Here is a 288,358-nt window from a genome sequence, read left to right on the forward strand (position 1 = left end):
GGTCCCTAGAGCAGAGACCTCCAGCGGGCGCACGTAAATCACCCGGAGCTTTTAGCGGTGTTCCCCACCCTAAAACGCTTCCTGCCTTCTCTCAGAGGACACCATGTCCTCGTGAGGACAGACAACACGATATCGTGTATGAACCGCCAAGGGAGGTTGCGTTGTCTCCAGTCACACACACTGGCACACAAACTGATCCCTTGGAGCGGCAGACGTCTCCTCTCTCTGAGAGCGACACAGGTACCGGGAGTGATGTACCTCGGGACAGAATTACTGTCCAGAGGTGCACCACTCTATAGCCGCGTTCACACTGCGGTACTTTTCCCACAAAGGTTCATGCGAACTTAGTTCATGCGAACTCTTTAGTTCGCATGAACTAAATACAGATCGCGTTCACACCAGAAAAAGTCCCTGGGGGTGGATTAGGCAAATGAAGCCGCTGACGTCACTTCTTCTTCTTCTGCTTTGGGTTTACTGGCAGGACGCAAACCACTTCACGGCGTATACTGCCGCCCAAAGTCCCCGGCCGACAGATGAGAACGCCGACACCTCCTCATCTCCACCGCTCCCATGTTTTATTTTGTGTTGCCATAAGTGAGTCTCTCTGCGTTTCTGCGCTGGGCTAATGCTAATGCTAATAATGCTAATGCGAGGATAATAAAATGGCGGCTTCACAAAACTTTTACGGGGCGTGGTTTGCAATCCGCCCAGCCAATCAGAAATATAGCTCTTTTCTCAAAAAAAGAGCTGCTCGAAAGTCCCTGCTCTCTAGCAGGGACTTTCGAGGGGGTAAAAAGGTTCGCATGAACTACTTTTAGTACCGGCTCTTTTTGGTGTGAACCATAGACTGTATATATAAATGGACGTAGGGTCCGTGACGTCAACCATAGGATTCTGCAGAGTTGCCGTGAAGCCCTTAGTAGGCGGAGTCGGCCACTAACGGCTCAACAGTGACGTCACTGTTCAACTCCCGCCTTCTCCAGCCTGCTCCAAATAAGGGCAAAGAGGCGGAGCCGAGGCGGGACCTGCTGCCACCGAGCTGGAAGTTCCAGAGCTAGCTGAAGCTACCAAGCTAAGCTAACATGCTCCCCATCTGCACACTGCCGTCGCATTTTACGTTTCTAAGGTAAGCGGCCTTGAAACTATTCAGCAAAACTATAAATAATAATCTAAGTTATTGAGTTTTTAGCATAATACTTCAGAATCTTAAAACCCCTTAACGTTTATATGCAATTGTGCTAAATTCAACACTGGAATCAAGCAAATATTAATGTTTGCATGATATTAGTTATTTATATTTTGATATCACTTAACTATACGTTTAATACATTTAAGTCAAGCTAAGGTACATGTGATGGTAGCTAGTTAGTGCTCTTACCTATGAGGCCTCCTCCAAACAGCATAATAACCAGACTGTATCATTAAAACTAAGTACCAGTTCTAGATCCTTGACTTTAGACAAACAATTCAAAAGACAAAATGTATTTAAAGACCAATCTTTATTTGAAGGTGCCTCTTAACCTGATATATTAGTTATACAGTAATAGTATTGACTATCTAAAAAAACAGAGCAACTCAACAGTAAACTTTATGTTTCTTATTGTCTAAAGCATTTATTATTTTCATTTTCCCCCTCTCATATTCAGTGTGGAGGATTGAGACAGCGTGGTGTCCAGAGAGCTGCAGAGACTTCAGGGAGAAACCTCCGTGTGATGGACGTCCAGTCTGTTGGTCTGGAGAGGACTGAGGGTCTTTCCTCAGCGAGGAGGACCAGGCCTGATGGAGGAGCCCATGCTGGGCAAAGCTGATACCAACTGCACAGGCCTAGTCTGTCACGTTATTTGACTAAATGTGTTTACTTATACATTTAATAGGTTTACACCTTCTGTCCATATGTGCTTTTTATTTAAAACATTTGATTAACTTTTGGTTCACATTTCAATAAACTGTATTTGTATTTGCAATCCTTTTGTCCATTATTCTTACTGAACATGTAAGAATACACATTCACATTCACATCTGACTGAAGATTGGCCCCATCTATTTGTGACGTTGCAAACTCTGCGGTACAAAGCACAAGTGATGTGAAGCTCATAAAGTGAGGCAAATAGAAATAATCAGCTGATGGAGTGTAGATGTGGAAATAGCTGCATTCGATGAATGTCCTGTACTGAAAAATCTCATAATATCAGCTTTTAACGTTCCTCTTGGATGTTCTTCTTGACCCTCAGAGAAGGAGAACATGTCATGTCTTTCAGGCATGTCCTTTCCTAACAAAAATGACAGGAAACATAAAACTTATTATTGCAGAACAAGTGTGTTATTTATGAAAGCGGTGTGTTTGTGTGTTTAGGGGCTGTAGATATAATTATTTTGTAATTGTAATGTTTGTTTTGTTTTTTAACAGTGAGCAATCAGATTATGAATGAACAGTATGAAGTTCATCAACATTGAAATATATGTTATTATCAAAATAATATTTAACTGTTACAAAACGTAGTGCAACTGTAGAAGCTTGCTCTGTTGTCTCACTGAAAGAATAACTTATTGAGAGACAATATTGAGAGATAAATAGTAGCAGTTCTCACTGTGTTAAATATCTTTGCCTTCAATACATTAAATTAGAAAGCTGACAAAGTCATATTGCTAAATATCGAAATGTAACTTTTTGCATGGAATAAACCCTCAACTTAACTGATGTGTAGGTGATCTAGTATTTAGTATTGTTTAATGGAATGTATATCAGTGTATTCAAGTCAATACTTAATTTATTTAAACCAATATCTTTCTTGATTCTTTGTACAGTATGAAAAAAGAGTCTTTGTACCTGAGCTGAAGTTCACTGCTGTGAGGAGTCCAGTTCTGTCTCTCACTCTCTGGTCCAGCCTGTCTGCATCACCTGGACACCTTAAACAAACAGATATATATGTAAAGTACCATGTGTACAAACAATATAACTGATTCTCTTCTGTTGAACATGTTGGATTGTGTATTGTCCGAGTCAGGGTCCTTTTTATTTTACTGTAACTTTGGAAGTTGTGTTACCAATGCTTACTGTTTATTTGATACCCATTTGGTAATGCAATTAATAAAAACAACAAGGTTTGTGTTCATTCTTCAGATGACTGTGACGTTAAGGTGTAAGCTCGATAATGAACTCCAGCTCAATAAACCATATTGTAATATCTAAGTAATCATCTTGAAATATGACATTAATAATTGTAATATACACACATCTTATTGTGAGGTTGATTTCACATACACTACTTCGACATTAGCTTGTCTACATACTTGAGCATAGCCAATTTAAATTAACCTTAGATGCATCCAGTTCTACCTATATAATAAAATATCTCTAAGTTACAAGGATGTAACCTTATTTTATTAACCTTTATCAACAGTATTATCCCACTTAACGCTTAACACTTGTCTATTTCGTTTTAACCTTTATATATACAGTCTATGATTATAACTTGGAGGCTACGATTAGCATCGTTAGCACCGACGTAGCTGATTAAAATCATTAACACATAAATAAAGCACTCGAATTTTACTTTACTTTATGCACCGTCTGTTTTAACCGCAGAACGAGTCACAATAGTCCGATATATAAGCATGAAGAACAAACAACCACAGCCGGCTTCAAGTTGTGTTCCCTGGATGAGCTGAGCAGGCAGAGTCCCTGTAGCTAGCTTCACGGAGCAGGTAGCAGAGAGACAAGAAGCTAACAGCGGCAGGCACTTGACAGAGCCGTCACTCATTGTGACCACGCCCTAATTTATGCACAAACTTTAAGACCTAATATAAATAAAAGGGTCGTGTTAGAAAACAATTCACTCACAGATCCATTATCATGAAGGTGGAATCTAACTATATCGATAATAAAAATGTATGGAGCCAGGGCTAGAAACATGTTTTTTTCTGCTGTAAAGTTGGGCATTTTAACATGGGGGTCTATGGAAATTGCTCCTTTCTGCAGCCATCGCCTATCGGCCAATATATGAACTGCAGTGTGTGGCACTTCCGTATTGGCTTCCCGGCTCTTCCCCAGAGTTTGCCGCTTGGTGTGAATGCGATCATGAACTAAGTTCGCATGAACCTTTGTGGGAAAAGTACCTTTTCAATGTCCTGTCGGGGTGATTTTATCATCTCTACAGGACTTGATCGATAAACACAGAGCTTTCTCCACGATCAAGGTGTACCTAGCTGCTATTGCGGCATGCCATGTGGGCTTTGAGGGTAAGACGGCTAGCCAACATCCTTTGGTCTGCCGTTTTATGAAGGGAGCTCGCAGGCCCCTCCCTGTCTCCAGGTCGCTGGTGCCCTTATGGGACCTGGCAGTGGTTTTAAATGGGCTCAAAATGACCCCATTTGAACCCCTGGAGGGAGCTGACATGAAACATCTGTCACTCAAGACAGTGCTGTTACTGGCCCTGGCATCCGCCAAGCGGGTCAGCGATATTCATGCACTGTCTGTACGTCCTTCATGCACTCAGTTCGCCCCAGGGCAAACGAGAGTGTTGTTGAAGCCCAACCCTGCATTTACACCAAAGGTGGTTGGTTCCTGTACCCCAATTGACATTGAGACATTTCCTCCGCCGCTGGTTTCCTCCGGGGAGCAGCAGCAGGATCTGTTGTGTCCAGTCCGGGCTTTACACACATATATGGACAGATCAAAGGAGCTTCGTCTTAATGACCAACTCTTCGTGTCCTAGGCTAACCCTCACAAGGGCAAGCCTGTTACTAAGCAATGGCTCTCCCACTGGATTGTGGAGGCAATTGCTTTGGTCTATACGAGTTAGAATTTGCAAGCAACTTCGGGTCTGCGGGCTCACTGGACTCGGGCCTGGCTACATCCTGGGCTTTGTTCAAGGGTGTTTCCATCCAAGACATCTGTGCAGCGGCGAGCAGGTCCTCGCCGCTTACTTTTGTCCGCTTTTACAGGCTAAATGTCTCCGCTCCAAGTGTGGCCCGAGCAGTGCTGGGCACCTTGTTGAGTCGGGACTCTACCTGTTAAATTCTGGTTGATCGATGATTTTCGAGATAAGCTCGTCTGGCAATACGGGAGCTACAACATCCCATAGTGAGACATCGAACGGAGTGTTATGAATGAGAACTATAGGTTACTTACTTAACCCCAGTACTCAGAGTAACATGAAGTGAGATGTCTCACCAGACGGCCCTCCTTGCTATGGTGAAGCGAGAAGAGGTGCTTATTTTGAATGACGCATGCGTTGTGGCGCAAGCTACTTATAGGGGGTGATTTCCCCTGACGCTGACGTCAAGATCACCAGCCAATCAGGATTGGCGTAATGAGATTGATGCTTCTGTTTGCTCCGCGATGAGGCGCATCCCATAGTGAGACATCTCACTTCATGTTACTCTGAGGTGTGGGGTTACGTAAGTAACCTATAAATTATGATGTCATAATAACATACAATTGTATAAAACACAATTTGCTTACATCTTTGTTCTCTTTTGAGAATCAAACAAAACAGATTTCAATAAAAAAAAAAAATGCAAACAAACAAGTGAAATGAACTAAACTGCTGAATTGCTTTAAATTCACTGGCAGGAGCGACAAGTGAGGAGGAGCAAAAAGTGAACAACGAGGGAGAGATTGAACAAAGAGACAGAGTAGAGGACAGAGAGAGTAATGAACAGGAAGAAGACAGAGAGACTAAAGAAGATGGAACAGAGGGTGCAGGTTATGGAAAGGAGAGAGACATGGAAAATGAATGTTGACAATGTTTTGTGATCATTTTAGCCTCTTCTGCATGTCCAGATCATTAATAGTAACAATCAACTGATTCTTATGATGTATTACACTTTCAAAAAGAATGTATGCTGACATTGTCAGGCCACTGACATGGTTTGAAATCGATATATTATCCAATGTGTGACCCCCACAGGACTTAAAAAGCACCTAACTAGATCATGAAAATCCCAAAAATCTCTGTTGCTCTCCCATTTTTCGCCGGACGTTTTTCCTTGTACGATGTGAGGGTCTAAGGACAGAGGGTGTCGTTTTTTCTCATACTGATATTCTGCACAAACTGTGCTGTTGTATTTGCTGTAAAGTGTCTTTACTGTAGGGTATTTTTATTATATGTACAGCACTTTGGCTCGACCAAAAATCGTTTAAAAATGTGCTATATAAATACAACTTGATTCGATTCTGAAGTGAATTACCTACCCTACCTTTAATTCAAATGCAAGATTAGTTGGCTTTAAGATGAATTAGAATAAGAATATTAATTGAAATGTATATTGTAAATAAATGCATTCATGCCAGAGAACCCAGAGTATTGAACTTAGTAGACAACTATCTTTTATACCATAAATGGAAGTTTAGTGTTGGCCTGCTGATTGGTCAGTATTTGAACACCTGCTTCTAAAGAGCGGTGTGCTCTCAGTTGAACAGTAGATGGCGCTAATGTCGTTACTACGCCTACTATCAATGGCAACCCTAGAAGAAGAAGCTGGAGCCTCTGCAAGCTAACTGAAGCTAACCGAAGTTAACGCTGTGTTTTGAGCATTATGACGTTGCACACCATATAGCTGGCTAGTTAGCTGTGGAGCGTTTAAAGCCCGGGAAACCAGGGGCACCATAATAAACTAGAAATATCAGTGTACTGTCATGTTCTCTCGTAAGTAGTTCTCCGCTTAGTAGCTCTTGTATGACCTAGCTGCTAAGTGAGGTAGCCTTCCTCGATTACAACAAGTGCGCTAATGAGACAGTGAGCTAACAGAAACAGTCAGCAGGGTAAGCTAATGTACCTGTCAGTGTTTTACTCAGTGTCTGTTCAGGGTCATATTACGTTGTCACTCCGACATGTAGCTACAGCTTTATTAAAAGTCTTTGCATTATTTTGTCCTTGGTTGCCACTAAACGTACATATAGCTAATAACCGTTACAGCATGACGTAACCTGTACATGGTTTCTGTATCCTGAGGGATACATTTATCTTACAGGCTGTGTCCATGTATAAAATGGGTATAATAATAGTGTAATTTGGGTGACATATGGGGTAATATTGGTGTTACATGGGTTTAATATAGGTGTATTAACAGTGTATTATGGGACTAATGACAGTAGTATTACAGTGCAATATGGGTGTAATATTGGTGTAATTACAGTAATATGGGTCTAATGCAGGACATAGCAATCAATTGATTTCCCAAAAATATCAAATGTTCATTGAAGGGTACATTATTTTATGAATTCATATTTTATTCAACCAGAAAATAACAATAATAATGTACCTATCTAAAGATCTCTCTACATAATCCCAATCAGTGTATGTGGGTGCTGCTCTATCTATACATTATATTTATAATATATAATGTAATATTGAATAGGTTTTTATAATAAAAGACAAGAAAACTGAGCTGCGTTATTTTCTATTCATGCAATGAAAACAGGTCATTCTTGACTTTTAACACTAGTTTTAACTAGTTTTAACACTAGTATTAGTTTTTGTACTTAAGGAACTCGATTCATCTCAAATGTGAGGACATAGCAAGACATTCCTATCTCTGTTACCCAGAGCACAACAATTCTTCCAAGAGCTTGTCCCAAACAAAATATGTAAATGTTACTGTCACAGAAAGTTGAGAAATGAAAACACATACATTTGAGTATCTCTTCTTAATTATCATAATTGTTTTCAATAAATGTTCTGTTTTCTGTCTGTTTGCAGACATGGCCAGAGCAGAGTAGGGTCGGAGGACACAGAGAGTTCAGGAGGAGCGACTAAGAGCAACAAGAAGGCTTGAGGCCTTATGTCTACTTCACACACACACCCGGACTCTCACTTTGGAGATCACCTCAGCAGGGTGAGGGCAGTGAAGATGGAGCAGCTGAGAACACTGGTCAGCGAGCGTTTGTCTGCAGCTGCAGAGGAGATCTTCAGGATTGTAGAGAGGACAATTGTTGAATATGAAAAAGAAATGTCCTGTTCAAAGTGGGTGGTGGACAGCCACCGCAGACTGCTGGATGTCGCCAAGGCACAGAGTGAAGGTGGGTTTAACAGAAGGAAATCATAACACGAATCATGTGTTACGTTTTCTGTGATAGAGTTGTTTATTATATATTTATTTGAATGGACTACACACATTTACTTTTAAGATCCTGCTTATAAACTGCTTATTTTGAGCCAGTCAACATTTTATAAAAATGTCTATATTAGAACAGGAACAGGAACTAAAAATAAAACGAATGGTCAAAAGCAGTAAAATAAATGTTGTTTTTTTCCTTTCCTTTTTTCTTCAGACTCTCTCCAGATGTCTGTCCCAGATGTGCGGCTTCAGCCTGCTGCCAGTGTGAACGTCAGTGTGTGCTGGGAGGAAGCAGTAGAAGCCACGTCAGAGCAAGCTGAACACCGTCCAAACATGAACACTCATTCAGGCGGCTCTCCTTCCAGAGAAAACGATAATGAGATAGAGGTGGATATTGCAGACGATGATGTACCATCGTCTTCTTGGAAGACGGAGTGTGACCCGAACAAGGTCCTCGGCGTGAATAAATCATTCAAATGTCCAGTTTGCATAAGCACTTTTTCTTCCAAGAAGACGATGGTACGTCACTTAAAAAAACATCCACGCGACGGTTCATCACTGTACCAGTGTCAGATCTGTGAGCAAAACTTCTGCCACAAGTCTGAATTCTTCGCTCACAGTAGAACACACCAAGGCCCCAAACCATACCAGTGCCAAGAGTGTGAGGAAAGTTTTGACGAGAGGGATAGTCTGCTTGTCCACAGCCTGAAACACACTGAGGAACAACCAAATGAGTGTCTCAGTGAGAAGGAGGAGGCAGACACTCACCTCAGATCAGTGACAGCTGCTGGTGAGATTAGAGAGTTGAACTGCACTCAGGATATACCTGGCATTAAGACTTTCCCACTAACCTTCTCTCCCTATGATCAGAGTGAGTTTGATCAGGAGTCTCTGCAGCCCCTGTGTCTCTACCAAGTCCAGAGTCTGTGTGATATGGAACAAGACTCCTCGGCTGCAGGAACAGTCAATCACATCAAAACTGAGCCGGCTGATGGAGTATCAGACTGCATCACTGATGGTCAGTTGCTCCTTTCAGCGAACCAGAGCCAACAGGGAGAAGATGAGCCCAAACATCTCAACAATAGAGATATTCAGCCGAGAGGACCTTCAGGGAAATCCACGGAGCTCATAGTTCAGTTTGAAGAAGGAACAGCAGAGAAACCCTACAAGTGTCCGTGTTGTGCCAAATGTTTCTCCTTGCATAAGACTTTAATAAGACATGTAAGGATCCACACGGAGGACAAACAGTACCATTGCCAGTTTTGTGGGAGGAACTTCGGTCAGAAGTCAGACCTGGTCAATCACACCAGGATACACACAGGAGAGAGACCATACAAATGCCCAGAATGTGACAAATCATTCACCCAGAAAGGAAACCTGGTGATTCACATGAGGAAACACACAGGGGATAAACCTTATCAGTGCCTGGAGTGCAGCTGTAGCTTCAGTCAGAGGGCGTCTCTGGACTACCACATGCAGAGCCACACACACTCTACAGATCGGACCTGAGGATGGCCATTCAAAATAAACTCTTTTTTTGGCAGTGAGTGTATATTCACTTTGCATTACATAACATTTAACAGACACTCTTATCTCTAAATGACTTGCATACATTTCAATACTGTAGACATGTCTACAGAAGCAATTTGGGGTTAAGTATCTTGCCCAAGGACATTTCTGGGATCAAACCATTGACCCTCTGATTGCTGGACAACCAGCCTGTGGTTTTATAAAAAAATGACGAAAACTCGTTTTTTTCTGTCATGTGCGCTAACAGCTACTATGGGACGTCTCTTGGATTTCTTTCACAAAACAGCATATTAAGCAAGCAGGATATTTTGTATGACACTTTTCATTTGCCACTGAGGATTTCAATAAAACTTACTTTGGGATCCTGCTCATGTGTTGGTGGAAGCAAATCAGAAGAAAATGTCTTGGCCAAACAATCAAATCAGAAAGTCTGAACGGTAACTTCCTACCAAAGGAATTATCTGACCTGGGCCGACCCTTTTAATGAGGCTTTGACTTTATTGAGGCCTTAACTCATGATGCGGACACTGAAGTATTGCTATTATCGACGTGTGCATAGACTACTGGCACTAGTTTCTTTGTTTAGGCCTTGATTTGTACATGTTTCTCAGACTCTATTTGCTGGTTTGCTATGCGTCTATATGTTTAACAGTATTAACAATGATTTGAACCTTAGTCCGATGGAGGTTCAAGTTAAAAACGCCTGCTGTTTGTTTGTCTGCATGATTGAAGGAAGTTTTCTCTTTCAGGTTAATCTTCAAGTCAGCTGTTCCTGATATTAAATGAAATAGCAGTTTATTGATGGTCAGGTTATGGGATTGCCCTGTGGCGAAACTGTTTTAATGTTCCCACGGTCAGAAACTAATGGTCAATCTGAACATTTTACCACTTTTTCATTTAATTAAAGTTCTTGTCCTGTTGCTTTTGTTCGAAAACACAAAACTCATGATCTGTATAGGAAATATATTTCTAACAAACCAAACCAGTGTTTCTGACATTATAGGTGCTGTTACGTGTAAAGTATGGTTCTCGACACCACTGTAAATAGTTAATGTCAGTGTTCCTGAAAGGTTTTTAATGTGATGAGTTGGTTCCCAATTAAACATGTTTTCAGAAAAATAAAGTCAGTGTTAATTTTGAAATGTTGTTTAAATAAAGAAATCTTGGTATTAATAGTTTATGTTTTGTATTACAAGCTGCTTTAACCTATTATCTATTCTCTTATATTCTCTGTTTTATATTGCTATGAAAACATCTTCAAACAACAGTACCGTTGACGGATCAATACGTCTGTTACGCCCCTGTAACGGGTGTGGATGAAGGATAGAGGCTGTGCTCTGGAAGCAGATACATTAGCTGCATGTGTGTGTTGTATTTTATGCACTTTTTATTCTCCCCAAACCTCCTCGTCGCTTCTGTAAAGAATCCAGTCCAGGAAATATGTGGTGTCCTCTAGACACAGAAAGGCAGGAGGCGTGCCTGTCAACATCACTGACGTCATGTCATTATTTTCTGCAGACCTGAATTCAGTTGTTGTCCACTGATTTCTGACAGTGAATAAAAATAGCTGAGCAGTGCAACAATTGGGTGAGAAAAGTGATTTAAGCTAAGATTAAGATAAAGAAGCAGCACCTTGTGAAAGGCCTTTGGACCTTTGTGCAGAAGCATGTGTTTGTGTAGGTAAAGAATGGAGAAGAGACGTATAGTTTTGTTGCAGGCCTTTATTTTTATTTTACAAATCCCTGTCGAGTCTTAGAAATGTATATTGTGTTCACAGGTATGTATTTTTTATAATGTTTAAAAACTGTATGTTTTTTAAATTATTAAATGTAATGAGAAATGTGTTTCTACTTTAAATATCAAGATGACAGTTTGAAACTAAGCTTATGCCTCATAGTGTGTGTACTAGCTAGTGACACAGACTTTTCAGTTGTCATTCTTCAGAGTTTAATTCAAAGTCAAAGATGCTTGATGTTTTGGCATGTAGTAAATTGTTCACATTATATTAATAGAAAGTCAGAATATAACATATGATCTTATTGCCATAACCTTTTATCCACGTAAAGGCAACATTATTGCTCCTGTTATAAGGCCATACGGGTTTATGAGCATGCCTGATATATCCGAGTAATTTACCAAATGGCTATAATACCGAAAGATCCCAATTGATTTTGGACTTGAGAAAATCCTGACATTAAAATGTGCAGAAAGTGAGAAGGTCTTTGAGCTTTCATATGTACTGTTTCTTTATTAATGTGTAAACATTGACATGGACTGGAGTACAGTCTGATGATTTATTAGCAGATCAGGTAAGGGTGAGTGTGTGAGTTTTCTTGATAGATTTGTTTTTGGGTTACTATACTGTCGGAGGAGAATCTCGGACTAGGCTAGTTGAAAAAGTCTGGACCTCCTTCTCAACATTATAACTTATTAACTTTCTTCGTGATAATGCAATTCTAATGGGTTCTGAAGAAATCACTGGAGGCAGACAGAGTTTGGTACAATATAACTTTTATTATGTCAAAAGATATAATAGACAGGGTAAATGTTCACAAAATCAGAACCCCGAAGGCATTTTGTGTTTATTTATGCTATACAACATTTTTAGGGGTATTAAGGGGTGCTGCATCCAAATCTGCCGTACAAGAAGCTCAAACATTTCCCAAAATGCCTCAAAATTGAGAAATCCAACATGGCCGCCACCGCCAGCCTGAAATCTATTTTAAGTATATCTTTTTGACTAAACAAAGTACAAACTTGAATTAAATGTGCTTTTGTAAGTTCTCCTACATGGGCAATCTGATGCCATGTTCAGATTTGAGATGTAAACTGAATTAGATCTCATATATATTGCAAAAATAGTAGTTTTGAACTATGAATAATTACTCAGCTATTATTATTATTATCAGGCTACTTTTACTTATTTTGTATATTGTTTTGAGGTTAAATGTTTCAAATGTGCTGTGATGGAACCTTTGCCTTCCCCACTGTTGTCAAGCGAATGCTTCATATCTCCAAATCAATGGAACAACAGCATGTCATTCTGACAGTGGGCGAGGCACTTTATCCGAAGTTGACTGAAGTGGTCAGTAGAAGAATACAAGGACGTGCTTATCCCTTGCCTTGGAGGCCTTCACATGGTCATGAACTCCTGGGTGTGATAGGACAACACGTTGATTCTGGCCTGAGCGAGCTATGGGTCAAGTGTGATCTGTTGGGAGCAAATGCTGCTCAGCATGTCATGGCAGGAAAGGGGTATGCACGTGCCATAAGGACCCACAAACTTACCCTACAGGCTCTTTGGCAGCTACTGATCCCACGGCTTTACACATATCTGGATGGGGTTGATGTTACACTGAGAGCTGAACTCTCAGATCTCTGCCAATCCGTAGATGCTGACCACATCGCGCAGATGGTCGACAAACTGACTACAGACAGATTCCAGCAGCCCAAGAAAGAGTTTGCTGCATCGCTTGCAGTTGGTGACCGAATGCCGCATTCTGGTGGGACTACATGACTATGGTCAGCATCGTACTCTGCTTCACAAGAGCGCAACGTGATGGATTGTGGGATCTCCACCTGTATGCTTTCAAACGTATGCTGCCCTTCTTCCTCAGGTACGATCATATAAACGACGCCAGATGGGATACTGTCAGGTGGCTGAGATGTCTGCTCTCCCACCAGAAATCCTCCTTGAGTTTCAGAAAGGCAACTTCGTGGTGAAACGCAGTGATCGACGCTTCAATCAGGTTTCAGCGGATCAAAGTACCGAGTGGCTAAACGCTATGGGCTAAAAGAGTGGAGGCTTAGTGGGCATCACCAGGATAGCAACATCCCTCAGTAGATGGACATTGTCGTATAATCTGAGAACAGTCATAGCTTCTCAGACAAAAGTAATGCTGAGACTGACAACAGACGATGAAGACGATGAGTACACTACACACACACTGAGTGCACACAGAGTAGAATGGAGAGAGATGACGGGGATGAAAGCAAAATATGTGTATCATTGAAAGAGCACTGTGTGTTTCAAGATGGTGGGGACACACTCAAGAACATAACCAACAAGGACGTGGTCACACCGGAGATTCAAGAATCTCTGCTTGGTGCAGAACACCTTGGAAAGGCACAAATGAAAGTGTTTGTGAACCTCCAGATAGTGACCAACACTTGGGACTGAAGTCGCCCATTCGAAAGAACAAAGCCAAGACATTTGCCTCTTTGTATGAAGTCGTGCAACTTTCCAAGAACAAGCAAAACATCATCAAAGTGGACAGGCAGATTCTACAAAGGCTAGTCACAGCTTGCAGAGCAGGTCGTAAGGTAGACCTGGAAAATGTCCTCCAGTATGAACTCATGCCCATCCCGCCATCTCTGGCCGCAACTAACGGCAGTCTAAATTCCACCAACAAATCTATTTCAGCAAATATACTGATAAAACATGTCCAAACACCTGCAGATGTGCTCCTTCAGGAACCCAGCTGCCTGGCTATTGATGGCCAAGCACTTGCAATGGCACTTGGGAAGCCGCCTGACACTACAACATCATTGTTACACTCTGCCGATAGGAGAGGACGCTGGCGTGGTTTGTTCGCCGCTTCTCCTATCCTACTTTCAGTTCGTGTTTGAACATATTTGATCTGATTTTTCTTTATACATCGGTTAGCTATATATAACATCTGTCAATATTGGCTCCAACTGAATCGCTACTTTGTTCAAGTAGTTTTCCGTTACCTATTTGCTTTTTCCTGCGTAGGCTACCGGACCATAGCGTGCTAGCCTGTTTGCTACCCGCCTCCAGCCGTTGGCTACTAACATTGGACACCCTCGTCTCTGCACAACCAGTGGCGGAGCTGGGGGGTGGCTGGGAGTGGCCACTGCCACCCCAGCTGAATCCTGGCCACACTCTTGGCCACCCCAAACACCCTCATACCACGGGGGCCCAAACTATTTTAGAACATTAAGATTAAATGTTTTAGTAACCTTTCATCATTCATCAAGAATTAACATTAATAGGACGTTATATTGATAATGTACTCACTAAACTTACAATTAATTTAACTTATTTTCTTCCAAAAGTTAATTATCCAAAGCCTCTGTACACCCCCTTCTATTTACATGTAATGGTTTGGTCCTGCCTCCAAATGCGGTGCAGCACCGCCGGCACTTTCTAGCAGAGAGTGAGAGCATGCTAGGAGCAGGGATGCTAGTAGCCTACTTACGTGTGAACCATGTCTCAACGACTCACAAAGTCAGGCTTTCAAAAGAGAAAAGAAAGGAAAGAAATACAAGAGAGAGGGACTAAAGGGCGACAGTATGTCACCCAGTTTTTCAAAGAAAAGGTGGGTGTGGTCTATGAGAGGTGGAAATGCGTCTGTTAGCTACGCGTAGTCCATTGCAAATAATAATTGTTATGTTTTTTTTTTACTAAGCTGACATTAAGTACTGTTAATATCTATACAGGTTTTTAATGTCACTCCTCTTTCAGCTGACATTTAACAAATGCAGGTACATTTTTAGCAGCTATTCATACTAAATCAGTTGTCCCTCCCCCTGGTGCCAGGACCAACAGATCCATCTCTAGACTTAGCATAAGTGTTATATTTTCACAGCTCAGTGTCAGTAAATATTGTGCAGTTAGTATTGGACTACAAGATAGATGCAAGCCTGTACAGGTAGAGTTATTTAAAGCATAAATGAGTGGGTTGGGTTCTGGAGGTGTGGTTACAGCAATTGTGCTTGGTTGGCGTGGCCGTGGCGTGACCTGGTGGTGGGGCTGTGATATATTTCCATGGGGCCCAAAATCCCTGGCGTGTATGCTCCAGAGGGTAGGACCTATAACACATTTACTACCCAATAGCATTGTGAGGCTGAACAAAAGGACCTTTTGACTATGTAAATGTAGTCTTTTAAAAAAATAAACATTTACTGACTTTTTTAGGATAGCTTCAAGTAATGTTGTAAAATTACAACCAGGGGCCTTACAGGGTTAAGGGCTATTGTTTGTTATTTACTTCAATATGTTTATTCTTAAACTATCATTTAATTTAAAAACTCTTATTTAAATTATGTGTGTGTGTCTCTGTATTCCTGATGATACACTGAGAGAATGAGCTCATAGGTGACACGAAGGACTCACAAGAACTCAGATGCACGATACGGTTGACTTCAAAAATATCTTTTATTTATAAAAGAGTTTTCAAAACAAAAGATCACTAGGTTCAACTAGGCTGCTCAACAGATCACTAGTGTTCACAGACATGGACTCGACGTGGAGACAAGACGAACCGACAAAAGGAGAGCAGGGCTACATATACACACAACGGTTAATGGGGCACAGGTGAAAACAATCATGAGCAGGAGACCACAATAAAGCTAGCAGGTGACACACAACGACAGGAAGTGTAGACACCTGAAAAGCGAGGGTAGAGTCAATATCAAAATAAAATGCAAGGCCACAATAATAAACACAAAACAATAAACTAAAATAACTCTAACGCTGAAACCTTACAATAGGGCTGCTGATCACCATAAGCTAAACAGTCTGTATATTGCATTACATTTGTATGTAAACTTTGTTGATACTTTGCCAGCGGGAATACGAAAAAAATAGTTAGATATACTGAATATTATTTGATCTATTCCACCACTTAATCCCAAATAATGTAGAGGTGTGTTGTAGGTGCCTTAAATAACCCCTTATTTTCTATATATAGTGAGATGTATTTTTATGTTCATATTAGGGCTGTCAAGTTAACGCGTTAATAACGCACAAATTATTTTAACGCAATTAACGCATGTGCATTTTTTGTCCTCGGCCACCCCGTAGTTTCACAGCGCATCGAGTTTAAAATACCATCTACAAGCTGATGCTGACAGCCCCTCTCCTGCCGCCGGCTTGCAGCAGACCACACTTCCACGCTCACCGGCGCCCTGACTGGCCATCGGGAGAGACCTTACGTGTATTGTTGTTGTTAGCATCTGGTGCTAGTTAGCTGCGCTAACGGATATAAGGAGCTGTTTAAATGAAATCAGAGGAGCGACATTTCGCCGACAACTGCGCCGAGCACTTGACTTTATGCAGGAAGCCAGACAGTGGGACATTGTACGAAAAGTCAGCACACTCAGCTCGGATAGTGCGTGCAACATGATCGCAGCGTCCAGGCAGCTCCCGTTCGAGCATATGCCTTGAGTTGCACATAGCTCCAACGATCCATCACACAAACACACACACCCACACACCCACCCACCCACCCACGCACACACACACACACACACACACACACACACACACACACACACACACACACACACACACACACGCACGCACGCACGCACACACGCACACACACACACACACGCACACACACACACACACACACACACACACACACACACACACACACACACACACACACACACACACACACACACACACACACACACACACACACACACACTGTATTGTATGTATACAGGTTTAGAATCCTTGGCTTGCTTTTTCCTGAAGAGTGCTCCCTCAATAATTTCAGGGCTTTCCTTCCATCCTCGGCGGCATCATGTCTTACCAATGACAGGCTCTTATCATCCAGGGCATTCACTAACTGTGCACAACAGTCTTCATTTTTTCTTGGATCTGCAGCTAATGCGGCTTCACCCGTGGGCACTCGCAAAATAGTGTATTTTAGCTTCAAAATGTGCAAACGGCTAAGGAATCTCGTCTCCCACAGATCATAAGTTTATCTTCTGTTCCATCGAATAAAATCTGCTGGGGTGTTCCTGCTCCGCCCATTTTTTACGTTGCATCCACGTTAACACGTCTTCTCTTTATACAGTTCACTTATCTCCAAACATTGGCTTGTAGAAACACTGTGTCTTCAGTTTACGCGGGAGTCTCTCAGCGCCGTCTTCATCCAGGTCCCACTAGTAGCTCGTTCTTCTGTTACCTTGTTGCTCTAGACTGGCATTCCTGGGCCCATAACCTGTTAGGCGGAGTGCGTTGCGGTGGAGATTTAATAGAACTCAGTAGTAGACAGCTTTCTTTAGCCTTTATTAGGCATATTTTTTTATATCGTGGTAGGAGAGATGCGGTTGTGCTGCCGCTCTGTTTTCGATCCAAACAACATCTGAGAGGCCACAGGTAGTGCAAGGCAGAGCCAGAGCCATTTAATAGAAGAGTTACGACATCTCCGTTCACTCCAATGGACCACTTTTTTACAGCAATGGCGGATCGTGGAGCCTCTCAATCGTTCCCCGGAAGTTAGCGCCAAGGCTGGCAGAGCTGTGGAGTTGCAGCATAATACACCGTTCGTGACGGACTTTTAAAGGTAAGAAGAAGTTTAAAGATGTATATTGCGGATATTATCAGTACATCTGATTCAAATGAACATGTGTATTAAAGGATATCAGTGGATTATCCCTAAATTAGTAGATTTAGGGAACGTTTACAGATAACAGATTAAGCTAGCATACCGAAGCAAGTTAGCAACACACGTTGAACAGCCTTTTAATTGTAAATTCCGTTCTCTTAATGTCATTTCGTCCAACATGTTGAATTAGAGAAGAGGGGCTTCTAAACGGGATTGTATGCGGGGGTGGAGGGAGTTAAATATTAGATAAATATAACTTTGGTGCGTGTAAGAGTGAGTGTTTTTAGCAGAGCCATATTGTGTCCTTGTGATTCTGTTGATTATTACCTGTCTGTATAATGTTGCAGCCCAGCTGATTCTGGATTGATGGCAAAGGGAGAGGGACTTAAGTGAGAGTGAAAACACAAGGTACGTTTAATACTACTGTTTTATATAAGTAAACACATTATCTCCCCAAGGCAATAGGTGTGCTATATAGGTGTGTATAACCCTTTCTCCTGTCTGTTGCTCCCTCTCTCAGCACAAGAACCAGAGGGGGATTCAATGGAGCCTGAATACCTGCACTGAGACCCTCACCCTGAGTCTCAACTCTCAGTGTTTTTCAAGCCTTTCCCTGTTTTTTTGTATTAAACAAAACATTAAGCTTTCCCAATGGTGTGGTTTTCGTTTTGTGAAAAAGTGCAAATGCAGTGTTTGTATATAAATCACATATTTTGTTGCTGTTGGTCGTGAAATTGCTCCTGCTGACTTGAGCCAGCCATTTTTTCCTCCGCTCTGTGTCAGTGGGGAAGCCGTACATTCGTACTCCTTTCTCTGAGCGATTTGAGCATCCCCAGGCAGCACAGCAAACCAGGACAACACGGAGGAAAAGGCACCGACAAACTGCATGATATGCTCTATGTTTATTGAATTCCATGTATTTGCAATGGATGTTCCTAAAGCAACACATTTAACATCATCATCATCATATCCTGTTGGTCTCCTGTCCTTTCTGAAAGCCATAAAGACGACATTAGTCATTTAGATAACTTGTGTCCTCAATTACCATGGGATTACTGAAACTACCATGAATTTAAGAAAATGGTAGAAATTAATCCAATCTGAATTTTAAAGCATTACTTTAGATCCCCTCCCTCTAAATGTATCAATAAACATTAGAAAGTGATGCTCCTGACTACCATACAAGTTTAAGAAGATAATATTGGTTTGAAAGAATTCAAAGCTATAAATAAACAGCAACAGGCTCTTTAACCAAGGCACTGTTAGTAACATGTAAACTAGTTGTTCACACTAATCCTAATATTATCACTTAATATTAGCAAATTCGATTTTATTTTTGAAAACATATTGATGTAAATACATACACATATCGATTTGTTGTATAAATATTGCAAATCAAAACCTTTATTCACTAATAATTACCAAAAATCGTAGTTCTTGTGTCGTAGTTCCGGTGTCGTAACTCTTCTATTAAATAGCTCTGGGCAGAGCTGTCACTACCCGATCCGTCACCCTGCCCGATCGGTTCTGCGCATGTGCGAGAGGGTCCGCCATGTTGGACAACTCCGGACGGCAACACCAGATGGACACTTGACACAGTGGCTTTTAGCAAAGCTCAAAAAGAAAAACCGAGAGAGATGAGTTATTGTTATTACAACGTGACTTCACTATTATTTAACAACTATTTTTATTGGGTTCTTTTATTTGGGGTTAAGTACATTGTCAGAATAAGTGAGGAATGAATTTAACTTCTGTTAGACAGCCATATGCCATACATTTTTGCATACATTCACAGTAAATATTTATTCAGTATGATAGCTGTCTAACAGAAGTTAAATCTATTTCTCACTTATTCTGACAATGTACTTAACCCCAAATAAAAGAACCCAATAAAAAGAGTTGTTAAATAATAGTGAAGTCACGTTGTAATAACAATAACTCATCTCTCTCGGTTTTTCTTTTTGAGCTTTGCTAAAAGCCACTGTGTCAAGTGTCCATCTGGTGTTGCCGTCCGGAGTTGTCCAACATGGCGGACCCTCTCGCACATGCGCAGAACCGATCGGGCAGGGTGACGGATCGGGTAGTCACAAGCATAGACATATAAAGAGTAGACGCCGCATTGGCTGCTGGGGCGCAAGAAATACGGCCGCCATCTTGGACCGGTCATCCTACCCATAGACATATAAAGAGTAGACGCCGCATTGGCTGCTGGGGCGCAAGAAATACGGCCGACATCTTGGACCGGTCATCCTACCCATATTGTACAGACATTCTACCCATAGACAGCAGAGGTTTCAAGATGCCAGAGCACTGTGCAGCATATTGCTGTGCAAATCGGCGGACGATTGCGAACAGGGGTCGGGGGATTACTTTTCACAAGTAAGATTCAACATTATAATTGGTTGTATTTTGTAAATATAATATTATTGTACTGTATTGATGTCCGCCAGCGAAATCGTAGCCAGCAAACATTATGTTCATGGCCAACTGAGACTTTATAAATCGCTGCTGTAACAAGTGAATTTCCCCGTTGTGGGATGAATAAAGTAAAATCTAATCTATCTAGGAAGAAGAAGGAAGAAAATAAGCTTGACCTCCTTCTTAAAATGTTTTTGTGTTGACTCTCAAATCTCCCGTTTTTATTTTGAAGGTTTCCCAAAGACAAAGATATGAGAAAGAAGTGGGAAGTTGCTTTGAGGAGGGAAGGGTTCACTGCAAGCGAGTCATCCGTGATTTGCAGTGAGCATTTTAAGCAGGACGAGTTTGACAGGACAGATTGTCCGACTCAGAGATGGTGTTATTCCCTCCATCTTCAGCTTCCCGGTTCACCTCCAAAGAGTAGGTGTATCATCATAAGGTTATTAGCATTCATAAATGTAAATATTCTATTATCAATAACAGGGCAGGGTGTGTGTGTGTGTGTGTGTGTGTGTGTGTGTGTGTGTGTGTGTGTGTGTGTGTGTGTGTGTGTGTGAGAAGTATTCTGCTTTTTCATTTTAGCCAGAAAAGGGCAGGACTACGTCTCCTTCCAGAAAAGCTGAAGAGAGCCTGTCTGTGGCCCCTCAGGACGACCCAGAAGCTTCAACCTCACACTCACAACCTCAGCCTAATGATGTGAGTATTTCTATTTTCAACATCATTCATAATGGTCCTAGACAAAGTAAAATCTCTATGTATTATTGTTTCTTCATTTTTCAACTTATTAAAATAGCTGAGTATAGGCCTACACAATATGCTTCTCTATCATATATAGACCATTAGTGTTTTTTTATGTGTGTGTGTATATATTATATATCGTGTGTCTTTTGCAAAATACCTATCATACATAACATAGGCTATCAAATACCAGAATATTCTATTGCTGTTAAGCCTACTATGAATATTAAAATACGCCGAATCATGTGTCCGGTATCATGCCTACATATATGACGTTTGCAGAAAACCCCCCCCCGTGAAAATCAGTTTTGTATTCAGCGAGTTATGATTGATAAAATGCGCTGACACTTCATTGCGCCTGCCAGACAGATTACACTGAGTGGAGCGGGTGACCGGTCCAAGATGGCGGCGCCAATAGGCAGCAGCGGTCGATGCGGCGTCTACTCTTTATATGTCTATGGTCACAAGAGCTATTTAATAGAAGAGTTACGACACCGGAAGTCCAAAAACGGTTATCGTCACGTGGTTCATGTAGACGAGGGATCGTTCCCCGGAAGTTCATGGCGGGCAATGTGAATGCATTGATAACAGGAGATAGAACTACGATTTTTGGTAATTATTAGTGAATAAAGGTTTTGATTTGCAATATTTATACAACAAATCAATATGTGTATGTATTTACATCAATATGTTTTAAAAAATAAAATAGAATGTGCTAATATTAAGTGATAATATTAGGATTAGTGGGAACAACTAGTTTACATGTTACCAACAGTGCCTTGGTTAAAGAGCCTGTTGCTGTTTATTTATAGCTTTGAATTCTTTCAAACCAATATTATCTTCTTAAACTTGTATGGTAGTCAGGAGCATCACTTTCTAATGTGTATTGATATATTTAGAGGGAGGGGATCTAAAGTAATGCTTTAAAATTCAGATTAGATTCATTTCTACCATTTTCTTAAATTCATGGTAGTTTCAGTAATCCCCTGGTAATTGAGGACACAAGTTATCTAAATGACTAATGTCATCTTTATGGCTTTCAGAAAGGACAGGAGACCGACAGGTGACTATCAAAGGACTAGCAGCAGCAGCATGATGATGATGATGTTAAATGTGTTGCTTTAGGAACATCCATTGCAAATACATGGAATTCAATAAACCTTGAATAGCATATCATGCAGTTTGTCTGTGCCTTTTCCTCCGTGTTGTCCTGGTTTGCTGTGCTGCCTCCTAGTCTCCACCATGGTTTGCTGTGCTGCCTGGGGATGCTCAAATCGCTCAGAGAAAGGAGTACGAATGTACGGCTTCCCCGCTGACACGGAGCGGAGGAAAAAATGGCTGGCTCAAGTCAGCAGGAGCAATTTCACGACCAACAGCAACAAAATATGTGAGGTAATTATATACAAACACTGCATTTGCACTTTTTCACAAAACGAAAACCGCACCATTGGGAAAGCTTAATGTTTTGTTTAATACAAAAAAACAGGGAAAGGCTTGAAAAACACTGAGTTGAGACTCAGGGTGCAGGGTGAGGGTCTCAGGGTGCAGGGTGAGGGTCTCAGTGCAGGTATTCAGGCTCCATTGAATCCCCCTCTGGTTCTTGTGCTGAAAGAGGGAGTAACAGACAGGAGAAAGGGTTATACACACCTATATAGCACACCTGTTGTTCATATTTTATATACAGTATGTAATGAGTATAACATGTCCAGTAAGTATAAAGTGTTTCCTAATACTGTGTATTCAACCACTATGGAATATGTATGTGGGCAGACAACACTGAGATGTTCTGTGTGTGAAGTAACCTCAAGTCACTCCGCAGGCACATTTTGATGCAGACCAGTTTGTCAAGACAAAAAAGGGCAAGACTAGGCTGAGAGCAGAGGCTATACCCACCATCTTCGTGCATCGCCCTGTGGTCAAAAAGAGAAGGGTCCCTGCACCACGATTCACCCCGGGACCTGTATCTACAAAGCCCATAGCTCATGATCACAGCTATAGTGTGAAAGGTGACACAGGTATAATAAGTATGAACTCTTAGTAACAAAAGTAATATTTGTTATTTTTAAGTGGTATAATATTTTAAATGTTCGAAAATTTACAGTGCCATGTCTTCTACTTACATTAGTCTCAAAGATTGAGGGAAGAAGGGATGAGGAGACTGAGAGAAAGGAAAGTGAGGGTGAAGAAAGAGAGGCTAGTGAGGAGAGACAGGGAGGGCGGACACCACCCACTCAGCCAGCAGCCAGTCAGCATACGAGGGAACCAGCAGCCAGTCAAACAGATCTATTACAACAATTAAAGAGAAAATTAAAGAGCCAAGAAGGAATCGCCAAAAAAGCAAAAGCTGCACTAAGAAAAATCAGGAAGGAAAATGCAGCTCTCAAGAAAACAATGAAAATAAGGGACAAGAAATATAAGAAAACGTTTTCAAAAGACCAACTGAAGGCATTAGGCAGACTCACCACAAAGGGGATGAAATGGAGCAATGAGACAATTAAGAAGGCTTTAAAAATTCGCTTTGGGTGCGGACCAACGGGTTACAAAACTCTGCAGGAATTGAAGATTCCCCTTCCAGGAATAAGGACACTGCAAAGAAGGATGCAATGTGTTAAGTTTGAGCCTGGTGTGTTGACAGAGGTCTTTGATTTCTTAAAATTGAAGGCAGATAGATTGACAGACCTTGAAAGGGAGTGTGTGTTGACCTTGGATGAAATGGCAATCACACCAAGTGTGGAGTTAGACATGATTACAGGCAAACTGTACGGTGATGTGACTTTACCAGGTCACACAGGGGTGGCAACACATGCTTGTGTGTTTATGTTGGCTGGAAACACAACACGGTGGAAGCAAGTAGTGGCATATCATTACACTGGCAATTCTACCAATGGAGCAGAGTACAGGCCAATCATTATTGAGGTAATACAGAGGGCAGCATCCATAGGGCTACATGTGCTTGATGTCACCACCGACATGGGTAGCCCTAACCGAGCCATGTGGAAATCCTTTGGGGTGGACCAAAATAAAACATCGGTGCCACATCCAGCAAAACCAGACAGGCAGCTCTATTTCATGCCCGATGTTCCACATCTGGTAAAAAATTTAAAAAGTGCCCTTGTCCGTGGGCAGGTCTTCATAATTCCTGAGGATGTTGTAAACAGAGAGAACCTCCCCTCTAACGAGGTTTCTGTGGTCCCCATTAAGGACTTATTGACCTTTCAGGAAGGGATGGCCTTAAAAATAGCTCCCCATCTTTCAGCTGCAGCCATCGAGCCAAGTCACTTCGATAAGATGAAGGTTGGTCTTGCTCTAAATGTGTTCAGTAAGGCTACAAGTGCTGGGCTGAAATACATGGTGCAGCAAGAAAACCGCCCTCTGTCATACCTGACAACAGCGTGGTTCCTGGAGCAGGTTGATCGTTGGTTTGATCTGATGTCATCTCGCCATCCAATTACAGCCCTGAGCAGGCTCAAGATGGAGGAGTACCAAAAGGCCATCACCTTCCTCCAGAACATCGTCCATCTGTTTCGTGGGATAAAGATAGGTCAAAAGGGAGGTTGGAAGCCTGTTCAAACAGGGGTGATAATGGCAACAACATCAATTTTGGCCATACAAGAGGAGATGCTTACACAAGGACACAGGTTTGTGTTAACGTCAAGGTTCACACAAGAATGCCTTGAAAATACATTCAGCTGTGTGAGGTCTAAAAATCCTGTCCCAACTCCAGTGGTATTCCATCATGCACTGAGAATCATATCTGTGGGGCAGTTCCTCACCACCATCAGCTCTGGGAGCTAACAGGAAGACCACAGTAGCTTTTTGGCAGACTTCCTGGACACAGTGGAGCCAAAAATCACTCCATCAGTCAGAGTGGAACAGCTGATGGCGGTGAACAGAGCAGCAGCACCTGACCTCACAAAAACTGAGAAATGTATTCTCTTCCATCTTGCAGGCTACATCGTCCACAAAATCATCAAGTTTGCCAGCATCTGTGAAAAATGCAAAATTGCAACAGAGCACCATGATGAGAGTCCTTCTGGTGACAACAGCTTGTTAGTGGACTTGAAAGACTTCAAGGCAGGTGCTCTTTGTCGTCCCTCCCAAGAAGCCTTTGACTTCATTCACCAAATTGAGGAACTATTTAGGACCAAGACTGGTTCCTCCCTCATGCAGCTCCCCAACGCAGTGGGTGTCTTGGAGAAAGAAGCTCAGGCACTCTCCAGCAGGCTTCCGTCATGCTGTGGAGTACAAGACAAAATCATTAGAAGATTCATACGGCTGAGGCTGAGAATTGAGGCCAAACAAATCAGAAATGACAGAAAAAAAATCAAATTAAAAGATGGCCATTTTGGAAGCAAGAGCCAATCCAAAAAGGTGAAAAGGAACAACAGCAGCCAAGCTACCACATCCAGCAACCCCCAAACAGATCCACAGCTGCAATCATTTCCATTAGCCGTTGCAATGGAAATATTTGGACTAAACATTGCTCTTCCACCTGCCAGCACCCAGCTAACATCACTGCCCCTCCACCCGTAACATCACTGCCCCTCCACCTGCCTACATCACTGCCCTCCACCTGCCAGCACCCAGCCAGAGGAGCGCAAACAACAAAAACAAGCAAGGTGTCCCATCATGTACCTGGAAGTTTGGGTTGGCAAAATGGAGTAAGAGAGGGACTTGAAAAACCTTGGTGGCTCTTTACTCATGTTACAGTTGTCTTGGTTACAGTTCTCAAGTTTTTTTTTTTAAATATGAAATAAAAAATTGAAGTGAAATCAACCTCTTCTCTGGAGAACAAACTTTGATTTCTCTGTCTTGTGAGTTTGCAGTCTTGCAGTTTTGCTCCTCCACCTGTAACATCACTGCCCCTCCACCTGCCATACAGTAGGTTACTAACAAGATTACTTATATAATACAGTGATAGAATACATGTTTAGTATGTTTACTTATATAAAACAGTATTAAACTTACCTTGTGTTTTCACTCTCACTTAAGTCCCTCTCCCTTTGCCATCAATCCAGAATCAGCTGAGCTGCAACATTATACAGACAGGTAATAATCAACATAATCACAAGGACACAATATGGCTCTGCTAAAAACACTCACTCTTACACGCACCAAAGTTATATTTATCTAATATTTAACTCCCTCCACCCCCGCATACAATCCCGTTTAGAAGCCCCTCTTCTATAATTCAACATGTTGGACGAAATGACATTAAGAGAACGGAATTTACAATTAAAAGGCTGTTCAACGTGTGTTGCTAACTTGCTTCGGTATGCTAGCTTAATCTGTTATCTGTAAACGTTCCCTAAATCTACTAATTTAGGGATAATCCACTGACATCCTTTAATACACATGTTCATTAGAATCAGATGTACTGATAATATCCGCAATATAAATCTTTAAACTTCTTCTTACCTTTAAAAGTCCGTCAAGAACGGTCTATTATGCTGCAACTCCACAGCTCTGCCAGCCTTGGCGCTAACTTCCGGGGAACGATTGAGAGGCTCCACGATCCGCCATTGCTGTAAAAAAGTGGTCCATTGGAGTGAACGGAGATGTCGTAACTCTTCTATTAAATGGCTCTGGTCACAAGAGCTATTTAATAGGCTCTGGTGCAAGGTATAGTCAGTGACGTCACGTCCTGAACGCACTGCAGACAACATTGACCTCTGCAGGACACAATGAGCAAGGGCGCACATAATGGTACAACATTTAACAACTATAACACGAAATGCCGTGAGACTGGGTTGGGTGAACACACCCTCATTTACATGACCTTACGTAGCACGTAACACACAGTGCGTTACAGTGCCTCACAATAACAACACTACATCCCTACAGCACAGAACAGACACAATCTCTCTATGGCTGCATCTCAGGTCATTTCCTCGGTCATCGGTATGTATCACCGGAAGTTGATTTGTCTGCGCCATCTTGAGTAGCGTCCCATGGCTATTATTTCGAGATGGGTTTGGCTGCAGACCGCAGCAAGGAGGCGTTTCCTATAGAGAACCGCAGTGACGCGTCCTAAACCCGGAAGTAAGTTAGCATTTTTAGCACTTCCGGTTCCTTCGTCAAAAAAGCAATGTATTTTCTCCATAGGGTTTTGGAAAATAGCTCGAAATAAGGTCTGTGGTTGACACAAATTTAAGAGATAAATCACGTTTTGTTCTACGACAGTAGATACATCAGCAGTGACCCCACTGGTGATTTGTGAAGAGTTTACGTGTCTGAAAAACGATGGTTGTTACCGAGTGGCTGAATAGGACTACAGAAATGGTCGAGTCCGTTGTACGTCATTACGCCTACACACGTAAACACTCCCGCTAAATTTGTTTTCCCCTGTGTTCTGCTTGAAAGCAAGTACCTGCCTATCTTTAGTAGCCTATCTGTAGTCTCTTTAGTATCTGTATATCTATATCTTACCATTAGAATCTCTATTTTTGAAATGGTCATTTTTAACACCGTAGTTTTATAAATTATAGAACAATTAATTACCAGTGTTTTCCAATTTTACTCGGCAGTTCGTTTCGTTGGCTAACGTTAGCTAAAGCTAGCGCTACTAGTTAGCTACGCAATGGTTTGTTGCTTTGCTCCGGGTTGCAGCCACAGGTCTTCGCATGAAACGTGCTCGTTCTATCGTTTCCCGGCCAATGTTTTCCAAAGGATAGTCTGGATTCATGCCATGAGGTAAGCTGACGTTACATTGTTGTCCATGTCACGGTGAAATGTAAATGATAGGTAGTGTATCGCCGTTTTAGAGATGGCGCTGCTGAAAAGACATAAGTAAAGATAATGAATACATCCTATTAAAACCTGTGTGGCTTATATGATAAGTCTAATTAGTACAAGCAGCATAACGTTTCACCATGTAACTAAAGATTGTAGTCAGGGAAATCAGTTTGACATATTGAACTAAATACAAATCACCTCTGTCTGGCAGAGAACTCTGCTCCATAGCTTCTCTTGGACGTAACATCACATGTACATTTTACATTTATATTCAATTTAATATTCCATCCCTAACATACTTTTGTATATATAATAACTTATATTTTGTTTTTCTTGTTATGCTGCTGCAAAACAAACATTTCCCCAATTGGGATCAATACAGTAATATCTTAATTAATTAAGAAATATAACTATTATAATTAGTGTAGCAGCTGACACCTATTTTCAATATGGATTAATCTACCTTTATTTCTTTAGTTCAATTTTGATCTATAAAAATGTCAAAATAGTGAAAATGTTCACGAGACAAAGTGCAAGGTTATATCTTTAGATGTTTTGTTTTAGCCTATGTACTGTATGTCTTAATGCTCTTATTTGTGACGATGTGACTTCCATGAAACTAATATTTTATATCTTCCCAACAGACGAGCTGACAGGAAGCCTAACCCCCTAAACGCACCAGGAGCGTCTGCGCCGCGTTGGGGCTGCGCCGCGTTGCGGCTGCGCCGCGGCGGTCGTAAGGATCGCGGCCACTCTAGTCAATGGGTGCTATTCCACCACACGCGCCGCGTTACGGCTCAGACGCGTCCCAGAAGCGGCTCGGCGCAGCGCTTCTCTAAAATTAGGATGAATCCTATTTTTGCCGCGGCGCAGCCGTAAGGTAAGGTCGGACAGGCAGCCCCCCCCTCGCAGGAAGTGGAAAGGTGAGCATCCGGGCCAGGCCCATCCCACGTATATACTAATTTAGCAGACCCCCCTCCTTCATCACAACACCTCCACTACGATACGCACAATGGACGACGAGGAGTTCATAATGGAAGTGGAGAAACACACCATTGTATACGATGTAACCAATGCTTTTTACAAGGACAACATCAGAAAGGACAAGGCCTGGTTTTTAGTCGCTGCAGTTTGTGGAGTGGAAGGTAACAACTACATATTAATGTTTTAAAGTTAATTAAGAACTGCGAGGCTGCACACACGACGCTCCGCTTCCGCAACGTTTTGAAACGCGCCTGGTGTGTTAGGTCGCAGCGTGGCGCAGCCGTAACGTAACGCGGCGCAGACGCTCCTGGTGCGTTTAGGGGGTAACACTCTAACAACCACAACATTGCAAAGGCGAGTAAATGTAAATTAAAAACGATTCACAATTTCTTAATTTCTTCTTCTTTCTTGCAGTGAGGTGAAGCTGACCTTGCACTTGGTGCCAGTAAGGATGCTCCTCACGCAGGCTGAATGTTTCTCCTTCCTTACTGACACAGAAGCCCTTGACTTGCAATGCTTCACTAATTGTCATTTCCCTGGCTCCGTAGGGACACTTTACCTCCAGCACAGCGGGAGACCCTACCAGACCATCTGGAGATGCCCCCAACACTCCTGATTGGGAGAGCCACAAACCTGACTCATGGACCTGCATCTGGGTTGCAGTGGTGAATGCCCTGACGCCCTCACATTCATTCATAGTCCCCCACTGTACAGACAAAACACCACCAAGGGTCTGTTGTTGCCCTAGCACCCTGGCAATAAGGGAAGCAGTCACACGCTTTGACCTCAGGACAGCTCCAAAGCTGCTGGCAGTCAACCTTCCTTTCCTGAACAAATGCCAGTTTGGGTTGGTTCGCTGACCAGTAGTAGCCACCTGAATTGCCCTCTGTTGCTCCTCAGACAATGCCATGCTTGCCAGAATTGCCTCAGGTCCCTGATGCCCAACAGATTTGAGAATTTCAGGAACAGTAAGTGTTTCCAAGCTGTAGTGTTCCTCTTCTGGCTCGGGGGAGAGAAGCCAAGACATTCCTGAGAACCTGCCCCCGAGTCTGTCCCTCAGCCAGTCACGATCTCCGGAGGTGGGCTCTCTCGTCAGCGGGTAAAATGAGTTATTGGTTGGAGGAAATAGCTCCTCCACTGAATGCGTACATTTAGCTGCCTTTGGCTTCTTCCACTGACAGGGGGTGTCAGTGCAGCTGAAAGTGTGGATGGCAAAGATGGCTAATGCAGCCGCATGACTGCATTTCCATTCTCCACATGGGCATTCACATTTTGTGGAGAGAATTCCCTCTTCTCCTGTAGATACCTGTGGTGGTAGGATTGTTTTATTATTTAAAATATATTTACATTTGTAATGCCTTCCCAATTATAGCCTACTGTATGTTTTATTTCATGGATATTTCTGTGTTTTCTGGTGTGTAAAATTTGTAATCTTGGGGCCTCTTCTCTTTAACGTCTACATGCTACCACTGGCTCAGATAATGAAGAACAACAAAATAAGTTACCATAGCTATGCAGATGACACACACATTTACCTAACCATTTCACCAGGAGACTATGCTCCATTTCAAACACTGAGTAAGTGCATTGAACAAATCAATGACTGGATGTGTCAGAACTTTCTCCAATTAAACAAAGATAAAACTGAGGTAATGGTTTTTGGAGCCAAGGTGGAACGTATAAAAGTTAGCGCTGAGCTTCAGTGTGCAATGTTCAAAACAACAGATAAAGCCAGAAATCTAGGTGTAGTCATGGACTCTGACCTGAGTTTCAACAGTCACATTAAAACAGTTACTAAATCAGCCTACTATCACCTAAAGAATATATCTAGGATTAAAAGACTAATGTCACAGCAGGATTTGGAAAAACTTGTCCCGTTATCTTCAGTAGACTGGACTACTGCAATGGTGTCTTCACAGGTCTCACTAAAACATCTATTAGGAAGCTGCAGTCCTCACTAACACTAAGAAAGTGGATCACATCACTCCTGTTCTGAAGTCTTTACACTGGCTTCCTGTGTGTCAAAGAATAGATTTCTAAATACTGCTGCTGGTTTATAAAGCACTGAATGGTTTAGGCCCAAAATACATTTCTGACCTCCTGCTAAATGATGAACCATCCCGATCTCTCAGGTCTTCAGGGACTGGTCAGCTTTCTGTCCCCAGAGTCAGAACTAAACATGGTAAAGCAGCATTCAGTGCTCCAAACATCTGGAACAAACTCCCAGAAACCTGCAGGTCCGCTGCAACTCTGACTACTTTTAAATCCAGCAAGAAGACTTTTCTTTTTGCCGCTGCTTTTAATTGAACTATTCACATCTTAAACTGCACTGTAACTTTTATCCATGTATTTTTTCTTTTAATGTTTATTTTATTAGCTTTGCTTTTTAATGACTGATTTTAAATGCCATTTCTTAATGTCTTTCATTTTTTGTAAAGCACTTTGAATTGCCATGTGTTGAAAAGTGCTATATAAATAAACTTGCCTTGCCTAATAAAGATTTCATGTGACACATAAAATGGATTTGTTGATGGGAATTAATGTGAATAAATTAACTCTAGGTTAACGGTACTCTTGCTATAACTACTCACCGACACTCTATAAACCTTGTCCCTCATGCTAGCCCTGACAACACCGGTAAGCACACCTTCATCTAGGCTGCCCGTGTCCTGACTTGTAGTGGTTCTCTCCTCTATCTCCATTCTTCTTGTCATCTTTGTAAAACGATATCAGACTGGTAATTGACACAGCCATGACTTCTAGTTAAATTCAGTGTGGCTAAAATGAAAAGCTTTGTTAAAATATGCAAGCACGCGGAAGTCAAAGTCAGCTTTATTGTAAACAAATTCTACATGTGTTATACATCCAGAAATATCGTTTCCCACAGTGTGACATGTAGCCTATACATAAAACAAAAAGGGCCTAGACGGGGTATACAGTTTAAAATGTTAATATATTTAAAGTGTTCAAAGTGCAGTTTCAGTGCAAGTCAGTTGAAACGATCTTAAGTTGGCGTGACGTTGAAGTCGTGCGACCCTGCTGCTGTACTGGCTTGTAGTTCGTTTATAGCATAACGTTAGCATTTCGCTTTTGGCGACTAGATTTATGATTCAAAAATTATAAAAGTAGGAGAGACATGTGGAGATTATCCGGCTGAACAAAACGTGATCCTTCTCTTAAATGTGTGTCAACCACAGACCTTATTTCGAGCTATTTTCCAAAATCCTATGGAGAAATTGCATTGCGTTTTTGACGAAGGAACCGGAAGAAGTTTACATCCGGGTTTTAGGACGCGTCACTGCGGTTCTCTATAGGGGCGTTTCCTAACTTTTTTTATCCAGCTGCTTTTATAAATCCTCGCAGAAGAAGTCAGTAGGCTTGTTTGAGACAAGCAAGACCTGCGCAGACCTGCGCAGTTGCGATCAACGTCTTGCTAGTGCGTTGCATGATGGTTAGTCATTTTGTCCGACTTGCTCTGGAGGCTCGCCCACATGAGACTTTGAAATCTCGCGGGACAAAGACGCCCGCAGCCTTGAGAGCGAGGTGAGGCGAGTTGGCGCAGTTGCTCTCCACGAGCTGCGGAAGCGAAATGCTTGATGGGAAACGGCTCGCTGGTATCTCGAGCTGAGCGCTCATTGGTGGTTTTTACCACGTGCTGCTGATGAAACTCTCCAATTGGCTGGCAAAAGTTTGTTGTTGTTTTGTGTCAGTTTTACGTCGCCACATCCATTCCCATTTTTCATCATTGTTCCACAATGTTTATCATCATGAAATTAATATCTATATATTTTATACTATACTGCTTACCGTTTTCATACTTTATATATCTTAGCATATTCATACACACTGTTCATACTGCTCACAGGCTGATATCTAGTGTATTCATACCCCACTGTTTATTCATCATTCAATTCATTCTATATATTATTCTGTAGATTGTGTACATTACTTTCCACTTCACTGCTTGTTGCACCTGGTTAGAAGCTAAACTGCATTTCGTTGTCTCAGTACCTGTAATATGTGCAATAACAATAGAGTTTCTCTTTAAGTTAAACCAAATCATTAAAATAAAATCTATTGTAATGTAATGATTTGGTTTAACCTTATTTATTGAATATATCATTTAAAATGGCAAGATTAAATCAAATTACATCCATGTTGTACACATCATAAAGCTTAAAGTGGCAGCTAAAGAATTAACACAGCAGCAGGTCTGTTCAATGCATGCTCATTAAGCTTCATGTGTGCGGATCATTTGTAGCCTGTCCACCTATCAGTTTTGCAAACATTAAGAGGGAGGAGCATTTCTATTGCATCCACTTCATCTGCAACGAAAAACGCCAACGCAATTTCCGCCATTGCAAACCCAGCCAGTCAAGCCGACTCCGAGTCCGAGCTGTCCGACTTAAGACGAGCTTTTTGACACCTCCCCCGGCTGCGATCGGCTACTCTCGTCTACTTTCGAGGCGAGCCGCAATAGAGGCTTCTCAATACTCAAATTTCCCCTCCTCGACTCCCCTCCTCGACTCCCCTCCTCGAGACTTAGACCCGCCCACAGGAGATGCGAGCGGAGGACCGAGGAGGGGAACCGAGGAGAGAGGAGGGGAAGCAGCAGACGTTTAAAGAAATGAGAACTCCTCTCCTCTGAGTGGTCATATTAAAGCGACGTCCGTTCATTATGACGTGGCAACAGCTGCATCAGCTGTCGAGTGTTTTGTCATATTTTATAATCTCTGTTAGATCAGCTGAACATTGTTCCCCCACATATTTTATTTGAATTCATTGAGAGTGCGGTATAATGAGACAATAACAGGCTACAGATGCGGACACACACACACAAATATATTTATATAAATATATACAATTTAAAGTATGAGAGCACTCTCATAATAACGTAACACAGTCAGAGACTGGATATACGCCCCCCCCCCCCCTCTCTCTCTGGTCGCTGAAATGGGGAATTGAAATTACGGGCCAAAAGTTGTATTTGCAAGTATTAAAAGTAAGGACATCAAACCAACTGAGACCCGTCTGTCCGCGGCATCTGCGCACTGTACAACACACACCTACACACTGTACAACACACACACCTACACACTGTACAACACACGCACTTACACACTGTACAACACACACCTACACACTGTACAACACACACCTACACACTGTACAACACACACCTACATACTGTACCACACACACCTACAGCTGCTAAAGCATAATCAGGCTACAGCCGTTGTGTATTTTATTATGTGAAGCACTAAATGGTTTTAGAAAAATATGGACTCTTTGTAGATATCTACTAAACTAAAGCAAATAAAGAGAGTAGGCCTGTTATACTGAGTGATATATATTTTACACACTGCTCTGCTTTCTGCAGGACCTCACAGCTGTTCTCACTGTAAACATCGCGTTGCGATGAGAGCAGGTTCTCAAATAATATCCAGGGGATGCATGCAGAGCTGTCATTGGCTGAGATAAGTCCGGCCGTGCGTCACGCCTCCACCGTTCCCGGAAATGCATCCGCGGAGGAGCCGTGGAGGAACCATCAGTGTATCCTCGGTTATAGCTCCTCCAGAGAGCCTCCTCGATGCTCGATCCTCGGTCCTCGGTGTGCATTTAGAGAAATGAGACGTCCTTCAAAATGGCGCGCTGAAATTCATTTCCGGGTCACTACCGGAGGACCGAGGAGTCGAGGAGTCGAGGAGGGGAAATTTGAGTATTGAGAAGCCTCTCTACACACTGTACCACACGCACCTACACACTGTACCACACGCACCGACACTATAGGCCTACCACACACATGCTTGGAACAATCTTCAGCAAGAATTGAAACTGAGCAATCTCATTCCTCTGCATGTCTTTAAAGCTAGGGTAAATGAAATGCTTGCTGATACAATGGGCACTTGTAAATGTCTATAACTATGTATCCTGTAAATATAATGTATAATGTCCTTATTGTTTCATGTTTCATGTGGAACCTATATGCTGCAGGTCTCCCTTGAAAAAGAGATCTATGATCTCAATGGGACCAATCTGGTTAAATAAAGGTTTGAAATGAAATGAAAACACCTACAGCTCCTAAAGCATAATCAGGCTACAGCCGTTGTGTATTTTATTGTGAAGCACTAAATGTTCTTAGAAAAATATGGACTCTTTGTAGATATCTACTAAACTAAAGCAAAGAGAGTAGGCCTGTTATACTGAGTGATATATATTTTACACACTGCTCTGCTTTCTGCACGGGCCTCACAGCTGTTCTCACTGTAAACATCGCGTTGCGATGAGAGCAGTTTCTAAAATAATATCCAGGGGATGCATGCAGAGCTGTCATTGGCTGAGATAAGTCCGGCCGTGCGTCACGCCGCCACCGTTCCCGGAAATGCATCCGCGGAGGACCCGTGGAGGAACCATCAGTGTATCCTCGGTTATAGCTCCTCCAGAGAGCCTCCTCGACGCTCGATCCTCGGTCCTCGGTCCTCGGTGTGCATTTAGAGAAATGAGACGTCCTTCAAAATGGCACGCTGAAATTCATTTCCGGGTCACTACCGGAGGACCGAGGAGTCGAGGAGTTGAGGAGGGGAAATTTGAGTATTGAGAAGCCTCTAATGTGTCTCAAACAAGCCTATTGTTCTAGTGATGGGAATTCCGGCTCTTCTTGCTGAGCCGGATCATTTGGCTCACCAAGAAGAGCCGGCTCTTTCGGCTCCCAAAGGGCTCTTCAGTTTACCACATATTATACCTTTTAATTAAATCAAATGTAGCGCTGTTTTGACTAATGATTTATATGTGTACACATATATCACTTAAATTATTCAAGACATCCTTTGTACTAAAGTATTCAAAAGTAAAAATTACATGTTTAATATAAATTATTTGCTGTGGCCAATTGTTTTCATTGCATTTACAGACCCGTGTAACTCTCTGATACCACCCAATGAATGCATTGACTTGCTTGTAGAACCACGCTACACAAAACAAATGGCAACACCTATAAAAACTATTTAAAAAAAGGGGCTACTGTATCAACCTATATAAAGTATATAAATATAGTTTTTCTCCCTGCAGGAGAGGGGAGCGTGCTTTGAGATCAACTGCTAGGCTGCAGCGGGGAGAAGAGGGGGACAAAAAGTAGGAAGAGAAGTAATGGGTCAGAAACCCTCCTTTTTACGCAGCGGTCCAGACATAGACATCATAGCTACGGCGACATATATTCAGTTGCCAGTTACTTTTGGCATTAGGGCAGGGATATCTTTCAAGGTTTGACATAATGAATTGTGCTACTTTTAAAGCAAGCAACGATGTTTTCAAATCTGTAATCAAAAAGCTCCTCAAAAACACTATAGAAGCAGTTCCTGCCGTTGTTACGTTAGTTCAAACAGTAACAACGGACTATTTTTCTTAGCGGATGCATGTCCATTTAAATCAATACAAAAAACTATTTTTTAAATCAATAAAATCTTTTTCTAAATCCATAAAAGCATTTAAATTATTATTGGGAGTCATGTCGTTACTTTGTTGAGAATGTGGCCATGTGTAATAAGCGGGATAATGTCCACATTGCACATTGCATAATGTGCCTTCATGCCGATCTAGATCCCTCCGCAAAAACAAAACAAAAAACGTCTCGTTCGCGGGCGAGAGCCGGCTCCCGTCGTTCACTATAGGAAACGCCCCTATAGGAAACGCCCCTATAGGAAACGCCTCCTTGCTGCGGTCTGCAGACAGACTCTATTGATTATTTCTGCCGGAGGACCGAGGATCGAGGAGCGATAACCGAGGAACCACCAGATCATCCTCAGATACTCGCTCCACCCCCTTACTGTGTATCGCTCACTGATTGGACGATGCAGCGCATGCACTGATCTGATGCTTCTTGACATGAGAGCAGTTTCCCAGCGGAGTGAAGAAAACACATGAACCTCACGGGAGTCACTCGTCCTCAGTCTATACTGTGTTTTGTTTCAATGAATGTTTCATTTAGTTACAAATATGTGATTTATCTGAACAACAAAGTGGTCAAAAATCATTTTAATCATTTATTGGAAACATTTTCATGATCGCTTTTTTCGTTTATACATTTTAAGAATGGCGTTTATCTTTTTTGAGGATGAGTTCTTATTTTATTTTATTTATTTGGGTCTACAACAGATGATACAAATGTATATGTCAGTAAATGTGTACTAACAGAGGCGGGGGTGTTTGTGAAAATAACGGGGACAGAGCTTCTGTCAGACATCAGCTGTGCGGTGTCATCACAAACGGACGTCGCTTCACGTGACGCTCCGGAGGAAAGGACGTCCCATAGAGAACCGCAGTGACGCGTCCTAAAACCCGGATGTAAACTTCTTCCGGTTCCTTCGTCAAAAACGCAATGCAATTTCTCCATAGGATTTTGGAAAATAGCTCGAAATAAGGTCTGTGGTTGACACACATTTAAGAGAAGGATCACGTTTTGTTCAGCCGGATAATCTCCACATGTCTCTCCTACTTTTATAATTTTTGAATCATAAATCTAGTCGCCAAAAGCGAAATGCTAACGTTATGCTATAAACGAACTACAAGCCAGTACAGCAGCAGGGTCGCACGACTTCAACGTCACGCCAACTTAAGATCGTTTCAACTGACTTGCACTGAAACTGCACTTTGAACACTTTAAATATATTAACATTTTAAACTGTATACCCCGTTTATCTAGGCCCTTTTTGTTTTGTTTTATGTATACCACGTTTATCTAGGCCCTTTTTGTTTTGTTTTATGTATACATGTCACAATGTGGGAAACGATATTTCTGGATGTATAACACATGTAGAATTTGTTTACAATAAAGCTGACTTTGACTTCCGCGTGCTTGCATATTTTAACAAAGCTTTTCATTTTAGCCACACTGAATTTAACTAGAAGTCATGGCTGTGTCAATTACCAGTCTGATATCGTTTTACAAAGATGACAAGAAGAATGGAGATAGAGGAGAGAACCACTACAAGTCAGGACACGTACAACAGTGCAGCCTAGATGAAGGTGTGCTTACCGGTGTTGTCAGGGCTAGCATGAGGGAGAAGGTTTATAGAGTGTCGGTGAGTAGTTATAGCAAGAGTACCGTTAACCTAGAGTTAATTTATTCACATTAATTCCCATCAACAAATCCATTTTATGTGTCACATGAAATCTTTATTAGGCAAGGCAAGTTTATTTATATAGCACTTTTCAACACATGGCAATTCAAAGTGCTTTACAAAAAATGAAAGACATTAAGAAATGGCATTTAAAATCAGTCATTAAAAAGCAAAGCTAATAAAATAAACATTAAAAGAAAAAATACATGGATAAAAGTTACAGTGCAGTCTAAGATGTGAATAGTTCAATTAAAAGCAGCGGCAAAAAGAAAAGTCTTCTTGCTGGATTTAAAAATAGTCAGAGTTGCAGCGGACCTGCAGGTTTCTGGGAGTTTGTTCCAGATGTTTGGAGCATAATAACTGAACGCTGTTTCTCCATGTTTAGTTCTGACTCTGGGGACAGAAAGCTGACCCGTCCCTGAAGACCTGAGAGATCGGGATGGTTCATCATTTAGCAGGAGGTCAGAAATGTATTTTGGGCCTAAACCATTCAGTGCTTTATAAACCAGCAGCAGTATTTTGAAATCTATTCTTTGACACACAGGAAGCCAGTGTAAAGACTTCAGAACAGGAGTGATGTGATCCACTTTCTTAGTGTTAGTGAGGACTGCAGCTTCCTAATAGATGTTTTAGTGAGACCTGTGAAGACACCATTGCAGTAGTCCAGTCTACTGAAGATAACGGGACAAGTTTTTCCAAATCCTGCTGTGACATTAGTCTTTTAATCCTAGATATGTTCTTTAGGTGATAGGCTGATTTAGTAACTGTTTTAATGTGACTGTTGAAACTCAGGTCAGAGTCCATGACTACACCTAGATTTCTGGCTTTATCTGTTGGTTTGAACATTGCAGACTGAAGCTCAGCGCTAACTTTTATACGTTCCACCTTGGCTCCAAAAACCATTACCTCAGTTTTATCTTTGTTTAATTGGAGAAAGTTCTGACACATCCAGTCATTGATTTGTTCAATGCACTTACTCAGTGTTTGAAATGGAGCATAGTCTCCTGGTGAAATGGTTAGGTAAATGTGTGTGTCATCTGCATAGCTATGGTAACTTATTTTGTTGTTCTTCATTATCTGAGCCAGTGGTAGCATGTAGACGTTAAAGAGAAGAGGCCCCAAGATTACAAATTTTACACACCAGAAAACACAGAAATATCCATGAAATAAACATACAGTAGGCTATAATTGGGAAGGCATTACAAATGTAAATATATTTTAAATAATAAAACAATCCCACCACCACAGGTATCTACAGGAGAAGAGGGAATTCTCTCCACAAAATGTGAATGCCCAGGTGGAGAATGGAAATGCAGTCATGCGGCTGCATTAGCCATCTTTGCCATCCACACTTTCAGCTGCACTGACACCCCCTGTCAGTGGAAGAAGCCAAAGGCAGCTAAACGTACGCATTCAGTGGAGGAGCTATTTCCTCCAACCAATAACTCATTCAACCCGCTGACAAGAGAGCCCACCTCCGAAGATCGTGACTGGCTGAGAGACAGACTCGGGGGCAGGTTCTCAGGAATGTCTTGGCTTCTCTCCCCCGAGCCAGAAGAGGAACACTACAGCTTGGAAACACTTACTGTTCCTGAAATTCTCAAATCTGTTGGGCATCAGGGGCCTGAGGCAATTGTGGCAAGCATGGCATTGTCTGAGGAGCAACAGAGGGCAATTCAGGTGGCTACACTGGTCAGCGAACCAACCCAAACTGGCATTTGTTCAGGAAAGGAAGGTTGACTGCCAGCAGCTTTGGAGCTGTCCTGAGGTCAAAGCGTGTGACTGCTTCCCTTATTGCCAGGGTGCTAGGGCAACAACAGACCCTTGGTGGTGTTTTGTCTGTACAGTGGGGGACTATGAATGAATGTGAGGGCGTCAGGGCATTCACCACTGCAACCCAGATGCAGGTCCATGAGTCAGGTTTGTGGCTCTCCCAATCAGGAGTGTTGGGGGCATCTCCAGATGGTCTGGAAGGGTCTCCCGCTGTGCTGGAGGTAAAGTGTCCCTACGGAGCCAGGGAAATGACAATTAGTGAAGCATTGCAAGTCAAGGGCTTCTGTGTCAGTAAGGAAGGAGAAACATTCAGCCTGCGTGAGGAGCATCCTTACTGGCACCAAGTGCAAGGTCAGCTTCACCTCACTGCAAGAAAGAAGAAGAAATTAAGAAATTGTGAATCGTTTTTAATTTACATTTACTCGCCTTTGCAATGTTGTGGTTGTTAGAGTGTTACCCCCTAAACGCACCAGGAGCGTCTGCGCCGCGTTACGTTGCGGCTGCGCCACGCTGCGACCTCCTCCTGCGACCTAACACACCAGGCGCGTTTCAAAACGTTGCGGAAGCGGAGCGTCGTGTGTGCAGCCTCGCAGTTCTTAATTAACTTTAAAACATTAATATGTAGTTGTTACCTTCCACTCCACAAACTGCAGCGACTAAAAACCAGGCCTTGTCCTTTCTGATGTTGTCCTTGTAAAAAGCATTGGTTACATCGTATACAATGGTGTGTTTCTCCAATTCCATTATGAACACCTCGTCGTCCATTGTGCGTATCGTAGTGGAGGTGTTGTGATGAAGGAGGGGGGTCTGCTAAATTAGTATATACGCAGGATGGGCCTGGCCCGGATGCTCACCTTTCCACTTCCTGCGAGGGGGGGGCTGCCTGTCCGACCTTACCTTACGGCTGCGCCGCGGCAAAAATAGGATTCATCCTAATTTTAGAGAAGCGCTGCGCCGAGCCGCTTCTGGGACGCGTCTGAGCCGTAACGCGGCGCGTGTGGTGGAATAGCACCCATTGACTAGAGTGGCCGCGATCCTTACGACCGCCGCGGCGCAGCCGTAACGTGGCGCAGACGCTCCTGGTGCGTTTAGGGGGTTAGGCTTCCTGTCAGCTCGTCTGTTGGGAAGATATAAAATATTAGTTTCATGGAAGTCACATCGTCACAAATAAGAGCATTAAGACATACAGTACATAGGCTAAAACAAAACATCTAAAGATATAACCTTGCACTTTGTCTCGTGAACATTTTCACTATTTTGACATTTTTATAGATCAAAATTGAACTAAAGAAATAAAGGTAGATTAATCCATATTGAAAATAGGTGTCAGCTGCTACACTAATTATAATAGTTATATTTCTTAATTAATTAAGATATTACTGTATTGATCCCAATTGGGGAAATGTTTGTGTTGCAGCAGCATAACAAGAAAAACAAAATATAAGTTATTATATATACAAAAGTATGTTAGGGATGGAATATTAAATTGAATATAAATGTAAAATGTACATGTGATGTTACGTCCAAGAGAAGCTATGGAGCAGAGAGTTCTCTGCTAGCCAGAGGTGATTTGTTATTAGTTCAATATGTCAAACTGATTTCCCTGACTACAATCTTTAGTTACATGGTGAAACGTTATGCTACTTGTACTAATTAGACTTATCATATAAGCCACACAGGTTTTAATAGGATGTATTCATTATCTTTACTTATTTTGCGGTCTTTTCAGCAGTGCCATCTCTAAAACGGCGATACACTACCCATCATTTACATTTCACCGTGACATGGACAACAATGTAACGTCAGCTTACCTCATGGCACGAATCCAGACTCTCCTTTGGAAAACATTGGCCGGGAAACGATAGAACGAGCACGTTTCACGCGAAGACCTGTGGCTGCAACCCGGAGCAAAGCAACAAACCATTGCGTAGCTAACTAGTAGCGCTAGCTTTAGCTAACGTTAGCCAACGAAACGAACTGCCGAGTAAAATTGGAAAACACTGGTAATTAATTGTTCTATAATTTATAAAACTACGGTGTTAAAAATGACCATTTCAAAAATAGAGATTCTAATGGTAAGATATAGATATACAGATACTAAAGAGACTACAGATAGGCTACTAAAGATAGGCAGGTACTTGCTTTCAAGCAGAACACAGGGGAAAACAAACTTAGCGGGAGTGTTTACGTGTGTAGGCGTAATGACGTACAACGGACTCGACCATTTCTGTAGTCCTATTCAGCCACTCGGTAACAACCATCGTTTTTCAGACACGTAAACTCTTCACAAATCACCAGTGGGGTCACTGCTGATGTATCTACTGTCGTAGAACAAAACGTGATTTATCTCTTAAATTTGTGTCAACCACAGACCTTATTTCGAGCTATTTTCCAAAACCCTATGGAGAAAATACATTGCTTTTTTGACGAAGGAACCGGAAGTGCTAAAAATGCTAACTTACTTCCGGGTTTTAGGACACGTCACTGCGGTTCTCTATTCAGCCACTCGGTAACAACCATCGTTTTTCAGACACGTAAACTCTTCACAAATCACCAGTGGGGTCACTGCTGATGTATCTACTGTCGTAGAACAAAACGTGATTTATCTCTTAAATTTGTGTCAACCACAGACCTTATTTCGAGCTATTTTCCAAAACCCTATGGAGAAAATACATTGCTTTTTTGACGAAGGAACCGGAAGTGCTAAAAATGCTAACTTACTTCCGGGTTTTAGGACACGTCACTGCGGTTCTCTATTTAGAGGGAAGATATGATTGGTCAATTGTACTGTCATTTGACATTACTCTCTCGTTGAGTTACTATAGAGTGGCGAAGTCACACCCATCTACTTCCGGTCCATTATTTCGGAAAAATAATGTATTGAAGTCAATGTCTCCATTGACTTCAATACATTATTTGTAAAGTTATTTAAACTTTGGCATTTAACCCTTCACATTCCAACAGAAACTGAACATGCAGATTCGAAGGACTTATTTCTTTGGAAATGTTATTTTAAATATAATTAAATCAAGTTATTTTGGTAAAACTAATGAAAAATATAACAAAAAAATAATATAAAAATATATATATTATATTACGCTGTAACGGGATCTAGTGGTATCCAAGCAACATAGCTTCATTTAGCATGAAATAATTATTGCACTGTATATATATATATATATATATATATATATATTAGTACTCACAGGCGCTAGTTGCCTCCCGCAGCAGCTCAGCTGCAGTCAGAGCAGAGAGGAGACAGCCACACCCTCCCGCGTCGAGACTGTAAATGAATTGCGCATGCGCCAAGCCGTCCTGGTTTTAAATTTAAATGTAAAATGTAAATGTTTCTTCACTGTCACACTATAATAAATAATTGCCTTTGCTTTGCTTTGACTCACACAGCCTCAGTCACTTAATCACATCGTCCACTGTGTGTGTGCCTCTCTGTGACAAGCTAAACATTCACGTAGGTCATCATGTCACAGTCTAATCTGTAATCACAAAAGTAGAGAAAGGAGTGGGAATCAAACCCTGAGTTTAAAGGATGGCTGAAGCCATTTATTGGAGATGACACACGGGCATACTGCCTTTATTGTAAGGGAGATTTATACTAAAAACTATTAAAACTATTTCTACTTTCTACTTTGTCTAATAGAGACATTTCTGATCTACTGTCGTCTGGATTTACTCTGGTGGTTTTAAGTTTTGATCCTTGAAGGGGGTGGAACGTTTTTTTTACCGCCATTACATGATATGCAAATTGGGCGATGACGTCATTCAGGGACTTCTGGTGACTTTTCGGACAGCCAATAGCTACTTTCCTTACTATGGAGTTGGCAACACTGATGGTTGAACCTGTAGGGAGTTGTACTTCCAAATATGGTCAGAAGAGAGCACGCCAAACACGTGAGACGCTGACGCAAGGATATTTAACGAGACATGGAGGTTTACAGAGAAAACAGACAACAAACAATATGGCGCACCGAGTACAGGTAATTAACGTATTGTGGTTTTAGATATAATTACATACTATTTAGGTTCTCGTTTGTCGATTTGGCTGTTTAGCGCAGTGTAATTGTGTTTATTTTTGCTTCAGTATGGCAGCCCCCACTCTCTGGAACGCTCTCCCTGTGGAGATCTGCAACATCCCCACGCTTGACGCCTTCAAAAGGGCCCTCAAGTCCCATCTGTCTGCCAAGGCCTTTGGCCCCAAATCTATTTGTTGTTTTGTCTGTCAAACTGTTCGTCTGACTGCCTTTTGTTATGTTTGTTTCTACTCCTGTTCTTCTTTTTAAAGCGACCTTGGGTCTCATGAAAGGCGCAACAAGTCCTCCAACTCATACGACCAAATGGGTCGATTGTTTAAGCCCTTATTACGACCAAATATGTCGTTTGTTCAAGCGCTTAATACGACCTATAATTACGTTTTAAAATTGTCGGCCTCTAGTACTCCCGTTCAATGCAAACGTTACAGAGGGTTGTTTATTCACAAAAAACCCTCTCTGTAAAATCCTAAATTGTAGGATAGTTTGGCCATTAAAACGCTTTATGATTAGATTTCTAGCGAGAAGTATATATTGTACTTTTAGAATCCACGTCCAGTCGATATGTAGGATCTATAGTTTGATAGATATTACGAAGATGATTTGAGATTTCGTCAGGAGAACGTGTATATGCGGCAAGCTTCCATGTAAAGTTACGGGTTGAAAACAGTATTTCCGGTCTCGCAGTTTTCATAATAAAACCAATGATCAAATGATTTAACAGTGATATCTGCACTACTCATCCACTAAAAAACATCAGTTTATCCTAGTTAATTATACGACATTAATTGGTTTAAATTTTGTACAATGCTTTTGTGTTTTTCCCATAGGTTTTTCTCTTTCGATTCTGAGAGACACATTTCTGTTTTCAGAGGTTTTGATAGGCTAAAATCACGCCAAAGCTGTTTGTCGGCATTGTTCAACTAAAATTGGTTACGCGGCTGGCAATACATCAAACTTGCACACTCATTTGAAAAGGCATCACCCGAACGTGAATATCACCGGTACCAAAAGACTGAAGTGCAAACCCAACTCCCGCTAGCATTTAAGCCTCCACCACTCGCAAAAACATCAGACCGAGCCAAAGCTATTACAAACGGCAAATATCCTTATGTTGCCATGTTAGCAAAGCGCTACCTGGCTGTATCTGCTACTACCTCTGTCCCTAGCGAGAGGGTGTTCTCCACAGCAGGAGACATTGCTAGTGCCAGCAGATCTGCCCTTTCGGCAAGCAATGTGGACAAGTTCATCTTTCTTTCAAACAACATGAAAATACAATGACAAGCAAGTCATTATTTCTAACTGGCTGCTTAGGTGCTAGTACAGTACAGTTCAAATACAGATTATTTCAGTTCATCGAAAAGCTGCACCTTAATGTTTATGTTATTATATTTTATATTTATTTGAGTGAATATTCATAGTTTAATAATAATTAAAAACCCAAAACTAATAGTTTATGTTTTGTGAGTACTAGTACAGTAAAGTTCAAATACAGATTATTTCAGTTCATCGAAATGCTGCACCTTAATGTTTATTTTATTATATTTTGTATTTATTTGAGTGAATACATTATTCACAGTTTAATAATAATTTAAAAAATATATGTTATGTTTTGTGATCATTTTTTCTGCTGTACCGAAAACGTACCGAACCGAACCGTGACCTAAAAACCGAGGTACGTACCGAACCGAAATGTTTGTGAACCGTTATACCCCTAGTAGATAGTCTGTATTTACACCATAACGGTGCACAGGGACTTTTTTGTAGTTTTTAAAGATATTACTGATTTTCTGAACTACCTTTCCAACTCCTCATGCAGTTGACTGTTACAGGTCTATACAGGTTCATGGTGCAATGCATAAGCTTCACATCGAGAGACTGAAACTGTATTTTCCTTTACCGTTCTGTTTTCATTTCACAATAAAGTGAATAGTCATATTATGTACGATATTATTATGTTTTATTAACTAGACCACTGGTCTAAACCGCACCTCCTAGTGGTTAAAGCACGTTATTGAATTTAGTTGTTGAATAAGTTACATTTGATGAAAACATTTAAATATTAAGAGTACAAAATAGGGGTCAATGATAGAAATATAGAATGGAAAATATCAAGAAGATACTGTAGTGATCTCTACAATAAAACAGTTTAGTGCAGGACGTCCAAAGATATTAACAGGAGGATGTGCAAAACAGACAAACTGATAAGGCTGAATTGTACTCAGGTGTAACTAAAGTCTGATTTAAGGGTTGTTTATATTTCACATCATTAATCAGGATCTGCAAAGTAACAAAAATAAATGTAGTAGAGTAAAAATATCAGGTTAACCAGGTTAATTGTAGTGGAGTAGAACAAAGTAGTACATGCTGCTGTAACAAAAACATTTCTCAACTTGGGATCAATAAAGTATCTTAACTTAAGATGATCGATGGCTACTGCCATATTTGCTAAATGTGCATCTGAACCTTGACAAGTGCATGTTTCAGGCTTATCAATTAACAACAGAACAGGTCACAGACATAAGACCAGCTGTTAAATAAAGCTCTTCTGACCTTAGCTGTCATGTGGTATTAATGCTGCCCATTATGGACACAAGCAATTTTCACCCATGTATTAATTATATGTTTTAAATTTGATAACACCAATGTGTTTCGTGTCCCCTAAACCTCCAGGGATGTATACAGTTTAATACTGGCAACTTCTAATTGTGGGAAATAAGAAAACGTCTTTTAAAACTACATTTCCCAGTAGAGACGTGCCATAGAACATGTTGCGAAACACACAATAGCCAGCAAGTGTAATTATGGGGGGGAGGGCCGGGCTGGACCCGTCCAAGTCCAGTTTTGGATAGTCTGGCGTGGTTCCATTCCATTTCAAAGAGCTGTTTGACAGCGTAACCTTGTCGCACTGCCACTCCAATATCCAATCACAGAGCTTGAGGGCTAATCACGGGGTTTGTAAAGCAAGGCGGATGTTGTAGTCCCAAACGATAGCTGGGGATTCTGGGTAGTGTAGTGTCTTCAGAAACTCTGTAGTGTCTAAACTCCGAAAAAACAATTTGTTTCTCCGAATCGAAGGTTAAAAACACAAAAGCATTGTACACAATTTAAACCAATCAATATTGTGTAATTAACAAGAATAAACTGATGTTTTTTAGTGGTTGAGTAATGGAGATATCACTGTGTAATCATTTGACAGTGTGGGGAATACTTCCGGTTTTATTATGAAAACTTCGAGACCGGAAATACTGTTTTCACCCACGCTAACTTTACATGGAAGTTGCCCCATATACAGTACACGTTCTCCTGGCGAGACCTCAAATCATCTTCGTATATCTATCAAACTGTAGATCCTACACATCCACTGGACGTAGATTATAAAAGTACAATATACACTTCTCGCTAGAAATCTAATAAAAAAGCATTTTAATGGCCAAACTATTCCACAATTTAGGATTTTCCAGAGAGGGTTATTTGTGAATAAACGACCCTCCGGAGCGTTTGCAATCGACAGGAGCATTTTGTTTCTTACACGACCACTAGAGGTGCTAAACTTTAAAACGTGACTCTGGGTCGTATTTAGCTGCTGAACAATCGACCTATATGGTCGTTTTTTGTAGGAGCACAGGCTGGAAAGGCGCTATATAAATCCAAGTTATTAATACATACATCCCATACATCATTGGAACGGTAAGAATCTCAGCTACAACACTGACTAAAGCCTTTCCATCTCCAGTATGCCTACATGACAAGCATTTGTATAATATACAGTAAACATATCTTTGACTTATTGCAAAATTATAAAATGAAATTCACCCCTGCTGTCATTCTGGCTTTGACTGTTCAAATGAGATGTCAACCATCAAAAGTCGGTTGCACATGAAAACAGAAAACAAAAAGGCCATCATACAACATATTTACAGGGCTACATGTACATACCTTTCGACAATGACAGGTACCAACAGTATCAAATTGCATAGCATCTATCAGAGCTTTAAAATCATGCAGTGGAACCAAATTGCTCAGTTTCAAGTCCTTGCACTTGGCACATGTAACAAAAACACATGAGATCTCAGGCAATAGCTACTTGCATCTCTCCGTGTGATCAGAGAGCAGATATAAGACCCAACATGGCTTTGTAGATGAACATGTACCAATGACTGAGCCTCCGTACAGTTGGAGAAGGCAGACCTGCCCTGGCATACAGGGTACAGTGATGAGTGAGTGCTTTACAGTTAGTAACACATCTCAGCGCACTGGTGATAGGCGGCATCTAACTTGTTCAGGTACATGCAGGTGCATTCATATAGATCAGATCACCATAGTCCAGCACAGGTCAAAAGGTCACAGAGCCTTTTCCTGGCCTCAAGCGAGAAACAGGACCTATTTCTGAAAAAGAAACCTAGCCTAACCCTCAGCTTTCTAAGCAGATTATTTACCTGAGGTTTAAAAGAGAGACAATCATCAAGCCATGATACCAAGGTATTTACAACAGGCAACCACTTCAAGTACTTTTCCTTTATGTTATTGTCATTTGGTTTTTATTAGTGCTTTTGTCGTTTTGAAGGACATTAAAATACTGTATTGAGTTGGTTTCTTCTGTTTTGGAAGCCTTGTATATCTTTTTGGTCTTGTTAGAAATACCCCATGGTAAAACTGTGTTCGAGCAGCAGCTAAAGAAGCTTAGTTTGCTGTCTTAAACTGCTAGATGTATTAAGATGGTTTGTTCACAATTTACACATAAAACCTAAATGTTCATCTGTTTATTGTTCTTCTTCCTTTATATTCAAGCATGTTGATTGTCTATTGGCTATATCTTGACATTATGTTAATTTGATCATACTTGCCATACATTTATTTTAATTGATGCGATTCCTTCAAAGGTTTTGTAATAGACCCCTAGTACTCTTAATTTAAAGTAATAATAATACATGTGAATGATTGAGCTCATTAGTGGCCTGACTGGCCCTCCTAATTTGGTCCTTAATGACCCCATTATGTGATAATGTATATCTTAAAACCTTTAACAACTATATTTAGATGTTCACAAATATCTACATTTATGTATAAATACATGTGTAGCAGTTAGACAAACATAATTAATAGATAATCTCATTAATACCTATTTTATATATAAAAAGAAAAGTTTACTAAACCACCATTTTATGACAAAATGATTTGGGTTGAAAGTGATACTGTTGTGTCTCAAACGGATAGACTAGGTTATTCATTGATTTGCCTAATAGTCGCTAATCGTTTTTAATCTGCCATGTACCATGGTCTCTCAGCCACCCTAGTGTCGTGTCAGGTGGGCGTGTCGTGTAGGGGGGCGTGTCGTGTACTTGCCGCGGCCGCAGCTAGACCATATAGAGTGGCGAAGTCTCGCCCATCTACTATCCATGGGACCTTATTTCTGAAAAATTATGCATTGAAGTCAATGGAGAGAGAAAACGTATCTTTAGATCCTGTTTGAATTGTGCCATGAATATGATGTTTGTCAATCTTAAAACATTATTTCCATGTCAAAAAAGTCACAGTTTGTCTTAAACCTGTTGAAATATAAGACTATGAAAAATACGCGACTAGAAAGACTACAAATCCCAGAGTTACGTACATTAACGTTACACATTACACTCGTGTTACTCGCCGAAACCTTGTATAGCATGCTGGCTCTTACGGAACCGACTAACTCCCCTGTTGTGTATGTACAGTTCTCAACATGGCCAGACTTGTAGTGATTTTCACCTCTTTTAATACTTTTCACTTCATTCTGAAAGAAAGAGGTGAAATGCGCTAACGTGACGGCCATCTTGGTGTTGGTGACGTATGCAAGACCAGAGTTGTAGTTCATTGAGTGCTTCACACGAAAAAATGTGTTAATTCACAGTTTTACGACACATTTAAAAAAATGTTACTTGCAAAATTATCTTTTAAATTGACAAACATCATATGTGTAATTCGTTGCACAATTCAAACGGGATCAAAAGATTTCTCTCTCCATACATGATTTTTCCAAAATAAGGTCCAATGGAGGTTCACCGGAAAGGGAGGGACTTCGCCACTCTATAGGAATGAATGAGGCCCGCCTCCCACGCTGTGTCCAGGGTTGCGGTCAGCTCCTAACGTCTATTCCTTGACCTCTGAGTGAAACGTCACGGGGTTAAGGGATAGTGGATAGGAGAATTCAAAAGGATTTAGGAGAAGAGACTGCGGTACTTTAGAGAATCCGACTGCACTTTCACTATCCAACGTGTTTATGATGCGCCAGCGGACGTCATGAATGTGCGTCTGCTGCTGTGGGGAACCATGGAAACTACAGTTTTCTATACAGCGGACTACAACATGGATGTTTAATAAGAACGACGGACTACTGTAAACTCATCTAGAGACTCTGCACCGTGCTCTGATGCTGCTGCTTTGCTTTATGAACGTGGACAACAGAGACACATATTCTTCAGGACCAAAGTTGGAATTTAAATAAAAAAGGAAACTGAAACTTATGCTCGTCACCCTCTACATCAGGGGTGGGGAACCTTTTTCCTCTCAAGGGCCATTTCAATTTGTTCAACATCCTCCGAGGGCCGTACAAATTATTGACGTCTGCTTAAAAATACTAAAATCACAGCCCATTCATTTGGCCTTTCTTTCATGCTGTGCAAAGAAAAAGCAACCTCTTAAGGCCCTGACACACCAACCCGATTTTGGGAGTCAGAGGCCGTCAGAGGCTGTCGGGCATTCGCGGCGCCGTAGTCAGGTTGGTGTGTCCCGCACCGTCGACCGTGACACGCCTTATTTGGACTGCCAGACCCGATGCATGGCCGATTCAACATGTTGAATCGGCCATGCATCGGGTCTGGCAGTCGGACCAAATAATCACTCTGATTGGCTGTTCAGCTAGCAAATCAGTGCATGAGAAGCGAAGCGGAAGTGAGGGATGTAAACAAACGATTTAAGAAGGCACACACAGACTGCTATTCATTTTCATCTCATCATGGCGATCTGGAATGATGCAAACGAAGACCTGCTCATCACCTTGATCCAGGAGAGGCCAGCTCTGTATGATATTACGGAGAAAAGATACTCTTCTTCTTCTCTGTCTTCCGTTGTTGCCTCTTTTGAATGACGAATACACACTACCGCCGCCTGCTGGTAAGGAGAGTTATTGCCACTCATGCACTGAAGTCGGTGCGGTGTGTTCCCGTGCGACACATGGCCAAAACGCAGGAGAACACGGCCAGGCAACAGCCGACTTCAGCGTCGGCTAGTCCTCTGGTGACTGCTTGGTGTGTCAGGGCCTTTAATCCAGATATTTTACCATGATTCGCACATGCATGCACGTGCACGGTTGTGGCATGGCCATCAAAACAGAAAGATATGGACACAAGATGTGTGCAATTTAGTTTCCTATCAATGTGAACATGATTTAAGTGGGGGGGGGACCTAACCTCCTAGGGGGGTCTGGGCCCGGCGCATGTTCCCCCGGGAAGATTTTTTTTTAAATGTTGAAGTTTGGTGCACTTTGAGAGCAACATTAGGAGATCTATGGATACCTCTCTCAGCACCCATATGAAACAGAACTGGAAGCAGATTTTTTTTTTCTTTATGGATATTTTACAAATCACTCCCCTTTCAAACTGTATTCTTCTTTATTAATAACAACTTTTTTTTACTGTCATATAGTATTTTATACCTGTTTACTTTATTCTCTTATTTTTTTATAACTATAATGATCATATAAAGATGTGCCTTTACCTCACTGGTAGTAGAAAAAGCTTCTTATATTCGTTAGCATAGCTAGCTAACCAGATGCTAATAACAACAAAGTTATCGACTGTATGATCAGCATGACAGATGAACAGATCGCCACTGAGCTTTCAACTAAAGACACAGCCACGCAAAAACTGCAGCATGTGTACGGCTCCTTATGGGTACTGACATTTGTGAAGTCCCGGCCCGGAGCGGCGTTCTGGTGCTCTGCTCACAGGCAGCTCATTCTATGGAATGCCATTTAAGCCAATATTAAATAAATAAATATATACATAAATAATTAAATAAATACATATATATATAAATATGCCTATGAAATTAATTATAAAATAAATAAATTAGGCAATAAATATGTATACATGTACATTTAAATACACAATTATTTATTTCATGGGACTTTTATTTCATAATGACACATTTATTTATTTCAAGAGACTTGTATTTCATAATGACACATTTATTTATTTCAAGAGACTTGTATTTCATAATGACACATTTATTTATTTCAAGAGACTCGTATTTCATAATGACTTATTTATATATTTCAAGAGACTTGTATTTCATAATGACACATTTATTTATTTCAAGAGACTTGTATTTCATAATGACTTATTTCATGTGACTTGTATTTCATGATCAGACATTTCCATTCGTTATATGCAAATGAACGGGGCGTGGTTAGCTCACAGGTCCAGAGACCCAGACCAAAGCAACAGCACCACACTGGCTACTCGAGAAGAACAAGAAAATGGAGGAGAAGGACTATAAGGCAAACTACTAAATGAAAATAACAACATGGAAGACGTCGGTGGGCTCCAAGACTTAACTGGTTCTTATCTGGTCTGCTCTGGTCTTATCTGGTCCGCCCAATGCTGCTCTTCTGAGAGAAACCGCTCTGACAGCTCTCTCTAGTCTCTACTGGGAAACAGCTAAAAGTCCTTCTGGAGGTAAGCAACGCTACACAATTACACCCAGTCTGAGAGTAAAATATGTCTCGAAGGTTCGTTTTGCTTTCTTACAACGTTAAGTTAATGTTAACGTAATCTTACGTTTGCTAGGAGGCTATCGTTACGAGCTAGCTGTCTTAGCTAACAACAGTTAGCAGCTAACGTTTTCTGCAGTTTGTGTTGCCCCTGAAAAACGTGATGTAGTTATTTAAGGGTATGTTAAATTAACGTTATTTTACAAGTTGAGAGTTAAGTTGTGTTTAAAATCGTCAATGTAATGCACGTTAGAGGTTTTGTGTTGGACATGAAGTTAGCTAACTCCACCAGGCAGCTAGCTTAATACAAAGAGGGGTTTTGTGCTTCATTGCAAACTTTTCTTTGTTAATCTACCTGAAACTGTAGGGACAGTTTGTTTCTACTCAACTATACAGACCATTGTTGAGGAGATTAAAAACATACTGTACATGAGTTGGGTCCAACATATACCTTGAGTAATGTTACTTTGCTGCTAAAAATGAAACATCATCATCAGATGAGGACATCACCAAAGTGTGTGAGCCTGTCAGGGGATTTGATCTGTTCTCTCCATGTCCTAAACACTGCTCTGGTATTACTTATCTTGTAACATGTAAGTCTCCCGCTCTTGTCATCTTTCAGGCTTTGCATTTGAACTCCTATGACTGGTTGCGGACTTGAAGGGAACGCCTTCCTGACATCCAGGAAAAAGGTGAGATTATAATACATTTGAATGCCAAAAGCAAGTTATTGTTTTTAACTTTTTAAATATGATTGTTTTGGGGCATTTCAGTTGTATTGGACAGGCAGTAGAGATCTACTGGAAACAGTGGAGAGGGAGGAGATGATATGCAGCATACGGCCAGCTGGATGGTTGCTGCTCCGTGTGGAACGTGTCCTATCAGGTAAAGCACTTTGGTACCCAGTTATTTATGGTGTTGAGTTTGAATTTAGCTTTTGGAATGTAATTTCCACCTGTGCATTGTAAAGACTGAAAAAACAGCCTCAGGTTAAAGCTTGACATGATTTGGTCTTTTACTTAAGAAGGTGTTTGTCCTCCTGTGTTGTCTTATTTCCTTATCTTTCTTTCAGGTGTAACATCTACCAATGGTTGTACATGACAGAGACCTCCTCCGCCTCTTTGCTGTCTTACTAGTCAATCCTTCTGATCAGGTCCTTTCCTAAATAGTGGTAAGTTTTACAGTTCAGTGTACGTTAATTTAGTAACTTAATGCTTTACCGCTGTTGAATAAATCCTATATTGCTAGTCATTTTATTAAAACTACGATTTGTAAACTTTTTGATTCCAATTACAATAATCTTTTTGTTATAATTGTAAAACATATCTTAACATCCATCAGCAATCAATACAACAAATCATCCAACACTAAATAGAAGAAATCTGGACCTATTTATTTTGATACAGCAGCATGTGTTGGGACTGCTCATTGATGTCATCAAGAGCCATTGAGTCTACCTTTTGTAGTCGGCCTCTCAGAATGTTTAGCATTTATTTGTATTTTAACATTCCTATAAAAATTAGTTTTTTTATTGTTTTGTTCTTTATTTTTGTTGTGAGAATCACTTTGCAATTATTGTGTAAGTGCTATATAAATAGTTATACTAATATTATTGTTGTTACTATTATTAATAATGTCTTCTTTGTTTTCTTTATTCATCGCTGCAGAAAGGATCATGCCAGCCCACATCAAACACCTGATCAAGAGCCTGTGAACCTCACTGCTGCAGACGCCTGTGTGATATTCCACTCTGACTGGAACCCTGAATATGACCTGCAGGTACGATATATATATATATATATATATCTGCTCTGTCCGTCCTAAAGATAGTTCAATACGGCTACAACAACAACAACAACAACAACAACAACAACAACAACAGTCTTTCCGTTTATTCCCTCGGTTCTTTAAGTGTATATTATTTTCCCACTTAATGCTTAAAAACGTTGAACAGCAGCTGCACATGATGCTCTTTTGACCCCTCTTTTAATTTTTTATTTCAGGCTCAAGCTCGGTTCGTCATCGTTTTGGCCAGTCTAAGGCGGTGAAGGTGTACCGTCTGATCACTAGAAACTATGAGAGGGAAATGCTGGATAAAGCTAGTCTGAAGCTCGGGCTGGACCGTGCCGTCCTGCAGAGCATGAGTGGGAACAACAACGGGGTGAGAAAAATAAAATCTGTCATATTTCTAGATGCCAAGTCATGTTTGGGTCAGTCGCTGTTGCAGTACACTTAGTTTATTTTCAAAAAGAGTTTTCTAAATCCACTTGTGTAAATGTCTCTCTGCGTCGCCTTTAGCCGGTCCAGCAGTTCTCCAAGAAGGAGATCGAGGACCTGCTGAGGAAAGGAGCCTACGCCGCCATCATGGACGAGAACGACGAAGGCAATCGCTTCTGCTAGGAGGACATGGACCAGATCCTGCAGCGAAGAGCCACCATCATCACCATCACCAGGTATGTTCTTAGCAGCACGAGCCACTTGCGCTTTGTGAGACACCAAGTTCTTGGTTATTTGAAATGTAATATTGATGATGTAATAATTAAAACTAGGGATGGGTACCGAGCCCTGGTATTAAATGGGCCCCGGGGCTGAATTATGAAAGACCGTGGTACCATTAACGTCCAACGTTATCGATCTTTGTATCGGTGCTGGAGACATTTAAAAAATAGATGTCATATGTATTATATCTACATAAACATTATATCGCAGTCTTACTGTTGCCAACTCCGTTTCTAATATGCAATAAGACTACAAAGTGCGTCTATGATTTGTTTTCGATCTTTCCAATCCAGACGAGAGATCTCTCTCCCCTGTCGGTGTGCGAGGGGGTGGGGCAGTTTACACACACAGAACCTGCTACATGCATGCAACACGCACACAAACACATGCCGGAGAGAACTAAGCACCCCTTAAGTCCTGCCCCCCCGAGCACACACTCTCGGCTCACTAGAATGAATGGAGAGAGAGAATAAATCTCTAGATTCGGATTTTAGTGCATTTTACAGCTTTAAGGACTTAATGATTCTAGGGCTATACAATAGTTCACACTGGGTAGTTTATTTAGTTTCAAAAAAATTATCCACCGATTTACAGACGTCTCTTTCCTATGGAAGCCCATTTCCGCCACTTGAAAAAAATAAAATCCCCATGAAAAGTCATAATTATGAGATAAAAAAGTCGAAATAATGAGATAAAAAGTCATAATTATGAGATAAGAAAGTCGAAATAATGAGATAAAAAGTCATAATTATGAGATAAAAAGTCATAATAATGAGATAAGAAAGTCGAAATAATGAGATAAAAAGTCATAATTATGAGATAAAAAGTCATAATAATGAGATAAAAAGTCATAATTATGAGATAAGAAGTGCGCATGCGCTGCAGTGGCGCTGTCTTCAAAGGTCCCTTCATCACCTTGCTGCTCTCCACCATGCAAACGGCATCTAGTAGAGATGTTAAGATTCACCGATTCGCATCGGCATAAACGTTCAAGATGCGAGTGCACCGGTTGAAAGAGTGCACATCGGCTACAGTTTGGGTTGAACCGGGTTGAACTCGCGATGCATCGATTGCGTAGCGTCTTTGCATCGGTAAAAAACCGATTCATTCATATAAAATCCCCTCATCCTGTCAACGCTCAGCAGAGACGATCTTTGATTTGGATATTTGCTTCGCCCGAGGCCGAGAGTCTCAGTTATCAACACACACGGAAGTTGAGGAGAAAGAGAAACACAGCGCACCGAAAAATACCTACAAATCAAACGTTTGGCAACACTTCGGATTGTTCAAGAAAGACGGTGTAATAGTCCTTTTATGCTATATAGCTGACCGCAGGTCATGGAGAGTAATAAGGTATCCGTAGACCTTTGTATGAGGTATCTTTATTACTCAACAGGTCTACAGCCATGATACATAGATCCGTCCTAGATGCGGGCTTGCATACACACAGTATCACTCCGCAGCCGCACCCCATCAGTAACGTCCTGATGGTATATGTGCGCGGCACTATATACTACAGTCAACTTGAAAAATCGCTCGCAAATTGTAAACGATGCCGAGCCGCTTTAAAGTACACACGTAGTACGAGGAACTTAGCGACGCACATAAAGAGGCGACATGGGGTCTGCGGCTGAAAAGAGAAACCTGAAAGTTAGACATATGAGTTAAATCACTCAGTGAGGTGTTCGGTCAGAGAGAGTGGTGTTTAGTTTACAGCAGCCTGTGACGGTCAATAATAATTTAAATGTCTTCCTTACTGTAAGCAGTTATGAAATACCTGTTTGTGAAAGGTTATTTGTATTCTTTATTGTTCCTATAGAACCCACTGCTTTCTGCTCACTGGTGAGTCAGCCTATGAATGAGTGTTAAGCACATCAGGCTGGCAGCTGTATGGGCATTGCACTATGGTAGCTGTTATTTGCACATTGTTAATCATGAGCAATGCATCCTTACATTGTTAAACTGTGAGGTGTTATACAATTGTACTGTAGCCTACTCTGGAGAGCTTTTAAAGTTAAAAAAATAAACGGCATGATGGGATGTGCAGTACCAAATATGTAAAGCACTTTTTTGTTAATGTATGATTTGCTGCATATAAGGAATAAAACAAAAATCCTCTGTCGTACCAAATTGAAGTATCATTATTTTTGCATTGTGTTGAATCGCATCGTATCGCATAATATTGAATCAAATCGTATCGAACTGTATCGCAACAGGGGTGAATCGTATCGTATCACCTGGTGTTTCAAATGTATCGTTAATGTATCGTATCGTGGCAACGTATCGAGATGCGCATCGCATCGGCCTCAGTGATGGAGATGCACATCCCTAGCATCTAGTCCTAAATAAGGTAACTATTACAGGTGACTTTTGTAAATGTTAGATGTTAAATATAGCCTATATTGCAGCTACACTACAACAATGCAGTTCATAGCTTTGACATTACCTGTTATGAATATAATATATATGCCTATAGTTTTGTGGTAACGTTCACGGGTTAGAGTTAGAGCAACTCACAGCAGCAGTATGCCTACACTATTGTCATTAGTGGCGTGAACGTTACCACAAAACTATAGGCATATATATTATAGTTCATAACAGGTAATGTCAAAGCTATGAACTGCATTGTTGTAGTTTAGCTGCAATATAGGCTATATGTAACATCTAACATTTACAAAAGTCACCTGTAATAGTTACCTTATTTAGGACTAGATAGATGCTGTTTGCATGGTGGAGAGCAGCAAGGTGATGAAGGGACCTTTAAAGATAGCGCCACTGCAGCGCATGCGCACTTCTTATCTCATAATTATGACTTTTTATCTCATTATTTCGACTTTCTTATCTCATTATTATGACTTTCTATCTCATTATTTCGACTTTCTTATCTCATAATTATGACTTTATCTCATTATTATGACTTTTTATCTCATTATTTCGACTTTCTTATCTCATTATTATGACTTTTTATCTCATTATTTCGACTTTCTTATCTCATAATTATGACTTTTTATCTCATTATTTCGACTTTTTTATCTCATAATTATGACTTTTTATCTCATTATTTCGACTTTTTTATCTCATTATTATGACTTTTTATCTCATTATTTCGACTTTCTTATCTCATAATTATGACTTTTTATCTCATAATTTCGACTTTCTTATCTCATAATTATGACTTTTTATCTCATAATTTCGACTTTCTTATCTCATAATTATGACTTTATCTCATAATTATGACTTTTTATCTCATTATTTCGACTTTCTTATCTCATTATTATGACTTTTTATCTCATTATTTCGACTTTCTTATCTCATAATTATGACTTTTTATCTCATTATTTCGACTTTCTTATCTCATAATTATGACTTTTTATCTCATTATTTCGACTTTTTTATCTCATAATTATGACTTTTTATCTCATTATTTCGACTTTTTTATCTCATTATGACTTTTTATCTCATTATTTCGACTTTCTTATCTCATAATTATGACTTTTTATCTCATTATTTCGACTTTCTTATCTCATAATTATGACTTTTTATCTCATTATTTCGACTTTCTTATCTCATAATTATGACTTTTTATCTCATAATTATGACTTTTTATCTCATTATTTCGACTTTCTTATCTCATAATTATGACTTTTTATCTCATAATTTCGACTTTCTTATCTCATAATTATGACTTTTTATCTCATAATTTCGACTTTCTTATCTCATAATTATGACTTTTTATCTCATTATTATGACTTTTTATCTCATTATTTCGACTTTCTTATCTCATAATTATGACTTTTTATCTCATTATTTCGACTTTCTTATCTCATAATTATGACTTTTTATCTCATTATTTCGACTTTCTTATCTCATAATTATGACTTTTTATCTCATAATTATGACTTTTTATCTCATTATTTCGACTTTCTTATCTCATAATTATGACTTTTTATCTCATAATTTCGACTTTCTTATCTCATAATTATGACTTTTTATCTCATAATTTCGACTTTCTTATCTCATAATTATGACTTTTTATCTCATAATTTCGACTTTTTTATCTCATAATGACTTTTCATGGGGATTTTATTTTTTTCAAGTGGCGGAAATGGGCTTCCATACTTTCCCCATGTTAGTCAGTGGGAAAAAGTATTTCTGGGCCGGTCGACGTCACAGATTGAAATTGTAGTACCGCCGTTTGGACACAACGAATATTTTCCTCAGAGTCCTGGGGGCTTTGTCTTGAGGTGGAAAATGCTTGTTGCCAATAGTGCAAAAAGAGTTTAGCATGTAAGGGCGGTAACACGAGCTATTTGTCTAAACATTTAGCAAAAGTGCTCCACATCCAGACGGAGGAATGCACCGGACTGTCTTTCTAGTAGCTCTGTAGCTCCATGCACGAGTAACGTTTCCACGTCAGGTGTATATTATGTATGTTAGCAGCAACACACAAAGTTAACTCAATGATACAAACATGGGTTAATGATTAGAGGTAACTGAGTTATTTATTTTGTTAAAGTTTCAGCTATTCTGTTTGCAGTTCTGTCATCACATTATTTAATACGATTTGTTAAAACATTGTTGTTTCTTATTTTCAGTTTGCTTCAAGCTGTGGCTGTACGAGAAAGACGTGGAGGACCAAGAGATGCTGGCCAGATTGGCAAAGACGAGAAGATAATGGGAATTAACAAGAAAAAGAAATTTTTTTTTTATAATTTCTTTGTTGCTGTTTACATTTTGAATTATATTTGTTATTTTTAAATCAAATGCATCTATTTTAAATCTGTGTATCTACCGTCCAATTGTTTTTCTTTATTAAACACGTAAACGGAAGAGCGTTTGAGAGGCCTTTTTGCTTTTTACCTTACTAAATGGTCTAATGGTCAGTGCAACGGGGGGCGGGGTGAAACTCACGGAAGTGATTTCAAAACAAAAGCGGTGATAATATTATAAACAAAGGGAAACAAGGTGAATTTATCGATCACAACGAAAACGGCCAAGACACATATTGAGCCCAGAAAATGGATGTTACTAAGGGCTGTAAATATAATAAGCCTATGTCTAAAATGGACAACATTGTTAGGAGATTTAAACTATAGGCTACAGCGATTCTGCACTGCGGTCACTCCGCCGTCTCTCGCGTTTTTTTTCTTTCAAATCAGCTGCTCTTCATTCCTGCTATATTTGACCAGTGATACAAATATGTTTTACCACAAGTTCTTAAGGAAACTGACACTGTTGGACTCCGTACTATTTTGACTTCTACCAGAAATAAAATGAAGTAGCCTACTTTTGCTGTGTAGCTACTTTGTGAGTAATCCTCTGTCAGAGTCCCCTCCTTAGTAGGCTACATAATGCATGTTTTCTGCTATCTTTGATGAATGATAAAAATATGATTTTACCATTTTACCACTTAATTCAATTGATACTGTTTGACTTTGTATTATTTAGCCTGCTACTTGCAATACATTGAAGTACTTTAACTGTGTATTGTTTGAGGAATACTCTGTCAAAATCCCCTGCTGAGAACAAAATCTGGCCACTTCTGCTAAGTTTGATGAGGGAATTATTTTGTGTTGCCATTAGTTCTTCGTGAGATAATTGATCCTGTTGGACTCAGTACGACTGAAACTACCCCCACAAGAACTATGAAGTACTTACTGTGTACTTTTCCAACAATCCTCTGTCATGAGACTGATCTTGTTGGACAGAGTATTTTAAGAGGATGGTAGACTTGATACCAGCAATACTTCCAGTCAGTACTCCGGCAGCAGCATGTGTACCCCTTGGAAAGTCTTTAGAATCTGGCCTGGATAGCTGGTCTATCCTTCAGCACACTGACACACTGTCACTCTTGTTGGCCTCTTATGAAGCTGCTGTCTTTTAATATATGAATATTTCTCTGCTCCAGTTCATTCCTCGCAAATTCTGCACAGAGTGCCCTAACTTACAGCAGTTGAAAAGTTTTGTGAAAGGATAAATTCTTCATGGGCTTCAATGGCTTTAGTAAAGGGTGTTTTATGGTTGCTTGTATTATCCTCAGATAGTGGTTTGTTTAAATAACTAGTGACATTTTTATAAATATTGCAAAAAAATGGCTACAAAATATATAACCTGGCCGGCTTAGCCAGTCTGTATTTCTTCAAGCACCACAAGATTCATAGTTTATAAAGTACAATTCTGGGCCATTGATTGTGTCATTTCTCCAAACACATACAGTAAAAATGGTGCAGGAAAAGGACTTTACATTGTATTATACTTAAAGACAGGACGATTCAGTTAAGAGAAAAAGGAAAGCAAATTGTCATAATGGGTGATGTAACCTTAAACAAATCAAGTTTTATTTATATAGCACATTTATAAACGATTTTTGGTGGAGCCAAAGTGCTGTACATATAATCAAAATAGCCTACAGTAGAGACACTTTACAGCAAATACAACAGCACAGATTGTTCAGAATATCAGTATGAGAAAAACGACACCCTCTGTCCTTAGACCCTCACATCGTACAAGGAAACACTTCCGGAGAAAACCCACAGTTTAAAGGGGAACATGGGAGAAACCTCAGGGAGAGCAACAGAGGAGGGATCCCTCTCCCAGTTCGGACAGACGTGCAATAGATGCCGTGTGTAAATCCAAGAGATAATACATTTTACAGCGTAGGTAGACCGAATTCAAAATGTAAACAGCAACAAAGAAATTATAAAAAATGTTTTTCTTTTTCTTGTTAATTCCCATTATCTTCTCTATTATCGGTCTTTGCCAATCTGGCCAGCATCTCTTGGTCCTCCACGTCTTTCTCGTACAGCCACAGCTTGAGGCAAACTGAAAATAAGAAACAACAATGTTTTAACAAATCGTATTCAATAATCTGATGACAGAACTGTAAACAGAATAGCTGAAACTTTAACAAAATAAATAACTCAGTTACCTCTAATCATTAACCCATGTTTGTATCATTGAGTTAACTTTGTGTGTTGCTGCTAACATACATAATATACACCTGACGTGGAAACGTTACTCGTGCATGGAGCTACAGAGCTACTAGAAAGACAGTCCGGTGCATTCCTCCGTCTGAATGTGGAGCACTTTTGCTAAATGTTTAGACAAATAGCTCGTGTTACCGCCCTTACATGCTAAACTCTTTTTGCACTATTGGCAACAAGCATTTTCCACCTCAAGACAAAGCCCCCAGGACTCTGAGGAAAATATTCGTTGTGTCCAAACGGCGGTACTACAATTTCCTTATCAGTCTGTGACATCGACCGGCCCAGAAATAATTTTTCCCACTGACTAACATGGGGAAAGAGACGTCTGTAAATCGGTGGATAATTTTTTTGAAACTAAATAAACTACCCAGTGTGAACTATTGTATAGCCCTAGAATCATTAAGTCTGCTTAGTTCTCTCCGCCATGTGTTTGTGTGCGCACGCGCGCGTGTGTGTGTGCGTGTTGCATGCATGTAGCAGGTTCTGTGTGTGTAAACTGCCCCACCCCCTCGCACACCGACAGGGGAGAGAGATCTCTCGTCTGGATTGGAAAGATCGAAAACAAATCATAGACGCACTTTGTAGTCTTATTGCATATTAGAAACGGAGTTGGCAACAGTAAGACTGCGATATAATGTTTATGTAGATATAATACATATGACATCTATTTTTTAAATGTCTCCAGCACCGATACAAAGATCGATAACGTTGGACGTTAACGGTACCACGGTCTTTCATAATTCAGCCCATTTAATACCAGGGCTCGGTACCCATCCCTAGTTTTAATTATTACATCATCAATATTACATTTCAAATAACCAAGAACTTGGTGTCTCACAAAGCGCAAGTGGCTCGTGCTGCTAAGAACATACCTGGTGATGGTGATGATGGTGGCTCTTCGCTGCAGGATCTGGTCCATGTCCTCCTAGCAGAAGCGATTGCCTTCGTCGTTCTCGTCCATGATGGCGGCGTAGGCTCCTTTCCTCAGCAGGTCCTCGATCTCCTTCTTGGAGAACTGCTGGACCGGCTAAAGGCGACGCAGAGAGACATTTACACAAGTGGATTTAGAAAACTCTTTTTGAAAATAAACTAAGTGTACTGCAACAGCGACTGACCCAAACATGACTTGGCATCTAGAAATATGACAGATTTTATTTTTCTCACCCCGTTGTTGTTCCCACTCATGCTCTGCAGGACGGCACGGTCCAGCCCGAGCTTCAGACTAGCTTTATCCAGCATTTCCCTCTCATAGTTTCTAGTGATCAGACGGTACACCTTCACCGCCTTAGACTGGCCAAAACGATGACGAACCGAGCTTGAGCCTGAAATAAAAAATTAAAAGAGGGGTCAAAAGAGCATCATGTGCAGCTGCTGTTCAACGTTTTTAAGCATTAAGTGGGAAAATAATATACACTTAAAGAACCGAGGGAATAAACGGAAAGACTGTTGTTGTTGTTGTTGTTGTAGCCGTATTGAACTATCTTTAGGACGGACAGAGCAGATATATATATATATATATATATATCTATATCGTACCTGCAGGTCATATTCAGGGTTCCAGTCAGAGTGGAATATCACACAGGCGTCTGCAGCAGTGAGGTTCACAAGCTCTTGATCAGGTGTTTGATGTGGGCTGGCATGATCCTTTCTGCAGCGATGAATAAAGAAAACAAAGAAGACATTATTAATAATAGTAACAACAATAATATTAGTATAACTATTTATTTAAGTGATTCTCACAACAAAAATAAAGAACAAAACAATAAAAAAACTAATTATTATAGGAATGTTAAAATACAAATAAATGCTAAACATTCTGAGAGGCCGACTACAAAAGGTAGACTCAATGGCTCTTGATGACATCAATGAGCAGTCCCAACACATGCTGCTGTATCAAAATAAATAGGTCCAGATTTCTTCTATTTAGTGTTGGATGATTTGTTGTATTGATTGCTGATGGATGTTAAGATATGTTTTACAATTATAACAAAAAGATTATTGTAATTGGAATCAAAAAGTTTACAAATCGTAGTTTTAATAAAATGACTAGCAATATAGGATTTATTCAACAGCGGTAAAGCATTAAGTTACTAAATTAACGTACACTGAACTGTAAAACTTACCACTATTTAGGAAAGGACCTGATCAGAAGGATTGACTAGTAAGACAGCAAAGAGGCGGAGGAGGTCTCTGTCATGTACAACCATTGGTAGATGTTACACCTGAAAGAAAGATAAGGAAATAAGACAACACAGGAGGACAAACACATTCTTAAGTAAAAGACCAAATCATGTCAAGCTTTAACCTGAGGCTGTTTTTTCAGTCTTTACAATGCACAGGTGGAAATTACATTCCAAAAGCTAAATTCAAACTCAACACCATAAATAACTGGGTACCAAAGTGCTTTACCTGATAGGACACGTTCCACACGGAGCAGCAACCATCCAGCTGGCCGTATGCTGCATATCATCTCCTCCCTCTCCACTGTTTCCAGTAGATCTCTACTGCCTGTCCAATACAACTGAAATGCCCCAAAACAATCATATTTAAAAAGTTAAAAACAATAACTTGCTTTTGGCATTCAAATGTATTATAATCTCACCTTTTTCCTGGATGTCAGGAAGGCGTTCCCTTCAAGTCCGCAACCAGTCATAGGAGTTCAAATGCAAAGCCTGAAAGATGACAAGAGCGGGAGACTTACATGTTACAAGATAAGTAATACCAGAGCAGTGTTTAGGACATGGAGAGAACAGATCAAATCCCCTGACAGGCTCACACACTTTGGTGATGTCCTCATCTGATGATGATATTTCATTTTTAGCAGCAAAGTAACATTACTCAAGGTATATGTTGGACCCAACTCATGTACAGTATGTTTTTAATCTCCTCAACAATGGTCTGTATAGTTGAGTAGAAACAAACTGTCCCTACAGTTTCAGGTAGATTAACAAAGAAAAGTTTGCAATGAAGCACAAAACCCCTCTTTGTATTAAGCTAGCTGCCTGGTGGAGTTAGCTAACGTTAGCTAACTTCATGTCCAACACAAAACCTCTAACGTGCATTACATTGACGATTTTAAACACAACTTAACTCTCTCAACTTGTAGAATAACGTTAATTTAACATACCCTTAAATAACTACATCACGTTTTTCAGGGGCAACACAAACTGCAGAAAACGTTAGCTGCTAACTGTTGTTAGCTAAGACAGCTAGCTCGTAACGATAGCCTCCTAGCAAACGTAAGATTACGTTAACATTAACTTAACGTTGTAAGAAAGCAAAACGAACCTTCGAGACATATTTTACTCTCAGACTGGGTGTAATTGTGTAGCGTTGCTTACCTCCAGAAGGACTTTTATCTGTTTCCCAGTAGAGACTAGAGAGAGCTGTCAGAGCGGTTTCTCTCAGAAGAGCAGCATTGGGCGGACCAGATAAGAACCAGTTAAGTCTTGGAGCCCACCGACGTCTTCCATGTTGTTATTTTCATTTAGTAGTTTGCCTTATAGTCCTTCTCCTCCATTTTCTTGCTCTTCTCGAGTAGCCAGTGTGGTGCTGTTGCTTTGGTCTGGGTCTCTGGACCTGTGAGCTAACCACGCCCCGTTCATTTGCATATAATGAATGGAAATGTCTGATCATGAAATACAAGTCACATGAAATAAGTCATTATGAAATACGAGTCTCTTGAAATAAATAAATGTGTCATTATGAAATACAAGTCTCTTGAAATAAATAAATGTGTCATTATGAAATACAAGTCTCTTGAAATAAATAAATGTGTCATTATGAAATAAAAGTCCCATGAAATAAATAATTGTGTATTTAAATGTACATGTATACATATTTATTGCCTAATTTATTTATTTTATAATTAATTTCATAGGCATATTTTTATATATATGTATTTATTTAATTATTTATGTATATATTTATTTATTTAATATTGGCTTAAATGGCATTCCATACTAAACCCCTGTCGGAGGAGACATATACCACGTGATGACACGTTAGGCTCGTGTTGTGTTCAAGGACCCTGACCTTGGCCAGGAAAAACAGGTACTCGCTTGTTACATATTTTGCGGTCTAGATTTCTTAATTTGTTTTCTTTTTTGCGTGTGTTACCTCGAGGGCCGTATCAAATTGTCTCGCGGGCCGTATACGGCCCGGGGGCCGGAGGTTCCCCACCCCTGCTCTACATTAATACAAATGATCCCAATACGTATGATTGTATGAACTATGAAAATATCTTAAAATCAATACAGATGTATTTATTATAAACGTTAGTCCTTAACATCTATCACTGTGTATATCACCATTCAAACATCTTTTAAAAGTTGAACAAACTCCACACAGCTCAGTAAAGACTGTGAGATGTTGACTTTATTTGATCATTTCAGTAAAAACTAACGTTCATATTTCTATTTTTGATTATAATACTGATGAACATTCAAAACAAAGCACTTTGGCAAGTTGCCACCTACGTTTTAAAAAGCTTAATAAGCACCGTAACTTTCATGATATAATTTATCGGTCATAATCAGTTGTTTCCGTGAACGGCCGACTGTTGGGTGACAGCAAATGCTGAGGCTGCAAGGCATTGTGGGGCAGCATTTTCTCCTCTCCTTTCGGTGAGGGAGGTCCAGTGGTTCCTACGCTAAAGGAGGTTATAAAGGAAGTTTGAAACCTCCTTTCCTATCATCTAGAGTCGAGATGATAGGCCGTTCACGGAAACAACCGATTATGACCGAGAAATTATATCATGAAAGTTACGGTGCTTATTAAGCTTTTTAAAACGTAGGTGGCAACTTGCGGACCGGCTATACAAGGTTTTGGTGAGTAACACGAGTGTACTGTGTAACGTTAATGTACGCGACTCTGGGATTTGTAGTCTTTCTAGTTGTGTATTTTTCATAGTCTTATATTAATATATATATATATATATATATATATATATATATAAATTATTTTTTAAGATTGACAAACATCATATGTGTAATTCATGGCACAATTCAAACGGGATTGAAAGATAAGTTTTCTCTCTCCATTGACTTCAATACATGATTTTTCAGAAATAAGGTCCCATGGGGAGGAAGTAGATGGGCGTGACTTCGCCACTCTATGAGAGTTGCTCATTGGCGCATGATGATAAAATGGCCCAACTTTTCAATAGAGTGGCGAAGTCCCTCCCCTGCCGGTGGACCTCCATGGGACCTTATTTTGGAAAAAATCATGTATTGAAGTCAATGGAGAGAGAAAGATTATCTTTCGATCCCGTTTGAATTGTGCCACGAATTACACATGATGTTTGTCAATTTAAAAGATCATTTTGAAAGTAAAAAATATATAAATGTGTCGTAAAACTGTGAATTAACAATTTTTTTTCGTGTGAAGCGCTCAATGAACTACAACTCTGGTCTTGCATACGTCACCAAGATGGCCATCACGTTAGTTTTTTCATTAAACCACAATACTACGAAACAGAGCTGTTGATCTCAGCAAGTACTTTTTTAGCGTGTCATACAACATGAAACAGGCCCGGCCTCAGCCTCTCAGCGACTTTGTTTGTTTCCTGCTGTCGCTACAACTGTAGTTCATCCTCCCAGTGAAACGGAGGCTCATCTGCCTGCATTCCTTCTGCTATCTGCTTGAAGGCAGTGCAACTGCGTATTCCAAGTGGCGCATCCAGGTCCCCCCCCCGTGATGGGAGAGGTTAGGAAGACATCAAACTGCTCCAAGAAACAAGGAACCTTGTATTATAGAAGCCTCTGAAGCCCTCGCTCGTCCTGCAGGGTTGTCTGCTTGAGCCCACTGAGCAGAAAGATGAAGAGAAGAACCCCCTCTCAGCAGAAAGGTGAAGAGCAGAATCCTCTCATCTCGATCGACCTCGTGCCTCCTTGCCCGTGGCTGGGGGTGCCCTCTGCAGCCGGAGGGTGTGACCCTCTCTCTCTGACCCTTGGCCTTCAGAGCTGTCCTAGTTATTGGGTTAACACTTGATAGAGATGTTTTCCTGAGTGAAGACAACTCAAAGTAATGGATTAGCACATTATCATTCAATTACTAAAATAGGATAGGCCCCTCAGAATTATTTGGGAGCCTTCCTGACACATGCACATGCATACATGTAAGGTTTGTGTTAGTCATTTAACATGCAAGAATCATATACTCATCAGTCCAAAGCAGAGACATGTTATTTTAAGTTAAAGGTGAGCTAGTCAATGTGGATATAACCGCTTCTCAATGATTCTAAATGTTATAATAATTCACCTTTTACCTTTTGATAAAAGATTAGTTTATCAGAAATACATTTCCTCTTCCATAAAACATAGGTTTGAGAAATAAATGTTCCAATATAAAAGCAATTACAGTGTGCTTCTTGTTTACATTTTCCTCTGCACACTCATTGTATGTATGCACCCCGGACCGGCACCAGTACCTCCAGCAATGTAGGGAACGTTCCTCCAGCAAGGTAGGGAACTGTGGCGCATCGGGAGATGCACGCACCTCGCACTGCCCCGACCTTACCAGCATAACGTAGAAGACGGTCACAAACAACGAGTGCTTTTAGACCATCTCGTTTTTTAATAGAGACGGCGGTGGTGTGAGTTAAAGATATAGACAAAAAGCTGTGACTTTCTCCCTCTCAGCTGCACTGCTCCAGCCACCCAAACACGGGGGGATATTTACACACACCCGCAGCTGCTGCTGGAGCCGTGTTCACAGAGGCGATGGGGGGAATATCTCTGGCTGCTTCTTTTTAGCTGCTGTGTTGGCCGCTGAAACCCCCAGAATTCTGCGATTTGTCCAATACAAATCTTTACATTGCTTTCATACAGAAGCTCCACTTTACTGATGTATTTCTTTAAGGTTTCTCCAAACATGAGCTGTGCATGCTTGTATGGTACTTCCGTCCCGAGCAGCATACACAGAGAAAATCAGCCAGGACAAAAAGTCACCAGACAATGATTCCCTGGGTTTACTATCCCCAAATTATCATCAACCAAAAAACGAAACACAACCGCTCAGTTTCACAGGTAATTTTAGGATAGCGTCAATCACAGATTCTGCTAAGGCAATGTCCAAATGTGGATTTGAAATTACACTTACCAGTTCTGAAGATTTGTTGGTATCCTGCCGACAACGCCAATTTGTAAGGGAAACTACTGCAGCAATGGAGAGTCAGGACTCAGAGAGACACGAGGAGAGTTGGAGCTTTGTTCACATCACAAGGAGACATTCACATCACAAGTCACAGCAGCCAGAGACTCTGACTGCCCTGGTGGGTTGCCATGTCAAATCTGCCCAGCCTCTCTCGCGATAGACCTTTTAATAGTTTACAGAGAGTTAATCCACATATTGGGGGATGGTGCGTAAACACCTGGGAACACTGGAGATATCTCCAACATCTGGAGATCTTAGGCTCTGTGACCGAGAGTTGACCGGTCATAAAACTGGGAACAACACCATATGACTGCATTAGCACATTCCTTACGGAGACAACAGACTCAGGGTTGGTTATAAACGTCAACAGGCAGAAAGGTTAAATATCTAGAAGTAAAGACAGAATTATTCTCTAACACTTATTATACATCCATGGCCCCTCCTCCAACACACACAAACGCATACATGACCAATGAGGGCACGAGATAAGTTTGTGCACAGATGGAAGGCTGACAGGCAGGTAGGCCATCCAGTTATTTTAGCCGGGCCGGCTAAAATGATTGGTCATGCTTTTTACAGCGCCACGGCTTCCACAGATGAAATGTTATGTATTTATTGTCAAAGCATTTAATATATTCATTGCTATCGGGATGTTAAGATCATTCCATGGAATATAACAAAAAGTGTTTCTGAAATAAATTACATACCCCACCTTTAACACAAAGTGAGTTAAATCACATTTATAACTGTTAAGAGATAAATACAAGATACTTCAAATATATAGTTAGAATATAGTTATACAAGTGTGTTAAGCTCATTGTAAAATGACTTAATCATGAGTTTTATTGTTGATTTAGGACAATCAAACATGGTCTGAAATAATTTCTAAATCCGTTTTTAGCCTCTATAAAGTTATACGGATATTCTATGGCAGTTATGATGTGAAATGTTAAATTGATCAATGCAGGTGTCTGAAATTATTTTTGTATAAGTAATGTTCATACGGTGCCTTGGCATAATCAGTTTCAAATTCCGATCAAGCCTACGCTTCCCATAATGCAAATGGTCTTTCATTTAAACCTGCTTATATCTTAAACTTCACATGCACACAACATTATACAACTGTTTCCACAGAAACTCACATGTGAATCAGAAAATAAGCACACCACGTTTTCCAAAACAAATAATTTAATATATTATGCATAATAATTCTATACACAGGTTAACTTAACAAGGCTTTGTACAACTGTTACAAAATTGGTCCACGCACAGTCACCCACGTACATAAAGTCCATGCACAGGGGCACAGAGGACAGACTGTAGATATGATTAAGACACACAGTTAACGGGAGCAAAGATAGTGACAACGTGGAAAGGAAGAAGTATCACTCAGGTAAGACTGTGGTGTTTGGATTTAAGGAGCTTATTCACCTACTTGCAGTAACACTGATATCATGTATAATCAGCCTCACTGTGGCACAGGTCACTTCTTGGCTCAATTTCTGCTGATATTGTACAAACAGAAAAAAGATAAATCATTTTGGCATGACGTTGCATAGCTGCCTTAAACGCTCCTCCACACACACACGCACACACACGGCAGCAGGACAGGCTTACACTTAGCATACTTAGCACTCACTGAAATATCATGCACACATGTTTTAGTCCATGGAGGTTTTGGCATAATGCCCAAGTCCCATCATCCAGGGGGGTGACTGGGGGTCCCTGCAGGACCTCAGGAGGCTTTGCAAGAGCTTTAAAGGGCCGAGCAGTAAACTGAAGCTTCCTCTGAGTCACTGAGCTGCACTCGGGGCGGCAGGTTGGTTGAATAGGTTATTTTTGCCCATGTGGGTATTGTCAAAGACATCATAGGAAGACAGCAGCATGTACGGCACTTTGCATAAGACCTGTGGCCGAGTGTCTTCTGGTGAGGCAGCAGGAGATTCATTTCAATCATCTCATATGGCTTTTTCTCATTTCAAACCTCTTTTACATTTACAACTTAAGGGTTTTATTCCAAAAAAATGTTTAAGAAATATATAATAATGCCACTATGTGTAGGATGTAGGACTCCTTACTTTGGCACCAGCTAGTGGTTGTATTAGGAACAGCACTGTAAACGATTGAGATTGTTCCAATCAGAATCTCTTGAGAGATGCTTTAATAACATGGTCACTGTTATTCATTAGTGTATGCTTTTTGTTGTTGTAATTTTAGAGGTTTTACTTCCCTGGAATATATTTAGCCATACATTTGAAAAGACAGATACATCTGCTCTGCATTATTCTTTTTGATATGTATATCTCTCATCACCCCGTTCACTTCATCTAAAGAGATATTTTGCCACATTTTCCCAAGAATCATTCAATTAAACCACTTTAGGAAACAAGTGTATCTAATTATATTGTTGTAAAGCCCCTGTCGGACCAGCATTTAAAACAGCAATATTTGGCCATGTCAATGGAATTGTTGTGGAGTCACTTGTTAAATCCTTGAATTCTCACTGGTGACTCTTCAGGCGATGGTCATAAGGACGAGTCAGCTGAGGAGCAGAAGCTACTGCAGATTATCAGCTGGCGCATTTTCAACTTTAAGTCAACCTCTTCTCAACAACTGTGTGAACTTATTGACCAAGCTAACTGAAAATTAGCAAGTTACCTAGCTAAGATATCTATTGTGACTGACAAAAGGTAGCATGGCTGTTTTTTGTTAGCATGTTAGCTTGTCAGATACAGTATTATATATAACCCTCACCAGTATAGGCGGACATTGGGAAAGATGCTTAACCTTCAATTGCTCTGTGGCATGTCTGGTGTGTTGTAGTGTCCGCTAAATGACATCTAATGTAATGTAACGCAACTATCTACGGCAGTGGGGTGGATCCCACCACACAGACAGTGGGGTGGATCCCACCACACAGACAGTGGTGTGGATCCCACCACACAGACAGTGGGGTGGATCCCACCACACAGACAGTGGTGTGGATCCCACCACACAGACAGTGGTGTGGATCCCACCACACAGACAGTGGTGTGGATCCCACCACACAGACTTTTTCCCTGAGAACTGTGATCAGATTTTTTTGATGTGTAGTTTTCCTAGATCAGCTTACCTTTTTCAGCCCTAATGTTCTTTTGAAATGTATAACGATATACGATAATAAAATCTACAGTTATTTTGTAAGTAAAGGGTTAAAGATGCATAGCTTCGATTTGAGTTGAATAGTGAATCCTATGGGTTTCACATGTTTTAAATGACGGTGATATCATTTTGGAATGAAACTCTACAGCTGCTCATAATATCAGAGACCCCTAAAGCAACATGCTGTGTGTGGAGGCAGTGACAGGCGCTCCAGTGTTGTGAGTAAAGGGGGGGTGCATCTCATCCATTAGTGGATGAGACGGTTAAACGACCACCGTGTGACGCCGCCACGCTCTCGTCTTGTCCCGGGGGGCCAAACCCGACCTCCTCAGGACCACAGGGTGAGCAGCAGGTGAGGACGAGGAAGAGTGAGGGGGAGGATCTATTTCCTGAATTGACCCAGGACCTACAATTAATCCCTGAGGAACCCCAACACGTGCAACCTGACCCGGTGGTCCCTCAATGACCCGGATCACCTCCACCCTCTCTGCTCTCCACCCTCTCACCCTGTCCTCCCCCCTGCCCAGCTCCAGGTCCAGATTCATGGACACAGCTCTGGTCCTCTCCCCTCTTGTCTTTCTGTAGTGGACCGCAGCGGACTGGTTCCAGTCGGGCTGCTGGGTCCCATAAAAGCTCGGAGACTGGTAGAGGCTGGGAAGCCGGGTGGGGCGGATCCAGAAAGGGACTATGGGAAGTCCTCTGGCCTGGTTGTGAGGCCTCACATTGGAAGAAGAAGACTCTGCTGGGGGTCTTGGGTAGGTGGTCTGGTAGTGTTGGCAGTGGAAACTGTTTGGACGAAGCTGCGGCACATTTCGAGGCGGGGTGGTTCTACGCCTACTCTCCTTTTCAAAATGTTTTGCCGCTTTTCCTGCTCCACTCCCCACTTCCTGTTCAGACCCTTCCTCTGCAGCCACAGAATGGTTTCCCTCAGAGGTCTCTCTAGCTTTCACCGCCGTTTCCTCTTCAACCCTTTTTTCTTTTTTAGGGAAGGTATGTTCTCCCATGGCCGCCTCTTCCTTCCTTCTCTCCACTTCCTCCTCCCCCCCCTCCTCCTGTCCTCCCCCGTAGTTGCTGGTTTTGACAGGCTCGTGCTCGGAGTCCTCGTCGGCGCTGTCGTCCTGCAGGTGGGTGCTTAGGCTTTTCTTACGTTTGCGGGTCACAGCAGAGATTATGGACTTGGATAGGAAGTCCCTGGCATTCAGGTCCTTTTTGGAGAGTGATGAAAACTGAAAAGTTAAATCACAGTCACACAGAGGTTGATGAAGCCATATCTAGGAGCTTATATTATTTAATAGTTATCCATCTATTTTATTGTTCTGTTTTGTTTATAGTAAATCTTCCTTTTAATTATTATTTAAGTTGATCAAATAAGTTGTACTATGCCTCTGTTTTTGTAAAGGCAGCCTTTGGGCGCCGGGGGAGGGGAGGCCTGCTCATTATAAATATGGGATACAGGTGGTAGTGAGGGGCGCACCCGGTAGGCTTATGGTTTTTTATCATCGGGTAAGAAGGAAGAGAAAATGCTTGATGTGTTGAGGAGGTGTCGGCGTTCTGGAACCTTTGTGGGAAAAGTACCGCAGTGTGAACGCGGCTATTGAGAGGCGAAGTCCCTCCCCTCATGGGACCTTATTTCGGAAAAAGTATTGAAGTCAATGGCGAGAGAAAACGTATCTTTCAATCCCATTTGAATTGTGCCATGAATTACACATATGATGTTTGTCAATCTTAAAAAATAATTTTCATGTAATAAAAATCAGTTTGCCGTAAAACTGTTGAAATATAACACTATGAAAAATACGCAACGAGAAAGACTACAAATCCCAGAGCGTAAGTGATGTCCTGATGTCATAATTGTTTTCCTCCACTAAATATAAGAGATAGCTAAGGTAAGATAACTTTAACAAGATGCCTGTGTGCTTTGTACCAGGTTGTTATCATACCAGCAATGGGTCTTGCTCGTTCTTTCGCTTCCCGTCTGATGAAAGGACCAGGAGTGCTGGATCATGTTAGCTAACTAGCTAGTAGCAAGCACGTTAGTTAGCATTACAGCCTTAGCCTTGTCATTTTTATTAGCGTAACATTAAGTAACCCAACATGTTAAACAGTAGGAGTAGTACTCATATTTCGTGAACCCTTTGAAGAGTACTGTCACACCGGTGTGATCATTCTATATACATCTTTTAAGCCCGGATGCCCCCGGGGGAGACATGCTAACGCTAACGCTACATTAGCATTGGCGATCTTTTCTACTTCATGCTATCTGCAGAAATGGTTGACATTGAACATTAAAAAGATCAGGCAGTTCAGGCAGAATCGAAGGCAGGCAGGCAGCTTTGCATGACATTCTTCTGGACGTGTTTCATTATGGTGATAGTGAGGGTAGTCAATCCCTTTTTTGGCAAGACAGTAGTGACGGCCATCTTGGTGACGTGTGTTGTTGTGCGAGACCAGAGATGTAGTTCATTGAGCAGTTTCACACAAACAAATGTGTTACTTCACAGTTTTACGGCAAACATTTTTTTTTTACTTGCAAAATGATCTTTTAAATTGACAAACATCATATGTATAATTCGTGGCACAATTCAAACGGGATCGAAAGATAACTTTTCTCTCCCCATTGACTTCAATACATAATTTTTCCGAAATAAGGTCCCATGGAGGTCCACCGGAAAGGGAGGGACTTCGCCTCTCTATTACAGCTGGTGATGTAGAGCTTCATTTTAATAACATTATATTCAGCTGCTGGATAACTTATAAGTTGTTTTAATATTTGATATATATTCTTTATAACATAATATAATTGAATACTCAAGTACAATTTTGAGGTACTAGGACTTTACCCAAGTACCGTAATTAAGTAAATGTACTTTGTTAATAGCCACTACTGCAGTCGAATAATGGACGCTCCATATTTCATATTCCAGAATCCATTATCCTTTTCCCAGAATAAAGAAGTAAGGCATATCTTGCTCACCTTGGACTTAAGAAAATTGCTGGTGGTGGAATCTATGAGGAGGGAGAGATGGGATTAGAATCATGTTATCCCTGGACACAGGCTGGTAGTAGTGTTAGGGGGGGGGGGGGGTCTAATCACAGCAGAACTCCAGACATTACAGGAGGATTCATCTTCAGAACCAGGCAAACAAACAGTTCTCACTTCTTTGATTGAGGTTGCATAAATGACCAGAGTGACCAGAGTGGTGTGGTGGTACAGAAGTCACGTTTCAGTTAATGTCTGGGTTTAGGATCGCGGTCAGGGACAATGGGATTGTTGCATTAAAGTTAGTTTATTTTTAACCGACAGTAGTGCCAAGTGTCAGAAACACACATAAAAGCTCTTGATCGGGGCCCAGCATTTTGGACACTGGCAACTTTGTTAAACTTTTTTCTTCATAAAAAGGAACTTTTTAAAACAGTTCTCTGTTCTACTGTACGAACAAACAGTTTCCCAAAAGAGGACTTGGCTTAATGAGCTAACTTTAAAGCATCTCTTATGCTACGTGATGGCCCCAAAAGTGTTACCACTTTTTCTCTTACAACGATGTAACTCGGAGACCCCGTCCTCTCCTACACCACCCTCCCCCTCCCTGTCACAGCTGAGCAGGACACCAGCGCTGCCGCTTCATGGTGTTACCATGGTGAGTCGGACATGCTTGTGGTGCTTGTGAGCTTTATGCATCACGTGCATCAATCTACACACTGTGTGTTTTTCATGCACGGGGACCCCTGTACTGTGTCAGCAAGACATGGGCATGACGCTTCAACGGTGGGAAAGTCAGACAGACGGAAAGAAAAGGAATCCAAGTGCAATAGAAACACCAAACACACAAGAGGAAGACCTGGTCCTACCGAAGAGGCTGATCCACTGTCTCAGCTACAGAAGAAGAGGGCAGAGAGTCCGGAGAAAAAGAGAGAAAGTTGGAAAGAGTAGGAAACATCATGAGTATACACAGCCAGAGAAATAACTGGAGAGTAAAGAGAGCTACTGGAAAATAAAGAAAGTGAGACCAACAAGTACATTAAGAGTAGAAAATAGAGAAGCAATTAAACATTAAAGTTGAATTGGCATTAGTCATGTAAGGCTTTATCTTTGGTCAACACCAGCAGATAGCAGAAGACCCAGATCAGGGGTCAGTTTAAATGAAAGATATCATTTCACAAAGCAATTGGCCAGATTGCGTGAGGGGAGAGACAGGCTTTGGATTTCTCTTCCAAATCCTTTTTGAAGTAATTGAATTTTATTTTGTGAGTGCCCTTTCACACAAGGCTTTCCAAAAGTGTGTTGGTGTAAAAGCATGTCGAATAGTGACATATTTAATATTTATGCGTATACATTTCTTGATTTCTTTTCTTTTGTACAGTCCAAACTTGGCACCTTTATCATAATTTCAACTGAGCTGAGTTTTAGTTAAGCAGATGATCCTCTCGTAGTAAACATGCATCTCTCATGCCACGCATTAAATCACAGTTCTCACCTGAGGCCTCCCCCGGCATGCCCGACCTGCCGATGTTGGACAGCAGATGGTCGATGTTGGGAACAGGTTGCATGTTCCGCTTGTCCTGCGGGGTCCGTACACGCACACACACGCACACACACACACACACACACACACACACACACACACACACACACACACACACACACACACACACACACACACACACACACACACACACACACACACACACACACACACACACACACACACACACACACACACACACACACACACACACACACACACACACACACACACACACACACACACACACACACACACACACACACCATGTATACATCACTTCATGAGACATTACATTGACTTACCTGCATTTCCTGGAGACTTATCCTAACCTTAACCATAACCAACACATGCCTAACCCTAACCCTAAACCTAACCAAGTCTTCACCCTAAAATGAATGATTCCCCTCATGGGGACCTCCAATTTGTCCCCATAAGGGAGGCGAGTCCCCACACGTGACTGTGTCAACAGATGTAGGTCCCCACAAGTATAGTAATGCTAGACCACACACACACACAACGGAAAATAATACCCAAAATAGACGTACGAATGAGGACGAACACCCCCTGTATTTATGACATCACTCTGTGGGCTCACATACCTTCTCTTCGTTATCGAGCTCTCCGTCAGTGAAGAACCAGTCATGCTGTTGGAGCAACACAGTATGAATGATAACACAAACACAGCACAATGAGTGGTGCAGTGTTTCTGCATTAGAAGGCAGCTTCTCGATCTTACGTGCAGGATGAGTGTCTCTACTATCTTGTAGCGGTCAGGCATGTGGATGACCATGTCCGTCATGTTGTCCTCTGACGTCCTAACCAGAGTGGGACCGAACACCAGGGCCAGGTTCCTGGGCTCCATCTGGAAATCATCTCCACGTTAAGATCATGTCTGTCTTAAAGAATGCTCGTGTTCCCTTAGAGGCGGAGAGGTTACCTTGTTCTTGTCAGCATTATCTGCAACCTTCTTCAGGTGACCCACCAGGAACTTCAGGGTGTGGTAATAGTAATCTGGGAGGTCATGGAGCTGCAGACGGAAGGATGGATGAATATAGAAATACAAATATGTATAGTAAAGAAGGGAGAACATATTCATTGTTTTACGACACATACCAGTTTCTTCATGGTCTTCAGTCTGTCCTCTGCATCTTCTATACGGTTGGCATCGATGAAGTCAATATATTTGTCTGTGGACAGAGTAGATGTATGACTACATACAATACAAGGCTTTTATTTTTTAGCATTCAGTATCATATATATATACAGAAAGAGGCATTAAATGATGTTTATTTGTATACAAACTGGGAAAAGCATCCAGTTGCTACTTTTATAATGTGCACGACAGAGGTTCGTTATGATTCCTGCTGCGCTTCACAATGAACTGACGAGAGGACTCACCATCAGTGAAGAGAGGCTCAGGCAGTTTCCGGAAAAAGGATTTGAGCAAGCTGCTGATCACGTTCAGGTCCTGCCACCTCTGTTGAGACACACAAGAGAGGGGTTAGTGTCTTCCATGAAGCATTACACATACACCACTCTGTCCTGATGTCCCTCAGTGACTCTTAGTCACGGCTCCAGTTGCACGTACCTCCTCAGCTGTGTTGATGTCCAGGCCCTTGTCCAGGTGCTCCTGCAGGTTGGACACCATGGCGTTGTTCCCTGGCACGCGGTAGATCCCGGTGTATTCCAAACCCGTCTCCTCCACCACCCCACAGCACATCTCCACTATCAGGGGGACGAACTGAGGACAGACAGGGAGAGAGGGACGTGTCGGAGTTAATGATGGAGCAGTGAAGCAAATAGAGGATGTTTGTGATGAAAGTCAATTAGAAAGAGAGGCAACAGATACATGACTTCGGTCAGTGTTGAGAAACACAGAGACATGCGTTTCTAAATATAATGGCCATATGAAGTGATGGCTAGCCCAAGTTCACACCCTATTTTTTCGACGATTCATTATTTACTGCCTTTCTTAGACATGTATCATATATTTAATATATTTATAACGTGTCTTTGAAAATTCTACATTAAAACATGCAACCTAATACCAGTCTAATGGGTCTGATCCAAAGTTAATACACACTTACCTCAACTTAGTAAATGATCCTGATTTGGCTGAAGGGCCCTTTAGGCACGTGGCATCACTGAGGTGCATGTCTCTCAGTACTGCCTGGTACAGGTGGTTGTGACATCAATAGTATTCATTCATTCATTCAAGCATTTGACATGACAATATAAACTATAGTTTGAGACGTTACATGGCTTTGCCTTCAATATGCAAGACATTCAATAGATAGTAAGTTAGAGTCCTGCTTAGTGTCAGCTCAGTTTGTCAGGATTTAATCCTAAAAGTATTGATAATCTTTTAATTAAAGAACTCTAGGGTTTCTTTCAGTAATTACTTATGAATTGATTTTTCGAATATGAACGGTTCTCTTTTGTTATTTGTCATGTCTCCATTCAGAACCCCAAACAAAGACATTTATATCTGGGTACTTCTTTAAAGGAAGAAAGATCACAAAGCCTGTGGGGGGGGGGGGCAGTTCTCTACCTCTCTCAAGTCAAACATGTTCTCGTCTCACTCTGATTGGTCAAGAGGGGAAAACCACAAGCTGCTCTCATAACTCTTAATTAAGAGCCAACAGGTGATCTTAATCCCCTCCAATCAGCTTAGGGAATTGTAACATTCAGTAAAAGGAACGGAGAACTGGCAAAGACGTACCAAATAATGAGGGACTGCTACAGACTGACATTATCTTTTAAGACAGTGAATTCCTGTTATGTGTAGGCTCTGAGCCGTGTTGCTGTGGCTGCTCATAGTTCACCCTGAAGGCTCACTTTGTGGCTGACAGCAGGCTGACAGTCCTCCAGTCTCACACCGAACGCCTTTGGACTGCCCGTCTTCTTCGCCTTCTTCATGATGCTGATGCCCCACAGTGCCTTGTTGTCATCTGCGCGCGCGCGCACACACACACACACACACACACACACACACACACACACACACACACACACACACACACACACACACACACACACACACACACACACACACACACACACACACACACACACACACACACACACACACACACACACACACACACACACACACACACACACACACACACACACACACACACACACACACACACACACTTCAGGGGACATTACATTGACTTACATGCATTTCCTGGAGACTTATCCTAAACTTAACCAGAACCAACACATAACCCTAACCAAGTCTTCACCCTAAAATGAATGATTCCCAGCGTGCACACACACACACACGCACGCACGCGCACACGCACACACACACACACACACACACACACACACACACACACACACACACACACACACACACACACACACACACACACACACACACACACACACACACACACACACTTCCTGAGCTAACAAGGACATGTGTGTTCATTTTAACATAGAATAGTGCATTTTCTATCAATGGCATTTAAAAAACAAAACACAAAGTGATGATTCAAGGTTCATCATCAGAAGCTATAGTGTAGATTTATAACAAAATTCAGTGCCAATCATACTCTGAATTATTACTAAAATTCAGGCAAATGCTAACGGTAAATTACATTTGAATTAGAAACTAACCATAAGTCTTTATGTCCCCCTCCAGGTATGTTTTAAAGTAGGCTAAATGTACAGATGATTCATGTTTGCTTTCAAATGGATTTCTCCACATAAAAGATATAAAGTTAATATGAAGGCTTGAATCTACTCTTTCTCCCTCATTGAGATGTGTACTGGTACCATTCCTTTTGGTACCAGCACACATCAGAGCCCCCTGTGATCCCTGCCAGCCCTCAGCACTCTCTGTCCTCTGGGTGCATGGTGGACTCACCAGTTCTCGCCCGGTTCACTGAGGCGTTGTCAGTCTTAGCAAGCAGGAAGGGAGGTATCATGCGATGTGCTCTGGGAGAGGAGTCAGGCTTACTGCCTGTCAGACTGCACCCAGGGAGACAAACCAAGACAGAAGAACATCAAGTACGCTGTGATTCGAAGAGGTGTGAAGAGGACGTTTATACAGATTTCAGTAACAATATCTTTCAGTTCTTTATAGAAATGGAATGATGACCTCAGATATATGAATAAAAACACGATGGGGGTTGTTTTATTTTTGGTTCATGGTATCTGCTCTCAGTTATTGCCTCGGACAGGCCTCCAGCCCTGAGCAATAGAGACCCTCCTCACACATAGGATAAGGGACAGTGGCGGTCTGATCCTGACCTGACCGGAGCTGACCTGTGTTTCCTGTAGTCGTTCAGCTTCTTGTTGATGAGAGCTTGTCCTGAGAAACCGATCTCCTAGAGAAAGAGGAGGGGACAGAAGAGGTCAGGATGTGTGTGTTTGTGTACATTCCATGAGAGTATGTGTGTATGAAGACCCCACCTCGTTGCCGGTCTTGCTGTTCTCCCTGATGACCCTGATCCAGGCCAGCATGTCGTCCCGGTCCTCGGCCTGCAGCAGGTACTCGCAGAAGTCCTGCGTGGTGAGCCTCAGGGTGTGCTTCCTCTTGGTCTCACTGTAGGCGATGTCGATCAGGCAGCCGCGGATGCTGATTGGAGGATGTTCGTCCTGGCCGGGCCCCGCCCCGTGCAGGACGGCCTCTCGCTTGTCCTTGTAGAGGAAGAGCGAATGGGAGCGCAGCACGGAGAAGACGCGTTTCCATGGTCGCATGCCACCTCCTACTTTCTACAGCAAGGACATACAGAGACAACAGTCAGCCCATCGTTGCATAGCAATACTAACTTTAACAGGTAAAAGGTACAGAGAGAAATGTGTAATCAGGTTATCAATACATTGAGTTAAAATTGATCAATGCCGGATCAAATGTTAAAATACATTATGAGATAAAGAAGGACATGTCCTGCGCACGGCACACATTATATTCATGATACAATAGCCTCTCTTAATGAAGAATACTCCTTTCATTTGGATTTAAGGAGTTCACCAGGATTGTTCTTTGCATCCCAGTGCCAAAGTCGTTGCAGTAAAATTAGCGAACGTTTAGAATTTGTGCTCTGGGAAATGTTCATGTTTAATGTATTTGAGTCCTGCCCAGTTACATCCCAGAACACTTATGTGCAGAATTGGGTGATGAAAGCAGTTTCACAGCTGGAAGGCAGAACTGAACTGCGATGAGGTTCCTCTTGTCTGCTTCACGTGCAAAACATTAATCAAACTTCAGCATTTTTCTTTCCTATCATTTCTTGTTTTTCTTTGCATATAAAGTATAGAGAAATGGAGGGGTGTGTTACCTTTCCCTTCTCGGTGAGGATCTGTTTGCAGTGCAGCCAGCCCTCCCTGCGTATGTGGCTGAAGGTGATGGTTCCCAGCTCGGAGGTGGAGTGGCGTTTGGAGCGGGCCTCCTCCTGAGCTCGCAGGCTCTCCAGAGACTGAAACACAACAAGGGGTATTATGGGGTGCACACCACACAGTTTGTTTGGAAGTAGAAATATAAAGTACAAATATACAGTAGCACATGTTGAACACTTACCCCATCAGTGAAAAAGCTCTTGACCCTTTTTGGTAGTTTGCTGTGAAACAGAACGGACAGGAGCCACACAAACAGAACTTGTAAAGACATGGGAAAAATACATACTCAATGGTAAATATAAGTTTTGACAACCAAAATAAATCAAACAAAACATATTAGTAACTATAAAAACAACAAATGTCAATAACAAAAAAAAAAGCGGAAATTACATCATTGCATTTCCCCTATTCACAATGTTGTTTACAAAAAGGCAACATGCAATAGAGACTCTTTGTACCTAACAAATACACTATCAACTGTGAAACTTGGACCAGTTTAAATCTATTATTTATTTGTTCGGCCACCCGCAGTGGGCATCCCCTGCAAAGGTTCGGATGTGTTGCTCAAACAATTACCGGTTGCCTTGTCACAGACAATCTGCTCGACAAAATATGTTTGTCTTTTTTGTTTTCCTGCGATGATGGTTCTTCAGGACTGCTTCTTAAGCTCTAATCACACTCTCGCAGACTTTTCCGGTGTTTCTAAATTAGATGACAATGTATGTGTGTCATTTAAGAGGAAAAGATGCCTGTTTTTTTTGTTGTTATTACTGTCAGGAAATGTACAACCTAACCCTGGTCCGCCCAGTAGTAGTAGTCAGATCGCTACTCCTGCTGATTTTAAAGCTAGGTCTGGGTTGGGTTTCATCCACTTGAATGTGTATGTTAGGTAAACTAGATTTTGTCCGTATCTGGGCGAGCTCGACTGACGCTGACGTCATTGTCTTATCTGAAACATGGCTAAACAAATCTATTTTGGCCTCTAACATTGCCTTAAATGGTTTTAATGTGTATCGTACAGACCGGCCTAATAAAGGCGGTGGCGTTGCCATTTATGTTAAGAATAAGTTCAGTGTATCCACATTAGTTTCCAAATCTATCAGTAAGCAATTTGAATTTTTAGCCTTAAATATAGAAGTGGCAAAGGGGCAACAGGTCATGGTGGTGGGCTGTTACAGACCCCCCTCAGCTGTCAAAGACTCCTTGTCTTCACTAGCAAATCTTTTATCACAACTAGACTACAAGGAAATAGTGCTACTTGGAGATTTTAACTGGGACTGGTTAACTGCAGTGTCAGAGGATTTTAAAAACCTTTGTATCTCATTGAAAGTTACTCAAATTGTGGACAGTCCTACTCGCCCAAATATTAAGTCCCCTAATAAATCCTCCCTAATTGATGTCATTTTAACTAATGTTCCCCATAAATATTCATCTGTGGGAGTATTTGCAAATGATCTGAGCGATCACTGTGTTGTAGCCACAATTAGGGACACTAAGGTCCAAAAGGTTAAACCTCGCATTATCATCAAGAGAGACAAAAAACATTTTGTGGAGCAGGGTTTTGTTCATGATCTGTTTGATTTTGATTGGGGTAAAATCGATCTGTGTGCTGATGTAGAAACCGCATGGTCTTATTTTTATCTTGGTTTTATGGAGATCATTGATAGACATGCACCCCTGCGTACATTTAGAGTAAAGGGACGAGACAATCCTTGGTTCTCTGCTGAGCTGTCCAGTCTCCTTCATGAGAGAAACAAGGCCTGGGCAAAGGCTAGGAGATCAGGCTCAGAGATAGAATGGCTGCGTTTTAGGCAGCTAAGGAATAGCTTCACTTCAAATGTCAAAAGTGCAAAGTCGAAGTACTATTTGTCAGTTACCACAGAAAACCTAAATAATCCTAGGAAATTTTGGAAAGCAATAAAATCGATATCCACCGGTGAGATCCGTAATGAGCTACCTCCGTGCCTCACCACAGCATCTGGCTCTATATCAGACAGGGCCACTATGCTAAATTGCTTTAATGAGCACTTTGTGTCCTCTGTTTCATTCTGTCACTAACTCTGCTTCTGTGAACACCACAGTCTGTGACTCTGAACAACGTGGTCTGGAAAACCCTTTCAGTTTTACCCCTTTTACTGTTGGTATTGTTCATGAAGCCTTATCTAAGCTAGATCCTAGGAAACCGGCTGGCCCGGACAACTTAGAACCTTTCTTTTTAAAGATAGCTGCAGACTTTATTGCTCCACCTCTTACTTCTTTTTTTAACCTCTCCCTCAGCACAAATACAATTCCAAAAGTATGGAAGTCTGCTTATGTCTTGCCTTTACTGAAAGGAGGGGAGGCAACTATTTTAAATAACTATAGGCCAATCTCTAAATTGTCAGTTCTGGCTAAGGTGCTCGAACGCTTAGTGAGTGAACAAGTAAAGGAGTTTTTATCTATAAATGATATCCTGTCTAAACATCAGTCAGGCTTCAGAAAGAAACACAGCACCATCACTGCGACAATGAAAGTGGTAAATGACATTACTAGTATTTTAGATAATAAGCAGAGTTGTGCAGCTCTGTTTATTGACCTATCCAAAGCGTTTGACACCGTTGATCATCGCATCTTAAAGCAGAGGCTACTCAGTATTGGCATGTCCAGCCTTGCAGTGGGGTGGTTTGTGAACTACCTCTCTGAAAGGTCCCAATGTGTTCATTGTGATGGACTGTCTTCTGAGTGGTTAAACATTTCTAATGGTGTACCACAAGGTTCTGTTTTAGGACCACTTTTATTCTCCATATATATTAACAGCGTAGGTGATAATGTGGATGAAGCTACTTTACATTTTTATGCGGATGATACTGTGATGTATTGTGCAGGTCCCTCCATTAAAGAGGCTGTTGTTAAATTACAGGCTTTTTTTAACACTATTCAGACTCAGCTCTCTGAATTAAAGCTTCTTTTAAATGTGGATAAAACCAAGGTAATGCTCTTTTCAAAAGCATAAAAGACACCAGTTTTAGATATTGTAACTACGCAAGGAACAAAACTTGAAGTTGTTGCCTGTTACAAATACCTTGGTATCTGGCTTGATGATTGTCTCTCTTTTAAACTTCATGTCAATAACCTGCTTAAAAAGCTGAGGGTTAGGCTAGGTTTCTTCTCCAGAAACAAGTCCTGTTTCTCGCTTGAGGCCAGGAAAAGGCTCTGTGACCTTTGACCTGTGCTGGACTATGGGGATCTGATGTATATGAATGCACCTGCCCATTGCCTGATCAAGTTAGATGCTGCGTATCACAGTGCTCTGAGATGTGTGACAAACTGTAAAGCACTGACTCATCACTGTACCCTGTACGCCGAGGCAGGTCTGCCTTCACTAACTGTACGGAGGCTCAGTCACTGGTACATGTTCATCTACAAAGCCATGTTGGGTAAACTACCTTTTTATATCTGCTCTCTGATCTCTCGACGAATTGAAAGTACGTATTGCCTGAGATCTCATGATGTTGTTTTATTAAATGTGCCAAGTGCTAGGACTGTCTTAGGGAAGAAAGCTTTTAGATGAGCAGCTCCACTGACTTGGAACAGTCTGCAAACCTGTTTACAACTGAGCACTTTGGTTCCCCTGCATCACTTTGAAACTCGCTGGGTGCCATGCTGTCTGATACTCATGGTACCTGTCATTGTGAATAGAGTTTTGTAAACTGTACCCTGTACATTATGTTGTATGTCATCCTTATTGTTGTTCTGTTGTTTTTATGTTACATGTGTAACTGATGTCCTGCAGGTCACCCTGAAGAAGAGATCTTTTGATCTCAAGGGGCTTCACCCGGTTAAATAAAGGCTACAAACAATTATGCTTGATATTTACTTCAGAAAACTTGAAGTGTCTATCCATGATCCTGTGTCACTGTGAAGGCTCTGCGGCACACAATGTTTAACACTACTCATTTCTGACACTATATGGAATAGTAAATAATGCCGTTTTTAAATGGCCCTTTGAGTTCTTACGAGAAGACACGGCCTTCCTCCCTGAAGGTGTTGAGACCTTCGTCACAGGACTTGGATCTCTCTGTGGTGATGGCCAGCAGGTAGGAGGAGCGGCGACTTTTAATACTCCCTGAAGAGAGACAAGAGGAGTTAGAGAGGGGAGGAGGAGGAGGAGACTAAGATGTATTTTATAATGAATGGTAGTGACATGTGACACAGAGGCAGGGTACACACTATGTTATTTATGGTGGGGAAATGTGAAGCTGATTTTAAACTTTGACATAAGCCAGGTAAAGGAACTAAAGGCTTAGTTCTCAGTGTTGGATACATTTGACCCTACAGCGCTGCAGCATGCAATGTCCTTTCGTTATCAGGAGTTTTACATTCAAATAAATCAATCCAACAAGAGTTTGAATGAGTGAAACAGATGTGTGGATGCAGTGTTTTTAGATAGCAGTGTACTCCTTTCAAATGAGAATGAGGCTGAGACTAGACATATATAAATATATATATGTATATCTTTTCTGCATGCATTACATAACTTCATCTTGATTCAAATGAATTAAGCAAACAATGGCTGTGATGTTGGTCAGTGTCAGACATACGAGATATTGATCTGGCTCTGTGAGAAGCTTTTCAGTATTGAGAGTGAGACTCACTGAGGTTCTGAGAACAAAGTGTGACAAAGGGGGAGAGGGAGGAGAGGGTGGGGGAGACAGACAGGGTGGCCACAGTGGAACTGGACACAACAGAGCAGGCAGGGACATAGCAGGCCTGCAGGTCAGAGCCGGGGCTGCTGGGATCATCTGAGGCCGCCACAGGAGAGAGTTACAGAGACAGACAACACAACTAACACTCTCAGGGTTAACTGACAACAAACATACACTTGACAAGTTAACGTTGAACATGTTCTAAGACTTAACTGAATGTAGTGACGAGTGAGGGAACATATGACACACACTGACTGGTATTAACACACAGACATGTTGAGATGGGTAGAAACACACCAGGTCTCACGTCTTTCTATTTATCATTTTTATATTTATGTAATATAAGAATGTATTATCATTATTATTCTGCACAATAATCAATAACTCATCTTAACTTTTTCTATTTTTTTCGTGTTTTTTTCATGTTCGTACATTTTATAGTTTTCCTTGTAAAGAAAACATGTTATTTGCTTCTGTTCAAAATGTTTATGAATATAACATTACATTCCAAATGTATATTTATGTAAAAATGTCGTAATTGTACAAAGCTTTGGCAACACTGTCATTACGTCATGCCAATAAAGCTATTTGAATTGAATTGATTATTGGGACAGGTAGTGGTGAGTGTGACATCTTCTTTGATAGCTGTTGCCACTGTAACAGTGACTCACCTATGAATGGGATGGAGGACAGGGAGTTGTATGCATGCTGTGCCAGGCTACCGTTAGCCCTGTGGGTGGGGGTCGGCCCCCCAGAGACAGGAGAGGGGGTCCCTCGTGAAGGTTCCAGACCAATGGGCTCTGGTGGCTCTGCTTGGGGGGGGTAGTGGGGATGTTGGGCGGCCTGAACAGGAGTTCTGCGGCCAGAGGGGGGCTTCTGCCTCAGCACCTGGTTCAGAGAGACGGGGGAGAGGAGCTCCCGGTCCTCCCCCAGGCCGGCTCTCTCCTCGTCTGATGCAGACAGGGCGGGGGTGGACTGGGGCCTGGGGACCAGAGCCCCCTCACAGTCTGCAGGGCTCCAGGTGAGGTGGGGGCCGCTGTAGCTGGGCTCTCTGAAGGAGTGGGCCTGCTGGAGGGGGTGTCCGGCTTTGCGGGAGAAGGAGGGGCTGTAGCTCCTGTAGCCCACCAGCTCCTCCTCTTTAACGCGCCGAGTCTGGGGCTCAGCTACCTGCCCCCCCCGCCTGCCGCTGGGAGGCACTGTGAAGGAGGCAGTGATGGGGGAGGACGCTGTGGTTTGGTGCTGATGCCCCGCTGACATTTTCTGCTCCCTGTAGCTAGCAGTCTGGGGGCCATGTGGGGGGGGTTCATGGCGTGCTGACACCAGAGCGGAGGCCTGGGCCAGGGTCTCCACGGAGTGGCCGTAGTTGTGCTCGTACTCTGCATACGCTGCCAGCAGGCCCTCTGAGCAGGACCAGCTGCCGGGGCCCGACAACCCCCCCAACCCCCCCAGCCAGTAGGAGTCATGGGAGGCAGCGGCTGCCTGCTGGTGGCTCAGGAGGTCCTCTCTCCTGCGCTGCTCTGCAGAGGGGACGGAGCCCGGTGAGGGTCCCGGGCCGAGGGCCAGCCCCAGCTCCGCTAAACAGTCCTGAGAGATGCTACGGTGGCGGGGGGGGGATGTTCTCCGCCGCCTCGGCCTGGCTGTAGTACCAGTTCGACAGAGCCTGGTGGCACAGAGAGTCTGCGTGGGAGCGGGCGGGGGCCGGCAGGCTGCTTTTCCGTGGGGGGGGCAGGGTGGCGGAGGCGATGGCAGCGTTGTGGTTAGCAAAGTGAAAGTCCAGTGTACTGAGGGCCGAAGAGGAACGGCCTCGGGGCCGCGCGGGAGACGGGATGTGGCCGCTGGCATCTTCAGGAACCCCGGGCCAGCCGGAGGTGGGGGTAGGTGCAGCGGGGGGGCGGTTGTCCAGTGGAGAGGAGCCGGGGCGGCACTGCCAGTTGTCCAGGGGACTGTGCAGGCTGAGGTCGGGCTGGGGGGACGGGGGGCCGGGCATAGAGGCGGGGTAACAGAGGGGGGGGGGCACAGGGAGGTTCTGAGCCTCGCCCACATACGGCTCGTTGTCTTTCAGGTAGGCGTCCTGCGAGTACGCCTGAGGAGAGAACCACAGTGTCAGACAGGACGGAGAGGGGACAAACAGGGGGGGCACAGCTGAGGGCGGAGAGGTGCAACATTCAGCTGTACCGTATTTATTTAATAAGACTACCCTTATAAAGGTTTCATAGAGGGTTTATAATTAGGTTATTAATTAGGTTGTAAACACTTTATTAATCATTAAGAACCATTGATAAACCAGTTCTAACCGTTTTCATACATCAACACAGGCTCACTATTTGGCAAGATGACTAAGCCGTATATTGGCTACCTAGCTTACTTCGTCTTCTTCATCAGCCAGCATCCTTGGTATCTGTTGTTCACTGAGTTGATTCTCCCCCCCATCCATCTTGATGTTTCTTGGCATCTCTTTATGACCATTTATTTATGAGTTACTAATATTTATAACTGCCAAAAGGGAGCCTTGTAAAGTGTAAAACACATACCCATTTATTAATGAGTTACTACCATTTATAATTTGTTTACCACGCCGCTCCTCCGCTCACTTCACTGGCTTCCAGTAACTGCTAGAATCCGGCGCAGACTGAAAACTCATCTCTTTCGACTCCACTTTGAGCGATAGAATTTCCATCAAAGCACTTCAAGGATTATTTCTGAAACAGTATGGAGCTCAAATAATTGTTCTCTTAAAGGGTTTACCACGAGGTGAGTTCCTTTTTTTATTTCCTGCTTTTTAAACACATGTGCTCAGTACAGGTTAGTTCTCAGTGTTAGCGATGCTTGGTAATGTAAACAAATACCATATTACATCCAAAACACGTCGGGCATTGTTTCTTATAGCAACTCTTTGTGGGTCCACCATCCGAAATGACGTAGTATCGGCAGCAAATCTGTATCTGCTCGTTGTACCCCCGTTTTTAAAAGATGTGGGAACGGAGGAAAAGAGAAAGTGTTTTATTTTCTTACGCTGCGCGAGTTCCCCGACACACCGGGGACACATATTTATGTATAAAAGACATACAAAAAAGCATTTTGCATGATAGATCCCATTAAGGCATGGGTTAGCATGTAAGCAAGTGGTAGCTACATCTGTGCTAACGATGCTAATCTTAGTCTCCAAATTAAAACGTATTACATGGTTTAGTTGAATAATGGATTCTGATTGGTCAATTCAGAACACGTGACACCTTGTTAATCCAGTAGTACAGACCGCTGTCAAGGATTTATTGACCGTTGTTAAGGACGCTCACATCTGCAGAAAGAAGTCCGGTCGATTTAACTATACAGTTTGGTCGAAAAGTGTATACAGTTTGCTTTTCTTTAGTTTTCCGTTGTCTACCGTCTGGGAGCAACATGGAGGATTTTAATATTAATTTCAATATATTTGGAGAGCACAGGATGAATGGCTAGTGGCTGATGAGTCCCCAGTGAAGAAAATAAAAAGACAAGAGGGACAAGAAAACAGTGGAGAAGTAAGAGAGGCGAAAAGACGGACCACATTATGGGCTATGAAACAATTTAAAGACTAGCTGATCAGCTACGGGGCAGAAACCTTAACACAGAGCTGCGGTCCTTTTTACGTAGGCTGGTCCAGACATCAAATGGCAAAACATATTCAGTTGCCAGTTACTTTGGCATTAGGGCAGGGATATCTAGATACTTTCCAAGGTTTGACATCATGAATTGTGCTACTTGTAAAGCAAGCAACGATGTTTTCAAATCTGTAATCAAAAAGCTCTGCAAAAACGCTATAAAAACGGACTATTTTTCTTAACGGATGCATGTCATTTTAAATTAATAAAATTACTTTTTAAATCAATAATACTGTTTTTTAAATCAATAAAAAAAAAATCCTAAATCAATAAAAAAATGTCAATTAATATTGGGAGTGATGTCGTTACTTTGTTGAGAATCTGTAATCACCGTTTCTCTTTTTGCCTTGTAATAATAATAATGTGCAGCGACTTGGTCATTATGGGTAAAGAACACCCAACAGGCTGAGCAGGAGCCCGACGCGAAGCGGAGGCACCTCGCTGCACATTATCCCTTACATACAGAAATGTTAAGCATTAAGTGGGATAATACTGTAGAATAAACGGCTTCTGTTTGAGGTTGGTAAAATAAGGTCATCCTTGTAACTTAGAGAGATATTTTATTATAGGTAACTTTATGCATTGCTAAGGTTAATTAAAATGTGCTTATGTATTATGTAGACAAGCTAACGTCAAAGTAGTGTTGAAGAGAGGCGTAGTGTATGTGAAATCAACCTCACAATAAGATGTGTGTATATTACAAATAATAATGTCATATTTCAAGATGATTACTTAGATATTACAATATGGTTGGTTGAGCTGGAGTTCATTATTGAGCTTACATGTTAACATCGCAGTCATATCTGAAGAACGAACCCAAACCTTGTTCTTTTTATTAATTGTATTACCAAATTGGTATCAAATAAATAGTAAGCATTGGTAACACCAATGCTGATAAAGTAAACTATTTTATTTGAGTATTTGTGTCTGGGAGAATGTACTGTACCCAGTTCCCATGTACAAGAGAATAAATTTTTTTTTTTTAAAAAATCAATATGGATAATTATGTATAATTATCCTTAACCTGTTAAGCACCGAGCCTGTTTTTCAGGTCTCAGGCTCGAAAATGACATTTCCAGAACAAATGACCATAACTATACTTCTAAAAGGGTTAAATGAATAATCTTTGTTCTCAAAGTAATGATAAACCTGTGAGTTGGATGTAGAAAAGTCAGAATCAATATAGATGTTTTTTATTTGAAAGAAAATTCAGATTGAACATAGTAAAAAAACTGCAAATTATAGTGTCCGTCCAAAAATTATGTTTTAGGTGGAAATGATCGTTTTTACCGTTTCTCTGGAACCCATTGGTCGATTTTGGTGATTGACATCTCTTTCTGACCGTTAGAGCCAATAGAATCTAAGGGGAGTTTTCACATAGACACCAACGTTAACACAAAAAGGTGGGGGCTTTGCGCATGTCGTTTTGCATGAGAGTGCATCTCTCGCTCTGACATCTGGAAACGGAAAAGCAGGGTTTATTGCTTATGGATTATCAGAAATCATTTCAAATGGACGCAGACACATTGGATTAACCTATGGATTAACTTCAGCAGCGTTTTTATCGTTTTAATGCCATTGAAGACCAGTTTTGACCAGACTACGACCAAGGTAGGCCATGTTGCCGGTTTTAGCTACCTAGCGCCACATGTTTTGATGTCTGTTCTTGTTATTATCTCCGCGAGATAATACTCTTATCATAGAGTGATGATGTATGTACCCATCGATTATGTGTCTTCTCACGATGCCAATCGTTGGATGTGCAGAAAAGATAAATAATAAGAGTTTTATGAGTGAGTTTCTGTGCAGTAATCTGTTAGCATTTTTCGCTCGTTGCTAATTCAGAGGCTCAGCGTTAGCATTGTGGGTTTAACAAAAACGTAAAGCAAATACTCACAGACATTTCAATGATCTGTACGGCAAAGTTAGGTTTGGAAACGATATAATTTCCTTTTGGGCGGGCATGCATAATACGGCATAACACCGGAGTCTCGCTGCGGGGAAACTGTGGCGCTGTTCTGAGTTTGTTCTAATCTGTCAAAATGACGGACGGCTTTCAGATTTTTCCATCATTGTAAAAGAAAATCCGTCATAGACGGAAAATATTCGGTTAACGCGACCTCTGGTGCTCACACACAGACTCACAGCCTCACCGCGTCCCGCCGTCTCAGGCTGAGAAATCCGGGGAGCTGCAGCTGAGAAAAGATTGAGTGTGTGTGTGTGAGGAAGTGGACCAATCCGCGGACTTAACATAACGGCTCCGCAGAGGTTACGTCACGTCACTATACCCAAATACGTCACTGTACCTGTTGGGGAAATGTTTTCCAAGGCCCATAACTTTGACCCAGTTTATCAGTTCATACTGTCCTGACTGAGCACACACACCTGTATCCTCGACTGCTGTGCTCTTAGTGTTTTTTGAGACAAGTAGGCGACAACGTGTGACTTACTTGAGGGGAATTTGAAGTTAAATGGAATTGGTTGTAAAACCTAATTCCACATCAAATATTTTGGATTTAAGCCAAACCAACAAGGCGAACCTACGGAATTGAATGAGCCGGTATGTCGCATTTGTTTAAAAAGGTAGCAACAAAAGCTAGCAATACGACCAACCTTAAACTGCACCTGAAACACAACAACCCCATTCCGTTTTCCCAGCTGGGAGCTGGAGATGGAGAGCCCCCACCTTCCTGACTTACTTTATTTTTAAAAAACATTTTTTACTACTGCATTTTCACAAATGCAATTGCGTGTTTTGGCCACAAGAGAGCTCTGCTTTCCAACCTGAGTCTATTTAATTTATTGTTTGGGTTGTGGCAAATGGTGGTCACACCAGATACTGACTGGTTTTCGGACCCCCCAGACCCCCCCCAATAAAGCAAAACTGCACGTTTCAGAGTGGCCTTTTATTGTGGCCAGCCTAAGGCACACCTGTGCAATAAGCATGCTGTCTAATCAGCATCTTGATATGCCACACCTGTGAGGTGGGATGGATTATCTCGGCAAAGGAGAAGTGCTCACTATCACACATCTTTTCAGATTTGTGAACAATATTTGAGAGAAATTCTTATTTTGTGTATATAGAAAATGTTTTAAATCTTTGAGTTCATCTCATGAAAAATGGGAGCAAAAACAAAAGTGCTGTATTTATATTTGTGTTCAGTGTAGATATTCTTCCCATCTGTACAAACTAATGTTGTTGTTTTCTGATTTATAACCAAATAATCCAAATTAATATCTGTAGTTTAACTAAATAAGTAGCTGCATGAATTATAATAACAATTCATAATCGCTGCCATCATGCGAACAGCCTAGCTAGCTGTGACTTAACTCAGTTATAAGGTGAGAGCATGAAGGAAGAGAAAAAAGAAGAAAGTTAATACTCACACTTACCAACTGCAACACGTCCTCATCTTTGGGCATGATGGAGAGTTCCAGAATGTTTTCGCTGGAGGAAAAATATCCAAATATACGAACCAAATAAATACCAGATCAGATGGAACATAACAATGGAATGCATTAAGACTAATTTCCCACCTGTTTTGGATGAGTGTGATCACCTGAGAGTAGGTTTTACCCAGAATGCTCTGCCCATTCACCTTCACCAGCCTGTCCCCTGCACAACACACACATTCAGAATCAGGGTGAAACATGTGTTAGAGGGAGATTGACCCTGAGGAGAAGCAATCAAGCTTTTAGAAGAATAAAACAAGTAAGTGCTCCGTTATCATTTTCATGCACTTAACCTTCTTATCACCATCATGTTGAGTTTCCCTGACAAATAATTGATATACTATATTAATTAGTTGTAGTTGCGTCTTTAGTACACAGTGCTTTATGTGCTTTCTATAACTCTTTGTAGGAGAATATTCTGAGTAAATTCAGAAAGTGGATTAGATAAAAATGTTGGGTCAGAACAATTGCAGAGCAGAGTAAATTATTTTTAAATCCTGGCGAGTTCCTACAATGTACCTCGTGTGGGCCCGTCACCGGGAAACCAAACGGTGATGACTGACAGCAGGTCATGCAACGCTAATGCATTTATACTCTTGCGTCACAATAAGCATTAGAAGTATTATCAGACTGCAAATGATGCACATGTGGTCATTACCCGTGAATGAGTAATGACCACATGAAGAAACAGGATTAAAAACAAGAAGTATCAGGGTGGTAGGAATCTATTATAGGTGGGTTAATATGGCATTATAGCGTTACACTCTTTTGAATGAACAGCCAAAATACACGTAGTAGAGAATGAAAGATCCCACCAGAGTCTGTTTGGAAGCTTTAACTTGCTCAGAGGAACCACGCTTAACAGGAACACCTACCGGGGTTTAACCAAAGCATACAGGTTAGGGGGGGGTAACATTTAGCCTGCTTCCCCCCTGACCACAGCCAGCATCACCAGTGTGACTGCAGCACGGTGAGAAGTGTGTTAAATGGCTCTTAAAGCAACAATGAGAGGGCAGCCTGATGAAGCCTGATGAAGGAACAGAGGCAACACAAAGTCTATGAAGGACTTGCTGCTGCTCCTTGTTGTATTTCTGTTAGCACTCTGTAATAACTGCAGGTGAAGTGACACCGTATTATGAAGCTGGACAGTCAGGGGACACACATGTCTTCCATGTGTTTCCTCACATATGAGTGTTTGTCTTTTACCTGTGCAGAGTCCAGCTTGTTGAGCAGGCCCATTGTCTTTCACACTCTTAACAAAGATGGTGTCCATCGGCTCCAAACGAGACCGCGGACATCCTGCTGAAACGCACACAGAGACACACATTAGCATCCCCAAAGGGTTGAATCAGATCCACCTTCACACACATCCTAATCGTGTGCATCATGATACAGAACATCATTGTTTCTGAGGAGTCCCAAAGGCATGTAGAGACTTCATCAGCTGTGATACTGATTCAATAACAGTTTCAAAAAGAAAGTCCAGCTTGTAAAGTAGCAGAAGCATGAAGCACTCACCTTTCCCATCTGCATTTCCATTCTCCTCATCCTGTGGGAGGAACATAGCAGGTGTGAGAAGAGACCACAGGGGGGTGCAGCACATAGTTACAGTGCAGCGTGGGATATGCAGCGGCAACAAGAAAGGCTTTAGCCTGGATTTAAGAGAGGTGAGAGTTAAATATGATGCTTCCTGCGATTTGAATATTGGAAGATTCCAAATTGTGATTTCTAAAACTTTTGATTATTGTTGCTGCCTAGGTCACTCACAGGACTCCCTCTGTGTGTGTGCGTGCGTGCGTGCGTGTGTGTGTGCGTGCGTGGCTCTGATGCTATGCTGAGTTAGCTCATTCCTGACTGGACACAAAGGGCTCTGCTCTACACAGAGGTTGTGCTGCAGCTGTCACACACTCTAAAGCACCTCAGCACAGTGTGTAGCAGCTGTCACACACTCTAAAGCACCTCAGCACAGTGTGTAGCTGTAGAGTTTGGATCACATAAATACACCGTGCTCAATCATCCTATCTGAGGTCAACTGTGCTTCTCTGTCAGCTTGTTGACATGGCAGCATACACAGCATGACACAACACACACATAAATATTGCTAATATTGGAAAGTGTTAATTCTACTATAGATTTTACTAATGCTGTGACACATTTCTAAAAGTTAGATAAAAAAGTAAGACAATAATAGATATACATTTTGTGTCAAATATTTGAATATAAAGTCAGTGTAATGGGCAAATAGCTCTGTCGTGAGGTAAATAACCTCAAGATGCATTCAAAATAAGCTTTATGTTGCTAATACGCTATCATTTAAATGTAAATGAGCTGCTTTCTAAATGTGTCATATTCAACTTAAATATAAAGCCATCTGTACTGTGGCTGAACAGCAGATAGGGCTCACCTTGAGACTGTGGACGGAGGACTCGGGGGGGTAGACGATGAAGTGGCGCAGCGTGAAGCCAAATCCCTGCGAGTTCTTCGGGACATAAATTGTCCGGGGGCCATGCCACGACACGCCCTCCACCTCACCCGACGACAGCGGCCGGCGCCTGTTCTCATTGGACGACACCATGCCATCTCTCCATCCTTTAGCCTTTTGAGAAGAGAAGGAGGAGAATATGTTCACATCAATAAGTCTTAACATTCTTCTTGGTGAGACCTCACACTAACAAACCGTTACCATGTGGATCTTAAAGTGCGTGTGCGGTGTGTCGGTGCACTCAGCCATGGATGAGTGCATTTCAGAGCAGAGAAAGTGGGCGGCCCGTCGTATCAATGTCAGGAATTTCTCTGAGACTTCCTCTCTCTAAAGAGGAAGCTCTATTTCCAACAACAACCCCACCTTTAATCACATGTATTACCTCGAGCCAACAATGGAAGAGTTAAAAATATATACTCTCTATAAATAACATTCATGGAATAACAGGAAATGATTATGGCTCATAACCACAGATATGGAAAGCAGACCAGATGACCAGCAGCAACATCCCAGATGTGTGATTACAGATATCCAGTGATATGTCAGCCTGGTCCCGATCGCAGGTCAACAACACACGGCAGCGATACCAGAACATATACCACACATGGTACACTTTGAAGAGATGCACAGGGCTTTCAAGCTTCCTCAACATGAACCTCAGCGACAGTATCAGACGTGCAGGGATAGTGTTCCTGCCTGGCACAGATCGGCCTCAAAGGGGGCTTGAGCACACGCCCTGCTGTCCTCCGGTTAGAGAAGTGCACTTTACAAGACTTTTGTGTTGTACCTTGTATCTGACTAGCGTGTGGGGTGTCATCTGCTTGCATTCTCATTGGCTAAAGCACTTTGGTTTGATTGACCCTTTGTGACCTGGTTTACATGTGCGCAAAATAATGTATTGATCATTAATCAACCGGCACGAAGCAATGTTTGAAGCAACCTCAGTCCTGGTTTTGTTTCAAATACATTGATTTCAAAATCCCTTCAACGCTGTCACAAAAGTAGTCATTCCATGTTGCATGTATTTATTTCATTAGCATTCCAAGCCTGGAAGCTATAGTTCAGCAAATCCAGCAGAAAGCCACAGGAAGTCTGTTTATTAAGACAGGAAGTATATGGTCATGATACAATGCTTCCAAGGAAGAGACAATCAGTTAAAACAAAAAAATGCATTACTTTGTCAAACTAGTATGAAGCATTGATATGAGAAGCATTGTTAGTTGTTGTGTCTTCTCCCCAGACCACGACTTGGTGTCAGTGAACGGACAGAGCGTGTTGGTGGGCAGACCTGCATTGTGTGCTGAATACAATCTGTTATTTATAATGTGAGGTTTAAACTTCAGACTGACTCTTTCAAACTTGTTTAAGGACTTTTACATCATCATATAACATCATTGTTGAAACTAAATGAAATTCCTTTTTTTGTGATCACATTTTTATTGATGTTAATACACGACATGTACAACTACAAGCACAACATTTATTTATTTTCCTTAAATGAAATAACTGAAAGTACACAAGAGAAACAAAATGAGATACAAATAATTACTTACAAAATATACAAAATGCAGAATTCAGACACAAGACAACGAAAATAAAATAAAACAAACCCTACCCTCCCCCCCACACACACACACAAAGACACACACACATATAAGGTGTTTGCTGCCAGCACTCCATCAGACCGGAGTGTATACCATCACACACACACACACACACACACACACACACACACACACACACACACACACACACACACACACACACACACACACACACACACACACACACACACACACACACACACACACACACACACACACACACACACACACACACACACACACACACACACACACACACACACACACACACACACACACACACACACACACACACACACACACACACACACACACACACACACACACACACACACACGTTCTCACTCTCATCCCGTCACATATTGACGGACGGTCAGGGCCCCTCCCCGTCGCTATATTACGTACAGGGTACCCCTTTCCCGTCATTTTCTACGGGCAGGGCGTCCCATAGACCTTCATTGCGGACACAGCGGACCCCTTGCCCGTCAGGCTTCTACGGGCAGGGCGTCCCATGGACCTTCATAATGCCTATTTTAAGGTTCATTTGGCCATTAAAATGCGTTTTGATCTCATTTTATGCGAGTAATGAGTTTTTATTTCGGATTATTTGTGCAGTACATGTACATGATGTTTAGTTTGCTAGTTATGACGAAGATTACTTCATGAATGTGTACACATTCATGGTTGCTAAGGTGGTTGCTATGGACGCTGCAACAGCTCCCAGACCACGTGATCAACAACAATGGCTGTCCTTCGTGTTATTCTCCGTGGAAAAATGCCTATTTTAAGGTTAATTTGGCCATTAAAATGCGTTTTGATGTCATTGTATGCGAGTAATGAGTTTTTATTTCTGATTAGTTGTGCAGTACATGTACATGATGTTTAGTTTGCTAGTTATGACGAAGATTACCTTACGTCTGTGAGGAAAATGCATGGGGCTCAGAGCCTCGTATTTTTAAAATCTTTTTTTCCTTCTAATTTGTTATTCTTTTCAAAATAACACACTGTTATTTACTCACCAATAACATACAATTATCCTTGCTTTTATTTATTGGTTTAATTCCATAATCTCGGTCTTTTTTGGTGTTCGTCAGGAACTGAATTTCAAAATAAAAATAACCGGAAACAGACGTAGGCCTATAAGGGACAGTTCGAGCATCATTGCGATTGTCAAAATGTTTGAGTTTAGGATGGCCGAAGACACTACACTACCCAGAATCCCCAGCTATCGTTGAGGACTACAGTCCCCGTGATTACTCTTCTAGGTCTGGGATTGGATGTTGGAGTGGCAGTGCGCCAAGGTTACAGCGTCAAACAGCTGTGTGAAATGGAACGAAACCACGCCAGACTATCCAAAACTGGAATCGAACGCCCCCCCAGAACTACACACTACACTATTGTGTTTCGCAAAATGTTCTATGGGACGTCTCTACTGAACTTTTTCGTTTTCCCACAATTAGAAGTTGCCAGTATTAAACACATTGGTGTTATCAAATGTAAAACATATAATTAATAAATGGATAAAAATCGCTGTCCATAATGCGCAGCATCAATATATAGCATTAATATACCCACATGAAAGCTCATTGATACTTTGTAATTATACTCCACTACAATTCAGAGGTTAACCTGGTATTTTTACTCCACTGCATTTATTTGAGTTACTTTGCAGATTCTGATTAATGATGTGAAATATAAACAACCCTTAAATCAGACTTTAGTTACACCTGAGTAAAATTCAGATAAGGTGATTGTCAAGTGCCAACAATCAGGAGAGATATTTGATAGTTGTGCTTGAGAAGACTAAACATGTATCTGCAATTGACATTAATGGAAACGAGTAATAAAGTATATTAATTACTCGTTATTCTCTACTAATAGTTAATTAAAGACTATATATTATGGCTATTTTGCACATCCCTTTCATATCATTTACACAACTTACGGTGTAGTTATGCAATGAATGAAAAACTTGCGTCACAGGTCCCTCAACAGTGCAGTACAAGACATCTATCAATATGTGTGTACCTCCACCATTAAACTGTCATATTCTGCACATTTCTTATTCTATCTACATACATAAGAGTATAATCCATATGTATAATATCAGTTAAAATAAGTGCTTCAACATTACATTACATTGCATTTAGCTGACGCTTTTATCCAAAGCGACTTACAATAAGTACATTCGACCAGGAAGACACAACCTTGAAGAAAACAGAATCATATAAGAACATCAGGTTTCAAAGAGCCAATCGTTTCAAGTGCTACTCAACTGGCTTTAGATAAGCCAGTCCTTTATTAGTATATAAGTGCTTTGTTAATAGTTCTATCGCTCGAGGTGGAGTCGAAAGAGATGAGTTTTCAGTCTGCGCCGGAAGGTGTGTAAGCTTTCTGCGGTCCTGATTTCAATGGGGAGCTCATTCCACCATTTTGGAGCCAGGATAGCAAACCAACATAGTTAACATTGCAGGAAAGCAATATATTAGACGTTAAGTACTTTGTATTTATCTGTAGATAGATACCCCCAACGTTTTTTTCTTATTTAAAAGAAGACCGTAATCTGTTATTTAATGTTTAAATAAAGGTTAATTCGTTTTTCTGATTTGCACCTCCTCCTATTAATATCTTTGTACATCCTGCACTAAACTGTTTTATTGAAGAGATCACTTATAGTATCTTCTTGATTTTTTATATTCTATATTTCTATCACAGACCTTCTACTTTCCCCCTATGAAAGTATATGTACTCTTAATATTTTTTTAATCAAATATAACACATAAAAACAATAATTCAATAACGTGCTTTAACCACTAGGCACACAAGGTACACACAGACACTTATGTACAACATCTGAAGATGTGTAGTTTTATTCATGCTTTCACATAATTTTACAGCATATTGCTATACTATTTCAGAATCAGTATTTACATTCTTACATTCAAAATGCAATCCAATTCAAATCAGTAATATCTTTAAAAACTACAGTCCTTTTTTATCAGCTGTGCACCGTTATGGTGTAAATATAACCTATCTATGAATTACATCAAATGTAAAAGTCAGCCGAATTAGTGTTGATACTGCAAGGAGACGTATTGTGTGAAGAGAAATTGAGAAGTTTTTTAATTGTTGATATATTTATGATCCACGTCAAGTATTCAGTTTCGGCGGCATTTCTTCAGTTTTTCCATAGGTCTTCTCATCAGGGCGCTATAAATAAAGAACTACGGCAGATCTGTAATATTTAATGCAGCCGAACCGTGTATTACAATGCCGTTATGTGATGACTTTCAAAGAGAAAAGCAAGAGCACTCGGAATTAAGTATTATTTTAGTCTTTTCAAATGTTTTCCGGATTTCATATAATATAAACACCAAATCCCAGCATGCATTGCGGCTAAAACATCCAATCAGCGTAGCTGAGAATCTTGGGTAATCGCTCGAAATGCCCACGTCTGTTTCCGGTTATTTTTATTTTTAAATTCAGTTCCTGACGAACGCCAAAAAAGACCGAGATTATGGAATTAAACCAATAAATAAAAGCAAGGATAATTGTATGTTATTGGTGAGTAAATAACAGTGTGTTATTTGAAAAGAATAACAAATTAGAAGGAAAAAAAGATTTTAAAAATACGAGGCTCTGAGCCCCATGCATTTTCCTCACAGACGTAAGGTAATCTTCGTCATAACTAGCAAACTAAACATCATGTACATGTACTGCACAACTAATCAGAAATAAAAACTCATTACTCGCATACAATGACATCAAAACGCATTTTAATGGCCAAATGAACCATAAAATAGGCATTTTTCCACCGAGAATAACACGAAGGACAGCCATTGTTGTTGATCACGTGGTCTGGGAGCTGTTGCAGCGTCCATAGCAACCACCTTAGCAACCATGAATGTGTACACATTCATGAAGTAATCTTCGTCATAACTAGCAAACTAAACATCATGTACATGTACTGCACAAATAATCAGAAATAAAAACTCATTACTCGTATAAAATGACATCAAAACGCATTTTAATGGCCAAATGAACCTTAAAATAGGCATTATGAAGGTCTATGGGACACCCTTCCCGTAGAAGCCTGACGGTCAAGGGGTCCGCTGTCCGCAATGAAGGTCTATGGGACGCCCTTCCCGTAGAAACCTGACGGTCAAGGGGTCCGCTGTCCGCAATGAAGGTCCATGGGACGCCCTGCTCGTAGAAGCCTGACGGTCAAGGGGTCCGCTGTCCGCAATGAAGGTCTATGGGACGCCCTGCACGTAGAAGCCTGATGGTCAAGGGGTCCGCTGTCCGCAATGAAGGTCTATGGGACGCCCTGCCCGTAGAAAATGACGGGAAAGGGGTACCCTGTACGTAATATAGCGACGGGGAGGGGCCCTGACCGTCTGTCAATATGTGACGGGATGGGAGTGAGAACGTGTTGCACACACACACACACACACACACACACACACACACACACACACACACACACACACACACACACACACACACACGGAAACGCAAAGGTCGCAATTGAAAAGGCTGTGGATTATGGAAAGGGAGAAATCATTCTAAAAGATCTTTGAAGGAATCGACAGTTGACAACTCTAGGTAAACAACATCCAGGGATGCAAGGACCCAGTGTCTGAAGGTGAGGGAATTAGGAGGCTTCCATCGAACCGCAACCATCTTTTTTGCAGCTGTTAGGCCAGCTAGTAAGATGTGCATCTTAAGCTTGGTGATATTGAGCTTTGACAGATCATTCAATAGTAGAGCGGGCACTGTCACTGAGAGCACACGTGACATGCCAGAAGCCACTTTAGTCCAGAATAGGGCGACTGGGGGACATTCCCACATCATGTGCATAAACGTGCCAGGGCCTTCATAGTGCATAAACTACACGAGGGATCGTCTATCCTTTTCATACAGGGAAGTTTACGCGGGGTGAGATATGTTCTGTGGACAAAGTTAAAGTGGATCTGTTGGTGATCGGGATTCCGAGAAGCTTCTTTGATGCTTGACCAAACACCCTCCCAACTGAAATCAGGGTCTAACACTGCAGTCACGTCTCCATACTCTGTCCAACTGTAGGTTATCGTATTTATACAGTGTAGACACCATACCCCTGTTTTCCCCCTGTACAGTAAACAACTTATAAAGAGGATGAACGGGTATAGGTTGTTGCCATGGGACACCATGTGCCTTGAGAGCAGATCTGAGCTGCAAATAGAAGAAAAACGAGCTACCTGGCAGATTGAATGCACTCTTAATTTCTTGAAAGGAGCACAAGCCCCTGTTATCATAAATGTCACTCAAGTGGTGAATACTGCTGATGCTCCAATGAGAGGATGAGACAGGCCTCCCACCAATGAGCAGACCTTTATTATTAAATATAGGAGAACGTGTGTGCCACTTGAGGGAATCGTACACTGTGATTCAGCTGTGCGCCATATCTTGATGAGATGTGAAACTATAGGGCCAAGGCGTAGTTGACATTGTCTATTTGTTAAATTGGCAAAAAGGATATCCTACAGGTTCCAAGGTTGTCCGATATGTTCCTCTATATTACGCCAGGAAACGGAAGCATTAGGGTTAAGCCACACCAGTAACGGACGAAGCACCAATGACCAAAAATACAATTTAAAATTAGGCACCGCCAGACCACCACCTTCCCTCCTCCTCTGTATAGTGGATAATTTCAGTCGTGGACGCTTTGAATTCCAGATAAAGCGCAAAATAAAAGAGTGGATTTTTTTCCAATAGTCAACCGGGGGTGAGAGGGGGATCATTGAGCTGACACAATTAATCCTGGGTAAAATGTTCATTATGACTATAGATATTCGGGCCCGAAGAGAGTTCGGAAGGCTAGTCCATCTTTCCAAATCCATCTTAATCCTGTTCCATGCTTCTGAGTAATTATATGTTACAATACGATTTAAAGATGGGATCATTTCTATCCCAAGATATTTAAAGTGCGGGACAACTGGGACATTGGGTGGAGATTGAAGCATTTTAGCTGACTCATTAAGGGGTAAGAGGGCGGATTAAGACCAGTAATCCTAAAGCCAGAGAGACAACCAAACTCCTCACAAATAGATAACATAGATTGAGTCGGTTTCTCCATGAAAACCAGAATATCATCTGCGTATAGCGCCACCTGATGGTGAGTGTCACGAACAGAAATCGGATGTATACTAGGGGATTGGCGTATCATTTGGGCTAGAGGTTCAAGGGAGAGTGCAAAGAGTGCTGGGCTCAGTGGACATCCCTGACGGGAAGATCTAGAAACAGGGAATAACGCGGAGGATAATTGCCCAGTGAGCACCAGAGCTGAGGGATTAGAGTACAGCACCTTAACCATATGTATAAAGCCATTACCAAAACCCATTTTCTCCAGCACAGACCACAGAAAGGACCAGTCCAGTCTGTCAAAGGCTTTCATTGCATCAAGAGACAGCACCGCTGCCAGGTCTTTTTTGTCTACTGAAGAATCTATTATATGGAGAAGACGTCCAACATTATCAGCAGCTAGCCTTGACTTTATAAACCCAGTCTGATCACAGTTAACTAAAATTGGCATATAATCCTGAATGCGCCTGGCAAGCACTTTTGCAAATATTTTTAGATCCGAATTTAATAAACTTAGAGGCCTGGAACTAGCACAATCTGTCGGGTCCTTATCCTTCTTTAAGAGTAAGGAAATCTCTATGTTCACGTCCCTCGAAAAACTGCCTTATCTATCGAATACATTATCATATCCAAAAGTAGTGGACCCAGTTTATCCCAAAATGCTACATAAAATTCGGGAGGTATCCCATCGAAACCTGGTAATTTGTTTCGTTGCATGTTGCGTACTGCATCTTTTAATTCCTCTAAGGAAATGGGATCATCAAGATGGCTGGAATCAGTGACTGCAAGCTGTGGTAAGAAAGGCATCACATCTATTCTTGTCCAACTGAACCTCTGATAAATTGGAATAAAAGGTTTGAAAAGTCTCATGTATTTGCTTTGGCTCAGTTGTGACATTACCATTCAAAGATTGAATGGAGGGAATATCTGCAAAGTGCTCACTAGACCTGATTTTTGAAGCCAAGAGGTGACTGGGCCGAGACCCGTGGGAGTAATAGCGCTGCCTAACCCTATGTATTAGAAATTATGATCGTTGTTTCAAGATATCATTTATTTCCTTTTTGACAAGTTTACGTTTAGATGCTGTTTGTTTAGAGTAATTGTTCTGCAAAATGGAGTCAAGACTAGCACATTCTGCTTCCAAAGCCTGTAATCTGGCGGATCTTTCCTTACATACATTTGAAGAGAACAATATGGTATTGCTTCTTATAAAGCCTTTGACTGCATTCCATAATATTCTTGGGTCCTCAACTGAACCTATATTTAAGTCAAGAAATTCTTCCAATTGTGTCAGGAATTGTTCTTTATATTTTCCATTTCCTAGTAAAGTGGAATTGAGGCGCCATCTAGTGGCGTGCTTGGATAAATTGCCCAGAGTCGCACAACAGAGTACTCCCTTGTGGTCTGAGAGGGCAATAGGAAGCAACATTACATTATCGACTTTCTGGAAAAGTTGCGGAGAGGTAAAAAGATAATCTATCCTAGAAAAAGATTTGTGTCTGGCTGAGAAAAATGAATAATCTTTAACCTGTGGGTTAAAAGCTCGCCACATGTCCACTAGTCCCAAACTCCCAGCCCAAGACTGTAGCGCAGCAGAAGCCGACTCCTGATCCCTAGAGGCTGTTAAACTTGACCGTTCATTTGAATTCCATACTGCGTTCATGTCCGCTCCCACCATGATAGCATACTCGGTTAATTCTAGCATTTTTTTTAGTTACGGTATCATAAAAATCCTTATCAAATGTAATTGGGGCATAGGCAGACATAAGAGCCACCTTTCTCCCATAAACTTCCACCCTGGCAATAGTTATCCTCCCTGCCGTGTCTGCCCACATGTCCAGCACCTTAACGTTCAAATGACATCTAGATACAATGGCTACTCCTTTGGTTTTGGAGTTAGCTGAAGAGGATGCAATAGTGTGATAGAATTTATTAGCAATGCAGCCGGAATCTTTACTCAGCAGGTGCGTCTCTTGTAGGAAAGCCAGATTAATTTTACGGCGATGTAACATAGTCAAAACACTAGCTCGCTTGTGAGGTGCATTCAACCCATCACAGTTCCACACAAGAATAGATAAGTCACCCATTGGGCTGCACTGCTCTGGAAGATGTCAACAATAAGCTGAGTGGTACGTCAAATGATAAACAACCATATTTACTAAACCTGTAAACGAGACCAAAATAAAATGGAGTCCCTCCCCACATAATCAATCCGAGAAGATGTAAGCGTTTCCCATAACTGGACAAAGACAAAAACAAGAAAGTCCCCCATACATTTCCCCGGTAACAAAAACAAGAGGATACAGAAAAATAAAGATTAAAGATGATACATAAAATAACTAAACAGTACATTAAACGGATATTCCTAAATTGATCCGTGATCTGATTGGATATGGGGCTGCAAAAGGATTATAACTACCCTTCAACCCAGTACTTAAAGGTGGGGTAGGTAAGTTTGAGAAACCGGCTCGAGATCGCTAGAATTTGAAAATACACAACCGGAGAAAATCTGCCACTTCCTTATAGAGCCCCTCCTCCAACACACACGAACGCGCACATGACCAATGAGGGCACGAGATAAGTTTGTGCCCCCGATGGAAGGCTGACAGGCAGGTAGGCAGATTGGTTGTACTTTTTACAGTATTACGGCTTCTACAGATGACATTTTTAATGGATTTGTTGTCAAAGCACTTCAGATATTCATTGCTATCGGGATGTTAAGAGCATTCCATGGAATATAACAAAAAGTGTATCTCGAGCCGGTTTCTGAAACTTACCTACCGCACCTTTAAAGCTTACTAAACTAACCCTAACCCTAACCCATTGTTAACAGACTAAATGAAATAACCTAAGGCAACAATGAGCTTAGTTATTAGAAGAAAAGAGAGCAAAAAACGTAAATAATACTGTAACATCATAGCATACACTGTTCCGATAACGCACATCTTACCGGCCATTGTCCATTCACATCCGGCATGCACAGCGGATCCGCCGTGATATAGATCAAAACAAAAAGTCGGCTGTGTTTGTATTAAAGTCCAGAGTCTATTACATGGTGTGGGATCCAAAAATCAAGCAGTAGGCTCGCAAGTTAGTCTGATCAGCCAAACAATCATTAGGGGCACAGCCCCACCTAGTGTCATCAGAAAGTATTACAAATAATGATTACAAAGAAATGCAAAAAAAAAAAAATAAAAAAAAATATAAAATATATTTTAAGATCATGTCAAAAAATAATGACCATAGGGGCATAGAGCTGCCATCCCCACCATACGTCATCTCACATAATTCAGAGCTGATTGGCTGTAAGTACGTGTGCCGCGAAAAGTGTGGTGTGTGAAGAGGAGACTGACGCGTCCTAAAACCAGGAAGTAAACTGCGCATGGCTTCCCTCCACAAAAAAGCAACGAGATTTCTCCATAGGATTTTAGAAAATAGCTCCAAATAAGATCTGTGGGAAACAAACCTGTTAGATAAATGAACGTTTTGTTCAGCCGGATAATATCCACATGTCTACCCTACTTTTATCATTTTTGAATCATAAATCTATTGATTAGATTAGATTTATGATAGACTTTTGAAACTACAAGAACATAAGGAGGACTTTTACAAAAAAGTAATAGAGATTTTTGTCCAGAAGGATAGGCAAATGGACTTCATCTTCAAGTCAAGGTAAGACTGCAATTTGATTTAAAATGGGATCTTACTAAGAGAGAACAATTCAATATTTAAATGATAAAATTACATTTGTTGGGTATCCTTTTGTTGAACTGTCCGTTTAAAATTAATTGAAGCATCAGACAAAAGTTTTTGAAAATAATATTATATTTTGATTTAGGTCAAAATATAATAAATATTTGTAAACCTGAAGAGTCAGTGCCAGTGCCTCACCAGCCATGAACCTCTCTGCAGAAGCTTATAGACATCTACGTTTTTTGTGCCCCACCACTTTTGTACATATAAAAACGCCACTGCAAACAATGATAACCAACTATCCGTCCCCAAATGAGTCCAGCGTCAGACAGAAACAAATAAAAAGAAGCCTGCAGAAATAATCCAAAACTCTGTAAGAGATCCCAGACCACGCAAAGCAGTGTGCATTTAATCTAAAACAGCTACGCTATATAGTCCAGCAGGTTCCAAAAGACCGCTATTCGCCGTCAGATGAGCGCCCAGGTCCCGGGTCCCCGTCCCCGCCGGTTGGTGCATCCTGCACTCCTGGTAGGGAGACGATGAAGTCTTCGGCATGTCCCGGGGAATTAAATGTCTTAACCCCTTTGGCACGGGCGGTATCCATTGCCCGGGAGAAAGCCTGACGACGTTTAACAGTGTAGCTGCTGTAGTCAGGGGAGAAGCGAATCCTCCGTCCATCAATCGTGAGCGGGGCTTTCTTTGCGGCACGGAGTATGTCTTGGCGAGTGGATAGAAGTCAATTTCCCCTCCGTCTCCCTCCCCATCTGTTGGAGTTGGTCGAAGCGCGAATCCAGATAGCCTCGTTGCTTCTCAAGCACCGTGTCGACTAACGCCTCCATGTCAGATTTCCCCCTCGTCTCGGGACCCTTTTCAGGCGGCGACTTTTTGCTCGATTTAGACATTGCCTTCGATCAAACACTCATAGAGGCTAAAATATATATTTTTTTAAATGGTCTCAACGGTATATATTTACAGAATTAGCATCACTGGGTTGAGGGAGTTTAACCTATGCTGCCATCTTGTCCAGCTGATCACGTGACTCCCACTAAATGAAATTCCTATAAATGTATGTATTTAATAATAATAATAATACATGGGACTTGTATAGCGCTTTTCATTTAAATCTTCTATTTTAATTTCTAAATAAGCTTACCTTTTCCCTCTCAAACACACTCACTTTACCTGACCACCCACCCACACCCACACAGATTCAACATAACAGAGTATTTAATACAAAATCCTGATTTTCTTTGCCAGCTCTCTGACTAACAGCTATTTTACTTATTACATGGTAAAAACAATTTGTAAACCAACAATCGTTGACCTTTCAACATTGTAACCCATTCATTATAAGTAAATGTAATTAAAGCATGCTGTTGTTGGATGTATTCTTCCCTCTCACCCCAGATCACAGTCCTTATCTTACCCGAACACTCGGCCTGATTGTGCAGCTTTTTTAGGACAACGAGCGATTGTTGTGTCGACTCCAATATAGCTCTTCATTACCGTGGCCCACTCACTCAATATACTCTCTGTTCTGTTTGCTCCACTTCATTTAATTTCGCTCACTTGGGTCTAGTATTTAAATCGCAGACCTTTACTGTTGGGTACTAAAATGATTCATGTGACATTCAGACCTCAGCAGAATGAGCTGAAGTGAGAAAGAAAAAGACACACTTCCACGCTGAGATAACACAAACGGGCAGATTCACACACAACAGTCCCTCTATCAGCATGTAAACAGAGAGAATCTGTATGATCCTTCATGCATACTTGAGCAGCTGCTGTTAAAGCACAACCACACACACCCACGAGTGCATACAGGATTTGTAAAGATTTATATAAAGCTGAATCTCTGCGTAGAGTGCAGCCTCATTGAAAAAGCGCTATAATAAATATAAGGATTATTAGGGTCTGAGACCTGATGTTGGCGAAGACCCTATCGCGCAGCGATTGATAAACCTGCGAAACCCAAAACAGGGAAAACGACCGGCAAAAGCACAGAAAAGATTCGGAAATCATAACGGCAGATAGTCCGCTCGAGCCCAGTCACATGGACGTAGCCCACGTGACTGCAACTCTCATGATTACCCCTACCTCACAGACCTGCTGCACCACCACACCCCTTCCCGCTGCCTCCGCTCATCAGAAGCCAACCTCCTATCCATCCCCACCCACATCAATCACCGGACCTGGGGGGACAGAGCCTTCTCCGTCGCTGCCCCCTCCCTCTGGAACTCACTCCCACAACCCATCAGAGACTGCCCTGACTTCACCCCCTTCAAAAAACTTACAAAAACTCACCTCTTCAATCTGGCTTTTAATGTGTGATTGTTTTTGTATTGACTGAAAATTCATCTCTTTCGACTCCACCTCGAGCGATATAATTACTAACAAAGCACTGCTAACAGAGCACGTATATACTAATAAAGGACTGGCTTATCTATAGCCAGTTGAGTAGCACTTGAAATGTTTGGCTCTATGAAACCTGATGTACTTATATGATTCTGTTTTCTTCAAGGTTGTGTCTTCCTGGTCGAATGTACTTATTGTAAGTCGCTTTGGATAAAAGCGTCAGCTAAATGCAATGTAATGTGATGTATTATTTGACTTTAACTTTAACTATATATTTATTTGTTGTTCCTTTCTTTTCTTTTCTCTTCACTATATCTGTAAAGCGCAGAGATGGGGACTCGAGTCGCACTTAAGTCGCACACACAGAGACTTCAGACTTGACTTGGACTCGAGACCAAAAGACTTCAGACTCGACTTGGACTCATGTGTTGGGACTCGTGAACAATGATTGTGTTTTCTATTGTTGGCGTATTAAAGGTGGGGTAGGTACATTTGAGAGAAACCGGCTCGAGATCGCTAGAATTTGAAAATACACAACCGGAGATAATCTGCTAGAGGCTGCTACTTCCTTATAGAGCCCGCCTCCTCCAACACACACGAACGTGCACATGACCAATGAGGGCACGAGATAAGTTTGTGCCCAGATGGAAGGCTGACAGGCAGGTAGGCCATCCAGTTACTTTAGCCGGGCTCATTACGCAGACGTGCACGCCTCTGTTACTACCTCGTAGTAACACAATGGCGACCGGCGGCACACCTGCGGCTGTACCGCTTGTAATTAGGTTCAACTACAAAAACTTCGAGCAAAATGCCGGCGGCACCAACAAAAGGAGCGCACACTGCAAAGTCTGCAATATCAAAATCAAGGATGCTGGCGCAACAACGTCGAATTTCATCAGGCACTTGAAAACTCACCCGGAGAGGTCAGTCACATTAACGCATAGGACGGTTAGCAAACATGTTTAGCTCAGCATCAGCTGTGTAATGTTAACTTAGCTTGCTACTAGCTTTGTAACTGAATATTTGAAAAGATTAGTGAATTGCTTGTCACACTTGTTTGAGTTGAGTGGCGTTGACATCCAACTCTTGACATGACATAAAAAAGGTCGGTAACGTTAATCATTACCCGCTTTTAAGTACTTTTAACAGTTTCCCTGCGGGGGATTAATAAAGTATTTGTGATACTGATTTCTGATTCTGAAGTGTTTTGCTTATAAGTTGTTTGCATTTAGCTAAAGTGTGATGTTTTCCTCATATTGCATTGCAATAGCCTGTTTAAAGTGATCATATAACAAACAACTAATCAGTACTGATACTGTATGCTAATAGATATAGGAGTGATAATAACACAGTACATGCTTTGAATTTCTTAGATATAGCTGTGCAGTATTCTTAACAGACTGGATAGCAGCAGACAATAGAAGGCTTATTACAACCAGAAGAGACATGAGACTTTTCTTTTTTTAGAGACTTGAGACTTGACTTGGACTCGTGACCAAAGACTTGAGACTTGACTTGGACTTGCAAAAAAAGACTTGATCATCTCTGGTAAAGCGTCTTTGAGCACCTGTAAAAGCGCTAACAAATTAAATATTTTATTATTATTGATATCGGTAGGATCAATTTAGTCGCTCGCGTTGCGAGCGATAACCATGCAGAGCCCACACAAAACAGGGAAAACGACGGGCAAAAGGCCTAAATCATTTGGTAGGTAGCCCACGCGAACCTAGCCACATTGTCCGATCGGCCCGAAACTTCCCACGTTTGCCAACGGCCGAGTCCTCGAGACATCTGCCTGACGTCGACGTGCGGACAACAGCCTGCGGAGCGTCGAAGACCCACTCAACGCTGCTTGCAGCTTTAATTAGGGCACAAAGTGTGCGAAGACCTATTGTAATGCATAGAATTATTAGGGCCCGAGCACGGAGCGCTAGGACCCAATGGCGTCCTAGCACGAAGTGCGAGGAACCTATTGTTCTTCGTGGTATTATTATTTTTCTGCTGGCGTTTCCTGTTTTTAAGGCCTTTAGGACGCTTCGAAAGTTGTATAATTTTGCACGGACGCCAGGACCGGTGAAAAATACAATATTCTGGAGTCAATGGGTTAAATATTCAAACCTGCTCACTAGCGCCACCTATCAAAAGCCCATTTCCAGTCCAGGACAAGTTCAGCCCATATCCAATGTTATGCGAAATTGTGAATAAAATAGCTGCTAGCTCAATCGGGGCGGATGTAAGCTAACAGAGAATGTACCATTTTTGACGATTTACATGTCGCAAATGACTCCAAACGACTTGCATATGGTTGTTCCAATATGCACGAGACGTTGTATACACATTGCTCTTATGAATGCGGATATCTTTCAAATTTCCTTCCATTTGGCTCAGAAAGTCGGCCATTTCGACTGTTCAGAAGGGGCATAACGCAAAACCCACAGGTCCCCACCAACCCGTTCACGTATATCTAACAGATATTCCCCACTCAGCGAGACACACGCTGAGAAGCCAACTCTGGTTATTGGTAGCTCTATTATGAGACACGTGAATTTAGAGACCGAAGCCTCCACAGTCACATGCATTCCGGGGGCCAGTGCGGGCGACGTTGAGGCGCATTTTAAACTGCTGGCTAAAAATAAACGTAAATACAGTAGGATTGTTATTCACGTCGGTGGTAATGATGTTCGTTTACGCCAATCAGAATGCACCAAACTTAATGTGGAGTCGGTGTGTAGTTATGCTAAAACAATGTCGGACACCATAATCTTCTCTGGTCCCCTCCCCAATCTGATCAATGATGACATGTATAGCCAGCCGCATGTCATCATTTCAGCGCTGGTTGTCTTGGTGGTGCCCAGCAAATAATGTGGGCTTCGTAAATAATTGGACAGCCTTCTGGGGAAAACCTGCTCTGATTAAGAGAGACGGCGTTCATCCTACTTTGGAAGGTGCAGATCTCATTTCGGCAAACATTTCAGGGCTTTGTGGACTTAATCCATGACAAACTGGAGTTGAGACCAGGAGGCGGAGTCGCAGTCTTACACGCTTCTCTGCGCTCTCTCCTAGGCAGTCATCCAGAGGAATCCCGAACCCAATAAAATACCCAATATTAGCGGTGTGTGTGTCTGCCCAAGGACAATTTAAGGTAAAACCTAATAGAGGTGTCATACATAATAACCTAATAAAAGTAAATGTAACAACTACTACAGTGCAACAAAACAGGAAAATTAAATGTGGTCTCTTAAACATAAGATCTCTAGCATCTAAAGCAATATTGGTAAATGATTTAATATCAGATTATAATATTGATATATGCTGTCTCACTGAAACTTGGTTGAGACATGAAGAATATGTCAGCATAAATGAGGCCACTCCACCCAGCCATATCAACACTCATATTGCTCGAGGCACGGGCCGAGGAGGTGGAGTTGCAGCAATCTTTGACTCAAGTTTACTTATCAATACTAAACCAAAATTAAATTATACCTCCTTTGAAAGCCTCGTTTTTAGTCTTACGCATCCGACCTGGAAAACTTTGCAGCCCATCTTATTTGTTACAGTGTACCGTGCACCAGGTCCTTATTCAGAATTCTTATCAGAATTCTCTGAGTTTTTATCAACTTTGGTTCTTAAAACAGACAAAGTAATTATCGTAGGTGACTTTAATATTCATGTTGACGATGATAAAAATAGCCTTACTGTTGCATTTAACTCTATATTAGATTCTGTTGGTTTCTGTCAGAGTGTAAATAAACCAACCCACTGCTATAATCACACTCTCGACCTTGTTCTGACTTATGGTATTGAAATTGAGCAACTATTAGTCGAACCGCATAATCCTGCTTTATCCGACCTTTTCTTAGTAACTTTTTAAGTACTGTTACGAGACTACAAAGCATTAGTCAAAAGCTCCTGCAGCAGAAACCTATCTGTTAGTGCTATAGCCAAATGTAAGGAAGAGATTCCACCAATACTGAACTCGATAGCATGTCTGCATGTAGGGGAGGAAACTTATACAAAATGTACACCACCCCAAATTGATCATGTTGTTGATAGTGCTACAGATGCACTGCGAATAAAATTAGACTCTGTTGCTCCTTTGAAAAAGAAGAAAATAAAACAACATAGATTAGCTCCATGGCATAATGCCGAAACCCGCAAAGCAAAAGTCAAGACAACTTGAAAGGATATGGCGTTCCACTAAACTTGAAGAATCTCGTTTAATTTGGCATATTACTCAATGAATATAAGAAAGCACTGCGCAAAGCGAGAGCAGCCTACTACTCTTCATTAATAGATGAGAATAAGAATAATGCAAGATTTCTATTCAGCACTGTAGCCAGGCTGACAGAGAGCCACAGCTCGATTGAGCCTTCTATTCCCATAGCACTCAGTAGCAATGATTTTATGTGCTTTTTTAACGATAACATTGTTACTCTTAGAAACAAAATTAATGACCTTTGACCAGTATAGTATTATCGACAGCTCCCGGAAACGTAAGTTCTAATATTACACTAGATAGTAAACTAGAATGCTTTTCAGCCATTAACCTTGAACAATTACATTCAATGATTCTCTCTTCTAAACCATCAACGTGCATGTTAGACCCAATTCCAACTAAGCTGTTGAAGGAAGTTTTTCCATTAATTAGCACTTCTTTATTAAATATTATGAATATGTCTTTATTATCAGGCTATGTTCCACAATCATTCAAAGTAGCAGTGATAAAACCGCTTCTTAAAAAGCACAACCTCGATCCAGAGGTTTTAGCCAACTATAGACCTATTTCTAATCTTCCGTTCCTCTCAAAAATTCTTGAGAAAGCGGTCGCAAAACAGTTGTGTGATTACTTAAAAAATAATGATTTATCTGAAGATTTTCAGTCTGGCTTTAGAACACATCATAGCACAGAGACAGCTCTGGTTAAAGTCACAAATGACATTCTAATAGCCTCAGACAAGGGACTTGTCTCTATTCTTGTTTTGCTCGATCTCAATGCTGCATTTGATACTATCGACCATGATATCCTATTGCAAAGACTAGAGCACTTAGTTGGCATACAGGGAACTGCTTTAGGCTGGTTTAGGTCCCATCTCTCTGATGATACTCAACTATATTTATCAATCAAGCCTGATGAAATTAATCATCTAAATAAAATTCAAGGCTGCCTCAAGGACTTTAAAACGTGGATGACCTTACATTTTTTGATGTTAAACACGACCAAATCTGAAGTTATTGTACTTGGCCCGAAGAATCTACGAAACAAATGATCTAAAGATATACTAACTATGGATGGCATTAATTTGGCCTCCAGTGAGACTGTAAGGAATCTTGGTGTTATATTTGATCAGGATTTATCCTTTAACGCCCACATAAAATCAATTTAAGGACCGCCTACTTCCATCTACGTAACATTGCAAAAATCAGGCATATCTTGCCTCAAAACGATGCAGAGAAACTAGTCCATGCATTTGTTACTTCTAGGCTGGATTATTGTAACTCTTTATTATCAGGGAGTACCAAGAAGTCAGTCAAGTCGCTTCAGCTGATTCAAAATGCTGCAGCTCGTGTACTAACCAGAGTTAGGAAAAGGGACCACATTACTCCTGTTCTGGCTGCCTTACACTGGCTCCCTATAGAACACAGGATAACATTTAAAATTCTTCTTCTCGCCTACAAAGCCCTTAATGGGCAGGCGCCATCTTACCTTAAAGAACTCATTATACCCTACTGTCCTACTAGGGCAGGGGTGGCCAACCCGCGGCTCTCGAGCCGCGTGCGGCTCTTTGCCTGGTTTCATGCGGCTCTTCAGTTCATATCGAATTGTATATGTGTGAGTTTGGGGGAGAGACACTGACTCCTCTAGTGTTGCACGGTTTACCGATACTTGAAAGGTACCGCGATACCCTGCCGTTAAAAACGTTACGATTCCTCCGTTTCATTAGTATCGGTACTTTAAGAATGACGGGGAAAAGTACTCCGGTGAGAAAGCGCTGTTTAATAAGAGCCGTGTGTGTTCAGCGCTCTGCTTCCACTCCCTGCACTGCAGCCGTGCCTGCAGTCCCGCCCCTCTCAAGCACGCTCTAAGTGCCTCCCCTCTCTCGTGCACGCTCTAAGTGCCTCCCCTCTCTCGTGCACGCGCTAGCTGCCAAAGCATGTGAGAAAACGAGAAGCATGGCTGCAAGTGGGAGTGCAGCTGCCGCTGCGCCTCGGCTTGTTGACAAAAAAGACGGCAGAAGCGAAATGTGGAAGTATTTGAGCTCTATCTCTGACAGTGAGGGCAAGCCTACGGACACCACGAGGCCTGTCTGTGAGAAATGTATTAATTTTATTTAATAGGAAATCTGGTCATTTATTTTGTTTATTGTTCTCATTGTTTCAAAGTTTGTGTTATGGTTATGGTTCTGGTGTGAAATAAAGCACAATAATTACATTTAAGACTGTTTCCCTTTTTTTAAGAAAAGTATCGAACAAGAATCGGAATCGCAATTCTTGACTTGGTATCGAAACCAAAATGTTGGTATCGTGACAACACTAGCTACTCCTAACAGTTACGGCCCGTCCACACAGCGGCGTGCGCTGACGCTTGCCGGCGGGCGTGTCTGAAACTCGACCACCAACCAATCACATGAATCTCCCGCCCCAGACACACAAGCACGCGGTTTGATTGGCTAGAGCTTGTACTGGCATATGATTCGATTGGCTGACGCCTCCATCGAGGCGTCAAAAGTTGAACATTGCTCAACTTTTGAAGTGAGCAACGCTCCACGTCGCTTCCCAAAATGCAGTTCGGCTAAAAGTGACGTCACCCCATTCAAAGTGAATGGGCAGAAGTGTTGGAAGCTTCAACGCACGCCGCTGTGTGGACGGGCCGTTAAACCTGATATTTAGTAGGTCTGTTAAGTATTAACGTAATTTGGCCGGTCAAAGTTGTTTGGGCTCGGATAAAATCGCCCCGTTACTTTCGTCCCGTGTTACTTTCGTCCCGTGTTACTTTCGTCCCGTGTTACTTTCGTTCCGGCTCCCGGTGTGTATGTGTGGTGTCAGGTGTCAGTATGAGAGGATGACAGCGCGTCTAATTTTGATGTGGCCCAAGAGCCAATCACAATAATACCTGCGATGCAGTGAACCAATCACCTTTGAGGGGGGGGGGGGGGAACCTATCTTTGATTAAACACTATCCAGTGTTTCCCCTACCATTGTAGGCCAACGGAGCCCCGCACCCCCCCCCCTGAAATTCAAGGTGTTTAAAAAATATATATAATTTTTTTTTAAAATATATATATATAGCACCAAATTGCAAATAATCTATAACTGCTGTCACTTTTCACATTGAACATGTGCTCTTTTATTAAATAAACTAAACGCTTTCTTCTTAAGTTGTGGGTTTAGTGTTTTGGACCCTAAGAAACACTGATGCATTAATCAATAACAATAATCCACAGCTCCTCTCTCTGCTCCAGAGGATTTAAAATATATATCCCAATGCCACAAAAAGGCATCAGTGACGTGGTTGAAATCTAGTGTCCAGAAAACAAAAAAACGGAAACAAGCGGTATCAGTGACTGTGTGTTTGATGTGGCTCTTTGCAGTAACATAGAAACAATGTGGCTCTTAACCTCTGACTGGTTGGCCACCCCTGGGCTAGGGCATTGCGTTCCAAGAATGCAGGGTTGTTGGTTGTTCCTAGAGTCTCTAAAAGTACAATGGGAGCCAGAGCCTTTTCTTATCAAGCTCCACATTTGTGGAATCAGCTTCCAGTTTGTGTTCGGGCGGCAGACACCCTATCCGTTTTTAAGAGTGCGCTGAAGACCTTCCTTTTTGATAAAGCTTATAGTTCAGCCCCTAGTTTTGCTGATATAGGCTTAGTTTGTCGGGGGACATCTTCCTTCTTCCTTCTCTCTGTCTGTACCTGTGTCCTCTCATGTTCCGATTAACCCAGCTTCCCCACATGTCTTTCTTTTGGTGTCTATATACGCCGGGATCCGGAGTCATGGATGATCCTGCGGTCCTGTGTCCTGCATCGCGAGCCCTGGATCTTGAGTCGTGGCTGTGGTCCTTACACACGGCATCTATTGCACGTCTGTCCGTCCTGGGAGAGGGATCCCTCCTCTGTTGCTCTCCCTGAGGTTTCTCCCATGTTCCCTTTAAACTGTGGGTTTGCTCTGGAAGTTTTTCCTTGTACGATGTGAGGGTCTAAGGACAGAGGGTCTAAGGACAGAGGGTCTGAGGACAGAGGGTCTAAGGACAGAGGGTCTAAGGACAGAGGGTGTCGATTGTCATACTGATATGCTGTACACACTGTGAAGACCACTGAGACAAATGTAACATTGGTGATATTGGGCTATATAAATAAACATTGATTGATTTCGAAAAATATGCAGTTTCCATGCCTTTTCTGCACATTTTTGCAAAGGCCTCCCACACACACACACACACACACACACACACACACACACACACACACACACACACACACACACACACACACACACACACACACACACACACACACACACACACACACACACACACACACACACACACACACACACACACACACACACACACACACACACACACACACACACACGTTACATATATTATTGAGCAATATATATTATACACACTGTTCTGCTATCTGCACTGACCTCAGCAGCTGTTCTCACTGGAAACATCGCGTCACAGTGAAAGCAGTTGTCTAGATAGTCTAACATCCAGGGGAGATGTGATTAGTGAGTAAACAAACGGTAAAGGGCAGAAAGTCTGATGCACATTGAATCATCTTAAATAACTTATAATCACAACGGAAACAGTTTGCAGAGCGGTGCTTGGTCCAGCCACGCCTCTTTTAAACATCACTGTTGGCTGAAATCGACTCCGGAGAATTCATCAGTGTACCCTCGATTATAGCTCCTCCAGAGACTCCTCTCTCCTCTACATCTTTGTAAGATTAAGATGAACTTTTATTAATCCCTCGTGGGGAAATTGTTTCTCTGCATTTGACCCATCCTAGTGTTAGGAGCAGTGTGCTGCCATTTTGAACGGCGCCCGGGGAGCAGTGTGGGGAACGGTGCCTTGCTCAGGGACACCTCGGTAGCACTTGGTCTTGCCGGGACTTGAACTGGTGACCTTCCAGTTGCCAAGCCAAGTCCCTATCGACTTTGCCACCACCGCCCACTGTACCCTCAGTTATAGCTCCTCCAGAGAGACTCCTCTCTCCTCTACATCAGTTTATCTTCGGTTACGGCTCCTCCAGACAGCCTCCTCGAAAATCGATCCTCGACGAGCCTTTAGAGAAATTAGTTTTCGTTTCCGGGTCGCTGCCGGAGGACCTGGGAGGCTGGGACGCGAAAATGATAGAAATCACAAACGGCTCATTTCCGAGAAATCCCGTGCGTCTGCTTGACGCCGGGACGACCGGCTGCCCTCCCCGACAGGCGCACGGATGCGAGGGCCCGCTCATCACTGCACGCACATCTGTGACTGCAGTTTTAATTATTATTATTATTACATTACACCTAAAGGTGGCGCACAGATATGGCATGACACACACCCTCCAATAAACCAACCCCCACGTGCTAAATCGTGGTTCTAGGGCCAGGAACAACCAGGCTGAGTCGGGCTGAGTATGCTAAACTAGAGAGAGAATCGCTGGCAAAGGGGCTACAACTACAACAAGATGAACATATTTGACCGTGATTTAATGTAATACACGTTTCAAAATGATGCCGAAGTAACAACATACTGATACGGGTTAGTAAAAACCATGAATTAATGCTTTAACAAGTCTGCAGACAGACGGCAGGCGAAAAACTCTTTTATAATGCGTGTTTTCTAAATGGAGATCGGCTAAGCTAACGTTATATATGCTCCGACCGTCCACACTCACAACAACGGCCTATACAGACATAAATAAAGCAGCGACTGTATTCACCATGACACAGGCAGTCTGTGGTTTGTACTTGTTTAACTTTTGTCTAGTTTCTGAACAGATATGAGGAGCTGTGAGCTCTGAGTGCTAAGAGCTAACGGCTGTGTTGTTTTTCTGGGGCTCTCATTGAAGATGACGTCACGGCTCCGCCTACACTGCGTTACTATAGTAACTGCCCCAGTTCCTAAACTGTAATGGAAGCGCAGCATTAAAGTGAGCCGGGCCTAATAAGGCCTAACCAAACCGAGCGAGGCCTGCAGTGGAAACGCGCCATAATTCAAAAGCTACTCCATTAAACGGGACTGAAATCACCGAACAGCACTTTTGAACTTAAAGGTCAACTATTGTCTTTTATACATAAATATGTGTACCCCGTAGTTTAAGAGATTCAGAAAGTGTCAGATATCTCTCATTTTCTCCGGATACACCTTTTTAAAAAATCTGTCTGAAAATGATTTGGCCACGTTGTGACATCACAACTGTTTTTAACCTTAAGCCAATAACCAGCCAAGGTAACACCTGCCCACCTTATTACATGAATGACTTCCTAGAGCACTATTGTGGTTTTTTAACCAAATATCTTGCAGAGGGGCGTGGCCAGCAGCAGCTCATTAGCATTTAAAGCTACAGACACAGAATCTGCACTTTTGGAAGAGGGCTAAAACAGAGGGGTTAATGGGATGCTAAAATGACCTGTTTGGTGTTGCAACACTTCAGAGACATGTTCAATGGCGGGCGGCCTATAGGGGCGCCGCCCCACCTCTTCCCACATTCTAGATTGTCATTAAAATATACATTAATTTTATACATTTTTTTTTAATGAACAAGGTACATATTATATAGTTAGTGTCAGTAGAATGTATAATCGACGATATAATATCGATAACAATTGTTTTTTACGATGTCTAAAGTTACTGATAAGTCACGTGTTTCCTGCTTGGGGCACAGACATCTTTGGCCATTAACTCTCATTATAAGTGGTGCATGCGCAGTCCACACCTCTTCAATGCAAGTGATAGGAGCAGCTCGGGGCGCTCCAAACTGCACCCAAAGCAGCTGTTGACAACGCCAACAACTAGGGGGCAGCAGGAGCGCCAGAGTGAGTGATTGACGTTTGAATGAGAGAGAGTTAGACGGAGACGGAGTGTAAACAAAACTAGATAACGAATATGGAGAAGGAAAATGACGTTTAATCACTTAAAGAAACACCCTTTGAGAGGAGGACACTGGAGGGAAAGCTGAAAGTAAAAGAGCTTGGACCTGATCAGCCTGACATAGGCAGGAGTTAAGGACAAAGGAAGGCAGTATACATGCTCTTTTTCAAGGACCTGGTTTAGCAAGAAGGCTAACTACCTGTAGCAACACCAGTGCTATATTTTGCCTCCCCCTAAAAATAATAGATTGTATCAAGTGCTGTGTGCCTTTGAGCTAGCCCTGCGCTGTAATTATGACATATGTTTTGAGTTTGTGTATAAATGTGCTTACATTTTCTCCCACTGGAGAAAAATGCACGGACATGTTCTGTATATTTCTGAGACTTATAATATATTGTTGAAAAATAGTGTAGTAGAGGACCTTTAAGTTTGATCAGAACAATAAACAAAGGCCAGCAAAGACTTGTTTCCTAAGACGGCTAAATGTCTTTAATGTTGAACGGCATTCACCCTACTTTGAAAGGTGCAGATCTCATTTCGGCAAACATTTCAGGGCTTTGTGGACGTAATCCATGACAAACTGGAGTTGAGACCAGGAGGCAGAGTCGCAGTCTTACACGCTTCTCTGCGCTCTCTCCTAGGCAGTCACCCATAGGAATCCCGAACCCAATAAAATACCCAATATTAGCGGTGTGTGTGTCTGCCCAAGGACAATTTAAGGTAAAACCTAATAGAGGTGTCATACATAATAACCTAATAAAAGTAAATGTAACAACTACTACAGTGCAACAAAACAGGAAGATTAAATGTGGTCTCTTAAACATAAGATCTCTAGCATCTAAAGCAATATTGGTAAATGATTTAATATCAGATTATAATATTGATATATGCTGTCTCACTGAAACTTGGTTGAGACATGAAGAATATGTCAGCATAAATGAGGCCACTCCACCCAGCCATGTCAACACTCATATTGCTCGAGGCACGGGCCGAGGAGGTGGAGTTGCAGCAATCTTTGACTCAAGTTTACTTATCAATACTAAACCAAAATGTAATTATACCTCTTTTGAAAGCCTCGTTTTTAGTCTTACGCATCCGACCTGGAAAACTTTGCAGCCAATCTTATTTGTTACAGTGTATCGTGCACCAGGTCCTTATTCAGAATTCTTATCAGAATTCTCTGAGTTTTTATCAACTTTGGTTCTTAAAACAGACAAAGTAATTATCGTAGGTGACTTTAATATTCATGTTGACGATGATAAAAATAGCCTTACTGTTGCATTTAACTCTATATTAGATTCTGTTGGTTTCTGTCAGAGTGTAAATAAACCAACCCACTGTTATAATCACACTCTCGACCTTGTTCTGACTTATGGTATTGAAATTGAGCAACTATTAGTCGAACCGCATAATCCTGCTTTATCCGACCATTTCTTAGTAACTTTTGAAGTACTGTTACTAGACTACAAAGCATTAGTCAAAAGCTCTTGCAGCAGAAACCTATCTGTTAGTGCTATAGCCACATTTAAGGAAGAGATTCCACCAATACTTAACTCGATAGCATGTCTGCATGTAGGGGAGGAAACTTATACAAAATGTACACCACCCCAAATTGATCATGTTGTTGATAGTGCTATAGATGCGCTGCGAATAAAATTAGACTCTGTTGCTCCTTTGAAAAAGAAGAAAATAAAACAACATAGATTAGCTCCATGGCATAATGCCGAAACCCGCAAAATAAAGCAAAAGTCTAGACAACTTGAAAGGATATGGCGTTCCACTAAACTTGAAGAATCTCGTTTAATTTGGCATATTACTCTCAATGAATATAAGAAAGCACTGCGTAAAGCGAGAGCAGCCTACTACTCTTCATTAATAGATGAGAATAAGAATAATGCAAGATTTCTTTTCAGCACTGTAGCCAGGCTGACAGAGAGCCACAGCTCGATTGAGCCTTCTATTCCCATAGCACTCAGTAGTAATGATTTTATGTGCTTTTTTAACGATAAAATTGTTACTTTTAGAAACAAAATTAATGACCTCTTGCCTTCGACCAGTATAGTGTTATCAACAGCTCCCGGAAACGTAAGTTCTAATATTACACTAGATAGTAAACTAGAATGCTTTTCAGCCATTAACCTTGAACAATTACATTCAATGATTCTCTCTTCTAAACCATCAACGTGCATGTTAGACCCAATTCCAACTAAGCTGTTGAAGGAAGTTTTTCCATTAATTAGCACTTCTTTATTAAATATTATGAATATGTCTTTATTATCAGGCTATGTTCCACAATCATTCAAAGTAGCAGTGATAAAACCGCTTCTTAAAAAGCACAACCTCGATCCAGAGGTTTTAGCCAACTATAGACCTATTTCTAATCTTCCGTTCCTCTCAAAAATTCTTGAGAAAGCGGTCGCAAAACAGTTGTGTGATTACTTAAAAAACAATGATTTATTTGAAGATTTTCAGTCTGGCTTTAGAACACATCATAGCACAGAGACAGCTCTGGTTAAAGTCACAAATGATATTCTAATAGCCTCAGACAAGGGACTTGTCTCTATTCTTGTTTTGCTCGATCTCAGTGCTGCATTTGATACTATCGACCATGATATCCTATTGCAAAGACTAGAGCACTTAGTTGGCATACAGGGAACTGCTTTAGGCTGGTTTACGTCCTATCTATCTGAACGCTCTCAGTTTGTACGTGTTAACGATGAATCTTCCACGCAAACCAAAGTTAGCTATGGAGTGCCACAGGGCTCAGTGCTCGGACCTATTTTGTTCACATTATATATGCTTCCGTTAGGCAATATTATAAGGAATCATTCTGTAAACTTTCATTGTTATGCGGATGATACTCAACTATATTTATCAATCAAGCCTGATGAAATTAATCATCTAAATAAAATTCAAGACTGCCTTAAGGACTCATCCACATGGATGACCTTAAACTTTTTGATGTTAAACACGACCAAAACTGAAGTTATTGTACTTGGCCCGAAGAATCTACGATACAAATTATCTAAAGACATACTAACTATGGATGGCATTAATTTGGCCTCCAGTGAGACTGTAAGGAATCTTGGTGTTATATTTGATCAGGATTTATCCTTTAACGCCCACATAAAATCAATTTCAAGGACCGCCTACTTCCATCTACGTAACATTGCAAAGATCAGGCATATCTTGCCTCAAAACGATGCAGAGAAACTAGTCCATGCATTTGTTACTTCTAGGCTGGATTATTGTAACTCTTTATTATCAGGGAGTACCAAGAAGTCAATCAAGTCGCTTCAGCTGATTCAAAATGCTGCGGCTCGTGTACTAACCAGAGTTAGGAAAAGGGACCACATTACTCCGGTTCTGGCTGCCTTACACTGGCTCCCTATAGAACACAGGATAGAATTTAAAATTCTTCTTCTCGCCTACAAAGCCCTTAATGGGCAGGCGCCATCTTACCTTAAAGAACTCATTATACCCTACTGTCCTACTAGGGCATTGCGTTCCAAGAATGCAGGGTTGTTGGTTGTTCCTAGAATCTCTAAAAGTACAATGGGAGCCAGAGCCTTTTCTTATCAAGCTCCATATTTGTGGAATCAGCTTCCAGTTTGTGTTCGGGCGGCAGACACCCTATCCGTTTTTAAGAGTGCGCTTAAGACCTTCCTTTTTGATAAAGCTTATAGTTAGGGCTGATTAGATTCAGCCCCTAGTTTTGCTGATATAGGCTTAGTTTGTCGGGGGACATCTTACTTCTTCCTTCTCTCCGTCTATACCCGTGTACACTCATGTTCCGATTAACCCAGCTTCCCCAAATGTCTTTCTTTTTGGTGTCTATATACGCTGGGATCCGGAGTCATGGATGATCCTGCGGTCCTGTGTCCTGGATCGCGAGCGCTGGATCTTGAGTCGTGGCTGTGGTCCTGGATGGATATCCTCGTGGATTCATCTTCCTATTATATACACACATGCATTTCCAAACATTTGGACTACCTATGTTGCAAATGTATTATCTTTTCAATTTACACACGGCATCTATTGCACGTCTGTCCGTCCTGGGAGAGGGATCCCTCCTCTGTTGCTCTCCCTGAGGTTTCTCCCATTTTTCCCTTTAAACTGGGTTTTCTTTGGAAGTTTTTCCTTGTACGATGTGAGGGTCTAAGGACAGAGGGTGTCGTATTGTCATACTGATATTCTGTACACACTGTGAAGACCACTGAGACAAATGTAACATTTGTGATATTGGGCTATATAAATAAACATTGATTGATTGATTGAACTTAAATGAACATTTCTATTTTATAGATATTATTTTGAGTCAGTTTTAACCTTGTCATTTGGATATTGATAATGCGACCTGAATGTCCAAAAGAAAACAGATTTAGTGTTAATGGTGTTGTTGTTGAGCAGCAGCAATATGATATTAGTAGGTCTAAACTCTAAAGGAAGGCAGGATGGACTTTAAAGAGTGTGTACATGTATACCCATCGTTGACGTGTTAAAAGGTATTAGGATTATTAAAGGACATACTGCAGCAGTTCATAACCCAATGAGCAGTTTGTGTCCAGCCCTGGCACATCGTTACAGCCAATGAGAATCTGATTATTTTCCATAGTGAAAATACAATTAATCCGGCTAAATTTTACCCCAAAAAACCTTTGGAACCCAGAAAATAAAATATTAAAAGTACAGAATGACATTCTCAATTACTGTACAATTTGAGGTATTTGTACTTTATGTTTGAGGGAACATCTTGTATATTAACTCCACTACATTTATTTAATACCTTTAGTTACTTCACAGATGTGGATGAATGATGTGAAATATAATCAAGTGTTGAATCAGACTTTAGTTCCACCTGGAGTAAATCCACCAGCTACCCTGCAGTCTACAAAGTACTTCAGACTAGCTGCCCCTTCACCAGCTTTCAGAACACTTTCATGATCAATCATTATAAAACACATCATATATCTTATTCTGAAATGGACCACAATGACTACTTTTATCTTTCATACTTTAAGTATCTTCTGATGCTATTACTTTTGTACTTTTACTTGAGTAACATTTTGAATACAAGAGTATTCCTAAACTCTGGTACTTCTAGTTTTACTTAACTACAAGATCTGAGTACTTCTCCCACCTCTGCTGAATGATGACCTGAAAGACGTAGAGTAAAGGCAGTTTCAGCCCCGAGCTCAGACTCCCTTCTTACCCAGGACACTCGATGGCGCCGTATTAGCCTCCGGGAGCCCCGTCTTCTCGGGGATGCGATGGGGGTCGGGCGGGGTGAGGTGTGAGGGGAAACAACCCTTAAGACTGCCAGCCAGATACAGCGCGGTTGGGCATCACTACAGTCCACTCCAACAGAACACTGGAAGCACCACTGCTGGCCTGGCGGAGCTGGAGCCACACCTGAGACCCTCAGCATAGCACTGCCACCGTCACATGCACACACACTGTCTGAGCAGCCCACACACACCACGGTCAGCAGGCTTCAGACCCACAACTCTGACACCCGGTCACCTACACACTGCCTGACGCAGCACGACCAGAAGCAGAGAAAGGTAAATAAAATGAAAACTGGCTGCTGAAGCACAAATCATTAAACGTGTTCTCTTGTAATCCTGGAGTGTGGTTCAGCTTGAGCTTCATTGTTCATGTATATCTTCATTAGGGCAACTCATCACATTGTGCTCCATCATTCCAAAGAACAGGTGGTCAGTCCATGATGACCCCGGATTGGATTCATTACTCATATTGTTTCCAGCTTTCTACCAAGTTGTCTCGAACTAGTCCTCATGTTTGACCAATGAGGTTTTGACTTGGTCCTCGTCTTTGAAACGTAAGGCACATTTGTGTGATGAAAACAGCCGTGCAAATGTCAACCTCTTCCCGTCTTCTTTCACCTTTCATTCAGTCCACTTCTAGATGGCCTTACAAGCATCCTGGCTTCTTCCGTGTGAAATGGAATAAGACACAGCATTGGTCCCGGGGGAACTACAGCTGAACCGCCCTCTCAAATGTCAACTAGTCCTCTTCAAGTGAGCAGAAATGTCCCGCTGTCAGAAAAAACTCACTGAATAATGGTAAGTGCAATTTAATGCTATACTGTGGAAGAGCTCCCCCCCCCCTCCCTGTGCGGCCCCTCAATGCTCCGTAGTACAGCACTGGCTATCTTTACTGCTGTCTAAGTATAGTTCTCTCTCTCTCTCTCTCTCTCTCTCTCTCTCTCTCTCTCTCTCTCCTCTCCTCTCCTCTCCAGTCCAGCCCCCCCCCCCCCCCCACCACCACCACCACCACCCCCGCCCTGTGTGCTGGGTCTCTCTGTCGCCTCTGTTTAGTCTCAACCTGCTGGCTGATGCTGCTGTTGGTATCCAGGGTATAACAGTTATTCCGTTAAAGGACAAACAGGAAAAATAAGGGCTCTCGCACAAATACCTTTTTAAAATTCTGTTTGATTTGTTTGGCTGGGCACAAAAAAAGTGCTGTTAATGATTTCCCGATGAATTGACTGTAAATGTGTTCAACTATCGGTTAAGGAAGATTCACAAAATGCTTTATGTCTGGCTTTTAATATCAATATATTATGGAAATTAGTGTATTGTAGAGCCATTCATTTATCAAGGAACATCTAACTTCTGTCATGTGTGGACCCATAATTGATTGATTGATATAAATTATTTTGAATATTCCATCTGAATCTCCACACTAAAGCTGTTAAATGAATGTAGTTGAGTACAAAGTACCATATTTCCCTCTGAGATGTAGCTGAAAAGTATAGGTTAGTAGAAAAAAAGAAATGCTCAAGTTAAGTATAAGTAGCTCAAATGTGTACTAAAGTACAGTACTTCAATGAATGTACATTAAACAGTCAGTATGTCATTTATGTTGTGTGTCTCTGTAAGGTAGTGGCTTCTGTGCCATTTGGGTTATATTGGTAAACACATCGTTATTTTTATTTTACTTATTGTTGCTTATACATTTGTTGTTTATACATTCACAAGCCTTGTCTAGACATGCAGTATAGAACGAACCACAGGGTTGCACATTCTAAGATATTGCTTTATTGATTTGTGTTGTCAAAGTGATTTTGAGTGAGGTTTCTCCATAAGAACCTCAATAGCCGCGTTCACACTGCGGTACTTTTCCCACAAAGGTTCATGCGAACTTAGTTCATGATCGCGTTCACACCAAAAAGAGCCGGTACTAAAAGTAGTTCATGCGAACCTTTTTACCCGCTCGAAAGTCCCTGCTAGAGAGCAGGAACTTTCGAGCGGCTCTTTTTTGAGAAAAGAGCTATATTCCTGATTGGCTGGGCGGATTGCAAACCACGCCCCGTAAAACTCCCAAAAAGTTTTGTGAAGCCGCCATTTTATTATCCTCGCATTAGCATTAGCATTATCCCAGCGCAGAAACGCAGAGAGACTAACTTATGGCAACACAAAATAAAACATGGGAGCGGTGGAGATGAGGAGGTGTCGGCGTTCTGGCGATTTACTCGGAAGGCTTCAGTAGAAGCTGCTGGGAGTACCGCAGTGTGAACGCGGCTAATGGGTACTAAAACATGGAGGCTGTGCCCTCTGTGTCTTCAGTCTTAATGATTGTCGGCCATGTTGTGAATAACACTGAATATTTGCATCGATATATTTAAAGTAGGGCTGTCAAACGATTAAAAATGGTAATCAGATTAATCACAGCTTACAAATTAATTAATCATGATTAATCACCATTCGAACTATGTCCAAAATAGGCCATTTATTTATGTATATTGTTGTGGGAATGGAAAGATAAATGAAAGAAGGCGGATATATCCATTTAACATATAGTATGTATGTTTATTATAACATTGTTCTGTGTGTCAAAATGAAAGACAACCCACACACCTATCAATCATCAAACCGTGGGGTCTTAATTCATTACGTGTTGATTTCTATCAACGGGGGAGTACTTCAGGAAAGTCGACAGAGGGGGGGCGGCGGCGGCTAGTGGAGTACTTCGTGACCACAGAGTGTGAACGTTGTGATCGCTGTTTTAGTGCAGTTCTCCAGTGAAGGGGGAGGGGGGGGGGGGGGGAGTCTCCCTCCGCAGCCGGTTGGCGTAGTTTTGGCACAATTCCGTTGTACAGACCGACGTTAACAGCAGCCCGTCTGTGCACACGGAGACCGACTCTGTCGTCCGGTGATCTAACCGCCTTCTGGAAAAGCTTCACAAGTACGTCGGTACGCAAATGCGCTTTGTGACACAAGTGACGGTACGCATTTCAGATTACGCCATAACCTGCGTACCGGTTATGTGCACCCCTGTACTACAGCAAAAGTATTCTCCGTCGGGACTTCTTGCAACAACACCACGCCGTTATCAAAGATGTTCTATTGAGAAGACGATCACTACGTGACAAAAGTTTTCAAATCCGTGGCTACTGAAATCAATCTTACTAACTGCTAACTGCTGTCTGTGCAATTTACTCCGCGCGAGTTGGCAGACTTTATTTTGCTTACTTTAACATCATTTTTCATGGTGGGGCTAAGCCATTTCTTGGTATGGGTGTAGCCTACCCCAGCCATACCCTGGCGCTGCCACTGGTGGCACGTATGGGGCGGGCCATTCTGCACATGCGTTAAATGCGTTAAATATTTTAACGCAATTAATTCAAAAAATTAATTACCGCCGTTAACGCGATAATTTTGACAGCACTAATTTTGACAGCACTAATTTAAAGACGACGTGTTTGGATGCATTTCTTTTGCTTTTGTGATTGGTGCTTTCTACTTGTCTACAGCCACAGATAAGCATTTCTTCTGAAAGCCGTCATGTGGTTAGTCGCCCTGAGCTCCAGTGGCACAAAGCACAGATTCATAATCTCCTCTGACTCACACATCATGTTACATTATTTTACTGTGGCTCTGCTCCTCCATGATTATGAGTCCTCACAGTCAGAAACAGTCATAAGTGCACACATTGGTCCCAAAGCCTTCCTTAAACCTACACTACCGAATAGAGAGGAAAGCACAGAGTTGCCAGAATAATAGGAGTGTTTGGTTTCAGGCAGCAGAAAGTGTGTGGGTTATTTCACATGTAAGAATAATAATGTAAAGTATGGAAATAGAAGAGGCGGGTCTTAGGGGAAGTGGATCATAAAGTAGTGGATAGGAGGGAAGGAAAGGCCAGAGGAGCGGTGCAGAGGCTGTGGGATGCTTGTATGGACGTCAGTCTCTCTTAGCGTCTCTCCATCCCTCGTCTCTTTATCTTCCACTTCTCTCTGGCTGTGTTTTAAGCTGCTCTCAGGTGTCAATGAGAAGGCGACAAAGGGGCTGACAGCACTGCGCACACTCACACACGTTTATGCTAGTTGACAGTTAGGTTGTAATATTATTTTTACTCTCTCAGACACTCAGAATCAGACATACACACAATACTGCTGTGCCTATTGTGGAAATTGATGTAAGATATTGTACCGAAGAAGTGAGGCAGCATATTTTTGTTATGTTCATTTTAATGTCACCCATCTATAGGAGGTGTATTGCATCATGTCATCTCTAATATATGTGTGGGTTTATACATTCCTGTGTGTTAATAGTTGAAGGAACAAAAAGTACATTTTTCCTCTTATTTATAGAGAGGTTTTTTTATAGATTCCTGAAACAATGTTCCCTTTTTCTTAAATGTAGATTAGCGCAATAGTCTTTTTCTTTGACTTTTACCTGTTTATCAAAAGAGTGTTTTTAGGCTATTTTTGAAGAAGGGAGATGCAGAATTAATCGTGAGTTCTGTTTTGAGAGAAAAGATTACCCCTTTGAGTGTTTTTCTGGGTTAAACCATCGATAGGCTTTGCAAATTGGGAGAGACATTTCCCCAGATATAATGATGCGCATCCTGCAGGCCTTCCCAACACGTGTGGCTTTCATAGAGGGAAAACATATGGACTATTGTGTGATAAGCTACATAATAAGAATGTGTTTTTCTTCAAACTGAAAACTGTTTGGTTCTCTGCTGCCCGCGCTGATTCCCTGTGAGACAGCGTTTTGGTATCTCCCAAATGAAACTCCACCCCTTCCTGTTGGTGTTGGTATGAAGGAAGTGTTTAGCTTGTTGATCTCCCTCTCTTCTCGCGCGGCCCGGACCGGAAGGTCGGGGCAGCTCGTGAACAAGGCCAGGAGTAGGCATACTCCTGACATTACGCATATGATATGGCTTTGTATGGTAATGTATTATATTGTATTGCATTATTACTAGAGCCGGGACTCGATTAAAAAAATGTATCTAATTAATTAGAGGCTTTGTAATTAATTAATCGAAATTAATCGCATTTTTAATCGCATTTTTTTAAATCGCATTTTTAAGCACAGGGCCATCTAAGCTAATTTACAGATGGCCCTGAGCCCAATAGAGATTGCCCTGAAAAATGCATGCGGACGAAATGGCACGAAGGGTTTGGGGGGCCTCCCCCTAGACATTTTTTTTAATTTTTGCAGGTCTTAGATGCTGTCTGGTGCATTCTCTAGACTGAATTATAAGATGAACCACCACAATATTATATTGTACAATTTCAATTGTATTCTTCATTTCACTTGTTTGTTTGTTCTTGTTTGTGTTTGCTCGCTTCCTGCATAGCTATAAGAAACACTTAAGTTGTTGGTCAAAACACTTTCTATCTGATGAAGGCAAATGCCTTCCCAGATGGAAAAAAGTAGAAAACATTACATTCAGTTATAACTGCCAAAACAAACATTATTTACACTATTATGGCCCCTGTTAAAAATGTTTGTAATGTTAACTACTGTAAATTGGTCGAACGAATGCCTCCTCATCCGGAAGCTGACCGAGCAGACCCGAGCAGCAGTCGAGAGGAGCCGAGCAAGTCGAGGTTAGCCGGCAAATCTAAATATCTTCAGTCAAAATAATTTCCCTTTAGAGCAATACCGCTTCAGTTGCGCCACTTATGTGACAGACAAGAAGAGTATGTGACAGACAAGAATAGTCAACTCTAATGTCTAACACTTAATGTGGAGAAAGAGATGTCCTGTATGGGTTGATTGTGCGTTGATCTGTTGGTAATGCCTCGGGGTTCCGGTGGGCATGTAAACAAATGCATAATGCTGTGCTATACTTTGTGGCCTCATCCAGTTGCATAGCGACACTTATTGTGTAGTTGTCTTTTAATAAGCAGGTAGTCATATCATTAGCTAGAACTAGCTGGATCTGATCGATATGGACATACACGCGAGTGAAGTCTAATCTGACGGGAGAGAGAGATCAGCTGCTGCTGACGAGTCGAGACTCGACACGCAGCTCTGCATAATCGCATGCAGCGGAACAAAAGTAACACACACTTCAGGTTAGCATATCACACGTAGCTATTTTAATTACCTCTCAAACTACCTAAACTAGTTATAGATATGTTTAGTTTTACTGTCGGGTCACTCATTACTAGATCCGCGAGCTGCATGATACTGGCATAATAGGTTGCCCAATCGGGCAACCAGCAGGTGAGGCTTCATTGCCCGAGCTAAATACTAGATGGCCCCGGGCCATCGGGCAGTCCTTAATGTCGAGCCCAGTGACAATCCAGTGAGCTGGTTATTTTCTCAGACGTGGACTTACTTATCCTGGCCCTGAAACCAGTCATCTGGTTGAGTATGGGTTGGGTCAGGGTGTGGTTCCTTGCACTCGGAGTCGGGCTAACGTCCACGCTAGCTGCTACATGCTTTGCATGTAGGTGATACTTTAGGCTTGATGTGCTGCGGTGATATGCACATTCTTTTTGGCATAATTTGCACACAACCGTGCTCTTGTCGACGCTTCCATCCGTCCGTTTTTTAAAACAAAATGTCCCATCCGCGGGGCCGACCAAAGCGGTCTCATCAGCTTGTTCGTTCATGTTTGACTATTGTTCACCGTGGTTTGTTGTTGTTTGAAGTCCCATGCTGAAGTCATGAACGTTAGTTGGTGCTCCAGTATAATCGGTACGCCTGAAACTCATCCAGTGAGAAACGTTCCGCTGTGCAAAAATAAGTGCGATTAAAGTGCGATTAAAATGCGTTAATTTTTTTAACGCGTTAATTTTTGTGTAATTAATTAATCGTAATTAACGCGTTAAAGTCCCGGCCCTAATTATTACCTTTCATGATTAAAACAGATTTTTGTTTAACCCTCGTCCTGGTTGTTTTGAGTGTTCCTTCTTTTAAAGCAAGCTCATAGGAACGGCGCGGAGAAGTCCTACCTACTCCTTCACTATGTATACCAAGGACTAAGATTAAAGAGGCCCTATGTTGCTTTTTGGGGTTTTAAAATCCCAGAGATCCCTCCAGAGGGAGTTTCTCTTACGCCTTAAACTCCTTAACATCCGTAACAAAGTGACATCACTATGTGAGACATGTGGTTCTATTGGGAGAAATGAAAGCTTTAGCGCAAGTTCAATAAGGAAGACCTAACATGAGTCACTTACACGTCACTCTATTGCTCCCTTCCTCCCTCATTAAATACGAGGGCGTCACCCCTCAGCAGCCAATTGCTGCACAGGCTAAATTCCTTAAATACCTGCTCTTCCTCCCTGTCAGTTGTCATTTCAGGTGACCACACGCCGTGGTAGTACTACAAGACTCCTCCTCATGAGAAAAACCGTAAGAAACAATTAGCTCAAGATGTCCAACTCGGACAATTCGGAACACGAACCTTCTCTGGAAGTCTCCGATCCCGGTTCGGCTCCCCACAGCGGCTTACCAACAGAGGCAGACTTCCTCATCGCCCGGCTCTTGCAGCAGGGCATCCCCACAGCCCCAGGCCTCACTCTCTCTCAACTCCGAGAGCTCTCGGACCAGGTCTCCAGCGTAGCTCCCCAGTCCGGGGCAGCAGCTCCAGTCAGCTCCCCAGAGAGCAGGGCGAGGACGCGGCCGCAGCCGCGGAGGTAAAAAAGGGCAGGAAGTCGAGCCCTCCAGGATCCCGTCCACCTCCAAAATCCACCCCTTCCCAGGCTCGCCAGTCCGGGAGTGTCACTAACACACGCCTTATGGAGAGTAGCATGGCTGGCTCCCTGCAATCCCTGGCTAGCTCCATGATAGCTATCGATGCTCGCCTCCAGGCCCTGGAAGACTCCGTCACAGGAGCTTCAACTCCGTCACAGGAGCTTCAACTTCTGTTGTACTCAGGTACTAGTTTTAACGAACATGTTTGCACTCACCCTTACACAGGGTTGGGTTGTAACGGAATAAATGTAACGGCGTTACGTAATCAGAATACAAAAAATCAAGTATATTCAGCTGACGTTACATTTCAAAAACGAGTAATCTGAGTACAGTTACTTTCGTAAACCTGAAGTGAATACTTATTGGAATTATTGGTGGAAAAGTTTCCTCACAAAATGTAATATTCATTACCGGCAGAACCGTGTGCACACTGCACAGCGCTGCAGCGTGTCTGTGAGGCCCCGCCCCCGCACGCAGATGAGAGAGAGAGAGTTCTCTTTCAAAATATATTGAAAGGTAGAAACGGAGATGGTTAGATAAAACGTGGAAGATAACGTTTATGTAGCATTTCTTTATTGTCGAATGATGACATTTATAACGGAATCAAACTGAACGGACTGCTGCTGCTGCTGAATGCATGGGGCAAGTGACTGGGTAAAGTTTTAAAAGTTATTACATCGTTTCAGATAATAAATAATAATGATAATTCATTCTATTTAGGGGCGCCTTTCAAAGCACCCAAGGACACCTTACAATGCATACTATATTCCAAGAGGGTACAAAGATGCAGTCTGGGTGAGTTTTTTTATGTGTGGTGCAGATGAGAGAGCTGTCCAGAATGACACCAAGATGTTGTGTTGTGCTCTTGATAAGCCATTAGAACAGTAAAATACGTGTCTCCCGTTCACCAAAACAGACCCATCTGTTATGGAAAAGAAAGTATTCCAAAGAAAAGAAAAGAAGAAGAAGAAGAAGAAGAAGAAGAAGAAGAAGAAGAAGAAGAAGAAGAAGAAGAAGAAGAAGAAGAAGAAGAAACAATTTGAATTAATAAAAAGAAGTTTAAATGCCCATTTTTGGTACATTTATATACAACAATAAATATTTGTGAGTGCATTGAGAGATATTGTTGTGGAGAGTCATTTATATATACATCGCAAAATACATTTGTGAATCATTCTGTGGGCATTTATTAATATTGAGACTGATCTGACTCCATACAGATGTTAAGTTCACCTGGAATGGTATCATCGACTTAAATGTTCAAATAAATGTTGCTCTTCAGTCTATATTGGTCATATGATGCCCCTTGACTGAAATGCTTCCTGTTTAATATCCCACTGATTTCCTTAACATTCTGGATGAGAGTCCACATCACAATTTACTCTAAACTGTCATTTCCCTTTCATCACTCACCTCAGCACCGGACCTCTCTCCACTGTCCCTGTGTTCTGCCTCTGACTCACTCTCAAGCGCCTAGATGTCAAGAGAGGTGGTGAAGTGAACATTATTTATTGAGCAGTATACTCTTTCACATTGAATCATAACAAGTCATACTGAATGTAAATACAACTGACTCTAAAGTAAGTCCCAGTCTGTGACATTGGACATTTTGAAGACTCAAAGTCCCAAGCAGTAGGTAGAATATTAGCTAGTCTGTAATGTGCACAGAAAATAAACAGTTAACTGAATACTGGGATGGAAATGGCCTATAAGCACTCAGTAAAACATAAACACACACAAAAAGCTTCTGAATGATAAGAAGTATAATTAAAACTTTGAAGTATAAATTAGTTGCTTTGGATAAAAGCGTCAGCTTAATGCAATGTAATGTAATGTAAAACATAATGCACATTATCATTTTGAGAGAGAGTACCGAAGTTAAAGAACTCAGAAAATAATCTCTTATCGAACTGAGGCTCCAGTAAAACACACCGACTGCGTCTCTACATGGACATCATGGTGTTTACATGAGCACAGAGAGATCGGGTTATTCATGTTCCCTGTTTACATGATAAATACTAGTAACCTGGCATTTCGATGCCTTTTCTCATCTAAACTATTCAGTATTTGTAATTGTATCTCTCTATCATCATGACATAAAGACGAAACTCCTCTCCAGAAGTGAGACACTGCCGCCGCCATCACTGTTAACTTAACTTCTTTGAAAACAAATGTTCTTATGTCCATGTTGTCTGGGGAGAAAACATATCAAACCAAGAGATCGTGAGCTTTGATTTTCGCTGTATTAACCATTTCCTGAACACTTGGTGGGTGTGCCTTACCTCCGCTACCGGGATCGCTTCATACAACAGGTCTGAGCTGTCCAACTATGACAACACTCCTTGAACATGCGCGCGCTATGGGAGAATCTGCCTTGGTACAAAGTAGCAGTGAAAACATGGTACGGAGTTTCATTGATTTGGGCTTTCTCTCAGGAAGCAAGTGGAATGGATTTGATAGTGAAGCACTGACACAGCGCTCTACAAAGTGCGGCGAGTGGATAGACCGATGCACGGACTTTCCACATGGTAAAAGTGGGGGGGTCTAAACTAATCATTTGAAAAAGTGGGGGGGACTTGTCCCACCCTCATATAATGGCTGCGACGCCCATGTGTTCTGCAGTCGGAGTCGTGCAAGTTTTGAGAGGAGCGTAGGAGAAAGCAGTAGATAGATTAGAGGGTGGAAGCAGAGAGCAAGGTAAATACAGAGCTGTCAGCCTCCATCTCAATCTACAGGAGGAACACAGACAGAGAGGGACAACTGAGCCAGACCGCGAGTGAGAGGAGGGAACAGAGATATTCCCTGAGAGACAAAGTGAAGACACAATCATGCCACGGTGTGATTAAGCTTTACAGGGGGAAGGGGAATTGACAGAAGAAGGCCGGGGTTGCATGTCTTTAAACTGCTCATTCTAAATGTACTATAAGTGTAAATAGTTGATTTCTTTAATATAAAACACATCACGCAAACAAACAAGGACTACATACATTTGGTTGTTAAAAAAACTGCCACCAAGATATGATCCAATAGTCCGACCTCAACTACAAATCCCACATCAACACAATTATAAAATCAGCATATTATCACCTAGAAAACATAGCCAGACTTGGAACGTGTCTCAAACAGAGCTTGAAAAACTCATTCACGCATTTGTTTTCAGCAGGCTTGATTACTGCAACTGTGTACTTACAGGTCTCCGTAAAGAATCACTCTTATTTCTGCACTGGCTAGTGGCTACCAATAATTGCTAATTTTACATGCCACACATCTGGAACAAACTTCCAGAAAACCTGAGGTCCTCACCAACCCTGTTCTGTATTTACAATGTTGATTTCAAACTACTTTGTATGAATGGCCTTTATGACTCTGTTATTCCATTGTATTTATTTATTGTGTTTGTTTTGTTTTGTTTTCTCTCTTAACTAATGTTCCCCATAAATGCTCATCTGTGAGTATTTGCAAAATGATGTGAGTGACCACTGTGCTGTAGCCACAATTAGGGACACAAAAGTCCAAAAGGTTAAACCTTGCATTATCAGTAAGAGAGACACAAAACATTTTGTGGAGCAGGGTTTTGTTCATGATCTGTTTGGTTTTGATTGGGAAAGAATTGAGCTGTGTGCTGATGTTGAAACCGCATGGTCTTATTTTTATCTTGGTTTTATGGAGATCATTGATAGACATGCACCCCTGCGTACATTTAGAGTGAAGGGACGAGACAATCCTTGTTTCTCTGCTGAGCTGTCTAGTCTCCTTCATGAGAGAAACAAGGCCTGGGCAAAGGCTTGGAGATCAGGCTCAGAGGTAGAATGGCTGCGTTTTAGGCAGCTAAGAAATAGCTTCACATCGCAAATCAAAAGTGCTAAGTCTAAGTATTATCTGTCAGTAACCACAAAGAACCTGAATAATCCTGGAACATTTTGGAAAGCCATAAAATCGCTATCCTCCGTGCCTTACCACAGCATCTGGCTCTATATCGGACAGGGCTTCCATGCTAAATTGCTTTAATGAGCATTTTGTGTCCTGTGGTTCTCTATTTGATTCTGTGACTAAATCTGCTTCTGTGAACACCACAGTCCGTGACTCTGAACAACGTGGTCTGGAAAACCCTTTCAGTTTTACTCCTTTTACTGTTGATGTTGTTCGTGAAGCTTTAACCAAGCTAGATCCTAGGAAACCGGCTGGCCCGGACAACGTAGAACCTTTCTTTTTAAAGATAGCTGCAGATTGTATTGCTCCACCTCTCACTACTCTTTTTAACCTCTCCCTCAGCACAAATGCAATTCCAAAAGTATGGAAGTCAGCGTATGTCCTGCCTTTACTAAAAGGAGGGGAGGCCACTTTATTAAATAATTATAGACCCATCTCTAAATGATCAGTTCTGGCTAAGGTTCTTGAACGCCTAGTGAGTGAACAGGTAAAGGTGTTTTTATGTACAAATGCCATCCTGTCTAAACATCAGTCAGGATTCAGAAAGAAACACAGCACCATCACTGCGACAATGAAAGTGGTGAATGATGTGGCGAGTTTTTTAGATAATAAGCAGAGTTGTGCAGCTCTGTTTATTGACCTTTCCAAAGCGTTTGACACCGTTGATCATCTCATCTTAAAGCAGAGGCTAGCCAGTATTGGCCTATCCAGCCTTGCAGTGGGTGGTTTGTGAACTACCTCTCTGAAAGGTCCCAATGTGTTCATTTTGATGGGCTGTCTTCTGAGTGGTTAAACATTTCTAATGGTGTACCACAAGGTTCTGTTTTAGGTCCACTTTTATTCTCTATCTATATTAATAGTTTAGGTGAAAATGTCGATGGAGAAATTTTACATTTTTACCGATACCGTGATGTGCTGTGCAGGTCCCTCCATTCAGGAGGCTGTTGTTGAATTGCAAGCTGTTTTTAACACTATTCAGACTCAGCTCTCTGAACTAAAGCTTCTTTTAAATGTTGAGAAAACCAAGGTAATGCTCTTTTCAAAAGCTAAAAAGACACCAGAGCCTGTTGTAGATATTGTAACTACGCAAGGAATAAAAATTGAAGTGGTTACCTGTTACAAATACCTTGGTATCTGGCTTGATGATTGTCTCTCTTTTAAACGTCATGTTAATAACCTGCTTAAAAAGCTGAGGGTTAGGCTAGGTTTCTTCTACAGGAACAAGTCCTGTTTCTCGCTTGAGGCCAGGAAAAGGCTAGTCACTGTGACCTTTGACCTGTGCTGGACTATGGGGATCTGGTCTATATGAATGCACCTGCCTATTGCCTGGTCAAGTTAGATGCTGCGTATCACAGTGCATTAAGATTTGTAACAAACTGTAAAGCATTAACCCATCACTGTACCCTGTATGCAATGGCTGGTTTGCTTTCACTAACTGTACGGAGGCTCAGTCACTGGTACATTTTTATAGGCTCAGTCACTGGTACATTTTTATATACAAAGCCATGTTAGGGAAACTTCCATCTTATATCTGCTCCCTGATCTCTTGGAGAATTGTAAGTGGCTACTGCCTGAGATCGAATGCTGTGGTTTTATTAAATGAACCAACTGCTAGGACTGTCTTAGGGAAGACGGCTTTTAGATGCGCAGCTCCTCTGTCTTGGAATAGTCTGCAATTTAAATGTAAACTGAGCAATCTGGTTCCACTACATGTTTTTAAAGCTCGGTTGGATTCTACTCAATCGGAAGCTGTTGGTACCTGCTCATTTGGATAGTTATGTAAATTGTAATCCCTGTAATGATGCTGTATGATGTCCTTTTTGTTGTTCCGTTTATGTTTTTATGTTTCATGTGGAACCTATTTGAGCAGGTCTCCCTTGAAAAAGAGATCAATGATCTCAATGGGATACACCTGGATAAATAAAGCCTTGAAATTAAAACTATTGTGTGTTAATGTTGATGTAAAGCAGAAAATATGCTACATAAATAAACTAGGGCTGTCAAACGATTACAATTTTTAATCAGATTAATCACAACTTAAAAATTAATTAATCATGATTAATCACCATTCGAACTATGTCCAAAATATGCCATTTATTTATGTATATTGTTGTGGGAATGGAAAGATAAATGAAAGCAGGCGGATATATCCATTTAACATACAGTATCTATGTTTCTTGTCAAAATGAAAGACAACCCACACACCTATCAATCATCAAACCGTGGGGTCTTAATTCATTACGTGTTGATTTCTATCAACGGGGGAGTACTTCAGGAAAGTCGACAGAGGGGGGGGGCTAGTGGAGTACTTCGTAGTGATGGCAAAATGAAGCTTTGAAAGAAGCTTCGAACCACTTGGACAATTGTGTCGGAAATAGGTTCATTTCTCGAAGCTTCAGTTACAGCGACCTCTCCTGGCGAAGTGCAAGGCTGCAGTGGGTTTAAAGTATCTTTGCCTGAAAAATATTCGATGCGCACACACACACACTAAGACTGAATATCATGTTCTATTTGCAATTAAAGATTGATAATTGTGTGTATTGGGTTATTGAGAAGAGACTAGAGAGTGCTGGACCTTTTTTTGGGCTGAGAGGGCCTTTTATCAGTCATTAAAGTATTAAAGTTGAAAAGCAATGATTAAAAGTTTAACTATTACGGGCTTTGAACCAGCTGCGCGGAGGACATCGCCGCACCCTGGCCGCCGGCTCTATCCACTGGGCTATCTATTCCTTAGACCATCGAAGTGTTTTTATATTACTCATTTTCTTTTTGTTCACAGCTTCTCCACATTTCGAAGTGTTTCACGAGCCATAACGACCTATGTTTCTTCCTGGCTTGCTCTATAATGATCCAATTCAAATGCAATGCCAACAACAACTCAACAGCAACAACAACCCACACATTGCGCATTGTTTAGAGCGGTTATAAAGTGTTGAAGCGCTGAAATTTGAAACTGTTTCAACCTGTCACCTGTTAGAATCGAGACGAGGCGGCAGTGCATTGAATCGCGTGAATGGACCGTGAACCAGTCAAGTGATTCATTCAGGAAATGAAACAGTTGCTGGTTCGGACGTCACATGTCACGTGACTTGAAGCAGTTGCTGCTTCGGACGTCACATGTCACGTGATTTGAAGCAAGCTTCGAAGCACTGCTTCTATGGAATAGGAAGTCCAGGGTTGAAGCTCCGTTCGAAGCTTCAGTGTCAAACTGCCATCACTAGTACTTCGTGACCAGCTGTTTTAGCGCAGTTCTCCAGTGATGGGGGGGAGTCTCCCTCCGCAGCCGGTTGGCGTAGTTTTGGCACAGTTCCGTTGTACAGACCGACGTTAACAGCAGCCCTGTCTGTGCACACGGAGACCGACTCTGTCGTCCGGTGATCTAACCGCCTTCTGGAAAAGCTTCACAAGTACGTCGGTACGCAAATGCGCTTTGTGACACAAGTGACGGTACGCATTTCAGATTACACACATAACCTGCGTACCAGTTATGTGCACCCCTGTACCAGAGCCATATTATTACTATTATATGGCTCTGCCCTGTACTACAGCAAGAGTATTCTCCGTCGGGCCTTCCTGCAACAACACCACGCCGTTATCAAAGATGTTCTATTGAGAAGACGATCACTACGTGACAAAAGTTTTCAAAACCGTGGCGACTGAAATCAATCTTACTAACTGCTGTCTGTGCAATTTACTCCGCGTGACTTGGCAGACTTTATTTTGCTTACTTTAACATTATTTTTCATGGTGGGGCTAAGCCATTTCTTGGTATGGGTGTAGCCTACCCCAGCCATACCCTGGCGCTGCCACTGGTGGCACGTATGGGGCGGGCCATTCTGCACATGCGTTAAATGCGTTAAATATTTTAACGCAATTAATTCAAAAAATTAATTACCGCCGTTAATGCGATAATTTTGACAGCACTAAAATAAACTAACCTTAATTTCTCGTTTAAGGACTAATTGCTGCATCACTCTATTAAATAGATGTGTTGGGCCACCATACTCGAATGCAATGCTAACTCTGGCTTTTGAAGCGGCACAATTATAGGTTAGGTTATATTATTATAATTAGGTTATAAGATGAGAAACAGTGAGAAAATACCTAATAGGCCTATTTGGAACTCGTCCTGGTGGTCACATCTAATGATGTCTCTCACTCACTCCAAGAAAGCAAACATGAACACATGAGACAAAGAGACGGGTGACTAGAGGGATAAAGAGGAAGCTGCAGCTGATGACACTAAACATCAACACACATCAACACAGCAGCACAGGACGTCGAATAGAGACACTGCAGCCCCTCTAGAATAGTGCTGTAACACAACACACACACCAAACAAAGTCATTCAACATTTTCAGTGACTATTGAAACAAGAGGAACTACAGTTTGTGTGTTTTAGATGTCAAAGTTGCAACTGAATGATCCAAGTAGAATGATTACTGCTTTACAATGCGAGAACAATAACTGGTTGAACAACCCTTGGTGTTATTTCCCCCAAATGTGTGGATGTACCCTCTCTTCTTCATGAAACCATCAGTTTCCTCTCTTGAGAAAAATCAGGAAACTAAAAGCTGGACATCCAACTGACAGGAATATTTCCACTCAGTGAACACAGCTTTTCCACTAGTTTGAATCAAAGTACAAATACCAACCTCCAACTTTAAATAATCTTAACCAGGATAACAAGGATGATTAACAATGACTATAATAAAAAGTGATGGCTAAACAATTAAATGACTCTTTACTCAGTTTGAGATCTCTTATTGAAAACGTTGCCAGAGGAAGGTTTGAACATTCCCAGAATATATAAGAGAAGTCCACTACCAAGACACATTTCAACTGGAAAAGAAACTCCTTTGATGTTGAGCTTTTTGTTATACTTTGTCACCTGGGCTATACATTCATTATTAGCCTACTTATATCCTTATTCTTCACTAAGGTGATACAAGACTTTTTCTGACAGTTATTGCACAAACTATATCTCCCTATGTTTTTGAAGACGATGTGTCAACTAAAAGTGTGAAAACTATGTCTTACCTTATTCATATACATCTTCTTTCCCTTGTATTTTCGGTTTAATATTTGTTTTTTTTTAATCATATCATAAGAGCTTTCAACAACAAAGAGGGAGCACATGAGAATAAGGGAATGTGTTTCACTGATTCCACTTTAAAGCCACCAGTGGGCAGCACTGCCTTACAAAGAGACTTAGCAGGACTGAACAGCATACAAAATAGTCAATGTATACACTTTATATATTAATACACAGTAGCCTACCATACACAAGCCTGTTTGGTCCTGTTACGTTGTAATTTGTAGAGGTCTCCTTTTTTTTCTGTGACATTTAGACTCTGACCCCCCCTCACCAGATAAACTAAACTGATTCTCAATCCTCAGACCAACAAACAGCCAAAACGAAAGGTCATTGATGAATAGATAAAAGTAATAAGTGAAGAAAAGTACTTTAATAATGAGAAGCCTATGGTGTCACTGCACATCTTCCTGATGTCTGTCACACCCAGTAAGAGTGCTGGCTAACCTGACCTGTAGCTGTAAGCTGTAAATCAGGGGTGGGGAACCTCCGGCCCCCGGGCCGTATACGGCCCGCGAGACCATTTGGTGTGGCCCTCGAGGTAATTTATAAACACACGCAAAAAAGAAACAAATTAAATAAATCTAGACCGAAAAATAATTAAACAAGTGAGTTCCTGTTTTTCCTGGCCAAGGTCAGGGTCCTTGAACACAACACAAGCCTAACGTGTCATCACGTGGCTCGTATGACAGGGGTGTAGTTCTGACGGGGAGCACCAGAACGCAGCTCCGCTCTGGCACTTCCAAAAATGTCAGTACCCATAAGGAGCGGTACACATGCTGCAGTTTTTGCGTTGCTGTGTCTTTAGTTGTAAGCCCAGTGGTGATCTGTTCATCTGTCATACTGATCATACAGTCAATACCTTTGTTGTTATTAGCATCTGGTTAGCTAGCTATGCTAACGAATATAAGAAGCTTTTTCTACAACCAGTGAGGTAAAGGCACATCTTTATATGATCATTATAGTTGTAAAAAAACAAGAGAATAAAGTAAACAGGTATAAAATACTATATGACAGTAAAGAAAAGTTGTTATTAATAAACAAGAATACAGTTTGAAAGGAGAGTGATTTGTAAAATGTCCATAAAGAAAAATAAAATCTGCTTACAGTTCTGTTTCATCTGGGTGTTGAGAGATGTTTCCATAGATCTCCTAATGTTGCTCTCAAAGTGCACCAGATTGATGCTTTCAACTTCAACATTTTAAGCATGCCCCCCGGACCCCCCGAGAGGAGGTTAGGTCCCCCCCCCCACTTAAATCATGTTCACATGGATAGGAGTCTAAATACATTTGCACACATCTTGTGTCCATATATTTCTGTTTGGGTGGTCATGCCACTCTTTGCACGTGCATGCGTGCACGAGTCATGGCAAGATATCTGGATTAAGAGGTTGCTTTTTCTTTGCACAGCATGAAAGAAAGGTGAAATTAGTGGGCTGTGATTTTAGTATTTTTAAGCAGAGGTCAATAATTTGTACGGCCCTCGGAGGATGTTGAAAACATCGAAATGGCCCTTGAGAGGAAAAAGGTTCCCCACCCCTGCTGTAAGTGAACAATGTATATAGCGCACTGACTGAAATATGTAAATTGAGTAGAATATGGTCTGACAGAAGGCATTAAGGAGAAGAAACGTAGAACACATGCACTCATAATGTGTGTCTGATGCAGGCGGGGAAATGTCTCTAATTGACCTATTTTTAGTCAGCTGTAAAAATGAGCTAAAAATAACTACAGATTCTGTTAATGCTTTTATGTGAATTGTTTTTTAGTAGAGACACAGCTGCCGGCTAGGCTGCTCTGAATAACCAGAGTCTAAACCATGGTCTAAACAGTGCCATGTTGTCCTTACATTACATTTAAAACAGAAACCGTACATGAAGTTTATTACAAATGTCATATTTCAGGTGATTAAGAAACAGTCATCTGAAGCTGCACAATGTCTCTAAACTCTGCTCAGCTTAAGGCTGCGGCCACACGAGGACGAATTCGGTCGTTTGCGTTACTGTTTAGTGTCATATAGACCGTTCGGCCACACGAGGACGACCGAATACGGCACTAAACGACTGAAGAAACGATAACGGGTCCCAAGGTGGATAGAAAGGCATACGCAACTCTCTGGGGGGTCAAACGGCTCCGTGTGTGCGCCCTATCCGAACATTTTCAGATCACTGATAGTGATTGCGCAATAGCCCCGCCTCTCCCCACCTCTTCTGCTCACCTCCGCTTACCCCGCGCCATTGCTGAAGTGTTTCGCCACCAACAACAACAACAATGGCGGATCGCAGAGTTGCTATCGTGCTCCGGACGCTATTGACCATGCTACAGTTGTTTGTGCAACATCTACAGCAATAATGATGAGGCAATAGCCCCGCCTCTCCCCACCTCTGCTGCTCACCCCCGCGTCAAAGTAAACTGCACCCTGAATTCAGATTATTTATCTTTCTCTCGATATGGACCTAAACGCGAGTGAAGTCTAATCTGACAGGACGGAGACACGCAGCTCTGCTCACCTGCAGCTCCTCCCGCTGCAGCAAAACACACACTTCAAGTCAGATCATCACCCTTAGCTATTTTAATTACCTCTCAAACTCCCTAAACTAGTTATAAATATGTTTATTCTTACTGTCGGCCGGGTCACTCATTACTGGATCAGCTGCTGCATGAGACAGACACTGGTGCTGTCCGAAGAGAGGGAGGAAAAAGAGAGGCTCCGTGTATTTTATTATTATAATATATAGAGTATTCATTTGTTTTAAAGCTCAATAAATAACAAAGAAGACCTTTGACCGGCACTTTTATAATTTTGTCCGGAAGATTTAAACTTTAATACACGTTGACTGGCAAAAAACTCTGCCCGGTTCCCTCGGCCCCCACCGCGGATAATAAACAGAAGGGCAACCATGACAACCATGCTTCTTCGCTGCTTTTGTGGAGGAAGTTACAGCGCCACGTAGAGGCTCCTGCATATGTACTGCAGCTTCTCCAGCGGTTGGAGCTAAACGGAGCGGTTTCGTGTGGACAGACACTATCCGGATAACTATTGCGTGTGGACGGAAGCTTTTTTGCGATTGCGTTTGCGTTAATCCTATGCGTTTAGCCGTTTTCGTCCTCGTGTGGCCGCAGCCTTAAACACACACACATAGACACTTTCACACTGTGCTGATTGGTGATCTGATTGTGTAACGACGATTGATTGGGTGATGGACGGTTGAAACTAACTTTCTATCAGGAATAAGATGTCAAAGAAAATCTCTAAAATCATTTCGACATGTTTCTGGTGGAGCGGCTGTTACCCAGATGTACTTGGTAAAATAAAGTTGGTTTAATGATAAACTCTGATTAAAGGGCATAGAAACACCCTTAAACAAAAAAAACAAAGGGCTAAATGGATGCTGATTTAAACCATAGACTGTATATATGTCAGGATTCTCATGTTTTGTCACGTTTGTAGTTTTGTATGTCTGGTTTTCCTCCTTGTATATTGTCTGGTCCTTCTTCCTGTGTTTTTCGCTCCTGCCCTGGTGTGTTTAGTTGTCTGATTGTGTTCACCTGTGGCCCTTGTGTTTCTCCTCCCCTGCCCGGCTGTTTCTCGTCTTGTGATTAGTTACCCCTCCCTGTATTTAGTCTGTTCTCTTCCTGTGTTCAGTGTTGGTTCGTCTTGTGTCATGACTAGTTCTTCGGTGAGTGTTCTGTTTTGTCTTTGTTTATCTGCGCCTAGCCTTGAAATAAAGGAGTTTTTCAGTTTATGTCTGCATTTGGGTCCTGCCTGCTTCACACACCGTAACAATATATAAATGGACGTACAGTAGGGTACGTCACCCATAGGATTCTGCAGAGTTGCCGAGAAGCCCTTAGTAGGTGGAGTCGGCCACTAACGGCTCGACAGTGACGTCAGAGTCCAACTCCCGCCTGCTCCAAATAAGGGCAAAGAGGTGGAGCCGGGGCGGGACCTGCTGCCACAGAGCTGGAAGCTCCAGAGCTAGCTGAAGCTACCAAGCTAAGCTAACATGCTCCCTATCTGCGCACTGCCGTCAAATTTTACGTTTCTAAGGTAAGCGGACATGAAACTATTCAGCAAAACTATAAATAATAATGTAAGTTATTGAGTTTTTAGCATAATACTTCAGAATCTTAAAATCCCTTAATGTTTGTATGCAATTGTGCTAAATTCAACACTGGAATCAAGTAAATATTAATGTTTGCATGACATTAGTTATTTATATTTTGCCATCACTGAATTATACGTTTAATACATTTAAGTCAAGCTAAGGTACATGTGATGGTTGCTAGTTAGTGCTCTTACCTGTGAGGCCTCCTCCAAACAGCATAATAACCAGACTGTATCATTAAAACTACAAGTACCAGTTCTAGATCCTTGACTTTAGACAAACAATTCAAAAGACAAAATGTATTTAAAGACCAATCTTTATTTGAATGTGCCTCTTAACCTGAAATATTAGTTATACAGTAATAGTATTGACAATCTAAAAAAACTGAGCAACTCAACAGTCAACTTTATGTTTTTTATTGTCTAAAGCATTTATTATTTTCATTTTTCCCCTCTCATATTCAGTGTGGACGGATTGAAACAGTGTGGTGTCCAGAGAGCTGCAGAGACTTCAGGGAGAAATCTCCGTGTGATGGACGTCCTGTCTGTTTGTTTGTTTGGCCCGGAGAGGACTCCATCAGCGAGGAGGACCAGGCCTGATGGAGGAGCCTATGCTGGGCAAAGCTGATGCCAACTGCACAGGCCTAGTCTGTCACTTTATTTGACTAACTGTGTTTACTTATACATTTGATTATTATTATTTGATATTCTGTCCATATGTGCTTTTTATTTAAAAAACATTTTGATTAACTTTTGGTTCACATTTTAATAAATTGTATTTGTATTTGCAATACCCGACCACGGATAAGCGGGAGAAGATGGATGGAATGGTATTTGTATGTGCACTCCTTTTGTCCATTATTCTTACTGAAAATGTTAGATAACACATTCACATCTGACTGAAGATTGGCCCCATTTATTTGTGACGTTGCAAACTCTGCGGTACAAGGCACAAGTGATGTGAAGCTCATAAAGTGAGGCAAAATAGAAATAATCAGCTGATGGAGTGTAGATGTGGAAATAGGTGCATTCGATCAGCTGACTTGTTTTCACGATAAAAGTGTAGTTTCTTAGTGAATGTCCTGTACTGGTCTTAAAATCTCATCAGCTTTTAATGTTCCTCTTGGATGTTCTTCTTGACCCTCAGAGAAGGAGAAAATGTTGAGTCGTGTCTTTCAGGCATGTCCTTTCCTAACAAAAATTACAGGAAAAATAAAACATTATTGCAGAACAAGTGTGTTATTTATGAAAGCGGTGTGTTTAGGGGCTGTAGCAGTGTTGTAGTCAAGTCACCAATTCATGAGTCCAAGTCACTCTCGAGTCACCACTCTTAATGTCCGAGTCACCAAGGGAGAGTCGTAGTCGAGTCCAAGTCCGAGTCGAGTCCGAGTCATCATTACCTGTGTCCGAGTCCAAGTCCGAGTCACCTAAGAAGAGTCCATGTCAAGTCCGAGTCACAAGTCTTCATGTATTTATCTTCGTGGATATGTGTTGAAATGTAGCTGCTCCTCTACATTGCTTTTATCCTGTCATGTTATACTAATCTGTCTATTGATCTATTGAACTGCTGTGAAGCGAGTTTGGCTACAATTCTTGTAATAGGTGCAGTACAAATATAAAGCTTATTACTAATATTCATATTATTATTATATATATAAATAAATGAGTTACCTTTTAGAGAAGTGATTATATTTGTATGCCAATATTTTCCTATGGTAAAGTTTTAGTTTTGCACTTTTATTTTGATAGTAATAAGATCGGGACTCTTATTTTGAAGGAACTTTTACTGGTTAAATCGGTTTACTGATAAAGATTGAGCCCCAGAAAGCACATGGCTACTTAGCATGCAAAATGACGTCATTCTGCATGTTAAGTAGCCATGTGCTTTCGTGTTATGCCTGAATCTTTATTTATTGATTAGATCACGTTACTCTGATGATAGTGTTCAAGACAGCCTATATGTCTGAACTCGATCCTTAGAGTAATGTGTTACGGAGCCTTCTTCAATATTGTTTCCACATAACGAGCATTTTGCGCAATGTGGAAGCAGAATGTGTGAAAGCATACAGCACGATGCGGGGTGTGTCTCTAGACATCTTTAGACTGGAATAGCAGGGCCCAGTACGTGAACTCGCCTCGCAGGTGCACACGCCAGGATAGAGGACATCAGACTCCAGAGAGAATTGACTCGAGTCCAAGTCGGAGCGTCAATGTACAAGTCGAGTCCGAGTCATCGTGGGGGAAAAAAATCACGAGTCCGAGTCCAAGTCATCGTGCGCGAGAATTCACAAGTCCAAGTCCGAGTCGCGTCAATCAGTGCGCAAGTCCGACTCGAGTCCGAGTCCAGGACTCGAGTAATCCATCTCTGGGCTGTAGACATAATTATTTTGTAATTGTAATGTTTTTTTTTTATTTCAACAGAGCTACAAAGACATCAGATTATGAATGAACTGTATGAAGTTCATAAACATTGAAATATATGTTATTATCAAAATAATATTTAACTGTTATTAAAACGTAGTGCAACTGTAGAAGCTTTCTCTGTTGTCTCACTGAAATAATAACTTTTACCACGTTTTTTACAGACAATATTGAGAGATAAATAGTAGCAGTTGAAGGCAAATATATTTGCCTTCAATACATTAAATTAGAAAGCTGACAGTCATATTGCTTGTTAACATCTAAATGTAACTTTTTGCATGGAAAAACCCCTCAACTTCACTGATGTGTAGGTGATAGGGGTGTAACGGTTCACAAACATTTCGGTTCGGTACGTACCTCGGTTTTTAGGTTACGGTTCGGTACGTTTTCGGTACAGCAGAAAAAATCATCACAAAACATCAACTATTTGTTGGGGGTTTTTAATTATTATTAAACTGTGAATAATGTATTCACTCAAATAAATACAAAATATAATAAAATAGACATTAAGGTGCAACATTTCGATGAACTGAAATAATCTGTATTTGAACTTTACTGTACTAGTAGGCTACTCACAAAACATAAAATATTAGTTTTGGGTTTTTAATTATTATTAAACTGTGAATAAGGTTCAAAAGACCTCATGAAAGAAACAAGAACAAGAAGTGAGGATACCCGGCCCGGAGGAAGCCCGGGGTCCCCTTCTGGAGCCAGGCCCAGAAGGAGGACTCGTCGGCGAGCGTCTGGTGGCCGGGCTTGCCACGGAGCCCAGCCGGGCCCATCCCGAAAAGGCAACGTGGGCAACACCTCCGCTTCTCCGTCCCGCGGGCCCACCACCTACGGGAAACATCGATGGGGTCTGGTGCGCTGCCAGAAGGGTGGCAGTGAAAGCGGAGGGTCTTGACGGACCAGACCCGGGCAGCAGAAGCTGGCTTTGGGGACGTGGAACGTCACCTCTCTGGGGGGGAAGGAGCCGGAGCTTGTGCGGGAGGTGAAGCGGTACCAGTTGGATCTGGTTGGGCTCACCTCTACGCACAGCGTCGGCTCTGGAACCTTACTTCTGGATAGGGGTTGGACTCTATTCTTCTCCGGAGTTGCTCAAGGTGTGAGGCGCCGGGCGGGTGTGGGGATACTCACAAGTCCCCGGTTAGGTGCTTCGTTGTTGGAGTTTACCCCAGTGGACGAGAGGGTCGCCTCCCTACGCCTGCGGGTTATGGGGGGGGGAAACTCTGACTGTTGTGTGTGCTTATGCACCCAACAGCAGTTCAGAGTATACTGCCTTCTTGGAGACCCTGGAAAGAGTCCTGTATGGGGCTCCTGAAGGGGACTCCTTAGTCTTGCTGGGAGACTTCAACGCACATGTGGGCAATGATGGAGACACTTGAAGGGGCGTGATTGGGAGGAACGGCCCCCCTGATCTGAACCGGAGTGGTGGTTTGTTACTGGACTTCTGTGCTAGTCATGGATTGGCCATAACAAACACCATGTTCGAACATAAGGATGCTCATAAGTGTAAGTGGTACCAGAGCACCCTAGGCAGAAGGTCCATGATCGATTTCGTTATCGTATCATCGGACCTGAGGCCGTATGTTTTGGACACTCGGGTAAAGAGAGGGGCGGAGTTGTCAACTGATCACCATCTGGTGGTGAGTTGGGTCGAGTGGCGGGGGAAGCCTCTGGATAGACCTGGTAAGCCCAAACGTGTAGTTCGGGTGAACTGGGAACGTCTGGAGGAGGCCCAAGTTCAGGAGGCCTTCAACTCACACCTCCGGCGGAGCTTTTCGGGCATTCCTGTGGAGGTTGGGGACATTGAACCAGAGTGGTCGGTGTTCAAAGCCTCTATTGCCGAAGCCGCAGCGGGGAGCTGTGGTCTCAAGGTCCTAAGTGCCTCAAGGGGCGGTAACCCTCGAACCTCCTGGTGGACACCGGTGGTCAGGGAAGCCGTCCGACTGAAGAAGGAGGCCTTCAGGGATTTGTTATCCCGGGGGACTCCCGAGGCAGTTGCAAGGTACCGACAGGCCCGAAGGGCAGCAGCCTCATCCGTGGCCGAGGCAAAGCAGCGGGTGTGGGAGAAGTTTGGAGAAGACATGGAGAAGGACTTTCGGGCGGCACCAAAGTTGTTCTGGAAAACTGTCCGACACCTCAGGAGGGGGAAGCAGGGAACCATCCAAGCTGTGTACAGTAAGGATGGGACGTTGTTGACCTCAACTGATGGAGTGTTGGGGCGTTGGAAGGAACACTTTGAGGAACTCCTGAACCCGACAACTCCGCCCTCTATGTTAGAGGCAGAGCTGGAGTATGACGGGGGATCAACACCAATCTCCCGGGGGGAGGTCACTGAGGTCGTCAAACAACTCCACAGTGGCAAAGCCCCGGGGGTGGATGAGATCCGCCCGGAAATGCTGAAGGCTCTGGGTGTTGAGGGACTGTCATGGTTGACACGTCTCATCAACGTTGCGTGGAAGTCGGAAACAGTACCGAAGGAGTGGCAGACCTGGGTGGTGGTCCCCCTTTTCAAAAAGGGGGATCAGAGGGTGTGTGCCAATTACAGAGGCATCACACTACTCAGCCTCCCCGGGAAAGTTTACTCCAAGGTACTTGAAAGGAGGGTCAGGCCGATTGTCGAACCTCAGATTGAGGAGGAACAATGCGGATTCCGTCCTGGTCGTGGAACGACGGATCAGCTTTTTACTCTCGCAAGGATCCTGGAGGGGGCCTGGGAGTACGCTTATCCGGTCTACATGTGTTTTGTAGACTTGGAGAAGGCGTATGACCGGGTTCCCAGGGAGTTACTGTGGGAGGTGCTGCGGGAGTATGGGGTGAGGGGGTCTCTACTCAGGGCCATCCAATCTCTGTACTCCCAAAGCGAGAGCTGTGTCCGGGTCCTCGGCAGTAAGTCGGACCCATTTCCGGTGAGGGTTGGCCTCCGCCAGGGCTGCGCTTTGTCACCAATCCTGTTTGTAATATACATGGATCGGATTTCGAGGCGTAGTCGGGGGGGGGGGGGGGGACTAAGGATTGCACCACTGCTTTTTGCAGATGATGTGGTTCTGATGGCTTCATCGGTCTGTGACCTTCAGCACTCACTGGATCGGTTCGCAACCGAGTGTGAAGCGGCTGGGATGAGGATCAGCACCTCCAAATCTGAGGCCATGGTTCTCAGCAGGAAACCGATGGACTGTCCACTCCAAGTAGGGAATGAGTCCTTACCCCAAGTGAAGGAGTTCAAGTATCTCGGGGTCTTGTTCTCGAGTGAGGGAACAATGGAGCGTGAGATGGGCCGGAGAATCGGAGCAGCGGGAGCGGTATTGCAGTCGCTTTACCGCACCGTTGTGACGAAAAGGGAGCTGAGCCAGAAGGCAAAGCTCTCTGTCTACCGGGCCATTTTCGTTCCTACCCTCACCTATGGTCATGAAGGATGGGTCATGACCGAAAGAACGAGATCGCGGATACAAGCGGCCGAGATGGGTTTCCTCCGCCGGGTGGCTGGTGTCTCCCTTAGAGATAAGGTGAGAAGTTCGGTTATCAGGGAGGGACTCGGAGTTGAGCCGCTCCTCCTTCGCGTCGAAAGAAGCCAGTTGAGGTGGTTCGGGCACCTAGTTAGGATGCCACCTGGGCGCCTCCCTAGGGAGGTGTTCCAGGCACGTCCAGCTGGGAAGAGACCAAGGGGTAGACCTAGGACCAGGTGGAGGGATTATATCTCTTCGCTGGCCTGGGAGCGCCTTGGGATCCCCCAGTCAGAGCTGGTTGATGTCGCCAGGGAAAAGAAAGTTTGGGGCTCTCTGCTGGAACTGCTACCCCCGCGACCCGACCACGGATAAGCGGGAGAAGATGGATGGATGGATGGATTAAACTGTGAATATTCACTCAAATAAATACAAAATATAATAAAATAAACATTAAGGTGCAGCATTTCGATGAACTGAAATAATCTGTATTTTAACTGTACTGTACCTAAGCAGCCAGTTTGACATTATTACTTGCTTGTCATTGTATTTTCATGCTTTTTTTAAAGAAAGATGAACTTGTCCACATTGCTTGCCGAAAGGGCAGATCTGCTGGCACTAACAATGTCTCCTGCTGTGGAGAACACCCTCTCGCTAGGGACAGAGGTAGCAGATACAGCCAGGTAGCGCTTTGCTAACATGGCAACATAAGGATATTTATTCGTTTGTAATAGCTTTGGCTCGGTCTGAACTTGTTGCGAGTGGTGGAGGCTCAAATGCTAGTGGGAGTTGGGTTTGCACTTCAGTAATTGTTTTCCTTTTGGTAACGGTGATATTCACGGTCGGGTGATGTGCAAGTTTGATGTATTGCCAGCCGCTTAACCAATTTTAGTTGAACAATGCCGACAAATAGCTTTGGTTCGGTCCACCTGTCTTTGTCTGTCATCCTTGTACGTAACTGTGAAACCAAAATGTTCCCAAACCGGAGACTTCAATGATGCTGGAGGATTTTCTAGCTCAACTTTATCTGCGTTCGCCATTTCCTCAAATTACTGACTGCAGGTCTCCCTTGAAAAAGAGATCTATGATCTCAATGGGACCAATCTGGTTAAATAAAGGTTTGAAATGAAATGAACTGACTAAATTTGAACGCATCCCTGTGACCAGCTCTTATAGTATGCCTCTCGTCCAATTAAATGACTTCATCACACGTGTACCGAACCGAAGAGATATAATGATACGAAAAACTCACGGTACGATATTTATTTATCGCGATATTGAAAAATAAAGAAAAAAAATGTGAATTTTTTTTAATTTAATTTATTTTTCTTTATTAAATAATAAATCTGATTTGTACAGCATTTTAGTAGGATAGTAGTATTTTAAAGTGTCAACAATATAATAATCAGACCCTGCAATAGAATAAATCAAGTTTCACTTTAGTTTTTCAAGTAACTCAACTCTAACTCACTCACTCAACATCATCAAAGTTATCTTGTAGGAATATGAGCATGTCCACATTTCCAGGTAGAAGCTGGGATGTTTGGGCGTTTACAATATCCCCTGCTGTGGAAAAAACTCTCTTGCTTGGTACTGATGTTGCTGGGCCAGAGAGATATGCTTTGGCCATGGGTGACAGCAGTGGGTAAAACTGTGCATTGTCTCTCCACCACTTCAAAAACAATACCGTGTTCGCCAAGAAGGTGAGGTTTATTGACAGGGTGAGATATAAATATACTGTTGGTACTTGTCCATGTCTCTAGGTATGTACATTTAGCCCTGTAAATACGATGTCCTTTTGTGTTATCTGTTGTTTTATGTTCATGTTGTAACCTACTTGCTGCAATGTTGGACAGGTCTCCCTTGAAAAAGAGATTGATGATCTCAATGGGACCATCTGGTTAAATAAAGGTTACAATTTACATTTTTAAATCGCGGTAGATGTTGTCAGTCTCACGACGGTAATGAGCCATTTATTTAACGCGATATCGCGATATTCGATATATCGTTACATCCCTAGCTATATCGAATAATATTGGTACAAATACGTATACCGTTACACCCCTAGTAGGTGATCTAGTATTTAGTATTGTTTAATGGAATGTATATCAGTGTATTAGTCAATACTTCATATCTTATTGTGAGGTTGATTTCACACACACTACTTTGACGTTAGCTTGTCTACATACTTGAGCATAGCCAATTTAAATTAACCTTAGCGATGCATACAGTTCTTACCTACATAATAATATCTCTCTAAGTTACAAGGATGACCTTATTTTACCAACCTCAAACAGAAGCCGTTTGTTCTACAGTATTATCCCACTTAACGTTTAACACTTGTCCATTTCATTTTAACCTTTATATATAGTCTATGCTTTTAATTTGGAGGCTACGATTAGCATCGTTAGCACAGATGTAGCTACCACTCACTTACACGCTAACCCATGCCTTAACATTCATTACGTTGCTGATTAAAATCATAAACACATAAATAAAGTACTCAAATTTCACTTACCGCAAAACCGCTGCACCGTCTGTTTTAACCGCAGAGCGAGTCACAATAGTCCGATATATAAGCATGAAGAACAAACAAATACGGCCGGGGTCAAGTTGTGTTCCCTGGATGAACTGAGCAGGCAGAGTCCCTGTAGCTTCACGGAGCAGCTAGCAGAGAGACAAGAAGCTAGCAGCAGCAGTCACTTGACAGAGCTGTCACTCAATGTGACCACACCCTAATCTATGCAAAAACTTTAAGACCTAATATAAATAAAAGGGTCATGTTATAAAACAATGCTAATTATTTAATCATGAAGGTGGAATCTAACTATATCCCGAATAATTAGGGCCCGAGCACGAGAGTGCTAGGACCCAACGGAGTCCTAGCACGAAGTGCAAGGATACCTATTGTTATTCGTGGTATTATTATTAGGGCCCGAGCACGATGTGCTAGGACCCAACGGCGTCCTAGCACGAAGTGCAAGGATACCTATTGTTATTCGTGGTATTATTAGGGCCCGAGCACGATGTGCTAGGACCCAACGGCGTCCTAGCACGAAGTGCAAGGATACCTATTGTTATTCGTGGTATTATTATTATTATTATTATTATATATTTCCGGAATCCTTGTTTTCAGGCCTTTAGGATGCTGAAAAAGTTGTATAATTTTGCACGGACGCCAGGACCGGTGAAAAATTTGATATTCTGGAGTCAATGGGTTAAATATTCCAACCTGCTCACTAGCGCCACCTATCAAAAAAAATTTTTGCAAAAAATTCCCAAAGTCGCACCGTAACTCCGAATGACCTGATATTTTGCGAACATATCCGGGTGGACCTGCTCTTGATATAATCACATTAGAACCCTAAGCTCCGCCTACTTTATTTTTTTTTTAATTAGCATAATTTTAAAAACAGTTAAATATTCACTTAAATTTCAAATGTTGGTTTTTCAACACCAAACTCATTATACAATATCACCGGAGGGTCAGACACATTACCCTAGGAGATGGGCATGTTCAAACGATAAATATTTCCGCCATGAATTAAAACGTACTCGCAAAAAAGGCGGGGCTTAGAAAGAAATGATCATAATTCATCAACAATGTATCCAAACATCACAGCTTTTGGTGGAAACGTTGAGTCTGTATTGGGGAATAGGCACACCAAAGTATTTTCATTTTGGACTATAGGGGGCGCCAAAAACACCACCAATTTATAACTCAAGAGTGGATGGACTAATCTTTTTGTTTTTTATTTACACATACTCTCGGGGCGACTACGAACTTAGATTCAAAGTGTCGCAACAAATTCAGAATGTGGGCGTGGGCTATACATTATTTTTAAATTGCGATAGCATAAAATGAGCTTCGGACGCAAAACTTGGGACACACGTCAGAGCCCAGGACCTTTTCGAAAATGTAAAAAAAAAACGTACATTTTCAAAAAAACTGCTCACTAGCGCCCCCTATTGTGTGGTAGTCACATATAGTTTCTCAAAACTTCACGAATTTTGGCACAGACATTTCTCATGGAATTGCGGATATATTTGTAAATACATTGCATTAGCCCCGCCCCACAAAAAGTCGGCCATTTTGAAATATGTGCGTTTTTCAGCCATTTTACGCACGTTCTTGCGAACTCCTCCTAGGGGAATGATCGGAAAAATTCCAATGCAGGACAGGTTTAGCCCCTATCCCATATGATACTTAATTGAGGAGCACATTTTTGAAAAATTACTCGTGGAGGTCGTAAGCTAACAGCGAATACACCATTGTTGACGATTTACATGTCGCAAATTACTCTAAACTACTCGGATATGGTTATTCCGATATTCACGACACGCTGTGTACATATTGTTATTATGATTGCACACATATTTCAAATTGCCTTTCATTAGCTCCGCCCCCCAGAAAGTCGGCCATTTTGAAAAATGTGCGTTTTTCAGCCATTTTACGCACGTTCATGCGAACTCCTCCTAGGGGAATGATCGGAAAAATTCCAATGCAGGACAGGTTCAGCCCCTATCCCATATGATACTTAATTGAGGAGCACATTTTTGAAAAATTACTCGTGGAGGTCATAAGCCAACAGCGAATACACCATTTTTGACGATTTACATGTCGCAAATTACTCCAAACTACTCGGATATAGTAATTCCGATATTCACGAAACGCTGTATACGTATTGCTATTATGATTGCACACATATTTCAAATTGCCTTCCATTAGCCCCGCCCCCCAGAAAGTCCGCCATTTTGAACAATGTGCGTTTTTCAGCCATTTTACGCACGTTCTTGCGAACTCCTCCTAGGGGAATGATCGGAAAAATTCCAATGCAGGACAAGTTCAGCCCCTATCCAATATAATACTTAATTGAGGAGCAGATTTTTGAAAAATTACTCGTGGAGGTCGTAAGCTAACAGCGAATACACCATTGTTGACGATTTACATGTCACAAATTCAACCAAACTACTACATTTCCATTTTTGGAAACCTTTACAAAGTGGCACCGTAACTCCGAATGACCTGACATTTTGCCCACTTATTCGGGTGGACCTACTCTACATATTATGTCCAGGAACCCCAAAGCTCCAACTTCTTTATTTTTTTTAAATTACCATAATGTTAAAAACAGTGAAATATTACCTTAAATTTCCATGTTTTCTTTTTCAACGCCAAACTTAGTATACAGCATCAGTGGAGGGTCAGACACATTACTGTAGAAAATGAGCATGTTCAGTCGATAAATATGCCCGTCATTAATCTAAATGCTCATCACTGCTGTCACTTCAGCCTTACATACTTTTACTTATAATTAAAAAATTACATCTGTGTGCCATGTAGTACTTGTCATTTTGCATAATACTGTATATACTAATTACATTGCTGTTAACATTGTCTTTTTTTAAATACTGTCTACACTTAATCTACAACTTCTCTCATATCATTGAATCTACATTATGGTTGTTTATATTTATCTGTTATCTTGGACTTCTTTGCATCTTAGGTTTACATTTAAGTGTTTGCTGTGACGGACTGCGGAGCTGAGCAAAACACACACTAACAGTTAGACCAAACACACTTAGCTATTCCATCTACCTCTGGAGCTAGCTAAACTAGTTATAAATATGTTTATTCTTCACTGTCGGCATATAGGGTTAGGGTTAGGGTTAACCCTAACCCTAACACAGTTGGCGCACATGCCTAAGATTTCCTGGTCAGAAACAAAGGAACGCAAAGTCAGGTAAACAATTTAGAGACATGACAAACGGCTCATCTCGGAGGACTGAGGGGGGGGACCAGCAACCCTCCCGACAGGCGCACGGACGCGAGGGCCCGCTCATCACTGCGCGCACAAGTGCGACCGCAGTTTTAATTGTTATTGCATTCAGGGGTAGAAACATGTTTATTTCTGCTGTAAAGTTGGGCATTTTAACATGGGTAAGTGTTATTAAAATTAATTGTCTATGGAAATTGATCCTTTCTGCAGTCATCACAGCATCTTATTCAATAATGCTAGCGCAGAGCTAGCATTATGGATATGATTTGGATTGTGATATCAAACATAAGATAATAATGGCAAATTGAATAAGATGCTGTGATATCGTCCATCCAAGTCCAGACACAAAGACTTTCAAATGGGAGCCGTAGCTTTAACGTTCCATATTTTCAAAGCTCCATCCGACCCTGAGCCATGCTCGGATCGATGAAGATATGAATATAGAAAAGATCAGACAACCCTTATCAACGCACTCTAATGTTCACTCCTGTACACAATAATAATGCTTGCACTGTAGGTGGTCGGGAAGGAGAGCAGCGCTACATCATAAGCTGGTTGAGGCCATGGAGGTATAAAGAGAACTGGATTAAGCGTAAAGCTAAATGGCACAACTCTCGAGAGGAAAAGTACAAGAAAAATCACAGAAACTGTACCTGAGGTTTCAACGGTGATATTTCAGGTGATTAACAAACAGTCCAGTCTGAAGCTGCACACTGTCTCTGAACACTGCTCAATTAAAAGTGGACCCATCATGCTATATTTGAAAAATATATTGTAGGGCCATACCTATATAAAACATGTCTGTGACGTTTTTTTTTCAAAATACCAAACAGATCATGCATTTTAGCCATGCCTCATTTCACTATATTTGCTCTATTCCAGCCCTGTTTTTGCAAGGGCTGATTCTGTGACGTAGCGTTAATGCAAATGAGCTGCAGCTGACCACGCCCCCCTGCAGGAGAGGGAGTTTCAGCTGCTGGGCTCTCAGAAGAGGGGGAGGAAAAGAGAGGCTCCGTCCTCCGTGTTTTATTCTTATATGATTATATAGAGTCGTTATTCATTTGTTTTAAAGCTCAATAAATAACAAAGAAGACCTTTGACCGGCACTTTTCAAATTTTGTCCGGAAGATTTCAACTTTAACGGACATGTTGACCGGCGAAAACAAATCTAACTGAAACTCTGCCGCACGGTCCCCTCGTCCCTTGGAAGAGGCGGAGAGGAGGGTGTTTTTCATCCGCTAGTGGCAAACCAGAGAGAATTACAGCAGCAGGAGCAAACGCTTGCCTCGGGGAGGGAGAAAAAGAGCCATAGTGTCCACAGCGGAGAATAAACAGAAGGGCAACCATAGAAGTCTTCTTCGCTGCTTTTGTGGCAGGACTACAGCGCCACTTACAGGCCTGGCATATGTACTCACATATCATACACATACATACACATACATATCCATATCTACTTCAGCGCTTTCGAGCGGTCTCGTGTGAACGGACACGTCTCGTGTGAACAACACTATTCCCGGGCTGACGTCAGCTCGGATGGAATCTGTATCCGCTCATTGTAGCCCCATTTTTAAAAGATTTGGGTACGGAGGAAAAGAGTGAGGGTTGTATTTTCTTACACTTGTTGAGTTCCCTGGAACACCGGGGGCACATATTCATGTATAAAAGACGTACAAAAGTGTATCTTGCTTGATAGGTGCACTTTAAGAAACACTTTTAGACCCCAAGGATTTAAGTAAAGTATAAAAGTGTTCAGTTAGATTTGAAAAATGATCAGCTGATTTACAGACGTCTCTTTCCGTATAAAAAGTATTTTTGGGCATCAATGATCAATGAATCACGGACTGATACAAAAGTTGTAGTACCACCATTTGGCCACTAGGAAAATGTGCTTCAATGTTCTGCGCACTTCCTGAGGGCTTGGTTGAGAAAGACAGAACACAGCCGACAGGAAAGAAGGGACCTGTATTTGATCAGATGTATTCCTGCTGATACGGATGAGATTTAAGGGTCAGAGATCCAAGTCACTGACGCTAAGACTGACAACAATGTTCAAAGACTTCTCATGACCTGTGGACAACAACAAACCCCAAGCATGAGCAGCAGTCAGTGACACTGGCCCGGGACGTTCTGTAGCCGCAGATCTACACAGAGTCTCTATGTTGTGCCCGAGAACAGACCTGCTCTGAGATCAGCACGGAGCCGTCAGCAGACTGTACCTTTACTGTGGACTGACCCCAGAGCAGCAGATGTATGAGGCCATTGTTCTGCAGGAGACAGTGGCTCTATGTGCCTGAGGACGCAACGCACTGTTTGGCTGTTTGTGTTTCAAAGAACGCAGTACTAAAAGGAAGGAAGGAAACAAGGACAGAGAATAGGACACTGACAGAGACTTTGATAACAAGGGCTCTTTAGCATTCATGTTTTATACATTAAACTAGTCCACCAATAAACAACCACTTTTGTAGGAAAATAGTTAACCCTTACCCTCCAACAGCATTACATGATGTTACACTAAATGCTTAAAAAGACAGACTGCCAGCGTGTGTAGCACTGTCACCTGATTATTGTGTGTTACTCTACATATAGTTTATGGTATTGTCCATGTTCGTAATGGCAGGCTTTTCAACCCCATTCAGAAAAGGTTATAAAGATGCCAACATGACGTTGTAACGCTTCAAATTTACCTCCACCTTACTAATAAACCAAACCTAATAAATACGTTCCAGAAAAGAATCATTCGTGGTGCATCAACATAATCAGTTGAGTCTTAGGATGTTATTTGACCTAAAACAGCTTTGAAACCAAATCCTTTTTTTGCAGTGCTAAATACAATTCATGATTGAGGAAGCAGTGCTCTGAAAACAACAGAATGTGATCAGGGTGTGCTCAGGGCAGCTGTGGGAACACAGAGGAGCTCAGACTGAGGAGGCAGCAGAACCCACATCAGCTGCCTGTGAAAACAGCACACTGTGTGTTAGTGTGTGTGCTGTAAGTGGGGACTTGGATGAAAACATAGCCTGTTATAGGGCAAATTACTATGGACATAATAATGAGATCTGGAGTCACTTCCCTCCCTTGTTTTGAGCTGCATTAGTTGCTGTGCCTTCCACTGACCTGGCAACTTTGACAGGCGCTCAGTCTATTTTAGGATCAGTGTTTGGCTCAGAGAAACGTGGGGATGATGAAATCAGCAGAGAGCAGACGCAGCTCGTGGCTCTGATATCGCTCATCCTACAATCTTTCAACACATTCTTCAGAAGCCCCTCCTTCAGCTTTATCACTGTGTAAACGCACCCTGGATAACAGATTGCATAGCTTAGTTCTACACTGGGGAAAGATGATTATGTTAGAAGTGCAGCCAAGATCTTTTTTTAATGACTGAATCAGTTACTTCACACTTTGGAGCATGTGGTTTTGTCTCCAGTAAAATGTCATTATTTTTTAAGGTCATTGCTTTACATTTGGAACAAATAACCCCTTGGTGTATTTGTTACTGTGTTTGGTCTACTTACTTTCATCACAATGTGTTCAGATGTCAGGATCATTGTATTCCTAGAGATATTCATAGCGTGATGTTATGTCACACATCCATAAAACTGGGGGACTCATAAGAGACAGTTCTTTTTTAAAGAATGGACAAGATCAAGGAGGCAGAGACTGGAATATCCTGAATTAGACCCTACTGTGTTTCAACCTTCAAAAAAGCTGGATCATATGCAACCAATAACACTTTTTCATATGACCCTCTCATCATCATCATCATCATCATCATCATCATCATCATCATCATCATCATCATCATCATCATCATCATTATTCAAACTCCATATCTCTGGAGTTATACCTATGTCTCAATGCTGGGAGTGCAACGGAACGTCATGCTGACCTTCTCTACTCCCATAGTAGTCTGGTGGTCAGGTTAGAGACAAAAGAAAAAAGAGAAATTAAAATGCACATGTTAATGATGTGTTAAGTTGAGAGTGAATGGAGCAGGGGTGATGAGAGCAAAACATATTCAAATTAAGTGAGATTGTTAATATTGTGTAAATAAGTCTATATCAACAAACACAAATACATTTAATAAAAACTGTAAAGATTCGTTTTTTCGCTTCATTGAAATTATTCTTGTCAGAAAGGGATCCAGTTGTCTACACCAGCGGTTATCAAAGTGTGAGGAGCGCCTCCCCGGGGGGGCGCCAGAGTGACATTCAGCTAACTTTATGCGAGCGGCAACATGGATCGATTTGTAGTGAAGTTACCTAAAGTGAGAGAGGAGACAGCGTCTGGCAGAAAACGGAGGAAGTATGACCACGATTATTTGAAGCTAGGATTTTCATGGACCGGTCCTGGCAGGGGCGGACTGGCCATCTGTGTGTTCTGAAGAATCACAGAACGGCCGGTCATCAGCGGGCCGTTGACGGCCGGCACCGCCCTTTATTTTAGTTTTAATAATACTTACTTTGATCAAAAGCAAGTACCGGTCAAGGCTGCAGCCAGAGGATGATCTGCGTTTATTCCTGTCTACATTGCATCCCCGCATCATCCGCCTGTGCGCATCAAAGACGCAGACTCATTGTTCCCACTAAATTAGGGGTGAGTGCAGGAGCGGATGGCACCCCAGTTGGCAGCTTTGTTTTGAAATAAAAGTTGTGGCTCATCTGACATTTATGAGAGAAAATCCCTAATGTCCGAGAGCAAGTGAATGCAGCACAAGACGCGAGCCTTGTAACTCCTCCCCCGACCCTGGCGCGAGCGTGGAAATGTGATTGGCGGCGATTTCATTTGAACGGGACGGCACAAAACGAGAAGCATTTGTAGAAGGAAGGAATGAGGTATTTGCGGTCTACAATGACAGAGAAGAGACTGTCAAGTTTGGCTGTACTAAGCATTGAATCAAAACACACTAAAGCTTTAGATCTTAATAAGTTTGTGAGGCGTTTTGCAGAAAAAGATGGTAATCACCACATTCAGGTGTTATAGGCATACCAACTTGATGCTCTGCTCACGGATGACTCAATGAGCATAACAAACTCTTAAGATGATGACCTAACATGTGTATGTGTATATATTATTTTCTTTGTGGGGGTCTGCCCCCAAAAAAGTCCTGAGAAAGTCAAATAAGACGGTGTGTAAAACTACACTGCCCAGCCAAAAAAAAGTAACCAATTAGATATAGGCCAGTAGGTCTAAGGACTTTCCACTGGATAATAACTGCAGCAATGTATATGTTTTAGCTGAGTACACGTTTTTTAACATTAAATGATGCAGTTAGTCACTTCTTTAATGTTTGTTCTTTCTGACGTAAAGTCAAGGTTGTAACTGATTGCAAAGTTGTGGGGCGCTGAACTGTTCTTTTGATTCTTTAGAATTTTGATATATGAGGGTATAAGCATCTTGAGGAACATTCATCGTTAACTAGTTTATTTAATAATAACACTGAATATGTGAATCATAACAGTGACTGACAGCTGATAGGAATAATATGATTGTTAAAGGTGGGATAGGTAATTTTGGAGAAACCAGCTCGAGTGCGCTAGAATTTGAAAATACACAGCCGGAAAAAATCTGCCACTTCCTTACAGAGCCCCTCCTCCAACACACACGAACGCGCACATGACCAATGAGGGCACGAGATAAGTTTGTGCACAGATGACAGGCACGTAGGCCATCCAGTTATTGTAGCCAGGCCGGCTAAAATGATTGGTCGTGCTTTTTACAGTACTGTGGCTTCCACAGATGATGGAATTTTATGGATTTTTTGTCAAAGCACTTAAGATTTTCATTGCTATCGGGATGTTAAGAGCATTCCTAGGAATATAACAAAAAGTGTATCTCGAGCCGGTTTCTCAAACTTACCTACCCCACCTTTAATATTATCATATTAATTCAGACAAACATCGATGAGACAGTTAATTAATGTACTTATTGCAGCAGTCTGCATATATTTATGGTCTAAGAGTGAAACAAACTCATTCAGTTATTGTTCAGTTAAAATTCATTCAATGATGTCTGCCACCATATATATCTCTATTTAAAGGAATGGTCCACTCATTAGATAATTAATCAAAACTTCAGTATTTAGTGAAACGTTATGTTTAAACCATACCCTGAAGAAATCAGCGATATTCCCCGGTAAATAATGATTTTATAGCTCTTTTTTATCAAGACCTGTATATTCCGTCTGGCCGCCGCCATGTTTGCCATTTTCAGTAGTCACGTGATGGAGTACTCGAGTCCTGGACTCGGACTCGAGTCGGACTTGAGTGCCGATTTTCGGGACTCGTGACTCGACTCGGACTCGCGCACTGATTGACGCGACTTGGACTTGGACTCGTGAATTCTCGCACAGGATGACTTGGACTCGGACTCGGACTCGTGAATTCCCCCCCCCCACGATGACTCGGACTCGACTCGTACATTGACGCTCCGACTTGGACTCGGACTCGAGCACATTTTCTCTGGAGTCTGATGTCCTCTATCCTGTATGGCGAGTTCACTACTGGGCCCCGCTATTCCAGTCTAGAGATGTCTACAGACACACCCCGCATTGTGCTGTATGCTTTCACACATTCTGCTTCCACATTGGAAAAGAGCAGCGCAAAATGCTCGTTATGTGGAAACAATATAGAAGAGAAGGCTCCGTAACACATTACTCTAAGGATCGAGTTCAGACATATAGGCTGTCTTGAACACTCATCAGAGTAACGTGATCTAATCAATAAATAAAGATTCAGCCGATAACGAAAGCACATGGCTACTTAACATGCAGAATGAAGTCATTTTGCATGCTAAGTAGCCATGTGCTTTCTGGGGATAAATCTTTATCAGTAAACTGATTTAACCCGTAAAAGTTCCTTCAAAATAAGAGTCCCGATCTTATTACTATCAAAATAAAAGTGCAAAACGAAAACTTTACCATAGGAAAATATTGGCATACAAATATAATCACTTCTCTAAAAGGTAACTCATTTTAAATATAGTTTATTTATATATAATAAAAATATTAATATTAGAAATAAGCTTTATATTTGTATAGCACCTATTACAAGAATTGTAGCCAAACTCGCTTCACAGCAGTTCAATAGACAGGATAACAGCAATGTAGAGGAGCAGCTACATTTCAAAACATATATCCACGAAGATTAATACATGAAGACTTGTGACTCGGACTTGACTTGGACTCTTCTTAAGTGACTCGGAATTGGACTCGGACTCGAACACAGGTAATGATGAGTCGGACTCGACTTGGACACGCCTTGGGTGACTCGGACTTGGACTCGGACTCGACTACGACTCTCCCTTGGTGACTCGGACTCGAAGAGTGGTGACTCGAGGGTGACTTGGACTCGTGAATTGGTGACTTGACTACAACACTAGCGTTACCTGAATACCTAAATATGCATTGTATTGTATTCATTGTATTGAACATAAATACATCTTTTTTTTTTCATATACATGTGTTTGTCAAATGTTTTAAACAAATGTTATCTGAATTGAATATTTAGTAAATATTTGAATTTCAACCACCAGTAAGTACTGCCCCATAATAACAGGGTTCGTATGGGTGCTTGAAATCCTTGAAAATGCTTGAAATTTGACGTGGTGTTTTCAAGGTTGGGAAAGTGCTTGAATTTTGGGAATGGTGCTTGAAATTTAGATAAAGTGCTTGAAAATGTAAATGCTTTACATTTACAATAAATTGCTGTCTGACTGAATAGTTTGCTTTTTATATTAAAAGAAAAGCATTGCTTCGCTTCTACATAAAACAGCTCCGCTGCGGCCTTCCCGCGCTATGCGCGCGACCTGCAAGTGTTTGTGTTACGTGTGACCTGGGCATTCTGATGAGAGTGATAGATGACTGTGTGCCAGGAGGTTGCCGTTTCAACGAGCGTTGTCTAGCAGAAGACAAATACAAGCCATGGCTAAGACGAGGGTCAAGCCCACGAGTAGCCTCCTGCAAAGTTTGCAAAAATAACGATGCGAGAGTCTGCGCTGACGAGCCACATGAAAGGTACGACGTAGTAGAGCATTTTAGATTAGGCTAACGTTGCATACGTTTGTTTAAGCTAACGTTAGCGAGCTCGCGAGCAAACTCGATTGAGGGATAATAATAATTGCAGGGGACAATCATTTCAGAGGAGCGTTACAGTCGCCATCATGTGGTGTTCAGAGGATGAAGCACTCACGGCATTTCGTGTTATAGTCACGGAATATAATCTATTGATTCGACACAGAGCGATTTTGAAAGCAATGTATTTCTACTGGTAGTATGTTTCGTGCCTAAACCAAATGTGACTTGCTCTATCGAAATCAGTAACATTGACTCGAAGACACATTTTTGTTTGTATTACTGGTCTGGGGGAAGCTCGCCAGTGTGTGTTTGTGTGTTTGTGTACCGGAGAAACACTCACAAGAAACACCGGCTGTTGTTATGCTTGCTGTGATGTTACATTAGTCCGTTCTCTGCTTGTAATTATGCCGAAGCTTCAAAGTTGTATTTATCATCTGAATTTGCCGAAACAAGTTTAATATTCTGAAAGCCAACACTTTGTTTAATTGAAAACAGATGAAAACAAACTGTCTTTTATATAAAGTTGAAGTATTATACAAGTAAAACTACATTTTGCTTTAATCCCATGTAATTGTAGAATGAACACAGTCTTCCTTTGAAGATGTATAAATCAGGTGTCTTGAGTAGTCAACATTACCTACAATCATTGTGCACATTAGTAAATATTATTTCCCACTTGTTACCATTGTGAGCCTATGTTTATGCAGCTCTGCGTGATTTTGTGGCTACAATTCAGACTAATACGCTACTAGAGGTGGAATAAGTACTCAGATATTGTACTTGAGTAAAAGTACAAGTACTCAGATCTTGTAGTGAAATTATAAGTACTCAGATCTTGTACTTAGTAAAAGTAGAAGTACCAGAGTGTAGGAATACTCTGTCACAGTAAAAGTCCTGCATTCAAAATGTTCCTCAAGTGAAAGTAGAAAAGTATTCTCATCAAAACATAGTTTAAAGTAGCGACAGTAAAAGTAGTCGTTGTGCAGCTAGTCTGAAGTACTTTGTAGACTGCAGGGTAGCTGGTGGATTTACTCCAGGTGGAACTAAAGTCTGATTAACACTTGATTATATTTCACATCATTCATCCACATCTGTGAAGATCTGTAAAGGTATTAAATACATGTAGTGGAGTAAAAGTACACCATTTACCTCCGGCTTATGTTCACTGCCAACCTAAAAGTACCTCAACAATAGTAATCAATAATGTATTGAAAAGTTATTTGGCTGATTGTTTTATATTGGCTCAGACAGGTTATATGGGAGGCCCAGTCTACGTACATATCACTCATTTTGAAATATTAAACTTAGTTTTCTTTTCTTTAATTTGTCATCCTCGTGTAGAATGCTATCACAAAACACACATTTGGTTGTTTATAGCATAAAGAACATCTGATTTAATGTGAGGTAGGGAAATAATCATTTGAGTATGTGTATATAAATATGTAATTTGTAAAACAGCTGTAAGCTGCTTGAAAAGCTGGAAAATGCACCTTGAAAATGCTTGAAAAGTGCTTGAATTTGACTTTGGAAAAGGTGTAAGAACCCTGAATAAGAACATTTGAGGAAATATCAGATCATGAAAAGAAAATCTTTCTAATAAATTAAGCATATCAAAGAATCAAAGAATATCAAAGCTAACTATAAACATAATACTAAAGTGTACAACACAGCAAAACTATATTCATAAATGCAAGTGTAAAATAGTGTGGACAATTGTAAACATGGATGGAGGCTAAAGTATCCACAACATAAAATATATTAAAATATAACCTCAATCTTTCTTCTAGACATGTTAAAAGCTTGCTTGAATGGGTTATAGGTTTATTTTGTTCTCTCATCTTTGAAATATATAAGGAATGTGTTGTTTGAGTCTAGCAGAACGAGGGTATTACAATTGAGTAATGTATTATGTATTTATCATGTATTCTTAATACTATTACAAAATAAACATGTAATGATGTTTTAGAGGAGGACCTCAAGCGAGCAAACTCCATTTCTTGCTTTAAATCTCTTAAAACTAAGGGGCTTTTTCCTAACTGATGGTGTTTGTTATTGCTTTATAAATGCATGTATGTTTATCTCTTCTAAATCAAGATTATGTGAATCTGATTTGTTTCTGTTGGGTGCCATTCATTATCAACAAGAGATAAGATAAGTCAAAGAAGTACTTTATTGATGGCAGTATAAAAATACAAAAAAAATGTTGTATCAAAAAGGCATGCCATTAAACAATACAAATAAAAAATGTAAAACTGTATTGCAGCCAGCATAAATATACATGGAATTGTACAAATAAATATAAAATGAACATTTTAAAGAAAATAAATAAACAAGGAAGTACAAATGTTGCATTTAAAAATTAACTAGATAAAAAATATATAATATGTACAATAACTATTAAGGTTATTTTAAGTATCACGGAGTAGACGGGCCACGTCGGCTGCCACGTCCCCCTAGCACCTCGCCAAGAGTGCGCAGGAAGGCTAGGTTGAAGGTCTCTGCTTGAGCGGCCTCTTCCCTTCTCAAGACGGCCTCCTCCCTTCTCAAGGCCGCATCCAACTCCCATCTCCGCTCAGCAGACACTTTGGCCCAGTCCAAGTGCCGTTCCTGCTGGGCCATGTGCTGTTCATGGTGCCGTTCCTGCTGGGCCCGATCCTCTCCTCCTCGTTTCCTCTTGCCTGGGTGACAATAAGATAATAATTAGCAATAAGGAAAACACACAGGACAGGTACAGGTCACACAAGGATATAAGAATAACATGTATAAACAGAACAACAGTAAGGTGAACTAAAGAAAGTTCTGGCCCTAGATGTTTACAATGATTGTGAAAGTGAATTACATTATGTCCAGCTTGTTGATAATGAATATAAATATATGTATATGATAGGATGTCACACACAACTGTACTAGCTGCTTACTAGCTAAGACTTTACTTGTAACAGAGCATTTCCACACAGTGGTATAGCTTATTTTAATTACTGACGATGGATGATCCAAGGTTTAAAAAAATCGTTTTGCCATTTCTATTTCTTACCTCGAACCACACGCTGCGGTGTCGTGATGGCACTCGGTGTTGGTGGTTGAGTTGGTGTCGATTCTTCGGCTGGGGTCCGTTCTGGATTCGATGACGATGTGGACGGAACACTGCCATCACCCGTTGTTCGGGAATGTTCCTCCTCACGAGTCCCAATGTAATCATCTAGAACAGCAAAATGACTTGTTAATTCCACAAACTACTGCAGCACAATACTAAATAGCAACAACAACTATAGAAAAGAAAAACTGAACGTAAACAATGGCACATATGGTGTTAGCAAACAATAGCTCTAGCTAAGGCTATCTGCCTTAGCTAGCTATGTAGCTCTTCGGGGCTCCATAAAAGCACGGGTTGTCGAACATTAATGTAAGGATAAAATAGACGTCTTTGTTAGAAGTAAGCGTACCTTGCAGGGACTCCAGTAAAGCCGTTGCAGGGTCCAGGCCTCCCTCCCTCCCAACGTTGGCCGGTCTATGGCCGTAAATCTGGTCCAACAAGTCGAACCACTTCCATTGTTTCCTACCCGCACCACTCGTGTTATTGTTGTCCTTTACTTGGCGATCTTCACTCTTCATCTTTTTGAGTTTTTCCCTACACTGCAGGAAAGTCCTCGAAAATCCGCGTTCGGACATCTGTGCAGAGACATCCTGGAACACTTTCACATTTCGAATTGTTCCGTCGAGCTCCCGCTGGATTTTATCATCCCCAATGAGATTAAGGAACGTCGTCACCTCCTCGGTCGACCACGGTGTGCTTTCTTCGACGTTGCCATTTATGTAGCTCCTCCGTTTACAAAATGCTGTTTATAAAAATGCTGCTATATATGCGATGCTAGGGATGATCTCGCGCGCGATCTTGTGACGATTCTCTCTGACCAATCAGCAGTCGAGTGTTGACGTCACTAGTTCAGCCCTGGCCTGATAGAACCACGATTTTATCGGGCCGGAAAAAGAGGGAAAAAGTACCCGCTAGCCGGTGCTACGCTATATGGAAAGGCCACCAAAAACTGGCCTGGCCGCTTGAGGACGGTTAAGGACGCTTAAACGGGGCTACCCGCTGCAGTGGAAATGCGCCATAATTGACACATTTCTGAGCAGCCCACTTGTTGGAGGAAGAATGGTCCAGTGTGTGCAAAGTTACCCCTCCTACAAACACACACACACCTTTTCTCCCTGGGTTGAGGTGGGAGCCACGATTAAACACGGCTGTACTGGCCTCATGTCTGACCTTTCAATCTTGACCCACACAAGATCTACCCACATCATTCCTCTCTGTCTCACACACACATAAACACACACAGACCAACACACAGCTTAACAGAGCTCCATTGTCACACATTTCACAGCAAGTCTCAGCCTATCCTGACTGACCACACACACACACACACACACACACACACACACACACACACACACACACACACACACACACACACACACACACACACACACACACACACACACACACACACACACACACACACACACACACACACACACACACACACACACACACACACACACACACACACACACACACACACACACACACACACACACACACACACACACACACACACACACACACACACACACACACACACACACACACACACACACACACACACACACACACACACACACACACACACTCGGCTCTTGCTATTGCATTTACACTTCAACTATAATACAAGTGTTGTTAATATTTGGAGATTTTTGCTGTTTAAAAAAATAAGTATCATAAATAAAATGTGTGGAATTGCCACAGAGATTATTCTCTGCAATGTTCCAAAATCCAATAGTAAAATCATATTGCTTTTGTTGAGGGAGCCCTTCCGATATCAACTTCCCAGTTGGCCTAAAAAAACACATCGTCACTGCACCACTCTATAGTAGAAGATATATTGGTCACAGTTATTTTAATAACCACATGTAAGTGGCGAGTATCATAAACGTTTGTTTACCACAGAGATAATTGTCTGCAATATACTGAAATCCAACGGAGGGAACCCTTGTGAAGTGAACTTCTGGGTCAACCTACACAAATGCATCGTCACTGCCCCACTTTTAACCCGACTAACTGCATGTGTTCAGGCTGTTGGAGGAAGGTGAGATGATCAGGGACACTCCGCACAGCTGCTGGAGTGGGACTATTTACTGCTTTCAGTTTGGTTGCTGAGCCCATTGGACTACAAATACTTACACACTCTGTGTTGAATTGAAATGACCAGTGAACATGGTGTTCAGCCAAAAAGGAAACACACACTGATGGAGTGTCAGTGGGCTACACCTGAGGCCAGCCTGTAAGCAGAGTTGGGTGTAACACGTTACTGTAATAATATTACTGTAATAATATTACTTTGTAACGCGTTAATGTAATAATATTACTTTGTCGGTAACGGAGTAGTGTAACGCGCTACTTTTATAATCCAGTAATCACACTACAGTTACTAACATTGCCCCGACACGCGTTACTTCGTTACTTTCTAAAAATCAGTCATAATCAAACCTCAACAAACACCTGCAAAGAACACATGCTAGGTGAAGCTAACGCACATAGCTGTTGTTTATTTATATCACACACACACACGTAGTTCTTCTTCTCTGTTTTCCGGTTGTTGCTTGTTTTGAATGACGAATACACACTACCGCTGCCTGCTGGTAAGGAGAGTTATTGCCACTCACGCATGCGCAGTTCGTACGTGCTCGGCTGAAGTCTGGCTCCAGTGCAACACATGGCCAACACGCAGGAGAACACGCTGACGCAACAGCGTGAGCAGAGATAGACTGCGCAAAATATACAGATAGCAGGAGACAGAGGACAGCCACGGTCAGATAGCAGGAGACAGAGGACAGCCACGGTCAGATAGCAGGAGACCGAGGACAGCCACGGTCAGATAGCAGGAGACAGCCACGGTCAGATAGCAGGAGACAGAGGACAGCCACGGTCAGATAGCAGGAGACAGAGGACAGCCACGGTCAGATAGCAGGAGACAGAGGACAGCCATGGTCAGATAGGAAAACATTCAGGAGCTATCTGGATCAGTCTTATGCGACAATGGAAACTGAACTAAAGAGAACATTTGAAACTTTAGCAGTCTGCGTGATCTGCCTGTAGGGAGGGGCGGGCCGGCCCTGCGAGTAAAGTAACGAGTAAAGTAACGAATTACTTTATGTAGATAGTAACGAAGTAGTGTAATATATTACTTTTTTTTTTAAAGTAATATGTAATATGTAATATATTACTTTTTTTTAGTAACGACCCCATCTCTGCCTGTAAGTGTATTCAACGTCATGTGACCAAACAAACTCTGTATTTCATTCACAGCGTATTTGCGGGAGAGAAAGGAACAATCTATTTTAATGATGCTAACAAGCTGTTTAGGATCCAACATGCGCCCAAAGCAGTAACTGTAAAGAAAAAAGAACAGAAGAGAACAAATATATGAGAAAGGATGAGAACATACTTAGTTGCAGCCCAGAGAAAGGCTTCATGTCTTCACAGAGACACAGAACTGCTACTGTCTCATATACCTCATTCACACCAACGCAACTCCGGTTCAAGCTCCGTGCTAGAGCTTCTCAGGTTCAGAACCGGTTCTTCGGTTTAGCTCCGGCTCTTTTCACACCGCCCAGAGTCCGACTGGTGCTGCGTCATTGCGTCATCGTTTGCGTCATGACGTAACCGTTTGCGTGCCTGCTTCATAAAGCCAAACTGCGCGGAAACCCCTCACAGCTGAAACCGACAACAACAACAATGGCCGATTGTGCTCCAGCTTCCTCTGTACCTCTTCGGAAGACCAGATTCCCAGCAGGTAGCTGGTCTCTTCAGTGGACCACTGCTGCGTGTTAAGTCTCTCCATCGTTGTGTACAAACTGGATAAAAAGCGGGCTTCTTGTTGTTGTTCAGGAGTTGATCCCGCCCCTGCCCCCGCCTCGACGTTAGCGTGACGTATGCGGTGCTTTTGCTCTAGCCGGACAATATTTTGGTGCTTGAAACAAACCGGATTCCAGAGCTAAGAGGCTGCTCCGCTGCGGTGTGAACAGGAAAACCCGGTGCTTTTCAAACTCCAGCTCCGAACCGGCCCTGAAACACCGTTGGTGTGAATGAGGTATTAATGTGTTTATGGGATCCATTTCACTATAATTAAGAAATGCCAGTGATCCACAACAAAACTGACATCAATCCCATATAAAACTTTGCAAGTATACTAACTAGAGATCAGTAAAATAATATGATCACAGTTTCTGGTGTGTAACCCGACCTAGCATCGGTCAGCATTAGACTACAGCACCCACAGCTCTAATGCTACTCTTACAGCCATCACACTAAATCATTTTATCCATCTCAAATTATCTATCTGCACTATATCCATGTCTCCATTTCCTCCCAACAATCAATCAAGGATGAGTCAGGGGGAAGGGCCAGACTGGCTGACTTTGTAGCTAAATGATGAGAACATGAGGTATAAAAGTGAGAACAAACTTTAAAGCTCCTCAGAGTGCTGTATCCAAACATCATGCATCATTAAATCAAGTCTTTACAGAACAAATTCAGAAATCAAGTAGCGGATTTTAAAGAGAAACACACTGTTCCTCAAGTGGTCAGGTGCACTGAAAGCATCACAAACTAGTTAAAACACTACTGTCTGAGCTAAGGGCAGCATTTGGCAGCCTGATACTCGACATATAAGGCAAGAGGAGCCTGCTCCACTGAACACACAGAATCTGGGGGGGGGGGGGGGGGCCTTAGATAACCCAGACACTTAGAAATAGTGGTGTGTACATTAAAATAGAATGCAGCTAATGCTCGTTAACTCTCATACAGTGATTTATCTTTCTAATCAACTTAGAGTGCCATAAGAGAGTAGTGAAAGAGATTTTTTGTTTTACTCTAATTCCTTTATTTGCGGGAATTTATATCAGATTCAACACCAAAAGTCACAATGACCTTTTGCTCACTTCAGAAATCTAAAGTTTTTAACTGCAGTATAACATTTTAGAATGGGCTTCAGTCAGGGGCTGGCTCTACTAACAGGCCTGTTTCATCTTAGACATGTTGATATGTTACAGTGTAATAAACTATCAAATTAATTGCTGGATTGATAGTGCAGAGATTATGTATTTATGTAGGACAACCCGTAAATTAGAATTGCAGGGTCTCCATTGTCGAAAAGCAATGGGATTATTGTGGAACATTCGATAAATATATAATAAATAAGATCTGTGGCAAATGTTTTTGATGTCTGTTTTGCAAGATAATTTCAACATATTAACGCACTCTTAATAGTAAAAAGCTCAAATTCGGCTATAGACAAACTACATAACGGTCCAGTGCTTCCCCTAGGATGGAGTCATAGCAGCGGAGCTAAGGCCCGTGGGCCCAGCATAATGTGAGCGCGGAGCGCGTGGAATTTTTTAGTGTGTGCACGTGCGAAGTGCGCCCCGCCAATTTGTTTTTATGTGTCAGCACTAGTGTTGCACGGTGTACCGATACTTGAAAGGTACCGCGATACCCTGCCGTTAAAAATGGAACGATTCCTCCGTTTCATTAGTATCGGTACTTTAAGAATGACGGGGAAAAGTACTCCGGTGAGAAAGCGCCGTTTTAATAAGAGCCGTGTGTGTTCAGCGCTCTGCTTCCACCCCTGCACTTCAGCCGTGCCTGCAGTCCCTCCCTCTCAAGCACGTTCTAAGTCCCTCCCCTCTCTCGTGCACGCGCTAGCTGCCAGAGCATGTGAGAAAACGAGAAGCATGGCTGCAAGTGGGAGTGCAACTGCCACTGCGCCTCGGCTTGTTGACAAAAAAGACGCCAGAAGCGAAATGTGGAAGTATTTGAGCGATATCTCTGACAGTGAGGGCAAGCCTACGGACACCACGAGGCCTGTCTGTCAGATATGTTTTCGATCCCTGCAAACCAAGGGAGCCAACACATCAGACTTGGCTAAGCACCCACCGACCGGCATCCAGAGCTGTTTAAAGAACTTAAAGACAGACAGGTTAGCGAATGTGATAGATAACATAATTACATCATGCTCAAGCCATGCCCTCAAATCTAAGTCAAACAAGTGTAATTTATTTTGTGACAAACGAACGTTTTCGTAGTTTGACGAGGCAATTAATGGCAATGATAACTGTCTAATATGGCTATCTTTTTAGCTAACTTACCAATGTGGCTTACATCTGCAATATACATTTTGTCAATAATTATTTATATTACTGTACATGTTAATAAAATATAAAAAAAACTATATTTTATAAAACAAAAAAGTTGTTTGAGATGATGCTTAATTTGATTTAATAAGAATTATTGTCATTTATTTTGTTTATTGTTCTCATTGTTTAAAAGTTTGTGTTATGGTTATGGTTCTGGTGTGAAATAAAGCACAATAATTATATTTAAGACTGTTTCCCTTTCTTTAAGAAAAGTATCGAAAAAGAATCGGAATCGCAATTCTTGACTTGGTATCGGTATCGAAACCAAAATGTTGGTATCGTGACAACACTAGTCTAGAGAATGCACCAGACAGCATCTAAGACCTGCAAAAATCAAAATGTTCTAGGGGGAGGCACCCCAAACCCTTCGTGCGTCATTACAATTCAATTTTATAATACTTTCAAACTCCTGACATTTTCTCTGTCCCGAGTCACCAGCTGAACGTAGCCTCTCGTTAGCTTACTGCTACTATTAGACACTGCGCCCACTCTGTTGCTAGATTTCAGAGAAATAAGCAACCAGGTCTATGAAAACAAGCCCAAAGAAAGCAACACATACATGATGTTGTGTAATTTTAAACCAAAACTAAGTCTTCAGGATGACTTTAAGACGTGAACATGGACATTTTTGTTTTGTAACATTAAATACAAAAAAAATATTTTATAAAAAAATTAATTAAAAAAATCCCGATCCCCGATTTTTTTATCTCGATTCCGATCTTTTGAAAATCACGTGATCGGCTCCGATCCCCGATCACGTGATCGGATCGGGACATCTCTAATAAACACAGCAAAGAGGAGAGGATCACTCATACGCAGCGAGTAGGGGTGTAACGGTATACGTACTAGGGATGGGAATTTGAAAGCAAATGTATATTCGAATATTCCACCCCCCAAAAAACGGTTAACCGAAATCTAAATATCCTATAAAAAAAAAATTGGGTAAAAAAAATTCTAAAATTGGTTTTAATTTTTTTTCAATAACTTTTGGAAATATATAAATACATGTTCAAATAAGTATAGAAACCAAGTCAAATGTGTCAAATGTATTGAACTGGTGATCACAGTTTGACAGCTATAGGCTTTCATGTGCGGAGGCGATTCACAATCAGGCCAGCTGTAGAGAAGACCCTCTCAGCTGGAACGGAGGTTGCGGGTATAGCAAGGTATAGTATGTATATAAGTTTAATTTGGCATAGTTTGCACTCTACACCGCACTCACTAACCTTTTTGACACCATGTCTGTTGTGTAGGACTCTTCTTAGAGTGTAAATAATTACTGGACTATGACTGGTAAAATATGTTGAATACCGGCAAAACTAAATCTCTCCTGTCAAAATGTCTATGTACTTTTCCGCCACACACGGTTGCTCATGAACTGTTAGCGCCGGAACCTCGCAACGGCTGCGGAGCGCATTTGCGCCGCATTTGGGCATAAGATGAGGTTTGAGTCTGCGTGATCTGCGTGTAGGGAGGGGCAGCAGCCATATCATTAGCTAGAACTAGCTAGATCCGATGGATTTGGACATAAACGCGAGTGAAGTATAACGGCGAGTGAAGTATAACCGGACGCGAGAGAGAGAGATTAGCACCTGCAGCTCTGCCCGCTGTGAGGGACCGGTGAGCGGAGCAAAACACACCTTTAGACATCACCTAACACATTTAGCTATGGCACTGTCGTATACATTGAATTATTCAATTTGATAATATTTCATCAACTTAGGCATCCCTCCCAAAAAAAGTAATTAATAACTCATATTCGAATACCAGAATAATCATTCGAAAACCTGAATAATTTTGAATATTCTAATATTCGATTAATCGTTCCCATCCTTAATACATACCCGTACCGAAATTATTCGGTACTGCCCCTTCGGTTCGGTATACACTTGTGTACCGAACTAATATAACGTTAAACGTAAAAAATTGAGAACGTGAACAACTTTTTGGAAGTAATCTCAGGTACTGCGTCGTAGCATTCAGAGTAATTTGCTCACATTGGGTTCAACGCGTCATAGAGCGACCAAGTCATTTAATTGGACGAGAGGCATACAATGAGAGCTGGTCACATGGATGCGTTCAAATTTAGTCAGTAATTTGAGGAACTGTCGAAATGGCGAACGCAGATAAAGTTGAGCTCGAAAATCCTCCAGCATGTCATTTCATACCAAACCTTTATTTAGACAGATAGGTCCCTTGAGATCATGGATCTCTTTTACAAGGGAGACCTGCATCAATTTAGTTCCACATGAAACATAAAAACAACATAAAACAAACAATAGAGGACATCATATTTACATATTCACCAACACTTACAAACACCCATAGTGTCAGAAAGCATCTCGTGCAGACGTGCCTTAAAAACATTCAGAGAAATAAAATTGCTCAATTTTAATTTGGACTGTAGGCTGTTCCAAGCAAGTGGAGCTGCGCACATAAAAGCCGTCTTACCTAAGACAGTCCTCACTCTTGGCACATCTAACAAGACCACATCCTGCGATCTCAGACAATAGCTACCTGCAACTTTCTGCTTTACCAGAGAACAGATGTAATAAGGGAGTTTGCCCAACATAGCTTTATAAATAAAAGTGTACCAGTGACTGAGCCTCCGTACAGAGAGTGATGGTAAACCTGCCTTGGCATACAGGGTACAGTGATGTGTAAGCGCTTTACAATTTGTGACAAATCTCAGAGCACTGTGATACGCAGAATCCAATTTGCTCAGGTAATTGGCAGGTGCATTCATATACAACAAATCACCATAGTCCAGCACAGGTAAAAAGGTCACAGTGACTAGCCTTTTCCTGGCCTCAAGCGAGAAACAGGACTTGTTTCTGAAAAAGAACCCTAGCCTAACCCTCAGTTTTTTAAGCAGGTTATTGACATGAAGTTTAAAAGAGAGACAATCATCAAGCCAGATACCAAGGTATTTGTAACAGGCTCCGGTTTGGGAACATTTTGGTTTCACAGTTACGTACAAGGATGACGGACAAAGACAGGTGGACCGAACCAAAGCTGTTTGTCGGCATTGATCAACTAAAATTGGTTACGCGGCTGGCAATACATCAAACTTGCACACTCATTTGAAAAGGCATCACCCGAACGTGAATATCACCGGTACCAAAAGACTGAAGTGAAAACCCAACTCCCACTAGCATTTAAGCCTCCACCACTCGCAAAAAGTTCAGACCGAGCCAAAGCTATTACAAACGCCAAATATCCTTATGTTGCCATGTTAGCAAAGCGCTACCTGGCTGTATATGCTACCTCTGTCCCTAGAGAGGGTGTTCTCCACAGCAGGAGACATTGTTAGTGCCAGCAGATCTGCTCTTTTCGGCAACAAGTTAATTTTTCTTTAAAAAAACTGAAAATACAATGACAAGCAAGTCCTAATGTCAAACTGGCTGCTTAGGTGCTAGTACAGTACAGTACAGTACAGTTCAAATACAGATTATTTTAGTTCATCGAAATGCTGCACCTTAATGTTTATTTTATTATGTATTTATTTGAGTGAATATTCACAGTTTAATAATAATTAAAAACCCAAAACTAATAGTTTATGTTTTGTGAGTACTAGTACAGTAAAGTTCAAATACAGATTATTTCAGTTCATCGAAACGCTGCACCTTAATGTTTATTTTATTATATTTTGCAATTATTTGAGTGAATACATTATTAACAGTTTAATAATAATAATAAAAATATATATATATATTTTATGTTTTGTGATAATTTGTTCGAAAACGTACCGAACCGTTACCTAAAAACTGAGGTATGTACCGAACCGAAATGTTTGTGAACCGTTACACCCCTAGCAGAGAGCAAACAACAATGTGCTGTGTGATGGGACTGATCAAAGTGACGGAGACCACAAACTGTCAGAATCGAATGGCGCATTTCCACTGCAGGGCCTCGCACGGCTTAGTACGGCATAGTTAGGTCTTGGTAGGCCAGGCTCACTTTATGCTGCCTTTCCATTACAGTTTAGGAACTGGGGTAGTAACTATAGTAACGCAGTGTAGGCGGAGCCGCGACGTCATCTTCAATGCGAAAGACAAAACCAACATCAGCCGTTAGCTGTTAGCCCTCAGAGCTCACAGCTCCTCATATCTGTTCAGAAACTAGACAAAAGTTAAACAAGTACAAACCACAGACTGCCTGTGTCATGGTGAATACAGTCGCTGGTTTATTTATGTCTGCATAGGGCGTTGTTGTGAGTGTGGAAGGTCGGAGCATATACAACGTTAGCTTAGCCGATCTCCATTCAGAAAACACGCATTTTAAAAGGGTTTTTCGCCTGCCGTCTTGTCTACAGACTTGTCAAAGCATTAATTCATGGTTTTTACTAACCGGTATCAGTATGTTGTTACTTCGGCATCATTTTGAAACGTGTATTACAATTAAAGCATGGTAAAATATGTTCATGTTGTTGTAGTTGCCAGTGATTCTCTCACTAGTTTAGCATCCTCAGCCCAGTTGTTGGCCCGGAAAGAACCTTGATTTTGGAGAGCCAGAAAAACTGTGAAAAAGTACCCGCTAGCCGGAACTACGCCTATGGAAACTATGGATGTCCCGATCACTTTTTTTTGCTCCCGATCCGATTCCGATCATTTGATTTTGACAATCTGCCGATACCGATTTTTCCCGATACGATCTTTATGCAATGCATTAAGAGAAAAAAAGGTAACAGATAACGGCTGGTCATCCAACGCGATGAATTCAGCTATCTTGGCTGTTATTTCTTTGGCCTTTTCACTGTTCTGGGGCAGTTTTTCTTTCCTTTTAAAAGTCTCTGAAAGTGTCGGTTGTTTCAGTGCCGTTACCTGAGTGGCCGCTGTGTACTCGTCGTGTTGTTGTTTGTGTTTGTTTCTCAGGTGGCGTATTAGATTGGTCGTGTTGAACGTAGCTCTGTTCTTTCCACCACGCGGAACCTTGCAAACATTGCATCTGGCTGTTACACTGCCTTCGCTTTCAATTTTATAATACTTCCAAACTCCTGACATTTTCTCTGTCCCGACTCCCGAGTCACCAGCTGAACGTAGCCTCTCGTTAGCTTACTGCTACTATTAGACACTGCGCCCTGCCCACTCTGTTGCCAGATTTGAGAGAAATAAGCAACCAGGTCTATGAAAACAAGCCCAAAAGAAGCAACACATACATGATGTTGTGTCATTTTAAAAACTAAGGCCTCAGGATGACTTTAATTCGTGAACATGGTCATTTTTGTTTTGTAACATTAAATAAAATAATAAAAATATTTTATAAAATAAAAATAAAATCCCCGATTTTTTTCTCCCGATTCCGATCTTTAGAAAATCACGTGATCGGCTCCGATCCCCGATCACGTGATTGGATCGGGACATATCTAGTGGAAACGCAACCAAAAACGGTCCGGGCACGGCACGCTTGAACCGCGCTGTAGTGGAAATGCGCCATAACTGCCCTCATTAATATGCATGGATAAATTCAATGTTGGAAATGATTGTTAGCAAGATATTTCTGAAATGTTGTGACATACTTGAATGAATTCTTCTCCGCTCAGAGAGGGCTAACGGCTACAATGTGCCTTCTGTCACCGACTGTGCATGTGGGCTGGCCTATGGAAATATGCATTCCAGTCCAATTTCTCATTGTCTCTCTGCCCAGCCAGCCATACCTCATCTCTGCAATGGGGGGTTAAACTGTCACACCAAAAGTGTGTTATGCATTCGCTGAAATCATGGAGCAATGATTCCAGTATTGAACAATGCAGCATAATTGTAATCGTGTCTGATGTTGTCGACAGATTTGTGGATTAAGTAGCATTCGTCTAACCCTGTTTCCAAATAAAACACTGCACTTGAACTCATCACTTATTCATATTCTGACATTATGAAGAGCCCTCAGCCTGCACTTTTGTTTCAAGCCGGGGAATTTGACAAGTTGCATAAGACAAGTGCATGAGAACATCTCCAAAACAGGACGTACAGGGAGTGATCAGAAGAGACCTGCTGCTGCTGGAGTTAGAATACTGGAGTTTACTGACACGTATCCTATGACCAGTGGTGGAAAAAGTATTCTATTAAGGTACTAATACCACACTAGAAAAAACCCTATTTCAAGTACTGCATCAGGAATGGTACTTAAGTAAAAGTATTTAAGTATGATTAGGAAAATATACTTAAAGTATTAAAGTGCTCATTGCAGAAAACAAAACATATGAATATTTGTAAAAGTGAAATATTTTTGAACAGAGAACTTCTTAGCAGAATTGCTGCCAATGAATTGTGTATGTTAACCCGGTCAGGGTTTAATTTCTGAAATATAATGTTGGATGGTTCAATATACCAAATAATCATAATTCAAAAGTGTTTGGGTGTTAAAATATATAAAGTAACTGGTAAATAAATCTGTAAAATAAATGCAGTGGAGTAAAAAGTACAAAATGGGCTTAGAAGTGGAGGTAGCATCAAATAAAAAAAGTATCGGGTACTTAAATACAGTAATTTAGTTGATGTAGTTAGTTACTTTTTGGATAAAAAAGAAAATAGAACAGAAAATCCTTGCTTTGTGAAACATGTTCAGGCTGTTTCGTGGATCAGTTTATCAGATGGAGGAACCAGCCGCATAACGCCCAGCTACCGTCAGATTAGATGCACTACATTCAGTTTATGTAGGATTGTTGGCTCGCGAGGATCAATGCAATTTACAACAGGAACACAAAACAGCAGCAGAGTAAAACACAATAAAATAACTTCAATTAAATCAGTCATGATAACTGGGAGAAGAGAAAACAATGTGTTATTTTGAGTATTCCGTCTGGACTTACTTCACTGTCTGAGTGAGGCGGGATTCCAACAAGGCAGAAAGTAACTCCATGCATGGGTTCTCAGGGTGTGGGGGGGGGGGGGGGGTACAGCCGCAGAAAGGGTCACACTACTCCGCTGACAGCATGGTGGACGCTGATCTCTGGGTCCGGTCGGTTAACGGCTCATGTCCTCTCCCTTCAACGTAAGCAGTCCCGCTACGAGCAGCGTCATGCGGCCATATTCAGACACAAGAGAACCGGAAACCTGCGAGTCCGGGCTTCAAAATAAAAGCACAAATAGCTCACATTTGGAGTGGACGAACCCCGGCATAATACTGACTTCTACACTGAGGTGGGAGATGTACTCAGACCATTGTTTGAGTAAAAGTAGAAGTACTCAGATCTTGTCCTTAAGTAAAAGTAGAAGTACCAGAGAGTAGGAATACAAGTTACAAGTAAAAGTCCTGCATCCAAAATGTTACTCAAGTAAAATTACAACGGTATTAGCATAACAAAATACTACTCCCAGATTGGTCCATTTCAGAATAATATATATGATGTGTTTTATAATTATTGATCATTAAAGTGTTATCAAAGCAGGTACAGGTGCAGCTAATTTTAATGACTTTGTATAGGCTACTGCAGGGTAGCTTGTGAATTTTGACAGGAGAGATTTAGTTTAGCCGGTATTCAACATATTTTACCAGTCATAGTCCAGTAATTATTTACACTCTAAGAAGAGTCCTGCACAACAGACATGGCGTCAAAAAGGAGTAATGTGTGGAAATATTTCGACCAGGTGAGTGAGTGCATCACATGATGAGTTTCTATGTAATGCATGTGTCTGTGTCAGCGGGTGTCCGGGGCCTGCTGATGAGCTGACAGGTAGACACAGTTTTAATGGTGTGAGTTCTTGGTCCTGAAGGAGCACAGTTTGTGTCAGGATGAACTCCTACATGATTTCAGGACCAGTTCAACTGTTCGTTGAAAGTAAATAATCTGGGAAACATTATGTTGTCTTTTTTTTTATTGTTTTTATATAATTTAATATTATGTACGGTGACCCTGAAGTGCAAGACACCACAGCATTTCAGAAAACACCACAGCATTTCATATTGGACGGAAAGGCTATTCCTTTAGGGCAGGGGTCACCAACCTTTTTTAGGGTGAGGGCTACTTTCAAAAAATAAAACAAGTCGAGGGCTACTTTTACTCCTCTTTTTTTTGTTTTTTGCAGTGTATATATTTAGCACATTTTAACATTATTATATGCTGACCTTTAACCTTTGTGTGCTGTTTGGGTCTGTGGGACCCGTTTGCAGTGTTTACTAAAAGAAAATGTTTGCAATTTAATTAATTTAACCTGCTTTATTTGGGGGTGGATCTCACCTCCTCTAGGGGGGTCCTCACCGCCTCATGAGCATGCATGGAAGATTTTTTTTTAAATGTTGAAGTGAAATGCATCAATCTGGTGCACTTTGAGCACAACATGAATTGATGGAAACAGCTCTCAACACTCAGATGAAAGGGAGCTGTATTTTCAATAATCCATACATCTTTAGAATATGATCACAACCAATAACAAATCATTTAAACTTGTTTATTCTTATCTTATGTTACCTATTAGCATTCTTTCTTTTTCTTTATGCATATTTTACTAACCACTCCCCTTTTAAACTGTTTTTTTTACTGTCCTATAGTACACATTGGAATTATTTCTTACTTTATCTATATTAAATAGATAAAGGTGTGCTCTCCCTAGCTCTCTTTCTCTCCGTCTCTCTGTCTCTCTCTCTCCCTCGCTCTCTCTCTCTCTCTCTCTCTCTCTCTCTCTCTCTCTCTCTCCTCTCTCTCTCTCTCTCTCTCTCTCTCTCTCTGTCTCGCTCGCTCGCTCACAAAGGCCGTGTGCTCCTCCGTGGCGATGACGGATTGCGTTAAAAAATAATAATAAACATATTTGTAAAGTGGGGACACAAAGGTGATTTCGAAAAGTGCGGGGGACATGTCCCCAGTGGAAATTACGCCATGCGTGTGTGTGCGTCAAGTGCAATAAATATATAAGTTACAACACACAGAGTAAAACTCTGCCCCTCATGTGTTGTATAGGCTCGCATGATAGGCTGTGTTCAATGGGGCTGATGTGTAGTGTAGATTCTGCCAGAAGGAAAATCAGCGGGGAGGTGACAAATTGGTTTTCTTCCCGACTGCAACGCTGGTCCCGCAAATCAAGCAAGAACGTGATTGGTCGATATTCATTGTGGGGGTGGGGGAGGGGTGTTATAGAGTTGTAGTAAGTAGATAGAGTTCGCTATGATTTAGGTTTCGTTTATGCATAGGGTAGATTCTTTTAATTACATTTCCTTTTTTGTTTTGTGTATTTTATACATTTTGGATTTGCTTGGCGAGCTATTTTTAGAACATGCCCGGCGGGCGACTCACGTTGCCCCTGCGGGCGACTAAGTGCCCGCGGGCACCGTGTTGGCTACCCCTGCTTTAGGGAGAACACTTCTTGTTTGTGATTGGACAGAGCCAGCCAGAGAAGCACTGCTGTGATTGGATGTTTTTGCTGCCAGTCAAGAAATGACGCTGCGTGATTGGCCCAACACATCAGCCGTTAGCTGTTAGCACACACTCAGAGCTCACAGCTCCTCATATCTGTTCAGAAACTGGACAAAAGTTAAACATACAAAACACAGACTGTCTGTCATTTCGAATACAGTCGCTGCTTTATTTATGTCTGTATGACGTTGTTGTGAGTGTGGACGGAGCAGCTACAGGTTAGTTTAACTTTAGCCTGGTCGATCCGATTCCGATAGGATTTACATGGAGATACGGCCCGCCCCCTCTCCAGCGTCTTGTTTGAATGACAGGAGTAAACACAGAATTAATGCTTTATTAATTCATGTTTTTTAAGGGGCTTATCTCCATGTAAATACTATGGTAGACTACCCAATATTCACATCGCTCTAATCGCTCGAGTTTCACCGCGGCTGTCAGCTGTGTTTGATCCTGTCATTCAAACAAGAGGCGCTGGAGAGGGGGCGGGGCGTATCTCCATGTAAATCCAATGGGAGATACCAACTACAACAAAATGAACATATTTGACCGTGATTTAATTGTAATACACGTTTCAAAGTGATGCCGAAGTAACTACATACTGATAACGGTTAGTAAAAACCATGAATTAACGCTTTGACAAGTCTGCAGACAAGACGGCAGGCGAAAAGCTTTTAAAATGCCTGTTTTCTGAATGGAATCGGCTAAACTAACCTGTAGCTGCTCCGTCCACTCTCACAACAACGTCATACAGACATAAATAAAGCAGCGACTGTATTCTCCATGACACAGACAGTCTGTGGTTTGTACTTGTTTAACTTGTGTCCAGTTTCTGAACAGATATGAAGAGCTCTGAGTGTGTGCTAACGGCTGAAGTGTTGGGACATATTTCGGTGTCGGGTGTTGACCAATCACGAAGCGTCATTTCTTAAATGGCAGCAAAAACAACCAAGCACAGCAGTGCTTCTCTGGCTCCTAAAGGAATACCCTTTCCGTCCAATGTGAAATGCTGTGGTGTTTTCTGAAATGCTGTGGTGTCTTGCACTTCAGAGCCACCGTAATTATGTTTTAAAACGTGGGACACAGTGTTGCATTGCCATATTACGTTTCTGACACATGCAGGTCAGGAACAAAAAGCTATTTAAACCTAAAGTACGTCATTTTCCATCACCTTTTTAGTTCACTGCTCTCTGTTGTACACGTATATGTGTGCATTTATTCAAATGAACTGTTAGTATACTGTGGTATATCAACATGTGTTTATTTAACAACATTTTGTCAGTCTATGTTTATATCTGACTATGTGTGTTGGGAGAATTGTCATGCCTGAAGGGGTGTGTGTGTGTGTGTGTGTGTGTGTGTGTGTGTGTGTGTGTGTGTGTGTGTGTGTGTGTGTGTGTGTGTGTGTGTGTGTGTGTGTGTGTGTGTGTGTGTGTGTGTGTGTGTGTGTGGTCAGTGGAGCGAGAGACACAGTCCCAATGCTGATGCTTGCCGACATTGCCCTCAGGAAAGAGCATGCGCAAACATGTACATACATCCACACCCACAGTCATTATGTAATAGCATGTCATATGATCATAGAGTAGAAAAGAGAGAGAGATGCTGAAAGAGCATGGAAGAACATGCTCATACACCCTCTACTGACCTTGCATTGCTCTCACACACACACACACACACACACACACACACACACACACACACACACACACACACACACACACACACACACACACACACACACACACACACACACACACACACACACACACACACACACACACACACACACACACACACACACACACACACACGGACAAAGACTACAGAAGACACACAAATCCCAACGCTTCTCCTCCAACAGCTCAGAGAACTGAATAAAGAGCTTCCCATAATAAAGACAACTGGTGCGGACATGCCATCACATGCATGATGATACCTGAGCCAATCTGCAGAATAAATACATGTCATTGATACAATTTGTGTCACTATTTCTGAAAAAGTATTTGCAGATTGATAAATGTTTTACCAAAACAGTGTCTTACATCACTTTGCCATGCAATCATGCATTATGGAACACAGGGGGACAGTTAAATCCTGTTATGGGAACTCTGGTCTGACATCATGACGTCAGATTGGGATTGTGGATGCTTTTCCTGGCTGCACTTGCTTGGTATTGAGATTTAATTTAATATGTTATCATGCTATAAACCACTCAACAAATACTTCAACTCACCATTTGATATTGACAATAAGAAGAACCCTGTATTTTACACAGTGAGTACTGATTTTTGGAAATGTAGCTTCCTATAGTCAATATGTATCTTAGGAGAGTAATTCCTTTTTTGGACCCAATGATTAATGGGAGGCTGGCAATTTTCAAAAATACCTACTATTCTCCCAACAATACATTTAATAATGAATACAGTAAACTTGATCAATATAAACCAAACAAGAGATAGTGTACAACTTCTGAAGCTGTAGAGCACATGTGTCAAACTGAAGGCCCGCGGGCTGAATCCGGCCCGTCTACGATTTTGATGATATATCAATTCATATCATCAATACAATGTGGCCCGCTTAAATGTATGATTCTGTTCTGGCGGAAGAGCCTACGCCGTAAGCTACGCAAATGACGTTGTTGGTACCTGATTGGCACAGGCAGAATGCTCTCAATTGCTGTGGCCAATTGCGTGTCTTACAGCGGAGCCTATGTACAGTTGCAGCCAACACAGAAGCATTAACGGTCTGCACCTGTCAGCTAGTAACACAGAGAATGTAAAAAAAGGAAGATTGATGTTGAAGGGAGGCTATTTCAAGAGAGGTGGGAGATAGCATACTTCTTTACTGAGTTTAAAGCCAATATTAAATAAATAATTAAATAAATACATATATATATAAATATGCCTATGAAATAAATTCTGAAATAAATAAATGAGGCAATAAATATGTATACATGTACTTTAAATGGCGTACTTTAAATTGGCGTTCACACCAAAAAGAGCCGGAACTAAAATGAGTTCATGAGAACCTTTTCACCCCCTTTTCCCCCCTGCTAGAGAGCAGGGACTTTCGTGGGAGAAAAAGGTTCCTATGTCTGATTGGCTGGGCGGATTGCAAACCACGCCCCGTAAAACTCCCAAAAAGTTTTGTGAAGCCGCCATTTTATTATCCTTGCATTAGCATTATTAGCATTAGCATTAGCCCAGCGCAGAAACGCAGAGAGACTAACTTATGGCAACACAAAATAAAACATGGGAGCGGTGGAGATGAGGAGGTGTCGGCGTTCTGGCGATTTACTCGTAAGGCTTCAGTAGAAGCTGTCAGTTTTATTAAGAACTTATGGTACAAATGACTTGTATTGCAAATAAAGCAGAAAAAACATGCATTATTTTACTCTTGTACAGCGATTACCGTAAAGGCACTATTAATTGCGCACTCAAGAATGAATAGCTGCTGATTTGACCAAGCGAACGCGAGAGACGGCTGAGTTGACCGCAGTTATTCAACAGCAACCGAAGCTAAACTGACTATCTTGACTACTTGTTGCTATCCTATTGTGGCATAAGCCGTTTTCTACAGGCACATTTGACCTTTTCATTATGATTCTACTTGTGATAGTCCGACAGCACAACCTGTGCAGCCCATGCATTGATTCCACCTGATAGCTGCTATAATACAAAACAACACTTCTGCCTGCTCTCCACAATGATCAATGACAGTGAACGGATGGTCAAAGTAAGGTACAAAGAAACAGAATCACACGAAGCCTGGTTAGTGTTGCCTGACTTTATAAAGTGTGCTATTTTTTTTATAAGTGTGTGGTTGAGTTCTAGTCACTTTGCTCAGCGCTACTGCTTGTTACAACTTTCATTTTCCGTACTCGCCATAAACTGTTATTATGGCTCAGGTTAATCTCGCCCCCTTCCGACGTGAGCGTGGTTCTTGGTTCTTGCCGGGCAGCCAAGTGGGGTCAGCTAAGAACCGGAGGCTCGATGGCACCCTTGGCAAGGAGGACTGACAGCTCCTGGTTTAGGGCAAATTATTTTGCCGGGTCGCTTATGATGGTAATTTTGACCCGGCTGACAAGGTTATGGCCATCCTCTGGATGGAGAGGAGCCATACAGGTGTTACAGCCGGGAGAGTTAAACATAGCGACAGCACCAACGAAAACTCCACACTAATTGCCGCTGGCAGCTTAAGTCAGTCTGAGCGAGAGCACTCCGCTGACTATAAATAACTGGGCCAGGAAACAATATATGCAGTGAGAGGGGAGTGAGGGCACTCCCTACACTAGCACAATAGTAGTTAGCGTGAGCGTGAGCGCTCTGCTAACTGGGGTAAGAAAAAGCAAGTCAGTTAACAGTATTTATGGACTAGAGGATGGAACGGGTAATGAACCAGGGGAGCGAGGACACTCGCTCACTAGCGCAGTAGTGAGTTAGCTTTGAGCGAGAGCACTAAACTAACTTGGGGATAGAGCAATTATCTATAAGCTTGACCTTATAGAAGTTGGCAACAGTAAACACACGCTGGAGGTAGTTGTGATGTCCACTGCAGTGCATCTATCGCAGGCCGCTGACAACAGATCGTTGATATAGATGCAGTTCTGATCACTGAAACACAGCGAGCTGATTGTTTTACCGGAAACAACCAAATCAATTATCAATCGATATTTGGAGTCAATGCTGGCAAAATAATCAATAAAGGACTTGAACATCTATTTGGAAACATAGCTAAGGCTGCAAAAGCCTGTAACTGCCTTTATTTAGTCATTCATGCACAATTCCTCCTCTTTTTTTATTATTCAAATATTACTTCAGATGACAGGGTTGGGATTATTGGGAAATACTGTATCTGATCTTCCATCACAGGGGATTAGCAGCAGTAGTTGATGCCAAAACAAAGGGTTTCAAAAAAGTCTAACACCTACCAGGACACAGCAGCCCTGGGGCCTTTATCCTGACTGAGCTCCAATCAAAACAAGGCTGCTGGGGATTTACTCCAGACTGTGTGTAGGAAAGTGATGATCGTCAGGATGTGGAGGGAGGAGGGTGACCTGTGTGTGTGTGTGTGTGTGTGTGTGTGTGTGTGTGTGTGTGTGTGTGTGTGTGTGTGTGTGTGTGTGTGTGTGTGTGTGTGTGTGTGTGTGTGTGTGTGTGTGTGTGTGTGTGTGTGCTGCAGGAAGGCACTAATCTGGCCTTGTTCTAAAAAAGGGTTTCATCCCCACTGCAGGGGGCCTGTGGAGACCCTACATCCACATCGTCCCATCAGCCCCCAGTGGCCCTCCTCACGCATCCTGACCTCTAACACACCTCCCCCTCAGCTAAACATCTGTCCTTCTTACTACACATTTTACAGTTACACACTTCATTTGACTAGAAACCTACAATATAGGGAAGCACTATTTATTTTTATCACAATTATATATTTTATTATCAATATGTACATATTTTTAGTTGTATCTCCTATTTTGAGATGTTTATATTTTATGTTTGTTTATTTTCCACTCTTTTTCACTTTCACACGATGTGCAATGCTGCTGTGACAGAAATAAATCCCAAATTGGGATCAATAAAGAAAATATAATCTAATTTAAAATACAGAATCATCAGACTTTTCAGAGATGAATAAACAAAACGAATATTACAAATGTGTTTCCGAAAGGGTTCTGGACCTCAAGTGAAGTAACTCCTACTCTTCTTCCCAAGAAGTAATAATACAAAACATATTTTAACTTTTACCTTACCTAAATGAAGGACAAAAACATTGCCACAGTGGCTGTTACTGACTCAGGGAACTGGCCACAGGATTTACATTTCCTTCAAAGTAGTAAAATATATCATATAGTATAAAGCTTTCATTTAGTGTGTTACGTGTGATATGATTGGGTTTCACAGAATCATTTCTAATCCTTTGGTTTTACTTATTAATGGAGTTTATTATTGTCCCTTTAAAACGTGTGTGTGTGTGTGTGTGTGTGTGTGTGCGTGTGTGTGTGTGTGTGTGTGTGTGTGTGTGTGTGTGTGTGTGTGTGTGTGTGTGTGTGTGTGTGTGTGTGTGTGTGTGTGTGTTGGGGGGAGCACCCATCTGTCTATTTACAGTGGCATGGGGAGATTTCGCTAAATATCTAATCCATCTAATCCTCCCCACTGAAGATAAAGATAGAAGCAGTGGTGCAGTGGGACCACTAGAGGGCGAGCTAGCTGTGGTGAAAGGGAAGTACATGCTTTTATTTCCATAGAATGAGTGGGGGTGAACATGTTCTAGTCTCTGTGGTGGTGCATGAACCAGTGCAAATGGTGTGAAAAAAGTACTCAGGTCCTTTCCTCGATTAAAAGCAGAATTGCAATCGTGTTAAAATACTCCTTTACAAGTACAAATCCTGAATTAAAACGGTTACTTAAGTAGAAATAAGGAGGTAGTATTAGTAGTAAAAGAGCTATCTTTTCCCACTTCCTTTAGCTTTTTTCTGTTCTTTGGTTTTAGCACCTGGCCGACGCACTCACACATCACTCAGAGATATATTGTTTGTTTTTGGTACATTTATTTCCATGTTATCGTTTCCATTTGTTCACTGTTCGGTCTCTTCTTTAAACACAAATGAAGGTATTTTACCAGATGATGTTGAAACAGTTTCGTCACTGAAATAAACAAATCGCAACTTCTCTGCAGTGCAGCGGTCAAAAAACCGTGTGGCTTCACAACCAAAATAGAACACAGAGTATAATAAGCAGGACTCTTAACCCTCTGGAGTCTAAGATGTTTTTTTAAATCACCTTTTAAATGCATTTCTTCTAACATGGCACCCCATGTGTTACATATCAAAATGTTCAGGATAATCTCTGGTCTTGCTATATATGCATATTACTCACCTTAGAGCACTGTTTGATGAGATAAGTAGCTAAAAAGCTTCAAATTTGACATCGATTTTCGGAAAATCTTCAAAACTCTTGTGAAAACACAAATGTACTCATGTGATCGAATTATTTTGGTGTTTTAGATGTGGTTACCAAAGTCCGAGGATCACAAAAGCAGTGCAATATTTGAATTACACTGTATATAAATGTGTTATTCATGTCTAAAATGAAAAAAATTAAATTCGAATTTTGAGTAAAACAGGTGTTTATCACAACCTGATCTCACCAGAATGCGTGACTCCACCACGACTCCTTAACACCACAATGCGTGGTGGAGTCACGAACTTTGTTACATTTACGTGTCGGCACCACGCAAACAACCCCAATGTAAAGTGAATGAGGCTCCTTTGTCGTGGTGCACACACGCATTTCTACAACGTCCCGCAGTGAGCTTTTATTCTATAAAACGTTTTTTAAATCTACTTTATAGCTTGTAGTAACTCACGGGAGGCTTCTTTTATTTTATTTGTATGCATAATTATTTTTATTTTTCGTCAGAATGTAAAAATTACATTATTTACGAATTTTTGTTCTCAAAAAACTGCATTGTGTGTAATGCAACTGTGATTTTTATTAAATTAGTTAGTTTTTAAGGAAGGCCAGAGCTTCAGCTGTGTCAAATAGATTGTTCCCTTTAGTTAACGTTATTTAAAAGATAATGATCATGTCCCCTGTATTGTATTACGAGCGTCCATTGGATAACGGAGAATTGTACACCCGGAAGTAAGTATTCTCCTTACTGTCGATTGATTTTACAGTGATATCTGCACTACTCATCGACTAAAAAACACCAGATTATCCTTGTTAATTACACAACATTGATTGGTTTGAATTGTGTGCAATGCTTTTGTATTATCCCCCTTCGATTCAGAGAAACAAATGTTTTTTCGGAGTTTTAGGATGGCCGAAGACACTACTACCCAGAATCCTCAGCTATCGTTTGGGACTACACCATGTGCTTAGCTTGACAAACCCCGTGATCAGTCCTCAACCTCTGTGATTGGATGGTGGAGTGCGCGAAGTTTACACAGAACGTCAAAAAGGACTTTGACATGGAATGAAACCCATCGACGGCACACTATTCAAAACAGGAATCGAATGTGTCCTACCCCCCCTCCTCCCCCCTTAGGTCACAGGCTCCTCCAACAATGCTACGCAATCAAACAGATACACAGAAAAAATTGTGAAATAGTGCACTAAGAGTCTATATACAAGTGATTGGAATATGATATATTAGATAAATAATTTCTAAGTAGCAGCCAGATGAATGTTATTTCTAAGTGCAGGTGTTTAATAATCGTATAGCCTCTGTGGGATGAAGCTGTCTCTGTGTCTGGTGGTTTTAGTCCGGATGCTGCGGTACCGCCTGCCCGACTGCAGCAGAACAGTTTGTGGCTGGGGTGATGGGGTCTTTTATAATCCTGAGGGCTTTCTTTAAGGTTAACCTGGTATTTTTACACCACTGTTACTTTACAGATTTGGATTAATGATGTGAAATATAAACAACCCTTAAATCAGACTTTAGTTACACCTGAGTGAAATTCAGTGAAGGTGATTGTCAAGTGCCAACAATCAGGAGAGATATTTGATAATTGGTGCTTGAGAAGACTAAATATTTATCTGCAGATCCGTTTAAAGCATATTCATTACTCGTTATTCTCTAATAGTTAATTAAAGACTGTATATAATTGCTATTTTGCACATCCCTTTCAAGATTTCAAGATTTTCTAAGGTTTATTGACATACAACAGTGTAGTTATGCAATGAATGAAAAACTTGGGTCACAGGTTCCTCAACAGTGCATTACAAGACATCTATCAATATGTGTGTACCTCCACCATTACACTGTCGTATTCTGCACATTTCTTATACTATCTACATACATAAGAGTATAATTAATGTGTATAATATCAGTTAAAATAAGTGCTTCAACATAGTTAACATTGCAGGAAAGTTGATTGTCAAGTTCCAATAGTTAATATTTATCTGTAGATAGATACCCCCAAAGCTTTTTTCCCATTTAAAAGAAGACTATAACCTAAAGTATTCTTTAATGTTTAAATAAAGCCTTATTAGTTAGCACATCCTCCTATCAGGCACTAAACTGTTTTATTCTAGATATCATTTGAGTATCTTCTTGATATTTTCTATTCTATATTTATATCATTGACCTTCTACTTTCCCAATATTTTGTATGTACTCTTAATATTTAAATGCGTTCATAAAATATAACATTTTCAAAAGTGCTTTACAAAAATGAAAGACATTAAGATAAAGGCATTTTAAACAGTCATTAAAAAGCAACACAATCTTCCTGCATTGCAATTACTCTAAACGTGCAATAACGTGCTTTAACCAGTAGGTGGTTTGGGTTAAAAGGCTGTCAAGTTTACAGTGTTAACAAAATAAAATATACTGCTGTTTCCGGTTTAGTTTACGACGAATATTATTTTGTTATTGTTTTGATATTTGTAACACAAAAGCGATGGAAAAAACCCATAGCAACACAGAAAAGATGGTCTTAACATGACCCAGTGGTCTAGAAGTTAATAAAAAACAATAATATCAAAACAAAATATTACCACTAACTTTATTGTGAAATTAAAACAGAACCGTAAAAGAATAGTTTCCGGTCTATTCTGATGCCCGATCTCTGGAGATAAATAAAGAACTATGACAGATGTGTAATATTTAATGCAGCCAAACCATTTATTACAATGCATTCATGTGATGACTATCAAAGAGTAAAGCAAGCACTGCTGAATAAAGTATGATTTTGTCTTTTACGAAACGTTTTGTTTTTCATATGGAATACAGTTGGAGGTCAACCAATCACAGAGCTTGAGGACTGATCACGGGGTTTGTCAAGCTAAGCAAAGTGTGTAGAGACGGCGCTGGAGCCGCTACGCAGAGGAGGGATGAGAGTGTTATTTTATCTGGACGACCTGCTGTTGCTGGCTCGTTCCAGAGAGGAAGCTGCTTTACAGACGGTACAACTCGTATCTCACCTGTCAAGCCTGGGTTTCATAATCAATTGGGAGAAGAGCTGTCCTCTTCCCTCCCAGATCATCATGTATCTGGGAATGGAATTCAACTCAGCCCGCATGAGAGCACGACTCGCACAGCGGAGAGTGGAGAATCTGACAGCTCTCCTCAGGCGCGTCACACCCGGCAGGGTGGTGACAGCCTTTTCCGTGATGCAGCTGTTGGGCATGATGTCAGCTGGTCACGTGGTGATCCCCCTGGGTCTCCTTCACATGAGGAGACTTCAGAGGTGGTTCATTCGCCTGCGCATCGACCCCGTGCGTCAGAGGAGACGCAGGGTGTGCATTCCTCTATCCATAGGTTTGGGTCTGACCTACTGGAAAAATCCCCACATCCTGTCGGTGGGGGTTCCCCTCGGCAGAGTGACGTCACACACCTCGGTGTTTACAGACGCATCGCTCTCAGGGTGGGGAGGAACATGCATGTCGCAGGCAGTGGGGGGACAGTGGCCGCCGCACATGTCCCTTCATATAAACGCGCTGGAATTACTCGCCGTATGGAGAGTAATTCAGCACTTTGCCCCGTTGCTGTGGAATCATCATGTGATGATTCGGACAGACAACAAAACGGCGGCAGCCTACATAAATCGTCCGGGAGGTGTACGATCAGCGCAGCTGCTGGACACAGCCAGGCGGCTGTTGTGCTGGGCGCGCACACATGCTCTCGATCAGAGCAGTACATATTCCCGGAATTCCCGCGTTCGCACACAGACCTTTGCCCAGGGTGTTACTGTACGCTTTCCCACCAGTCCCTCTGATCCCTCGGTTCCTGGACCGAGTGCAGGAGGAGCGACTGGTAGCTGTCTTAATAGCCCCGGAGCGCACAGGAGCGTCCTGGTTTCCCTGCATGCAGCGGATGCTGTCAGGGAGACCGTGGGAAATTCCGTGGCGGAGGGATGCTCTCTCCCAGGTGGAGGGCGCAATCAGCGGTCACCCAGTGTTAGGCCAACGTTTGTGGACATGGCCCCTGAACGGGAACACTTAGAGGGGCTCGGCCTCTCTCAAGATGTTGTGAGTACTATTCAGGGATCTAGAGCCGCGTCCACCAGGGCGTCTTACACAGCCAAATGGAAGCGTTCCAGCGTTGGTGTGTAGGGAAAGGCTTGGACCCCGTGGCGTGTCCCCTGCCTCTCGTGCTGTCATTCCTCCAGGAAATTGGCCCATAGCACGATAAAAACGTATGCGGCTGCCATCTCGTCATGCCATGTAGGGTTTGGGGTCAGCACGGTGTTTAGTCACCCGCTGACAAAACGTTTCCTACGAGGAGTACAGAGACTCAGACCGGTATCACGCGCTTTAGCGCCTCAATGGGATTTGGCTGTCCGGTAAAGCCCCTTTTGAACCGCTGGATCAAGTTCCCCTGAAGTTTCTGTCAGCCAAGGTAGCGCTGCTCCTGGCTCTGACATCAGCTAAAGGGTGAGTGATGTGTCTGCTCTCTCTGTGGCTCCATCATGTCTCCAGATCCAAGGAGATGGCAGCTCGGCGGTGTTGCGCCCGAACCCGGCGTTTATGCCGAAGGTGATCACAAGCTCGTCCAGATCGAGAGTGATAACTTTGGAGGGCTTCTTTCCTCCGCCTCACACATCAGAGGAGGAAGCCACATCTCATGTCCTTTGTCCCGTGCGCGCGCTGGCATGCTATGTTGCGCGCACGGCTGCGTTACGCAAATCCCAGCATCTGTTTGTGCATTTCAGAGAGCGCTCAATAGGGCAGCATCTATCTGCACAGCGCCTGTCCCACTGGCTGGGTGAGGCGGTGTCACAGGCGTATGTTTCCTCTGGGTTGGATCCCCCGGAAAACATTAAAGTGCACAGTACCAGGAGAATATCAACTTCTACGGCATTGTTCGGAGGAATGACAGTGGAAGACATTTGCACTGCTGCATCTTGGTCTTCACCCTGTCCGTTTATTCGTTTTTATTTGAGGGATGTCTCCCATTCCTCTCTGACACACTCAGTACTGAATAGTCTGCCAGATTGAGGAATATCGGGGATTTTCAAATTGCAGGCCTCTCTCCTGCCTGTCGGCATGTAGAAATTGATTTTTTTTTTATTTTTATGTTTTGCACAGGCATCACCACAGTCACCTACTTTGTCATGTTCTAGTCGTCACTGTAAGCTTCATGATATCAGCTTCTCACCCACAACCTCACATACGCGTACTGAACGTGCATCAAAGTCGTCCTATTCATTCAGATATACCAAAAGATGAATTTGAACAACACGCGAAACGATCGAGATGTTTCTTTCCCGGTGAGTCAACAATGGGTCCTCAAGGTACACGCCCCAATACATCTGTCGAAAATAATAGAATATCACCAGTTGTTCGGGCCACAATTTGTTCGGTAACACCGGCCAAGATTTCCTTGACGGACACACAAATCCACCAATCCCACACAGTGTAAAGTCAAGCTGCTTTGAGCGGCCATATTGGCTGCTGTGCCCTGGTTATAGTCTCACAGGAGATACCGCTGGAAAGCTACTCTTCCACGGATATTCCGCGGATATCTTAATCATATTTCTACTCCTTATAATCGAAAATATATGATTAATTACGTAAAATGATGCGCGTCCACCGACTCCAGAGGGTTTTAACCAGCTGAGGCAATCGCAGAACCAATCAGCCGCTCCGCCCAGCCGTGGCTGCGGATCACGATCAACTGACACCAATCAATTATACTCCATTACATACATTAAATGATTAAATAATCAAAATAATAAATCAACGTTTTGGCTCCTACAAGTAGAATGTACTTCAAAATGTGTATCAATAGTAACATTACTCTGGCTCTACTCCTTACAGCAGGGGTGTCAAACTCAAGGCCCGGGTGCCAAATCCGGCCCGCGACCTCATTTTATGTGGCCTGCAAGAGCTTGCAAAGAATACAATATACAATACAAGTGGTGTAATTGAATATTTGCTTTCAATGATTTGCCCTAGACTTCTGCTTTCAGACGTAGTTATTTAGGAAGATATTACCAGAACTGATAATAATCCAATGTAGGGCCAACAATGTAATATAATACATTATTTAATATATATTATATATTTACATATGTATATTTATATAAATTACAACCGGGCCTTTGAGTGCCACCATAATGCTGATGTGGCCCGGAATGAAATTGAGTTTGACACCCCTGCCTTACAGTGTTGTATAATATTACTATTCCGTTATCAGTAAACAAATGCATGTCAAACCATTTTAATGTTGTAGTTTGTCAATGTGGAGCCACATCTAGACACTTTTTAAAATACTGTGAATAAAAATGTTTACGTATTGCATCCTATCATGATTTATTATGCACAAAGTAGCTAGTAACTATGAGTGTTTAATAAATGTAGCAGAGTAAAAGGTACAATACTTGCCTCCAAAATGTAGTGGAGTAAAAGCATTAAATGGATAGTGATATGTATGTACAGTAAAAGTAGTACACTACTTGAGTCAATGTACTCTGGTGTGTGTGTGTGTGTGTGTGTGTGTGTGTGTGTGTGTGTGTGTGTGTGTGTGTGTGTGTGTGTGTGTGTGTGTGTGGTTTTACATCATCTCTCCAGCAGTGGTCCAGTCCTATGGAACTTTCCTGCACGGCTGGAACGTCCTGGCCTAATCACACGTGTACATTGGTGATTGAATTAGAGCTTTGTGGCTTTAGAGCAAGGCTCCGTTTTCCAGGAGCTTCACCCTGCATCAGTGTCACCCGCCTCAGCAGGAACACCCTGACATCTCTGCACACAAATGACAAGTTTCATTAAAGTGAAGTCAAGTGGTCTGAAAGTGGGAGAGACTCAGAGATGTGTCCCATCTCTTACAAAAGAGACGTCAAGCACTTTGTAAAGTATGTGAAGTGACACATACTATGTTAAAAAAGAAACCCAATCATTCACCTAAACTGCAGAAAAACATCTCATCTTTGAATGAGTTGTCATATTTGGCACCTTGTCACAAGATGTATGGGTAGGTACAATATGTAACATTTCCACATCATCTGACTGTCGTACATTTCCACATCATCTGACTGTCGTACATTTTGTTGGGTTCCGTACCAAATATTTCAACAATCTTCAAACTAGAGAAATGTGTCATTTTATTGGAGGTAAAGGTTGCGTTTCTTTTGTCGTATCCACTTTGAGATTTGTTTGGCAAAGGGGGAAACCTCTAAGAATAATTTGGCTCCCGGATAAAACGTGATGATTCCTAACTGGGAGAAGCGAGTGCTATAACGGCAAAAGTAGTGAAGATGACAACTCCCATGATCCTTTGTTGGTTCCTGTTACCACCTTTTGTTATTGCTTTAATTAAGAAATCCCTACAGTGGCAGAAATAACAAATTGTGCATTTAGAGCATGCTCTCATCTGTATTCTTCTTAGAGGATCAGTATCTAATATGCAATGTGTCTCTTGCAGTGTTGAACCCCAAGACAATCCTCACTGTCCTCTGCTGTTCTGCTCAGCTCCACAAAGCTTTGTAGAGTATTTTTGCCACAATGTACTACATTAGTAATTCTCACTGTTTGTACAGTTTCTAGCTGGAGTCTGGATGTTGTCAGTCTATTTTTAGCATTGCTAGGAGTAGTGGGGCAAAGAGCCACGTTGTTGCTGTACTAGAGAGGGAAAAGTTCTACCAACAAAACTCTAAAACTCAGAAATGTATTTTGTATCTAATTTCTTAATAAAGACAAAACTGAAATGTAAAGCAACAGTTGGGTTTTATGATAAGTTATGTACTTTATTTCTTGGCTACGCTAATCACATCTTGACTCTAGATAGCTCAGCAAGCCTGGCTCTCTCTCTGAACCTCTGTAACACAGATACGAGATGAACATCTATTTTAAATGAGAATAACACATACAAGATTATTTCTCAAAATCTTAAACTATTCCCATTATTATTGTTTTGTAGCTCTTGCTACAAAACAATAATAATAAGAACCCATTATTATTCTTCAGTAGCCTACTCTGCCTACCTTTAAGCATGTCATCCTAAATACATATCTGGAAAAATATCTTGTGAGATAATAGTTAATTGTGCTTACTCCTGTATTCCAGGCTATATTAATACGAAAAAAATATGTGCTCGTAGTAATTTCTCTCTGTTTGTAATTTTAATTGAATGGAAAAAGTAGATGTTGGTTGAAACCATATACGTTTTTGAAGTCATCCTCTCAAACGGACACCTGACTGGGAGGAGCAGTGAAGTCCCCCCCATTTCATCCATATATACGAATATACTTAACCCCACAGACAACACATGTCAATCTCACAAAGCACAGGCCCACATGCTGTTACACAACAGCCTTAATCTGCTGGAGTTAAACCCTGCCACCTCTCTCACCAGCTCATACAAACCCTCTCTACACACACACACATGCACGCACGCACGCACGCACGCACGCACGCACGCACGCACGCACGCACGCACGCACGCACGCACGCACGCACGCACACACACACACACACACACACACACACACACACACACACACACACACACACACACACACACACACACACACACACACACACACACACACACACACACACACACACACACACACACACACACACACACACACAAAAGTCTTATCTGCATCCTGTCACACACACAATCTCTGGGAGGGTTTACAGCACTTTCATAACAAAACTTTGAGAGATTACATAGTTTTAACTCCTACTAATCTAAGGGTGTTGCACTCAGATCACGGTAAATGTAATTAGGATCTTCCCTCATGTTTTTAAATTGGTGCACTGGTTAATGCGTATCATCTGGACAACAGCTGATTACATTACAAGCACTTATGGTGCTACAGCATGATGGTTGGTGAGTGCCACCAGGATTCATTTACTCTCGACGCTCCTGCCTAGACTGCTGCTGCCAACTCGGCTTAGGCACCTGAAATAAACCTGCTGCTGCCAACACATCCTGTCACAATCTATTATAGAGCTTTACTTTCCTTATTAATGTGTTCATAATAACTGCCAAGTTTGCCGTCCATCTAATATTTGTCGTCATTTGGCCAGTATTACAAAGAAACTAAAGGGGTCTGCTATTGATTTTATCTTAGACAATATCCAATGATATTCCACCTATGAGGTTAGTAGATTTGTATACTTGAAAAAAATGAAAAGTTTGTGAATCCCTCTGCTGAGAATCTGTACAGCTCATAGGTTGAGTATCGACTACAAATAGAGACACTATAAAATAATAACTTTAATGACAACAACTTTGAAAATACCTGGGCCATACCAGGTTAGCTCTACAGCTAAAGTTGCCATGGCGATCTAGCCAGAAAAAAGACACCTTTGCAATATGAACTCTGGCTTTAGGCTCAACATACCTTGCCCACTGAGCTTCTCTGTACACCCCTCTGATCAGCAAATGTAATGATGATAGAAATGTACTGCTCTAATGTAACTGCAGACAAGTCTGTATACTGTATATGTGTTACTGGTCTCATTTTGAAACACACTGGTTTACTTTAATGACCAGGTCACATTACAGAGCAAGAAACATATAAACCACCATCTGTTATCATACAGATAACACACTAATGGAGTGGCGAAGTCCCTCCCCTTCCGGTGGACCTCCATGGGACCTTATTTCGGAAAAAATATGTATTGAAGTCAATGAAGAGAGACAGATTATCTTTCGATCCCGTTTGAATTGTGCCACGAATTACACATATGATGTTTGTCAATTTAAAAGATAATTTTGCAAGTCAAAAAAAAAGAAATGTGTTGTAAAACTGTGTAACACATTTTTTTGTGTGAAACCGCTCAATGAACTACATCTCCGGTCTCGCAGAACAACACACGTCACCAAGATGCAACCCAGTCTCACGGCATTTTGTGTTATAGTCACGACATTTAATCTATTGATTCGTGTTCACCAACACGATTTTCCCCTTTTTTTCGTGTTGCACAGCACGATTTTAAAAGCAATGTATTGCTATTGGTAATGTGTTTCGTGCCTGCAGCACGTCTTTTTCTCCGGTCGGGTCGTGGAAGACCGGAAGCTGTGTGCTTCATGAAAACATGTTCTTACTCAATATCAAGCCACAGTTATTGCTCTTATTTTAAATCGTATAATTTCGGACTTTTGTTGCCGTCTGTGAGGAAAATAAATGGGGCTCAGAGCCTCAGGATACTGAAATCTGTATTTTTTAAATCTTTTTTTCCTTCTAATTTGTTATTTTTTTCAAAATAACACACTGTTATTTACTCACCAATAACACTCAATTATCCTTGCTTTTATTTATTGGTTTAATTCCATAATCTCGGGCTTTTTTGGCGTCCGTCAGGAACTGAATTTCAAAATAAAAATAACCGGAAATAGACGTAGGCATTTCGAGCGATTACCCAAGATCCTCAGCTATGGTTTAAGCTCGCTGATTGGATGTTTTAGCCGCAATGCATGCTGGGATTTGGTGTTTATATTATATGAAATCCGGAAAACATTTGAAAAGAATAAAATAATACTTAATTCCGAGTGCTCTTGCTTTTCTCTTTGAAAGTCATCACATAACGGCATTGTAATACACGGTTCGGCTGCATTACATATTACAGATCTGCCGTAGTTCTTTATTTATAGAGCCCTGATGAGAAGACCTTTGGAAAAACTGGAAGAAATGGCGCCGAAACTGAATACTTGACGTGGATCATAAATATATCAACAATTAAACAACATCTTCAATTTCTCTTCACACAATACGTCTCCTTGCAGTATCAACACTATTTCGGGTGACTTTTACATTTGATCTAATTCATAGATGGGTTATATTTACACCATAACGGTGCACAGCTGATATAAAGGGACTGTAGTTTTTAAAGATATTACTGATTTGAATTGAATTGAATTTTGAATGTAAGAATGTAAATACTGAGTCTGAAATATTATAGCAATATGCTGTAAAATTATGTGAAAGCATGAATAAAACTACACGTCTTCAGATGTTGTACATACATAAGTGTCCTACACTAATAATACAAAGTTATTATGGCTGTGTGCACTGCCTAGTGGTTAAAGCACGTTATTGATATTTGATTAAAAAAATATTAAGAGTACATACTTTCATAGGGGGAAAGTAGAAGGTCTGTGATAGAAATATAGAATATAAAAAATCAAGAAGATACTATAAGTGATCTCTACAATAAAATAGTTTAGTGCAGGATGTACAAAGATATTAATAGGAGGAGGTGCAAAATAGAAAAACGAATTAACCTTTATTTAAACATTAAATAACAGATTAAGGTCTTCTTTTAAATAAGAAAAAAACGTTGGGGGTATCTATCTACAGATAAATATTAAGCCTGACAAAGTACTTAACGTCTAATATATTGCTTTCCTGCAATGTTAACTATGTTGAAGCACTTATTTGAACTGATATTATACATATGGATTATACTCTTATGTATGTAGATAGAATAAGAAATGTGCAGAATATGACAGTTTAATGGTGGAGGTACACACATATTGATAGATGTCTTGTACTGCACTGTTGAGGGACCTGTGACCCAAGTTTTTCATTCATTGCATAACTACACCGTAGTTGTGTATATGATATGTCAATAAACCTTTGAAAATCTTGAAATCTTGAAAGGGATGTGCAAAATAGCCATAATATACAGTCTTTAATTAACTATTAGTAGAGAATAACGAGTAATGAATATAATTTATTACTTGTTTCCATTCATGTCAATTGCAGATACATCTTTAGTCTTCTCAAGCACCAACTATCAAATATCTCTCCTGATTGTTGGCACTTGACAATCACCTTACCTGAATTTTACTCAGGTGTATAACTAAAGTCTGATTTAAGGGTTGTTTATATTTCACATCATTAATCAGAATCTGCAAAGTAACTCAAATAAGTGTAGTGGAGTAAAAATACCAGGTTAACCTCTGAATTGTAGTGGAGTAGAATTACAAAGTAACAATGAGCTGTCATGTGGGTATATATTAATGCTATATATTAATGCTGCGCATTATGAATACAAGCGATTTTCACCCATTTAGTAATGACATGTTTTACATTTGATAGCACCAATGTGTTTAATACTGGAAACTTCTAATTGTGGGAAAAACGAAAACGTTCAGTATAGACGTCCCATAGAACATTTTGCGAAACACAATAGTGTAGTGTGTAGTGTGTAGTTCTGGGGGGTGGGCGTTCGATTCCAGTTTTGGATAGTCTGGCGTGGTTTTGTTCCATTTCTAACAGCTGTTTGACGCTCGCTGTAACCTTGGCGCACTGCCACTCCAACATCCAATCCCAGACCTTGAAGATTAATCACGGGGACTGTAGTCCTAAACGATAGCTGGGGATTATGGGTAGTGTAGTGTCTTCGGCCATCCTAAACTCAAAAATGTTGACAATCGCAATGATGCTCGAAATGTCCCTTATAGGGCTACGTCTGTTTCCGGTTATTTTGATTTTGAAATTCAGTTCCTGACGGACGCCAAAAAAGCCCGAGATTATGGAATTAAACCAATAAATAAAAGCAAGGATAATTGTGTGTTATTGGTGAGTAAATAACAGTGTGTTATTTTGAAAAGAATAACAAATTAGAAGGAAAAAAAGATTTAAAAAATAAAGATTTCAGTATCCTGAGGCTCTGAGCCCCATTTATTTTCCTCACAGACGGCAACACTAAAGGTCTAAAATAAAGACCTAAATGAATATTTGGGATGTTCTTGCCTTTAGATTCTCCCAATAAGTCCAAGTACAGAGGGTGACTTTGCTGTGAAAAAACACATTTCCATCAGCACAGATGGAACAGCTGCTGCAGGTGTGAGCAATTCAATTTGCAGCGCAGACATTATGTTAGACCTCCAGTCAAGCCCAGGCCCAGGGCCCAAGACCCAAAATCTAGCCTCAAAAAGTCCTCAAGCTCTCAAAGCGACCTGTTTCTCTTCACACATCATCTTTTATAGTCTCTTGCCTTCTCCCTCTCAGCATCAGCTGGTTTCCCCTTTTCTATCTTTGAGGGAGAAGGAGGTCACATATGTTCAACTTTTACTTAATTAAAAATGTAAAGTTAAAATTAAAACAAATAAAGACTTATAGTAATAATATGCAATTTTAACAAGAGGGAATATGAACATTTTTCATGAAAAGCAGAACACATTGTCAATGTCGTGTTTAGAATCAAGTGTTTTGTTTAAACATTTCATTTCAAATATGCAAACTTTTTACTTTAATTTATTAACTGATACTTCATTTATTAACAGAGGCAATAAGGACAGCTTGTCTGTAAGATTCACTGGCCCAGGAAGTTGGTTCAAGTCTTTTACGTAGTTCGTCTGCATCCTAACTCATTGTCTTCGTAACCGAGAATGTTTAAAAAAAAAATTCAACTTACTTTTTGTTTCTACTGTTTATAAGTATGATGTTTAAATTAGGGTTGTCAAGTTAACGCGTTAAAAAAACATGTAACGCCACTAATTATTTTAACGCGATTAACGCAAGTGTATTTTTTTTCCTCGGCCGCCCCGTAGTTTCAGAGCGCATCGAGTTTAAAATACCATCTACAAGCTGATGCTGACAGCCCCGCTCCTGCTGTCCGCTTGTGGCAGACCACACTTCCACGCTCACCGGCAGGCACCGACTGGCCATCGGGAGGACCGGGAGGGTGTGTGTATGTGGTCCGAGCGAGCGAGAGAGAGACCTTACGTGCATTGTTGTTGTTATCTGGTGTTAGCTAGCGGCGCTAACGGATATAAGGAGCTGTTTAAATGAAAACAGAGGAGCGACATTTCGCCACAACTGCGCCGAGCACTTGACTTTATGCAGGAAGCCAGACAGTGGGACATTGTAGGAGAAGTCAGCACACTCAGCACGGATAGTGCAACATGATTGCAGCGTCCAGGCAGCTCCCGTTCGAGCATATTATGCCTTGAGTTGCACATAGCTCCAACGATCACACACACACACACACACACACACACACACACACACACACACACACACACACACACACACACACACACACACACACACACACACACACACACACACACACACACACACACACACACACACACACACACACACACACACACACACACACACACACACACACACACACACACACACACACACACACACACACACACACACACACACACACACACACACACACACACACACACACACACACACACACACACACACACACACACACCATTTGTATTGTATTATTGTATGAGAGAGGTTCCAGGTTGAATTGAGGCGAATATTTGTAATGTTCAGAGGTTGTTGTGTTTAATATTCATGAGAATATTTGTCATTGTTCAAATGATAACAAACATTAGCATAAAGCATATTTGTCCACTCATATGTTGATAAGAGTATTGAAAACTTGAAAAATATTCCTCTAAGGTACAAGAACAGATAAAAAATGTGCGATTAATTTGCGATTAATCGCGATTAAATATTTTAATCGGTTGACAGCCCTAGTTTAAATATGAGATTAGTTGTACTATAATTCTACAAATATTTTTATATTTTAAGTTTTCAGAGTAATTGTTTCCTACAGAACATTTTGTGATGTCATTTTATTGAACGTGTTTGATTGGAAAATGTTAGAAAAAAGCTGTAAAATAACAGTATTCTCCCTGTAGAACTTTAGGTTCTGTATTTATTTTAGTGTTAGATCATACAAATCTAATTTAAAAAACATGTAAAAAACTGTTTTTCTTATCAGAACTTTATTTAAAGTGGACCTATCATGCTATATTTGAACAATATATTGTAGGGCCATACCTATATAAAGTATATAAATATAGTTTAAAAAAAAATACCAAACATATCCTGCATTTGAGCCATGCCGCATTTCGCTTGATTTGCTCTTTTCAGCCCTGTTTTTGCAAGGGCTGATTCTGTGATGTAGCTTTTTTAATGCAAATGAGCTGCAGCTGACCACGCCCCCCTGCAGGAGAGGGGAGCGTACTTTGAGATCAGCTGCTGGGCTGTCAGAAGAGGGGGAGGAAAAAAGAGGCTCTGTCCTCCGTGTTTTATTCTTATATGATTATATAGAGTCATTATTCATTTGTTTTAAAGCTCAATAAATAACAAAGAAGACCTTTGACCGGCACTTTTCTAATTTTGTCCGGAAGATTTAAACTTTAACGGACATGTTGACCGGCGAAAAAAAATCTAACTGAAACCCTCGTTCCTTGGAAGAGGCGGAGAGGTGGGTGTTTGTCATCTGCTGGTAGACTACCGGAGAGAATTACAGCGAGGGAGGGATTGCATTGAATAACAGCAGCAGGAGCAAACGCTTGCCTCAGGGAGGAAGAAAAAGAGCCACAGTGGAGAATAAACAGAAGGGCAACCATGGCAACCATGGCAAACATGGAAACCATGCGCGGGAAGTCTTCTTCGCTGCTTTTGTGGCAGACTACAGCGCCACTTACAGGCCTGGCATACAGATGTAGCACTCCAGATCAGACTCAAATGGGTGTGTCCCAGTCAAAAGCCCAGCGGATGCCAGTGGCTGGGGGTGTTGCCAAATTGCTAGAGGGCGTTGCCCAATTTCCCCATTTGTTCAATTACAGGATTTAACCATGAGATGGCGCTTCATTCACAAAATACACAATGGGTGTTGTAGAAACATCAATATTTTAGATCAAATAAAGTGTATAGTTTTCTTTATGCAGTATATTTCTTGTAATATTGTACAGTAGATTGAAGTAAATCAACTTATACATTAAGATAAGATAAGATGGACCTTTATTAATCCCGTGGGGAAATTCAGTAGTTCAAACAGCAACAGGGTGAGAGTGAAAAACAGGACAGCACAGATTCACACAGATTAATAAAATCAAAAATAAGATGAGCGATAAAAATAATAATAATGAGAAACTATGAAATAAGAAATGAATAAAACTAAAATGTAATTATCATATCATATATTATAATGTATTGTATTATTAAGTAATATCATACATTAACCCCATTATAGCAGATGCCACATTGAATGGATGAACACATGTATGCATCAATAATTACAACAGAGTATTTCTAAATACAAGTTGTAAAAAAACTTATATGTATTTAATATTAACCCTTTGGAGTCGACCGTCACGCCGGCGTGATCAGATCACATGACCTGTTCAAGCCGGTGCCGCATAAAAACAACAGTCCGGACAACATTGCCGTGTGTTTCTGTCGAAAGTACTGGCTTGAAACTATATCCCAGTCTTTGTTTCATGCAAAAAGACCCAGTAAACACGGAGATACGATGATATAAAGTTAATACATTTCAAAAGTATGAAATATGGAAGCACATATTTGAATATCTTCGCCGCATTTGATCATTTTACGAAACGGAAAATACTGGAAACTGTAGATCCTGCTCAACAGGATGTATATGTGTATTTCTGTCGAAAGTACTGGCTTGCAACTATATGCCAGTCTTTGTTTCATGCAAAAATACCCAATAAACACGGACATACGATGATATAAAGTTAATACAGATATATTTCAGAAGTATGAATAATGGAAGCACATATTTTAATATCTTCGCCGTATTTTATCATTTTACGAAACGGAAAATACTGGAAACTGTAGATTCTGCTCAACAGGATGTATTTACCAGGAAGGGGTGAGGTAATCAGGTAAACGGAGTTATACGAAACGAGACGAAAATAGACGAAGAGGGACGGTGGGAACCGAAGAGAGACGGCGGGAAATGGAGAGAGACGAAGATATACGAAGACAGGCGGCGGGAGACTGCGATTGAAGTAAAGTGACAGACAAACATTGAGAATTTAGATATAGTTAGATAGATTTAGAGTTTTGAAGACTCAACTATGATGAAGAGAACTCTGAACGTGAGTCAAGCTTTAAGCTTGTTTTTTGACATGGAAGAGGAGGAATCTGTGATGTTGCCCTCTGTGTCGTAGTTGACAGAAACTGCTTTGAAGCGTGGCACAGATAAAGACAGAAAAAACTGATTTTTGTACATAATGTGTATATATATATATTTGTATTATATTTATAATAACACTTTTGCCTTATCAGAATGAAATCCCATGCTACCTCAATCAAACTTTCACATTATCATAGTCACATCCCATGTATATATTTCCAGCTTTTAAATGGTTTCGTTGTGTATGTTTTCACTCTTACACACATATATTCTCATTTTACATACATACATTTTCACTCTTACACACGGATATTCTCCTTTTGCTCTCATGCGAAATCTACTAAAACAAAGTATGTCATGTATATTTAGTTTTCGTTGATGAGACGAGACGGACTAAGGTGTTAATGGTGGACTATCGGACATTCAAAATGCAGCATATTTCCCCCAAGTGTCTGTCAAAATGCATTTTACGTTTCTAACTTGCAATATCATTATTTCTGCTCTCTTAGAAGAGCGATCTCCCTGTGTCTCTCTGTGTGCGGGGGATCACAGGAGGGGGGGGGGGGGGGGAAGAGCTGTGGAATGTGACACACATTCCGATGGCCAATTAGTTTTAAACAAAGGGTCCCCAACATACATAGGACACATGGGGGGTTAGGCTGGTGAACGGTATGGTCTGCAGCACATCACAGAGGCATTTAAAAAGTGAAGACAATACATTCTGGAAATGTTCACATCAGGCACCTTCAAGTTAAACAATACTACTGTACAGTAAACAATTAACACAGTAAATTATGTGGATTAAATCACATTTATTTTGTTAAAAATAAACGAAATGACTCGATTTGCATTCATAAAGAATGCACAAACGTGTTTAATCGTTAATGTCAGATATGTACTAAGTAAATAGCCTACATTAGTTCCTGCTCAAGATTAGATTCAACTTTATTGTTATTGCACAGATTACAGGTACTGAGACAACGAAATGCAGTTTAGCTTCTAACCAGGTGCAACAAGCAGTAAAGTGAAAAGTAATGTTCACAATCTACAGAATAAAATATATAATGAATTGAATGATGAATAAACAGTGAGGGGTATGAATACACTAGATATCAGCCTGTGAGCAGTATGAACAGTGTGTTAATCGTTAATGTCAGATATGTACTAAGTAAATAGCCTACATTAATTTCATGATGGATTAAACCACATTTATTTCGTTAAAAATAAACAAAATGATTACATGTAGGGTGAATTGCCCTAATGTGGAACATTTTTGCATTTCAGACTTCGGGAATATATTGCGACATGAAGCCGATACAATAAATCAAAATCCAGTAACATTCTGAAATCCCCAGGATGTGTCCTAATCAAACCAAAAGAGAACATGCAGATATTAAACTCATAAAAGAAATGGTAGACATATTAGTACTCTTAGTGCCAAGTTGTCTCAGACAATCTGTTTTCCTAATGTGGGACAGTTCTGTGCAAAATGTGGGACACTGAAAAGTCTATATTAAAAAGCCTCAGTCACCTTCATTCATGTAATAAAAAAAATCTCAGGCCAGTAACACTCAAAGCTACAGTAAATGTGCAATACCATGCTATGTTACTATTTATAATGTTATTGTTGTTACAACAGAAGATGTTTTTATTTAAATTGAAGTTAAATGCATCAATCTGGTGCACTGAGGGCAACATTAGTAGATTTGTGGATACAGCTCTCAACACTCATATGAAACAGAACTGTTCTTACAATGTGTGTTGGAAGGTATTAAATTACTATGCATATTTTATTGTGTAAACACACAGCTGATCACCTGAGAGCTGCCGTTTCATTCAGAGCGTTTAAAAAAAACGACGGTCTGATTTCAACAACTCAATGTGTGATTATTATAGCAGTAATATTAGACACTAATAATACAGTAAACTATAAACACTGTACATATTATTGTTTGCCCGTGGGATTAGGGTGATCGGTAGTGAGAGCCGCTGCATTTTCCTCCGGTCGGATGTGATATAAAAACAAAGCGATTATTGTTGTTGTTGTAAACTCATGTGGATTACATTTAGTGCATTCATTTCAACTCGTGAACATATGATACATTAAATGATCGCGAGGATGACGATCGAACATCGTTTGTTTGACCCTGGATGCATTTCCTGATCTAAAAACATAGCGATGGTTTTGTACTTACGCCAACGTGAATTAAACATTATTTTGTTAAATAAAAACATGGTGATGTTTAGTAAATGATTACATGTCTCTTATTTAGCATAGAATATGATCCTATCCGTGACATATGGATCTTAACAAATATCCGCTATATCAGATACCTGTAAATCAGCTGTTTATTTCACATGAGTTCCAGTGTGGCAGCTTTTCACGGCTCCCCCTGGTGGATCCATGATCCATTGCAGCATTCATTATAATTAAATGTATTTATCAAGGGGGCGTTTCAAGTCCTGCGGGGGGTTTTACTTTTCAGCAGGGGCCCACCCCGTGCCGATCACGGACCCGCACAGGTAGGCGTCTGAAACGAAGCGCTACATCTGTATGTACTACAGCGTCTCCAGCGCTTTCGAGCGGCAATGGCCGGCCGTGGCCCAACCCCACATTCCCCTGATAGATGGAGAGTCGCCCATATAGATGGAGCTCCTCGTTCCTGACGTCAGAGAATTTTCAAATCTGTATCAGTCTGTATCAGATCCATTGCAGCCCCGTTTTTAGAGATTTGGGAAAATAGACAGGGTTTTGTTTTCTGACACTTGGTGAGTTCCCTGGAACACCGGGGACACATATTCATGTATAAAAGACGTACAAAAGTGCATTTTGCATGATAGGTTCACTTTAAGGTATTTGAATGTAACATTTTAAGACAATGGATTTTGAAAATAGTGTTTTCCTGTCAAATCTTTAAGGACAATTCCTGTATATTAATTGCTTTTGCACTTTATTTCAGTAAAAGTATTTTTTAGGGCTGTCAAGTTAACGCGTTAATAACGCATAAAAAAAATTAACGCCACTAATTATTTTAACGCGATTAACGCATGTGGATTTTTTTTCCTCGGCCGCCCCGTAGTTTCAGAGCGCATCGAGTTTAAAATACCATCTACAAGCTGAAGCTGACAGCCCCGCTCCTGCCGCCCGCTTGCAGCAGACCACACTTCCACGCTCACCGGCAGGCACCGACTGGCCATCGGGAGGACCGGGAGGGTGTGTGTGTGTGGCCCGAGCGAGCGAGAGAGAGACCTTACGTGCATTGTTGTTGTTAGCATCTGGTGCTAGCTAGCTGCGCTAACGGATATAAGGAGCTGTTTAAATGAAAACAGAGGAGCGACATTTCGCCACAACTGCGCCGAGCACTTGACTTGATGCAGGAAGCAGACAGCGGGACATTGTAGGAGAAGTCAGCACACTCATGATTGCAGCAACATGATTGCAGCGTCCAGGCAGCTCCCGTTCGAGCATATGTCTTGAGTTGCACATAGCTCCAACGATCCAACACACACACACACACACACACACACACACACACACACACACACACACACACACACACACACACACACACACACACACACACACACACACACACACACACACACACACACACACACACACACACACACACACACACACACACACACACACACACACACACACACACACACACACACACACACACACACACACACACACACACACCCCTCCCATTTGTATTGTATGAGAGCCAGGTTGAATTGAGGCGAATATTTGTAATGTTCAGAGGTTGTTGTGTTTAATATTCATGAGAATATTTGTCATTGTTCAAATGATAATAAACACACATATAAAGCATATGTATTAGTGCTGTACTTTTATTAAAGGTTATTGACTGTAAGAGAGGATACATCTGTAAAAGTACAGTATTAGTGCTGTACTTTTATTAAAGGTTATTGACTGTAAAAAGAGCAGATAAACCTGTAAAATAACAGTGTTTCACTGCTGAACTTTAAGTTCTGTCCCTTTATTGAAGGTGTTTGACCGTAATCATTTAGAATAAACCTGTAAAATAATAGTATTTCACTGCTGAACTTTAAGTTCTGTCACTTTATTGAAGGTGTTTGATTGTAATAATTTAGAAAAAAACGGTAAAATAACAGTATTTGCATTATTTCCGTAATAAATAAGGGAAGATACCTGTAAAATAACAGTGTTTCTCTGTAAAGGAAATTAATAATATTTACTGTGAATTTACGTTTTTTTCAAATTATTGTAATTAGGGTATTTCACTGTAATTTGACGGTAAGTGTTTGGAAGCACAGCTGCCAGACTTTTTACTGTTTTTTACAGTGTGATGGACATGCACATTCATGAGAAACAAAGCGGATACTGATATAAAATGATCAATAATAATTATTGCTATAATAGCTTCATTTATATTGCACCTTTCAAAACTACCGCTACATGTAGAGCTTCACAAACAAAGAAGACCAGAAGGAAGCAAGAGAGCAATCAAAAACAGTGGATAAAAAGGTGCAAGACACCATTAAAAACAAGTAAATAGTACTTCCGTAACATAGTGACATCACTCTGGAACACTCGCTCTTCTTTTGGCTAGCGCTCCAACACATTGTACATTGTAGACTAAGGGGTGGGACATATCTAAGCGGTTGACCAATCAAAACAGAGCCGACCAGCTAACCAATCAGAGCAGATGGGCTCTGGTTTCAGACAGAGGGTGAAAAGAGGTGCTGCAGCACAGGCAGTATGAGAACAATTGAGAGTTTTTTGAACATTAAAGTATGGAGACATGTCACAGACATGCTGCATGCTGATGCTACATGCTACATGCTGATATTAACTTTCACTTATACACCATCCCCTGCATGATGTGATTTTTGTATTAATATTGCTGATAAATACAGGTTTTTACTGTAAAAAAAACTTCAGATTGAGGCAGATGAAACTAAAATCTGTGAAACAATTGCTGGCGAGCCTCAGGGTTGGTTTTCATGTCATCAACACATTCTTCACTCATTAAATCAGCGGCAGAGTTTCACTCTATTGTTGAGAGAAGTGTGTCTAAATGCATGAATTCATGGGCAAACAATGAAGAGCAGCTGCCAAAACACGGACAGAGTTTGTGTGTGTGTGTGTGTGTGTGTGTGTGTGCGCGTGCAGCATTTAGCACTATAGCCTTCATCAAGATTAAGATTAAACAAACTTCTTTCATTTGGGAATACACATATGGAGTTAGCCAGATGTGTGTAAATTACTGTTCATGGTCATTTGAAAACAAATGCCGGTATCGGACACACACATACACCACACACACATACACCACACACACACACACACACACACACACACACACACACACACACACACACACACACACACACACACACACACACACACACACACACACACACACACACACACACACACACACACACACACACACACACACACACACACACACACACACACACACACACACACACACACACACATCATGTAGCATTTCACGTTTCTATAGCAACAACAACTGTCAACAGCGTAAACTCGCCTTCAAAATAAAAGTTTAGGACATATACAACCGCAACGAAAGTAACAAAAACAATGTCATATCCTTTTCAGTTTCACAGAACACAAATAGGGTTATTTACACATCATGCGCCCTGGTGATCGGACATCTCCTTCATGAAACGAGTAATAGGGGGAATAATCGGGCAATTCGATGTGTCTAGAGCAGGGGTCACCAACCTTTTTTAGGGTGAGGGCTACTTTCAAAAAATAAAACAAGTCGAGGGCTACTTTTACTCCTCTTTTTTTGTTTTTTGCAGTGTATATATTTAGCACATGTTAACATTATTATATGCTGACCTTTAACCTTTGTGTGCTGTTTGGGTCTGTGGGACCCGTTTGCAGTGTTTACTAAAACAAAATGTTTGCAATTTAATTAATGTAACCTTTTTTATTTGGGGGTGGATCTCACCTCCTCTAGGGGGGTCCTCACCGCCTCATGAGCATGCATGGACGATTTTTTTTTAAATGTTGAAGTGAAATGCATCAATCTGGTGCACTTTGAGCACAACATGAATGTATGGACACAGCTCTCAACACTCACATGAAAGGGAGCTGTATTTTCAATAATCCAAACATCTTTAGAATATGATCACAACCAATAACAAATCATTTAAACTTGTTTATTCTTATCTTATGTTACCTATTAGCATTCTTTCTTTTTCTTTATGCATATTTTACTAACCACTCCCCTTTTAAACTGTTTTTTTTTTACTGTCCTATAGTACACATTGGAATTATTTCTTACTTTATCTATATTAAATAGATAAAGGTGTGCCCTCCCTAGCTCTCTTTCTCTCCGTCTCTCTGTCTCTCTCTCCCTCCCTAGCTCGCTCACTCTCTCTCTCTGTCTCGCTCGCTCACAAAGGCTGTGTGCTCCTCCGTGGCGATGACGGCTTGCGTTACAAAATAATAATAAACATATTTGTAAAGTGGGGACACAAAGGTGATTTCGAAAAGTGCGGGGGACATGTCCCCAGTGGAAATTACGCCATGCGTGTGTGTGCGTCAAGTGCAATAAATATATAAGTTACAACACACAGAGTAAAACTCTGCCCCTCATGTGTTGTATAGGCTGGCATGATAGGCTGTTCAATGGGACTGATGTGTAGTGCAGATTCTGCCAGAAGGAAAATCAGCGGGGAGGTGCCACATTGGTTTTCTTCCCGACTGCAACGCTGGTCCCGCAAATCAAGCAAGAACGTGATTGGTCGATATTCATTGTGGGGTGGGGGAGGGGTGTTATAGAGTTGTAGTAAGTAGATAGAGTTCGCTATGATTTAGGTTTCGTTTATGCATAGGGTAGATTCTTTTAATTACATTTCCTTTTTTGTTTTGTGTATTTTATACATTTTGGATTTGCTTGGCGAGCTATTTTTAAAACATGCCCGGCGGGCGACTCATTCTGCCCCTGCGGGCGACTTAGTGCCCGCGGGCACCGTGTTGGCTACCCCTGGTGTAGAGGTATGTGTGTGTGTATGTCACGTGTGTGGCTAAAATGTAACAGCCTCGATCTCTATTCAGCTGTTCTAATGAAGGTAAACACAGTGAAGGCGCTGCGTAAAAGACACAGCTCTCTGCGCACAGATAGCAGACACTGTGAGAGTCACGGATATTAATTCATAGATCAAGGCAGAATGGTTCACAGAATCTCCTGTTTTGCGAATCCAGTGCTTAAACAAATAGCTCTACCCCTCTGGCCGAAATGTCCCTAAAATGAAGTCTTATGAGTTTAAAATATATATAAACTAGTGCTGTCAAAATTATCACGTTAACGGCGGTAATTAATTTTTTGAATTAATTGCGTTAAAATATTTAACGCATTTAACGCATGTGCAGAATGGCCCGCACCATACGTGCCACCAGTGGCAGCGCCAGGGTATGGCTGGGATAGGCTACACCCATACCAAGAAATGGCTTAGCCCCACCATGAAAAATGATGTTAAAGTAAGCAAAATAAAGTCAACTCGCGCGGAGTACAGACAGCAGTAAGATTGATTTCAGTAGCCACGGTTTTGAAAACTTTTGTCACGTAGTGATCGTCTTCTCAATAGAACATCTTTGATAACGGCGTGGTGTTGTTGCAGGAAGTCCCGACGGAGAATACTTTTGCTGTAGTACAGGTAACACATAACTGGTACGCAGGCAGAGTTGGTTACGCGTTACTGTAATAATATTACTTTGTCGGTAATGGAGTAGTGTAACGCGCTACTTTTATAATTCAGTAATCACACTACAGTTACTAACATTGCCCCGACACGCGTTACTTCGTTACTTTCTAAAATCAGTCATAATCAAACCTCAACAAACACCTGCAAAGAACACATGCTAAGGTGAAGCTAACGCACATAGCTGTTGTGTATTTATATCACACACACACACACGTAGTTCTTCTTCTCTGTTTTCCGGTTGTTGCCTGTTTTGAATGACGAATACACACTACCGCCGCCTGCTGGTAAGGAGAGTTATTGCCACTTACGCATGCGCAGTTCGTACGTGCTCGGCTGAAGTCTTTGCGGTGTGCTCCAGTCTGGCTCCAGTGCAACACATGGCCAACACGCAGGAGAACACGCTGACGCAACAGCGTGAGCAGAGATAGACTGCGCAAAATATACAGATAGCAGGAGACAGAGGGCAGCCATGAAATGATATGAAAACATTCAGGAGCTATCTGGATCAGTCTTATGCGACAATGGAAACTGAACTAAAGAGAACATTTGAAACTTTAGCAGTCTGCGTGATCTGCCTGTAGGGAGGGGCGGGCCGGCCCTGCGAGTAAAGTAACGAGTAAAGTAACGAGTAAAGTAACGAATTACTTTATGTAGAGAGTAACGAAGTAGTGTAATATATTACTTTTTTTTAGTAACGACCCCATCTCTGTACGCAGGTTATGTGCGTAATCTGAAATGCATACCGTCACTTGTGTCACAAAGTGCATTTGCGTACCGACGTACTTGTGAAGCCTTTCCAGAAGGCGGTTAGATCACCGGACGACAGAGTCGGTCTCCGTGTGCACAGACAGGGCTGCTGTTAACGTCGGTCTGTACAACGGACTTGTGCCAAAAGAACTATGCCAACCGGCTGCGGAGGGAGACTCCCTGGAATTCACTGGAGAACTGCACTAAAACAGCGATCACAACGTTCACACTCTGTGGTCACAAAGTACTCCACTAGCCGCCCCCCTCTGTCGACTTTCCTGAAGTACTCCCCCGTTGATAGAAATCAACACGTAATGAATTAAGACCCCACGGTTTGATGATTGATAGGTGTGTGGGCTGTCTTTCATTTTGACACGCAGAAAAATGTTATAATAAACATAGATACTGTATGTTAAATGGATATATCCGCCTTCTTTCATTTATCTTTCCATTCCTACTACAATATACATAAATAAATGGCATATTTTGGACATAGTTCGAATGGTGATTAATCATGATTAATGAATTTTTAAGGTGTGATTAATCTGATTACAAATTGTAATCGTTTGACAGCCCTAATATAAACACAACAGTCTGCAATAAAACGGTTGTCTCCTGTGCGCTCCACTTCCTACTTGGCGCCACAAATTACATCTCGTGCGCACAAATTAATACAACGTGGCCTCGTTTTATTTTATTTTCTCTCTATGAACACTCCAGGGCTCCGTAGTTTTGAATGCATCACCACTTAAAAAGCTTTCCTCCGTCATGCCTTCACCCTCTCACAGTAAGTGAAGTCACTCTTTCCTCTTTTCCGGCTTCTCAGTGTCCTCGGGTTCTATTCTCGGACAACATGCCCGTCATCTATCATTGTCTATCTCTTGCTAATGATAGTGAATCTGCCAATTTCTCCCCGAAAGTAATTTGAGGTTCTTTAAAGGTTGTAATTAATAACATTTCAAATGAGAGCTCTTCCACACATACCCCTGAATGCAGTGCAAAAGAAAGTAAGACGGGATCAAACCAGGCACTAATTACAAAAATGATCTGCAGTCAAGCAGCATAACATTCAAAGTAGCTGAGTTTCAGAAGGACGAGCCGTGCAGGCTATTTTTAAAAATGAAAGTGACCGGTGATCAGTTCTGTGACTTGTGTCTTCATGGCATGTCAGCCTCAAATGAGTGCATGTACGTGTCTCTGAGGCAGGGTTGCTTTCTCCTGCTCAAGTGAACATGGATCCAACAAAGTATTTCCTGATTGACTGTACATTGTTTTGATTGTTTATTAATACAAGCATTTTGTCCTGTTAGTATTTAAAGGTCCCATGTCTTGGCCATTTCTACTGATCATAATTCCATTGTTGAGGTCTACTAGAATAGATTTACAAAAAAGTTCCAAAATCACATTGGTTTCTCATACAGCATCTCTGTAAAGTATGTGTATTCACTCTCTGTCCTAAATGGCTTGTTGGAGCTCCTGCCCCCACCTCCCTGTGAGCCCACTGTGCTCTCATTGGTCAGCTCGCCCATTATGTTCTGATGAGTCCACCACCGTTACAGCTGAACATCAGTGATTATGTGTTACAATGTCTGGGTGCCGTGTTGGCGGGACGTTGCGAGGCTTCGTGCTCCGCCCGTTGAGGCTTGAGGAGTGGACAGTGGGAGCTGGATTACTGGTGTTGTTTCCTGGTTGCAGCGTGGGGTCTGCGAGACACTGAGAAACTCAGCCTCAGCCTGAGCCTGAGCACACACATACACTCACAGCCAGGCTGTTTGCCACACAGTTCGCCACACACTCACAGCCTGAGAAAAGATAAGGCTGAGTGAGTGTGTTTGTGTGAGGAGCTCCACGGATTGGTCCATTTGACACCAGGGTATGTTTACGTGACTTTACTCAGGAAGAAAAAAATGGAAAAAGAAAAATGTCCAACGAGGCGTTCTGGGGCAGCATAGACAGGTATTTTCTGTGTTAGAGTTTTACTCGCTACAGGGTGTACTTTGAGGGTTTGTGACTTTGCAGACCGTTTACATGCAGAAAAAGCTTGCTTTTATTTATTGGTTTAATTCCATAATCTCGGGCTTTTTTGGTGTCCGTCAGGAACTGAATTTCAAAATAAAAATAACCGGAAACAGACGTAGGCCTATAAGGGACATTTCGAGCATCATTGCGATTGTCAACATTTCTGAGTTTAGGATGGCCGAAGACACTACACTACCCATAATCCCCAGCTATCGTTTAGGACTACAGTCCCCGTAAGGTTACGCAGAGCGTCAAACAGCTGTGTGAAATGGAACGAAACCACGCCAGACTATCCAAAACTGGAATCGAACACCCCTCCAGAACTACACATGCTGGCTATTGTGTTTCGCAAAATGTTCTATGGACGTCTCTACTGAACGTTTTCGTTTTTCCCACAATTAGAAGTTGCCATTATTAAACACATTGGTGTTATCAAATGTAAAACATATAATTAATAAATGGGTGAAAATCACTTGTGTCCATAATGCGCAGCATTAATATATACCCACATGACAGCTCATTGCTACTTTGTAATTCTACTCCACTACAATTCAGAGGTTAACCTGGTATTTTTACTCCACTGCATTTATTTGAGTTACTTTGAAGATTCTGATTAATTATGTGAAATATAAACAACCCTTAAATCAGACTTTAGTTACACCTGAGTAAAATTCAGGTAAGGTGATTGTCAAGTGCCAACAATCAGGAGAGATATTTGATAGTTGGTGCTTGAGAAGACTAAAGATGTATCTGCAATTGACATGAATGGAAACAAGTAATAAAGTATATTCATTACTCGTTATTCTCTACTAATAGTGAATTAAAGACTGTATATTATGGCTATTTTGCACATCCCTTTCAAGATTTTCAAAGGTTTATTGACATATCATACACAACTACGGTGTAGTTATGCAATGAATGAAAAACTTGGGTCACAGGTTCCTCAACAGTGCATTACAAGACATCTATCAATATGTGTGTACCTCCACCATTAAACTGTCATATTCTGCACATTTCTTATTCTATCTACATACATAAGAGTATAATTAATGTGTATAATATCAGTTAAAATAAGTGCTTCAACATAGTTAACATTGCAGGAAAGCAATATATTAGACGTTAATTACTTTGTCAGGCTTAATATTTAATATTTAAATAAAGGTTAATCGGTTTTTCTGTTTTGCACCTCCTCCTATTAATATCTGTGTACATCCTGCACTAAACTGTTTTATTGTAGAGATCACTTATAGTATCTTCTTGATTTTTATATTCTATATTTCTATATTTATACTTTCCCCCTATGAAAGTATGTACTCTTAATATTTTTTTAATCAAATATAACACATAAAAACAATAATTCAATAACGTGCTTTAACCACTAGGAGGTGCACACAAGGTGCACACAGCCATAATAACTTTGTATTATTAGTGTGTATGTACAACATCTGAAGATGTATAGTTTTATGCATGCTTTCACATCATTTTACAGCATATCGCTATACTATTTCAGACTCAGTATTTACATTCTTACATTCAAAGAAAATCAGTAATATCTTTGAAAACTACAGTCCTTTTCTATCAGCTGTGCACCGTTATGGTGTAAATATAACCTATCTATGAATTAGATCAAATGTAAAAGTCAGCCGAATTAGTGTTGATACTGCAAGGAGACGTATTGTGTGAAGAGAAATTGAAGATGTTGTTTAATTGTTGATATATTTATGATCCACGTCAAGTATTCAGTTTCGGCGCCATTTCTTCCAGTTTTTCCAAAGGTCTTCTCATCAGGGCTCTATAAATAAAGAACTACGGCAGATCTGTAATATGTAATGCAGCCGAACCGTGTATTACAATGCCGTTATGTGATGACTTTTAAAGAGAAAAGCAAGAGCACTCGGAATTAAGTATTATTTTATACTTTTAAAATGTTTTCCGGATTTCCTATAATATAAACACCAAATCCCAGCATGCATTGCGGCTAACACATCCAATCAGCGAGCTTAAAACCATAGCTGAGGATCTTGGGTAATCGCTCGAAATGCCTACGTCTGTTTCCGGTTATATTTATTTTGAAATTCAGTTCCTGACGGACGCCAAAAAAGCCCGAGATTATGGAATTAAACCAATAAATAAAAGCAAGGATAATTGAGTGTTATTGGTGAGTAAATAACAGTGTGTTATTTTGAAAAGAATAACAAATTAGAATGAAAAAAAGATTTAAAAATATAGATTTCAGTATCCTGAGGCTCTGAGCCCCATTTATTTTCCTCACAGACGACAACAAAAGTCCGAAATTATACGATTTAAAATAAAAGCAATAACTGTGGCTTGATATTGAGTAAGAACATGTTTTCATGAAGCACACAGCTTCCGGTCTTCCACGACCCGACCGGAGAAAAAGACGTGCTGCAGCCTGCAGGCACGAAACACATTACCAGTAGAAATACATTGCTTTTAAAATCGTGCTGTGCAACACGAAAAAAAGGGGCAAATCGTGATGGTGAACACGAATCAATAGATTAAAAATGGTGTTGGTGAACACGAAATGCCGTGAGACTGGGTTGCAATAGGATAGCAATAGCAAGTAGTCAGTTTAGCTTCGGTTGCTATTAGTGCTGCGTACCGGTACGCCGAACCGGTACTGGACTTGTAAAAAGTTTCGGTTCAAGTCTGGTTAAAACCGGAACGTCGGGAACCGGTACTTGGACTCTCAAAAAAACTAGCACTTACGTATATTCTGGTGTCTGTGGTTATTTAAACATTCCCTGATAAACGTTATTCAGCGTCAATAAATGAGTGCTAATCCCAGTGTGCTCAGTGTACAACATCACATGTCATTTCACCTTCGATTCACGGTTTGAAAACGTAGCATTTCGCCACATGCTAATGCTAACCGGAAGTGAATAATTTTCAGAATAAAAGTGTTAAGTGTGAACTTCCGTTTTTTTCAGAATAAAACTGATTTAAATTAGATAGTGTATTTAATTCAAAATTACGCCATATCAACATTGATTTTAATTTCTGTATGTACATCACTATGTATGTAGTATGTACTGTATAATGTACACATGTAGAGTTGTAGAAAAGACATGGTGTACAGACAGTACAGTACACTCTAACTGTACAGTCACTACAGTGTAGCCTATACTGTATAGTAGGTGTGTAACAGTGTAATGTGTATAGTCTACTCTACACTCTACCTTTCAGCAACGTTTTAGCGATTTAGGCTCAGTCAGCTCAGGGACTGTTTGGTTACTTTAGTTTGGTAAATGAAATAAATGTTTGAACTTTGTAGTAGTTCACTGTAGTTGCTGTCATAAGTCATTTGTAGACTAAGTGGCAAAAAGTCTTTTTTTTACATTTGTACTTTGCAGAGAAATGTAGACACAAGTTGGAAGGGAGCGCAATAAACCGGATGAGTTTGAATTTGAGTTGATTATGAGTTTATTTTCAATTGATAATTAGCTCACAATAAGTTCACTTTAGTTACTCACACAACTTGACAAAAGCCATGGGTTCAGGTCCGGACTTATAAGTCCGGACCTGAACCTGAACCTCTGGACTTGAGTCCGGACCTGAACCTGAATGTGAGTCCAGGTACGCAGCACTAGTTGCTATGCTAACATCACCCATTTTATACCAGAGAAACTTTCATAACAGCGTTGTGATGCCAAACAGCGTCAATTCAGACTGACACACATTCACTTAGGCTAAGGGGAACTGGGGATATGTATCAGCTGCTTGTGTGAGTCGGACAGTGAATACTTTAGAGCGGCCGCTGCAGTGTGAGCTAACCGGGAGCTAACGGGAGAATAAACTCCCGTGGAAGAGCAGCACTGCAGCGGTCGGTAAATGCTGCAGAAACACATTAATAAACAATGAACCACGGCACTCTGGAGAAACGCATAAGGTTGGAGAAGTCGTTATTTAATTTAATCTGGCTTTGTGTGATTAAAAGCAACACGATCATCGACCCGACGCAGTTGTTGCTGTTGTGAGCGCCGTAACGCCGTTGTGGAGCAAATCAGCGATGTAAACGGTGACGTCATGACGCAGCAGCGGCAGCACCAGTCGGCTCTGGGCGGTGTGAACAGAGCGGGAGCAGAAAAGGGAAACCGGAGCTGAACCAGAAAAGCTCTAGCTCGGAACTAGAAAGGGAAAAGCGCTGGTGTGAAAGCCGCATAAATGATTTACTTTACTCAACATAATAACCATGACCAATGTATTGAGCAGTGCAGGCCTGACTGGAAACACATAGATAACTAAACTCCTACTCAAAACGGCGACAATGCTTGTAAAGGCAATGTTATTACAATCAATATATCTACATGGGCTTCATTATACTCACATTTCACAACAGAAGCCTCTTCTATGTCTTGTGGCTCTATTTTCCTCCCGTTTTGTAATCGTAATTCTGTATATTGAACTTTGAGTCATGCCCCATAAAGCTAAACTGCATTCTCAAAAACATTTCAAGGGAGACTCAATTTCTCACGGAATATTAAAACAAAACTTCTTGGTTATGTTCCGTCCACCCTAACCACCATACACAGACTTCTGAGGACTCTGATTAATAATGTATTTGTAATATGACAAGAACAGACGTCATCCAAAGAAAATAGGTTTGACTTAAAACGTTATTGTCTAACATCATCTTCTCTTATCTTCCTCCAGAAAATGCTATTTTGTAGTATTTGTTGTATTCAAGAAACGCCTGAATGTATTTTTTTTAAAACCCACTTTTACCAACTTGCCTTAGGGGAAGTTCCTCAGTTAAACTACTCCTGCATCCTGTAAAGCAGTGGTTCTCAACTGGTCAGGCCTCGGGACCCACTTTTTCCTTTGTCAATAAATCACGACCCGACATTTTGAACCACTCAAATCTATTAAACAAAAAATGGTGCTGTACTCTTTTTTGAATAACTTCAACTTACAGTATATACTATCTGTAAAAGATAACCAGTCAGAACAGTTTCTGTGCTCATTAGACTCCCCTGCGTCTTCCCTCTCACAGCTTTAGTTTCCTCTGATCTTCATCCCTCGGCTGACTCTGAATGTTCGCAGTGAGGTCCACATGTGAGGACACGCACGTGGCAGCGCAGGGTAAATGAGAGGAGAAATAAAGGAGAAGTCCCATCAGAGCCTGCAGGCTTCAGACTGACGACATGTCAGTGTGAATCACTTTACTGAGTTACTCTGAGGCTCATCATGCAGACCCTCCTCACAAAGCCTTCCTCTGCTTCACCCACAATACAGGATGTGTATTTTTAAACCTTTATCTACAGATCGTTTTAAAGCATGAATGCTGCGTTTCAACTGAGTTACAGTACACTCTGTAAGGAAGACTAATACTGATGACTTGTATTTATGGTGCCCCTTTAAACAATAATTAGTACTACATTTCCAAGCTGCACTGCCACTTTACTGAGAGTGGATTTCAATTCAAATTTGCTATCTCGCTTAAATTAAAAATGTAATCTGATTTTTATCAATTCATTTTATGCTAAACATAAAAACAAAACAAAAATACTTTTAGAACAATCCTCTAAATTGTACTCATTAAATAATTAACTGAATCTTGTCCACACTTGGGCATGTTACAGTTAAAATACATGAAATGTTTCCGTCCAAAGGAAACCGCTCGCAACCGCTGGAGACGCTGTAGTACATATGCCGGGCCTGTGGCGCTGTACTACCGTCACAAAATCAAGCCCCCAGGAAGTGCGCCGGAGTCTAATGAGAATATTCGTTGTGGTCAAACGGCAGTACTACACTTCCTTTAGGTTGCTGGGCCCGGAAACACTTTTCCCATTGACTTACATTGGGAAAGAGTGGTCTCTAACTCGTTGGATAATTTTTTTTAAACTAAATAAACTACCCAGTATGAACGTTTGTATAGCCCTTATTAAAAACATTCGTTCCTCAAGTTGTGCTAATAAATGTGGTAATAACGTTATTCTGAGAGTTATTTCCCTCGGCATTATGAACGCGCATCTAACCCACGGGACCGCGCCGCCCGGCACGTTCATGTTACGTGTTCAGTACTACATGAGTTTCTCTTTACCTGATCTTTACCCATGGATGCACAATAACAACGGACCATATCGCCTTACTGCCAGCCCACGGAGCTGTAATAATGGATATATTGCACATGTTTGCTGTAATTCATCATTTGTAAAATATTATACTACATGGTCTGTATGATGTAAATATTGTACCGTAAATGTTGTATTAAATAAAGTAAATATTACAGACGTAGATTAACGTTCCTGTAGCTTCTTATTGCACTTGCAATTGTTTTAGTTACTTGTGGGCTACTTAACATGAATAATCAGTTACTATCCGTTTACTCCATCACATTTAAAAAAGAAATAGGCTATTGTTATTTTAACTCCACCACAGTAATCCATCATCAGCTTTACTTTTTAGATAAAGTTTTAACTCACAATTGATCATAACAGGCTTCAACATATACATTTTTATACTGTTACGATTATTGTGTTATGTCACGTTTTCTATGTCTTGGTTTGGGTGTTCTATTTCGTCCCTACTGACCGCCAGAGGCGGTGCTTTAGCACTGGATATGTCCATCGCGCGCATGCGCAGCTCGAGTACCAATAACAACAAAGTCACCTGTGACCCACGTGACACCGGCTATATCCGCCGGTATTGTCAGAGGATCTGTTCCTTTTCATCTTCTCGCTGCGCGAGGGTACCGTGGCTACGTTTTCGTAGCCTACAGCGTTCAGCTTTGAGCGTTTGATCGGAGGGATTTCTCTGCAAACAGCTGGCCGCGTGAAGCTTCGCGACTGACAGTCGGGGCTACGGGTCGTTAGACGCGTCCTCCAGGAGCTGCGCCGGCTGTGCAGAGCCGCGACAGACAGGTTTGTGTCAGCTTGTTGCTAGTGATGGCTGTGTTTCCACACCCGCTCCCAGCCAAGTTGTCCTGATTACCGTCTGATTGTTTGTGGCTTAGACTTTCTGGTGACGACAGTGTTCCCGCTTCCTCTCCCATAAAGTTGCCCTTATGCTCTTCTGAAAGTTCTGCTTGTGGCGTTGTGCCCGAGCTATCATTAGCATTTGAGTCCCAGCTTTGGCTGCGTCCCTCATTCGATTTAGTATGGAAAGCCAAGAGTGTCATACTTTAAACCCGTTTTTCGTTTAGATGCAGAAAGTAAGGTAAGTACTTTCTATTTCCTAGAAGCTATTATCTGGTCTTAACATTTGTGTTCTGACTTGGTCGCTTGGTTGTTAGCAGCAGCCGCTTGGCTAACACCTTGCTGTTGAGCTTAACTATTAACTCAGGGCAGTGCTCCCGCTCCCTGTAGCATAGGGTTTGATGGCAGTAGCGCTAGTTCGTTGTATTACTGCTCCTAGTACTAGACTCCTAGCACTAGGATGATCTGCAGAGAACATCTTCCGGCGGGTGCTGTGTGCTCGGCATGTGCGGTTACTACTGTAACCAGGCACGGTTCTATGCGGGCTGTTCTCTTTCTTAGAAGCTAATTATCTGGTCTTAACATTGTGTTCTGACTTGGTTGCTTGATTGTTAGCAGCAGCCGCTTGGCTAACACCTTGCATGTACGGTTAAGCTTCATTATTTAACTCAGCCGGTGAGGGCAGTGCTCTCGCTGCTGCTCCCGGTAAACGCATGGTGTGGTTGCAGTAGCGCTATATCGTGGTATTTACTGCTCCTAGTACTAGACTCCTAGCACTAGGACGATATGCAGAGAACAATCTTCACTGTGTGTGCCGTGTGCTCTGCATGTATGGCCATTAAGGAGGATTTCATCCTCCCAATATTATATTGTCTAGTGGGCAGCCGTTGGCTGACACTTTTAGGCACCGGCCACAGTTACTATTGTAACTAAGGTTCTAAGCCGGAAGTACTGGCCATAATTACTACTGTAACTACGGTTCCAAGCTGTGTAAGTACTGGCCATAGTTAATACTGTAACTACGGGGTTAAGCCGTAAGTACTGGCCATAGTTACTACTGTAACTACGGTTCCAAGCTGTGTAAGTACTGGCCATAGTTACTACTGTAACTACGGTTCTAAACCATGCAAGTACTGGCCAGAGTTACTACTGTAACTACGGCTCTATGCCGTGTAAGTACTGGCCATAGTTACTACTGTAACTACGGTTCTAAACCATGCAAGTACTGGCCAGAGTTACTACTGTAACTACGGCTCTATGCTGTGTAAGTATCCAAGCCGTGCAAGTACTGGCCAGAGTTACGACTGTAACTACGGTTCTAAGCCGTGTAAGTACTGGCCATAGTTACTACTGTAACTACGGTTAGATGCCGTGTGAGCCCTGGCCATGGTTACTGCTGTAACTACGGCTCTGTGCTATTCTATTCTTTAGAAGCTAGTTATCTGGTCTTAAACATGTGTGTTATTTGACTTGATCTCGCTTGATCGTTAGCAGCAGCCGCTCGGCTAACGTCTTGCGTATACTGTTAGCTTCTTTATTTTACCCAGCTAGGTGAAGGCAGTGCTCTCGCTCCCGCTCCCTCTACCGGTAATGCGGATGTAGCTACATCCCTTTTTCTGTTCGGCGAGTAGTAGCACCGCTCTACTCTTCCCGTTCAGCAGGTAGCCGGTGAAGGCTGTGTTCCCGCACCCGCTCCCGGTTACACTGCATCTGGTGTTCGACTCTAACTTAACCAGTGAAGGCAGTTCTCGCCCCCACTCCTGGTAGATGCCAAACGGCCTCGTTTTTCCGTTAAGCAGGTAGCCGGTGAAGGCTGTGTTCCCGCACCCGCTCCCGGTTACACTGCATCTGGCATTCGTCTCTAACTCAACCAGTGAAGGCAGTTCTCGCCCCCGCTCCTGGTAGACGCCAAACCGCCTTGTTTTTTCTGTTAAGCAGGTAGCTGGTGAAGGCTGTGTTCCCGCACCCGCTCCCGGTTACGCTGCATCTGGCATTCGTCTCTAACTCGGCCAGTGAAGGCAGTGTTCTCGCCCCCGCTCCTGGTAGACGCGGAACTGCCTTGTTTCTCCGTTAAACAGGTAGCCGGTGAAGGCTGTGTTCCCGCACCCGCTCCCGGTTACACTGCATCTGGCATTCGTCTCTAACTCAACCAGTGAAGGCAGTTCTCGCCCCCGCTCCTGGTAAACGCCAAACTGCCTTGTTTTTCTGTTAAGCAGGTAGCCGGTGAAGGCTGTGTTCCCGCACCCGCTCCCGGTTACACTGCATCTGGCATTCGTCTCTAACTCAACCAGTGAAGGCAGTTCTCGCCCCCGCTCCTGGTAGACGCCAAACTGCCTTGTTTTTCTGTTCAGCAGGTAGCTGGTGAAGGCTGTGTTCCCACACCCGCTCCCGGTTACACTGCATCTGGCATTCGTCTCTAACTCAACCAGTGAAGGCAGTTCTTGCCCCCGCTCCTTGTAGACGCCAAACTGCCTTGTTTTTTCTGTTAAGCAGGTAGCTGGTGAAGGCTGTGTTCCCGCACCCGGTTACGCTGCATCTGGCATTCGTCTCTAACTCAACCAGTGAAGGCAGTGTTCTCGCCCCCGCTCCTGGTAGACGCTAAACTGCCTTGTTTATTCTGTTAAGCAGGTAGCTGGTGAAGGCTGTGTTCCCGCACCCGCTCCCGGTTACGCTGCATCTGGCATTCGTCTTAATTTAACCAGTGAAGGCAGTGTTCTCGCCCCCGCTCCTGGTAGACGCCAAACTGCCTGGTTCCGTTAAGCAGGTAGCTGGTGAAGGCTGTGTTCCCGCACCCGCTCCCGGTTACGCTGCATCTGGCACTCGCCTCTAGCTCAGCCAGTGAAGGCAGTGTTTTCGCCCCCGCTCTTGGTAAACTGCCTTATTTACTAATCCAGCTAGGTGAAGGCAGTGATCTCGCTCCCGCTCCCTCTGCCGTAACGTGGGTGTAATTACATCCCTCTTTCTGTTCGGCGAGTAGCAGCAACGCTCTACTCTTTCCATTAAGCAGGTAGCTGGTGAAGGCTGTGTTCCCGCACCCGCTCCTGGCTACGCTGCATCTGGCTACCTACAGAATGGTTCATTCATGTAGCGCCTGTAGGGTTTCTCTTGAGCCCGAGGACGGCCACGACCGCTGCCCCTCCTGCCTCGGCCGCTTCTGGCGGTCAGTGGGGACGAAATTCGAGCATCTGAGGGAGGTTCTCACGGTAAACGCCTGCATGAGCTGTAGCTGCATGCCTCGGGTGCTCAGAGTGGCTCGAATCACTGAGGCGGAACGTCTGGCAGCAGCCAACAGACACCTCTCCTTGTCACGTACTCCTCCAGATCAATTCGGCCGTTCCCGGCGACTTGAGGGAGCGATGGCTTTGTGTGCTCCCCCCCCCCAATAGAAGGACTAGAAATAGGCTGTCCTCTAAAGTGGATCGGCTAGCTGCCGATAGGGGCATGATGAAGTCGCCTCTTGGCCCTTCAGCCTGGGCCCGGTGTAGGGGCTGCTAGCGCCCCTCCTTCGGTTGGCACCCCTCCTTCGGCTGACGCACCTCCTCCGGTTGACCAGTCGAGCCAGGGGAGCTGTTTAGATCAGCTGCCCTGGAGGCACTGGAGTGTGCCGCCCAAGCTAGGCAGACCAGGCAGCAGCACTCGGGTCCTCGCAGACCTGTGCCCACTCCCAGCAGGCCCAGGGGCCGCTCTAGCAGCCGCACTCAGCCGCTGGATTACAGGGGTGGTCTGCAGAGGTCTTAGCGGCCCACTCAACCGCCTCCCAATGACTTTCGTGCCCCATGTCACCCGCCTTCCAGGCGGCCTCGTGCCCCAGAGCCTTACCGGAACCCCCCCAAGAGGCTCCAGGGTCCGGGGGGCTGGGCTCTGAAATCCCGGGGGTGGTCGGCGGCTGCTTTCCCAGCAGCAGCTCAGTTTCTGGGCAGTCTGTACTTCCGTCCCTTGGGTGGTTTTCACCTTAACCCAGGGGTACGGACCGCAGCTCCGGCCCCTAGCCTTCGGCTGGGTCTAATTGACAGTCGTCAGCGATCCGGCAGGGGCCCTACCTCTGGGCCAAGAGTTGTCCGTCCTTTTGTCCAAGGACGCAATCAACCCAGTAAGACCCTCTGCTTAGCCAGGGGGTTCTACTCGGCATACTTTCTCGTGAGCAAGAAAGTCGGCGGATTTCGCCCGATCTTGGACCTCAGAGGAATCAACAGATTCCTGAAGGTGCTGCCATTCTATATGCTGACTACTGCATACGCACAGGTGGAGTGGTTCCCAACCGAGGGATGCCTACTTCCACGTGGGCCGGGCAAGAGGGTGCCTTATATTCAGTTCCTCCGGCCCTTGGGCAGACTGGCAGCTGCCTCAGCCGCTGGGCCCTTAGGCCCGCTGTCGTTGTGCCCCATGCAGATGTGGCTGAACAGCCTTCACTGGGATGCCAAGTGGCACAGGCACAGTGAAGTCAGGGTGTCGCAGCATTGCTCCACTCTCCGTCACGCTGGAGGGGCAAGGCCTATCTCTGGTAGGCGTGCCCATGGGCGCCATCCCATCCCGCCAGGAGACCATCACCATAGGTGCATGTCTCTCAGGGTGGGGTGCAGTGCGGCAGGGCAGGACCGTTCAGGGTCAGTGGTCTGCCCAGCAGAGTGCGTGCCGGGTCAACGTGCTAGAGCTTCGGGCCGTGCAGCTTGCACTCACGCACTTTCTACCCCAACTGGGGGGCAAGAATGTGCGTGTTCCTTGGGGACAGCATGTACATTGTTGCTTAGACAACAGTCCCTTCTAGATAGTGGACGTTCTCACTCCACTCTGAATTTATGTGGCTACGATTCTGCCCAACATGTTCGGGTCGACGGCGCCACGGCGGGGTGCCACAGGTCGGTGTCCCTCTTTATGAGAGGGGCTTTACGGCAGCGTCCCCCTTGCACCCCGAGGGCTCCGGCTTGGGACCTGCCCTTGCTGCCGGATGCCCTATCACCTCCTCCACTTCAATCAGCCTGCCCAGCTGGCACGCTTTGACATTCAGGAGTACGGCACATCGAAGTTGCTGTGCCCGGGGGGTGCCCAAAGGGCGTATATCAAGGCTACTGCCTGTATACGGCAGGAGGAGCAACTCTTGAGTTTGCCCTGGCGGCACTAAAGGAGGTTAGGCCCTCTAACCAGTGGCTTCCCCACTGGGTTGTCGATACCATCTCACAGGCTTACGGGGCCAGTGGCCGCCCCCTGCCACCAGGCTGAGATGCCACTCTACAAGGAGAATCTCAACATATTGGGCTGCCCTGAGAGGGGTGCCCCTGGAGACCATCTGCGCCGCGGCGTCGTGGGCGTCTTCTGGCACATTCTCCAGTTGTCATCAGGTCAATGTCGCCACTCCCCATTCTTTGGGCGTGGTCCTTTTGCCGAGCTCCGCTGCTTCCAGTGGTGAGCAAGGGCTTGGATTCTTCATGACATTGTTGGTATAGGTCATCCAGTGCTAAAGCACCGCCTCTGACGGTCAGTAGGGACGAAATAGAACGATAGTTACGGCTGTAACTACGGTTCTATGAGTCCCGGATGACCGCCAGAGTTCCCTGTCACTCAGAATTCTTGTGTGCTCGCGAGAAGATTCGGGGAACAGATCCTCTGACAATACAGGCGGATATAGCCGGTGTCACGTGGGTCACAGGTGACTTTGTTGTTATTGGTACTCGAGCTGCGCATGCGCGCGATGGACATATCCAGTGCTAAAGCACCGCCTCTGGCGGTCATCCGGGACTCATAGAACCGTAGTTAGAGCCGTAAATATCGTTTTGCTGGTCTCCCTGTCATGTTTTCCTCTGGGTATATTGTCTGGTCCTTTTCCCTGTGTTTTTCCTCCCGTCGTTAGTTTCCCTGGTGTGTCTAGTTGTCTGATTGTTTTCACCTGTGGCCCTTGTGTTTCTCCTCCCCTGCCCGGCTGTTTCTTGTTTTGTGATTACCCCTCCCTGTATTTAGTCTTGTCTCTTCCTGTGTTCAGTGTCGGTTCGTCTTGTGTATTGACGTGGTCTTCGGTGAGTGTCCTGTTCTGTCTTTGTGTATATATAGCCTTGGAATAAAGGAATTATTTTTACTCTGGTCTGCATTTGGGTCCTGCTTCCTGCACACCGTAACATATATATTACCAAGTGGTTTCATGTACAACCCACACAAGTATCACGCTAAATGAAGCTCTGTTGCTTGGATATCACTAGATCCTGATGTCAGCGTAATATAAAAGTACATAACGATTGATGTGTAACTTAGCATAATTACTAGCTAGACGCTAGCTGCTAACTGCCGCCTCGTTAATATAAATCCAGTACCATGCTGTCATGAACGCGCGGTGCTGTTACGTGTACGCAAATTCACACGCTTAATGTGAACGAGCCTTTTGGGCGGCGTGGTCAGTGGCGACTGGTCATTAGGGGCATGTGGGGCACAGCCCCACCTAGTGTCAGCAGAAAGTATTACAAATAATGATTACAAAAAAATGCCAAAAATAAATAAAAAAATATATTAAATATATTTTTCATGTTTAATCATCTGATTCGTCTGTACATTGCTGTTTTAGTCTGTGTTCTTCTAATTAGTGTCTACAGTGTGTGCCTATTGAGCTGTTTAGAGCCATGTGGGACAAAACCCCCTCCCTCTCCCTGTTTAAGTCAATGGTGACTGTAAAAACTACACTGCGCATGCTCAGAGTATTGTCCTATTTAATGTGTGTGGCAAAAAAATATGGGGATGAATTGCTGCCATCCCCACCATACATCATCTCAAATAATTCAGAGCTGATTGGCTATAAGTATGTGTGCCGCGAAAAGTGTGGTGTGTGAAGAGGAGGAGAGAGAGCTGCAGTGAGGCGTCCTAAAACCCGGAAGTAAGCTGCGCATGGCTTCCCTTGACAAAAAAGCAATGAGATTTCTCCATAGGTGTAGTATATAGTGCCGCGCACATATACCATCAGGACGTTAGTGATGGGGTGCGGCGGCGGAGTGATAGGAGTGTATGCAAGCCCGCATCTAGGAGTGATCGATGTGTGTGACGGCTGTAGACCTGTCAAGCAATAAAGATGCATCATACAAAGGGCTACGGATACCTCATTATTCTCCATGACCTGCGGTCAACTATATAGCCTAAAGGACTATTACATGGTGTCAGAAGTCGGTCCAGTTCGTCACTTTGCCGGAGCTAAACAGATGAAAGTTTTGTTAGCCTAAAGCTAACAGGTGCGGTCCCCAGAGAGCGGGAGTCGGAATTTTTTTTGGAAGAAAGAAAAAAGAGAGATGGATCGATTCGAATTACCATCTCCACTGGTACTCAGTGGCAACTTGGGAGAAAACTGGCGACGATGGGAACAACGCTTCCAAATCTACATGACCGCGAGTGGTGCAGACCGTAAGGACAGGAAGATTAAAGTGGCCATACTGCTGCATGCACTAGGAGAGGAGGCTCTTGAAGTTTACAACACGCTAGACATCGCACATGGTGAAGATGAAGGTGAAGAAGAAGATGAACAGACTGTTAAGGATATTCTAGCAGCATTCAGAGCCTATTGTCTGCCTAAGAAGAACACAGTGTTTGAGAGACATCAGTTTGTGGCACATCCTATGTCAGGTAACACCACGATTGAGAAATATGTGACAGAGCTCAAGCAAAAGAGCAAGGATTGTGAATTTCATACCACAGAAAATGACATGATCAGAGACAAGATTGTGTTTAGTATGAATGACCAGAGACTGAAAGAGAGACTTTTAAGAGAACCTAATCTCACATTAGAAAGGGCCATAGACACCTGCAGAGCTGCTGAGACGGCCAAAGTTCAAATGCTAGCTATGAATGCAGCAGCCCAGGAGATGTCTGTACTTGCAGTGCACAAGAACAGTCGACAAGGACAAAAGACACGCACACTGCCTGTACAACGTACACAAGACATGGGACAAAGGCATGAAACATGCACACAATGTGGTAAATCACACCAGCCAAGACAGTGTCCAGCATACGGAGTATCCTGCCGTAATTGTGGAAAACAGAATCACTATGCAACAATGTGTAGGTCAGCTAAAGCCCAACATCACAAGACAGTACATGATGTTTCTCCGGAAATAGACACCCTATATGTTGGGACAGTGAACATCGATCAGCTAAAGTCTAAAGCTGACAAGTCGTGGCATTCTAATGTAAATGTTGACTGCATGTGTGTGAAGTTTAAGTTGGACACAGGAGCAGAGGCCAACGTCCTGCCACTGAAAGTATTCACAGCGATGACCCGAAAAGCCAGACGTGAAAGAAGAACACACCTCAAACTGCAGCCTACAAAGACAGTGCTGGTGGTGTATGGAGGGAGGAGATTGAAGCCGGAAGGGGTGGTAACACTCAAATGCTCCACTCCCAAAACACAGGCAAGTCTGACATTTTATGTTTCCAGGCACTCATCAATTCCCATATTAGGAAACGAGGCATGTGAAGAACTGCGCCTGGTGAAAAGAGTGGGCATTGACTCGATAGAAGTGAAACATCCCACAACAAAAGAGGAGCTCATAGCTCAGCACCCAACTGTCTTTCAGGGTTTAGGTGAGTTTGCTGGAGAATATCACATCCACACTGACCCCAAGGCCACGCCTGTCATACATGGCTGTAGGAAAATACCACTGGCAGTAATGGACAGACTGAGAGACACTCTCGATGACTTGTTACAAGCTGATGTTATTGTACAGGTAACTGAGCCCACACCATGGGTTAATAGCCTGGTGATCACAGAAAAGAAAGACAGAAAAAAGTTACGGGTTTGCTTGGATCCCAGTGACTTAAACAAAGCTACCACTTAAACAAAGCTATTCTCAGGCAGCACTACTCCATTCCAACGACCGATGAAGTTCTGTGCAAACTAGCTGGTAAGAAACTTTTCACAGTGCTGGATGAAAAAGATGGATATTGGCAAATAAAGCTAGATAAAGAGTCCTCCCTACTGTGCACATTTAACACACCATGGGGGAGATACCGCTTTAAACGTCTTCCATTTGGGATCAAGTCAGCAAGTGAGGTTTTCCAGCAACGCAACTGTGAGACATTTGGAGATATCCAAGGGATCCACATCATTGCAGATGACATGATAATTGCTGCATCGTCAGAGAAAGAACACGATGAGATATTACAGAAAGTGATAGCCAGAGCAAAGGAGGCTAATGTAAAGTTCAACAAAGACAAGATACAGTACAAGGTGAGCAGTGTCAACTACATGGGCCATACTGTCACTTCAGAGGGTGTTAAAGCAGACAACGCTAAGATCAAGGCTATCACAGGCATGCCAACTCCAACTGACAAAACAGGACTGCAGCGATTGCTGGGCATGGTGAAATACCTAGCTCAGTACATCCCAGGTGAAGCCACCATATCAGCACCACTGAGACAGTTGTTGAAAAAAGACAGTGTGTGGCTGTGGCAGCACGAACACGATGAAGCAGTCAAACAACTGAAAGATGCTCTCATTACAGCTCCTGTACTCAGTTACTATGACCCAAAGAAACAGCTCATCATACAGGCAGATGCATCCAAAGATGGTTTGGGAGCATGTCTAATGCACGAGGGCCACCCAATTGCCTATGCATCAAGAGCACTAACACAAACAGAAAAGAACTATGCTCAAATAGAAAAGGAACTGTTAGCAATTGTCTTCTCTGTTAAGAGGTTCCATCAGTACGTGTATGGATTGAAAGTGGATGTGCAGTCGGACCACAAACCTCTGGAAAGCATTCTGAGAAAGCCGCTTGGAGCAGCTCCTTCCAGACTCCAACGGATGCTCCTCCAGCTGCAGCGATATGACTTGAATGTCATCTACACACCAGGTAAAGACCTACTGATTGCAGACACACTCTCACGAGCTGTCACACATGATGAACACTCAACAGTTGATGACATCACAGATGAGAAAGTTGTCTATGCTCTGGAGCCAACAGATGCTTTGAGCACTGAGATGCTGCAAAAGCTCAAAAGTGGAACAGCTAATGATGAAATACTACAGCTGCTGCAGGAAACACACAGACAGGGCTGGCCACGACACAGAAAACAAGTACACACTAAACTGGTTCAATACTGGCCTATCAGACATACTCTGTCAGTAATAGATGAGATAATGTTTGCAGGTGACACGATAATCCTCCCGAGCTCGATGAGAAGTGACATGCTGCAGACATTACATGTGGCTCATCAAGGAATGCAGCGGACAAAAGCACTTGCCAGAAGGCACTGGTACTGGCCAGGTATGTCAAGAGAGATAGAACAAATGGTGGAGAATTGTGGGACATGTCAGCAGTTCCAGCCCAGAAACCAGAGGGAGCCTCTGATCTCACACGACATTCTTGAGCTTCCTTGGCTCAAAATAGGGGCTGACATCTTTGAAATAAAAGGACAATCATTCCTATTGATGGTCGACTACCTGTCGAAATATCCTGAGGTGCTTAACATTAATGACAAGACATCACATACTGTCATTAAGAAAATGAAATCAGTCTTCTCCAGGATAGGAATACCAAAAGAGATAGTGTGTGACCATGTCCCATTCGCGAGTCAAGAAATGAGGAACTTTGCAGAATCATGGGGCATAAAACTCACTCATTCCAGCCGAGGCTATGCACAGTCCAATGGTCTGGCTGAAAGGACTGTACAAACTGTTAAACATGTTCTTAAAAAAGCACAACTAACGAACACAGACCCTCATCTTGCCCTGCTCATCCTGAGAAACACACCTGTAACAGGCATGCAATACTCACCCGCACAAATGCTCATGGGGAGAGTGCTAAGGAGCACCTTACCGAGCTCCACCGTGATGCTTCAGCCTGCTGTGCCTAAGGATGTTCACTCGACTCTCGAGAATCTACAGAGGAGGCAGCAGCAGTATTATGACAGAGGAACGAGGCCGCTTCCTGAGCTGCAACCAGGAAGTACTGTTCACATGGAAACCGAACAGGGTTGGCGTCCAGCTTTGGTTACTGCACAGAGAGGTGAGCCACGTTCCTATGATGTTGTCACATCTTCAGGTCAGCACTACAGGCGCAACAGGAGACATCTGAGGAAAACACCACACGACGCCCAAATGGACCCAGAACCTGACTTACCTGAAGACAATCAACTATGCATGCCAGATGCAGACACGTCAGAGACTGTTGAATGTGAAATGTCATCACCGCAGAGCACAAGAAGAACCAGATGTGGCCGACTTATTCGACCACCTGAGAGATACAAAGATTTCCTAATTAGCTCAGGCTAAAGGTTGTGCTAAGACAGAGTTTATATGTTAAAATCCTTACTCTATTTGCTAAAAAAAAAAAGAGAAAAGTAAGGTGTGTTGTTTATATGAGGATGTTGGAGTGATATACTCTGATTCTAAGTTGACATGTTAATGTTCATACAAAATATAATTTCATATATATTCGCATGTTAACAAGTGAACAATGTTAATATTGAGACCGTTATAGAATGTTTACTACAGCAAATGTTATATGCAACTTTCATTGTAAGAAAGGAGGATGTAGTATATAGTGCCGCGCACATATACCATCAGGACGTTAGTGATGGGGTGCGGCGGCGGAGTGATAGGAGTGTATGCAAGCCCGCATCTAGGAGTGATCGATGTGTGTGACGGCTGTAGACCTGTCAAGCAATAAAGATGCATCATACAAAGGGCTACGGATACCTCATTATTCTCCATGACCTGCGGTCAACTATATAGCCTAAAGGACTATTACAATAGGATTTTAGAAAATAGCTCCAAATAAGGTCTGTGGGAAACAAACCTGTTGGATAAATGCACGTTTTTTTCCGCCGGATAATATCCACATGTCTACCCTACTTTTATAATTTTCGAATCATACATTTATTGATTAGATTAGATTTATGATAGACTTTTGAAACTACAAGAACATAAGGAGGACTTTTACAAAAAAGTAATAGCGATTTTTGTCCAGAAGGATAGGCAAATGGACTTAATCTTCAAGTCAAGGTAAGATTGCAATTGTATTGAAAATGGGATCTTACTAAGAGAGAACAATTCAATATTTAAATGATAAAATTAATTTTTTTGGGTATCCTTCTGTTGAACTGTCTGTTTAAAATTAATTGAAGCATCAGACAAAAAAAGCTTTTGAAAATAATATTATATTTTCATTTAGGTCAAAATATAATATTTGTAAACCTGAAGAGTCAGTGCCAGTGCGTCACTAGCCATGAACCTCACTGCAGAAGCTTATAGACATCTACGTTTTTTGTGCCCCACCACTATTGTACATATAAAAACGCCACTGGGCGTGGTTAAAGTTGCGCATGCTCTGAGTGCACATACGGGTACTTCTCAGGCATGCCAGGTAATCTGTGATGTTTCGCTCTCTCAAAAGTTGGGCCATTTTGTCATCATGCGCTAATGAGCAACTCTCATAGGAATGAATGAGGCCCCGCCTCCCACGCTGTATCCAGTTCTTATTATACATCCATGCACAAAATACACCAAAAGCAGCGAATAAGACATGTAGGTAGAAGATGGCGATATTCATGCAAGAAGGAAGGCATTTGTGTGGACTGACGACGAGGTAGAACTTCTGCTAAGGGTCACACTAGACTACAAAACGACCAAAGTACAGGAGAATTTTGACTGGGAATCCTGCAAGTGTAACTATAGCGATATAGGGGTCGCATTTCACGTGCAGTATACGAGGACCCCAACAGACAAAGATTTCCCTCACGACACAAACGCCATTACAAAGGTGGGGGGGAGGTGAGACCACTGGGGGCGCAGGACATGGAGCTCTTGAGTCGGGTCAGCGACAGGTATCAGCCAGGTGCCGACCATGGCGTAGGGGGCGTCGGGCGGCTCTGTTTACTTCCAGTTCGGAGGCAGCAGGTCTCGCCTTGGCTCCGCCTCTTTGCCCTTATTTGGAGCAGGCGGGATTAGACTCTGACGTTGCTGTCAAGCCGTTAGTGGCCAACTCCGCCTACTGAGGCCTTCTCGGCAACTCTGCAGAATCCTATGGGTGACGTCACGGACACTACGTCCATTTATATATACAGTCTATGGTTTAAACGCAGACTTTTGTTCCTCCATGTTTCGTTGTTATTGTTTCACTGGGCAGACCCGCGAGTTTTTTCAAACGCTCCCTTTTTTGGTCCATCTGCGGCGGTAATAGGTATTGTGCGCTGTGATGATTCGGCTGTTCCTTTAGTAGGCTAATGAATATTAAATGTTGTGAGGAAATCTTTCCACCAATAATTCCAATAAGTAATCCAAAATGTATTCACTTCAGGTTTACAAAAGTAACTGAGACTTTAATATTGTATTGAAAAAAAGTTACATTACACACACCAACACATCCTCACTCCCAGGTCGGCCTATGTTGACGTTATGTCAAGTCCCCAGTGTCGGCTTTTTCCAACGCAAGGGGGGGGCCCTTAGCGTACATGTTCAACTTTCCGGGATGTCCAAAGGCTTCTATATAGCTCCCTAAACGTATGTTGTAGATGAATTGAGATCGCGTGCAAATGCTACCCGCAGATCTATTCTCATAGCGTTTATCAACCTTTTTCTTACTCAATATCAAGCCACACTTATTGTTTTTACTTCTTTATTTTAATTGAATAATGTAGGACTTTTGTGCCGTCAGTTCTGCGGCGGGATTTGATGCTCATGGAAGCACGGCATTCGTTTGTGTCGACTGCCCTTAAAGGCAATGTGACCCTTTCTCATTGCGTCCATTCTCATTGGATAACGGAGAATTGTACACCCGGAAGTAAGTATTCCCCTTACTGTCGATTGATTTTACAGTGATATCTGCACTACTCATCGACTAAAAAACACCAGATTATCCTTGTTAATTACACAACATTGATTGGTTTAAATTGTGTGCAATGCTTTTGTATTTTTCCCCTTCGATTCGGAGAAACAAATATTTTTTCGGAGTAAAGGATGGCAGAAGACACTACACTACCCAGAATCCCCAGCTATCGTTTGGACTACACCATGTGCTCTGTTTGTCAAACCCCGTGATAGTCCTCAAGCTCTGTGATTGGAGAGTGTGCTCCGAGGGTTATGCCGAGCCTCGAACAGCACTTGAAATGGGATGGAACCACGGCAGACTGTCCAAACTGGATTTGAACGGGTCCACCGCGTCCCACACCCCGTTCCCAGAACTACACATGCTGGCTATTCTGTTTCGCAACATGTTCTCTATCTATGGCACGTCTTTACTGGGAGTTGTAGTTTTAAAAGACGTTTTCGTATTTCCCATAATAAGAAGTTGCCAGTATTAAACTGTACATCCCTGGAGGTTTAGGGGACAGGAAACACTCACATTTAAAACATATAATTAATAAATGGGTGAAAATTGATTGTGCCCATAATGGGCAGCATTAATATATATACCCACATGCCAGCTAAGGTCAGAAGAGCTTTATTTAACAGCTGGTCTTATGTTTGTGACCCCTGTTGTTATTTGATAACATTACATTAATTGATAAGCCTGAAACATGCACTTGTCAAGGTTCAGAGGAACATTTTGCAAATATGGCAGTAGCCATCGATCAGCTTAAGATAAGATATACTTTATTGATCCCAAGTTGGAACATTTGCGTTACATCAGCATGTGTAACAGTTGTAAATATGCAGTGGTGTTTATTTGTAAATCATTTAGTATAATCACACAAATTCTGTGTTTTATATTCAACAATTCTGTGTTCTTTATTTATTGATTGTTCAATACCTGACAATGCCGGAGATGAAATATCTACATACATCTTATAAGAGTATAATACATTATGTATAATATCAGTTAAAATAAGTGCTTCAACATAGTTAACATTGCTGGAGGTATGCACAAATATTGATAGATGTCTTGTAATGCACTATTGAGGAACCTGCGACCCAAGTTGTTCAGTCAGTGCAGAACTACACCATAGTTGTGTAGGCCTATGATATGTCAATAAACCTTAGAAAATCTTGAAATCTTGAAAGGGATGTGCAAAATAGTCATTATATACAGTCTTTAATTAACTATTAGTAGAGAATAACGAGTAATGAATATACTTTATAGGGATCCTATTAATATCTAATAATAACAATAATGAAATTCAATAACATGCTTCAACCACTAGGTGTCCCTTTATATCAGCTGTGCACCTTTATGGTGTAAATACAGCCTATCTACCAATTGGATCAAATATAAAAGTGAGCCGAATTAGTGTTGATACTGCAAGGAGACGTATTGTGTGAAAAGAAATGTAAGATGTTGTTTAATGGCTGATATATTTATGATCCACGTCACGTTTTCAGTTCCTCATGTTTGTCTAGAAGTCTTCTCATCAGGGCTCTATAAATACAGAACTACGGCAGATATGTAATATTTAATGCAGCCGAACCATGTATTACAATGCCGTTATGTGATGACTTTCAAAGAGAAAAGCAAGCACACTCGGAATAAAGTATTATTTTATTGTTTTTAATTGTCTGTTTCCGGTATTTGTTAATGACGATGTGCTATGAGATGTGAGACTGGAATTGCACAGGGGAAAATAACGTATCTTTAGATGCGGATTTTGTTAAAATGAAGCTTAGCGCAAGTTCAATAAGGAAGACCTAACACGAGTCACTTACACGTCACTCGATGGCTCCCTTCCCCCCCTCATTAAATATGAGGGCGTCACCCCTCAGCAGCCAATAGCTGCACATGCTAAATTCCTTAAATGCCTGCTCTTCCTCCCTGTCAGTTGTCATTTGCAGATGACCGCAAACAGTAGCAGTACTACAATACTCCTCCTCGTGAGAAAAAAGAAAGAAAATAAAAAAGCACAAGAAAAACTAGCTCAAGATGTCCAACTCGGACAATTCAGATCACGAACCTGGTATGGAATTATTCGAGCCCGGTTCAGCTCCCCACAGCGGCCTAACACCAGAGGCAGACTTCCTCATCGCCCGGCTCCTGCAGCAGGGCATCCCCACAGCCCCAGGCCTCACTCTCTCGCAGCTCCGAGAGCTCTCGGATCAGGTCTCCAGCACAGCTCCCCAGTCCGGGGCAGCAGCTCCAGTCAGCTCCCCAGAGAGCAGCGTGAGGACGCGGCCGCAGCCGCGGAGGTAATAAAAAAAAAAAGGGCAGGAAGTCGAGCCCTCCAGGATCCCGTCCACCTCCAAAATCCACCCCTTCCCAGGCTCGCCAGTCCGGGAGCGTCACTAACACACCCCTCATGGAGAGTAGCGTGGCCGGCTCCCTGCAATCCCTGGCTAGCTCCATGATAGCTATCGATGCTCGCCTCCAGGGCCTGGAAGACTCCGTCAAAGAAGCTTCGACTTCCGTGGCACTCAGGTCAGGTACTAGTGTTAACGAAAATGTTTGCACTCACCCTTACACACTGTTGGGTTGTAACGGAATACATGTAACGGCGTGACGTAATCAGAAATACAAAAAATCAAGTATATTCAGCGGGCGTTACATTTGAAAAACGAGTAATCTGAGTCAGTTACTTTCGTAAACCTGAAGTGAATACTTATTGGAATTATTGGTTGAAAAGTTTCCTCACAAAATGTAATATTCATTAACGGCAGAACCGTGTGCACACTGCACAGCGCTGCAAGCATGTCTGTGAGCGAGAGATGCAGCGTGTCTGTGAGGCCCCGCCCCCGCACGCAGATGAGAGAGAGAGAGTTCTCTTTCAAAATATATTGAAAGGTAGAAACGGAGATGGTTAGATAAAACGTGGAAGATAACGTTTCTGTAGCATTTATTTATTGTCGAAATGATGACATTTATAACGGGATCAAATCAAAGTGAATGGCCTGTTGAATGCATAGGGCAAGTGACTGGAAAAGTTATTACATCGTTTCAGATAATAAATAATAATGATAATTCATTCTATTTAGGGGCACTTTTCAAAGCACCCAAGGACACCTTACGATGCATAGCATATTCCAAGGAAAGGTTTTAAGATGGTACAAGAATGCAGCATGGTTGAGTTTTTATGTGTGGTGCAGATGAGCGAGCTGTCCAGAATGACACTAAGATGTTGTGTTGTGCTCTTGATAAGCCATTAAAACAGTAAAATACGTGTCTCCCGTTCACCAAAACATACCCATCTGTTATGGAAAAGAAAGTATTCCAAAGAAGAAAAGAAGGAAAGAAGAGGAAAGAGAAGAAAGGAAGTATTCTAAAAGTAATCTGGTACCGGCGGGGACTGTTGTTAGCTTCTGATGCGCAGAAGAAAAATCTGGCCCACCCTATATTTTTACAGGCCCACCCTAAAGTACATTTCTGCCTACGCTACTGGTCCGCACAGCAGCGTGCGTTGAAGGTCGGCGTGTCTGAAGCTTGGGGATTTTTTTTTTTTTTGCGAGCAACGTGACCAACAACCAATCACATGAATCTCTTTCCCCCGACATACAAAGCAATAGCAATGTTAAAACGAAGTAAACTGAAAAAAATAAAAATAAATAAAAATCTCTCATACTGGCGAAAACCTACCAGTTTCACCCACTGGCTCTGCCACCTCCCTCCATGCCTCGCTCCTCTGGTTTGTATCCCGGTAGGTGAACAGAGACTGATCATACAGCACCGGGTGATTCACTACCGCTATAATGAATGTTCTCTCCATTTTTTGGAATATGAGGTAATGACCTGCGTAGTCTCTCCCAGCATACACGCGGTTTGACTGACTAGCGCTCGTACTGGCAGATTTGCATTAACGGGATCTCATTGGCTGACGCTTCTGCCGAGACGCCAAAAAAAAAAAAACATTACATTACATTGCTCAATTTTTGAAGCGGGCAACGCCAGCAACGCTCCACGTCGCTTCCCAAAATACAGTTCTGCTAAAAGTGACGTCACCCTATTCAAAGTGAATGGGCAGGAGCGTTGGAAGCTTTAACGCACGCCACCGTGTGGACGGGCCGTCACAGTAGCACTGCGCCAGAAACCTCGTGGAGGGGAACAAATAAATAAATTGGAATATCACCCCTCCACTCCCATTATCATCCCTCAGCTAGCAGCTGCGCTATCTACTCACCCAGATTCCGTGTTTGTTGACTATCTCCTGTCAGGGCTCTCCCAAGGCATCAGGGTAGGGGTCCTCCCATCTGCCACAGTGACTTTCGTAGCAAGAAACTTACAGTCAGCCGCTAAAGAACCCAACATAGTTTCCCAGCTCATCGACAAAGAACTTCTCAAAGGATATATAATCGGCCCTTTTAGCTCCTCCCCCTTCTCAGTGTTCCGTTCAAATTCCATCGGAATAAGCCACACGTAAATAAAAGGCTGATTTTCGATCTGTCCGCTCCCCGCTCCGGCCATTCGGCAGCGTCAATAGCATCATCCCTCCAGATCAGTTCTCCCTTCACCATGCCTCAGTGGATAATGCAATAAAGATGATCAAGTTCACAGGGCACGGAGCTCGGCTCTCCAAAGCGGACATTACCGATGCCTTCAAAATCATCCTCATTCATCCGTCTCAGTGGAATTCGTTCGGTATTAAGTGGGAGTCCAAACTCTATTTTCGTTGTTCGCAGAAGCAGCCCCTGCATCTTCAATTCCTTCTCGGAAGCGCTCTGCTGGATCCTGCTGAACATCGTCAGAATCCCCTCCGTCCTTCACCTACTGGACGACTCCTCCCACCACAGGACAGCTCAGGGATCTCACTGGCCAAGCTTAAACACTGCTCCAGGAGTTAGGTGTCCCTCTCTCCAAAGAGAAAACGTTAGGTCCCGACACACGCTTAGAGTTCTTAGGCATCATCCTCGACTCCATAGACATGAAGGCGTCTCTCCCCTCCGACAAATTGCAGCGCATCCGGGACATCACCAAGTCATACTGCGAGCAATAAGTTATCACAAAACAACAGTTGCTCTCCCTTCTCGGACACCTCAACTTCGCCATGCACGTCATCCCCCAGGGGTGCTCGTTCATCTCCCGCCTCCTGGACGCAGCATCAGCGGTCGACAAACTCCATGACTGCGTTTTCTTAGACGAAGGCTGCCGCTCAGACCTACGTTTCTGGTCCCTCCTGCTCACCCACTGGAACGGAGTTACTTTCTTTTACGATGACCGTTCCTCTGACTCAATGAGGTTCTTCACGGATGCCGCCCAATCCGTGGGTTTTGGGGGTTTCTTCCAGGGAGAGTGGTTCGCAGGGTCATGGCCCCTGTCAATTTCCACCTCAAGCAAGTTCTCATTAAATCCGGCCTATCACCTATATCATACCCGGGACATTCCTTCAGGATAGGTGCAGCCACCTCTGCTGCTAATCAAGGTCTCTCTACCTCATCCCTACAACAACTAGGACGGTGGTCCTCCTCCGCCTTCACAACCTACATTCGCCCGGACATCAGCGCCGTACTGGCTTCCCAAAGATCTCTCAGACCCTGACTATGGTATCTATGCATATAACTGGTGGTGGCTCATAAACACATTCACAAGTATACATGTCTCACTAAGGTACCTGATATTCAAACTGCATTCCTGTCCTAATTCCGCGGGCCCCGCCCACAGGGAATAATGTCTCGTTTCACGCTGCAACTACATGTAACGGGCTTCATCTCCGGCACACAGGTATTTCATTCCCAGGCCTTGCTCAAACGTATCGGTGTAAAATGTATTTCCTGCAGTCAGGCGTGGACTCGTACACCCCCGTGGCAGTTACAAAACAAAGAAAATAAAGAAAGAGTAAAGAAGGAAAAGAAAGAGATATCCTGTGAAGTCAGGCGTGGACTCAGGCCACCGTACACTCCGGTGTCAGTTACAAAACAAAGGAAAGAAAGAAAGAGAAAAGATATATATATATATATATATATATATATAGCCTGCGAAGTCAGGCGTGGCGGAAGGCCACCGTACACTTAGGTGTCGTAGCTTCGGGCTACCGTACACTTCGGTGTCGTGGACGTTGGGCCACCGTTACAAAACGAAACCGCTCGCTCCTCGGCGTAGTCAAGCCCTGCTGGCCAGGCATGCGACCCGCAGGTCGTTTTCAGGTAAGACCGGCACTGATTTCGGCAGTCAGAGTCTCAGCATGACCCGTAAGCTCCGGCAGTGATTCCGGCACTATGTCGCTCATATATGTGTTAATCTATTATCTTTCCTTCCCAGATCACCAGTCACCCCACAAGGTAAGCAACTCAGTTCATCTCAGTATTTCATACTTCACTGGTTTTGGGGATTTCATCGGAGCGGTGCTTTCCCTCCTGAATGATTATCCTGCAAACCGGGGCCTAATCGCCAAATACCATTACATTCTCCTGTTGTAGTATCATGGCAATCATTTTATTCATATGACGTGTAAACAATAAATATGTAATTCTTACATCACATCTCTCCGGTTTGAAATGAAGCTTAGCGCAAGTTCAATAAGGAAGACCTAACACGAGTCACTTACACGTCACTCGATGGCTCCCTTCCCCCCCTCATTAAATATGAGGGCGTCACCCCTCAGCAGCCAATAGCTGCACATGCTAAATTCCTTAAATGCCTGCTCTTCCTCCCTGTCAGTTGTCATTTGCAGATGACCGCAACCCGCCTCCACCCCTCTCGCCTCCAGTCTCCTCCAGGACAAAGCTAAACCTTCCTTCTTCAGACCGGTCTCACCTACTCAGCACCACCACCAGTGTCTAGACCCCGGGGATTTCATCGGAGCGGTGCTTTCCCTCCTGAATGATTATCCTGCAAACCGGGGCCTAATCGCCAAACACCATTACATTCTCCTGTTGTAGTATCATGGCAATCATTTTATTCATATGACGTGTAAACAATAAATATGTAATTCTTACATCATGTCTCTCCGGTTTGAACTAATATGTTTGCGATGTGGACCAACACTATACATTGACGGGGAAGGGGGTAGCAATAAAGATAACACCATTAAACAGTTACACAACATAACATAAATAATATCGATAGCAGCGATAGCAACCACCTTGGTAACAATGAAAACATGCTATGGACGCAATTTCCTGAAGTAATCTTCGTAATAACTAGCAAACTAAAGATCATGTACATCCACTGCACACATAATCTGAAATGACAACTCATATTTCTCGCATCAAATGACATCAAAACGCATTTTAATGGACAAACTAACTTTAAAATAGGCATTTTCCACCGAGAATAAAACGAAGTTCGGCCATGTTTTTTTTTTCTGCAGGGAGAAATTTGAAGATCACGCAAACAGAGCACATGGTGTAGTCCAAACGATAGCTGGGGATTCTGGGTAGTGTAGTGTCTTCTGCCATCCTTTACTCCGAAAAAATATTTGTTTCTCCGAATCGAAGGGGAAAAATACAAAAGCATTGCACACAATTTAAACCAATCAATGTTGTGTAATTAACAAGGATAATCTGGTGTTTTTTAGTCGATGAGTAGTGCAGATATCACTGTAAAATAAATCGACAGTAAGGGGAATACTTACTTCCGGGTGTACAATTCTCCGTTATCCAATGAGAATGGATGCTCACATTGCCTTTAAGGGCAGTCGACACAAACATGAGCCGTGCTTCCATGAGCATCAAATCCCGCCGCAGAACTGACGGCAACAAAAGTCTTACATTATTCAATTAAAATAAAGAAGTAAAAACAATAAGTGTGGCTTGATATTGAGTAAGAAAAAGGTTGATAAACGCTGTGAGAATGGATCTGCGGGTAGCATTCGCTCGCGATCTCAAGTCGTCTACAACATATGTTTAGGGAGCTATTCAGGGTCCTTCTCACTTCGGTTAAATGGATTCCTTGCGTCCCTCACTTGCGTCGTTTCCCTGCGACTAGTCCCTCCCACCAGGGAAGCAAGGAGAGACGCAAGGAAACCACGAGAAGCAGGGAAATGAATTTTCAGAGCAATGGGACGTCCTTTCCTCCGGAGCGTCACGTGAAGCGACGTCCGTTTGTGATGACGCTGCACAGCTGATCGTCTGACAGCAGCTCTGTCCCCGTTATTTTCACAAACACCCCCGCCTCTGTTAGCACACATTTACTGACACTAACATTTGTATCATCTGTTGTAGACCCAAATAAATAAAATCAAATAAGAACTCATTCTCAAAAAAGATAAACGCCATTCTTAAAATGTATAAGCGAACAATAGTTTGATTAATATTGATTAGAGTGCACAAAATAAATAAAATAATTGAGAGAAGAAAAAGAGATATGTTATCTATCAAAACCCAGTTAGATTAACATTCATTGGATTGCACACTTTGTGTGTTTGTGTGGATATGTAGCACATTAACATTTTAAATAGCACTTAATGACTGACTGAATGGAAATGACAATAAATGAAAATATAAAACGAAAAAAGCGATCATGAAAATGTTTCCAATAAATGAATAAAATGATTTTTGACCACTTTGTTGTTCAGATATATCACATATGTGTAACTAAATGAAACATGAATTGAAACAAAACACAGTATAGACTGAGGAGTGACTCCCGTGAGGTTCATGTGTTTTCTTCACTCCGCTGGGAAACGGCTCTCATGTCAAGAAGCATCAGATCAGTGCATGCACTGCATCGTCCAATCAGTGAGCGATACACAGTAAGGGGGCGGGGCGAGTATCTGAGGATTTCATCGGAGGATGGTCTGGTGGTTCCTCGATTATAGCTCCTCCATTATCGCTCCTCGCTCCTCGATCCTCTGGCAGAAATAAGGCCATTGGGACGGTAGTCAAGATGGCGCAGACAAATCAACTTCCGGTGAGACCGAGACCGAGGAGTGAGGAAATGAAAAATAAGAGAAGTGAGAAGGGGCCATAGAAGCCTATGGACATCCCGGAAAGTTGAAAATGTACGCTAAGGGCCGCCACCCTTGCGTTGTAAAAAGCCGACACAGGGGACTTGACATAATGTCAACATAGGCCGACCTGGGAGTGAGGATGTGTTGCACACACACAACACACCACACAAATTGACCCGATTGGCGGTTCTAGTGTAAAATAAACTCACTAATTAATGAAACCAGTTCAATACGCATTATTCTTATTCTTATCATTCTTTATGAGCGCAGAAATAGTCTGTTTTTTAAATGAAATCTGACGGCAGGCAGTTAGCTCTGATCACCTATGATAAATGCGCCACACCTAATCGCTGGCCATTCAGCCACAGAGCTCCCTCTCTACAAATCAAACTGGAGACGGTGGGAAAGCACCTACAGTATTGTTTTAAATAATGGTCGGAATGTGACCTGTGAGCCTTCTGAATTACCGTGGGACAGCACATTCTAAACTAAAATGTTCAATCAATAAAGTAACATCTTATCTTATATTATCTTAATAATATCTTCATATTTATAATAATAATAAATCATACAGTATGTGCCCGAAAGGGAGCAGGAGGAAGCAAACACAAACATATACAAAAAATATACTGCATATTAAAGCAAACGATTGTAAAGGTAAAAGTATACATGCATAACAAAATAAAGAAGTGTAATGTAAACATTTACATTATTATTATGATTATTTAATATATAAAGACTATATATTATTGAATTACAAGATTAGATATACTTTAGTTGATCTAAAATATTGATGTGTTCAAATGCTCTTCAAAACACAACTGCAAGTCCATGAAACTTGTCTTTCTGTATTTGTGAATGAAGTGCCATCTCCTGGTTAAAACCTGAAATTGAAAATCTGGCAACACCCTCTTGGAAAATAGTGGGAGGGCTTAACATTCCTCGATACTGGTCTTAGGCAGGTCGTAGGCAGGAAGCTGTAAGCTGGAGTCTGAAATGAGGTGGTACATCTGTATACTATATGTCTCCTTAACTATTTGTGTCTTCAGCTGATAATGCAGTCTACGTCGCTCCGCCTCTCTACCCCCCCTCCAGTGTCAAGGCCCCATCTACAGCCACCAAGTGGATCTCCGTTCAGCAGACAGATAGACAGGGCTTCAAACCTTAAAGTTTAAATGTCTCTTATTTACGAGAACAGCCTTAAATTGTTGTTTTCTTGTGTGTCATGATTGAAATATAGCAGTGTTTCACAAACCCTATACATCTTTAAATGTGGAGCACCCCTTTAAGATACAGAAATTATATTTTTTCCTCTCACATGAAAAAAGACACTTCTTAAATGTTTATTCTATATATATGACTTTTCTATCACTTTTGTCTTAGATGGAATCAGATTGATATGTCATTATGTTGAGGTCTAAAGTCTACCCATAGTTAACCAGCGATACATATTTAATGTGCATTACATGAGCTAACTTATATAAAAGTATAATATCATGGTGCTGCAGTATATTTTATTTAGTCTGATGATCAGTTTAGGGTTGACATATTGTTGGAAAGTTCCTCAGTTTGAACCCTTATGTGTTCCAGTAAATGTGTTTTTCGTCCACACGAGCAAGAGCAGGATATCCTGACCTTTCCACACACAAATACACAACCTCCAAAACACAATGCACATTTCACACCACATAGTTTCTCCATTATCCTGCGGGGCAGAATGACATGTTCCACCCTCACACTCAATGCCTGCTCAATCTGAGAGGATACACTATCCTCTATATCCACTCTCCATAAAGACCTCACTGCTTTATTTCCCTTACTGTCCGTCTCTGTCAGCAGCTATGAAAAGACCACACACAGTCTCACAGTATACACATGCATAACACACACAGATTAAACTTCATCACTTGAGCCGATCGGCTAAAAATACACAACCTTCCTTTCTCTCAGTGATGCCTTCTCCCTCATGGAGACAAGCCCGAAATACTCCCCTCTTCATCTCACTGCGGGGTGTTGTTCACAGCAGTCGTCCACTGAAAGCCCCAAAATTACACAAAAAAAGGATACACAAAGAGTAAAAGTGTTTCTGTCCTTAGCAACTGAGACGCCATAGAGTGACGTGACCGTACCGTCGCTGAACAGAGATCCTCTCAATACTAGATATAACAAACCCAAACAAAGCTGAACTCAACAACACATTTTGAAAATGCAATGAGTAACATCTTTCAGTTTCTGAAGACAGACTTTAGGTCACAGCAGGGGGCCCGGGGGCATAAACTAGGTGCAGGGAAAAAGCCAAACACTCCATAAAACAGACAAGTACCGAACTGGATTATGCACAAATCAGAAACTGTCAAACACAACAGACTGCAGGAGGTATAATGAAGAAAGAAGGACAGTACTGTCAGAGTAAGTGATGAAGAACGCAGTGATACATGAAGGAATTTTCTAGGAAAAACAGATACAAAATATTTTAATACATTTCTTCAGAGAGACCTGAATAATTGAGCAAATAGCTTGTGTATTTTTGGCCTATCTTTTTAAATTGTATTTATTTATTATTATTAACTTGAACTTTTTATATTTTCAGCAAAAGTTCCACACTACAGTCCAATAGGAGGCAGTAAGGCAACCCGGTATCACGGCAAGACGTGAACATGTGACGATTTACCATGCTGGGAGATGTCACGATTTCGTCCCTTCAAACGTGACAGTTGCACGGTATTGTTAACCCATGTTAACCAGTGGAGAAAAAACCTGGAAATGCCAAGCAAATGCTACCCCGACGGTCGGTTGTTATTGTCAATATTAATATAATAATGATTTATTTTTTAATAGTCACACTCGATTACACCGATTTTCTTGTTGCTCCAGCTGGTCGACACCTCTTTTAGCAGAAACAAAGGCTACATTAATGTATTACATCGATGTTAATCCATGCGTGTGGATGTGGAATTCACGGACGTGACGTTGTGGGATTGCGTTGCCAGGCAACAGCTTCGGTTCATGTTAATTTACAAACTCTTCACATACAACCGTAGTTATATTTAAAAACATGTTAGAACGCCTCACGAAATACTTTGATGTAAATTAAAATGTAAATGTGAAGGAATGTGTGTATAGAGAGGTGAAGTCCCTCCTTTTCCGGGGGAGCTCCATGGGACCTTATTTCTGAAAAATCATGTATTGAAGTCAATGGAGAGAGAAAGATTATCTTTCGATCCCGTTTGAATTGTGCCACAAATTACACATATGATGTTTGTCAATTTAAAAGATAATTTTGCAAGTCAAAAAAAAAAAAATGTGTCGTAAAATTGTGAAGTATCACTTTTTTTTGTGTGAAACTCTCAATGAACTACATCTCCCGTCTCGCACCACACACCAAGACGGCCGTCACATTGGCATATATTTCACTTCTTTCTTTCCGAATGAGGCGAAAAGTATTAAACGAGGTGAAAATCACTACAAGTCTGGGCGTGTTGAGAGCTGTACTGTACATACACACAAGGGGAGTTAGTCGGTTCCGTAAGAGCCAGCATGCGGGACCGGGACTCTGGGATTTGTAGTCTTTAGTTGTGTATTTTTCATAGTGTTATATTTCAACAGTTTTACGACAAACTGTGACTTTTTTGACATGGAAATGATTTTTTAAGATTGACAAACATCATATGAGTAATTCGTGGCACAATTCAAACGGGATTGAAAGATACATTTTCTCTCTCCATTGACTTTAATATATGATTTTTCAGAAATAAGGTCCCAAGGACCGGAAGTAGATGGGCGTGACTCCGCCTCTCTATAAAGGCCCTGTCACACTGTCCCGAAATTGACACCCGATGGACACACGAATATGGAATTGTGAATTTCGCACGAAGATGGCCCCGAACCACACACGAAGGCAACATTTACATTACATTTAAGACATACAACTGCAATGAAAGTACCAAAAACAATTATGTTACAGTACTATGATACTGTACTGATATCTTCAGACTTTGTTCTTTACTTTCTCCGTCTTTATATGTAGAAAATATTACGTTTTCTCCGTAATGTTGTTTCCATAACAACAACAATTTCCTGTCAACTGTCCTTCAAAATAATATATTATATCCTTTTTAGTTTCACAGAACATAAATTGGGTTATTTACATAATATATTTACATAATTTTGTTGTGCAATAAAACAACCCGATGGACATACGATAAAGGAAATGTTCAAATTCGGCTGTGATCGTAGCAACATCGGGCCATTCGTGAGGGCATCTTAAGCCATCGTATGACCACTGGCAGAGTTTCTCAGGCTCCGGCAGCAACTTTGTGAGCGGAGGCAAAATCTTTGGCATGCCAAAAAATTGCCGAAGGTTCATTTTCGTGTTGAATTTGTGTGTCAATTTTGCCCTTAGTAAGGCCATCGTGAGGGCATCTTGTTATCATTGGTGCCATCGGGCATTTGCCCCGATCAGAGTGAGTGTGAATGCACTGATGATAACACGAAGATGACACGATTTGACAAGATGCCCTCACGAGTGCCTTACGAAGTTGCCGCTCACGAAGTTGCTGCCGGAGCCTGAGAAACTCCACCGGCGGTCATACGATGGCTTAGATGCCCTCACGAATGGCCCGATGTTGCTACGATCACAGCCGAATTTGAACATTTCCTTTATCGTGTGTCCATCGGGTGTCAATTTCGGGACAGTGTGACAGGGCCTTAACAAAATACATCCGTCATAAACTAAATCGGAAACAGACGTAGGCAAGATCCTCAGCTCGATGATTGGATGGTTTAGCCGCAATGCACGCTGGGATTTGGTGTTTATGCGATGTGAAATCCGAAAACATTTAAAAAAATTAAATAATACTTTATTCCGAGTGTGCTTGCTTTTCTCTTTGAAAGTCATCACATAACGGCATTGTAATACACGGTTCGGCTGCAGGAAGAACTGCGGCCAAAACTGAAAACGTGACGTGGATCATAAATATATAAGCAATCAAACAACATCTTACATTTCTTTTCACACAATACGTCTCCTTGCAGTATCAACATTAATTCGGCTGACTTTTATATTTGATCCAATTGGTAGATAGGCTGTATTTACACCATAATGGTGCACAGCTGATAGAAAGGGACACCTAGTGGTTAAAGCACGTTATTGCATTTTATTATTTGTATTATTAGATATTAATAGGAGGATGTGCAAAACAGACAAACTAATAAGGCTTAATTTAAACATTAAAAACTACTTTAGATTAAGGTATTCTTTTGAATAAGAAAAAAGCTTTGGGGGTATAGAAGAAGAATATGGAGGGATGGAACCCTCTTTAATGGTCACACATGCAGAGCACACAGCACACACAGTGACATTTGTATCTACAGGTAAATATTAAGCCTGACAAAGTACTTAACGTCTAATATATTGCTTTCCTGCAATGTTAACTATGTTTAAGCACTTATTCTAACTGATATTATACATATGTATTATACTCTTATAAGATGTATGTTGATAGTATAAGAAATGTGCAGAATATGACAGTTTAATGGTGGAGGTATACACACATATTGATAGATGTCTTGTAATGCACTGTTGAGGAACCTGCGACCCTTTTTTCATTCATTGCATAACTACACCGTAGTTGTGTATATGATATGTCAATGAACCTTAGAAAATCTTGAAAGGGATGTGCAAAATAGTCATTATATACAGTCTTTAATTAACTATTAGTAGAGAATAACGAGTAATGAATATACTTTATAGGGATCCTATTAATATCTGATAATAAAATTATAAAATTCAATAACGTGCTTTAATCACCAGGTGTCCCTTTATATCAGCTGTGCACCTTTATGGTGTAAATTCAGCCTATCTACCAATTGGATCAAATATAAAAGTCAGCCGAATTAGTGTTGATACTGCAAGGAGACGTATTGTGCGAAAAGAAATGTAAGATGTTGTTTAATGGCTGATATATTTATGATCCACGTCACGTTTTCAGTTTTGGCCGCAGTTTTTCCTGCTTGTCTAGAAGTCTTCTCAGCAGGGCTCTATAAATAGAGAACTACGGCAGATATGTATAGCATCTGGTTAGCTAGCTATGCTAACACATTTAAAGAGCTTTTCTTCAACCAGGTGGAAGAGAGCTCTCTCCTGAGAGGCTCAAATAACCTCAACACCTTGATATGATATGATTTAAAGGTCACATGTCATGGCCATTTCCACTGATCATAATTCCATTGTTGTGGTCTACTAGAATAGATTTATACTGTGCAATTTTCCAAACTCACATTGGTTTCGCATACAGCATCTCTGTAAAGTATGTGTATTCACTCTCTCCACTAAACGGCTCGCTGCAGCTCTTGCCCCCCCCTCCCTGTGAGCCCAGCGTGCTCCGATTGGTCGGGACCAGTCGGGACGTTGTGAATCGCGCTGAGCTCCGTGGAGGTGTGGTTTCCTTGTTTAGCGATACACAGCGAAACACAGCCAAACTCACCCTGAGCACACACAACGTCACAGCCGAAGTAAAAACAATAAGTGTGGCTTGATATTGAGTACGAAAAAGGTTGATAAACGCTGTGAGAATGGGTCTGCAGAGAGAATTTCGCCGCGATCCCAACTGTCTGTTATCAGCCTGCAGCCAGGGAGGAGAAATCAGCAGAGCTGCATGCACTGAGTGTGTGAGGAAGTCCGTGGATTGGTCAATTTGGACCAATCAGCGGGGGCTTAACGTAACGGCCCCCGCGGACGTAACGTAACGGCTCCATGGATTGGTCCATTTCGTTCCGGGGACGACATGACATCATGATGTACCCGGAAGAATCAAATGGACAGTGACTTACCTCCAACGAGGCGTTTTGGGGAGGTATTTTCTGTTTTAGAGTTTTACTCCCTACATGGTGTACTTTGAGGGTTTTGACTCTGCACACCGTTTACATGCATAAAAACCTTCATAACACACAAGGGGACGGGCAATAACCGGAAAAGCATGACATGTCACCTTTAAAATCTTCCCGGTGAGAGGAGGTTAGGTCTCCCCCCACTTAAATCATGTTCACATGGATAGGATACTAAATGCATTTGCACACATCGTGTGTCCATATCTTTCTGTTTTGGTGGTCATGCCACACCGTGCACATGCATGCGCAAGTCATGGTAAGATATCTGTATTAAGAGGTTGCTTTTTCTTTGCACAGCATGAACGATAGGCGAAATGAATGGGCTGTGATTTTAGTTTTTTTAAGCAGAGGTTGAGTTCAATAATTTGTACGGCCCTCGCAGGATGTTGTAAAAATTGAAAGGAAAAAGGTTCCCACCCCTGCTGTAAATAACAATAAAAACCCATGATTTATAACTTAACATCTCTGTCTCCTATTGATCTGAGTATATTATAAAGAACAGCCAGTTCAATTAAGCATTATTGTCAGATGGTATATTACGCTGTTTTTTTTCTGCTTCGAATAGTTCTCTCTTTTTTCACCATACCTGTGTTTGCATCACTGGTAAGACACTTCACCCCAAATTGCTCCTGTGGGGATTGACCACAGTACTGAATGTATGTATGTCGCTTTGGATAAAAGCCTCTAACAAAATGACATGTAATGTAAGGCACTAAATACTAGGTTATTCTATAAACCTTAAAAAAGTGTCTGTTAGTAAGTCTGTAATTCTACTACTGTATGCATAACTGCCCATCAAATATGGGGCCGACACATGTAATGGTTTAATGTGGATTTGACTTTATTGAGGCCGTAACATTTCCATGGCAGTGTTTGAACTTATGATGTGTAGACTCTAGCGTTGCTAACATCTTCGCATGCTAAGACTCACTTTCACATCCCAAATCGGACTATTTTAAATTCACAAATGACCTCAACTGCAAAAGGGTTACAGGCCTTTGTTTAAGCAGGTATATATTAAAGACAGGCCTTGATTTCAAATTCATTCCGTATGGACAGCCTGTGTATATCATCAACTTTTTTTAACGAAATTCCTTCTTCTCTGTCAGTGGGTTTCCTTCAAAGCTCCCTAGCAGATCAGAGATCTCAGTTTATTGACGATGCACTCTAACGCTGGCTGCCACCTGCAGAAAATGGAAAAGGAGGAAGTGACCTCAGAGCACCTGTCAGTCACTCATCACTGCAGGGCAGGCTGATGGTTCTGACCTGTATGACGTTCAGAATCCTGGTGCTGGAGTTAGTGCTGGCTGAATTCAAGTTGCTACAACCAGGAATTCATCTGAGGGAACTGAAGGTGTTTCAGGTGGAACACAATCTGAATCTCCTGTATGATGAATGGTGTAGAGGAGCTAATGGTTCATAATTAATGCTAGATAGAAAATGGCACGTATATATCAATGTTGTCTGTACAGTTTGACTTTCTCCGTATCACAGAAGTTGACAGCAACTTCGGCTCTCAGCTGACGTTGTAAAATGTTCAAAAAATGTAATATTGCTTTAGACAACGGAAAAGGTTGGAGAAATACATTTCAGAACAACTTTAGGGCTCTCTCATCATGGATTGAAAGAGTGCTTAATCGTAATAATCTAGCATGGAAACATGATTAATTGTTTCATGATTGTGGCATGGTTTCACAGACGTTAAGCCAAAACACAGAACTCATGTTTTAATGTTTTGACACAACAATAACAATTCACATTCAGTAGTTCCTCTTAAGACCTGCAGACATGCCTAAAATGTCAAAGTGAAGTATCTCAGAAGGCTTCTCCTGAGAATTAGAGTGTGTGTGTGTGTGTGTGTGTGTGTGTGTGTGTGTGTGTGTGTGTGTGTGTGTGTGTGTGTGTGTGTGTGTGTGTGTGTGTGTGTGAGTCCCCTCACCTGGGCCATGGTGTTCAGCAGGACTCGCTCCTGGTCCTCAGCATGGCTTGTGAAACCTCAGGTTGGTTGTGGGTGGATGCTGTTTGATGATGAGGGGGGTGTGGGGGAGTTCCCTTTACACACACACTTTAGGATTGAACCACTCGTGTCTCTGGTGCGTTGCAAACCCCCACGATCGCTCACATCACCTCCTCCTCCTCTCCTGTGACAGCACCGTCCACTGAAGCGCTCTTGGAAATACTCCTCTTTCTTTTTCTCCCCCTTCCTCTCACTCTTCCGCCCTCTGCCAACCTGGATGCACTCCCTTCTTTTCCTCCTGACACAGAGTCAGGGCAGGTTACATCCTTTTATTTCTGTCCTTCACGCTCCGGTCCTCCCTGTTCCAGTATGTGTTGGGTTGTAATCTGGGCTCACACACTGCCTCTCCTTTTCCTCCCTCCTCTGGCTCTCTCAGCTGCCCCCCCCTCCTCCTTCCTGCTTTTCCCCTCCCTCACTGTACACAGCATTAGTGAGAGACAGAGGGGAGGGGTGGAGGGATCAGAGGGATAGAGTGTGTGTGTCTGTGTGTACCATGTGACCTGATAGTGTAGTAGGATTCCCCCAGCAGCTGTCACACTCATTCCTTCATAGAGCTGCACTAAGAGCTGCATGCACCTCCTCTGATGACCCGTGCTGGAGAAGTGTCAGTGGATCAGGATCCTCTGAAGGTTTAACAGTAAGACGCTCTGAAGGCTGTTCACATTTACCCAACATGATGAAGTACATTTGAGGAAAGACTTTGTTGTCCAAAGAATATATGGACAACAACAGACCCAGATCTTAAGCTGCACTAATCCATTTTCGGATCAAATGCTCATAGTAACAAAACCACAAAGAATGACCCCCTAATTCTGTTTTCATCAGCTGTGCAGAAGTCTTGGTTAAACTCCCGATCTTACTTAGATGTTCGCATGGACACAAGTTGACTTTCCTCTGAAATGCAGTGTGGGGTATTTTGGGGGTTTTAATGGAACAATACATGAACTCTCTCAATTCTATATTTATTAATGATATATGTAAATATGTTATGTTTTATTGTCTGGGCGCCTATTCTCAAGCTTCCTATAGCTTATTTGGGTGTCCCATTTCACATGTCTCCATTATGTGTCATGATTGTATTTGTAAATGTATTTAAAAAACATGTGAATATATCCCTTTAATTAATGTCACATATACCATGGACTCAAAAATCTACAGATGCAGAATGTATAATCTCAGCTTCAGTGCGTTTCAGCTCAGTGTTATGGTTTTTAGCCTCTGCTTTGTTTTGGTTTACTGTTACTGCTGACATCAACCTGGTTTACAGGGTAAGAACCCACAATGACACGTTGCAAATTAAGTCTTGTTTTGCAGTTTTTTAATGCCATCTTTACATGTTGTATCAGTGTACCCAACAAATGATTTGGAAGCATGGCAACATCACTACAACAATAATTAGACCATCACAAAGGCTAGAAACAAAACCATAGTCTATCCAGATTATCCAAACCACTTTATATTTAAAATAAATGTAATGATTACTTAAGGGGGGAACTGTATGTTTCTATTGAACTGCTATAACTTTTCAATTCAGATTACTTTGCTCTAACAAATAAATCTGTCTAATCTGGGTTTATTTACTACTGTTTGTTTTCAATGCTGTGAGTAAAGTCTCCTAACGTTGGGGTATTTTCCAATTCAACTATTTGGAATTATTAACAAAAAGAATAATGTCAAACATTACAGAAATAAGTATTTTCCAACTTCTACATTTTTCTGTCGGATAATTACACAAAACAGCCTGTAGTTAAATCCTTGACCTACTCAAATGTGGTTTTTTTTCAAATTGTTGAGAGATGACTTATATGTTATCACTTACAAGATGAGGTAACATACATTGTCACAAATAATTGAATGACAAGAAAAGGAAAGAGACTTCTTCCACACAATGAAACGCATACAATGTTCAAACATTATTGAATGAAAAACATTACTGTTCAATATGTAGACAAATAATTATACCATTTGTATCTGCAAATGTGTGCAGATTTGCAAGGAATTTATGACAAATCTGGAAATAAACTTTAAAATATTGTTTCGTTTTTTAGCCCAAATAAATATGTAATTATTCTGCACAATAATATTCAACGGATATTTCCCCTGACATATTTCCAGACAGCATTTAAACCATGGAACAATTGCCATATAATAAAATAAAGAATAAATAAATATTATGTCGTCTACTACAAGACAGTCATAGTCGTGAATCATGCCCCTTTGTATGAAATATCATCAAAAAGTCGTATTACAAGAATCAGTTTAAGGGTGTCCTTTTGACAACTAGTGCAATATTAATAAATTGAACAGTAACTATATTAAAGTGAAGGAAATCAATATTTGACACATTGTTATTTAATACAAACCTACATATGATAAACAAAGCAACACACACATACCCAGAGTAACTCTATCATTGAGGAATGAGGATAAGGACATCCTGTGGTGCTTCCCTTCAGCTGTATAGCTGGAAACTCCCACCCCGCAACAACAGGAACGGGCAGGCTGCCGCCGCCCCCCCCCCTACATTTAGGACTTCCTGCTGATTTCAACTTAATATTGCTAACATTTTAGATCTGAACACAGCCTTAACCTTGGTTGTTAGTCAGTTTAACTTCGGCGTGTTATTGCAACCTATGAGTTTACCACTTTGTTAAGTGGAGCACAGAGTAATGAAGGAAGGTTGATGCCACCATCTAGTGTACAATACAGGTATGTGGACTTTAATGCACATAGATCTAGTCAACAAAGTGATCATGCTTTAACCAGGATACCATACCATAGAACCATAGAGATGATAGGATGACATGTTATGATGAAAATGGATAAATAAGAAAAATAACTCATTCTTTACACCCTAGGGCTGCCTGTGATTCACATCATTTTGACATAGCTTGTCCTCGAGGCGAAGTCCCTCCCTTGGATGCATTGTGCCACTAATTACACGTGTTTGTCAATCTTAAAAAAAAAAGTCAATGTAAAAAAATGTCAGTTTGTCGTAAAACTGTTGAAATATAAGACTATGAAAAATACGCAACTAGAAAGACTACAAATCCCAGAGCGTAAGTGATGTCCTGATGTCATAATTGTTTTCCTCCACTAAATATAAGAGATAGCTAAGATAAGATAACTTTAACAAGATGCCTATGTGCTTTGTACCAGGTTGTAATCATACCAGCAATGGGTTTTGCTCGTTCTTTCGCTGCCCGTCTGATGAAAGGACCAGAATTGGGTCAATATTCTAGCTGGCAAAACAAGCTACTCACGAGCGAAAAATATGCTTTTACACGCGCATAAAATGAACGGACCTCCCCGTTAATTCGCGCAAATAATGGCGCAATGGCTTTCGATAGCCCTCCTGCTCGCTCGCGGGAGTTTCAGCCTCACTCGCTCGCGGAGTCTGTCTGCCCAGGCGTGAAAAGTTTCTGACACTTTGGGGCAGAGCCACTGGACTTTGATTGACAGCTGCCAGGAAGCCCCGAGTTGCCAGGTTTGATCATTGCCTGAACTACCAAGAGCTGAGGAGTGACAGCAGCAAGGTTGGACGAGATGTATTGGTGAAGTTGTCCATAAAAAACTAGTATATTCGTAAAGTGTACAGCTAATATCAATTAATTTGATATAAAACAATATATTTTTGAGTGGGCTGTATCTGTCAAACAGCTAGCCACTGTCTGCTGAAGAAAATGAATGTCCACAGTGTTAACATGTAGAAAATAAGTTAACCTCGAGGCCGTTTTATGATTACCCTGTCAGTGTGCTGTTTAGTTAGCTATTTAGCTAGCAAACATTAGCTGGATGATTCTCTGAATCGGTTGCCGATTTTAAATGAAAGGAAACAAAAAAAAAATGTTTAAAGCAATGAATTAATACACAAACAGGCTGTTTTGCATCACAATGTAAAACTAAATATATATATTTAGTAAAATGGCTGCCCCAAATGGCTTTGGGGCAGAGCCACTGGACTTTGATTGACAGCTGCCAGGAAGCCCCGAGTTGCCAGGTTTGATCATTGCCTGAACTACCAAGAGCTGAGGAGTGACAGCAGCAAGGTTGGACGAGATGTATTGGTGAAGTTGTCCATAAAAAACTAGTATATTCGTAAAGTGTACAGCTAATATCAATTAATTTGATATAAAACAATATATTTTTGAGTGGGCTGTATCTGTCAAACAGCTAGCCACTGTCTGCTGAAGAAAATGAATGTCCACAGTGTTAACATAACCTCGAGGCCACAGTGTTAACATAACCTCGAGGCCGTTTTATGATTACCCTGTCAGTGTGCTGTTTAGTTAGCTATTTAGCTAGCAAACATTAGCTGGATGATTCTCTGAATCGGTTGCCGATTTTAAATGAAAGGAAACAAAAAAAAAATGTTTAAAGCAATGAATTAATACACAAACAGGCTGTTTTGCATCACAATGTAAAACTAAATATATATATTTAGTAAAATGGCTGCCCCAAATGGCTTTGGGGCAGAGCCACTGGACTTTGATTGACAGCTGCCAGGAAGCCCCGAGTTGCCAGGTTTGATCATTGCCTGAACTACCAAGAGCTGAGGAGTGACAGCAGCAAGGTTGGACGAGATGTATTGGTGAAGTTGTCCATAAAAAACTAGTATATTCGTAAAGTGTACAGCTAATATCAATTAATTTGATATAAAACAATATATTTTTGAGTGGGCTGTATCTGTCAAACAGCTAGCCACTGTCTGCTGAAGAAAATGAATGTCCACAGTGTTAACATGTAGAAAATAAGTTAACCTCGAGGCCGTTTTATGATTACCCTGTCAGTGTGCTGTTTAGTTAGCTATTTAGCTAGCAAACATTAGCTGGATGATTCTCTGAATCGGTTGCCGATTTTAAATGAAAGGAAACAAAAAAAAAATGTTTAAAGCAATGAATTAATACACAAACAGGCTGTTTTGCATCACAATGTAAAACTAAATATATATATTTAGTTTTAAGATAATTGGTTGTCTTTGTAGTAGACAACAAACATATTTGCATGTCCTCAGGTGCATCATATAGACAGAGTATCCTGACTGGCTGCACCGCCCTCAATCGTAAGGCTTTACAGAGGGTGGTGAAGCTGCCATCCATGGAGGACCTTTACTCCCAGCGGTTCAGGAAGAAACCCTCATGATTATAAAAGACCCCCAACACCCCAGCCACAAACTGTAGTCTGCTGCCGTCTGGCAGGCTTTACCGTAGATCCGGACTAAAACCACCAGACTCAAGGACAGTTTCATCCCACAGGCAATACAACTGCTAAACACCTGAGCTGTTGAAACAATATCCACAACATTAATCTGGCTGCAATTTAGAAATTATTTATCTAATATCATATTCAATCACTTGCATATAGACTCTTATTGCACTATTCCACTATCTCACTTTTTTACTAGGGGTCTAACGCTATCCGTATTCGTCCCGTACCTTCACGGTTCGGACATCACGGTTCGGACGTCACGGTTCGGCACATGCAGTCACATGACGAATACGCCTTTTTTTTACGAGTGGGAAAAAAGTCTGTCATTCAGGGCAGTATCCATTACACTATTTATAATCCAGGGGGCGGTATTGCGCCTAAAAGCTGTTTGCCAGCCGCCCTTAAACAACAAATGAAGAACAAGAAGGAACACAACAACAAAACAAACAAAATACAAAAAGAAGAAAAGTTAGTATGACGATTTCAGATAACACACAGGAGCTAGAACAGATAGAAATCAATAAAACACAAACACAGGTATAGTTGAGCAGTAATTATAGCCATGTTTTCCAAATAGTAGAACTTTACAGCAGGTTTTAACGCACACTCATTTCATCATCCAGCCAACCACACACATGTCACATGTTTTTCCCACTGGAAGCTATGCTTGTATAGGTTTTAAACGTCCTTGTCTTATGACATCTTTAGGATTAGTTAACTAACAAAGGTTAACTGTTCCTATACCCTCAGGCCTTCTCTGAACTTCCTTCCACCCCGAAGTCAGCTCACTTAGAATGAATGCATCTATTGATAACTCAGAAGGACCATTGTCTCTCTAACTGTGTGACTCACATCATCGTATGGCTTCTTCAAATATCTGGAAACTGTAATTAAAGTACGTTATATTTGAGAAGGTCCAAGAATCCTCCTTCTATTAATTTAAGCTTTCCAGATCATACAGAAAACTCTTCCAAACAACCTACTGAGTTCTGCCCCTGAAAGCCCAAAATGACTTTCTGAAAAACACTTATCAAGGGGTAATTATTTTACTCAAGGCAGAAATCACAGGCTGTACTGTACCTTACCTACTCACAAATAGCCAAAAAACCACCTTTTGATTATAACACAAAAAGTGGAAGAAAAGACAATTGCGCTAATCTACTCTACTTAAATGGAAAATCATTTAAAAACCTCAGTATGCTTAAGAGGAAAACATAAATGTGTCCCATTTAAGTTTAACACACATCCTATATATCAGGTGACATAAAAATGAATATACCAGAAATACACTGTATTAAACTTTCTGCTATAACACGTTATTTTAATACTTCAATATCAAATGTTTACATGCAAAGGTGCTGTGTAATACACACTACAAAACATGTGCTAACCATACATCAAACATCAATGAATAGCAATCTACTTAAACATTGAAACCTCAAAATAATCGTTGATATCCTCTTAAGAATATGTACAAAAGCCAAAAATACTTACAAGCAATGCTTTCAACAACATAGTAAAGAAGGATGGATACAGATTCAAACAATGATATTTCTCCTCTCTGTCCCTTTCAACCACGACTCACATGTGGGTATCACTTCCTATGTTTTTAATGCAAGTATTTCCCATTGGCTGGTACTAACAAAAGAAGAAGAAACAAAAAGCAACAGCACCACCTGCTGGCTGGAGTACGACAGCGTCTTAGACAGCACACTCCCCGCTTGCCAAGAAAGTGGATAGCGCTTCATGGGTCAGCTGCCGGGATAAAATGCCCATAAGCATTGAGTCGAGTATACGTCTTGTCACGCCGATCATGCGCTCCCAGCTACCAGCCATGTGTGAAGCGTAGGGTTGGGTATCGTTTGAATTTCCACGATTCCGATTCCGATTCTACTTTTCGATTCCGGTACTTAACGGTTCTCAATTCCGATTCTTTGAGGGGCAGGGTAAAAAAAATGATTAAGTTCTTGTTGAGAAAGACAAGCATATCTGCCTTCTCAGGCATACCAGGAAGAAATGTTTGAACATTTTAAAGCAAAATGCTTCAATCTGGTGTACTTTAAGCAGAATGACTAGAGACTAGATCTAGGGGGTATATAAACACCCATATGAAAAAGATCGGTTTACATTTGAATAATTAAATAAGTATGTGAGCATAACCAATAACCTACCATAGCCAATAACAAATACATATTTTATGTTTGTTGTTCATTCATATCTTATTTTACTCTTTTATTTATGCATATTTTTTTATCTCTCCAGTTTAAAACAATATGTCTGGTTTACTGTCCTATAGTATCGATTGGAATGATTTCAAACCTGTTTTATCCCAATAATTATAAAGAAGTGCCTTGGAAATATGTGTTTACATATCTTGTGATCAAAACGTTTGAGACCCACTGAGATAACTTAGACTAAAGTGAACTATCTAAACCCTCAGAGTCTTTTACTTCACTGAGCTGTAGTTATCAGCCTCAGTCTGACTGGAGAGGACTCTCCCTCCACATCATTGTAGAAACATCTTCTTCTTCCATTAGAGATGCTAATAACAACAGCGCCGGTTCCAGTGCACCCTCCCTTTCTCCCTCGCTCACTCGCACTTTGGCTGTGAGCTGCGGGTGCCAGATAAGCCAACATCCCCCATTTTCATCACTTGCAGCACCCATCGTACAGGGCGAATGAAACGTGTAACCGGGGTGAAAAAGGGTGTTACATTTACTTAATTATGAATGTTGTTACATCAAGGCCGAAAATTAGGATGAGCCCCAACGGTCAAAACATTTGTTTTCCCTCCCAGAGCTGTCAGCGCAGCGCCTCCACAGATCTGGCGCCCTAGGCGAACATCTATAACGCCAGTGCAACGGGCCGGCCCTGGTCCCAAGTTACGCTGTAGGAAGTGTAGGTACATTTCCTCAGGCATCGAAAAGTGGAACCGAAATTCACATCTCTAAATGATGCTGTTGGAATCGAAATGTTGGTACCCAACCCTAGTGAAGCGTGAGGTGGGTTAAACACCCATGTGCATCCTTTTTCACTCAAGAAGTCCTGTATCGCCTGGTTGTTGCAGTGTCTTGAGTCGATACCAAGCTCTTTACATGCGCCCAGGAAGTTGGTCCCACAGTCAGACCTCAACTGTTTTACTGGGCCGTGGATGGAGATGAATCGCCGCAACGCGTTGATGAAACTGGAAGACTCCATTGACTCGATCACTTCAATGTGTATGGCTCTGACACTCATACAGCTAAAAATGCCCACCGTGTACTGTTGGCGCAGCCTCCACAAGTACGTCGAGGAGTTATCTGTCTGCATATCTGTACTCATAACGACAGTGAGGGCTGAACAGTAAAAAAGCAGATTTGTCTACATCATCAAAGTATCAGGTGGATACACACTCTTCCCTAAGAAACTAAACATGTCTCAGCCAGGAGATAATGAATCAGTCCACCCTCACGCATCAAAATCATCAAAGGGCTCCAGTAAGTCATCTGCCAGCTTGGCTGCAGTCAATGCACGGGCTAGAGCGGAGGCAGCACGAGCCAGAGCGGCCTATGCTCAAAAGGAAATCGAATTGAGAGTAAAACAAGAAGAACACAGAGTGGAAGAAACACGTCTGGAGGCTACATTGGAAGCGCTTCATCAGGAACGAGATGCAGAGGCAGCTCTCGCTGAAGCTAATGTGTACGAGGCTGTGGCAAGCGAAATAGAAGAAGACCGCATAAGCCTTCGCTTCCCACAGACATTTCACCCAAAGAAGAAGAACGCACAAGCGAGTATTTGAATGACCAATTTCTCCAAAATGAGAAATCAACTCCACATGCAGCCCAGAAGCCTAACGAGGCTCCAGCGGACCCCACATTTAACCAACTCAAGCAGGAAGCTGAAATGCCTGACCCAAGATCTCCATACACGTTGCTGCCTTGCAAGAACAACGCAAACGACAGAGCATCTCAGCTACCTAAGAGCTTTGCAGTGCATGAACAACCACAATGGTCAAGTCCTCTGATTCACCCACAAGAAACCTCAAGTATTTCTGACCTTCCCAGATTTCTAGATAGACGTGAGTTGCTCACTGGAGGTCTTACAAGGTTTAGCGACAAGCCAGGTGACTACTGGGCATGGAAATCCTCATTTGAAAATGCCATCCAAGGTCTACATCTAACAGCTAGTGAAGAGCTTGACTTGTTGACTAAGTGGTTAGGCGACAAATCCTCTCAACATGCAAAACGCCTCAGAGCAGTGCATATTAACTACCCTTCCTTCGGTTTGAACAAAGTGTGGGAGAGACTTCAAGAGTGTTATGGATATCCTGAGGCCTTAGAAAAGGCTATGTTTGATAGGCTAGAACAGTTCCCCAGAATTACCAACAAGGAGCCTCATCTGCTACGGGACCTTGGTGACCTAATGTTAGAGATTGACTCTGCTAAGAGCGAAGGACACATACCAGGATTGCTGTACCTCGACACAGCACGTGGAATCCATCCCATAGTGGATACACTTTCATTTGGCCTGCAAGAGAAATGGCTGACACACAGAACCAGATACAAACGCGATTATTCTGTGTCATTCCCTCCATTTTCGGTCTTCGCCACCTTCATTAACCTGTTAAACCCTGAGCCTGTTTTTCAGGTTTCAGGCTTGAAAATGACATTCCCAGAACAAACTAGAAAATGCATTTCCTGCAGAAAATGCGTGCGAATGTAAACTGTGAACATTTATGGCTGAATTTAGCTGAAAATGCAGAAAAAGCTGAATATGTTATTAGCTGAATGGTAGCTGCTTTTAGATACACAAATGCAGAAAAAGCTTAATATTTAAAAGAAAAGGTTTAAAAAAAGGTATAAACAACAACATGTATAGCCTTGATGTCCTGAAATAGCTGAATAATGTAATAGTTGAATGGTTTCTGCAGCTAAAAATAGACTGAAGGAGTTAAATATCAGATGTAAGTAGTAGTGAATGAATTTGTATTAAGATGAGAAAAGAAAGTAAAAAGGCTTGGGAAAGCAGCAGAATGTCACGATCTGTCTTTATGGTGTTTTGTCTTGTCTATATCTGTTTTTGGTTTTCTGTCTGCGTTGTGTTTTGTCTTGTTTAGATCTGTCTGTGGTTCCCTGTCGTTAGTTTCCCTGGTGTGTCTGATTACCCGATTGTGTTCACCTGTGGCCCCTGTGTTTTCTCCTCCCTCCTCACCTGTGTCTTGTTTGTGTGATTAGTCTTGTGTGTATTTAAGTTCTGGTTTTTCTGTCTGTCTTTGTCGGTTCGTCTTGTGTATTGGCTTGTCCTCGGTGAGTGTTCTGTTCTGTCATTGTCCTTTTTAGCCTTGAAATAAAGGAATTGCACGTTAATCTGCATTTGGGTCCTACCTGCTTCACACATCGTAACATTACGAACTGACCATTATGGACCCAGCAGACTCAGCCCATTTGATGCGACAGGCGGAATGTCTCTGGAGTACATTTTTTATACGTGGAAAGGCGCCTCATCTAGACGGGGTAGAGAGGCTGCATTGAAGGAGGCACGTCAGGAGGTTGCTCGCAAGCCCTGGCTATGGAGCTTGTTGCCCGAGTGGCTTAGGGTTTTCTCATGTAGCCCTGAGTGCCAGTTTTCATGTTCTGACCCTTTCTTGGGGTCTGGTCTGGCGTTTGGAGGTCCACGAAGTCTCCAAAAGACTCCTAAGAGACGCAAGGCCAGGGTTCCAGCCCCAGTTCCGGCTCCAGAACCGGCCTACAAGGCCATGGATCCATGCACCAGTACCGGCCCACGCAGCCATGCTTCCATTCTCCATTACCTGGCTTACACAGCCAGGGTCCAGGCTTCCGCTCCGCACCCAGCAGCAATGGTTCCGACTCCAGAACCGGTCCCCACAGCCATGGTCCCTGCTACAGAACCGGCCCACACAGCCATGGTCCCAGCCCTAGTCATGGCCCCAGCAGCAATGGCTCCGGCCCCAGCAGCCATGGTTCCGGCTTCAGTACCGGCCCCAGTAGCCATGGTCCCAACTCCAGTTTCTGCTCCAGGACTGGCTCTCCGGCCGACGCCAGCTCCCCGTGTCCTGTCGGCGTACCGGCCGACTCCAGCTCCCCGTGTCCTGTCGGCGTACCGGCCGACTCCAGCCCCCCGAGTCCTGTCGGCGTACCGGCCAACGCCAGCTCCCCGAGGCCTGTCGGCGTACCGACCGACTCCAGCACCTCGTCTCCTGCTGGCTCCCCAGCCGACGCCAGCTCCCCGAGTCTTGTCGGCGTACCGGCCGACTCTAGCACCTCGTCTCCTGCTGGCTCTCCAGCCGACGCCAGCTCCCCGTGTCCTGTCGGCGTACCGACCGACACAAGTTCCTTCTCAAGACCCATGTCAAGTCCCCTCTCGACTTCCCTCTCAAGTCCCCTCTCAAGCTACCTCTCAAGTCACCCATCAAGTCCCCTCTCTAGTCCCCTCTCGAGTCCCCTCTCAAGTTCCTACCCAAGTCCCCTCTCAAGTTTCCTCTCAGGTTCCCTTTCGAGTCTCTTCTCGAGTCTCCTCTCAAGTTCCCTCTCAAGTCTCCTCTCGAGTTCCCTCTCAGGTCTCTTCTCGAGTCTCCTCTCGAGTTCCCTCTCGAGTCTCCTCTCGAGTTCCCTCTCAAGTCACCTCTCGAGTTCCCTCTCAAGTCACCTCTCAAGGCCCCGCCGACTACTCTTCTGCCGGGGATCCTGCCTACCCTGTGTCCTGTGCCGTTGGAGGCCCCGCCGACTACTCGTCTGCCGGGGGTACTGCCAACCCTGTGTCCTGTGCCGTTGGAGGCCCCGCTGACTACTCTTCTGCCGGGGGTCCTGCCATCCCTATGTCCTGTGCCGTTGGAGGTCCCGCCATCTACTCTCCTGCCGGGGGTCCTGCCAGTCCTGTGTCCTGTGCCGTTGGAGGCCCCGCCGATAACTCTCCTGCCGGGGGTCCTGCCAATCCTATGTCCTGTGCCTTTGGAGGCCCCGCCGACTACTCTCCTGCCGGGGGTCCTGCCAACCCTGTGTCCTGTTTCGTTGGAGGCCTCGACATTACATGTCTCGCCGGGGGTCCTGCCAACTCCTTGTCCTCTTCCGTGGGGAATCTTGCCGACAACTGTCCCACCGGCTCTGGTTACTGTCCGGTTAACACCGGCTCCCCTTTTTGAACTCGGGCCGTCCGCCCGAGATCCCTTCCTGGTCCTCTGCTTTGCCCCTGGGCTGTCAGCCCAGACCCGTCCTCCGGACCCCCTCCACCCACCCTGGTGTGTGTGTGTGTGTGTGTGTGTGTGTGTGTGTGTGTGTGTGTGTGTGTGTGTGTGTGTGATGCATTGCAATAACTTCCATGTTAAAAAAAACACTTTAAAAAGCTGAATATTTTGAAAAGCTTGAAAGTTTCCCATCATGTGTTGAAAAGGCTGAATAGTTTAATATTTGAATGGTTCCTGCAGCTGAAATTAGGCTGAAGGAGTTAAATAAAGATATTAAATGTAAGTAGTAGTGATTGAATGTTTACAAACACCTGTGTGTGTAAACCCAGAGATCAAGGGTTTCCATGGTGTCTGCTCTGATTGGATGATGTCACTCACGTGTGTGGCTCCAATCTACCAACACCATGACAACTATCTGCAGCACTGAGTCCCATAAGAATGCATTGGGGATTATATCTGACAATTTTGCCACCTGTTCAAAAAGTATGGGTCTTATAAACAAATTACCAGACCGTGAGCATCAGGGAACCCCAATGAACCCCCAATGAACCCCAATGAACTGAATTTTTTTTTGGGTTTTGTGTGTAAAATGTGGAGATGGGAGCAGTTTATCTAAAGTGTACTTCTCTCTGCTCTGAAGAAATATCCGGAACAATTTAACATGGGAATCAATTGGGAGCGAGCTGGACTTGTTCTCTCTTCATGCCCTCAAGAGGCATTTTGTTTAATATTCTTTCTTATTTTTATTTTTTTTCCAACCTAGGAGAGGTTTTCCTACGTTTTTCATGAACAAATATGTCTGAGGAGTGTAGGGTTTGGGAAGTATGGCAAGTTTAAAACATTTTTGGGGGAGAATTTTAAGCACCGCTCCACTCTGTTTTGAGATCAAAGCACTCTAGACTTAACAAGCTGCTCTGTCCACTCTAATGTTAAAATCTGAAAAAGGCCTCTCTACCAAGCTCCAAACTAAGTTCAATATCTCAAAAAGTGTAAAAGATATCAAAAAGTCAATTTTGAATAGCTGAAGGTCTTGTGGTCATTTGAAAGTTTGAATGAAGTGTTTAGCTAAACGTATGTGGAAGGAGTAGCATTTGGCGCAAGGTGTAGGAAAACAGGATTTGAAGGCATCTCCCATTGACTTCAATGTTAAAAAAAAAAGTTTAAAAAGCTGAATATTTCAAAAAGTATGACATATTTTGAAATAGTAAATAGCATGTAAATAGCATCTGAATGTAAACAGCATTCACACTAATAAAGATTTGAAAAACTATAGTGGAATGATGTAAACAGCATTTGCACTAATAATAAGGGGATTAAAGATTCAAAGTACTATAGTGGAATGCTGTAAACAGCATTCGCACTAAAAAAAGTTAAAAAAGCTGAATATTTCAAAAAGTATGAAATACTTTTAAAAAGTTGAAGGTTTCCCATCAATTCCTGAACAGGCTGAATAGTTTAATATTTGAATGGCTTCTGTAGCTGAAAATAAGCTGAAGTTATGGAGAGCCAAAGTATTGGCTGAAATAATACGTTTAAGGGGAAGAATAAAGATTCAAAGTACTATAGTGGAATGCTGTAAACAGCATTCACACTAATACATATTTGAAGATGTGGAATGCTGTAAACAGCATTCACACTAATGACCATATCTTCCCTTCTAAAAGGGTTAAATTAATAATCTTTTTTCTCAATGTAATGATAAACCTGTGAGTTGGATGTAGAAAAGTCAGAATAAATATAGATGTTTTTTATTTGAAAGAAAATTCAGATTGAACATGGTAAAAAACTGTAAATTATAGTGTCTGTCCAAAATATATTTTGTACTTATAGTGAAAACTAACCTTGGATGATGGGTTAGTAGACTAAAAGCATTAGGAATCCAAAGTACAACATATAATAAGTACCCTGTATCAAGATTGATGCAAAACAAGTGATATTTGACCTTTTTAGACAGATTTAGCAAAAAAAACCCTCTTCTGGGGCCACTTGGGTGGATTTTCCATATCTCTGGCCCCCCTTGCTGGATTTTGACATGTGACATATCTTTCTAACCGTCAGAGCCAATGGAATCGAGGGGAACTCCCAGCTAGTCCTTATTTGGTAATGTGTGTGTGTTAGACTTCCGCATAGCCAAGACCGGAAGCAGCAGCCACTCTGGCTACCAATAGGCAGCTAACTTTTGCTCTGCGATTTTTACATAAAAATGGAATTATGGATTATATATGAAATATTTGTTTTATACAGAGACGTTAAAAACCTATGGATTAACCGATTCAGCTGCGTTTTTTCTCGTTTTAATGCCATTGAACACGTCTTTTGATCACATTGACAGCTACGGTAAGACGATCTCCCTAGAAGCTCCGTAAAGGTACGTGTTGTGATGTCTGTGTTTGCTTCCCCTGTCGCGAGTTCGGATCACTCAGTGATGATACTATATACCTAAATAATCTGTGGAACCTCAGCTTTAATTGGATATCTTGTATGTGTAGCTACGATAAGTAATAAGGGTACTTTTATCTTGAGTTCTGTGCCAATGTCCGTTAGCATTTTTCGCTAAGGGGTCATTTAGATGCTTCTTATGAGACTTGTGTTTTGTTTTGGTAAAAATGGTTTGTATCGTCAGTTAGCTGAGATTATTCCCGTTAATCTGGTATAACACATTAATAGGTTCTTAAATATTAAGATCCCCTGAGACACAGTGTCGTGAAAAAAAAAACAGGGTCCCTGCCGGCAGGGACCTTGGGGTTTAACAGGTTAAAGATGAGGCCAACATGAGAAATGACCCCAGTTTCATGTCTATGGTTCCACCCACCATCACAACCTTCAAAGCAGACAAGCCTCTGGAAAAACACGACAAATAAAAAATGCCTATCACAGTCCACAGGACAGAAGTGGTTAGCTCCGAACAATCGCCAAGTGCTGAAAAGACCATTACAGACCCAAGCAAATAGTGTCCCATCCACAAAAAACCTCACCCACTCAAAAAATGCAGGTTATTCCTGGGAGAAGTCTCTGCAAGAACGTAAGGCTTATCTGAGACAAAATCAGATATGTTTCCGATGCTGTGCTTCTTCCAGCCATCAAGCAAAGAACTGTAAGATGGAAATCCACTGTTCAGAATGTTAGCGTACATTTTCAACTTTCCGGGATGTCCATATATAGCTCCCTAAACGTATGTTGTAGACGACTTGAGATCACGAGCGAATGCTACCCGCAGATCCATTCTCACAGCGTTTATCAACCTTTTTCTTACTCAATATCAAGCCAGACTTATTGTTTTTACTTCTTTATTTTAATTGAATAATGTAGGACTTTTGTTCCTGTCAGTTCTGCTCATGTTTGATGCTCATGGAAGCAAGGCATTTGTTTGTGTCGACTGCCCTTAAAGGCAATGTGAGCGTCCATTCTCATTGGATAACGGAGAATTGTACACCCGGAAGTAAGTATTACCCTTACTGTCGATTGATTTTACAGTGATATCTGCACTACTCATCAACTAAAAAACACCAGATTATCCTTGTTAATTACACAACATTGATTGGTTTAAATTGTGTGCAATGCTTTTGTATTTTTCCCCTTCGATTCGGAGAAACAAATATTTTTTCGGAGTAAAGGATGGCAGAAGACACTACACTACCCAGAATCCCCAGCTATCGTTTGGACTACACCATGTGCTCTGTTTGACGTAACGTGATCTTCAATATTCTCCCTGCAGAAAAAAAAAAAATGGCCGAACTTCGTTTTATTCTCGGTGGAAAATGCCTATTTTAAAGTTGGTTTGGCCATTAAAATGCGTTTTGATGTCATTTGATGCGAGAAATATGAGTTGTTATTTCAGATTATGTGTGCAGTGGATCTACATGATCTTTAGTTTGCTAGTTATTACGAAGATTACTTCAGGAAATTGCGTCCATAGCACGTTTTCATTGTTACCAAGGTGATTGCTAGGGACGCTGCTATCGATATTATTTCTGTTATGTTGTGTAACTGTTTAATGGTGTTCTCTTTATTGCTAGTCCCTTCCCCGTCAATGTATAGTGTTGGTCCACAGCGCAAACGTATTAGTTTAACTAAATCCGCATCTAAAGATACGTTATTTTCCCCTGTGCAATTCCAGTCTCACATCTCACAGCACATCGTCATTAACAAATACCGGAAACAGACCGAAAACATTTAAAAACAATAAAATAATACTTTATTCCGAGTGTGCTTGCTTTTCTCTTTGAAAGTCATCACATAACGGCATTGTAATACACGGTTCGGCTGCATTAAATAGTACATATCTGCCGTAGTTCTGTATTTATAGAGCCCTGATGAGAAGACTTCTAGACAAACATGAGGAACTGAAAAAGTGACGTGGATCATAAATATATCAGCCATTAAACAACATCTTACATTTCTTTTCACACAATACGTCTCCTTGCAGTATCAACACTAATTCGGCTGACTTTTATATTTGATCCAATTGGTAGATAGGCTGTATTTACACCATAAAGGTGCACAGCTGATATAAAGGGACACCTAGTGGTTAAAGCATGTTATTGAATTTCATTATTTTTATTATTAGATATTAATACGATCCCTATAAAGTATATTCATTACTCGTTATTCTCTACTAATAGTTCATTAAAGACTGTATATAATGACTATTTTGCACATCCCTTTCAAGATTTCAAGATTTTCTAAGGTTTATTGACATATCATAGGCCTACACAACTGTGGTGTAGTTCTGCATTGAATGAAAAACTTGGGTCGCAGGTTCCTCAATAGTGCATTACAAGACATCTATCAATATTTCACTATGTTGAAGCACTTATTTTAACTGATATTATACATAATGTATTATACTCTTATAAGATGTATGTAGATATTTCATCTCCGGCCTTGTCAGGTATTGAACAATCAATAAATAAAGAACACAGAATTGTTGAATATAAAACACAGAATTTGTGTGATTATACTAAATGATTTACAAATAAACACCACTGCATTACAACTGTTACAACTGATGTAACGCAAATGTTCCAACTTGGGATCAATAAAGTATATCTTATCTTAAGCTGATTGATGGCTACTGCCATATTTGCAAAATGTGCTTCTGAACCTTGACAAGTGCATGTTTCAGGCTTATCAATGAATGTAATGTTATCAATTAACAACAGGGGTCACAAACATAAGACCAGCTGTTAAATAAAGCTCTTCTGACCTTAGCTGGCATGTGTGTATATATATTAATGCTGCCCATTATGGGCACAAGCAATTTTCACCCATTTATTAATTATATGTTTTAAATGTGAGTGTTTCCTATCCCCTAAACCTCCAGGGATGTACACAGTTTAATACTGGCAACTTCTTATTATGGGAAATACGAAAATGTCTTTTAAAACTACAACTCCCAGTATAGCCATAGATAGAGAACATGTTGTGAAACAGAATAGCCAGCATGTGTAGTTCTGGGGACGGGGTGGGGGACGCGGTGGACCCGTTCAAATCCAGTTTGGACAGTCTGCCGTGGTTCCATCCCATTTCAAGTGCTGTTCGAGGCTCGGCATAACCCTCGGAGCACACTCTCCAATCACAGAGCTTGAGGACTATCACGGGGTTTGTCAAACAGAGCACATGGTGTAGCCAAACGATAGCTGGGGATTCTGGGTAGTGTAGTGTCTTCTGCCATCCTTTACTCCGAAAAAATATTTGTTTCTCCGAATCGAAGGGGAAAAATACAAAAGCATTGCACACAATTTAAACCAATCAATGTTGTGTAATTAACAAGGATAATCTGGTGTTTTTTAGTCGATGAGTAGTGCAGATATCACTGTAAAATCAATCGACAGTAAGGGGAATACTTACTTCCGGGTGTACACTTCTCCGTTATCCAATGGGAATGGACGCTCACATTGCCTTTAAGGGCAGCCGACACAAACGAATGCTGTGGTTCCATGAGTGCCAAATCCGGCCGCAGAAGGGAATACATTGCAATCAGTTGAAAGCTATGTGCGTCCCTTTATGATGCTGAAGGAGCCTAGGAGCGTCACAACTGCACGCCACGGGACCCTGGCCAAACGTCACTCCTGGACGATTATGGAGTGAGAGTGTGTTGGAGGTGAGCACTAATGCTGCTTTAGTGTCAGACATTCCCAAACAGGCACAAGCTGTGAGCCAGGACACCCCGCTTTCGAGAGGTTGATTGGCATGCTGGAGAAGGTGTTGCTTCAGGCCCCTGAGTATGCTCAAGCTAATAGGAGGCAACATACTAGCAACAAGCCACCAAAGATTGAGGGCTTTATGGACATGCCTTGTTCGATATGTAATGACAGCTCTCACTCTGCTTTCATACACTGTCGAGAGAACAGACGTTGCTTCCTGTGTCACTTACCTGGCCACCCAAGACGTGACTGCCCAGAGGGGAGACGTCCTCCTCACTACAACCAGCAGGGAAACTGAATGATATGTGCAAGAGGGAGGATAGTGCAGATGATGTGAGTGAGCCTCCCACCTTGGATATGAAAGACATTGATGATTGTGAAACATTGTATGACACCTACAGCAGCATGGTGCCATCAAATAAGACAGTGATTGTACAAAGGCTGCAAAGACTCCCAGAGACTGATAGTATATTCCACACAGCTGTGACCACCAATAATGGACATGCTCTCAAAGCATTAGTGGACAGTGGATCTATGGCATGCACAATTAGTGAGGCAGCTGACATAAAACTTTCACAATCTGTCCCTAACATGGAAAGGAAATCAGCTGAAGACTTTGTCATAGTTGGTTGTGGTGGTCACTGTGAAGGAAACTTCTGTTGCAATGGAAAGTCAGGACTCAGAGAGACACGGGATGAGCAGGAGTTCTGAATGTCAAACACTGATATTTATTAAGAGTATAATACGGCCGGGGAGATCACACAGCATAGTCACACTTGCATGTGGGGCAACCTAGCAATCTCTGAAGACATAAGATAAAATACATGGTCTGTATATCCATAAGGAGTGGCCTATATTCCCGCGCTTCCATCTAATCAATACCAGACATTAGGAACAAAGACATCTCTATATGCAACTCTGCATGTAATAATAAATAATAATAATTCATTTATTTTATATAGGCGCCTTTCAAGGCTCTCAAGGTCGCCGTACAAACACATAAAAACAAGATACACAATACCTAACACCAGCATAAGAAACATAAACAAGACAATGCAGTATATAACAAATCAAATAAATAAAACAGAGGATGTGTGATGGATAACGATCAGGGTGGATATGCGAGTGTGAAGAGATATGTTTTGAGGCGTGATTTGAAAATGGGGAGAGAGTCAGTGTTGCGGATGTCAGGTGGGAGGGAGTTCCAGAGGCGGGGTGCAGAGCGGCTGAAGGCTCTAGACCATGGTGGTTAAACGGAACGGGGGTGCAGTGAGGCTGAGGGAAGCAGAAGATCTGAGTGTGCGGATGGGTGTGTTGATGTGCAGGAGGTCGGAGAGCTACAGAGGAGTGAGGTTATGGATGGCCTTAAAGGCGAGGAGCAGAATCTTAAAAACGATACGGGATTTGACGGGGAGCCAGTGAAGTTGCTGAAGAACAGGGGTGATGTGGTTAATGGAGGGGGTTCTGGTGATGATGCGGGCGGCATCCAATCCAGTGCACAGTACACACAGAGCCCGTCACCTGAGCCAAGGTCAGAGGAGGAGATGTCCCGCGTGTTGAGTGACATGGGTTTGCAGGATTTGGACCTCTCATCTTGTGAGGTCTCTCTCGAGTGGAAAGATAAGCTGATGAAAATCATTGAGCAGTATGAATCAACATTTTCGAAGCACAAAATGGACTGTGGCGAGGCAGTGGATGTTGTGCACAGAATACACCTGGTTGATGACAAGCCCTTCAGACTTCCATACAGGCTTGTTCCGCCATGCCACTATGACAAGCTACCCTCTGCAATGACTTCAGGTGGTTGAACGCAAGAACAGTAAAAGATGCACATCCATTGTACCATCAGACAGATGCCCTTGCTGCGCTTGGTGGAAATGTGTTCTTTTCCACAATGGACCTCACGTCAGGGTTCTACAATGTCGGACTGCATGAAGATGACAGAAAATATACAGCGTTCTCCTCCCCATTCGGTCTTCATGAATACACTGTAAAATATTACCATCATTTCACAATATTTAGCTGTAATATTTTACAATAAATTACTGTTTTACCACTTTACAGTCTTTACCTGTAATATTCACAATATAACACTGTAATTTAGAATGTCACAGTGAAATCAATACAGGCACAGTTAATTACTGTGAATGTACAGGATCAATGATTACCAGGATTTCACAACATGTTACTGTATTATTTCATCGTAAAATACTGTATTCAGACCATCCTCTGTGATAACACAACAAATTAAGTGATTTTCTTGCTTTTATCGCTCTTGCTTGGCTTTAAATACAAATGTCTTTCTTTGGTGCAGGTTTTACTTAAATTGAAAGGGGCACCGCTGCATGTGCCTTAAAATAAATGAGGCAACATATACATCTATGTAAAATTGAAATTGTTGTCTTGGCTTATTGTTTTCAGGTGCATCCTGGGCATTAATCCTGAGACGGGCTAGAAAGCCAAAAAGAGGCATGGCAATTTAAACCTCCATGTCTGCACATTCTTCAGAACAATTGTTGACTTTGAGTGGATGTCCGTGTAGACATGTGTTAAGTTCTCCCCTCCTTGTTTTCTGTCTCCCTGGCTCTGCCTCTGCCCAGGTGCACCTGGTCTGCTCCTGGCTCCGCCTCTGCCCAGGTGCACCTGGTCTGCCCCTGACTCCGCCTCTGCCCAGGTGTTCCAAATTCCACTCAGCCGTGTGTGTATATATAAAGAGAAGCTGGAGGAGAAGGATGTCTCACCTATCCTAATGCCGGAGACACTGTCCTTAGAACACCTCTTTGCAGATGTGTTTATGTTTAGCCTGGAGGACCTGGTAGTCCAGTTTTCGCGGCTTTATTTTGTTTCCCATAGGGTTTATATTTGATTTTTGGTTAGGCGGGGGAGTTCTGGGTCCTACGGCCCGTGGTGTGGCTGGCTCGGGTTCCCTCCTTCTGTTTGTTCCTTTTGGCCAGTCCTCCAGACCTCTTTTTGTTTCCCATTTCGCTTGTGTGAGCAAACGGCTGATTATCAATAAATGCTCGTTACCAAGTACCGGTTATTGTGTGTATTCTTTCATGTTGCGGGTCTCAGCACAAGCCACTACCGCGGATTAGAGGTTGGGGCCATAACAACATTTCCAAAACACTGTAAAATGTACTTTGCACTTCAATGGAGTAATAAAAGTTAAAATGGGCATTTTCTTTGTTGATTGAGCTGATTGAATTATGGTACAATCCCAGTCAAATTTACAATATATTATCGTATTATTTAGATTTGTATATTTACAGTAAATTACTGGCTACTCCTGCAGTACGTGAAAGTACTGCAGGAGTAGCCAGTAATTTACTGTAAATATAAGTACACATTGTAAATTCACAGTAAATTACTGGCTACTCTTGCAGTACTTTCACAGTACACATTGTAAATTCACAGTAAATTACTGGCTACTCCTGCAGTACTTTCACAATAGAAATGTAAAAGTACAGGCCCTTGTTGTAATTAATGTACAACAAAATGATGTTATTCCCCAGTAACATACTGTAATATCACAGTAATTGAAGCTGTGAAGTTACAGTTGTACCTTTACAACAATGCATTGTAATATCATGGATGTGAAATTACAATACATTGCTGTGAAGATATTCACAGTAAATTGCTGTGAACCTTACTGTGAAAGTCATGCAACAAGTTGCCAGGTAATTATTGTGAATTCACGGTGGATATTTTTACAGTGTATAAAACCTCAAGCTCGACTCATTTGTGAAATGAACGAGCAGATTGTTGATGACTCAGTGTCAACAAGTGGTTCTGTGTTTTCTATTATTGTCACGATCACAGGTACAGATCAGAACCCAATAGCACAACTCAGATACAACCAGTATATAGTAATGTTCAGTTTATTTCAGGTCAAGGACAGGCAGGGTCAAAACCAGTAAATCCGTCAGACAGGCAGGCAGGAATCAAAAACTGGGCAGGACAAAACTCGGGACTAGAGCACAACACTCACTGGAGAGCTTGGCGGAAACGACAAGACAATCTGGCAAAGGACAACTGATAATGAGGTGGTATAAATACTGTGGAGTGATGAGGGAATGAGTAACAGGTGAGGGGAAGGGCTGAGGAGACCAGGTGAGGGAAATTAGCTGATTACAAGGGCCTGGAGGAAAGCGGGATCTGAAATGACAGGAGAGTTTAGATGAGGCATCAAACAAACAATAATAAAAGTGTCTAACTTGTGACAATTATGAGAGACATATTCTTTGGTTAGACTCCTGATAGTGATTATAGATATATATATATACCATTTACTATAGAGGTGAATTTAGCACCAATATGGTATGATGTTGCACATCGAAACCTACTGATTTCAACACTACAACTATAAACGTTGAGATATTATTATTGTTGGATAAGGTACAGTTTATTTGATTACGTTATTGTTTACAGATGTGGTTAGCATGTGACAACATTCAGACTGACCGGAAACCAAACTGCTGTGAAGTATTTCCTGTATTGATTACAGCGTTTAGAAGGTGTTAAATGAAAAGTCATGAAAGAGTTAAGGAAGAGAAAAGGCGTGTTTAGATATATATTGAATGTACAATGTCTTTATCCTCTGATATGCGTAACAACGGATGTTGAGAGCCGGCCCGCAGGGAGGAGCCAGCAGAGGATATATATTCAGCACAACCTGAGGAGACGGCCTCTTTTCTTCACTACCAGAGCCAGAACCACAGCTGTATTTCTGTTCGGACTATATTCCGTTTGTGACATTACCACGCTTTTTATTAATTAAAGTACCAATTTGAACCTTCTCAGAGACTCCATTTAGTCTCCTTTTTTAAACTTCTCTCCTGAACGCTAGAAAAATCACACACAGATAACAGTACTTGTGAAGCTTTTTCAGAAGGCGGTTCGATCACCGGACGACAGAGTCGGTCTCCGTGTGCACAGACAGGGCTGCTGTTAACGTCGGTCTGTACAACGGACTTGTGCCAAAACTACGCCAACCGGCTGCGGAGGGAGACTTTCTCTCTCTCCCCCCCCCCCCCCCTTCACTGGAGAACTGCGCTAAAACAGCTGATCACAAGTTCACACACTGTGACCCCCCCCCCCCTCTGTCGACTTTCCTGAAGTACTCCCCCGTTGATAGAAATCAACACGTAATGAATTAAGACCCCACGGTTTGATGATTGATAGGTGTGTCGGTTGTCTTTCATTTTGACACGCATACAAATGTTTAAACATAAATAGGCCTACTGTATGTTAAATGGATATATCCGCCTTCTTTCATTTATCTTTACATTCCCACAACAATATACATAAATAAATGGCATATTTTGGACATAATTCGAATGGTGATTAATCATGATTAATTAATTTTTAAGCTGTGATTAATCTGATTGCAAATTGTAATCGTTTGACAGCCCTAGTTTAAACATATGAAGCCCTACTTGTGAAGGACACATTTGTTGTTTGGTTTGTTTCATGAAGCAGGACCATTCTTGACAATTTTTAAAAAATGGTCTTTTGATAGGCTGCCACACTGGTTCTTTAGAGCAATGCCAAATATGTTTATTGATTCAGGCCGTTCCCTGATTAAATAATATTTTGTAAAGCATTTTAATGCTGTTACTGATCCAGGTTAAATAAATAAAATATACTTAAAAAACAGAAAACAGCACAAGTAAAATGTTAAACTTTATTATCGTGATACAGACAGTCAAAACGCTGAGACAGATAACATTCACACAGTGTTTAACACTTGGCAGCTGCAGTCTAAATTGGTGTGTGTTTTCAAAGCAACATGGGACAATTAATCAGACCCATTTTTTGTATCATCCTCATCTTCTGCAGTGTGACAACTCTCCATACACTTTGCCTTATCTTCAAAGTTGTTCAGGTTGCCCCCACACCCGCCATAGGAGAAGATCTCACAGGTCATTGAGGAGGGGTTGTAGAAGTACCTTTCAATGATTAACAATGACTGACAAGGCCCGTGTTCTGGTGCTTTTTTACAGTCCTCTGCAGGGAGAGAGAGAACACGAAGGAGAAGACAACATTTGTTAGTACTTTAACATCAGATTCAGGATCTCTAATGTCCTACCATACAGCACTCAGTTAGCCTCACTGCACATCAAGTGTACCGGGGTAAATAAACTAATCTATTACCTATTGCATTGAACAAGGTTATATTGGGCATACTTGAAAAGGGATTGAAGTCTTCCACGTGTGCAGGATCCACAGTCGTATTCACAGGTTTCTCCACCTGTTTCCGAGCCAAAGACAGTCAGACAAGACATTTGAACACCTTTATACAAATATTCCACTAAACATTCAATTCAACATGTTTCAAGATAAGGGTAAAACACGTTCTAAATGTTTGCACAGCAGATCATTAATATAAAGAACCAACAGCCATACAATATTCCACAGAAATGTACATGTAACCAACATAATGTTTAGTAAGAGGTCAGCCAGTCACCTCATCCTCATCAACGTCTGCCTGGATGGTCCACGTGCACCCCAGCAGCAGCAGTAGCACAGCAAACACAATCGTTTTTTCTCCATAATGTCTGTCTTTATGTCCAGCTGTCTCTTCTAGAATTGATGGAAATATAGCCCCCTTCTTATTCTCCTTATTGTAAGGTTTTAGCGCTAGGATCCTGTTAGCTGTTGTGTTTTTAGTGTTTGTCTATCTGTCTTATGAGGTTAATTATTCTACTCTCTCTCTCCAGGTGTCGGCACTTCCTGTCCGTGTGGCACCTGCTAGACTGATTGTTGTTCCCGCCCCTGATTGTGTCCACCTGTGCCCCATTACCTAATGTGTATATAGTCCTTCTCTCCCTTTGTCTTGTGTTGGTTCATCTTGTGTTGTCGTTATATCTATGCCTGTTTGCCAGAGATCTGTTACATTACCCAGTAGGAGAGTAGAGCCTAGAAGTAATTATTGATGGCTTTGGTTTCTTTACAATAAAGAATATTACCAAGCAACGGAATCGAGCATCTGAGTTCTTACGAGCCCATCGTATCACTTATTTCAGCAGGCAGTGCATTGACCAATGACTACCCTGCTTAGACCAGCTTAAGATGGTTGCTGGTTTTAGCTGGTGTTAGGCTGGTTTAGTTGTTTTACCAGGCTGGACAAGCTTGCCAGGCTTGTCATGCTGGTTCAAGACCAGCCTGGCCAGCTAAACCAGCATAGAACCGCTCTGACAGCGCTGTCTACTGGGAAAAGCGCTAAAAGTCAACACTGCACAATTTCACCCAGTCTGAGAGTAAAAGCTTTCTTGAAGGTTCGTTTTGCTTTCTTACAACGTTACGTTAACATTAACTTAACCTTAATTTTGTTAGGAGGCTATTGTTACTTCCCTAGCTCTAATTGTAAAACACATCTTAACATCCATAGTAGTTGACATCCTCGTGGATTCATCTTCTTATTACAGACACATGCATTTCCTAACAATTCCAATCCAATCCAATCCAACTTTATTTATATAGCACTTTAAAAACCTTCAGACCAAAGTGCTGTACAGAGAGATAAGCTCACACAACATAATATAAATACATTTAAAATACAAGATACAAACACAAAACAAACCAGAATAAACGTAATAATTAAAACAATTGGACTACATATGCTGTAAAATGTATTATCTCTTCGATTTACACACGGCATCTATTGTACGTCTGTCCGTCCTGGGAGAGGGATCCCTCCTCTGTTGCTCTCCCTGAGGTTTCTCCCATTTGTTCCCTCTAAACTGTGGGTTTTTCTCCGGAAGTTTTTCCTTGTACGATGTGAGGGTCTAAGGACAGAGGGTGTCGTTTTTTCTCATACTGATATTCTGAACAATCTGTGCTGTTGTATTAGCTGTAAAGTGTCTCTACTGTAGGCTATTTTATTATATGTACAGCACTTTGGCTCGACCAAAAATCGTTTATAAATGTGCTATATAAATAAAACTTGATTTGATTTGATCCATCAGCAATCAATAAAACAAATCATCCAACACAAAATAGAAGAATTCTGGACCTATTCTATTTCTTTTTATACAACAACATCTATTGGGACTGCTCATTGATGTCATCAAGAAACATTGAGTCTACCTTTTGTAGTCGGTCTCTTTTTTTTTGTTATCGTTTATTCAGCAGGGACAATGCACATTAATGAACACTTAAAACAAGAAAATGCAAATAGTGTAAATATGCCGGATTTTAGCTTGGAGCTCATTTCCATCCGCATAAAACATTTAAGAACATGACAATTATACACATAGCAAAGACAAATACATGATATGCAAAAAGTGCAAAAGAGCAAGAGCAGCACAAACAAGTATTTATGACATGGTAATACAATATAGCAGCAACGACATATAAAGTGCAAGAGAAGATAAAAGAGATACATAAAGTGCAAGAGGAGAAACCCCAGTTTTAAAGTGCATTTAGCGGTGATTGCACGTCTGTTTGTTTCTCAACCATTCTTTTAGTTGACCTTTAAAACTATTGAGAGTGGGACAATCCCGTATCTCAGTTGGGAGGCTATTCCACAATGAGCTGCCTTTAATGGAGAGGACATTTTGTCCAAACGTGGTCCGTCTACGGTGGACCTCACAGTCTCCTCTGGTTTCTTAGTGCAGCGTCCTGTGTGTTTTTTGTGGATTAATTCCCCTAAGGGAGGGGGGGGGGGGCAGTCCATGTAAACATTTATAAAAAAAGCACATACTTTTAAAAGACTTACAATCGTCAAAACTCAAGAAATTGTGTTTATCAAGGATGGTACAGTGGTGGTATGAATAAGGCTTTCTGTCAAAAACCTTGATAGCTCTCTTGTACAGCTGTTCTATTGGTTTCAGGTTTGTGGCTCAAGCAAACGACCAGTTTGTAAAACAGTATTCAATGTGGGATAGAATCATACAGTGGAGGTATGACTTTGCAGCATTGACAGTTAAGAAGGGTCTGATTTGTTGTTTGTAACATTTTGCAAGTTACGTTTAACTGTAAGCAAATGTTGTTCAGCCAGTGTTGAACCTTGTCCAATGCATTAGAGAGACAAGATGAGATCATTTCAGTGTTTTTCCCGTGTATAAAGATGACCGCATCATCGGCATACATTTGCACATTCAACTCAGGACATACATTAGGCAAGTCATTAATGTACAGTGAAAAAAGTAACGGTCCAAGAATGGAACCTTGTGGATCCCCAACAGGGTTGACAAGGTAGGGCGATTTCGCACCGTTGACCAGAACACACTGTTTTCTGTTCGATAAGTAGGACTTTAGCCAATGTATAGAAACTGCAGAAAAATTGAAATAGGTCAGCTTTGTAAGGACTAAGCACTTGGTGGTCAACTGTGTCAAATGCCTTCCTGAGATCAAGGAAGACAGCACCTACATCTGGGCTCGTAGCCCATTCTAAGGGCTCTTAGATTGTTTATAATTTCTTTGTCTCTTAACATTCCTATAATATTTTGTTTTTTTATTGTTGGTATTGTTTTGCTCTTTATTGTTGTTGTGAGAATCACTTTGCAATTGTGTAAGTGCTATATAAATAGTTATACTAATATTAGTGTTGTTACCATCATTACTATTATTAAAAATGTTTTCTTTGTTTTTTTAATTTATCGCTGCAGAAAGGATCATGCCAGCCCACATCAAACACCTGATCAAGAAGTTGTGAATCTTCAGGCAGAAAAGATGAAAACACCTGTTCAAAGTTCCAGTTTCCTGTACATCGAACCATGCCTGTCTGGGACTCTGATCCACATGTCTTCAGTCAGTTCTGGACCCCATGACTCAGGACACTAGTTCTACCAAGGCTCATTAGAGGTAAGAGCGGTAGGAGAGGAGTGGAGTTATCTTTTTATTTAGGCTGCAAGTCGACAAAGGTGATCAAATGCTGATGCTAATAATGATCCGATTAATTTGATATTGATTGTCTGCCAATACCGATTCCTGATCCGATTCTTCTATTTCCCAGATGATACAGCTGCACTGTGTACATTAGCTCTATTTGTTTTTGCCATTGTAATTCACCATAAGCAATTGTTGACTGTAACGTCTATGCCAACCAACTGTAATTTGTAATGTATTTTACCATACTTTAACGGTCAAGTTCTGGCAACCACAGCAGCCCAAATGTTAACGTAAATGTCAAGTTTTCTTTTTGCAGTGTACTTATATCTGTACATTTCTTTTCAGTTTGCTTCAAGAAGTGGTTTCAACAGACAGAAATGCAGGCCAGATTGGGAAAGGCTGGACGCTACACAACGGGAAACATTATGGACATGAACACAAGGAAAAACAAAAAACACTTTCTTTGTTGCCTTTTTCTTATCATACGTGTTACTGTTTTTGTTACCATTTAAATATTGAATTATATTTATTACTTTTATTTTAAATCAAATGCACCTGTTTTAGATCATATATGTATTTGTTGATGTATAGGTTGATTCGCAGGTTGGTTGTTATTTGTATAATTATTGTATTGTTACTGTGTATTTTATTACATTAACTAGCTATTTATTGCTATTTATTCAATTAAAAATACTGTTATGAACACTTTACAATGTCTTTATTTTGGTAGATACCAGAATACATGACACAATCAATCTTTGTAATACATTTATGTTATCTGGTTTAAATAATCAAATCAAATCAAGTTTTATTTATATAGCACATTTATAAACGATTTTTGGTCGAGCCAAAGTGCTGTACATATAATAAAAATAGCCTACAGTAGAGACACTTTACAGCAAATACAACAGCACAGATTGTTCAGAATATCAGTATGAGAAAAACGACACCCTCTATCCTTAGGTAATAAATCCTTGAATAATCACCAGTATTTAAACAATGTATGCTGGTCACTTGGAATCCTGGTAAGCTTCCAGCATGGTATATTTGATTATTAAACATAAGCTGGTGATAGATGGATGCTGGTGACCAGCCCAGCATACCAGCATACTATGCTGGTCTATGCTGTTTTTTTTAGCTGGCCAGGATGGCTGGTTTAGCTGGTGGCCGGTTAAAGTGTCCAACACCCCTCTAAACCAGCCATCCTTTCCAGACTAATATCTACTGGCTGCTCAGGCTGGTCAATTGGTCTATGTGTGTTTTATATATATTCTGATATTTGAGCATTTTCACGTTTACATTATTGACTGTCAGTAGCAGCAGATGTATACAGTTGTAAAGTTTCATGTTTTATTGCAGCTACAATTAAGAACACGTTGCTTCCTGCTT

At 41.8% G+C, this 288,358-nt stretch overlaps 4 protein-coding genes and 3 long non-coding RNA genes across 13 annotated transcripts; 3 read left to right on the forward strand and 4 right to left on the reverse strand.

Annotated features, from left to right (window-relative positions):
* The first annotated feature begins 6,468 nt into the window (after window positions 1-6,468).
* Window positions 6,469-10,769, forward strand: LOC117465247 (zinc finger protein 436-like). 2 transcript variants are annotated; one of them, XM_034108183.1, is made up of 3 exons: window positions 6,469-6,766; window positions 7,704-8,023; window positions 8,276-10,769. In XM_034108183.1, exons 2-3 carry the CDS (start codon window positions 7,786-7,788, stop codon window positions 9,568-9,570), a joined length of 1,533 nt encoding a protein of 510 aa, XP_033964074.1. In that variant the 5' UTR covers window positions 6,469-6,766; window positions 7,704-7,785; the 3' UTR covers window positions 9,571-10,769. The 2 variants fall into 2 exon arrangements, with proteins under 2 accessions (XP_033964074.1, XP_033964075.1); XM_034108184.1 differs by having other exon boundaries at window positions 6,469-6,650.
* A 9,453-nt stretch (window positions 10,770-20,222) lies between these two features.
* Window positions 20,223-21,069, forward strand: LOC139435840 (uncharacterized). Its single transcript, XR_011645046.1, has 3 exons — window positions 20,223-20,339; window positions 20,611-20,798; window positions 20,961-21,069. It is a non-coding gene; the product is annotated as an uncharacterized lncRNA (long non-coding RNA).
* Window positions 21,070-52,132: 31,063 nt separating this feature from the next.
* LOC117465061 (uncharacterized) lies at window positions 52,133-59,694 on the forward strand. Of its 3 annotated transcripts, none has more exons than XR_011645012.1 (8): window positions 52,134-52,484; window positions 53,142-53,211; window positions 53,293-53,404; window positions 53,592-53,690; window positions 54,187-54,298; window positions 54,523-54,680; window positions 54,818-54,972; window positions 59,614-59,694. It is a non-coding gene; the product is annotated as an uncharacterized lncRNA (long non-coding RNA). The 3 variants fall into 3 exon arrangements; XR_011645013.1 differs by having other exon boundaries at window positions 53,306-53,404; XR_004554140.2 differs by having other exon boundaries at window positions 52,133-52,484; window positions 53,142-53,404.
* A 1,612-nt stretch (window positions 59,695-61,306) lies between these two features.
* Window positions 61,307-65,670, reverse strand: LOC117465085 (uncharacterized). Of its 4 annotated transcripts, XR_011645010.1 has the most exons (8): window positions 65,346-65,668; window positions 64,607-64,676; window positions 64,414-64,525; window positions 64,128-64,226; window positions 63,541-63,652; window positions 63,169-63,326; window positions 62,877-63,031; window positions 61,307-61,840 (listed from the first exon to the last, which is right to left on the reverse strand). It is a non-coding gene; the product is annotated as an uncharacterized lncRNA (long non-coding RNA). The 4 variants fall into 4 exon arrangements; XR_011645008.1 differs by having other exon boundaries at window positions 64,414-64,676; window positions 65,346-65,670; XR_004554146.2 differs by having other exon boundaries at window positions 64,607-65,666.
* Window positions 65,671-70,329: 4,659 nt separating this feature from the next.
* On the reverse strand, window positions 70,330-183,382 carry LOC117464740 (rho GTPase-activating protein 23-like). The gene is given in 25 exon segments (XM_071206841.1): window positions 70,330-73,526; window positions 75,275-75,306; window positions 76,776-76,860; window positions 77,426-77,470; window positions 77,563-77,688; window positions 77,764-77,853; window positions 77,940-78,013; window positions 78,225-78,303; window positions 78,415-78,567; window positions 79,665-79,777; window positions 80,707-80,810; window positions 81,108-81,169; window positions 81,255-81,557; window positions 82,124-82,261; window positions 82,363-82,402; window positions 86,178-86,286; window positions 86,816-86,962; window positions 87,538-88,484; window positions 88,486-88,949; window positions 93,898-93,952; window positions 94,042-94,120; window positions 95,164-95,256; window positions 95,476-95,506; window positions 96,362-96,553; window positions 183,172-183,382. Coding segments are annotated over 25 exon segments (4,578 nt in total). The 5' UTR covers window positions 183,226-183,382; the 3' UTR covers window positions 70,330-72,563.
* Window positions 169,385-170,784, reverse strand: LOC139435833 (uncharacterized). The gene is made up of 3 exons (XM_071206803.1): window positions 170,555-170,784; window positions 170,146-170,310; window positions 169,385-169,789 (listed from the first exon to the last, which is right to left on the reverse strand). Exons 1-3 carry the CDS (start codon window positions 170,778-170,780, stop codon window positions 169,527-169,529), a joined length of 654 nt encoding a protein of 217 aa, XP_071062904.1. The 5' UTR covers window positions 170,781-170,784; the 3' UTR covers window positions 169,385-169,526.
* Window positions 183,383-282,804: 99,422 nt separating the features above from the next.
* LOC117465204 (kunitz-type serine protease inhibitor kunitoxin-Phi1-like) lies at window positions 282,805-284,282 on the reverse strand. Its single transcript, XM_071206860.1, has 4 exons — window positions 284,253-284,282; window positions 283,602-283,811; window positions 283,322-283,385; window positions 282,805-283,141 (listed from the first exon to the last, which is right to left on the reverse strand). Exons 1-4 carry the CDS (start codon window positions 284,280-284,282, stop codon window positions 282,933-282,935), a joined length of 513 nt encoding a protein of 170 aa, XP_071062961.1. The 3' UTR covers window positions 282,805-282,932.
* Window positions 284,283-288,358: the final 4,076 nt, after the last annotated feature.

Source organism: Pseudochaenichthys georgianus, chromosome 19 (genome assembly GCF_902827115.2).
Source record: "Pseudochaenichthys georgianus chromosome 19, fPseGeo1.2, whole genome shotgun sequence".
NCBI lineage: Eukaryota > Metazoa > Chordata > Actinopteri > Perciformes > Channichthyidae > Pseudochaenichthys > Pseudochaenichthys georgianus.

What these genes read in the sequence shown, in the direction of transcription:
- LOC117465247 (XM_034108183.1), top strand. Translation starts at nt 7,786, where the DNA reads ATGTCTACTTCACACACACACCCGGACTCTCACTTTGGAGATCACCTC. An exon ending in CGCCAAGGCACAGAGTGAAG is followed by an intron (nt 8,024 to 8,275) that starts GTGGGTTTAACA and finishes TTTTTTCTTCAG; the next exon opens with ACTCTCTCCAGATGTCTGTC.
- LOC139435833 (XM_071206803.1), bottom strand. Translation starts at nt 170,780, where the DNA reads ATGTCCGAACGCGGATTTTCGAGGACTTTCCTGCAGTGTAGGGAAAAA. An exon ending in TTTACTGGAGTCCCTGCAAG is followed by an intron (nt 170,311 to 170,554) that starts GTACGCTTACTT and finishes TTGCTGTTCTAG; the next exon opens with ATGATTACATTGGGACTCGT. An exon ending in ACCGCAGCGTGTGGTTCGAG is followed by an intron (nt 169,790 to 170,145) that starts GTAAGAAATAGA and finishes ATTGTCACCCAG; the next exon opens with GCAAGAGGAAACGAGGAGGA.
- LOC117465204 (XM_071206860.1), bottom strand. Translation starts at nt 284,282, where the DNA reads ATGACAAGCCTGGCAAGCTTGTCCAGCCTG. An exon ending in TGGCAAGCTTGTCCAGCCTG is followed by an intron (nt 283,812 to 284,252) that starts GTAAAACAACTA and finishes TAAGACAGATAG; the next exon opens with ACAAACACTAAAAACACAAC. An exon ending in AGACTTCAATCCCTTTTCAA is followed by an intron (nt 283,142 to 283,321) that starts GTATGCCCAATA and finishes CTCTCCCTGCAG; the next exon opens with AGGACTGTAAAAAAGCACCA.